Below are 288,358 nucleotides of genomic sequence, written 5' to 3'. Positions count from 1 at the left end.
TGCTAAATGCTGTTAACCATTCAACTGCCAAAAAAGTTTTCTGGTACTGCAATTTCTATCCCAGACCTTTCTTCACAAGGTATTCAGGAATCTTACTACCCACCAGGAAAGCACGGAGAGCTAAAATGCACACACTCCATAGCAGTGTCAGAGAAAGAATTAGACACAAAAATTAGGCTATAGATAATCCCACATGGTAAGTTACTATGGTTTAATAACTTGCTGATCATCAGTGGAGCTTCCCTAACTGCTCTTGCGCACCCTCTTAGACTGTTGTTATAATGGCAAGTACAATGTGTTAGACTAAAATACCTTTGTTTCACTTCAGATGTGCCAGAGATGAGAAAAGCATGCAGTCAGCTACCTCATTATGCCACTGTAACTCAATAGCCTGCAATAGTCAGTATAATCCTAAACCAGTGGGTTTTTAAAGTTCTGAATTGGAGGACACATACTGGAAATAAAGGAGTCACTCTGAATGTGCCAACTCATCCTGGATTCAAGAGCCAAGTTTTCAGTTGTGGCTACTAGCCTTTTTTAGTTCTACCATTTTTATTATCTTTTTGATGACCATTTACTGAGCATCTAGAAAATTGCTACTTTTACCACTGAAAACAGGGAGTGATTTCCTCAGGTCTGCACCTTCTACCTGTTCATTTGATTTTATTTAGTTGGTCATAGCAATAGCATTGCTGATGCAGTCACGTTTGAATGTGAGGAAAAGCACCACACAATGCACAAATACAGAAAAATTGGTTTAAAAAATGGGTCTTTTTATAGTCTCACTTCCAGGGCAGAATCCAGAATTGTGTTAGGCTACTGAGGTCCCTACATAGCTCATGACTGTAGGTGCCTCAGAACCAGATCTGTGACCAACCCACACACTGAGAAGCTGCCTAGGGCTAGTAGGAAATGGATTTTACTCTTACTAGTTGTTTATGCATTTTCCTCAACAAGTTTCCCCATCCTACATAGCCAAATATCAGGTAATACAGGCACAATTTATAAAGTGTAAGTTATGGGCTGGAAACAGTTCCTTCAAGAAAGAAACTGAACTTAGCTCACCTGTATCCTGGAGTTCACTAACCAGCGGTCTGCAGTATGAAAGGCTGTGTATCATCAACTCCTCTTTTAGCTTCTTCCCTTCTCCTTTGATCTGGAAGAAAACAGTAGCAACCAATGCCTTTTCTGAGCAGCCCAATCGCTTACCACTGCCTCCATCAATGGAGGCTGGTGGACATATTCTTGATTCAGATCAGGCTAAACTACAATTACTGGTCAAACTGCATACTATGGTTCAGTCTCAGTTTGAATCTGGAAAACCTTTAACAATAAAAGCTAAATTTAGGTGCTTCCAGAGCTAAAGAGCAGCTGAGGCTTTTTTTTTCCCCCTAATTGCAGTCTTAGATGTAGGTAAGGTTTAGGTTGGGGGAGGGAGGCTGGGTAGGTTTGGGGTTTTTTTTTTTTGGTTTTGGGTTGGGTTTTTTTTGGAACAACTATTGAACACTAGCCCCTGAACACAGTCTGGGCAGATAGAAATGTGGGGCAACGCATTGTATCTTCTCCACTTTCAACAGGACAGTTTATTTCTGTAGAAGACAAATAGTAATAGCCTTTCCTGGGTGTTTGATGGAAACATCCTGTAGAGATATAGGACAAATGCTAAGGAGCTAAAATAACAGGATTGTGCTGTTAGTCTTCAGCTACCTTCCTGTCAGTCTGTCTCAGACTGCATCTTCACTGCAAGGAAGTTCTCCTGGTCACCCGTCTCTCTGCCTCTCCATGCATCAGAGTTTCCTTCTGAAGGAAACCAGGCAGGCCAGAAGAAAATGCATACCAGCTGTCATTCCAACACAGACTCAGGTGGCAATCAGAGTGCTTATCCAGTGACCAAGACTTACAGGTGCAGCTGAGCAAAGCATTATTTCTTTTGTGGAACACCTCAGCATTTTTTTTTTTTTTTTTCAGGAGTGAGCGTTAGGGAAAAAGGTGGATCAAATCCTGATGTTGAAATCCTACTAAGTATGTTCCTGTTCTGCTTTAGAGGATGGGCCCACTAGCCAGTACATATATAACTTGGTTTGGGGTATTGAGCTGGTCAGTTAAGTCAACACTGCTAGAGAAAACTGTCTTCTGATAAATCAACAGTCCCCTGCACATTTTTCCCAAACAGTATTTTTTTCCAAATTAAAACGAGCTTTTCCTCAGACTTCTTAATAGGCATGAGCTCAAATTTTAACAGTTTCTTTACAATTATCCTGATGAAGCCACCAGTTCTGTGAACTTGTTTTCTAGGCTCATATATCCTTTACTATCACAGCTCTCTGGAGACCAGCTAGACTGGAAACAGAAGAGAGCTATTCTGCAAAAAAAATCTCCCCAAGAAGTATTTATAAACAGAAATGGCTATCATGTCAACATGAGATGAGAACACCCGTATTGCCACTGACATAGTATGAGCATTTTACAGAAAGACCCTTTTCTGCTACAAGTTCCTCTTTTTTTTAAATCAGGTTTTTCAACTGTACCCGAGTACATATCCACAAATATTTTATGCAGTTATTTAATGCACTTAGGTCAGCAAGCAGTGCCTGAGGGGCTGAAGAGGAAAGAACTCACCATTTATTTACTTGAACGCTCCTTCCATGCAGCCATCCTCATCAGCCAAATCCTACTTTTTAAGTCACATGTTTCAAAAGCAAGTGGCACAGGGGTTTATGAGCCCTGCTTCCCGTGCTGAAAAGCTGGGAGAGGGAAGGAACCAGCTTCTACCATTGACAAAAAAACCCTAGCAGTAAACAGTTCAGCTCTAAGCAGCAGCACAACTGTTGCACATTTGCCATAATTAGTAATTACAGTGAAATTCTGGTCCCAATTCAATCAATGACAAAACCCTCACTGATCTGCTCGTAGCTGGGGTTTTGCTTGTAGAGGCTAATATTTCTAGGTCTCATGCACCAAAGTAAATTGTTCCAAGGCTTGAGCCACTTTACTGCCCCCAACTGCTCTTTCCATCCCTTTGCCAGAAGTCAATTTTCCCATAACAGAGTCAGCAGAATTAATCATATACCTTCGCCTTAGCCACTGTATTTTGCAGTCCAGGTGTTAAGACACAGTCAGGCAAACTCAACTAGCTGCTCCTCATCCAGATTAAGTGCTTGCTGACCCATTTCTGATGCCCTGGCACCCCCTCCTCCTGCTTCTGTTCTGTTGATTTCACTTTCTGCCTTACCATTTTCCAGTTCAGATTTGCAATCTTACTGTTTTAGGGGCTTTTTTTTCTGTTTTAAGAAACACAAAATGTAGGGTGATATACTAAGCTTTTGCCGGGGACTGTGCTGTGTAGATAGCAGCCTGTACCAGAGGAACACGGGTAAGCTGTCAGAGGTTGTGTGTCACCTCACAGTTCTCTCCTCTCAAACCAATTCCAGCTAATCTAGCCACTTTGTTGTTGATGGAGTTTCAGACATGCAGTATTGTCAGGTTTTGTTTCAAAGCTTTTTGAAATTAATGGAAGATACCAGCCTTGGGGAGTTTTAGGCAGTAGATAGCAAATGCAAATTCTGCTAGCCTTCACTGTAATAGAGAGACAGTCATTTAACATAACCTAGATTTCTAGGTTACCTGTTGTCAAAAAGGGAGTTAGGCAGTAGCAGTTGGCAATTGTTCCCTATCCTGTGGAAGGTAGGATGAATTTCTCTGGAGAAGCCTTGCTCTCTCCATGGACTAGAGAGGGAACTGAAAGACTGGTTCAGCCCAAAACATCAAATTTGTAGGTACCTAAACCTAGCTTAAAGGCAAACTCCAACTCTTAAAAATCAATTATCATTCCATCATTCATTTAACTAAAAGGAATGCCATTTAACTAACAGGAGTGCTGTGTCCTAAGCCATCACACACAATCTGACACAGCCTAGTAACATGGCATGGTTTGACATTTCAGCAGCAGTACAGTTTGAGCAAATGTAAGCAATTGCCACCCACCTTGTCTGTCGTTCCTCCTTTTCTGCACCACACTAGCAAAAGCATGTGTAGCACGCAGTGAACAAGATTGGACAACAGATGTTGCTAAAATTAACTCAGAAAAACAAAAACCCAAAGTCACTCATCATTCAGATGGGTTCCAAAAGACCCCACAAACTGCACCCCTAAAGCAGAAAACAAGGGCTGCCTGCGGCTGAATGGCCATTAAAGCCATGCTGGGTAAGACCACACACTTTGCATGCAGTCCTGTAGGCTGTTGTACACTATTAAGCATTTCACTCTATTCTCTTTCTTCACGCAGATCCCCACCTCTTCAGAAAAGACTAACACAGCTCCTACCATACTAGACTGTTGTGACCCTAAGTATATTACATAGCATGAGCTGTTAATGTGTATGTTATTGCATAAGCTCTGTAAGTAGGTACACAAGAAGAGCAACAGTATCAGAAGCCCACCTGCTAGTCTCTCTTCCCATACCAAATCTGTCCCTTCCAATTGCTCAGCACACAAGGCAAGTTACACAAAGGTCTATTTGCTCACCTGCAGTTTATCAGAATTAACAGTTACCGTGTTTGCTAATAATGCTTTGGAAGGCTTTTGTCATAGATCAGACATCTACGAGGAACATACTAGACCCACCACAACCAGGAGGCCAACACTACAGAAACTGCAGCTGCCAGATCCAGTAGATTTTCAGGACTGATGAATCCTAGTAAATACTCAGTGAAACAACCAGTTTTCTCAAATAAGAAGAGCAGGAAAGGTTGCAAATATCCTAGTACGGCGACTTGAGCAATTATACTTTCAGGTAAAATATTGATTTCTAGCCTGGCCCTGGAGGTCAGTCCTACTGAGGTTTAGGGTTTCTCGGGCCAGATAAAGAGGATGCCTTTCCCCCTCCACCTCCGCCAAGATGCAATTACGTAACTTGCAGGTTTCTTGATCGGAACAAATCTGTCTCTGTTTCTTGCTGAAGGACCCTCGTCTCACTGCAGCCATACTTCCTGCATTGCTGTACTAGCAGGCTGCTTCCACCTCTGACAGAGATCAGGTAGCATAGCCCCACCCATGAATTCCCAGATTATAAGTGAGATTATAGTATAAAAAGAAAAAAAAAAAAAACAACAAAGTGTTGCACAGGATGATGACCGGGGCACTCAGCTATAGCAACCTCCTCTCAGACCCTGACGCTTTACGAGCCAAGGCTTAGTTTGGCTGTGATAAGCCTTCTGCCAGAAAGGCCCCCACCAGTGCCACTACCACTTGCTGCCCCAGAAGTTCTGCACCGATCTGTATCTCACAGCCTCATTTGCACAGCCACAGACCTCACCCTCTACTGTAAACTGTTACGCCACCTTCTGCTTTAGTTGTTCCATAACACTCACACAAGCTATTCTACTCAGTCTTGCACTACCGATAAGAACAATTTACTTCTTGCATCAGACTCTTACAACGACAGCTTCTGCTCCTTCATCCCCCCGTGGGGCAGGAGAAAGATCTGGGTCAGCAGTTTCCAAACTGGAAGGTCACCGGTCAGCTGAGTGACCTTGGAGGAGTAGGAATGTAAAGAGTAGGATGTTCTGCAGCCATCATACTGTATCCCCATTTACAGCTTCTGTGAATTCAGTTTACCACCTGACTAAATACATTCCTGAAAGTTGCTTTAGCAACCCTCTCTGCAAATTAAAATTATACCTGTCACTAGCAATGAAGCTGAAGATAACAGAAGAGAAAGTAAAGAGGGAAAAAATTCCAGTATTTACATACTATAAATACTTTGCCTGTCCTTTTCTCCCTCATTTGTGTTACTAATTGTTTTGTGTTGGATTATTTGGCAAAAATTCTAGAGGTACCTACACATCTTTCCCCGCTCTGATGAACTGAAACAAGTTGGAGGCCTTGGTGTTCTACTAAGCAAAATTCTTCACACTTTGGTGTAAAGCATATTTAGAGGAAACGTAAATAAGCTAATCAATACTTTATACCTCAGATAAATTACCACAAGCCAAAATGTGCTTCTGATTCTCTTTCTCTTTAGCTTGGACCCAGTTAGTGAGGAATTCAAGACAGAGGGAGAAAAAGCTTTGAGTTTTGAGGTTTTTATATTATTGGTTTACATTTTTTACCCTTCTTTACAGCGAAAGTTTAAAAAATAGAAAGTAGAACTTGTTTTTTGCCACAATCTCTGGATGGTGTTTTGAAATGTTTAATTAGTATACTACACAAAACAATGTAAATCAGACTGTCTTCATCTGTTTTTCAGTGGCTAAAGTAATGAAAAAAATGTAATGGTAAAGAAAATTAAGGTTGAGATTAAAGAGGCCTACAGTTAATGACAGGCTGAAGTTCAACTGTCATGTAATCGAAAATGTTTGAGAATGGACAATAATTAAAGTCAAGCAAAGGAGGAAGCCCAGATTATTATAATGAGATATGATATGTTCTTCAGACTATCTGGAGGTTAATGTTACTTGGTTTCATATGGTTACGGGTAAGTAAGTACTGTACTACTATATAGTAAAAATAATGTAACTGGATACAGTCTGCTTCACAGTGACCCAAGGTTAATGGTAGTTGCTCTTAGTATATTTAAAAGGTTTAAAAGAGATGTAACAACCTCAGCATTACAAATCTAATGCAATGGCACTAGAAAATGGCACCGAACAGGCTAGCATAATACTGGTGTTCTTGGTTCCATGAAAGCAGCTTCCAGTGTAATGTATGTTGGCTTTTATCTGTATAATTATACTGAATATATCCATGAATTCTTTCATTCCTGAATGGCACCACCTTTTGAGTAATAGATCATTGGTATGCATCACTCTGATAAGGTATTACACTAATATATCATTAAAGCAACAGATGTATTAGTGTAATACATCACTGGGACAAAGCACTCTGATGATGATGTATTCCTGAAAAGATGGCACCATACAGAGAAGATGAGGCCCAGGAGAAGACTTTTGCTCAGTTTAATAGAATAAAAGGTATGCCTTCCTGGCACAAAAATGTGATGCTCCCTGTAAAGATATGGCACCACTATTAATTGTATTCCCATTTGTATTGGTAATTTGAGGATCATATGGCTTGGAAAGAATGTACTGTGGTTGAGGAAAAGATATAATTTAAAAACACAACCTATCAGACTATTTCACAGTCTTTTCCCATAATGTCTGATCTCCTCAGCCCTCCAAACGCCTCATCAAAAACCTCACTGTGTTGAAAGTCTCAAGATGCCTATCCTGTTCTGGAGCAATGAGGCTATGGGAACAGTTCAGAGAGGTTGGTGATGACGTGGCCTTGCAGAGCTCACCTGAGGAATGGGGCTCTGCTAAACAAACAGGCAAAGGCCAGGGAAATCCACTAATATTGGCCCCGGAGGCTCTTGCTGACTCACTGCTTCTGAGAGCAGGGATTATGCCACAGCCCCCGTGCCAGCCAGCACAGGAGGGAGTTGCACTTAAATAGTTAGAGAGCCACATGCAGCTCAAGAGGCACAGTTCTGTTCCAACCTCTGTGTATCAGCCTGCCTCAAGACTTCCCACAGCCAATGAATTGCATTCAAGCTTATGTAAAACCAACGTGCTTTTTGGGGTGAGTCAAATAAAAGAATACATGCTTTGAAAAAGGGTTCAGGAAGCCAAATAGTAGCAGTCCAGTCAGTAGCATGTACAAAAAAACCCTCTGGATTCCAGAAGTCCCAGGTTATCTCACTTATCAAGATGTGTATCTGGGCAGGCAGTAAAGGGATACACTCCCTGGCCCATGTTATTTCAAAGGAATTTCACATATTTAATTACAAAAGGTGCATACTGATGTATGAAACAAAGGTGAGGGTTGTGAACAATTAGTCCTCTGAAGCAGTCACCCTTTGTGTTTTACCCATTTTCAGTCCATAAAATTTCTCACACAAATTACAATTCAAATGATAAATTAATTAATCTGAAAAATCTTCAAAATAATTGTTTAAACACTAAGATCCAGATTACAATACCTTTAGTCAAGCAGAGTTGTGCTGTATTCCTTAGCCCTCATAAGGCAAGGGAGTGTTCAGATTCAGTGGTGATCACAGCTGCGTTCTAAATGAAATTGATTTGAGATGTAATAGTGAGTATATTGACCATTTTCAAAATAACTGAACAACTGAAATATTAAGGGGTAAGAGCAGGATATCTATGGAGAAAGAAAAAGGAAGAGAAAAATAAACATAGGGAATGAAAATAAAAGTGGTGGAAAGAAAGGTAACAAAAGAGCTAAGAGAAGAGTTGGAGTGGCAAGGATAGAAGAAAAAGGGGCAGAATTTCCCTCCCAATTTACAATGTTGACTTCAGTATTCAAAAGTTTTACTGTGTCAGTTATAGGCATACACATGCACACACACACACATGCGCATGCTTTTCAATGTATAATAGATGCAAATGGGCCCACTGGACCTATTTTACCATCTTATCTTGGTGGGGACACTAACACTTAAACAAAGAAGGTATAATGTTTTACCAGATTAACATCATAAAGTTTTGCAGGGCCAAAATGACTACAGAAGGGGTGAAGCAGATGGGAATCAGAATCATGAAATTTTGGAAAGCTTTATTCTAGCAGTGTGGTATTGTTTCTCTTAAAATGTTTTAATTTCAAAATTATAAAGTGATAAGGCAGTGGTATTAAGATGAAAAAATAGCTTAACTGGATCTCTCTTTCTTTCTCTCTTAATAGGACTGATACATGATGGGACTGTAAGTTAGTACTGTCACAATCAGGCCTATGTGCTCTAGGCAGGGGAAAGTGGGTGATGTAAAATAATTAATGTGTGGCATGTCTTCATATAATTTAGCTTTAGAGTCGAATTATTATCTAATTCTTCTCTTCGCCAAATGCTCTCCAGCAATCTTCTATTATTTTGTCAGAAATATTTGCATAATTGTTAGATAGCAAAAGATACAGGGTTGTTTTTTTCTTTTTTTTTTTTTTAAACAAGTTCATTTATTTCTCACATACAAAATACAGCACCAAATTATCACTGCCTGTAAATGAAATTGTCTTTAATGGACCTATGTTGATTTATTGTAGCTGAAGATCTGTTTCACAATGTGGCATTTGATGGGTATCAGAGAAAGGGAAACAAATGCATTCGTTATTTCAGTACAGTAGCACCTAGGAATCACAAAGAAGGATAAGCAGTTATCCTTATTAGGCATGGAGAAACAAAAAATACAAAACTACTTCCTGACATGTAAGCCTCACCGTCTAGGATTTTGTTTTGGTTTGTGACCCAATTTCACAAATGATGACAACCCAATGTCTTGCAAGTCTTAGCTGAACAGATGCACCATGGGAGGAGATCATATGTAATATTTGGAGCCTTCCCTCTGCTTTTCTAAACAGATGAGCATCTGCCTAAAAACTTAAGCCCCAAAGTCAGCTATGCATTGTACAATTACTCAGCTCTACAAAAGAAATATTACTACAGTGTGATCATTGGTACTATAATCTGGTCAGTCTCCTTGCAGATTTGCTCTTACTTTGCAGAAAGAATCTAGAAATAGGTAACTTCCAAGATGATATCTTTTGTGTAGTGATTATCAACCTGTGGTCTGCAGAACTCAGACAGAACTAAGGGATCTGCAAAAGGAAATTCAAAGAAATAAACTTATTCTAAGTAGGTTAAATTTGCCATACACCTACACTGGGAATCAAAAAGGATTAAAAAGCACTGATTTACATGAGAGACAGCTTTACATTCTTATATCCATCCTAAATATTTCCCTCAGCAGTTTCTTCCATGTGTTACTTGTCTTCTATCCAATACCATATACTTTTCCTTCAGTTGGAAACTGAGACTGTGCTTTGAAGTTTTTTTAACACAGAAACAAATTATACAGTGAGTCTCTGTAGAACTGTCACAACTCTTTCTCTTGAATTCTAGGATGGCCAAGAATGCCTCCAATAAAAGACCATTCAAACATAAGAAACACCCTCTGGGGTAAGACCAATGATCCGTCCAGCCTGGTATTGTGTCTCTGACAGCAGGAAAAAGAATGGGGAGGAGGGGGTGTTCTGGCAACTGTTCCCATTTTTTTATCCCTGGAGCTCTACAGGGAGCAGGAGGCACACCTGGGTGCTTTCCTGTTTCCCTCCACTTCCCTATCTATATATTATTGATACTCTGACCCTCATACCCCTTCCCTTTTTTTAGCTGTTGCACCTCAAACAGTTTTGGTTTTTTTCTCCTTTATTTACTTTTCCCTTAGATCTTTCTCCCTGGGAAGTTTTATGGGGGTTTGGCTAATGCCTGGCCCACAATGGAGAAGCCAGTGGGGATAACAACAAAAGGAAAAGCTATTTAGGGAGAGCATGTGAATTTGGCAACTATTGGCAATGCATTCCCCTTGTACTGCTCCAGCATGCACTGTTGTAGAGATTTTAGAGGTTACCTTCCCGCGTAATCATTCTACTATCCTTTTATGCACATCCTGTTCGTGAAGTTATCTAATTCCTTTCTGAGCTTTCTCATACTAGTAAGATTTAGCTAATCCATCACCTCTGTTTTTGTGAACCTTTATCACGTGTCCCCTCACCCTTCTCTCCAGACTGAAGAATATCAGCTTTTTTAGTCTCTCCTCACAAGGCTGTTTCTCCATCATCACAAGCATTTTGACTGACCTTCTCTGTATCTTAATTCCACTGCCCACTTCTTGAGATGTGGAAACCAGAACTGCACACAGTACTGAGTATGTGGGTGCATCACAGCTTTGTATGGTGACAAAATGTCATCTCTCTTTTGTACTCAGTACTTTCCTTGGATTCTCTTGGTTTGGTTTTGGGTTTTGTTTTGTTTTTTTTTCTGCCACAGCACCTTGAGCTCATGATTTCATAGAACTGACAGCGATGACTCCAAGATCTCTTTCCTGAATTCAGGAGTTCAGCACCTCAATTCTGTGTTCAACATCATGTAGGTAGGGATTAGATTATTTTTCATTAGATCACATTTATCTACACTAAAACCTGTGATGCAAAACCAGTTAATATCTGCTGCAAACCCGAAGGTTTCACTGTTCATTCCCTTCTCCAGCTCTTTGATGAAGATACTGAATGAAACTGGTCCCAGGACCAATTCCTGGGGGACCTTACTGCTAACTCTTCTCCATCCTGACAAATGCCCATTAACCCTTACTCTTTCCTTCCCATCCTTTGTCCAGTTTTCAGTCCATACAAGGACCTTTCCTCCAGTCTTACTACAATTCACTTTCTTTAATAACCTTAGGCAGCTGGACTAGATGGTGCAGGTCCCTTTCCAACTGGAACTCAACTCTTCTCTTCTCTTCTCTTCTCTTCTCTTCTCTTCTCTTCTCTTCTCTTCTCTTCTCTTCTCTTCTCTTCTCTTCTCTTCTCTTCTCTTCTCTTCTCTTTCTATGCTTTGGAACTTCGGCAAAGGCATTTTGAAAATCCAAATATATTATGTCCAATGGATCCCCTTTATCCATATTCTTATTGTCACCATCAAAGAACTTCAGCTTAGTGAGCAGGATTTCCCATTACAGAAGCCAACCTGACTCCTTCTCAGCAAGCCAAGTTTATCCATGTGCTCACGGATCTTATTCCTTATTATTATTATTATTAGAGATGGTACTCTACCATTATGCTAGGAATGACAGTAAGCGTCACTGATCTGTAGTTCTTAAAATCCCATCCAGAGCCTTTTTGGTAGATGGAAGTTGGCAATTTTGCAGATGGCCATGCACCCGCCCTCCAGCACAGTGGCTCTTGGTTATTATATTACACATCACGGCCAGCAGTTCTGCAATTTCATAATTGAGTTCCTTCAGGATGCTTGGGTGAATGTTATCCAGTCCTGGTGACTTACTGACATCTGACTTGTCTATTTGGACCAATAAGTCCTGCATATTTACTTCAAACTGATTTAATTTTTCTGACTTATCTGCTACAAAGAACGCATCAGAATTGGGACTCAGACAGCTTCTGCTGAAAAAACAACTCAAAGAGTTCATTGAGCTTCCTTCATCTGCTGCAGCCCCTTCTACACCTTGGCCATTGTGTGGTCCCACTAATCCTCAGCTGGTTTCCTGCTTTTGGTGTATTTATGGCATTCTCTACTATCAGCTTCAGTATTCTTTGCAAGGCTCTCTTCAAATTCTTTTTAGCTTTCTTAATTTCTTGTTTGAAAATGACCTGCCATTTTTATGGGCTTTCCTGTTCTCATTTGAGCAAGCTTTCCATTTCTTAAAAGCCTTCCCTTTTCTTTTGATGGACTACATCATTTTCACATTGAGCTATGCAGGGCATTTTTGGACTGCTTTGTTTTCTTTTTGAATTGTGGCACAATTTTTACCTAGGCTTCTAACACAGTAACTTTTAACAGCCTTTAGGGTGCTTTTAGGTTTCTTGCTTTTCAGACTGCTCCTTATAAGGCTTTTTTTTGAGAATGTGCCTCATTTTTATGTAGTTCCCTGTCCTTAAACTGAAAATCTGTGTACTGAATTTATTTAGTTTGCTCTCTCCCACTATAATTTTAAGTTTGATTATGTTGTGGCTGCAGCTATCCCACTACTATTTCTTGAATGAAGTGTTGCGTACATTCAAGACCAAATCCAGAATGGCATCTTTTCATTGCTTCCTGCTCTATTATTTTATATTCAGTTTCTTTTAACTTGACCAAATGTTAAGTGATTGAGCTGAAATTTTCCATGTCAGATGACTACCTCGTTCAGCTCTTTCTGAGAATGAGACTTGCAAAAAATATATTGCAAAATATGTTTGAGACTTTTGTTTTGAAATATTCTATACCCCAGGCTCCGGAACAGAAAATCATTTGCAAGGGAGAACTTAAACACCTAAAACCTCAGAAAATTCAAACCTCATTGCATGCTTGAACTTAGAGAGCTGACCAGACAACTCATACTATGGAGTATATGATCACAGTGCAGCCCCAACACCTATGGCAGCTCAAAAGGACATTCTTTATAATGGCCACTCTCAGTTTGCTGGACACCAGGAGTGAAAACAGGGTCCCGGTCACATCAGTGACTTGTAGGAATCCATGCAGTAGAGGAGAGAAATCTGTCTAATTAAAACACAGAACAAAACCTACATCCAAAGAAAGATGGGGAATGGATTGGGAGAGATACACCTGGGTGTGAAAAGCAAGTGAGTGAATGTCAGGGACAGACTCTGAAAGGAGACCCAGAAGACAAAATAGGTCTGGCTTGATAAAGAGACTGGGATTAGGATGAGAAGCCTCAGGAGTTAAGGTTAAGCAAAAAGAACAGGAAAGGAGGCCATGAATGGAAAAGTTACAAGATTGAGACAGGGACAACTTACAGAGGGTGAGACAAGCAGGGCCTGAAGTTTGTTAAAGATAGGCAAGAGTACCTGTGGGCACTTTGGTATGCTGCTGACCACTGCCCAGAGTTGAACTTCAGTTTCCACTGGTTTCCACCAAAATATCAGTGTTCCTTTGCTGCATCCCACTGCAAAAGATAACAATCATATAACTGAAGATTATCATAAGACATACATGCCCAAGGGACTGAGATAAGGTTGTATTGCAGCATTGGTACTGGCACTTCCTAAATCCTGAAGGCTTAATTCCAGAATCTAACTGAATGTGCTTTTAATATAGCTTTCTCCGTGTTGCAGAAGTGGAGGCTCAGGAAGGGTAAGGTTGTACTGCTCTACCTACTGAAATGAGCCAGACCAAGCTGGTGATAAAGAACCAGCTCTGGTATGGTTGCTGTTGAGCAATCTGCCATTTGAAGAACTGGGCTGCACCTACTCTGAAAGGGACACTCCCAGTTTGGAAGGGAAGTAAAAATTTTAAGGAACAATTAGGCTTCTTGCCAAAGTTGCAGCATAACTAGTGGGCTTCAAAGAGGAGAGAGGAAAACCCTGTAATTACACCAGTGCTTGCAATCTTGTTTGTTTTTTTTTCCCACCTGCCTTGAGCCAACTGTTTTCTGCATGCTCATCTTAATTTACTTACCTTTAGTTATTAATTTAATTTTAAAATAAAACTACATTATAAATATAAATTGCCACCTTTTTTTTCTTCCTTTGGCATGATAAGTGAACATCTGTGTGGATATGACATCTTTACAGAGATATTAAGTAAACTGTTGAAGGGGTTTCTTTTCTCTTTTTTATTTTTGTATCAGAAATGAAGTGAATTAAAGTGAGAAACCTCCAGAGGTTAGTTATGTAATTTTGAGGATTCATATACATGCACATACTACACTTCATAAGTTCTGCTATAAATACAGTGCAAAGTACATTCTAAAGTATGTAATGTTTCAGTGATTTATATTTTACTAATATGTATAAATTTAAGGCAATGCACATTAAAATGAGATGCCTCCTTGGTGAAGACTTGAGAGGAATAAAATAGCAGCAATGGTTCCTTGACCTTTTTTTCTTATTTAAAGATTAAATAGGAACTATATTCCTCTTTGGAAGCCTCTCTACATCTTTCCCAGTGGCACAAGAGGTCAGTACAATCACCAGGACCCTGACATCCTTTCCTCTGTAATGAAAAATCCTTAAAAATATGTATAGCTAATAAAAACTAATTGATAATTCAACTGTAATTTCAGTCATGGTACTTGTCAGTATGTCAAACACATCTTTCATAATATATGCTTCTATGACATAAGCCCCCCCAACTCTGTTCAGCTTCCTCATGAATAAGAGTATACACTTTTAAATATTCAGTAATTGTAGGTTCTTGTCTACATCCAGCCAAATTTGGCACACTGTAATAAAGTGAAAGGTCATTTCTCAGTTGCTGCTTCTCTGAAGGTGACATTTCTTTGGTCAAGCTTCCTGACACTGTGTAATTCCTTCTTCTGTTTATTTTACCACTCTGGTACCTCATTAGCTATTGCAGAAATGGGATTCTTTGACTGTGGTTTGCACAGAGGACAGAACATATCGATATGCACTTAAAGAGTGTTAAAATGCAGACTATGTAAAAGCCAGTGTTTAGGGACAACCTGTAAATGTAACTTAATGAACCAACAGACCATAGCAGCTTCAAAGCACTGAAAATATAAGAACAGGATCAATACTGTGACACAGGATTGTTAGTAGGTTACTTTCATTCTTCTGCAAGGAACACAGCTGATTTCATTACTCTTAAACTCTTCTTACTAGAGAGATGCCAAATCTCACCTCAACCATACCTAAGACAGCCATTTCCGCACTCCCTTGACAACCTCTTCTAGTTCTACAGAAATAAAGTGGGGCCAGAGTCAAACTGTACCTGCCAGCTCTGGTGAAAACTGCCGCAGTCTCCTGTGGATTCAGAAGAAGGGAAACTAGGTAATGAGATTTCGCTGGCTAGGGACAACTTTGGGGTACCAGCCCAAAAACCCCATGGCATGAGTGTTGTTCTCCTCCTGCCCCCCAAGCTGAACTCCTGGTGCCCTCCTTCACCAGCTTGAGTTGAGAGACAGAAGGTGACTGTCTGCCACCACAAAGTCCTCACCCCAACATCCAACCTTCTAACTGGTTTTCTCTGGCACAACCCTCAGACGGAGCTAGCCTTAACATACAAGCTACATTTCACCTAAATCTACAGTTTAGACTGGACTTGTCCTGTTCTTCTTCACTGGTAAGGCTGAGCCCTCTTTTCCTTACAACATCCCTTTTTAGTTATTTTTAAAATTATTATGTCTCCCTTCAGCTTTGTTTTTTCTAGCTGGACCATGCCAAAATTTCTTAGCCTCTCTTCATAGGCCTCATTTTTCAACTTTTTGGTATTTTTGTTGCTGTCAACTGAACTCTTTCCAACATACTGAAGTAATTTTCAAACCTAGTGCCCACAACTGAACTAAACCTTGCAAATGATGCTTGCACAGGACTGTCAAATAGAATAATTACCTTGCTTGTCTCTGTATATAATTCATTATCAAAACTTGTACAATAGTAGGCTTTTAATGACAATGTCTTGTTTTTAATTCATGGTTAGACTGTGGCATGTGTGCAGCATACAAGACCTATAACTCGCCTTTGCTTAAGTAAAATTTTAAAAGCTGAAGAGGTAGCAGTAACACTTCCCTGTGAAAAGTAATGAATCTCAAGGTGTTGGAAATGTGGGCCAGGATTAGACGTCACCGTCTGCTTCAGCAATGTCAAGAAATGAAGCTGGTCAAGGAATACGCTGTTAAGGCAGTAGAAACATAGAATCATAGAATCATTAAGGTTGGAAAAGACCTCTAAGATCATCGAGTCCAACCATCAACCCAACACCACCATGCCCACTAAACCATGTCCCTAAGCAATAGGGACAGTAAGCAGTAGCCAGGCCAAAGCTGTGAAGCTGGAGCTGCCCAAACCCCAGGGAGGAGAGGAGCAAGCAGGCCTGCAGCGAGGCCTGGCAGGACAGAACCACAGCTGCGGTGGCAGACAGCAAGAGCTGCAGCCGAGAGCTTGGCACTCAGAGGTGGTCTGAAAGGCCACGAGGCTGCAGGGGATAGTTGACAGGATCCCTGTATAAGCAGCCATGAAGTGAATTAATTCAAAAGTTGGGCTCCCCAGTTCCAACCCAGTCTAATGTTTGACTTCCATTAGATGCTAGGGGAACTGGGTGCAGCTGGCATGGGGCTGGCCAGCGCCCAATGGCCACCTCATAGCCTCCTGCAGGAAAAGGCATAGTTTTTACACTAGAGGGTGTCTATTTATAAAAAATACTCTTTTTTTGGGATTTAGCATAAGTTTTCATTTATTTTTATCCTACATTTCTTGTCTCAATTTCTTTCCAAGACATGTCAAACAGTAACAAAACAATTGTATCTTTAGCTGTTTTCCTCAATGATTTTCTTTTCTTCTATTTCTACTCTCATCTGTTGCCCTCTGCTAAGCCTCCCACATGTCTAACCCTTAATCTCTACATTAATTTCACCTCCTAACAATGTGCAATGTCACATATAGAGTCTTCAGTGAAAAACATTGAAAAGGGAAGGAAAGCACAGTGGATGGAGCGGAAGAAAAATCACTATGATTTCCTGTAAACTTTCTGTAAAATGAAAACTTTCTTTTATATTTCAAAATTGGGCAGGAGGGATAATTGAAAAAAGTGATACTTTCTTTTACTTACACTTGTTTTTATTCAGAAAAGCAGCCTTTTCATACTTCTCCAGTGGGGGAAAAAGCTAAACAAACAAAAAAACAAAACACAGAGCAATGAGGTTAAAAAAAATCTCTCATGCTTTCCTTAGAGAGAAACTCAAAACACAAATTTTAAAACTAGAAACTAATAACCTGTTATTTTTTCAACTTTCAAGTCATATTAAAAATAAAATAAAAAGTTTTCCTCATGCCCACCTTTTCCCTTCCAAAAAGGGCAAGGCAAAAAAACCCCAAACAAACAAAAACCAGACAAGAGGTCTGCTTAATTTGCAGTTGGCAAATTAAAAAAAAAAAAAAAAAGTTACAAAATTTCAGTATTTCTTAAGAGACACTCATTTAGATTTTCTGGGAGGGATAGAAATAGAAAATGTAAAAAAACCATTTTGGTGGTAAAAGAGAACAACCACCTGCAGGTTTTGCTATTTCACAGAATAGCTTCCAGTGAAATGGAACAACTGAAGAATGACTGGACATTTATCTTATAGCGGTCTGATTCCTACATTGCAGGTCAAAGCTGAAGACTACTATGTATCATTGCCTTTAAAAGCAAGATGGGGCCTATAAAAATATATTGTAATTAGCAGGCTCAGCTCTACCTATCTTGACTTCCACGGCATGACTATCATTGCAGACACCAGTGGAAAGCTCAAATGAGGCATGTCACCTTAGAGACTCTCCTATGGCTTTTTGTGGTTTGTAATAAGTAAAGGTTAATTGTTACCCTTTGTATTTCCCAAGAGAGACCAAAGAAATGTGGAGAAGTTCAGGTGTCTGTAAACACAGAAGTGTTTGGAAACCTGTGGCAAAGGTGGTTATTTTGCTAGCCTTACCCTTTGTGTCCTGTAGTTCTCAGCACTGTCCTTCTGACAACATCCCCTGAAGTATTCATAAAATTATTTCACAGGACGTCGGAGTGTCACAAAGGCTAATTGACTTGTGCTGCTGCAATGATCCATGGCTGTATACATACAGACAGCACTGTTTCCAGCCAAATGTATACATGCATCTGCAAGTGGAAACTGGGATTTGAATTCATAACCTTTAGCTCCCAAAATTCAGGTCTTTATCCAGAGTTAAAAGAGCAGCTGTAGTCACATAAAAATACTGCTATTCATGAGCATGTTTACCCTGTTGAGGTAAAGAGTAGCAGTGCATTTTCACTTTGGCCAAAGTGACATATTTCCCAGGGAAATCTACTTCTGAAAAAATGCCACAGTTCCTTTATGTTTTTTGGGCTATCTGTGCATGGCTACTACTGAACAGCAGATACTGGAGTCAGACTGAACTGTCTCAGTATTTTTTGCCTCTGTGCCTCTGTTCCTGGTCTTCTCCTTGTACACCCTACTCTTCCCCCCCCCTCCCCCCCAGTGTTTTGTCTGGCTTGTCTACTAGCCAGAAATACAGTTTACAAGTATATTAAAGCTGTTTAAATTTAAGTACGAGGTGCACTACTCACAGTACCATTACTGACATTTAGTTAATAAAGATAACATGTTCATAATTGTTGTAACGTATCAGGCCCTAGTAACAATTCATTTCTAAGCTTTCTATCTAGTGTAATACTCCAGTCCAAGGAGATCAGTTAGGATTAAATACGTATTCAGGAGGATCTTCCATGCTTATACTTTTTAATTATATAATTAGGGATGTGGAGGATGTGTTTGCAAAAACTTTCTGAAGGATTATATTAACATACTCCCTGTTGAGGCAAGATAGCCTCACCTGCCACACCACCTGAGTAAGAAAACCCCTGTAGTTAGGGAAGCAATGCTGGTTACCTTCAGCAACTTTTTCAGAAACCAGGAGAGCTATTTCTACAGGGCAAAAAATATGTAAGAAGTGTTTCTAGTGTCCTTTAAAGAACTATTCAAAGCATTTACTCTGGTTTTAGCACACCTATGGTTTTGGGGAAAGCAGCATTACCATAAAAACACCTTACAGGACTAAATGGCTGATGTCCAAGGATCCAGATCTCCATCCCAGGAGCAAACAAGAGGCATCCTGCTTACACATTCACTCATTTCAACTCATTTTCACCTCTGTGCACAGCCCAAGACTCACACTGGAAAGCAAGATGTCCCCATTTGGTTGCATGGAGGCACAGAGATGCCTGCTTTTAGTGACCTGAATGACATCTGTTGTGGTGACATGACACAAGGTAAAACAAAATCCTACAGCCAGTGCAAGAGAGGTGGTGCCATTTCTTTCATGATTTCCTCAATATGGTAGTTAGGGACTTAGTGGGAAAGAAGAAGATTTAATGTGTCTTTCTGATGTGGAATACTGCATAGCCAAACCAGAACACAGGTTATGACACTGTAACATGACACAGAGATGTCAGAAATGAAACACGAACCCACATCTTACCAACACCGCTGATATAGCTACAGTTGGGCAAGACTAGCACTGAATAAAAGAAAGATAGAAGAAAATGAGAAAGGTAAAAATCAGCATAAATACAGACCCATCCCAAATAATCAAATTCTTTAAATATAAAAAATGGACTGCATACTGATTTTTATATTTTGCAAATACAGAACAGCTAAAGTTCTTTTAAAAGCACTCAAGGAAATGAGTCAGATTCCTTCAGAGTGTTGTTATTCCTATTTTTAATAAAAATGCCACAGTGTGAAGTGCACATATCTTAGTTTTGCTTTCTCATAGTCTAAGTGCAGAATAACAATCATGAAATTGAACTGTGCTTACTAGCTTTTATTGCCTTTCATTTCTAAATAACCCAAAGCATTTTATACATCAGAAGGGTCAGTCAGACCAGGAACTCGGCAACTGTCAGTGTGAAGCTGCATGTAGTGACACTAAGCTGCTCAGGACAGGAAGCGCGAATGCCGTAGCTGACTAATACTGAAATTTATGAAGATAGATAGAATTTGATTACCTAAAAAGGCTTGAGAAGGGGTAGGACTGCTACTCTTACAAAGAACCTTATCTGCCCAAAATGACACCTCTAACAGCACAACCCACTTCACAGCTAAGACTGCCAGATATTTGTTAACTCCTTTTACTTCTTGTTGCACCTGTGTATGTTGTGGTGACTTACCATCCAGACACAACCCTTTTTCAGCTTAATGAAATCCAGATGGGTCACAGCACCAAGATGGTACCAGCTCATAAAATATAACTTCGGTTCTTTTTTCTTCAAATAAAGGGCAAAAGGCTCTACTTGTACCTAACACCAAATACTGTATTCAGTACGGGATCAATTATTTTGCTGAGGTGTTTTCTGAATGCAATGCCTATCCCCATCGCAAGTGATTTTGGCTCTTGACTGACTGTTGTTTACAAGTAATGGTACTAATGCATTTTATAGCTGTTCTATCTCTTCTATAAGTGCTGGGAAATGTAGCTAAATACCAGCATAAAAGATGTGACAAACGAAGTTAGAAATGGGGAGAAGGAGTGGGGGGAAGAAATTGCAAAAAGAAAAAAATAATCAATTTTAATAATAGCTTGACAATTACAATTAAATAATCCAAAGCTCAAGCTGAGCATTTTTGTTACACACTGCATGAATGATGTTTGTACTTTGGAACCTTTAAAATATTTAAGCAGAGAAGAAATGAAATGAACTGCAACCAGTTAAGGTCATCCATTTAGGACAAAATTGATAAAATATTAAAATGAAAGAAATAAATTTTCAAACAGAGATACTAAGGCTTCACAGAGATGTATTATTCAAAGCAGAGGAACACGTGTGACCTCTAGGCTATTACATAATGGAGAAAGGATACGACAGTTCACATGATCAGGAACCATAGGCAGCACAGGCAGAGAAGGAAGATGGATTAACCATTCTGTAAGCCAGTGCTTTGCTTCCGGGGTACAGAGACTGGACCCCTGTATTAAAGCATTACATTCTCAGAGCCAGATCTTGGACCCCACTATTATATGGGGCTTAAAAAACTTTGGAAAGATCATGGATTTTAACTACAGATTGGTTTTGTGTCTCGCTGAGCTTGTTCATTCTCAGAGGCTGGCATTTAAAGCAGGGGTGGTCCCGGGCTGCTGAGTTTCAGTGCCTCGGCTTCTTCCGAATTGTGACTTTGTCTTTACGTGTCTTTTGTAGAATGGCCTGCAGTGAGGACAGCATGGGTTGGCCAAGGTAGAATCATAGAATCATAGAGTCATTAAGGTTGGAAAAGACCTCTAAGATCATTGAGTCCAACCGTCAACCCAACACCACCATGCCCACTAAACCATGTCCCTAAGTGCCTCATCTACTCGTCTTTTAAATACCTCCAGGGATGGGGACTCAACCACTTCCCTGGGCAGCCTGTTCCAATGTTTCACCACTCTTTCAGTAAAGAAATTTTTCCTCATCTCCAATCTAAACCTCCCCGGTGCAACTTGAGGCCGTTTCCTCTCATCATACTTCTCTCTTTCTGTGGTCAGCTTTTCTGGCTGACAGCCAACCTTGTCCTCATTCATCTCTGCCCTATCAGGACTTGAAGATGCCCAGTTTACGCTTTGGACATCTTGAAGTAAAGTAGTCTTAAACTCTAGCAATAAACTCTGCTTTTTTAATTTAAGGCCAGAGCCAGTATTTATTATACAGGGTTTATTATAAAATAGGGTTTTGCAAGGATCTCAACTTTCTTGTATCTGAGGTACTTGGGATGAATCTCCCCTAAATGAAGAAGTAGCTTCCTGAAACAAGAAGCATCTTTAAATCCCAGCGAAATCTGTGTAAGAGTAGAGACTTTGCTCCTTTGAAAAATTAATTTCCACCTAGCAGAGGGCCCTTGCCTCCAAGCTCAGTGGTCTGATGCAACTCCATTGCTCTCCTGTTGGCAAGAGGTATTCAATATTCATACAGCCAGAAATGCTGTGCCCAACCTAAGGTTTTGAACTGCATGTCAGGGGCCAGGCGTCAAAAAAGTTAGGTAACATAATGCCAAAGCTTTTACTTGGACGTAGATTAGCCTCCCTGGAGGATATACAAAAGCATCTAAAATATTAGGAAAACAAGTGTCACTGACAGTCATTCATGATCTTAAGTCTTCTAAATGTTCTTGATTGTCTTCCCATTTTTACTCAGTTGCAATTACTCCATGTGAAAAATAAATCTTCACATTTGCAGAGTAAGCATTTATTTCTAACTCTCAAAGCTCCTTCCAAAACTAAATATAAATAATATTAGCTTGATTTTATAGCTGTCCTAAGTGGAGAGATAGGGACCGTTTACAAATGAGGTTCTATCAGGGATGTAGGCGTAACCTATGATACTAGTTTTCTGTTCCTGACACTGCAGCAGGCTTCTCTAGTGACCCTTGGCAAGATGTTCAGTTACTTCACTGGAAAACGGGGATAATGGAATGGGTCTGACCTTTTGGAAATGGTATGAACACAGTCCTTGTAAGGCCTACAGAGGATGGAGAATTTCAGTGGAAGAACCGAGGCATGAGTCCTGGGCCTGGCCCTGGCCCTGTGCCTTAGGAACATTTTGGAAAAGAATGGCCATCGATTATATCCTAGAGGACTCTCTCAATTTTCAAAGGTATTTTTAAAACAGTTTTTTTTTTAAGAAAAAGGATCAACAGAGCTCAAACCTCAATAACAAAACCTACCTTTTTTCACCAGCTTCGCACAAATGAAGAGACACCTACTTATAAAAATAACAATTTCTTAAAAAATTGCTACCCTTGCCCTTTATGGATGTCTTACATTTCAATCTGTCGTAGTATAATTTTCAGGAATACAAAGAAATAGGAAGTCCTTAGGAAAAAAAATAAACCAGCAACCTTCAGGCTCTTAATCTGACAAAGTATTCCCTCAAATAATGCAAAAGTTTCAGATCACATTTTAGTTGTCAATGTATTTTACCCCAGAAGCTGAAAATATGACCATGTTCCTTTTCCTTATAATTGTCAAAAGGGATCATAGAATATGAAGAACATAACAGAACTGTTCTGTGTATCAAACTAAAAAGGACTGAATTTCTAATGTGATTGTTTAAAAAGCTGTTGCTACAGGTCTAAAAAGAATGTTTTTTCCTTTGAGTCAAAGTAAATTTGTTGTTGACATAACTAGGACTGGCCATATTGATCAAATCAAAGGTCCGTGCCACCAGGTATCTTTCCTCCAGCAGAAGCCAATAACAAATGCCTAAGGAAGTGAATAAGAAGGGGCAAACATACAGTGACACAGCCTCAATATTGTCCTGTAGTTTCTAGTGATCTATGATTCAGGGATGTTTTTTCAAGTAGAGTTACTATCTGTGTAATTGAAAGTCCCTGATAGGTTTTCCTCTCATGAAGTTGTCTGATTACATTTTCAATGTATTTATAAAAAAGTGAGATTCACAAAATCCTGTAGCAATGAGTACCACAGTTTAATTACAGGTTATGTGAAAAAACCTCTCATGATCTTTCCAGATTTCAGCTAAACAGTATGTGCTGGTATTCCTCTTCCTGCTAAATCCAGCAGAAAAAAATCCATTGATATTGGTGTGTGGGAGATTGGTCTCAGAACTACCTAGAACAAAAACAATAAATATGTTTTAATTGAAGCCAACCTATCTTCCTCAAAAATCTGGTAAAAGGGATTTCTATGGCAAGACTGAAGAGGTGAGCTACCCTTTTCAAATAACGGAGGAAAAAAACTAGAATGAGATAACTTGACAAACTCACACTAACTTTATTGAAATTTTGCAGAAACGATCTGCTATGCCATCAGTGCAGACAGAAAAATTTTGTAGCCAACATAATTTTTAAAACTGAGCTAAGTATGTGTGTTGGGGGAGGGGATAATAGAGCTTTCTATTAATGGAAAGCAGTCTGGCCGCAGCCTGAACTGTGGTGTCTTCCCTCCCCATAATCATGGCATTAATTACTTCATAGGTCAAATTATGTTTCTGTTTGAAAGAGTTTGGCCATCTACGTGAACCAGGGCATGCATATTTAGATCTACTGTATCCTCTAGCATGGGCTTTTATTCTTGTTTGATGCATGTGGGCTACTAATTTAGTTTTTCATTGAAGACGGCTCTCTTTTTTTCTCTCCTGCACAATGGCAATCTGGTTCCAAAATATATAGAACAAGCACACATGAATTGAATCTGAGGGCAAGTATACTTCCTCCTTTGACCATATGGACAGGATTTTTCTTTAAAATAAAAAGGCCAAAAAGTGACTGGAACAATGCTCAAAGGGGAGAATAAAGACAGACATTTAAAGGTGAGCTCACTAGATTTATAATAGCAGGGGACACTATCATCCTTTCCAGCCAGCTACCCAGTTAGCAATAATGCTTATATCACAAAAAAGGCCCAGGAGATTCTTCTTTAGAAAATAATGGATACAGCTATTAATATACTGGAGAAGCTGCAGCAATCCACTTCAGATATTGATAATAAATTACATTGTTCAGATATGAGATTACATAATCCAGGCAGGCAATCAGAAAAGCATTTTTTGTGTATCATCAGAGTTATTTAGAAGAGCTGCTCGGAAAAGTTTCAAGGAATTAGAGTGCTTCTGTCCAAAAAGAATAGCCAAGAGCTTTGAACAAAAATACTGCTAATCATTTAAGCATATGAAGAGCCTGGATGAGATAGCAGCTCAGGGCTCACAGGGAAGGTGCTGCTTCTTATATTAACCTGATCCCACTGTTTGTGAAAACAGCTTGTGAAATGATCTTGAATGTATTGGAAGAGGTAAAGAAAACATCAACATATTGTAACACATAGCAGGGCTTGTTCAATCCATGAAAGCCCTTTCACAGTAAGCGTTAGTATCACCTCTAAGAGGGCCAGTAGTGACCCAGCAGCCTATCCGCTAGAAACTATATCAAGACAAGCAGTCTTGGTCTCAGAATTTTTTTAGAGGATTAGCTTACTCCCATGTGCAAACAGATGTAGGAATTTTGTTGTCCAAAAATTAAAATAAGAAGCACAATGGGGGAACAGGAAATAAGCCTGAAAATCCCAAGATTGCTAACCCTAAACACATTAAAAATACCATGAGCTTGTTTTAAGAATTACTGTACTTCAGAGCCCTGTGATATTTCAGTCGTCTAGCTTGTCTGCTGGTGTTGAGATAAATGGATTCAATGTTTTTACATTTTTCTCAGTCACAAAGGTCAGACATTTGTTTGTTTGTATAATGATAGCAAATATCCTTGTATTACCCCAGCTATGGGAGCTGAGCGCTGTAGAAGCCCTTAAAAATCCTGACCTTGTGATAAGGTTGTGAGTGTTGCCATGAGTGAAGTCCAAAGACATTTCTGAACCCTGTACAAGCTCCCTCTCTTCTGATTTCTGACTGAATTCCCACTGAAGCCAACAGAAGTTAAAATCCCTTTTACTTGAGGTGCTCGGTCCTTTGTAGGATCAGAGCATAAGCAAGGCTTACAAATTAGTACAGAGTGATTTTTTTTTTTAACTGTTACCTTTTTAACTGTATAGGAATCTTTAACACCACCTTTAAAAAAAAGCCTGACCCTAAGAGGATAAGCATAATACAGCAAGTCTGAAAATTTCCCTGACTCCCTGGCACCACAGATTCAAGTCTCGGGGTCACTGAACCCTTCACCTTTCTCAGATAGATAAGATGACTACTGCAATATTTAATGCAAGATAAGCCACACAAGCATTTGACCTCTCAGACAGCTTACAAACCCAAGAGCTTGTGTAACCTGAACCTCTGCAAGGAAATGGATATTTCTGCATTCTCCTGTAACTCCAAGAACCGGCGACTTTGGAAACATCAGATATCATAAAACGTGCTAAAGTTGTTAGCCAGCAATACTACTGAAGACGTTTCTTTAGCTGTATCCTCTAGTGTCAATGGCCAAAGCTTCCGTTCACCCAGGTACGAACACCAGGCTGAGCTCTAGGTGTCCGTACATCTGCAAAACTCCATTCCAGAAGTAGCTACACATCAGAGGTAAATGGTAGGTACATAAGAACACCAGACAGCTCTTAGGTCAGACCAAGGGCCACCTCGCCCAGTTTCCTGTCCCTAACAGTGGCCAAAGGCAGATACCTAGAAAGCAGAGTAATAACAGAGCTAACTGGTCCTTCTTACGGCACCCGTACTGCCAGAGACTGCTCTGGCTTCTGACAATTTACGATTCAGCCTCCCTGTGAGCAAAGGGTGGTTTCTGCCTGTTTAACAACTGAGTACTCTCTCCTCTGAGCTTTCATCACCCACCACATCTGTGCCAAGCAGCATCACAAAGCTTACCTAGGTATTACATGAAGAATTGCTAATACTTCCTTGTTTTGACCTGCCACATGTTCTCCTTTGATACTAGCTCACGGATCGAAAAAACGAACAATCAACCCTTACTCACTCTCCTCACGCCAGTCATGATTTTATAGACAGCTGATGTATCCCCTCTCTGTCATCCCTTTTCCAGACCAAAATGTCTTAATGGCTGGTGTTTATATATATATCTGTCCTGGTTCTTGGGTATCTTCTCTGGTGGGAGGAGGCACCAAATGGCACTCGGGGCACTGGCACACCGCTGACTGAGGCGGCGACCGGCTGGTGTTGGCCGGTTTGTCCCCAGCTGTTGTGGTGGCGGGGCATCCCCTGTGCTCGTGGCAGGAGCGCCCTGCGGCATCGCTTCACGCGGCAGTTAGGAACCGGACCTGACCGGTCAGACCGGGAATGAACCCACCTCAGCTGCCCGGGCTGCTGCAGGGCTGGCATCCCTCCCAGCAGCCAATCAGGGTAGTTGTGCTGGAGACAGGGGCCAATCCCAGTGCAGGAGGCAGCTGCCCCGGCCAATGGGAAGTGTCAGAGACCACAGGGGCGGCACCTGGGCAAGGAGGCGGCAGGATGGCTGCCTCGTGCCGGCAGTCGGGTGCCTGGGGCAAGCCAAGGTGAGACCCAGCAGCCAGGAAGCCAGCGTAAGCCTTGGGTGGAGAAGAAAACCAGCACGCCTCGAGTAGCCAATGCTGGCACACCCCAAGCCGGCTGCCCACGGCGGCAGATGCCTTATCTCCCTGCTGCATTGGGAAGTCACAAAGCGTGCATCTGTAAGGTGCTGGTAAGGGTAACAAGGACCATAGTGTGGTATCAAGCTTGCGTTCAGAAATTATTTTGCATTCCCCACTTGCATTACATCAGCTTCACCCATGACACTTCCTTTTCTAACAATCCCTCATGTGTAATTTGCCTTCTCTTTTTTTTCCATTTGCTGCTCAGCATTGAGCTGATATTTTCATTAATGGCTGTCATGGTTTAACCCCAGCCAGCAGCTAAGCACCACACAGCCGCTTGCTCAGTCCCCCTGCCCAGTGGGATCGGGGAGAGAATCAGAAGAGTAAAAGTGAGAAAACTCGTGGGTTGAGATAAAGACAGTTTAATAGGTAAAGCAAAAGCTGCGCACGCAAGCAAAACAAAAACAAGGAATTCATTCACTACTTCCCCCCGGCAGGCAGGTGTTCAGCCATCCCCAGGAAAGCAGGGCTCCATCACGCATAACGGTTACTTGGGAAGACAAAACGCCATCACTCTGAACATCCCCCCTTCCTTCTTCTTCCCCCAGATATGTGCTGAGCATGATGTCATATGGTACGGAATATCCCTTTGGTCAGTTGGGGTCAGCTGTCCCAGCTGTGTACCCTCCCAGCTTCTTGTGCACCCCCAGCCTGCTCGTTGGTGGGGTGGGGTGAGAGGCAGAAAAGGCCTTGACTCTGTGTCAGCACTGCTCAGCAGTAACTAAAACATCCCTGTATTATCAACACGGTTTCTGGCACAAATCCAAAACACAGCCCCATACTAGTTACTATGAAGAAAATTAACTCTATCCCATCCAAAACCAGCACAATGACACACTATAACCCTAAGATCTTGCTCCTAAGTGACAATAGGTGGCTCAGAAACAATTATTTTGTATGGGAAGTCTAGACGGGTTCTCTGTTGTCCCAGGTACATCACTCTATTTGCATGTAACTCAGTGGTGTGGCAAACACCTTTCCTGTTTGGTCAGATAGATATACAAACATAAAGTTATGTTCTTCATTAGAAAACAGAACCAGAGAGGAAACCCAGATAGCCAAGAACATCCATCTTGCATGACTTTGCTGCCCAAGCATCGTCCCAATGGTATTTTGGGTAAACACAAGCTCTGATCCACCAGAGGAGTAGGGCAGGAGAAGACAGAAAGCTGCAGGTGGGCAGCAGGACAGCCACAGGCCTGGCCATGCTCCACTGACTCTCCTGGTCCCCCTTAACTGGTTGGCCACGAGTCCTTAGATTTTCATACAGCTTCTGTACAAGTGTTTCTATTCACATGAAGTGCATATAGTTTCAGAGTACATTAACCCTGTCTTCCCATGTGACAAGGTTTCTCGTAGTGGCTACTGTCACAAAAGAAAGAAAGCAACGCCTGAGGAGAGGTACTTATGACTTGCCTGCCAACATAGCTCAGTCTACGGTACTTCTGATGTACCAGCAGATGCTGTCATTCATATTACTGTGTCATCCAAACCTGCTTTGAAAAAAGTTGTTATCTGTTGGTAAGGACACAAATGGCTTGTCTACAGTTGAGGGTCTGGTAGTGCTACATGTAGACTGGTAATAGTGGAAAATTCCCAAGTGCAGACAGTCTAAATCAGCCACAGAAAATAATCCACCAAATTTCAATAAACTTACGCAAAGCATTCCTATTTCAGAAGCAGTAATTCCTTATGAAAGTATTTCCATTTCTTCATTTGTACTTCAGGGTGCACTTCAAATGCCTCTGAAAGTCCAGGACAAAGATTCTTGTCTTAATCTGCATGTCCTCTAAATAACAATGGAATTTTGAAATTGCCTGTAAATTGTTGGAAACTTGGGGATTTTTTTCCCCCCTTCTGTTGTGGCATCAACAGACACTATAGATGACAAAAATTCAAACCGCATAGTTGGAACTAACATTCTCATCCTAACCGAGTTTTAAACAACAAAGATATGTGTCTTGTTTAGCATGATTTATGAAAGCTTCTGGAGAAGCCAGGACCACTTCAAACCACTTTGACTAAGAAGAGAAAAAAAAATCACTACTAAAAAACTTCTAGGAAAAAGTACTGGATGTAAATTAATGAAGAATTTTGATATGTTCTTAACACTATACTTACTTGATTAAAAGAAAAAATAATTAGAAAATCTTTCATTTCCACTATTATTGCATTTGTCTATACAAATAAATTAATTCCCGTTCCAATTAGGTCCTAACACAGAGAGCTGTTTCTATGAGCAAGTAGCAGGAAAATGTATGTAACTGTTTGTGACTGAGGCTATCTAATCAAGGACATATTTTGGTACTGAAAACAAGTACAGCAAGAGAGTTTTATCTAGCCCACAATTTTTTTTTTAAGAATGGAAACTATGGTACACTATAGATCACATCTGGTTATGATGAACTGGAATAAACTTCTATTCGGGTGTTTTTCTTTTTGCTAAATGTTTGTCAGTGTAGGTTATTTTTCCTCATTCTGACTGCAGTTGCATGAACTCTTCCATGTGTTACTGCAAGCTGATTCAAACATTTTTGTCCAAACGACTTCACACTACACAACTCAACATTTAAAAGATCTGGGATCAAACTAATTTATTGATTTTTTTATATTAAACTTGATGCTAACGAGCACAGTCCCAAATCTGAAAAAACTTAACTTAAACCATGCAAACTGTCACAATTACTTCAGTAGGTATATCGACATACTTAAACACGTGTGGTTTCAGGTTCATGACCCTGGCGAGTCTTCACCAGCTCTTTGCCTATGCATCCTGCAAGCATATCTTGGCTGCAAAATGCTCCTGCAGAGTAAGAGATGAAATCCACAGGCTGGACAACTGCTTGCAAGACGGATAAATATAATCAACTTGTCAGAGGTACTTCCTTTGTGTCAGATTGTTGCACACAAAAAGGCTTGACAACCTGTGCCTTCAAAAGCAACAATTCAAGGTGGCTAAGATCAGTTTCCTCAATCTGACATAATCAGTTATTAGGTATTATTTTCATGACAGAGGCAACGAGTTGACCTAGATTCAGATGCAAAGGTTATTTATGTGTAAATGTTACATATATTACTAAAGTTACAGGAAGCTTTTAAAATTAATATTGCATAGAAATGGTTCCAAATATGTGTGTAATGAACAACAAGTTGCCCGTAAGATCCGCTGGCCCTGAGGGCAGTGACAGTAAACTGCTGCTGCTATAGTCCAGGCTGACAGAGGGACAAATATGATGTAAGTAGCAGCAAGTCACCTGCTCTCTTCTTGTTACCTATAAGCCAGCACTAACTGGGTATTACTGCTGAATATGTAAATGCTGTGCTTTTTATATAAATACATACATGAATATATATATATTTCATGTATATAATACACACACACACGGAACAAAATATTCTAGATGAGGATTCCTTGGCCTTCTAGAATTTGCAGACCCCTCATTGCCTTCTTCCAAAATGCACAGCTCTGAGTTCATTGTTTTCATTAATTTTACCCAAGCAGAGCTTTCCTTTCACTTCTGCTTGGGAGATTTTTTGAGCTGAGCTTCTAGGTGAGCTTTGTTCCAGCCATGGATTAACCAAACACAGTTTAATGTCATACCTCTCTATGAGCTGCTACTATATCGATTACTCACTGCATTGATCTTGGTGGATGAAGTTCAGTAGGGTGACTGATTTCCTGTGGTAGCAGAAAACAAGGCACTACTGAGTTAATTTCTGTTGCGCTCTTCACTGGAGAGTGGCGAACTAATGTTTGAGCTGATGGTGGGACAGACTCCAGCTCTTCTCCTGTAAACATATTTCAAATGGCAAGAGAGAATGTTTCCAACCCTTTGCTGCAATGGGCTTCATACACCAAGGTTTCGTTTTGAAATCTTTCATATTAAATCAGTGACTGACATACTAGACTTCTTATTGTGTGGTGTTGGGACTTTATATTCTGTGGTGTGCTGTATTATCTTAAACTTTTTTCCATTTTGAGCAAGCTGGTTATGGCAATGTTAACAAAGTGATGACACCACAGAGCTGTGCCTCCTTTTCCCTATATTACTTAGTTTGCATGCAATAAATGGTATATATTAAAAATAAAGAAGAAATCCTCTTTTAAACATTGCATTAGGATGTTCAGCTAAAACAATGTTTCTTTGGAGAAATGGGATGATAATAATTTTAATATGATGGCAAGATCTGAGGAAGTTAGTGATCATTTGATTTTACAGTGGCTAATAGTAGCTGAATATTTCAATGTAGACATGCTACCTTTTAATGTAGACATTAAATAGACATGTTCTCAGTCCTAAGGTCATAAAGTGGAGAAGGGAAAGATAACTATGAAGGAGATTTCAAAAGTTCAGAGTGATATTTAGGTGAGCAGCTTTTGTGAATGTTGAATATTTTTGTACCTTTGGAAATTGCTCCTTTCATAAAATAATTGTGATTTTTTTCAGGTATTCAGAAATCCTAATAATAATGTAAATTAATTTTATTTGGGGTTTTCTTATTGAAAAATTAACATATTTAGTCCTGATACACTTACTTAATAATATGCTCTGAGAAGGAAAATGAAGGAAGCAAGGGAAATGTATGTGCGAACAGGGTCAAGCAGCATGAAAGTTATCTTGGACAACAGCATTCTAGTGGAACCAGCTCAAGTAGTCAGGAGCACAGGAGAGACAACCTGATGTAACTTGGCCCATGTTTTCACTCTCAGTAAGCAGGGTTCAAACATTATGGGAGACAGTGAACAGAAGCTTCAAAATATTTACACATATCCAGATAGAGCAAAAAGTTCGCATCCATAATTAATGGTCATTTAAAAAAAAAAGAAAAGAAAAAAACAAAGCAAAAGCTGAAGCAGATTCTCTAGGCCAAGCTGAATTTAAACCATGGCTGACTACAGCTGCATTTGACGGTTGAGTCCAAAATATGGCTCAGCTCTAGTTAAAGCATAAGCTGACAGATAGCCTCTTTTTATTACAACTGTCTGCTGATTCGTTTAGTTTGGGGAAGAAGTATGATTCTGGCATCATACCTTAAATTATGAAAATTATGAGATCATTCTTATAATGTAAAAGGGTAATATCAGGCTCATTTATTAATCTCCACAATTTGCCCAGGGTATTTTTTTGTCCAAGAAACATACATGTTACAATGCTTAGCATCCTGTAAGACTTATAGTAGTAGTAGTCTTATAGTTGCCTTCTCAAAAAACCTTTTCAGGGTGTGTAACCTTGTTAACTTTCCTTTTTTTCCCCATTTTACAGACGGAAAAAACTGAGAAGGGTTATGCCATTGACAAGCTTGTAAAGTGTTCAAACTTGTCAATGGCGTAAATGAGTGGTTCCCAAATTGTGATGCTCGTACAAGTAGTTGTATATAAACTACTTCTGGGCGGTATATGATGTAAATGAATGGACTCTCTAAGACAGTGGTCTCCTAAGTGGGGTGCACACAAGACAACACATTGGGATGCAGGAAGAAATTTTTTTGGTGTGCCATTAATAAATAATAATAATAAAAAAATTATCTATTTCATCTTTGGCTCACCCTTCTTAAATTTCTATTTTGTGTATGTTTTATAATGTACATAATGTATTAGTACAGTAGTACATGTATATAATTTATAAATAAATGATTATACATATACTGGGGGTGCATGCTCAAAATTTTTTTGCTGATAGGGGTGCACGATCCAAAAACTTTGGAGACCACTGTTTTAAGGATCAGTCCCTAAGTGACCAAAGTGGAACTCCCATAATTTGACAATTCTCCTCTAAAAGACTGGCAAATGTCTCTTGGGACTTCATGCAAAGATCACTGAAATAAATGGAAGCCTTTCCAAAAACTTCAAGTGGGTTTGGATCAGGCCCATAAGAATCACAGCAGCAGAGGTAAGGGTCAGTATCTGGCATTCCTGAATCCTGTTCATACAGCCCTGCTGACACTGCACTCCGTAAAGTACTGTATAGATGGAGAAGAAGGAAAAAGTGGTCATGTGTCTTTCTGCATAGCAAGAGAGTAGTTTTATGGTGTATACATAGATCAGTATGCAAATCAGGTATTGATATGGAGCAAGATAAACACTTCTTGGATCACTGTAAAGGGTACAGTTAGCAAAACATGAATTTAGCTGTCAGCTATGTACTTTTTCTAGTGTTACACAACATAATCATAAAAACCAAACACCTGACACTGCTATTGTAAAACAACCAAATACACAGCCCACAAGTTTTGACAAACAATTGCATTCTATGATCCTAAAAATGGATGCCGTCTTAGTCCTTAGCCCATGAGTTGTCCGCCCAGCAACACAGCATTGCTGCTAACAAGGCATTTTGTGGTACGAGACAACAATCTTTTTCTGTCATGGATTTCTTTTATTGTTGATGGCTATGTTTGGGCGGCATTGATCAGCACCAGTTTCTCACTGACCACAGTGCCACAGCTTTAATAGGAGTTGTGCTTATACTTGATGCCAATCACGCTGTCCCTCAAGCAGTTCAAAGGCACATTCTTTCCTTGGATCTGAATGATTAAGAAGGGCATCTGAAATATAGCTATCGCTGCCGCTGCACTCTAGAAGCATTGCAATGTAATGCAACACTTTTATGCACCAGAAACAATTCTATCACTATAAAAAAAGGTAGGCGCATTTATTCAAACATCTAACATCAATCATCAGCTACCAGGAATAGATCATGTCTGAAAAGCTATTGCTTATCCTCCTCAGTTTCAATAGTAACTCCACTGTAGGCCGGTCTCTAACTGGCATAAGTGAATGGGAGGGTCAGAATGAGGAAGCTTAGAGCATCAACATATTTTTCTTGCAGTGGACCTCCCTCCACTAATCGAAACTTCTTTCAGGATCTCTCAGCTGGCTTTTGAGCACCACATGGAGCTTCTGCAGCCCTTCCCAAATGAAATTTTGCATTGTACCAGATGCAAAAAGATGACTGACGCTTCCAGGACATCTTTAATTGAATAAAACACATGGTTATTAATAACATTTAATTATAGAGGATATCACTGAAATTACATTAGCTCTAGAAGAATGCACAAATATAAAACCAGGGCAACATTTTAGCACTGACACACTACTACTCCACTTTTGTTAATATGATCAATAGGACATTGACTGATGGATCTGCACTGGATTGTTCTCTAGGTACTGGCACACTTGTGCTATGGCTGCTGCTGTAATTTCAATCTATATACAAGGGAGGGACTCAAATGATTTCAGAGGGTGCAGAGAGGCTCATTCATTAGTCTGGCCTCGTAAAAGCTTACTCTACTGCAAACATGTAACTGGCTACACCTATTTTAATGTAATTAAAAGACTGCAAAATCAATGTCGTAACAAGTATCTCCCTTTAGATAGCCACTAATGATCTCAGCTCTTAGGAGAGGGCTTTCCTTTCCTCAGCGTCAGGTCACAACATCTGGTTGGCTTTCCAGCACAGCAGAGGCAGCAGAAGCCAGTAACCTGGACAGCCCAGCAGCTACAAGGGCTCTCTGGCATCGCCAAGCTTTTGTAGCCTTGACTGCTGGTCAACAGACTTGCTTGTCTCCACGCTCCTGGCAGAGCAGGCAATGCTGATATACCTGCATTTCTCTGCTGTCCTGCCTCAAAGATCACTGCTATTGTTAGTGTAGCAAAGAGGCCCTGTTGCTGCCTCCAAGCACTTTACAATGACAATGTATTTTCTTAGGGTAAGTCCCATTAGGCACTTTTTATAAAAGGCGAAGCTGAGTCACAGAATGTTTAGGTGGCTTATCCAACATTACAAAGCAGCATCAAAGTGGTAATTCTTATGTAACTCTTGGGGAAAGCAATTCAGAAATTTGACTGAATCATGCTGCCTCCCAACCATAAATAATGATACTTGGATTCAGCACTTTCAGATCTATGAGCTATTCTGTCCCTGACTGATGGCTAATGGAATCAACTGCTTTTATCCTCCAAAACCTGAAGAGAAATAGGGTATATTTCAAGCTTATTTTATGAGTGAGCCCATTGTGGAACAGATAACAAGGTGGTGGTTCCCAGGAAACTTTTCAGTATAAGCTTAAATAGGTAATTTTCTGGAGACATGCATATAATATTTAAAAATAGAAACTCCAAGGGACCACAGACTGGCAAAAGCACACCATGCAGAAAAAGACTAGGTCAAACTCATATATCCCCGTTCACAACCAACAGCCCCCCCTCCCAAAAGCCTTTGGGCTTGCACATCAGGTAAGGCAAGGTTGCTGAAGCTTTCAAAGGTAGTTTGTCAGACACAGACAGGTGGACCCCAAAGCACAGTGCACTCACTATCCAGATTCATCCATTACCTCTTCACCAACAACACCCCATTCTGCAGTTCACAGAGGTGAACAAGGGCACAAAGCCTACTGTACACCTTCGTAAGGTTTATGTTTGTCTGAACATGGTTTCTATTATTGTTTTATAGTCTGGAGCATGCCAACAGGAGATAAAGAGGAAAGATGGCTGAGGAAATAAATTATCTATAGTGCTGAGCAAGCCTATTTCAGTACATTGTGGTTTAAATTTGCCACCTGACATGACAAGGTAGAAAAGGTTATGTTACTCTTCAGCTCAGAATGCACCTGTCTGGGAAGGCCTAACATCCCTCATTAAAAGGGATAGTGCATGACCTAGCATTGAGGTTAATAGTAATATGTTCCCCTGGAGCCATGACTGTGGTCCCTCATTACCATTATCCTCTGCATGTTGTTCCAAACACTGGCACCCTAATTGATAAACAGACTCAGCCAGTTTCAGACCTCCGAGACAAGCGGCTAGAATTTGAGATAGCTATCCTTTGAAATAGGCAAGGAGAGCATTTTTTTTTTTTTGCATTAGATGTCTGCAGAACTTTAATCAATCTTCATGTGATGCCAATAGTTCACAGATAGAGCTACAGTGTTTGAAGGAAATAGGTTATCTTTTCCCACTGTGAGCTGCTGTTTCTGAGGAGCGTTTGGTGCGAGTCTGAAGTAACCGTGCAATCTGAATTTGAAAGGACCATTAACCAGGAAAAATTAACAAAATACATAGAAATGACTGAGCTCAGATGGCCAGTTTTCCAGCTGTGACCTTTAATTCTCCATAAAAAGAAGGTGCTTTAAAAAGTCAAACATTCTTACCAATCTGGTTATTTAAACAGAATGGTGAATGATGCCGCATGTGTGGAAGGAATCCAAAAGCGGTTTGGGGGGAAGAAAAAAATTGCAGTTATAACCCAGCCTTATTTAAAAAAGAAAAATTAATATTCAAGCACATGGTATATTAATTCATGAACCTTATACTGTGAGACTAGTGTAAATATGTAATTGCACTAAACATACATATAAATAAAGATAAACTGTGAATGAAATCTATTTTTCTCAAAAAAATCTATCAGAATACTCAACATATGCATATATATATTTAGGGAGAGAGTGTAAGCATGCAAGCAAGGCCTTAAAAATCTTGTAAGCCATATTAAGTTACTTACACGAGACTCAAACATCAAAAATTCAACTCAAACACAGGCTTTATTTCAGAGGTGCATAGAGTCCAAACTGGTTCGTTCATTTCAGACTGCCTGAACTAGGTACATGTGTCCTCACTGACAACTTTCAATACAATATGTGCTCACTGACACTAAACATTTGCCTGAATCATGGCCAGAGTGAACAGATGAGCTGAACTTCATGCACCAAATATCAATGAACCAGTACTTACATTCATAGGCAAATAAAATTCACCCCTACAGGGAGTGTTCTTCCCCTACGCTATCTAAATGTTATTAAATGCAGAGATTTGTTACCCGAGGGTACAATCCTCATTCTCTGAAAGGCATCATACACCTGCTGAATACGTGAAGAACATAACTAGCTTCTAAGTTTTCTAAAAAAGAAGCTAATGACAACAAAGCAAGTTACTAATCAGATATAGGTTTAAACCCAAGTCTTTTTAAAGCAGGAATTTGAATTCCTGGTCCAATATGCATTTATTTTAAAATTGTATTATCGTAGCACCTAATGATCGTGGGCCATCACTCTCTTGCATTTGGCACTGTATAGGCACACAGAGAAGCAAAGCACATTCCCCAGACAGTTTACAATTCAGTTATAAACAAAGATACAATAGAGGGATACAGCATGGAAAGCACGAGCAAACAATGAGATTGGTTGACGTAAGCAGTAGATTGAAAAATGTTGCTTTGATGTGGCTCTTCTTCCACATTTCTAGCTTCCAAGAGTCGTTAAAAATAGCTAAATCCCTTAATTTCTTCCCTAATAGTACTTTCCCAGGTGACCATATGCCACAGGGATGCTACACGATCACAAATGGGAAAAATACCAAAGATCGTAAGGGGAATGAGTCATGAAGCAGTGAGACACATTCTAAAAATATTTACAAATCCTTAGTTAGAAAAAAAGGGGCTGTTGCAAATGACACTTCTTGGGAAACAGGATTATTTGTGTGGACAAACGACAAGCTTTTCACGTGAGACCAATTTTTGAAGTGCTTATGAATGTCTCTCTCCTGAATTTCTTCCTCAATTTTTGCTTAAACTATCCTGAGTCTTACATATGGAGAAAGAACAAGCTTAATTGGGGCAACTGTAAGCCTTTCATCAATTCAATTACCCGTTTAAGGACTCATTCATTGAACTTAGCCATAAAATGTTAGAGTTGCAGTGCTGCTCCTGTCTATCAGCTTGTGTCCCTGAATTCTTTGTACCCTTAGGGATGTTTTATCTTTTGAGAAATGTGACAGTCTGCCTTTTGAGACTGGCCTCGGCAGAGCTCCATAACCAATATATTGACAGATATAAAGTAGCATGGAAAGTGAAGCGGTTCACAACTTGTGTCTGTCAAGCTGCTTTCGTCTCCAGACACAGGATCTTTTAAAACTATTACAGGACCTTTCAAACCATTAACTTACATTAACGGCATCTGACTTTTTAATTTTTTTTTTTCAGGGATCTATGGATCTACAGCAGTATCACATCATACCTCATTTCCCAGTATTTGTACTTTTTGGAAAATATAATTAGAATATTATCCTATCTCCAAGCATACACAGGGCTTATCTTTGGAATGTTCCTTTGGTGTCAGAACAGGCTCAAAATGGGGAGAAGAATTTACTGATATTTTCTGACATTTTCTACTGAAACGTGAGTTGATTATTTCTATATGTAAACTTGAATTTGCAGTTTCTCTCCACTCCATTTTGAAGCGGGATGAAGAGAGACAGCTGTCTCAAACTAAATTAAACCCAATCATGTCACCTCTAAGAACATACTCATTTATACAAATTAAATTCAAAACAATACAGGACTAGCTGTGGAATATTACAGGCATCTTCATGAGGTCAACCATCATTTGTGATTTTGCAGGACACACAGATATGCAGCTGTATTGACATCAACGTTTCCTTTTGGGGATAACACTATACAGATTGGCCAACATTGTGATTTTCTCCTTGTTTTGCCTTACCTGAATATTAGGGTTTCAGTGCCCCGACACCCCAGCTGGGAGAACACGATGGTTCAGATCCTGCTGAAAAGCATTTTCTTTTAAAATTAAGATTTCTGCAAAGATAATAGAAAACAACAGAATTACTTCTTATGTTGTTCTTTTCATCCTTTAGTATGTTCCTTCAAGATCAAACTGCCAAAATACCAAAAGACATGATATTCAAAGTTGATTTTCTTGAATTTTAGTTTAGAAGAAGTGAATCTCTTGAGGGGAGAGATATATATATGGCTGCATACTTTAATTTCCTGTCTTTAACCAAAGTCACCAGCCTAATGCTAACACAAGATACTTACTGGACCTTGAGATTTCTTGCCATTTTATGGCCTTTTCAGCTTATGCTGTTGTATACAAGGTTTAAGAATGGTGCAGCTTCAGAAATACATGATAAAATCTTTCAGTCAGGAGCTGGAAGCACATTTAAGAAGGGACTTAAGAAATGCATATTTTCAATCAGCTTTTAAAATCACTGGCAAATATTTCCTAGACAAAGTAGTAAATTCATTGGTCTATTGTAGAATGAAAGACCTAGGTTTTGGCACTGGGTTGCTGTCCTTTCTGTCAGTGAAATAATCATGTGTCCAGCTAATGGTAGACTATATTGCTGTCAATATCACTTTCAAGTTATTAGGTCCAATCAATGCTGGATAAAAGGAAAAAAGGTGGTCAACAGGCAATCTAGCTTTCAGTTTAACACTCCCTTGAGGATTTTCATTATCCCTTCCTTTTCTGTTCTCAAGGTTAGCTCTAGCTAGACTATTTCTAGCTTCAACTTCCTGGAGATAATGCACATGTACAATAGCCTTGCTCCTCCAACGTCAGTGTGCCCTTCCACCTGAGTAAGCAGAGTCCCGTCTTTTTTCTATTATTTGTGACCTTTTTCTGGGTTAAAAGGTCACTGCTGAAGCAGACAGGTTTCACTTCTTATGGTGATTGCAGTGCAAAAAGCAGGCTTCTACCTTGTTAGAAGTGACATCACTGTACATTAAAGACATCATATCTCCTTTCATATTAAAATGCCTGTCAGTTCTGCTGCTCGAAGGCTGTAAATCTGCCACAGTATCCTGTGCTTGGGAGCTTTCATTATGAAAATATGGAAGATAAGCACTCTGCTTTACTGTCAAAAGGAAAAAGTAGTCTAGTAGTAATGAGGTTACTTTAAAAATAAATACACAATTTCTTAAACATGGATTATTTAATGTGAGGCAATTTTTGAAAGCAATCCTTTTTATTTCAATTCCTAAAAAATCTCAAGCTTAAAAACCGGTATGAGTAAAGCATGAATATACAGTCCTGTAGAATTTATTAATGCATAGATTTTGCACTTGATCATGCAGTAAATCATTAGATTTTCCCTTTGACTTCAGCCCTCCAGCCTTGAGAAAAATGACATACCAGAATTTAACCTGTTTTTCATCTATATATCATATAGATACAAAGACTTGTATGTTCTGCAAGAAAGTGACAACATTCTGCTTACACATGCGACTTTAGAAAATATAGACAGTAGAAAAATACCTCCTAAACAGCAAAGAAAAATACAAATAATTCTTGATCTTTTTATCTCATGACATCATTAGGATATTAATAACACCTTGCTACTATGTAAAGCTTTTCATCCATTGATCTGAAAGCACTTTAGATAGATCATTCTTCTTGTTTTACAGAAGGGAAACTGAGACACGGAGAGGTGAGATGACCTGGCTTAAGACTTGAGAGCAGCTCAGCAACAGAAGTGAGAACAGATCCTACATCTCTCGATTAGCCTGTCCGATACTTGGCTTGCTTATTTCAAACTGGAATTTTGCATCGTTTGCTGGTGTACCCCTGAATTGTTCACACGGCATGTGATTATTCATTTATTATTCGTTATTTATTAATGTGCTAAAATTATCACAGATACTTATTATAGAAAAAAAAATCTCCTTATCCATTTTGTGTGAAAATACAAATCCACTGCTATTCTCCATTTCCATTAGAATTCCCTCCAATTGAGGAAGCTTCAGCATGCGAGCATAGCATGCGTATTTTCATCTTCCAAATGACATACTCCATTGTTGATACTCTGTTTGAGGAGCTGAAATGAGTGGCTCAAGAGTTATTTATGGATGATGAAGCCTTTCACCTCTAAGGCATTGATTTTAATGTCTGAACCCTATATCCAGAGACAGAAATATATATTTAGGCTGTGCTGTGTGCATTATGTGAAATCAATTGGTAGTGTCAGTTCCAAGCAGACAAGCGCCCAGGTGAAAACCATGAAAAAAACCAACCCCAAAATGATGATTTGGATGAGTAAGGTGAATGGATAGGAAAAATCTAGTAGCTGAGGAGATGACATGGTTGGGATATGGTCTGAAGAGGTGAGACCAGAGGATTCCACATATGCCATGGAGGAAACCAGAGCATGTGTCACTCAGCGGAGCTAGAAATGAAATGAAACAAGAAATCAAAGAAAAGCGATGTATGGTATGAACACAGCTTGCTTCTTCACCTTCCAGTTTCTCCTGAATGCAGAGGGGAATTTCTTTCTCTTCTTTGTAGAATGAAGTCCTCGGTTTATGTAGAGCAGAGCAGAATGAAGTAGTGAGAGCTGTAGTTCTTTAATGATCCAAGTCATAAGGATTTATAACCCATTTTACAGCAATGTTGCCAACACCTTCCTAGTCACAAAAGCCCGCAAGGACTATTGACCAGGCTTTTGTATCATCTCTCTTCTCCTCAGGAGAGCGTTTCGAACCTTTTCAGTTTCACAGTCACAAGTCTTGTCTATGCTTAGTGGTATCTTAGCATTCTCCATTTGTTTCAACATCCATGCAGGTCCACTGGCAGTAGCAAGGGTGCAATTTTTAATGACAGGTGGTCTGGATTGCTACAGGCACTTTACGCTACTGCCCTCTAAATTTTCTAGGTAGGATTAGGTGAGTGAGTAAACATGGGTGTTGTTTTGCCCTAAAGCTCCTGCAATTCCTGGGACTAGCGGAGCTGCACTGATAGCACAGATGGCAGTTTTGCCTGAAAGCTGAAAAATGGACCATGGAACAGTGAGTCAGTTGCCCCGCATCATTCCCCTCTCCTAGAAGATAATATTCATTCATAACTGTTATAACAGATCTGGAAGAGTTAGTACATAACCTTCAATATTGTTTTATATAATTTTTCTAGTAATATATTTTTTCTTGTAAAAGCAGTCAAGACTAAAGTATATAAAAATATTTTCTTGCATGTGTGAACATGAGGGAATCAGATCTGAACATCGTGTTTGAGGTTATACTACCCCTGAAACTGCAGGCCCTGGGGACTGGGTCACAGGCAGTCACACCATATTGACAGATCTATATTTATAGATAGCATCCTTATTTTTGCTAGTGTATCTGTTGAAATTATAATAAAGTTAAAGAGACAAGAGAGCTGTATAATGTACTCAGTTAAAAATTAACTTTTGACTTAATATGAAACTTTATGCTTTTGTTCTATTCCTAACAAAACTGTTAATCTTGCATATATACAGCTTCTAGTCCACTCTTTTGATTTTACCTATTTTTGTTCTTACATTACAAAATAATCACATTCCATTTTGTTCCCTTAACCTCAGAAATAATGATTTTGTAGTCAACAGCCAAGAATTGGGGCCACTGGAAAATACCAGCTCACATATGTTCTAGGAGTGACCTAACATTGACGTTAAATCACATTTTATTTCTAAAGAAATTGAGCTCTCCAGTTAGTAAAGGCACAGAAAGAACAGAGTGATTATACCACAATCTCCATTATTTTAAATACTTAATTGTTTCACTTCCTGGATTAACAGTAGATTAAATATTTATGTTTAAAATTACTGAAACTAGGAATATTTGAGATTTTTTCTATATATATCTTCCCTATTTTCCCTCCACTTCAAAAATAATTTATACGAATAAAAATAGCTTCTTCCATCTAATCAAACTTCTGTTAATTGAATGTGGGAACTAAGCCATTGAGGATGTGATTCACCCAAGGTCACCCTGGAAGCCTCTGGCAGAGGCATGTGAGAACCTAGGTATTCTGAGTTACAACGAACACCATTTTTGCCTATTTCCAGTATCCTCACAACAGTAACATGTATCAGCAGAGTAAACATTGATTTGGTAGCCTCCACATGCGCCTTCCAGTCTGGCTAACATCCAGGAAGGTGCTCCTCACATAGCCAAACTGAACCATCTTTGTATACTTATTTTCTCTCTCACATTTGATTATTAATTCTTTATTTGCATTTCAGTAGTGTCTAAGGAGGTTCTGCATACTGTACAAATATATAATAGCAACAAAACCAAAGGTTTGCAAGTCCAGAGCTTGAACTTTTTTTTCCTGTCTTCATTTTCCAGTATTTTTTCTTGGTATGTGTCAGCAAATACTTGGAATTTCACAGAGTTATCTTACACTTCTTTTTTATATAATGTTGTGGTCTGTGACAATAAAACTCAGTTTGCTACTCTTACAACTACTACTTAAACTGTGCTAGCTGCTCCATGCAGTGAAGTAGCACTGCTGGGTTCAGGCTTATGTCTTATGATTTCTGGAAGACTGAAATATGTGGATGGAAAAAAACCAGCTCAATTTATTTTAGGCTTGATCCCTAATCCGCTGTTTGCTGAAATCCATGGAAAGGCTCTCAGGATCTTTCTGAGGAGAGGCAAACACAAATTTTCCCTGTATATGAAATACCTGTGCAGGGTCAGATAAATGGAAAAATTGGGTTGAAAGGCTGGAAGAAGTCAGGTGATGGCAGATCCAGTCAGTTCCCAAAAAGAGACTTAATCGTCCTATGAGTCAGATGATACTTCCTCCCTAGAGCATCAGCTGGATCCTTAAGTGGAAAGGGTCAGAGAGGGACAGAAAGGTGGCCGAACACTTTTTAATCTTCCTTCTTCACTGAATTTCAGACCATAGTATGGATTGTTTTTACCACACTGCAAATTAGAGCTGCCTCATGTTTACTTCATACCCCCGGGTCTGCGTCAGAAGCATTTCTGGGGAGCTGGGAGCTAACCTTGCAGATGCTTTACACCAGCAGGTCAATTTAACCACTTCAGCCCGTGTCCATGCTTAAACTTGACACCAGGGTTTTTAACCTGAAGTACTGAATTAGCATCATCGAACTGGCTATGGAAAAGTTTACATTGAAATGTCATCTGGAATTGATATTCCACACTGGAAAAACTAGAGAATGTGTGTTTCTTTGATGTAAATATTTTAGAAAGTCTAAACACAAAAGGCTGGGTCCAATTCCGTCATATTTTGGAAAAGGATCAAGTGGAGCTTCCAGCCTTTACTTAATAGAAAGCACAATCTTCATATGATCTGTCAAACTATATTTTAACTGGACAGAAAGTAGGAGGGACAAACATGTGACAAAAGGTCAACATGTCACTTAATCCATATAGGAGGACATGAACATCCCAAGGTGGTGAGCACAATGTAAGAACTTAAAGAAGACAGAATTTTATTAGGCTGTTCTATCTAAAATCTGTAGCACAAACCCAGTATTTTTTGATTAAGGTCCAGTTTAGAAATGCATTAACTTTTCAACTGAGAACATGGCTGGGAATCAGCAGTTCTGATGGTCCTAGCATAGCATGGGAAATAGTGTTGGATAACTAAGCCTTCATTTAAGGGGAAAAAATCTTTGATCTTTTACTGTACAGGCACAGATAGACTATCATTCAAATGCTGAAAGGCTGGAACTCTCCCATCCAAATGCATGCAAAGGGGGATGCCAAACCTCTTAAGGCTCATGAAAAAGCTTGTCCCTTGGGGAAGCCAAGGAGAGGACTCCCAGGAACTCAGAGGGAGTTAAGTGAACTCTGAAAGCTTCTGGGGACCATCCCTTTCTTTTCTACAGACCTGAAAGCCTGGGAGACAGAGAGAAAGGCTCAGGCTGAGTTCTCACGTTATTCTCCCCAGCTCCCTGAAGACCTGCTGACAGCTCCCTGTTTGCCAGGAAGTTTGCTGAGGAGGAAAAGGAGGGAGGTCCTAATACTTCCTTTCTGTTGCTTCTTCCTGCACCCTTCAATTCCTTAATGTCCTATTCCTCATCCTCAGGGCATCAGAAGACGACTTCTAAGAAGCACAAATCGTAGTGAAAGAACACAGCTCCAGAAGGAAAAAGAAAGGGACAGAGAGCATGGATGTTATGCCAACTTCAAGAGAGTTGCAAGGTCAGCTGCAGCAGTCCTGTGCCAAAGTGCAAATCTGGCACCGATCTATTCTCTGCACACAGCACGGCCTCTGACAATGCAAAGCGAGACACAGAGACCTCAGCGAATCATACCCATCAGCTTGCTATCAGACAACAGCCTGGGGGTCCACAGCAATGAGGGGGAAGCTAATCCCCACCTCTTCTGGCACCAGAGTTGTTTCGGGACTGAAAAGCAGACAAGCCACTCAGGTTGCAAAAGCTTTCCTGTCATGAGGTTCTCCATTAGGAATCCCGTGGGATAGCTGTGGAGAAAGCATGTATGGTGCTTTCTTGATCTAAAGTGGATGGAAAGGATCTGCAGCCTGAGAGTCTTAGCCTGAATCCACTGGAGGAGTTTTGGATCAGGCCAGCGGGCTAACTGATTGTTCAGCAGCTGGGATCCATTGCCGAGAAGTTTCTAAAACCAAGCTGTGACAACTATCAGTCAAACAGTTATATTTTTGGTACCAGCTCATCGAGATGGATTTGTTTTGAGATTTCAGGTGTATTTTCAATAATTTAGAGAGGCATCCTTAGTACAGAGAAGTAATTAGCAAAACTTCCACCAGCTTCAGTGGGAGCAGAATCTCACCTTCCACCTCTCAAACTCCAGAAATGTAATACCGTGTTTACTTCAGGGCCCTCAGGAAACCCTGCAATAACAGTGCTAATCTTGAATTGCAGAGCTTCTCCATCTTGACACTGTTCCATGGAGGCTGACACCTCCTTCTGTTCCCACACTCTCAGAGGCTCTGAACAAGAAAAGTTTCCCTGGATTTGGAACTCGTTCTTGGCCTCTTATTTTATTGCATAATTTTCAAATCTTTTTTTTTTTCTTTTTTTTTTCTTTTCTTTCTAATCTAAGAAGGCACCAAAGTTGATTGTTAAAATCATGGGCTACGCTGTGATTGTGGCCGGAATGGGTTTGTCCTCTCTGACACAATTTTCAGGTGAGGACTGTTTAATGAGTCTTCTTTTTTTCATCTACTGGTTGTAGCCAGGGATTATTTAGGCTGAATTCAAAATCTGCCACAGACATTCTTTTGTCATGTGGATTGTTGTTCTTCTGCATTTAACTTACATAAATGGTGCGCACTTCACAAGAAACAGAAAAATTGGACACTCCTTTTAACACATTCTGTGTTACATAGCCACCTCGCTCTATGGAAATGCTTTTATTTCAAGTAGCTGGGAAAGAAAAACCTTCCTAACTTTGAAGTGTTTTTTATTGCATTAAAGAGAGAGAAATAGAGACTGTCAAATCCCATTTCATTTTTAAGTTAACTGTAAAGTTTTAATTAGGTCCTCTGAACAAGGATTCTGCGATGCTTTATGTTTAAGAGTTAGCAATAGTACACGATCCACCGACTTCCATCATTAAGTTCAGTTGATAAAGGCCAACACAACTCTTTTCTTTGTAACTTTGTAACCATTTATGTTTGAGGTGAAGATGTTAATATGGAAATTTTGTGAGCTGGGAACGACTACGAACTCTATCGTTGTAATTTATGACCTTTCATCTAAGGCCAAATGTAAAGGCAATTGCAATTGTTCTATATCTCAAGGCCAGCGCATAGCAGATGTATGAAATTTGGAGTGTTAGACATAAACTTTTATTACCAAATTATAAATAATTTCTACCATTACAATGTTCACCTTTCAAGTTCATCTTGATTAAAACGCAAGGGCAGCATCTCGCTGATTTCAATGAGTTACACAGCTGAAAAAGCTCTGTCATAGTACCCTATGAAAGGATAAAGCAATGCAGTAATTAAAAGAATTTACTGATAGCAAGGTATGCGACGTTTTAGATCAAAATCCTTTTTCATCTAGATAACAAACAAACAAAAGAGAATCATTAGCCAATGACATCTTAATTTTATTTTCACTCTTGAAGCTTTGAAATCTTTAAGGAGTCCACTGAATGTGGATTACTTAAATCCTTTGAGGACCACCTTCCTGAGGTCATTGGGGTTTTGTCACTCAGGAAATAACACATTCTTTAGGTTGCCTAACAACAGATGTGGTGACATAATCTTCCTGAATGTACAAGATGGGAATTGTCTTCCCAGGTGCGAATCACGCTACAGCAAAGTGCTCAGCAACTTACGCCTTCCTGCATGAGGGTTAATTTACCGCTAGGAACAGCACGTGAGACTGCTTCGAGACCTATGGCAAAGCAAGGAAAATCAGCTAAGATTTGGGTTCATGTCGTGGTCTCAAACCGTGAAAGAGGGGAGCTAAGGATACAAAACTTGCCAATCTCAATGCCCGTGAATCAAAATAGATGTGTTTGTGAGGTTAATAGGGTATGAAGCAGGAAAGTAGAAGGATTTTGTTGACTGACATCAAACAATCAAAGTATCCACACATATAGAAACTGTAACTAAGTACATGCTTAAGCTAGCTAGAAAGCAGCCTATTGAGCAGAAGGCAAAATAGCTCAGCAGGTTCTGATGGCTAGCAAAAAAAATACAAGCTGTAGAGACAAACTCATAAGAAATAAAAGAAAGAGGAAGGCTCCCAAACCATAAAATGTCCGTAGTTGGATTTGCAAAATTGTCATGAAAATTTACCAGCCCAGGCATGAAAAATCTATTTGCCCAGTCTTTATCATGGAGATCGATAACAACGAAAACCAGAATACTCCCTTATCAAAACATCACACACTGAAGCCAGGCGGCCAAATAAAACTTTGCGAGCCTGCTCCCCGGAGTAACTATTTTACGTTCCTTTTCTGCTTCAAGTACTAGATATAATCAAGCACAGTTGGATGCTCCTGATTAACATGACGGTTGCCTGGAAACATGGGCACAACGTGGCCCAACTTTCCTGGCTGTGCCCGTGCTTGAACTCTGGGACAGTCAGGTGAACTAGGTTGGGTTTGCAGACCTCGCCTCTTAAAGCCTTTTAGCCTAAGCTTTGGGGAAAAAAATGTTACTGGATACGTGTTCAAAAAGAGAAGATAAACAACGCCGTAAGGAAGAGAGAATACAAATCTGTGTTCTGAAAAGCCATAGCACATTTTCTTCGTATCACGAGAATTACGAGTTTCACCAAGATACTAAATCAATAATGGAAGAATAAAAAAATCCAGTCCAGAAGCTTTCACAGCTGATTAACTCCTGTCACGGTACTAAATCCCTTAAAAAAAAAAGTATTTTCCAGACATTAGGGGATTGCTGGGGGAAAGGGGAAAAGATGGGTGAGAAGATGGGGAGAAGTAGAAGACTTTTGTCTTCTTGTTGTGCCATGTTCTTTCCAGGTGACATTTGAAAAAAATCCGTTAGCTTCTACGTTCACTAATTCAGCTGTGAAACGAACGGAGCAACACTTTCCTATCTAGCTCTGGTAAGGACACCTACACTGACAGCTGCGAGACGCTCACTTACTTCTCCGATATGGCCCATGTAAGACAAGATCATTTTGGAATGAACAGGATCTCATTATAGTAGAACATAATTATATACTGGATCATGTAATTTTTCCGTAAGAAATCCATGAGACATTATTTTGGGTCTAAGTGTAAGCAAGCCATAAAAAATGCATCTCCGTGAAGAAACTGGAGTTTAGCTAATGAAGAGCCCGTGGGTCCCACGGCTGAGCCCCTCGCAGCACCGCCTGATGGGTTTTGGGGAGTAATGTGAGAAATCAATAGTGCTTTTACGTCGCCAGAGTGCTAAACCGGCCAGGCTCGCGGCCTTCCACAGACCGAGCGGCCCCGCGCCAGGCAGCGGGGGCGGAGGAACCCACCCAAAATCACGGACGCGGGTGGGAAACGCGGCCCGGGAGCTGCGGGGCCGGGACCGGCCCGCGCCGCCAGCGGGAACCCCGCCCTGCGGGCCCGCACAGACCAGGCGGAGGGCAGAGCGCAGGCAGCGGCCGCCGCTGCCCGCCCGCTGCCGCCGCCGCCGCTGCCGGAGGAGGCGGGGGAGCGGCCCGCCCACAGCCCTCGCCCCGCCCCGCGCGTGCTCGCACCCGGCGCGGTTTGTCCCTGCCGCCGCGCCGTAGCGGGGCGGTGGTGATTGGGCGCGAGCGCGGCGGGCGGCGAGCGCCGGGAAGGGGCGCAGGAGACGGCGGCGGGTGAGTGCGGGGCGGGCCCGGGCCCGGGCTCGGGCCCGTGACGGGGCCCCCAGCGGCGCCTGACCCGCCGCCCCCGGGCCGCGGGGAGGGGACCGGGGGCAGAGAAGGGGGGGTGGGGGTGCTGCCCGGTTATGTGGGCGGGGCGTTCCTGTGTGGTGTGTGTACCCCCCCCCCCCCCCGCCCCCGGCCGCGTGCGGCAGGCGCGGGGGTGGCCGTTGCTGGTGTCTGTTGCAGCCGTTGCTTCTGCTTTTTTCTGTTTTTTCAGCCAGCGGCAGTAGAGCTTCACATGGCACCTGGGGGTTCTGTCAGGGGCGTCTGTCGAAGCACGTTTCGCGCCGTTTTAGCTGGTTTTGAACACGCAGCTTCTGCAGCGGCGCGTGAAACCAGAGCGTGTTTCCCGTCGGGAGGGCGGGCAGGTGGGGTGGTGGGGTACCACCTGCGGTTCAGAACGTGCTTGTTTTCGGGGAAAGCTTCGGCTATCGAGTGCTACGCTACCGAACCCTACCGTGCCAGCACCACGGATGACGTTGTGTGTTGATAGGAAAAGCAGTGACGATCCTTGCACGGCTGGAATAGCTTACTGCAGCTTGCCACAGAAAGCAAGCGGCAGAAAGTTGACGCTGTGCTGGGTGTCAGCATCAGCAATATTTTCTATCACTGATTTAAAATGCAGAACAACTGTTCCGTAGGCAAAGTGACATAAAAGCAGAAGTTAAGCAATACTGACTGAGGGAGGGTCTCATACCAAACTGGGTGTGTGTGCCGCACCATGAATTTTTAAATCACAGCATCTTTTCAGGTCTCCGTACAACTTAATCACAAGCCTTCATTCTAAACTTAGTTTAACTTAACTGATTCATTTGAAGGCATCCTTTCAAATTTATTCTTTGCTCGTATTTGTGAGCTGAGATCAAAAATCCTTCTCTTGCTGTTCTAGCACAGACTTCTGTGTATAGAGCATGTACTGGCTTCTCCCTCCACCCCCTAAAGATATGAGCCACTTGCTATGACTTAGCTCTCTAATTTTAGAAAAACCATTTTAGCAGAAGGTGTTTCAGAGAAGATGAGGCCTTTGGCTCCATTGGAAGTTTACACGATGCACAGCATGGCAAACAAGGATTCTTATTAATAATTTCAGAAGTTATAAAAATGCCAAAGGGAAAGTTTAACGCTATGTCTCTAGGAGCTCTGTTTCTCCACCTCCACCCTTAAGGTTTTGCTTTTATCTCCTTTGATATTATCTCGTACTGAGAGTATTAAGCATCAGGGGACTGCCTGTTTCTGCTGAGTGTTTAAAGACCATATGTGAGCGTCTTGCTTAACCAAATGTTTTCTCTCACTTCTCTTCCCAGCTTACCAGAGAAGATCAAGATGAGTCTACGGAAACAAACCCCTAGTGACTTTCTTAAACAAATCATTGGAAGGCCAGTTGTCGTGAAATTAAATTCTGGAGTTGATTATCGAGGTAGGTTCTCCATCTGTCTCTTACACTGAGTAAAGTCATTGTCTGGGGAGGCTGGAACAAATGCATTGCTTTTGAAAAGCAAAACAGTGCGATCCAGAGTCTTGGAGTATGTGAATATAGATCTTAGAATGGTGACATTAAAAATAGAAAATCAACTCTGGAGAAACTGATGAAAAGGAGGTTAACGGTGGATTTAGACACTAAAATTACTTATCTAAATCATTAGTGTCCTTAGTCACAGATGGTTAGACTAGAGTCTCGGGATAATTCTGAGTTTCTAAACTGGTATTTGTAAAGATTGGCTGGAATTACAATTGCTGAAAAGGCCAGGCAGTCCCCTTTTCAGTGCTCTGATAGCAACCCTTGTTGGAGCTACCCTTTTCTTCACCTTCCTGTTCTCCAATTCCTCTTATAGACCTTGGGCCACAGAAGCTTCAGCCAGTAAACTGTGCCATCAGTCAGAAGCCTACTTTTACACAAGGGATGAAAGTTGTTTACATTCTTGCTTAAACAACTGTCTAGACACGTGTTGGATCAAGACTCACAGAGATACAGTAGAAAGCTTAGTGTGCCTTTTGCTGTTATATGCCCAGTTCATTTTAACACAGTCCAGCAGTTTTATTCCAGAACTCTTCAGCCTATCTGTATACCTTCTTGCACCGAATGTAGGATTACAGGGTTTTTTAACCAGTAAATTAAACTTCTATGTTCAGTGAAATGTCCTGGTCCTACTCCCATTAGGATAAGACTATTGGCCTGTCCAATTTTTTTAGTAGTATCCAAACTTAATTAAAACTGTCATGTATCTCCTATTGTGCACAATTTAGACATTTTATTCTGGAATGATTTAAACATTATGGTCCTGCTACAGATCACTGCTTCAGATAGGTTTAATTCAATTGGCTCAGCTTGGCGCTTGTGAGAGGAGACTTGTTAGTGCTGTGACAAGGAATCTTTGTATTATGACAGTTTTAAATTGTTATTGTTCACTGACAGAGCAAGCAGTGCCTTCTTATCCCTTCCTGTTCCTCTTTAGTGTCTCTCAGCTGACAAAGTTTGCAATCTGTCATTTCTTTGAAAACTACATTGTCTGAGCACTTCAGACAGGTGGGGTTGGTGGCTTAAAAACTTCACTGCTTCTCATCGGTCTTTGGCCTCTGTAAATTCTTTCTTGCAGGAGAATGTAGCGACAGCTCATTAAAGTCAATTAAAGCAAGTCATCATTTACTTAAAGGTATACACAAGGTAGGGCCAAACCAGATTTGGTTTTTTGGATGCACTTTCTGGTTTCTTTGAGAACATTGGTGCTTTCTGCTCAGTAAGATCCATTTGTAACTGATGCAGATAAATTACTCAACTGTCCCCTCAACAAGGCTAGTTCAACGTGCCTGCAATCAGACCTACCAGGAATTGAACCATAGTTCCTTTGAACATCCTTATTTGTTACTAGATTTTTTTCCCCTCCCTTCCTTACTTCTCTCTGCTCTCCTTCCTTCCCGCTTGATGTGATGCTGCAGTTAAAAACCTGTCTACTGTTCTCATTTGAAAAATATGCACTCAGTTTGTTTTCTGCAGAAATTTGACCAACACTTGTAAAAGCCAAACTTTAAAAAAGCCGGCATCTCAGGCTTTTGTTGCAGATCTGATAAATTAATCGGTGTGATTTCTATGTGTAGAGATGGATATGTACATTAAAACATCTCTACATATAGATAAAACAGATAAAATACTAGCCAGGATGGGCAGTGACAATATTTAATGCCATTAGTGGCCTGAGAGTAAACACAAAGAAAAGGAGGAAGAGAATGAAACAACCATGAATGCACTCTAGGAACAAAAAGAGTTTGAAAATACTGTATTTATGGCCTACTGAATGGTACCTTAAGAAAATCCACGCAGTCCAATTTTCATTTTGGACAAACACTTTTTTGTTTTCTATTGTTACGTGGAGCACTTGGAATTACTGGGGTGAAAAAGAGTTCTGACTTTTGTTTGGTTTGGGTTTTTTGGTGTATTTAGTAACACTTTGTGAGCAGTCAGTTTTTCCTATTTGTGTGGAAACAGAGGAAAGAAAAACATAGAGGAAAATAATTACAAGTTGGCAGGAGAACTTGAATTCCTAATTATTTAATGGAAGATATTACCGTAACACTTCTGAAAAATGAGAATCCTCCTCTAGGACACATTCTCAGACTGGAGTTTTCTCCCCCTCCCCAAGTACAGCCAAAACACTGTATTTTGAGTTTTAATGCCAGGTAAATAAATTAGGTGTTTTTCAAACAGGAAAAAATTATTTTAGTACTATTGTCTGTGTGTGCAAGGATGAAGTCAGGAAAACACACATGCAAGATGGAGATAATTAATACAGCTTTTTACAAGTTGTTTTATGTGCACAATTAACAAATCAGATTGCATTCTCTGAGCAATTCTTTACATCTGTTAATCCCCACATTCAGTTCCTTACATGAATAGTCTGTTGATCAGGCGAGTTAAATTTGTAGATGGCCATGGTTCTGATCTGAAGGGTGGGTGTAGGCGCCGAGGAGTGATTTTTGAATGAAAAAATGCCATCATACTGCCAGCACATAGGAAGTACTGTGTGAACAGGGTCCAGCCTTCAACGGGGGCTCAGAGAAGTGAGAACATAAATACTTGTCTAAAATCTGTGCTACTCAAATGCATATTTTCCTGATCAAAAGAACATCTAATATTACAAATGGCAGAGATTTTTTCTTGAGTTGCGTTAATTAAACAGCGTAATTTTATTTTTGTGGGAAGATTTCAGTGTCATTTGAAAACCCTTTGCCTGTTGAGAATGATGTAGAATTTTGTTTACATCAAAACAGAGACTTGCAGCCAATGTTCTTCTAGATCTGTAAGCATGAAGATAAATAATGAAAAAGTGCGTATGGTGTCCTGTATTAAAAGGGTTGGTTTTCAGCTATATCCTTCACAAGTTTTGATGAAAACTCAATTTACATAGCCTTGTCCTTAGGTTATCCAGTTACACTTAATGTCACAGGTTCTTTTCAGGTGTGTGGCTTAAAACACAAGTGAGAAGGGACAACTTAAACTTTCAAAGTGGAAATTGTCAATCTTTGGAAAGTCATGCCTTAATGACTTCTTCCCCCTCACCCCCCCCTTTATATCAACTGATAAAGTTGCTACTAGAGTGCCTGGGGTTCCTCACTCCCAGCTTAATTCTTCAAAGAATACTCTGATCTGCTGACTCATCTGGCCAAGCTTGGGCTTTTAGTTTGTTAATTTTTTCAGTACTATTCAAACACAATGCATTTTTGTTTATTTAAAAATAAGTTTAAGCTGATTCACTTTTAAACTGTCACTGTCTTCAGGTGTCCTGGCTTGCCTGGATGGGTATATGAATATAGCTCTGGAACAGACCGAAGAATATGTAAATGGACAATTAAAGAACAAGTACGGGGATGCCTTTATCCGAGGAAATAATGGTAACTCCTCCTCGTTATGTTATTGCTTATTAGAAGATTGTGTTTTGATATTTACTTCTGAATTTGAGAGGAGTGGCTGAGGTGTAAGCAAGCTGCCTGTAAGAATATTAGTTTTAGGCTTTCTCAGAAACCTTAACGTATTACTTTTTACAGTTTCACTTTTTTCAGTGTCCGTGCTTTTCTGCATTACTGTGGCCCTTTTTGCCTCTGAACTTGAAGTTCATTTAGAGAAGCATGCTTTTTTCTAGCCTTCCTTAGTGCTTATTTCCTGTCGTTTGACAGGTTTACTCTTTTGCACTTACTGCCTGCTTAGGTGGCCTCTGCTCCATAGAAGTTTCTGTGTTTTGCTAGGCAAACTACTGCGTAAATTTATGATACAGTACAGATGTTGATGACACTGTAATGTTTTCTTGTGATGCAGTTGTCCAGACCTGAATGATTGCTGTTCATTAGTACTGGAGGCTATTTTCATCTTTATGAGTAAAGATTTTACCACCAGTCAAGAAAATCACTTGTACTTTACTATTGAGCCTTTGAATATCCCAGTGCAGTAGGTGGGTTTTAGTGCACTTCAAGGACAATCCCAGGCTCCTGAAATGACTCTGTGGTATCCGTTAGGCTGTAATAGCAGGACATGCCAGGGAGAAGAATATCTAAAAATAGAAAAGGTTCACAAGTCAGATGTGAAGAGACTTGTAGAGAAGGTAAATGAAGCAGAGTTTGACCAAGTTACTTGAGAAGAAAATGGAGGACAGGAAGGAGGGAGGGAATAAAAAGAAACAAGAACTGAATCCCATGTTACCAAAAGAGTCAAAGAAAATGTGGCACCGTTATGAAAGAGTGTTTTGGGAGGAGAAATAATCCTCGAATGAGGCCAAATGCTTTTTGCAAGGAATTTGGATTGTTATGCTAAGGAGTGCAGTGACATTGCAGTGGGAGAATCAACTATGGAAATAAGAATCTATTATAAAAGTTAAAACAAATGGATGAGAGGCAGGAGGATGAAGAACAGGCTGAGCAGAGAACTTAAGACATCCCAGGTTTAGGAGCACAATGCAGTTTCATGTTGTGCACGTCTGTTCTGGGGATATCGCCAACCAAGCAGGTGGAAGATGCCTGCTGCTTCATAGGTAATTGTTAGCTTTGCCTTAAGTGCTTGTGATTTCCAGCTTTTGTTGAAAGATCACAGCATTAGTGTCCGACACCCATAATTCTGCTGGTTCGAAAACTCTCTCATGCTCCCCTCAGGAATGCTGCAGGGTAGCTGGCTTTATTCTCCCTCTGTTCAGCCTGCATCTGCTGGAGTGTAGTTTGGCTATGAATATAATAAATACTGAAGCAAAGTAACACATAATGTGTGAATTTGATAGCATTTCTTGAAACCTGGACTTAAAAGTTTCCTGACTTTGTTCATGCTGAATGGGATTCATTACACTGTTGTTTTACAAGCCATGGAAGTAAGATGTTTTAAATAAAGAGGCTTCTGTACGTTATTTACCAGGGCCCTCTTGTGTGCCGCTTTCTCCTTTTCACAGTATTGTACATAAGCACACAGAAGAGGAGGATGTGAAGATGCCAGAAGGAGGCTGTTTTGTACTTGTGAACCTCTTCGAAGTGATGAGCCCTATTTGATTTGTAGTTAATAATCCACAGGTGAAATACACAAGTGTTTAAATATTTTTTAAATAAATGTAAACCAGTGTAAACTTCCTGAATGTTTTTGTTTCAAAGCATTGCTGTACAGAAAAAAAATAAAAGAGAAGCATATAATAGTGCCGCAAGATTAATTCAAAGCAACAGCTCGTTTAATTATGCTAATAGTTACAGAAATACTGTTTGGAAGGTAAGCAGGCATGGAGTAATTGCAAATCACAGCCTTCTATTGATGGCAAAACAATAGTTTAACTGATGTTGGGAAGGGAAATGCTAATGTTTTGGTGACAATGACCTGTCCCTTTTGGAAAACACAGGGTCAGCTTTAAATGCCAATCTAGTAAGAGTCATCGAGTAAAAAGTTCAGCTGTCCAAAAAATCTTGACTTGTGGATTGAATCAAGGGATGTAACAGTGACACTTCAGCAGTTAGGGGTGGGGAAAGGATTGAAGCAAATGGAAGAAAAGCCCTAAGGGTGAAAAGAAAGCTCGGTGCCAGCTGAGGAAGTCAGTCACAGGTGAAAAGCTCTCAGTTGGTATGCCAACACAGCTAGTAGCTGCTTCACCTCCTGCCTCTCTACCCCCCACCCTACCTCAGCTTGCAGTTAACCTTTTTTCCTGCATCTCTACCAAACACAGTGGACTTCTTCAATAAAAAGCAATTTTAACTAATATCTAAAGCTACTCCTGAAAACAAACTAGGAATCTAAAAGCTTTTGTAAACATGCCACAGGTATCCTCTTCAGACAGTTCATTCTTCTCCCATCCACTTCTTCCCCCAACCTAGTACCATCTATATATTCTCTTTCTTTATGTGCTAGCCAGAAATGAGAACAAATACATTAAGCTTATAGTATGGGGTATGCATTAGGGAGGGGGAACCTCTGTGCAGGCAATGGAGTCAGAACTTGTTTGTTTATATTTTGCGACTGCTTCCAGATAATCAAAGCCCAGTGAGTAAATCCAGCTCAGTTTTACATGGATACTTACACCAATTTATAAAATATCTTTTCTCCTTTTACATGCAGTCAGCCAAGAAAAAAAACCCTGAACTTTCAAATATTTCTTAGTCTAAGTGTTACTGCACTTAACATCCAGATAGTCAGAGTATTTTCTTGTTCCTCGGGACAAAGTTGTAAGTTAGGGTGATGTACCTCACGGTGAGGTTATTTAGCCAATTTTTAAAAATGAGTTTTCTGAAGCCCTGCTTTATTCTTTGGGCAGTTTATAGTGCCTCCAGGAACAAAAATACTTGTAGTTGTGGATGGATGAACACAAGACAATTGTGTGAATGTAACATTGGCCCGTTTTTTCCAAGTACCAGTAACTCTAATGCAAGCAGGGAATAGTAGCATTTCAGTTATCCAAGGGAGAGAATGTGGGTTGCAAATTTTTAGGTTTTTTTTTTTTTAAGATCAAGGACTAATTCTAAATTATTTTGCAATCAGTAGTTAACCTTTCCACATTAAACACTTCAGAAGTCGCTACAGAACACAGAAATAGAGATGCTACTTTATAACATGCTTCAAAATTTATCATTTTCTGACAAGGGTTGAAAAGGGTCCAGGATGTAAGTACAAATCACCAACTTGCTCTTCTGTAAGTGACTTCTTTTAAAAAAAGGAAGATGTACCTCCAAGTGGAGCATGCCGTTTCTCATTTGTTTTGTCATCTGCATGCAGCTGGCAGGTTACTGTGCGCTTTCATTCCTGGGGACTGTCTGGGTTTTGTTTTGTTTTTTTTATTTTAATATGGGGCTAGGTTTTTTTTCCCTCTTCCTTCTCCACCTTTCTCCCCGCCTCCACCTGCCCACCTATAGCAACACATTTTGCACAGACTTTGATTTACTCTCAGTTTGCATCGCTAGCTTTTTAACTGCAGTTCTGTTTCTACAAGTCTAGTTATAGAACATTTTTCAGTTGTGATCTGCAACTTCAGATGGTCTAATCACATACTAAACTCTGAACTTAGAAAATACTATGTAGTTTACATGCTGAGGGTTTTTTTTAATGTATTCTAGATCATGAAGTCACTATTTACTATGTGAGGTAGATAGATAGGAAAATTTGCATTAAAGATGGGCTGTTGTAATTCATATTCAAATTTCAGAAGTAGCTAAAGAAATTAAACATGTAATTCCCACAATCACTGACCTTTATGTACATTTTCACAAGATTTCTTGCCCTTAATTCAATTTTCAGCCCCTATGTTTAAATCAAGCGAACGTTTAAGTTTGACTTCAATTAGGCAGTCCAATGTTTGGATGTAGTCTGTTCTGAGTCAGATAAAACATTAATCTTGGATTTATTTTACTTATCTTTTAGATTTTGCTTTGACTTACTATATTCTGTAGGACAACATACCAGTTGCAAGTAAATCAGACACTGACCGGACAGCTTTCAGAATAGCACATGGAACACTATCCAAAGTTTAAGTTTTAAGGTGAGGCATCCCATTATATATGTATGTAAACGTCAAAGTAGAATGGTGTATTTCACAAACTCCTGATGCTTAAAAATGACTCAACCTGATTTATAAGATCTTTATCCTGTTGGGAGATACAAATACACTCTTACAAACGCAATATATCTTCACACACAAAAGACTATTAGATACTAATGCTCATGTCCTTCATGTTACCTCATTTACCATATCCTAATGCTCTTGCCCCAGTACCTGTGTATAAAACAGTTTCACTTGTGGATCAAGCTCATCTAGATCAGGACTGACAATGAAACGTTCCTTGAGCAACTTACAAGTGCTTGTCCATCATTTGTCTTAGAAGAGTGCACCCAAAATTAAGTAATCCAAAACTAACAAACAAAAATTAATTGGATTTCAAAGACTAAAGCTGCATTCATGTACACAGTTAGTACTTTTACGCGATGAGATCGCTTCATGAAACCGAAGCCATTCAACCACTACTCCACCCCCACCCTCTTCCCTGCATTGAGTTCACAGACAGACTCCAGGAAGAGCAGTAACTCTGAATTTGCTACATCCCCACATCCAGTGTAAGTTTCTTGCACTTGAAAAGCCAAACTAAGCCACAGCTCCTTAAACAAAAGCCTGGCTGGGAGCAGCAGCGCAGCGTATCCTGTGGAAACTAGAGAAAGCAAGTCTGGAAGAAGGAGGTAAGCACTCACTGCGTGGTGGGGCAGCCAGAAGCCAGGTTACTCCTAAAGCCTGCAGTGCCCTGAAGTGCCCCTGTATAAAGGGAGCAGAGCATGCTAGGAAAGTTTTGCTTTAAAGGTATACACTGAGGACCACTCAGTTTTACAATTTGTTGCCACCTGGTTCCTAGTTCAAAGGGAATCTAATGCAAACTGCTCTGAACATTATTTATTTGAGGTCTTTCTATCTTTTTCACGATGTTACAATGACCAAACAGCTACCCAGAGCCCTTCTGGATATGACTTGCCCATTAAGTCCTAGGGCTCTTACCCAGCTCCGAAAACCAGCTGTGCCCCACAGCTGCAGGTTTCAGCTGTGTTGTTCACGGTAGTCAAGAAAGCGTGAAAGTGTTTGCAAAGTGATGGCCTTCGAACCTTTGACTGATGGTACCGAAGCAATGTCTGATCTTTAATACGTCAACCCATGCCTGTGGCCAGCTCCAGCCCCATGCTGGTTTTGAAAGCAGACAGACTGTGGAGCCAGCCGTTTCAAAGTCTCAGGCTCCTGTGCCAAACTGTTCTCCAAGGCTGAGAAATCGGACGGGAGGAGGCTTTTCCTGAGATGCTGTATTGATCCTGACCGAGGGACCCTTGAAGGTTTAGGAGTCAGTGATCCACACAGCAGCTTCAGGCTAGGCTGGGCTGGGCTGTGTGCCCGGCGTGGCTTTCAGGTCTCCGTTGGGCCGCACGGAAGCCTTGGCTGCAGGACACCTCTGCCAGCTCATCGTAACGGCAGAGCTCGTGGGCAGCTCCCACTGTGATTGCACCACCTGCCTGGCCTTGCCTCTGTCTAACAGCAGCGACAAGTTCTCACGAGAACATCCTTTAGAAAGAGGGTTCTTTTCTTGTAAGGAAATTACAAAATAGCTCAAATGATGAAAAGGGAGAGCTGCTCCCCACGGACGGGGTTGCATCTGCTCTGCGCAGCGCACCGTGGGAAAATCCATCTGGTCTCCATCCGATGCTACATGAATGTGGGGTGCCCAGCATCTGAAGGGATGTACAATTTATTTGCTGTCTGTATTCCTTGTCTTATTCTGTCTTATTAAAGCAGGCATTAAGCTATTTGTTGCTGGGCCTTTCTTATTGAGATCCAGGAAGAGCCCTGCACCATCTCTCTCTCTCCTCGACCCCCTCCTCTAGTGCAGAACAGCTGCCCAGGTTGCAGTAGTTATCAAATAAAATAAAGGGTTGTTTGGGGCTTTTTTTAGGCTGAATTTGTAAGGGCAGGGAGTTCACGTTATATGTTGCATGTGTGTATATGCATCAGTTCATTCCCAGCAGTAACATTTGACTCCACTGTCACACTTCAGTAAGTGTGATAGAGGAATAGCAGGAATAGTCAACTGGATAGAAATGGAAGGACCTGCCAGTACTTCTACAAACCTTCTGCCTAACTAGACGTCAGAGGAACATCCTCTTTTCCCTGGTCTCCCCAAACACAGAGCCACAGACATGCACAGGTCAAACCTGAGATGCCAGTTTGTAGGCATTGTTATCCATTCTCCCTGTGGGACTACCATGGGTTTTTACCACTCTCCTACTGTGGGTTTTTGACCGCTCTTCTCGCAGTTGGCCACTGCTCTTTGTTTTAAAGATGACCTGAAATATTCTTAAATAAGATGGTGCTGCCAGCTTTGTTGGTTTAATGATCAGTTCCTTGTGATCTGGACTCAACTAACTGTGGCCACCTTCAAGCTCTCTACTTGATCAACCCACCCACTCTTGTCTAACTCCCCCCAAACTTTGTTCACAGGACTCAGGTGGCCGCCAGCTGACCAGGAGGGACTTCTAACTCGTTATAACCCTTATTATCTTGCAGTAGCAAAGCATTTATCAACCTGTCAATGAAGCAACCAGCTTGCTCTTGAGTGTCAGCTCTGGGTTGCTTACATCCATGCCTGTATTACATACTGATTTCCACTGCACCTGCTCCACATCTGCCGTCCCTGTTGTGCCCCGATGATGTGGAGATTTAGAAGCAATCTGCAAGAAGGATAAAGTTTCTGCATCCAAGAGCCTGGGATGTTACTGGGTTTATAATCCTTCTGTGCACTTCATCGATGAAATTTCAAGTTATATGGTTTATAGTCTGTATCTTAATTATCAAGCTATTACAGAACATGCACAGTTTTCCCTAGTGCTATTTTAAAACCCCAACTGTGTGTTTTTTTCTTCTAGAAATCCACTACACAAATGCTGCTGAGACAACAATAGGCAGGGTGTAAGTTGTCTTATGTCGCCTTCTCCTTGCCAGCTTCCTACTAACAAAGATATTTATGACAGGAAAAAGGCAAACCTCTCTCTAGTGACTGCAGTGCCATGTGGTCTTCTCGTGTCTGTCTGGGCCCCATCGTCAGAGTGATACGCAGAGCCTGGCTGAGCTCAAGTGACTCCAGCAGGTCAAAGCTCTGGCCAGAGAAGGCTGAGGCAATGCTGTCCTGGTGGGTGATGCAACCAGAGGCTATGCAGAGGGCTGTATTTCTTATTGGAAACATCTGCCTGTCACTTGGCATTCGAACATGCAGTTTGAGGCTGCTGGTAGGTGCTTGTGTCACGGTAATGACTGTGACTGGCTTTTTCCATCTCTAAGGAGGAGATGGTTGTGACATTTGGTTTGAGTACGGCTTTGAAGCCACTGAGTTCCTCTGCTTGAGAGCAGGCAGCAAGGATGAACTCTGCGTAAGGCTGTATTTCAGATCAGCCCAGCAATTACCGCTGCGTCCAGGCAGCACCGTGCAGCTCTGCTGACTGGTGCTGCTAAACCTGCATACAGCACCCCCCCAGCAGTGCGTCCTGCCCTGCCCAGAGACTGCCGCCAGCTTCGGGAGTGAGCTGAGCCAGTTCAAGCGCTGCGGTACGTCCTATGCTGTTACAGATGGGTTGGGTCTGGGTCTCATTTGTTTGAAGCTCTTCTCCCTTCTCCCCATAGCTTTGCACAGAGCTCCAGGGAGCACCTGACGCCGCTGTTTCAGGGTCTGCACTCTGCGGCTTTTCCCCCTTTTTCAGGTGGAAGCCAGTGGAGAAATGGTCCTCGCTGGAGCTGGCATAATGAAAACGTGTGCCCAATGCGCAGCAGCAGCTGAAGAAGACCATGCAATGCTGTAACACCATGCTGTGATGCAAAGACCTACACTTACCTGGAATACTGTTTTCAGACCTGGCCATGGTGCCAGAATGGCTGCGATGCGTTTGGGGTTTCCCCTGCAGATTGTCAGAGGTCTGGAGTTGCTGCTTTATTATGCTGGAATTATAAGCAAGGGATAGTTTAGCTTAGGAATAAGTTAGGAAGGAAAAGCCATAAAAGACCAGCTGGTTTCAGGAAAGGATTAGTCATTAATATAGCATAAAGGTACTCTCTTTTGTATATAAAGTATGGGCAATTAGAAACTGGAACAGAAACAATAATGCAAACTCTTCCTCCCTTCCCTGAACTACTCTCTGCTTCCACTGGCAAAAGGAAAGAAAACTATAAGACTTGCATTATATCTTGAAATTCAGTGACTGTAAGGCCTCTTTCAAATGCAGAGGAGAGCAGGCTGCCGAGAGCCCCGTACCAGCAGTTCCCTTACTTTCAAACCGGTTAAACAGATGAGAGCTGGGCTGTCAGCGGCAATACCCCGGCACCAGCCCAGCATCTTGTTTCACTTCTGAAGGACAGGCTGTAGAGCAGGGCAGGCTGATGGGAACAGCGCTAGTAAGTGGGGTGTCTGCAAGCCTGCCTCCAGTTTTTGGGGGGCACCCCAGGCAGAGGTCACCATGGTGCCTGCTCCGGACAGACTCCCCCACTGGTCAGACCCCAAGCAAGATCAAATATAGGCACCGCTGGAGCTGCAGAAACAAAATGCGGTGGTGTCACCTACGTGTTGGTATACCTCCTTTAGTCATGGGAAGGACAGAGCTTTGTGGTGTCCTGCAGGGAGAGTGGCTTAAGCACCAGCATGAACTCATTCAGCCGTCAGACACACATTTATCTGAGGAGGAGGAGGACTAAGGGGCACCAAGTGTGCTTTTGCCCCTCCATCTTTAATGGTGCTTTCCTGCACCACAGGGCCAGCCCCCCTCCTGGTGGCCCTGGGACATCTGACGCTGCCTCTTAAGGGTCTGCTGGCTGAAGAAAAGCCAGCCAGCTGATGAGGTTGTTACTCCGTTCCTCTAGCCCTACTTGGGGCTGCAAGCTGCCAGCAGTTTGTTCAGCATTCCCTGATGGCATCTCTAATGATGATGAGAAATTGGACCCTAATTTCCATCCATTGCAAGCGAGGAGCAGCTGGCAGGGAGCGGGGCGAGCCTGGTGACAGTGGCCAGGGTCGGCCGAGAGTCCCGATCACCAGAGCAGTCTGCAGTGACGAGGCGGATCCGAGGAGGAGCTGGGAAGCCCAGGGAGAGGATCGGCTCCACAGCTGGGCACCGGCATGGCTGCAGCATAGCTCGGGCAAGGGGCAGGGGTGACAGCCTGGATTTAAATGCAGCATGTGTGTCGGGGGACAGTCACACATATCAGATGTTTAGTCCCCTGTGCCAGCTCTGATGGGTTTGTGGGGTGTTGATGGCTCCTCCTGGCAGGGCTGGTGTGTGGGACACACCTTCCCGGCCTTTCTAGCAAAATTCTGCTTTTACTGCCAAAACAACTCCCATGTAAGCGTGAGAGAGGGCACGCTGCTCGGGGGGTCACAGACTAGAGGGAGCTGATGTGGCTTTGCTTTGCAAAGCTTCAGCATGGAAGGGGGGGGTTGTGGGGAGGGTAATGGGGCAAGCAAGAGTCCGATCCTCCTGCACCTCTGCAAAGGAGTCCCAGGGTGTCCCACACAAGCCCCATGGCTTGCTGCTGCCCCCCCTGCTAGTTGCCTTTGTTTTCATTGCAGAAGCTTGGAGATTTAAAAAAAAAAAAAAAAAAAAAGGGGGTGGGATGTGAAGAGGAAAACTAATATGATTAAAGGCAGGATTTGGGCACTGGCGGAGAGCTGCCGTAGGTGGTGGGTATTAGCAGTAACAGCTGCTGCGCTTCCCATTAGAGGAGAAAGCGAAGAAGGTCCCTGAAAGGATGGGTCTCTGGCAGGCTGGGCGGGCAGCAGCGGCAGCGAGCCCGGCGGTGTACGTGTCCTGAGGTAAGCGACGGCGAGGCGGTACCGGCAGCCCCAGCCCGGGCGGCCCTGGGGAGCACGGCCCCGCTCCCCTTGCCTGAGTGGTGAGGGGTGCAGGCGGGTGGCCGGGGGAGGGATGGGAAATGGCGGCACAGCCTGGGAAATGCCCGAGGGAAAGAGCTGCTGCTCAGGGGTACTTTCATGAGCTCCTGTGAGAAATCATATCCAGCAAGGGAGGTTTAGGTGTGCCTAGAGGGGAGGCTGACTCCACGAGGAGGAAGTAGGGGCTGGGATATTTAGCGAAGGCTCCTGTGACTCCCACAAGCATCTTCTGTCCCATAACTGGGTGGAGTGGGACGATGCTCGGCTGTGGAAGGTTAAACTGCATCCATCCGCTCCCTGCTTTGGGCTGGGCACGAACTGTTTCATGTGCAGTGGCAGTTTTTTAGAATCAGCTGGCAAGTTTCAGAAGTGCTAGAGATAGAGGTGTAAGCTACACCTCCTCAGCCTCTGGTTCCCTCTGGTTTATTATTTTCCTACTTATTGACTAAGTGTAATGAAATCTAAGTCAGGAAAAGCTGCATGTTGTAAAGAAGATGTTAGAAAAAGCTACATTAAAAGCAGGACTACCTGCCGTACGATATCCATTATCCCTCACAATAAATACTGCGCGCTCATCATTCAGCTTCACTTTCAAAAGTGCATTCTGAAAAATCAGAATAACAAAATACCCCAGCTAATCTGGAAATGTGTTTTGTGCCAGCCACCAAAGCTGAGAGGTACTAAAGACACGGCATACCAAATATTAAACTTCTACCACGTTGAGAAAAAATACTTGTTTGGATTAAAAACTGGAGAATAAGGAGAAATCTTGGCATTAGCCAAAACGGCTGCATGTTTATCTCAGGCTTCCAACGCTGACTTCAAAGACAGCATCGCTGCCGTCTCATCAGCAACAGCGAGCCCTGACTGAGGAGGACAAGCTGAAATGCTGTTGGGTGGCCAGGGATGAGTCCGGCGGTCGCAAGGAGCCCAGCGTCTCTGAGCTACGATGCATGGGGTGCTAAAAGGTGCCTCGTGCTTCCGCAGGCCAGAGCGAGGGGCAGCCACGTGCTGTCCCTGCAGGGACACGGCTGTGCGCCAGCAGGCAGGGAGAGGCTCTGTGCTGGGCACCAGCCCCGCGACGGACAGGGGCTGCAGCAGCTCTGCAGGTCTAAGGGTAGATGTTTCCCCCATTGATCAGGTTGTACATTTGGGCTGGGAATGGTGGAGGGTGCTGAGTGCAGGCATACAGAGCCTTCTCCTCCTCCTAAATGCCACAAGACTTTTTAGAGCAAATCTTCCCCAACTGCTCCTTCCATGGGCAACTTCACAAGAAATGCATCCTCTTGCAGGGCCTCTCCCCTCCCAGCCTCAACAATTTACTTCAAAATGTGAAATGCTGTGGGTTACCGAAGTGGCTCCATGCACCACAGAGATCATTTAGTCTCCTTCATTTAAAGGCTGTGGGAAGGGCGGCTTTGGAGCTCAGCTAATTCAAAGGTGCCAGACGGGCTCACAGGCTGCTGAAGCCGCCGCTTTGAAGTGAACCTGCCCGTTGTTTTCCGCCGTAGGATGGAGGACGGCAGGAGAGCCCACATCGCCATTGTTGGCTGGGCATGCACAACCCTGTGCTTGGTCTCCTACGCGGCCGCCTTCTCGCATGGCGCGAGCCTTTCTGCCTGCACCGACATGATGCCCAGGCACCTGAGAGTGCAGCTGCACAGCCCCAGCAACAACTACGTTACTGTCCACACCAACATGTCCTTCTACTTCCCAGGCGACAAGGTTCCAGGTAAGGAACAGCTTCTCATTCCTGCATCCGAAAAATACGTGATAACTAATGTCAAGCGATGGCATTAATCTTTGTGAGGGCTGGGAAGAGGGATAACTGCTCCGAGTGAGCTATGCCACCTATGCCAGCTATTTCCTTGTCATGAGGAAATGAACGTATTTACAGAGGGATTCTGTTTGCAGCGCTTGGCCTAAGGTTTCTCAGGTGATGGCTGACTCCAGGTTTTTACCATGTTGCATACCGACTGTTTGCTGGAGGCAGCCGGTAGGTTTGGGTGCTTTGGGTGGGATTCATTTATTTCAACTGTGTCTCAACCATACTGGACCTCATCACACGCAACAGCATGTGAGAGGCACCTCCAGAGGGTAAAGTCGCCTTCCCTGCTGCTCTGCACTGCACGAAGGGGTCTGGGTGACTCGCCTGACTCTTAGGTACGGTTGGGCAGCATGCCCCGTCCCCAGCATCGCCACTCCTGAGGCAGATGGGGACAGAGCTGACAGGCACCGCTCCCCAGCCTGGCTGCTTGCCTGCTCATCCCCATGCAAAATAAAACCCCTCTGAGGGCAGCACATAAGCTTTTGCATACATATAGGGTGGTACCCAAACCTCCTTCCTTAAAAATGGCTGCATGCTGCCTAATGCAATGTGGTTAGCAGCTTATAAGCAAGGGGCGGGGGGAAAGACTCAAGCAAATTTTCTGTGCAATTACATACTGCAAAGTTAAAGGTAAAGTCTGGCCTCCTGCATCCAGCAAGTCCAAGACAGACCATGAGGACAAAGACAGTAAGATGTTTTTGTTGTTGTTGCACAGGGTTTTCTTTTGGTTTCAGTGCTACTACTGAAAACTCCATTGCAAACAATTCACCCCATAACTACAAAACAAATCCCTTCGTGTCCCGTGTTTTGTCTTGCAGTGACAGTGAGGAGCACCCGGGATTTTATGGGCTTTTTGCTTCAAGCTCGCAAAGTCTCTAACGATGAAATCACTGGCACATTCGTCTTCATCCCTCCTGGTTCCAAGCTGCTGACTTGTTTTGAAGATGGTGACACCGTCACCCACTCGGACAAGTCACTGAAGAGAAACCTGTCCTTCGTATGGAAAGCACCAGACCAACCCATTGGAGACATCAAGTTTTTGTAAGAACATGCTGGTTCCTAACCAGAATTTGTGTCTTCTCAGTTAAAGGCTTGGCTTTATTTTTCCATCGTACTTGTCCAGCACAGTGCTTTATGTAGCTTGAACCCCATATAGCTAAATACTTATCAAATGCTGCAACAGTATCCCAGCTGGCATGTAAATCACCATTTATATCTGCTGGGTAGTGCTGCTTTTTATTTACATGGTCACTATTTTCTCAGAATAAGTACACTGGAAGATGACAGCCTAAGCACTTAGGAAATAGAAATATTAAGGCATAAAGAGAGAACTGTGATTATGTTGCCTGTCTTTCTAAATAACACAGCCCATAGGACTTCCCTGCCTACAGGATAATTTTGTGTATCACTTCTTAAAAAAAAAAAAAAAAAAAAAAAAGAGTGTTTTTAAAAAAAGTTAAATGTAAACAGAATTATTCACAGTAGGAAGAGAGAGTGAGCACTGGGTCAAAACTTGACATCTCTATTTTGCACCAAAGTCCCAAACTGTCCAGGTATTTTGGTTCTGATTTGGAATGAAATTAAACATCTAACTGGCTGTCTTAGAGGAAGCACAGCAACTTTTCATTTTGGAAGAGATTAAATTGTTATGTTTTGACTTTACAAAACCACTTAGAAGCTGCTTGGCCAGATCCTTGGGTGCTCCCCAAAACATAAGCATCCTGGTGAGTGCCGTGGCTTGTGCATCTCATCGTGATTCAACACAAATTCATTGAAACAGAAATATTGCTGCTTGGCATTTCCAATTTTTGCCTATTCTTTTAGATCGGGAAATACTATTAAAAAACCACAAACCTCAAGCAACTGAATAAACCCAGCCCAAGCCCAACACCACCTATTCCTAGCCACCTGCTCTGACGCTTCCTTCACCCTCTGGCTTTTGACACTCCAAGCTGATTTCTGATAGCCTCTCCCTTTTCTCCCTATCACAGCACCTGGAAAAACTCCTTGTTAGGCTTAAAAATGCCTCGTAAGAGTCATCTGGCACAGGAAAACCCAGGTTGGTTTCCCCTTAGCTAATTCTCAGAAGCAGCTGAGCAATTTGAGCTGAAATTCTCCCAAAATCTCCAGCTTAAATAAGGCTCTCCGGGTGAACAGTTAAAGGTTGGCCAATGCAGTTTTGGCACCTGACAAAAAGCAGAGGGCTAGGCGGGCTCAAATATCAGAGGGCTGAGAAGAGAGACTTTTTTTTTCCCCATCTATTCTGCTGTTTGTACAAGTTACATTGACTTATTTTAATTAGTAAATACCACTGTTGTTTCCCTGCCTACGGAAGATTATAAGCAGAGCTAGTCCAAGTTTTCCAAATGTACCTCTATCAACACAGTGAATATAATGGCGCTTTTTTTTTTAATTTAAGTTCCCACAGATTTTTTTGGCTGATCTTAATTATGAGCGGTGATTTTTCACCCCGTATCTTTCTTATGGGACCTGGTACCTTTTATTTGTAATATAAAATGTGTGACGGGCTAATCCTTTAAAACACTTCTGCGTTGCTTCTGTCTTCAGATTAAAGCATTCCTTGTGATTAGGTAAACTGTCGGATGTTTTATTAATGCTATAGAGCCAGTAAATTCTTGCCTAATTATGTTTTAACAGCATCTCCGTAGTCCAGTCATACTTTGTTTACTGGGCAAAGATCGAATCTGCTATCGTGGCTCAGCGAGGGCAAAACAAAACGCTTGCTGGCAACGGCAAGAAGCCCGACCCCGTAACCCCCGTGCCCTCGCAGGGACCGGCTGACCCACACCGCACAGGTACGGCAAGCAAAGGTACGGGTTTCTTACTGACTGCTTCCCACAGAGTAGTTTTACAGCTTATTCTGGGCAAGCGTTGAACAGAAGTGACCCAAAAAAGCTGGAGGGACCCGTTTAACTCCTGTGGCCATCAGGGACATCAGCGATGGCCGTGGCGAACTCCCTGAAGTGAGGGCACGGGTCAGCATTTGAGGTGATGGAACCAGTCCCGAGGACGGTACCAGAAAGATAAACAGGGTTACCAGATCTTATGATTTCAATGCAAACTCTAAAATACAACATACTTTACCTAAAATCTCAGCTCCTGAAGAGAAGCAAGTGCAATTAGCAATGCTGTCTAAAGGAATAAATTTGTCTCTAAATGTGATTATTACCCTTCAGGTATGTATTTAGTTGTATTTATGCAGCCTCTGGTCAGTAAAATGCTCCAAGAATTTACTTATACTAACATCAGATGTGTTTCTCAGCATTTTTGGCATTGCACCAAGACTGAATTTTAATTATTTACTTGACCGTAATTTAGGCAGCAGGCTTTGCTGCGTTGCTTTCCATCTGGGTTCCCACTTAAAATTAAGTGACATGAAAATAAAAAATAAAAAAAAAAAATCACTATTACGATCCTTCCTGGCAAATGTTAGCACCGAGTAGGATTTGAAATAAACAAGTCAAAGACAATAGACTTCTGCTCCTCTCTCCCTGCTTCTTGTTTTGTCTCCATGCTGGACAAGGTCCCACCTCTCCCGCGGCTGCCACCGGCTCCCCCCTGCGCACCCCCGCGCCGCCTGCCAGCCCCACTGGCATCGCGGCAACGCCGGCACAGGAGCCAGGTTTCGGTGTCGGGTCAGACACCCGTCCCGTCGCTGAGCCAAAGCAGCCAGCCCGGCCTTCGCGGGCTCCATCTGGCAGGAGCAGCAGGTCCAGCGGCCGGGGACTGGAGCCCTCCCTCCCCACCCGAGACCCCGGCACGGTGGACACCTTGCGAGGGTTCCTCTCCCAGGACAACGCCTCCAGCTACAGCACCTCCAACGGGTAAACTAGGCAGTGGGACGAGCTATTTCTCCAGCCCTTCTGGGGAAGGAAAATAGTGCTAGTTTCCCTGCGGATGAGCGAGAGTCCGTGTAGGAAGGTGTCTGTGGCTGTGGGGGAAGGCGAGAGGGTGTTTGCTTGCCGAAGTTTTGAGAAATAATCCTTTGGAGATTGCACGTGACAGACAGAGACAGGTAGAAAACCCAAAACTCTTAAAAACCTGACGTTGCGCTGCTCAGCCCAGCAGAGGACTGGCCAGGTGGCTGGAGAATGTGATTAAAAACTATTGACTGCTACAATATTTTTCTAAAAGCACATGCAAATATTCAAAGGAACAGTGAACACAGCAGAGCTATTTCTCCATCTGCAGGGAAAAGGAAGAAAGGACTTAAAGCAATTATGAAATTTGGGCTTGAGGACTTCTGCTCAGAAGTCTTAGAGGGTTTGGGCCACATGAGCTTTCCTGCAACGTTTTACACTGTGGGTGAAAATGATGGGGAGAGGAATAAATGATCAGGTGTTACTAAAATATGGCCCTGTACGGTCTGCGTTGACTCTGCGTGTCCTGAGGCTGCTCTAGTGAGCGGCACGCTTCTCCGGTGGTGCAGAGCCCGGGTATTCCCGCGTGAGCCGCAGCGACAGGTCTCACTAACTAACCCTGCCTTTCCTCTGTCCATACCTTAGAGCAGGAAGCATTGCCAGCGCTGCCACCCCACGCTTGTGTTTGATGTGTAAAGAAGGCCGGCAGGTAAGCAGCAAGGATGGGGAGAATGTCTTCTCCAAAGACAGAAAGGTCTAAGAGAAGATGAGGATAAAACCTCTCTATTGCATCACCGCACCAAGCAGCCCACGTAGGTCTCATAAGTGACTAAAACTACATTGAGACTGTTAAGAGTTTTAATCTTTTTACTTTAACTGGGAATTGGTTTTTATACCTCTTTTTTTGTTTTCCTTTTGAGCCCGCTGCCTGGGTTTTTAAGAGTCCCACTGTAAAAACAGTCTAAAATAACTTCTCCGTATGTAGACATGACTACAGGCTGCTGGATGTTACCGGGCTGGAAATGTGTGTGTTATTCCCGTGGAAGGCTGAGATGTTCCTTTCCAGAGGTGCTGGATAGGTACCACCCATGACATTCACCAGGGGTCGAAGACTCCATCTTTCCTGGGGACGGCCAAGGAAGCCGTGTGCTTTCTGAGGGCAGGGTCAGCCCGGGAGGCTGGATGGACCAGAAAGGCAGAGGTGGTGGTGGCGATGGTGGTGGTGGGGTTAGCCACAGGCGCAGGGTGCACTCACCAGAGGCAGCGGGAAGAGCAGGAGCTGGCAGACGGATGAGTGGGTGGGAGCGTCTTTCAGGAAGGGGTGACCTCAGGAGAGGAAGCCCAGAAAGGTGTGAAAGGACTGCAGCCTTGAGGGAGCGGGGTGGCTGTACGTACGGAAGGAGATGTGGGAGCTGGAAAGGGCATGCGAGGAATTAGGTAGAGAAAGAAAAGCAGAGCAAGAGGAGGGAGAGAAACTGGAGAATACCAGGGCTGCAGAGGAGACAGGAGGATGCTCAGATGGGAACTAGTGGAGAAGCTGGAAAGCAGGGATAGCTTAGACACACGGGGCACAGAGTTAGCAGGGGAAGTCCAATGTGCAGGGGATGGAAAAAGAGAAATACAAGGAAAAGAAAGAATTAGATCTGGGTTGCAGAATGCCACAGGAGGAAGAGAAGTAATCTCACACAAAATAAAAGAGGAAGGGACCATACAGCAAAGAATGAGGCAGAAATATTTAGGAAGGAGCAGAGGACAGAGAACAAGTAAAGGAGAGATGTGTAACATGAGCATCTGACATAGCCATGGAAAGAAGTGGAGAAATGACAGAAGATGGTAACCAAAGGAAAGGAAGAGTTATTGCGCAAGGCAAGACCAGAAGAGCATAACGAAATAAAAATGCTGAGGAAATTAGGCAAGAAAGGAGAGAAGTAGTACAAAAAGAAAGGAGAAATGAGGTGAGATAGGGCAAGGACTTGCAAGGCAATTCCATTTTCTATCCCGAAGTCCCAAATCCTGCAGTATATCCCTACAGTATGGCATTTGCAATTTGAGGGCAAGTGATCCATACACATGCGATCCTAACTTTGCCAACCAGCTACTTTACAGTTTGCAGTTCAACCACTGAAAGTCTTTTATTTACTACTGTATTTTGTTAGCACCTTCAGAAACCGTCTCTTCTACAAAGGATGCTCTGACCCTCCCCTACTTTGCTTCACAGCTTGCCAGGGCTCCTACCTCAGCTTTGTGCTCCTGTCACACTGTCTTCCCAGCAAGCTTTAGAAATCATTAATGATGGTAGAGGGTGAGAGTTTCTCTGGTGTAATTAATGGATGTGTGAAAAAGCCTGCTGGGCTGGACAGGCTGGAGAGGTGCCAGCTACTGAGGGCCAGATCCAAACCTCAGTGGAGCCAAAGAAAAGACTCCAGTACATTTTGCAGGTTTTGGATTGGGGCTCAGGTGCACAGTGGGAATGGAAAAATTCATTGGGGGCCTCCTAAATTGTATGATTGTTTCACAGTTAGTCTTGGATGATATCTGCAGCAAAGCCTGGGCTGCAGAACTGGCATGGAGTGGCTGTCATTTTGTGACGGATAAAATAAGGTGCATGGCACCAGGCAGAGCCCCTAGGAAAAGGAGCACGCAAGAACAGTCATTCCCACTAAAATGGGTGGTTAAGCAACACTGAGAGGCAGCAGGTTTCAAACTGGCTGTGCAGACTGAGAAAGCAAGACGGGCTTTGGGGAGAGTTCACAGGTTGTATGTGACTGCCCCAAAACCGCTGATGTCAAAGGCTATCCCAAGCCTCCTGGGTCCCTCCGCTCCATGGTTCGATCCACAGCCTCAGAAGAGCGATACTGAATCCCAGTGGGCCCAGCGTGACCCTAAACACGCAGCTTGGCCGGGAAGATCACGCCTGTCCTTTCAGTGTGACCCTGGCATCATTCCAGGTGGGAATTGTTTATTAAGTGATTTTTTTTTGTGAGCACGATGCCTGTGAAAAATACCACCATCACCACCACGACAGGAGTTGCAGATCTTTACTTAGGCAAAGCAGTGACCTTCCTCTCCGCCTGTGCCCTTCACCTCTGCCCCTTCAACCCGCTCTGCCTTCCCCCCTGGGACCAGCTCCCAGTGCCTTGTCCCTCCCATGGCAATTCTGATACGGATGGAGCGGGCTTGAATCTGCCTCATTTTCTAAAAGCTACTGAGTAACCAGGGGATGGAGCAGGGTTATTCCAAGGCCAGGGGGATACCTGGGTGTCAGAAACACAGAGCTGAACTGTACCATGACATAGAATCATAGAATCATAGAATCATTGAGGTTGGAAAAGACCTCTAAGATCATCGAGTCCAACCATCAACCCAACACCACCATGCCCACTAAACCATGTCCCTAAGTGCCTCATCTACACGTCTTTTAAATACCTCCAGGGATGGGGACTCCACCACTTCCCTGGGCAGCCTGTTCCAATGTTTCACCACTCTTTCAGTAAAGACATTTTTCCTTACATCCAATCTAAACCTCCCCACAGACATAGACATAGATAGTGAGAACCTAATCAGCCCCCTTTCTCTTCCCTCACCGCACATCTCATCGTGTTTTTGCTTTCAAAGGCCAGTACCGAGAGCGGGGCCGTCTTGAAAGCTTCCCCCCGTGCGACAGCGTCTCCTTCTGCCCTGCACATACACACTCAGCTGAGTGATGCCGCTGCGACAACAGCCTGGTTTGGCGATGCCAACGCTGCCAGCAATTTGTCATCGGCTTCAAGGCAAATGGCAGAAAGAAAGCCGGCACCGCAGCCAGAGGAGGCAGGCGCCAGAGGCAAGGAGGAGGAGGAGGAGGAGGAGGATGGGAATACCCTGCCATGGGTGACCAGACCAGCTCCCGAATCTGCTGTTCCCGGGAAGGGGGAAGACCCTGGCAGAGGGACCCGACTCCTAGCAGCCCAACTCGGCATCCTCCTGGTCTGCACCGCCGCCCTGGGCCTGGCGCTGGCAGCTGCCGTGCGCTGTGTCTGTGCCCAGCATTGCCACAAGCGGACGGAGGTCTCCCTCAGCGAGCCGGACCCCAATGTCATCGCCGTCAGAGAAAATGGGGAGGTGATGCACTTCCGAAAGATCCGGGAGAACAGCTTCGTGCTGGTGCAAGCCGAGTACAACTGGGTCAGCCCCTCAAGCAGCGGGAAGAAGACAATCATCTGAACACCTGCAACGCCGAAAGCAGTGCTATGGCGGCCGGTGTAGGTGAAAACAGCCTGGACTGCACAGCACGGGTTACAGCAAGCGGTGGGGTAGTTCCTCTGTGTGCCGCCATATAGGTAAACAAACTCCAAGCAGCCGGTTCGGACAGAGGTGTTTGTTAGTTGAAAGTGTCTAAGCTACAGCTGCTAAGCAAATAGAAGTTGATAGATTGTTCAGTGTGTTACACTTACCGCAATTAATATTGTATATCTGCTCATTAGCTGTCGCTGCAGCCATGACATACACTCGCTCTGTTGCCTTAGGGGTGTAGCCAAAAATAGAAATTCTTCCTCTGCACTGTAGTATTGTCTCCTGTTTAATCTCAGCAAAAGTTTCTAGTGTTATATTTCTTTCTAGGAACTGATAAACGCCCAACCATTCTCATTTAGGAGCTTACAGGTTTGATTCTGTGCACTTGGTATCTCTCAGATGACAAAATATTTGTCGGTAGATTTTAAGTTTCAATTTGAAATATAAAAGCAGTAACTCATTAGTGGAGAACATTGATTCAAAGAATGCTGAATTGATCTACGGGAATGAAACACAGGGTGGCGGACACCAGCTTTTGGGGGAGAAACATGCCTCCTCATCAGGTGCAAATGGAAGAAAACCTTTCCTGTCCATTTGCACCTGATGAGGAAGCTTGTTGAAGCCTGACAGTCAGCATTTACTTAGTCTTTTACTTCGAGTCAGCTCAGTAACACTCTGTGCAGAAACACGCACTGAGAAATACCCTTCCCAGGTCACTTTGGAGATTCCCAGCAAAGGCTGCGTGGGAAGTTAACAGCATCCTTGTACTCTGAGTTTGTGCAAACTTCTCTCCGACCGTGTGGTTTTCTGCAGGAGGCCACTGAAACAGCCCTCGGAAAACATGAAGATCCTTGATACCTTCTAAGAAGGAGAGGTGGTGGCAGCCAGGGTAAAGGTTCGTTTTGCTGCAGCTTTGAAAGAGCCAGAAATAGTTGTGATAATGATCCTCTTGAGATAAACATCTTAGAGCCTTTCAGAGAGCAGGAATCACCCCTTCTGGTGTCCTTTTCTAGGGTGGAGGGGCTCAGATGGTCCCCAAGCTGTCTAATGGGGGACAGACTTAAACTTTGGTGCTGCAGTTTATTTCGCAGCCCGCAGCAATCACCCCCTGAGCTAAGCAGATAATGATGGGACCCTGATGGCTCACACATCCTTCCTGGTGACAACTTCCCCCTCTTTCAGGAGGGCCCTGTGGCCATCTCCAACCTGCTGGTCATCTTCGTGCTTGATAGTCAGTCAAAGCTCTACTCTCACGTTCTTACCATGCTATTGACTTCAGATGAGACGGGTGGGACACAGATGAGTTCTCCTATTCAAACCCCTACAGTGTGATGAACATAGTGCATCTTTTGCTAATAGCGCCTTCTATTAGCATTCAGAAGGAGCTGGTTTCTGACCATACTACTGAACCGTGATTAGTGACACGACGCTTTGCGCTACACACGTGGCCAAATTTCTGTCGAGTTAACTTCTAGGCCTAGTGAGCCTTGAGCAAAATGAACGAGTAAGAAAAGAAGTGTACTCACAAATGCAGCTTGCAGAGATGAGCTTGGTGGTCTTAACCATTGCACTTTGAAGAGCAGGGCGGCTACACCATGGCCCTTCCACTGCAGAGTAGCCAAGGGTAGTGCTGTAATTGAAAAGACATTTGTTTCAGGACTCAAAAGGATGCTAGGTGAATGGTCTTATGTTTAGTAAGTCGAGCTTAAGCACTACCTACTAGGATGTCTACAGGTTTTTAAGTACAGGTCTAGACACTTACAATGGCATTCCTCTCCTGTGTCATCTGCCTTAGAAAGAAATCATGTTTCTGTAACCCAATGTAGCTGAACTGTGTAGCAACTAAAGCAGACTGCATTGAAATCATTGTTAATGCAGCCAAAAAAATCCTAATTAACTGAGAAAATAGGTCAACAAACTCTTAAATATTTAAAGAACTATCACATTATTTTAAAAAGTTTCTTATGATGGCATAGCTGTTTATGAATAAATTACAAATACCTATGGCCTCTTCCGCTATCTCTCTACATTTAATGTTACCAGACTGCTATAGCTATAAAACCGTACCCTTCCTCTCCCCAGCTCTTTCCCCATGACCCAGCACCACTTCTTGCCAGGCTGACCAGAGCAAGGGAAGGCCTCATGGAGATGTTTGATTAGGATAGCGGCACCTTAGCACCACTCTGCCTTCTGCCAAACTCTGCCTTCTGTTAAATTTATGCAGCTCCAGTATTATTAGTAGTAAAACCAGTAATGGTGAGCTCTGAGGGGCACAGCTCCTTTGAATTAGTAATGAGTTTTGCTACTTTGCAGACTTGGCTGAGACCTAAAGTGCGTGTGTTTCTTTTGCTTGACTTCTGAATGATGTTTCGTTTATTGTAGTTGCCATGACAAGAGGGATGGAGGTTTTATCTCTTCTTAAGGCTGTTAAAAACATGAGCCCTGACTAATTTATTAAAAGGCAAACCATTCAAACACCCCCATTCTTAAGTGACTCGCCTTGTATGGAAATTCATCTGTGCTCACATTTGTAACAGATTTAGGAGAAAAAAATGACAGAATTAGGAAAAGAAAGGCACAAACCATTCTAATATTTACTGGAGGGACAAGTGAAAGACTTGCCTTGTTTCCCTCTCTAGGTGCATGACTCTGTTGGTCACAGACATTCTGCTGGAACTGGGGGATCTCAGTTCCTCCAGCGTGGGTCAGCCTGCAGCCGTCTGCGGCCCACGTTAGGCTGCCATCCCTCAGCAAAGTGACAGGGCTTTGGGTCAGAATTACTGACCAAAGGTGTGGAAAGCAGCTCACATTCAGCTCTAATGCACACCTATACTGAGTCTGTCTCCCCACCAGCCAAACAGGCATCAAACGCAGTTTTGGCAGTGAAAACTCCTATAGCTTAAATCCTCTGATGCCATTACGATGCTTGAGCTATCCTAACTCAAAAAAGAAAAAGATTTAGAAATATCTAACTTGCGTACAGACATGTCCGTTCATCACGCCCTTACTTGCATACTCATTTTCCCATCTCGTGTCACTGTGATTCCTGCCTTCCCTCTGCTCCACAAAAATATAAACCACTGCCCCTAAACCATCAGTCCTGCATGTTGAGCATATAACACCATCACTGATTCTTACCGCTTTTCCATGGTATCTGAAATCAGTTTCGTTTTGTCCATCATCAAGCCCTTCCGTAAACCTGTTCCACTCTGCTTCGGAGAAGATGTCTCATGCAATGCTGCATCTGCTGTATTGAAGATGCCTGCCCCAACTGCAGTTAGCAGAGGGTGGCAGCCCTCCAATACATTAGTGGCACTAAATGTAACGTGGAGAGGTTTCATTAAGCAACGCATTTGGCCCAAAGCTTGGTTAAGTCATCATGGACGTTTCTTGCTTTCGTTGAATTGTCACTAGTAAGCAAAAAAGCCAAACATGCACCGATTTGGTCAGCTCCAAAATGGGTGACAAGACTCACAGGAGAAGCCACAGGGCCCTGTGGGCCCAGCTATCACGGTCAGCAGGGATGTGCAAGCTCAAGCTCTCAGCAGAGGCAGCGCTTTCCCCAGAGCAGTGAGGGATGAGGCCCCAGGCATCAGGATCTCTGGCTGGGTGGCTTGGCCAGCCCTTTTGGCACAGTTTCTGCAACTAAAGATGACACAAACCAAGGGAGGCAAAGCAGCAAGGCCAGGAACCCAGAGAGCAAAACATTCAGCACATCCCCCAGCAAACTGAGCACGGGGAGATGACGCCTGGGCTGCCTTGCTGAGGGGTGAGGATTCGTCCTCTCCCTCACCCCTGAGGGTTAGCCCCTGCTTCAGCCAGCTCCTTGGCGGAGCTGCAGACACACGTGTTATTTATCCACTTAGATTTCAATAACAATGAGAAATGCCTGTAAAAAGATGAGGAGATGCTCTAACGATTCCTGCAACATTCAGCTGCAAAAAGACTGCTGCTTACTAGCAAAAACCGACAAAGTGGCAACCCGACCTGCCCAGCTGGTGAACAGCAGAACAGCCCCCTTATTCCTCCTGGCAAGCCGGACCCCCCCCTCCGCTGCCCCTGTCAGAGTCTCAAGGCTCTGAAAGTCATGGCATTGGGCAGCCCTGCAGGGCTCCCTTCCTTTCTTTCCCCTCCCCTCTCTCCCGCCAGCTCCTCCAAGGCACCACATCACCTACGAGAGGGCAGAGAAGGACCTGGGGAGTCACGACCGCCCTCGGACCACGAGCTGCTCCGGGATCTCTCCCGGCTCCCTCCTGCCACCGAATCGTTTCCCCTTCGCAGGTCTCATCACAGCAGCCCTCTTTTCTCATTAGCGCGCGTGTGACTCTCTCAGCAAAGCATTTTGTTATATGATGTATGAAGGATCATGTCTCAAACCACATTTTACTGTATATTTAAGTGCATGTTTTGCTGATTTACTGCTGTTCTAGAGAACATCTCCCTTCCTGAGCAGGGCAGGCCCATAAAGGATATATCAGCTCTGACTAATGATTATTAGTACATCCCAAGGTTATGTACCACAATCAAATAACGTGTAGGAGGGAAGAGAGACTCCAGCTTACTCGGCTGAGGACAAAGATCACAGATAGTCTCTTTGAATCTTCAGATTGCAATATCCATTACAGATTGCCACCTTCTAATGTCAAAGTATAATTTGTTGTTGAGAAAATGTGTCGCTATTTCAAAGGCGAGTCAAAGATCAGACTCGCTGTATATCAGCGTATGTTGATGTACATTAGGAAGCGACGGCCAGGTACCAAGGACATTAGGCTGTTGGTACAGAGGGAAAGGCACAAGACACGACTTGCTGATCTTTATTATGCAAACACACGGCCCACGGTGGAAAAATATTTAACCCAGCCACGTAAAGTGTCACCAGTAATTCCCAGTGCCTACTGTAGCACAAACACCACATGTCAGACGAGTTAACCGCCACCTCCTACTCCGGCAACAGCCGGCGCAGGCAGACCGACCCCCGCCGCTGCAGTTTGCCGGGAAGGGTCGAGGATACGGCCACAAACAGGGACGCTGCCGCGGGGGGGGAAAGCGCAGCCTCTGCCCGTCACTCGCCGCACCGGCTAAGCGGGCGGGGCGGGAGCCGGCACTCCCGTGTAACGCCCTACCCTGGGCGTTAAAGAAGGAAAGCAAGCCCTGGTTGCCATCTCGCATACGTTTCCTATTTAATTCTAATGAAGGAGCGAAGACCGACCCAGGTACGCGCTCCCGCCCCCCCCGCTCCCCCCCGCCAGCCGGCCCCGCGCCGCCGCCAGGGGGCAGCCTTGCCCCGGCGATGGCGGCCGCGGCCGGCCCCGCCGCCCGCCCCCTTCCCCCGGGACGGGCCCGTGTCGGGGCGGGCGGCGCCGAGGCAGTTAACGCTCGGCGGGGGGGAGGGGTGGGTGGGGTTCAGACCCGGCCGTCCCCGCGGCGGGGGCTGGGGGCGGCGGTTCGTCCGGGCGCCGCCATCTTCTCAGGGGAGAGGCGGCGGCGGCGGGCACGAAGCCGGCCGGGGGCCCAGCGGGGCGGGTGCGACCCGGCTCCCGCCGGGCGCGGCCCCGCGTCAGGCTCCAGCGCGCCAACGGCCGAGGCGGAGCCCCTTGGAAGTCGCGGAGCCTTGGCTTGACGGGCCCTGGGCAGAGAGGGAGAGAGGGAGAGGACTTACTGCAGTCCATCGGTCTGGGCAGGCAACAAGCTGAGCCGTTTATTAAGACGCACCAGCTACTGCCAGTCTCCGGGTCTGGTTGAGCTGCAAAATCCCCATTAAAGCAAAGGATGCAGGCACAACAAAACGCGTTGAAGGAACAAATTAGCAGATTCCTAGAAGCTAAGGATGCACGCTCAACAGCTCGCTGTCGTCTTCTGAACTGCAAACGAAAAAAATAAGGCCCAAGACAACCATCAGTCCAAATTTTTCACTTCAAGTCAACGGAGTGATTTGACTTCCGATTTTTAAAGGACAACTATCACGATTTTTAAGCAATAATATGCAGAAGAGATGAATAGCACACTTGGTGATCTGCATGATTTATTTGGCAAAGCCTAATAGTTCTTTCTGGAGCAAATTAATTCTCATCTGTTTGTCAGTGGGAATTTAATGTAGGCTCAAAAGTCATTGAGAGTTTTCTTCAGGTGGAAGTCCGTTCAAAACAGAACAAAAAAGATGAATTTGAGAAAAAAGCTTAATAAAGTCTTCTTTAAACGAAAACCACTCAAGGCTTGACTGTTAATCAAAAGTACATTACTTACCTTACTCAGCATCACTGAAACCAGAATCTGGCAGCAAGTTTTAAAAAGGAACCCTTTTCTCTTTCTTTACAGTCATAATTTATAGCAGCTGAATTATTGGCTATAAATACTCTTTTTCTTCTGCTAATGTATCGTGCTTCTGGGATTGTTCAGAGCAAACATTTTGTTGCTGAGACAATAAACGCCTAAACTGGGGCTTCTGAAAAAAATTCCAAGCACATTCCAAGCAGCAGCTATTCAAAGAATACCACTATGCCATCTTAACAGACTAAGTTTTATTTTATTTTCACTAGTATTGAAAAATATTGAAATTTCTCACTAAATTTATTTTTTAAACATAGAAAGCTGCTGCTTGCAAGACACTGGAACATATTTATTAATATACCAAAGCTAAAAACTCAAATGGGATGAATTAGCAGAGTTTGCTGTTGAAAGTAGAGTTAGACAAGCAAAATATGTTCTTAAATGTATGTAAAACATTATAGAACATAGAAGATAATGGTTTAACATATATCCGGTTACACATGGAGAGCAGTTTTTCTACATGTAATATGCACCTTACTTTTAAAAAAAGAAGCTACCTCAAAATCTTCCAAAAAATGGTACCAGCAAGATTTGAGTTTTCTTGTAAACAACGCCCCAATAGACACTTCAAATGAGATTATCTGGGAACGCTGATACGTGATAGTATAGCTATATACAGCTCTTTATGCCCTTTATAATCAGAGAGGTTACACATTAGCGTTATGCATTACAAATATGTGTTACCTGATCAGAAACACAATAAAAGTCAGGCTCCACAGACTGCAGCGCTTTTATTCTGTTCCCCTGACTCGCACAAAATCTCACGTTATCACAACTCAGCTATATTTTCACATTTGGAGGGGCCAGAAAGAGGGGAGTTTGTGAGCACAGGGTGGCAAAAACCCCGGTGCCCTGGGGAAGTACTGCTCCCACGCTGCTGCTCACGCGGCTGTGGGATTTGGCTCCGGCTTGGGGAGAGATCTGTGCATGACGCTCGCAGACAGCCGAGCTGAAAAGATACAGGCTTCCCACATTAACACTCCGTGAGCTGCATCAAATAGAGTTATCATATTAGCTGGCTGAAATTGTGTCATACTCTTATTTTTAGTGTGCTATTATGCCTCTGGGATATATTTTATTTGTCAGGGAATTGGACCTAAACAGATGTTGTAGTGGTTTTCTAAAGGGGGCTTTAGGCAACTCACTGTGAGGTACCTGAAAGACTGCATGTATGTTTTGGGGAAGGGGCAGAGTGAATGCATGAGCCAAATACTGTACATGCATCTTTGTCAGTCCTAAGCCACTGTTTGGAAATTACAGTTAATTTTTCAGACAAACAGTGATCTAAAATATTTCACCGAAAAAAGATTTTTTGTCATTTTTATAAAGAAAAATATTGAGGTTCTCCTGAAATTTCTCTAATTTAAAGCAACATTGTGAAACAGAACAAGCGAGAATTTGCTGAAGAACTTGGCAAAACATACCACGCAGTAATATGGGATTGCCCAAAGGACCAACAGTGACCATTGGATACAGCAGCGAGCTGCAGGCCCACGTGCATGCGGGTGTGCTGCATCCAGGGGAGCTGCGAGTCCTGATGAAGAACACGAGAACCATAATTTGCATGGGTAAAGTTCTTCAGTGTCAGCACAAAAAGCTGACTTCTGCTTCCCCAAGGAGCATCTTGGAAAGCTGCCCTGGTTTCTCGGTCACAGTTATCCTGTCATGCTGCTATGGGATGGGGTCTCTAAGAAGAGAGCATCTTTACTTAGAGATGCTCTCCAAGCAGATGAGAGCATCATCTTGGTGATGACACCAACAGGTTCAGTTAGGGACAGCTAACTGGGAGAAGTTTAAAAAAAAAAAAAAAGGGGGGTGTGTGTGTGAGAATTTAGGTTGAAGACAGCGAAAAAAGACCTATTTCATCAAATACTGTTGACGAGAAGTGGCAAAACTACATGGGGAAGGCACCAGGAAATAAGATAGAATTTTGTAACATCTTGGGTATGGGCTGTGCAGCAAAGGACACTGATGGGGAAGGTCTACAGTCACAATGCTAAGAAACAGAGGGAGCACAGAATTGCAAAAGCTTTTGTCAATAGAGTTTCATACCCAATTATTGTCATGGGACTCTCAAATTTTATTTCCTGCAATTCTTCTGGCAAAAGGCCAGTTCTCGCATGACCTCCGTAATTTTTTTAATCCTATCAATGAAATCGTCTTTCCTTTGAGGCAGCCCATTTTATTCCCTTTTAAGAGAGCCGATTTCCCTTAGAATTTGGAACGGAACTGACTATAAATAGTAAATTTTCTCTTACAGAGATGAACATCAGCATGCTAACATATGCAAGCCGTTGATTTTGTTACAATTATACTAGATGGAGCCCACCCACAAAGGATGCCATCCAAAGAGGCTTTTCTTCTTAACTGGGTGAAAAATGGTTGTGCCAGGTGGCAACTTTGAACACAGGTAAAGAGCGGACAATACACACCAGCATGGGATCCTTAGGAGATGCACAGCCTCTTCTGTGTGCTGCAGCTGTTGGGTATCGGCTGTCTCTCTGAGCAGGGATCACAGGCAATTTCTAATCTCACGCCTGCTTCTGGTCTGGGCTAGCAGCACAGAGGCAGAGTTGATTTGAACCTACCAGACAGAATAACCTGTTAATTCTTAGGCTATTACTTAACAAATCCAGGTGTTGGGATCAACTGTCTTCTGCATAACAATGCCAAAGGCCTTCAATCTACCTGCCCTCCCTGCCCAGAAGTGCAGTCAGTAGGGTAGGTGGCAGGGAGCAGACCCTGATTCAACAGCAGCTATTGCTCTTTTTCTTGTCACTCTATAGGTCACTGGCTGGCAGAAATCTCTGTGGAAATGCATCTAAAAATATTTTGAAAACTTGGCCTCTGCTGATGAGAAAATTAAGTGGTGACTCATGCTCCCATCAGCTCCAGACTTGATTACTGCAATTTGATGGACTGAGAAGCTGATATTCCACCGAGACTGCAATTTGCTTAGGGGAGCAGCCAAGAGGCCTCATTGGCACCAATTGCTTCCAACACATCTCTCTTGTCCTTTTAATCACTAACAAATTTAATTTCACTTCTCACGGAAGATCTCACTCTCCACCTTTCGGGCAAGACAACAATTTAGAGGCTGCTTTCATGACCTCTGCTACAGCTCTAGATGCCAGCATGAAGCAGACATTGCCTGTAGCAATGCCTCGCACCTGCATTTCCTGGCATTGCTTTCTCTAGTCCTGCACATCTAAAGCCATTGGACAGTCCCTGTCCATGCTACTCCAGAAGATTACTTACCATCCTGCAGGGTGTTCTCTGTTGAATGAGAATTTTACAGGAACCGTACACATAAACTTTGAAGAATTTAATTCAGAATGCCTCCTCAAAGAAGTCACAGTCTAATGATTGCAAGTGGTAACATGGTTTAAGCAAGAAAACAGCAAAGAGGAGACAACCTCCCTCTTCTGACATTGTTCTGATATGATGCTGTAGTTTTGGTCTGGGAGATTGGGGCTACCCGTGGAAACAGGGACAAAAGAGATTCCGTTTGTTAGATGCTGGAAAGGGCAGGCCATCAAATCTAAAGTAAAATACTCTTCATTTACTCTCCTCACGTGTTACATTATCACCAAGCTTTGTTAGAACAATAGCAGGGCTTTTCAAACAGCTTCCCTAGGGAGACCGCTCTGCAGCTTAACAGCCCTTTCACTGGAGATGTGCAAGTGTAACCAAGGGCAGAATTTAGTCTCTTGTCTATTTAACGTGTTTGCGAGGGACTGTATGTGTTTCTGGCACTTTATAATAATAGTAATATAAATGCATTTGGATTATAACAAAATGGAGATACTATGATTTAGCCCTTTACTGTGTTGTAATTCCCAAATGCATCAACATCTATTTAAGTGCAAAATAGTCTACAGTTTACAAATACAATGCTGCGATCGTCTGCTGTAAAGGTTCTGTATGAGATGATGATTCAATACAAAACAAGATTCAGTGTCTGAAATTTCATTTTTAATGTCAGAATAACATCAAAAAAGTAGCTCTTTCTCCATATGCAGTCTGCAAAAAAATGTATACCAGGGACTTGGTCCTTTCTAGTGATTTCTACATATATAACCGCTCATCTCTTATGCACATATGCACTTGCACATAAATAAATGTGCTTGCCGACAGACAGTATTTCATCTAGCTTTCTAACCTCCTGCTGTCAAGATATTTCCACAGAAAACCGTACACAAATAAAACTAACAGCTCCTCTTTCCGTGACTGCCAGAATAACGTAGTGGACTACTTCTGTAAAACCAAGCTGCTGGATTACTCTCCTTTCACTCCGTGAACAAGCACAACCGTGCAGCTTCTGCTGAGATTGCCTTTTCTGTCATATAACCTATTCACACTAATTAAAGGATCTACAAGAAAAAAAACAACCACAATTTTGATTTTAACTACATAAAAAATGATTTATCTTGGACCTATTACTGGGGTCATGAAAAGCTGCTCAATTTAGTGCACAAAAAGGGAAATAAAATGTTTGAGTAACTCAACACAAAGTGCTAAGATTCCCTGTCACCTCTGAAGTGCTCTTTTATTGTTTGGGTGCTTTTTTTCCTCTGCTGTCATTAGATGGAATTATAGATATGCAGAAGATAAGTGTTGATGATCAAGAAAATCCTTGTTTTAACATGGGCAAAGTTCTCATTTGCCATCAGTTTTGCCTGATTATGTTCAATGCCAGGCATCTCTCAGTTAAATTTAAAGCCAAGAAGTTGAAAAGATTCAGAACTGTTCTAACTCTCTACTGAAAAACTGGTGTAGTTCAATGAATTAATTTTCAGTTGATAGTTTGCAGTATTCTGAGGACTTTCTTTCCCCAAGTTTAGTTCATAAAATATTTCTCTACAGTTCATGGATTTTTTTTTTTTAAAGAACAAGCAAACATTTAAAAGCTTACCCACAAAAGAACAAAACATAGGTAACAGAGGTAAAAAGTTGATCTAGAGGATAAGTAATTTTATCTTGTTTTCCTATTAACAAAATTAAATTCAAAACCATTCTGTTTATTAAAGACATACAGGCATAATAACAAGTCATAAAACAAACATCTTAACAGTCTTCAAACATAACAGAATTGATATGCATAATTAAGTTTCATTAAGTACGGATTTAAAACATGTATTTCAGTTTTGCTTTATATTCCCTTTAGACCAACACCTCCACCACTCATACACAATATTTAGGCTGCTCCAAGCAATCAACGAGGACTTTGTAAAGGCTCTAACAAAATTCCATCTTAACAGTTTGAAATATTCTTAAATGTAGAAAAAATTTAACAAAGAAAAAAGGATGTGTTCAGCGGAATCTAACCAAGTTGTTGGATGTACTGAAAGTCGGAGATTCAGTATGTAGAGGTAGCTCTATAAGGGTACTTGCAGTGTTCTGACTATTTAGCATGACACAACGACAGTAAGTTACTGTATGCTTGAACTCTTCCTATATATTTAAAAAAAAGCGAGCACTCTTTCTGTGTCTGCTGCTTTGCCATTCAAAACCAACAGAAAGAGTCATCGATTTCAGTGGGATTGGGATTAAGTCCTTATATACTCTGGAAGTTCAGGTTTATGGAAACAGAACAAAAAGAAACTGTCCTGAGTCTGGACTCTCTGCTGCAAGCAGTGCTTTTAAGCCCGGACAAAGGAATTTTTTCCCACATCGGGCCCGTTACTGGTTAGCATGCTTAAGGAAGGGGAACCTTGAATTTGGCCCAAGAACACACATGCTATTCTCTCCAATTACCTCACAGGTTGGCCTGTTGGTGGATCTGACTATGCTATCTAGGGATGCATTAATCAAAACTGAGCTCACTGCCCGCTGCCCTTTGCATCCCTGGCTAGTGAGAAGAGAGCACAGCCCTGGGGGGCACAGGCAGTGGACAGTGTCCCTCAGCTCTGCCACCTGCTCAGTGTGCAGAGCTTGATCCCCCTCCGGGGAATGAAAGAATTCAGCACGTTGCCACCTCACGTACCTTCGTTACATCGTCATTTTATTGGTGATGACAATTCTGAACAAGGTGACGCTGTCAGCTCCCAGCAGTTTCTCATACAGATGGCAACAGAGCAGTCTTGCACTGACTGACCATCAGGTAAAGCACCGATGATTGGTACCAGATTACTTTCCTGTTACTCACAGGAATAACGGACTAGGAATAACAGACTAGGTAAACCAAACACAATTTTTTTCACAAAGGCAAAAGGATATGAATTTCACATGCCTATTGTGATACAAAAGATCTTTATCTGGTGTAAATGGCTATAGCCTTATCAGAGCTATGATAATTTACATCTGCTAAAGATCTGCTCCTAGGTGTTTGCACTTAGTTGCACCATTAACTGCAATGTTAACCATGACACACATGAAACTTCAGCATTTATATTGATCCCAGTTTGACCTATTTCTTTCATTCCTTTTAATGTTTTAATGCACAATTGCCAGCACAGTTTTTGCAGATGGGTACACCTCAGAGTCTGGACTAGAGTACGCTTCTGAAATCTTAATCTCCCAGACAAGATTCAGTGCTGGCTATATGTTTAAATATATGCCTGTGTTCCTTTCTCTTCCACACTTCTCTTAGAAATAGTATTTTGTATTCTTTTTTTATATAAGTTTATTAAAAAGAGTAACATTTTATTTTTTAAAAAGTTGTGACTGATTGTCAAATTAACTAAGATAGATAGCGTTTCTGTTACTATAAGGATCCTTTTAATTGGAAAAAAAAAAAAAAATTGTCAACTTTCTTGTCCTCACAAGCTATTATTCATTACCAGTGCAGCAATATAGAGAACATAGCTTGGCTTACTACAATAAAAGCTCTGTTTCAATATTAGCATCCTAAATTCTGTCACTGCAGATCTCCGTGCATTGCACCGGGGGAAGGAAAAGAAAAAAGAAAAAGAGAAATTTGTGTTCTTCAGGGGTAAATTATAAAAGATCTCCTAGCTGCAAACACAAATACTTCACTCATAACCCAAGCACCAGACCAATTCTTTGAAGAAGCTTACGAGGCATTTAAGATATACAATGGCACAATATCATACAATGGAATTGAAAGAATTTTCTTGAGAAACCATTAACTTTGAAGGAATGTCTAGACAACTGTGTCAACAAATGCAAATAATTCATGTTTCTCAGCTTCTATCCAATGGATGGCCCCATGCTGAGTATACACAAACTCAGAAGAAAAAGGCATGTCACAGTCATATGACTAGGGAGTGTAACAGTCACACAAAAATTCAAGTCAATCTTGGAAAAAAAAACCTTCCGAAAGCTCTTCCCCAGGGTAAGCCAGCAGTGGGATAGGCTTCTGGTCATTTTGGCTAGTTTAAAACAGAGACTTAAGCTGACGCACCCTGGCTTCAAAACAGGGGCAATGGAAGAAACAGCTTGGTTAGAAAAATAAAAACTAAACGACTCCAAAATACTGTACAACCTCTTGCAGTAACCAACAAAGTGGCTTCTGGAAACAATGCTTTTGCCAAAAATGCATCTGTAAGGCACTTAACAGGTATCTTTTTAATATATATATATAAAAATAAAATATGCACTGAAGCAACATTCACAAATACCCAGTTGTCTCAATTGTCTGTGTGTACAGTATAGTACATATATACATTCACTGTGACACAGGCCATCTCCATAATTATACCTTCACGGGTGCTTTGGGCTGCCTGGTTAACTTCAGTGCCTGTGAATGGTAAACAAAACAGTCACTTTTTTATATTCTTAAAAGACAACCAACAGCACAAGACAAGATTTTTATTCATAAGGGGCAACAAAGTGCTGCCTGTACTTCTGAGAGGCTGAGTGAGGAGTCAGCGTGCAGCTGACAGGCCGCTCTGGGTTTTGTGATGATGTTTTTATCTCTGATAGCCCATCACAACTTCCTCACATACAGATAGCCTTAAAAGAGGAACCACAAGGAATATGGCTACAGTGCCAGTGAAGGAAGTGGAGGTGGTTCTCAGGTGTCTTCAGAAAGCAACTATTTGGACCCCACTCAAACCACTTGTGGCACAGATACAAGGGCTTCTGACCCACTTCGGGAAAGACTGTGAAGAAAATTTCTGCCAACACCTTTGTGTTCCCTGGCCTCCTTCCATACGGCTCGAAGCCTGCTCAGAGTATAGTCACTGCTGCAGTGGTGGATGTCACGCATCTCTGATGTTTATACCTTCTTTTCTGAGAAAAGGTAAGAATAAGCCAAAGTCCATCAGTCCAGAGGTGGTCTTATGCTAGGGGACACCCGACGTCTTTGTAGCTCTAGTCTACTCTGAGGAGAGAAACCACATGCCTTTATGTGATGGCAGGGTCCAGCTCTGTGCTCTGTGCTCCCCGCAGGGCTGGCCAACTATGGTAGCCGAACTACTTATTCAGTTCAACTCAAATGCTAAGGTGATCATGCTTCTAGTTTGGCAGGAAGCAGCCTCTCTAACTTAGGAGGCAAATGTGACAGGCTTAAAAGGTGTTAGGTTTTCAGCTGCTCCTATATACCAACGTGGTCACTGTGAAGGATGCCCATTGTTGGTGTGCTCTGCAACAAAAAAGCTCAGTGCTTTCTCGTGTGGGACGAATCGGCCTGAGTGAGAGGGAAATTCGCGAAATTTGCCAATTCCTGAAATTTGGAACCTCTGTTTTCCTTAGCCTTTTGGGTGAAGACCCTGGCAGACTGGCATTTGCCTGTCGAGTGGGAGACTTATCATTTCCGGAGGGTTGGCTAAACAAGCAATATTCAGTCTGAGAGATGTCTGATGGGTCTTCTTATTGTAGATATTAACCTTTAATATTGTACATTTAAAGCTTGTAAGCACTGCTTGAAAAACGCTCCAGCACAAACATAAACCCTTAAAAAAATCCAAACCTTTAAAAATAAATAGGCTATATTCCCCTCACAAACACCAGCTTTCAGAAACACCAGCATTTAACTATTGTTAAATCTAGCCGTTTGAGATTAGTCTTTTGGGTATTATTCAGCAAGAGACTTTGGAGAGAGACATCATTCCACACTTTGTTTGGGGAAATAATTTTTTAACTTTGTAGTTTGGCAGATTCTGCTGCCATATTTACAAAGTAGAAATACCTTAGTGTAGATGAACCTCTAAATATTTAAATTCAATTTCATACAACCAGATCACATGTACTATCATAATTAAGTAAGAATGTCACTGCAGTTGAGTACTGTGACTGGATAACCGTCTCCCCCTGCAAGAGAGATGCCAAAATGAAGCCAAGGTGTTTATAGAAAATAAACATCAAGGGTGATGATGACATGTTTATTTTCAAAGCGCGAGACCATTATCCAGTCACAACGTTCACTTCTATTATACTTATTATAACTGTACCAGACCCAACCTCATTGATTTTTTTCAAAGAGTAATTAAAATAACATTTGTGAATAATACAGAAGACCAACTGAAGAAACTGCTGCAACAGAACAACAATCCCCCAAAGTGGTTCTACGGTAGCATTACAGTCTGATTAGCACAGGAGGTTTATCTGATGCTTAATGAATAAGAAACTAGTGCTGGTGAAGTGTAAATCTCTCCAGTACTGGTTGACTTTTCTGATGCCCTGTTTAAAGGCTGTGTTAACTTGCCGCAACTGACAGCAGCCCCTAAAGGCCATTACCACCCCTGAGGATCAGGGAGATCTGGATGAGCTCCAGCCCCACTCCTGGTCTTGACAGCAGGGAGCAGTTAGATGCTGAAAAGAACCCAGCATTGCAGGGATCGTTCTGTCACTGGTAGTGTCAACTTTCTCTGCAGGAATAGCATGGAATTTTCTTTACACAACCTGTAATGTCTCCTGGTAATTTCTGATTAAAAAAAAATCATGACTTTCAGACTGATGGAGAAATGACATATGATTCTCAAATTTCCATTTTCGGATGCTAAGATAAGTATATCTTAACAAGGTCTGATTTCTGGACTCGGTTCCTGAAAATTGAGAGTTTTCCTGCATTTTACAATTCAGGTAACCAAAAGTGAAGCCACATGAAAATCACTGATTTGGGGAATTTTAGCATTCAAGTTAGCAAGATTACTTTAGTGGAGTGAAGCTAGTAAAATAGCAGCCTGTTGGGTTTTACTGAAAATTGGAAACATGGAAGTTATAAAAAAAAAAAATTTCTCCACTGACAGGTGGAGAACGCAGGGTACTAGTGGCGCTGGGCTTCCCACCGTAGGTCTCAGCCTCCACCTATAAAATGGCTGTCAAAGACTGCTTCAGTTGCCACAGCTTCTTGATCCTTATTATCTCAGAACATTAAAGACAGCATTAAAATCAGCTGCGTGGACTAGTGTTCTGCGAGGTGGTTACTACTGTTCTGAGAACCTGACTAAAACCATTGCAATTACTTCATATAGATCACAGAATGGCTGTCAGATGTCAATAGCTTCAATTTGTACTGAAATAAGCATAATTTGAATCGGTAATGTTGATGCAGAAACCTCTAGGTTATAGTCTATAATCCTACAAGCTATCCCATGTCATAATTTTGGCATGAAATGTGATGCACCAGATTCCTGTAGACTTCTTACTATTGTAAAGGGTGACCCAAGTAGAAAAAAAAAATTAAACAGTTCTCATCCTGGCTTCAATTCAATTGAGAAAGTGCCCTCATTTTACCTGATTTCCCCAGCTCCCATGGGACAGATCTTTGTCACTTGTCCATAAGGGAGATCCAAAGCTGTGATTATTAGCTAAAGACGGAGCCGTTCTTATTGGGCATAATCTGAATTCATAATTTGAATGAATTCATAATTTGAACTAACCGTAGAGGTCTAACTTCAAGATTTGAACCTTTTCAGAGCCAAGATAGATAAAGTTCAGCATTTTTAATTTGATACTACTGTGACTATCACTGTCATAAAGGAAGTAAAGAAACAGAAAAATCTCTACGAAGGAACCTGAGGAGTTTAAGACGTGTTTAGGTATATTTTTTCCTCATAGCACACTTTCCATTATAAATCAAAACCAGCAGTTCTTACCTTTTGCCTAGAAACCATCCAAGATTTTATTGTTGGTACCAACAGACTGCCAAGAAGAATCTGAGCAGGATGATAGATGAGTAAGGGGACGGAAATTAAGGACAGGTGCTCATAACCCGCAAATACTATCTTCAGCATTGGAATCCCTGCAGGCAGAAAAACAGGAGACAGACTCTCACCTCAGACTTTGAGCTCTAGATAAAAGCAAAGCATTTTATGTTGCATTGACATTTCACCAAAAAAAAACCAAACCAAAAAGAAATAAAACGAAGACTCAGAAGTTTTATATTAAAAAAAAAAAACAACCCAAACAAACCAGCGAGAACATGAACAAAAAAAATACACGGCAGAAAAAGTTCTGTGGCAGAAAGGAAGGAGTAGGGGAATGCCATAAAAGATCTTTTCTAATTATGCTAATAGCTGTCAAACTCCTGCTGAAGACTTGATATAAAATACATTCTGCTATAGCATGACTGTTCGGTTGCTGAGCATAGTCCTGTACTGCTTATTTACTACTTCCTCTCACTGTGCTCTGTTACGTGTTTTCATGATTGTCCTCCATCCAACTGCCCGATTCCTGCTTGTAACCTTTCCTCAGTCCGTTCAGCACTGGAGGAGGGTTGCGTTTTCCTGGTATACTCCCTGCCAGCTGGCGAGTACCCAAATGGCAGCCTTCGCTGCTTTGACTAATTCATGCAGTCAAGGTAGAGAGTAGAGTACTCTGCAGGTGAGTGCTCATGTGTTAGAGAACAAAACTCTCTGCTCTACCTGTATGTTTCAGAAGACATACAGCACGAGAGAGAAAAGGTTTAGTGAACTGAGTGAGCAATATGAAGCGGTCATGCCTATAAAGAGTTAGGGAGCAGCTGGAGTACAGAAGTTGCCAGATGCTGGAAGAAGTGAGTGTTAAGAGCTAGGGATGGGCCATTTTTCCTAAGAGCTTGAATTTGCACTCAACAGTGCTAATTCTATTAGACATCTCCATGCATAATCTTCCCACTTGATGATGTGATATGTAAAATTAAATTTGATTTAGTTTTGCAGTAATGAAACTGATTATGCTTACTTTGAACATGTTATAGTTCAAAATTATCTGTTTAAATCTTGGAACCTTGCTACCATGCTCCACAAAGCATAGGTGTGGGCAAAACTGGCAATCATCTCTGCCTTGCTTGACCAGACATTTGCAGAGTCACCAACAAGAGCAGCTGTGATTCCTCAGGAGCCTCCCTGAGAACATACCTTATTTTCTCCCTCATCTTAAATGTCACACTGGGAATCTTCCATCAGCATCAACCCTGCAGCGAAGCAGACTACACACTTCACAGAGCTCATCTGTGTGCCTCCTTTCTTAGCAATGACAAAAAGCTGAGCTTTGTGCCACATGCCCTCCATTCCCCCATCAGTCGATGTTTCAGATCAGCCAAAGTTGTCATGTTTACATAAACTTTTGTCTGTCTTGCATAAACTGCCGTTCTCATCACCCTTTCAGATTTCCCTTAATAAAAGTTGCCTCCTCCGTATGTGAGGAAAGAGCTTATTTGTTGAATATTTACCACTCCAGCAGTACCCCACTATTGCTGACATGTCCAGGCTTGCTGAAATCTTCATGATGTTTCCACAGCACCATTTCTTGTAATTATTTTGATTAGCTTCATCACATTACACCACTAACAATCTCGTCCCCATACTAGTAGCCTTTACTTATGTGGATATTTCCAGGGAAAGATTAAATCAAATAAATAAAGGCTTGCGTGCTTAATTTCAATATTATAATTACCTTTGAAACAACATCATAGACCTATCACACAATAGGGATGCTTATTATTAACACCAATGTCGGGGGCTTGGGAATAGATAGTATTTGGATAGAAATTAAATGGGCATTTGCATTATATTAGAGGAGTGTAATTTACTTCAAGTGCCCATCACACTGTTTTTGTAAACAGATGAAGGTTTTATTGCCTGTTTCCAAGTCTCAACTTGACCCTGGTGGGTCCTTTTCTGTTCTCTAACCACAGAAAAACAAACTACAGTCCCAAGCTATGAACATGCTATATTTATGTTCGTAAGACAGTACCTGGTGTTTTGGTAGTGCAATTTCATCCATAGATCCAAAAACACTTTAGTAAGCTGAACAGGACTCCTACAGAGAATCAGAGAACACTAAAATGACTAGCCTAAGATCACACAGAAAACTAACGGCAGAGACGTGAACAGAACGGATCCAAAGTGACTGAGACATGCTTTAAATTACTGTACATTTTCTGAACTGAAAGAAAAGATCAGAAATTCCAGCCTAAAAGGTAAATTCTCTAGAGGAAAGCTATTTCAGTAAACTAGGAAAAGAAAATTAAAGTTGTCAAATATAAATACAAAATACTATAATTAGTGTGACAATATAATTAGATCACTGGGTGGAAAGAGGTTCTTAATTCACAGCTTGTTTAAATACATGTCACAACAAAAGGTTCCTGTAAGCCACTAATGTGCAATTAAAGTTCCTGTTATTTACCAGGAAAAACTAACTGGTGAAAAGAAGAAATAATAATAATTTTTTGCAGGTAAGCATTTGTTTAATGGAAAGAAAAAGCCCTGTTTCCTTTTTACGCACTTTCTGATTTTTATAATTCCAACTTCGCCAGTATGCAGCACTCTCAGAAAATATTTCATGACAGAAATCCACAGATTACAGTCACAAATGCAGTAATATTACCACAAAGCTAAACAAAACAGCATGGGTTTTATTTATTTTTAAAAACATTGCCTAAACTTTTTCGTAGCAATACATAGTAACTGCAAGCATCAGTACGACTGCTAATGTTTTCCAAATGCATAAAACTCATGCAAATTCCTAATTAGGAAAAACATTTTAATAGTTACTTTTCCCTCTCTCAAAAAAAAAAAGCTATTTTTTTAATATATGTAAAAAACATTTGGGGAAAAAAAAAATCCAAACAAAATGAAAACCAAATCCCAGCCAAAGGAAGAAAAGTGACCTTATAATGCCTGGGCTGATACTGTATGCTGTATCTTAGCCCGTAATGCATTTTCAAGATGAGATTATGAACTAGCCCTAAGAGAAGCTATAACAGAAACACTGACTGAAACAATAGGGACATGAACAGGTGCTGCTATAACAAAACTAATTAAAGTGAGTGAGATGAGTTTAAAACTTTCAGATAGATAGCAAGGAATGAAGGTGCTAAGCAAAATGGATATGGTTATCTTTACTGCAGGGTGTCCGCTCCTCTTTTCCTCATCTTTTATAGCATATTGCTTCCAGTGCTAATGGAGTATGATAGCTACGGTAAGTCTAAGGTAAATAAAATTTTGCACAGGATCAAATCACATATATTAAAACCCAGACCACTACCTTAGTCTCAAGTTTCCTCAAAGTACACAGCAGCTCCTCCCTCCCCCCACCCCCCAGTATTACTAGGGTATTTATTTGCCATCTGGAGCATTAAGGCGACACTCACACGTATAAAGAATAATGCCTGTAAGGATTTTTCATTTTGTTTTCACAGAGCCATTAATCATGCTTATCTTCATTTCAGGGTAATAGGACTGATTTCTATGGGTCTTCATCCTGGTTGACACTGGAGGAGGAACACTGGCATCAATTTATATACAATCTTTTCGTTAAGTTTTAAAACTGCTGTCATGGTCAGAAGGCTCATGCCACAAACACCCATTCATGTTGCTGAGGATTATGAAGTTACAGGCTTCCAGCAACTTGGTTCAACTCCTCTGCCAAAGACCCTCACTCGCTACATATCACGAGAACTGAATGACAAAGTGCTCCTCTGTGGTTTGGTGCCAACTTGGGCAAGTTTGCTCAAAGTAGGGGTGTAACAAGCTGTTGAGTTGCCAAAACCTTTTAAACAGCCTTATTGCATGAATATGTGTCCAACTGCTGAATCAGAGCTGACCAAACACCATGACAGGCGCAAGTCAGGGTTGTATCCCATCCTCCTCCAAAGAAAGAGGAAATGTAGTACTCAGCTGGGTGAGAAAACAGCACCTCACCTGACCAGGACTACAGAGAGCTGCAGCAGAAGGGAGGAAGCACTGAGATCATCCCACAGATATCCCTTACAAACAAGATCATTAGTGTTCCCAGCTTTTTACCCTGAATTTCCCTTTTCTCCTCTGTTTGGCTGTTTCTCCTACTAGCGCTCCTCTGTGTTCCCATTTTCCTCCTTGCTCTTTGTCTCCGGTATTCACAGGCTCTTTTTCTTTTTCCATTTGTATTTTCTCCCTTCCTCCTTTTTCCTCCTCTTCTCCACTCCCACACTTCTAGCCTGCTTGGTTTTGCTTCCCAAGACTTCTGATTCTGCTCACTTGCAGCAGTGTAAATTTTGGGTATTTCCACTAAAATCACTAAGCCCCACTAAGTGCAGTGGGCACTAAAATCACAGTCCCACTGCAACTGAGAGAAGTCAGTTAGGCCTGTGATATGGAGTACATTTCATTTTTCTCCCTGTTTGTGTCCTCACTCAGCCCATCTCACGTAAGAACTTTGCAAACCTGAGGAAGAGCTAGCAAGAGAAAAGCTGTTTATCCGTGACCTTCAACAACGGCAAGGAAGAGTGAGAGCACTGCTCTTACAGTCTGGTATAGGAAAGCCCTGTTTGCTCTCCGTTGCTCCAAGGTATTCCAGTTTGGCTTCAAGGCTGTGGTTTATCAGCCCTGGTCAAAGGCCACTGTTCCTCTAGTAGCCTGCACAACTGAAAGCTATTTATCCTTCCTCCAGCTTTGCATCCAGTATAACCTCCCACATTCTCCCCTTTCCCCTTTGCTACTTTCACATTTCGTAGTCACCTTCTTAAAAGGCCCATGAAAATATCATGCTGCACTTCACTACATTTAGTTAACTGTAAAATAATAATAATAAAAAATCCTAAAATATTTGAAGGTATTTTTAAGAGAATTTAAATATAGGACTCTTTTCATCTAGCTATCACTGCAGTAATATAAATGAAGCAAATTAATTTTAATGCTCCAAGGTACTGATTCTGTGTCACTGTCACTGACAGGATCCAACTAGACTTTATGAGATGGCATTTGACTTTATGGAAGTGAGCACTATGCACGCATTTACAATTTTACAGGGACTTTAAGCTGTCATGCTGAAAAATGTTTATAAAACATTAATCAAAAAATGCCTCTTTAATACAATGCATTGTCTGAAAGATGTTAGAAGGCACATATTGTAAATGGATTCTTTTTCTGACTAAAGTAATTTCTACCAAAAGCCTTTCCCCACTGCTATACAAGTACACAGCGTGGAGAGATAAAGAGCACTTTCTCAGCACATTACTACCTGATCCAAACACTTGGGAAATCACTAATGTACAGCATGCCATATTTCCATGTCACACATGACACATTTGTCTAAAATTACCCAACAGAGTTTGACATTGCAGCATATTCCATAGCAGAGCTTTCAACTGACATCTGCCAAGTAAGAACTTCAAGTAGGAGCTTTCTTCTTCTAACAAGCAAGTAAGAGTTTTCTTTTATCCTATACCCATGATGGAAGTGATAAAACAATAAGTACTGGAAATCAGGGTTTTTTTCTATTTTAATATGTTTATTTTATGCTTGCTGAATGTATAAGCTCCCGTCAAAGCCCTGTTTCATCATTTTCTGTTTTCTATCACATTGCAATGGGTTCAGAGAACTTAATAGAACATTTTTATTACCACCAAAACATAGGCCATTATGTCTCACACCCAAAGCAGAATTATTGCTAGATGCTCTACTAAACATGCTTTACTGTATAGGTTTTTCCCCTTCAATGTCTTCATAACAAACAATTTATCCTGAAACTTTATTGCTTACATTACTGAAACATATTCCAAATGGCAAAACGCTGCAGCATTTCTTCTTGGGAAAAGAGGTTTGGTGCAAAACAAAGAGGTCATCGCTATGGAACCACCAGGCATTCAGGAATCAGAACCCTCACAAAGAGGCAGTGGAAATACTCTGAAGAAAACCCATAGTCTCTGGATTCTCCCTTCTACTCATCTATGCATTTCAGAACTCTCAATTGCCATAATCTTCAGGTGCAATATACAAAATGAATCAAGTGTATGGCGGTAGTTTCTCTGACGCTCTCCATGCTACTCTCTTTCTGAAGGATCCTCTCAGGGGTTGATGTGAAGGGAACATTAGTATGCCAAATAGCTATTTCTTTTTCTCAACTGAGAAAAGGCCTGTAAAGAGGGACATATATTGCATTAAACCCCTCCTAAGCTGCCAGAGCAGGGGGGTTCTGAGCGCATCCCTGCAAAGACAGTGCCAAATGAGCACCTGAAATTTTACCGCCAAGTTTCAGAATAGTATTGCATGTAGCCCAGTGACTGCATGGTGGGGAAGAGTGGCGAGATCTGGGCAAAATCCAGTTTAGAGGATTCGAAAAAGGTTTTTCACGCAGATAGCTCCCCGAATGGCAAGATGCTGCTAGTCTCGTTTGAAAACTTTCTTAAGGTTTTCCCTGTTTCTTCCCAGGCAAATCACATTGCTATGGTTAGTTTTGAGAAGACCGAAGTTTATATACTATGCCTATCCTCAGTGAAGGCTAGCCAGGGATAGAAGGTGTTTCCTGCCCTTGTTCAGACTCTGTTATGACATACTGAGATCACGATAGCAGAAGATGCTTTTGACAAATTAACTGGTTAAGAATTCTTTCTCCTATATCCATGCCCTTTCCAGAGCATGCACTGAACTCAAGTTAAACGCTCTTCCCTCAGGACCAGTTTCTTTCAGGTGTGGGAATAGCTGAACGATATCTGACAACCCGTAACAATACAAATACTCACTTGCTACTGAGAATTCCCATTTCAGCTGAAGAAAGCACCTTCCAATGTAACATGAAGTCACATTACACTGGAGGGAGAACAGATTACTTGAAGCTGAGCCTAAAACAGGCAGCCAAGCTCTTCCCCAGGTGAAAAATTCCTCAGAGAAAAATTTGGGAGTCCTGTTCCAGCCCCACTCCAGCTGTAACTCTGAGATTTCTTTTGCTCTTAGCCCTAATCAAGAGATCGTGGACCTTACGGTCATTTTGTACTCTGCAAAGGAATCAAGGCTGAGAGAAGTAACAGACAACCTTTGCTACTCTCTTGTCCAGAAGGAAGTAAGTGTCAAGATAAGATTCCATCTGCAGTGGCTAGACAATGGTTTACAACTGTACAATGGTTTGTGGCATTTTTAGTTCAATCACACCTTGGTGACAAAGCCTAGTGTTACCATGGAAATCTGACTTTTGCCAGTAGGTATAAAGAGATCCTCCACCAGCACAACCACAGCTGCCTCCAAGTGATATGACACGCAGTCTCTGACTGGGAAGGATCTACAAAGTTTGTAGCAGTTGAGACTACATTCCCCTTGCCTTTTTGCCCACGTACATGCTGTATTAAGACTTGCACTTAAAATATTTTCAGGGGAAAAAAAGACAATTTTTTCAGTATGTTTTCATATTTCAGGTCAGTGATAAGTGTAATGGAAAGCAAAAAACAGGCTAACAAAGCGGTAAAACCAAACATCTGAGGGGGAGGTTTTACAAGGGACTGGTGAGACATTAAGGGAGTCTGGAAGAGCTGCAGGGGAAAACTGCAAAATGGAGGGCTATCCTAGTTCAGTTTGGAGGTCTGCGTGGACCCTAATCTTCAAAAAGATTTTCACCTTCATCCCTCTCCTTGGGAAAGAACAATGATTTACCAGAATATTCAACAAGCCCTTGCATTAAATGACTTGCCTCTTTTGGAGGACTAGAATTATTGGGAAGGCTCTGTACTGAATCAGAGCGATGTGGTCACATATTGGCCATACAGTTATGCTAGGATGCAAGAATTTCGCTGAGACCCGCAATATGTTGTAAGAGACTGGACCGGTTTAATATTTAAGTAAGAAAGGAGAAGGAGGAAGAGAAATGAATGAGAAATAAGATATTTCTTTTGCCATAACTCTAACAAGAATAAAAAAAGAAGAAAACCTAATATGCTTTGAATGCTTTTACTAATTCTTGTTCTTCAGGTAACTGGCTCACTATACTCATCACAGAAATCAGTAATTTAAAAGTGCAAGGTAAGTACAGTTACTAGGAAACAGCACATATTGATACTAATGAAGTTTTAAGTAAATAAAAATGTAAAAGCTGGGAGGAAGAGAAAGAAAGTACAGTTTGTCTATTTCTGGGTTTTCAATGGGTGCATTCAGATTGGAAGTGATGTTTAATAAACAACATAGGCAATCTTACCAGCTGCTAACAATGAAACATTTAACACCAACAACTGAAGACTAGTGCCTTAGACTCCAAAAAACCTCCACCTGTCTGACAATATGGTAGTAGTAGTTAGTTAACAGGGAATTCAAGAATGAATTGAACCACCATAAGTCGTATTTTAAATGTGACTTATCCTTAATTTGGCACCACAATGCAGGCATAGCAACGTTGTAAGCTGATCCTCGCACTTCAGTGCTTTTTTTATTGCTTGGATATCAGTTCACTCTTCATACACATAACATACTCAAGGCACAGGGTAAATTCTTCCTTGTAATTCACTTGCAATATCTAAGCTATGAAGTTTAAATGAACAGTATTTAAACACTTCCTTCCCTTCTCTACAATTCTGGTAGCCAACACTTTTTGAAGGTTTAATAGGTTAGACCTATTAATGAAAATAATTCTGGACAAAGAAATTGACAAATGTCCTAAAACCACGAAGCTGAGATTTGATAATTTGATTATTTCCTTGAACATTACTGCCCTTTCCACACATAGCTGAGGCTAAGATTTCTCAGCAGTAAAGTTTTGATAATGTGGATTTTATTTACGCTATTATTAAAAAAAACATTATAAATATGTTTTATAGTTGTTCTTATTATCTTTGTAAACACAAGTAGGAAAGGATTATGCTCCAAACTGTTTCATACTATCTTTTAATTAGATTTTTTTAAAGCTTTTTTTCTCCTGAAACCTTGATGCAATGGAAAACATGATACACAAATTTATTATAAATGGTAAAACAAGAAAACACTTCATAAAGAAAAGAATATTTGTTAGGAATACTAGCATAATTTTTCCTTTAATTCTCTCTTCATCTGATTTCTGTGGCCAAGAAAAGAAGATATGAGGCCAGAAAAGCATTAACACTCCAGTCATTTGGGAAGGCATTTTGAGAAAACAGCTCACTACCTAGAAATACTGAGGGATACTATTTCCTGTTCTAAATGTATGCTTGCAGTGGTCATGGCAGCTTTTAGAGGATCCCTCTTCCAGATTCCCAAGACTATCCCGTAAGAGGAGATTTCTAAATTTTGTTGCTGCTGTGATTTTTCACATCTTTGCACCCACCGTTTTAGAAGTGTCTGGAGTCAGCAGCTCAGACTGGCTGCCAGAAGGTGCACTGAGAGCAGCAAATGTAGATGCAACTCTCTCAAGGAGACTCAACATCATCTTCAGTACTCGCCAGCTTTAGTATGGGTGACACCTGTAGCCTCTGCCAGCTTGAGGTAAAAAAAAAAAAAAAAAAAAATCTTGAGTCATGTCCAAACATGGATCTCCCAAGGGTAACCTGTCAGCTGTCTGCTGAATATAATGTAGTTTCTTAAAGTAGATAAATCAACTTTAACTGTTTTTGGTGGGGAGAGAGGGCTCTTGTGTCATTATCATTTTACAGATGGATATGTGTGTTTATTTTTTTTTTTACATTATAAAGAGGTATGAGCTTGCTGTCATTAAAAACCTGCAATCTGGTTTTTAGTGTCTGATCCAATTACGTGTACATCTGGGAAAGACACAACCAAATAAATAATTGGAGAGGTGCAACTCTGAAATGACAATTGTTATTCATCGATCTCTTTCTGCAAGTCGAGATTGAGAGATGTAAACTTCAAGTGAATGAGATCTCCTGGGTGAGATTCTTCAGTTCAAACACAGTAAACAACTGTTGTCCTCTGATGCACATTTTAGTACTGCTGGAGGCAAACTTTCTAAATATTAATAAAAAACCAACTACTGGCGGAGTATACAGATGAAAAAGAAGCCCTGGGAGCTAGTAGAGAATTTCTTGCCACATTCTAAGTCTAATCAAAGAAACATATGTTTCAGGTCAGAAAGGAAAGGAGATTCCCTAATTTACTTGAGTATTTCCCCTTCTGGAATCACAGAGAGGTCAGAATTGAGTAAACTGCAATCGATTAGACATGCCATACTGTGAATCTTGTGATTAAAAAACCCAGGGAGAATCAGGTACTCTGTGTCCAAAAGCCACTATAAGCCACTGGACTATGCCATTTTCTACTTTCAGATTGGCCTGCCAGCACATTTCCTTCCTGGAAGTATAGCCCCTAGGGATGCTCTGGTCTGAAGGAAATGGTGCTTGCCCAGCCACATATATGAGTAGCAAGGGAAAATAAGAGAGATGCTTCTAGCACAGACTATCCCAGTGACCACAGTCTACTCAAAACTGTCAGTTTGACTTCTTGTGGAGATAGCCCCTTCAAGTGAGTGGTGGCCTTAGTATTATAGAAGTGCTACACATGCAAAATGGCATCTCACTTCGGGTGGATTTGTCTGTGCAAGCAGGAAACATTCATACTATTCCCAATTACAGAAATCTTCAGTCTGTATTTGGTTTTCCTAATATTCTGATATGGCAGCTGTACTGGAAATAGCAGCATTTGCCAGGCATTCTTTGGGGTCTACTGAGAAAGAAGACATGCCAATTACACGGCAATAACCTGATGGATAATATTGTTTGGTAAGAACCAAATGTTGGTTCTTGAAGACTGCCGAGCTAGGAAAGGCGATCCACCTGCCCTCAAGTTGGGCTACAAAAAAAGATGCTAACATGAGAGAAGTGCAGTAGATCCAGGTGCTTCTGCTCTCCCCACTATCATCTCATATAACACGAATCCCTCAGTTCTTATTCTCCAGAACAGGGAGAGGACAAAGAGAAAGGGAATCACAGAGCAGAGGAAAAAGCCCAGCCAATCACTTGCTGCTCCTTCCAAGCAAATGCTGGGCGACAACTGAAGAGATGAGAAAAAATTTTCATTTTGGCCCAAAGAATCACAGTATCAAAACTCGTTAAAGGTTCTAGCAGCCACTAAGCCCCCTGGGATGTCAGAAGCAGGAATGGGAGAGAGTTTCTAACTCTCTGGCAGTAGTGAGTGGTGCATATTGGGCCAGACATGACCTCCACAGGACACTCATTCTTTCAAGCATATTCCTCCTATCAGCTTCCCTTCTGCCCCACGGGTCAGCACCCACCAATTCTAGGCAGAAGAGCAGGCAGATCATTTTCACTTACATCACTCTATCAGTCACCTGGGGAAGAAATGACACTAAAAGTCTGTAACAGGTAAGAAAATATGCAAATTCAAGCACACCAAGAAGTATGACATGATGCCAGCAGTAATGTCTCCTGTTCAACACTCATAGGAAAATTTTGAAAGTAAGACACAGTATCAAAAGTCTGACTCTTGAAAACTTTCAGAGAGCAATTACCCAGGATTATTTTCTAGATCTTTATGTAAAAGTCAGAGGAGTTATTCACACATTTATAGCTAGTCACAGATAGCGCCTTGATGAATAATCACCTTAGAGGACAATTCTCTGCCAGGAGCAGAAAAAAACCACCACATTTCAAAAATACCAGAGTATAGCCTGAATACTCACTTAGGGCAATGCACCTGATTTTACCATCTTACTTTCTATTATAGAAGTATTAAGAGATGCCTCCTTTTTAAAATCAAAATGATCTACCTTTTATCTTAACACAAGTTAGAACATTTTGGCATTTTTCTATCTTAACGGAGAAAGGTGATTATCACCACACAGTAAGAAGAGTCTGCGCTTGATTAGTACAGCATTTCACAGAGTTTGGGTATAGGAAAAAACAGATGAAGCAAAACCCCAGCTAATATTAAACAGCAGTGGTTTAGGCTGTGCAAATATATTTATCATCTCTGAAAAATCTTGTTTTCTACAGATACCTCCTTACATGAGCAAACTATAGATAGCTGTGAGCAGATTGGAGCTATATGTGAGCATGATGCACTCTGTCACATTGTGCAGCTGGGGAACTTGGGAGAAGGCATGGGCTGATTAATCCATAGCCTAGATGATCCGCTCACAGACAATTGAGTTGTCTGTGAATCTACTTGTGCGTTACAGCAGGCTTTTAAGAATTGTTCAAGTACAGACTATCAGTTCTGTACTCGTGCAGTAAGAAGCTGAGTATTTAAAGAATAGATTTGAATGAAATTAAAACAATACAAAAGAAAGTTAGCGCTTTGGCTTTTATTTGCAAAATGAACTCTATTCTCTCCTGAAAGTATTTTGTAGTGTAGAAACTTTGATTGCATTACTTTAAGAATTCCATGGTGAAAGAACTGCTACACTGATAAATCCAAATGAGGAAAAATGCACTCTGCATCTCAAACAATACCCCAATTTTATTATAAGGTGGGGTTATTTTTGTTGTTTTGGTTTTTTACCAATCTGCTGTTCATCATACCTACAGTACTAACATTTGCATTTGTGGTAGCCAAAATAGGTAGCAGTACTCCATTTTTTGCTGATAAAATAATTTTACATAGTAAATACAAAGAATTAAAGTGAAAATATTTTTTGACAATCCTGCATTTTACTTTTGGAGTTGTAACTTCTAGCTAGCAATTCACTCTCTGCAAAAAATAATGTTCTGTACTTGGCTGCAACTTTTGTGTAAGTGCAAGCAACAACTGCAGTATTTTTTTAGATGAGCCACACTGATAGCTTTGCACTTCCTTGAGGCCTCTTCTCTTCTCACTGAATGAACTCCAGGGAATGGCATCATGTCGGGCTTTCCAGATGGATTATGTGAAGCCATAGCTCAATGTCATTTTCAATAGCAAGGCTCATAATTAAAGGTCAAATAGTCACTTCATCTGCAATCAATCAATAGACGAAGTACTAATACTAAGTACTAATCAATCAATGGCAAATGCACTAATAAAAGCCATGCATCAAATGTCCGCATATCTGTGTGCTCACATGTACTGTGCATATATGTGAGTAGGGAGAAGGAGAGAAAGAGAACAAAGTGTGGGTGAATATGCCAGAGGGCATTGTGAATACTGTATTTATCTTCTCTCCTTGTAACTTTATATCCTGTTTCACTCATTAAGTGAAATACAAATAAACATGAATTTTTCTGCATACGTGATGCACTGTATTCAAAAAACTGCCAAAGCACCCACCTCTATGCAGAAATATCAGCTTGTGTTCCTAACTAAGAAACACAAAGGCACCTACCCTGTTTAATTTGTCCTTACACAAACATGCCCTGCACTCTGATCTTTGAGACAAAAAGTGTGTCAACTGTTCTGTCTACAAAATAAAACGCAGCATATGGGAACAGCACTTATCTCCGTGCAGAGCAAGCACTTATTCATGGATTCAACAGTGGAAGTGGCAGTTGGCCTCATGAGCATGCACTGCATGGGAATTAGTTGGTTTCGTAATATGGTGTGGGAGAAAGTGACTTATAAAAGTCTTCTCATGCCTCTCCTATTACCACTTCTAAAGCTTTAAAGCTGTCAGCTCTTCTCCTACTTTAGTCGGTGCCATTCTAAGCTCCCCAGGGAATGGGCCAGACATACCTATTTGGAGTTTCACCTGCCAAGCTGAGAGAAATCAGTTTCAAAGTGAAAGAACAAGTGTTGGGGGGTCATTTATACACTACCACTGGAATCTTGAAGACAAACAAAGCAGAGCTCCACAACGGATGTGAAACCAGACCCTGAGCTGTATTTGTGCTTTCAAGCATTGTAATGACAGAGGGAGAGGGAAAAACTCTCTCCACTACAAGAGAACAGAAGGCTTCTCATTGCATGGTTTATAGTAAACACCTCTGGACAAGTAGAAATGTGACAGAACAACAAAAGAGTAAGGGCCAAAATGCCTACGTCTGTTCTTGTTTCTGCTAAGATCAGGGTGGACGAGACTGTGCTGTGGACAGATTTAACTGTCATTCAGAAATGGCTGATCCTTAAAAACAAATTAGATCTACTCTACCTTCCACCTTCAGTGAAGGAATAAATGCTAGCTGCTGTGGTTAACATTCTTGTTATACATCATCAGCTCAGGGGCATGCCTCATTGCCCTACAGCTGTATAAAACCCGATCCTCCCTATTTACATAGAAATGTGCGTTTATGCAGCTCTGTCTTATCTGGATCTGGTACTAATACCAAACAGAGCAAAATACCAGTGGTCTCAAAACGAGCCAGCTTGAAACTGATACACAGCAGGCACGCCTACGTAGTGCACACACTGTGTAGGGGTGCACACAAGAGTGGCGGGGCCCTCAGGCTTTCCAAAGATGGGATCCCAGGGTCTGACAGCATTTCCACATCAGAGGTGGTGCTCAATTCAGGACACGCTGCTGCTGGCCCCACGCAAGACAAGCCTGGGAGCCTCAAAGAAACCTTGACAAAGCTGAGCCCCAGAGACGGAATACAGCAAGGGAAGCACAGGTCTCAACCACCCAGCGATCTCAACACAGGCCCTGAGGAGTAAGGAAAGGTAGTCCAAAAGTGCAAAGCCTAAGAACGAATTACGTCTTGTGACTAGCCTCCTAGGAGGCAAACTTGCTTTCCGTGAGACACCAGCTCTTCAAGGATGAAGGTAAAGCAGTCTGTTCTGAAGCTGACAAATGGAAGTCTGTAGCTGAGAAACAGTCCCGCAATACTGCGTTCCACCATCTGCCTGTTTCATTTCAACTTGCACACTTATCCATGAGACATCTGTATTAGCAGGGCAAAAGTATGTATGGCTAGGGAGAAGCTGTAGGAGTCCTTGAAGTCAAGGTGGCCGAAGTATTTTTGTTGGTGTCCTTGGGCAAAGAAAGCTGCAAAATACAAAGCCTGACTCATCAGGCTGAGCTAATGAGAGCAGTAACTTAGAATTGCGAAAATGTGAGCCAAAAAAGTCAAGCAAGCTAGGAACCTCAAACTAGGTTCTTCTAAAGGAGAAAATAAAATCTAAAAAGAAGAGTGTACTAGCAGAAGAAAAGTGAACCGACTCAGCTGTGTGCACAGGGTGCAGGTCAAGACAGGCTGCATGAGGATGCTTGGTGGAATGAGTAAAAGAAATGAAGAGTCCTCATTTTTTTCTGGGTGACAGCAAGGCCCTTTAGGACTTAAATATTAAAAAAAGGCTTTGTGCTTATTTTCTTAGTGTCACGGCAAGCTGCAGAAGTATTCAGCAGAGCGTATATAAAACTATTTTCACTGGGGAGGGAAGGGGAGACTTACACATTTGTGCTGTTAAATACAACCAGCTTCTCTTCTGTAGTATCTCAGTTGTGTCGTAAGTTTATACACACCTCCAAATAGCAAGTACGGTAGTGTGTTATGACTTACGTGTGGGGTTGCTTTCTATAAATACAAGTGTAACTGTCCTCCTGAATACAAGCTCATTTATTAGTTGAAGCTTCAGCTTCATAGAACATTTGGCTGAAAAAGACCCAATGTCATTTAATCTATGTTCTGCTCCAAGGCAGGATCAACTCTAGCTATCTAATTCCTGTCTGAGGCTTGTCTACGATGACAGGAGATTGAAGATATCAATAGGCAACATACTCCAAAGCTAAACTGTTTTACATTAGACAGGTTTCCCTGATTGTTAGCTTAAATCATCATCATTGTAACAAAGTCCTTCCCTTTTCAAAGTCCACTGTGAAAGAGTTACTTTTTTCCTTCTTTGCATCAACCTTTTATGCATTTGAAGATCACTACTGTATTTCAGATGTCTTCTCTCAACAATCCCAATTGTTTCAACCTTCCTCCGGGGTCACGTTTTTGAGATCTATGATCATTCATGGCACTCTCCTCTGATCTCTTTCCAGTTGGTCCACGTATTTTTTGAATTTTGGAGCCCAAAACATCATGCAAATGTCAAAAGCCATAATGCTCTCAAGCCCTACAACTTTTGCTACTTCTCTGCAACCCACAAGACCTTGTGTGAAAGGAAATCAGGTTAGTTTGGTATGATATGCATTTGACAAATCTACGGGGCTGTTACTCATTTCCTTGTTTCTTCCTACACTGTTAAAATAATTTATTTAATTGTTTCAGTAGTTTTCTACAAAACGAAGTTAAACTCACTGATCTATAATTCCTCGTCCCCTCCTCGTTTCCATTGTGAAAAAGAGACATTATGTTTGCCTTTTTCTTGTCTTCCAGGAACTCCTTCACTTCTCACAGACTTTCAAGGGCACTTGCTAACAGTTGTGCAGCACAGGCCTGGCTGAAGCAAAGAACCCTGAGATGAGTTTCACTATATCAAACTGACTGGGAAAACATCTCACCTAAGTCCCAACTTGTTCTTCCCCTGTTTCAGGCTGAGTTCTTACCTTTGTTATTGACACCAGCTGTGTTTCTCTTTGACAGATACAGTCTTGAAAAGGCATATACTCAGTCATATCAAACATGTTTTCATATTTTGAAAAACAGTAAGAAAATATTCAAGTACTAGTCGTTTCACTGACTGAACATAACGGATGAAGCAGTAGCAAGTGGCTGTAAGCATAACTGATTTAGCAGTATTTTGTGAATTTCCATCAGAACATCTTATTATCACTAAGGGGTCATAAGTGACAAGTATCTCAATGATGTTTTGATAAATGAATTCTAATAAATAAAACTATCCAAAATACCTGCAGACTTAAAATAAACACATACATTTTGCTCATGTTAAGCAAAAGACAGTATTGTCTACTTGTGATTTCTGAATACACTACATGCTTCGATTTTCACTTGTAAATCCCAGCTTTTAGGTGTTAAGATTTTACTGTGAGACTGGGCAGATATACCTTACAATGTTTTCAAATAACAAACCTGAAATTTTATCAATATTGGATTAGGCAACAGAACAGAATAAGAACAGAAAGAAAAATCCAGCCTTCCATAAATAAGGTGGTCTTACTGTATAACCACTAAAATCTCAGCTGAGAAGACTATGTTGTCTGCCCGGTAATAAGCATTTATTTTATCTATGCAAGAATATTATTCTACTATTAGTATCATACTGGTAGCATTACTTGTCACACTAAAACCAAAACCATTTAAGCAGAAAAGCTAGCAACCAACAACAATTTTTTTTCAACACAGCAAGGTATGAACGTTACTGTTGTTTTGCTCAAAAGCTTATCTCCTGACTTACCCAGGGTGAGGGATTTGTGTGTGGAACAGAAAATGATAGCCACTGTGTCTGCTGGTGTGAAACTAGAGTTATTCCTAGAAAAGAAAGAGTTTTAATAACCTCTGATAGCAAAAACCTTCTTAAAACATCATCGATCAAATATATTAATTTGAGGATCCATATACACGTTCACATCACTTTGATCAGGTCTAGTGACAGAAATAATTCTACCCACAAATGAACAGTAGTGTCTGATTTTATTTTTTTTTTAAAGCAGAATTGTTTCTCAGTTGTGGCAAACTCTTTAATGAATATGCTTCCGTCTGAAGGAGAATAATTCTGAACACATGGTATGTAGGACACAACTTTATGCTAGCCAAGGTTATTTTTGCAAACATGCTATATCACAGCAGTGGCCAGCTTGCCTCTGTTAAAAAAGAGAATGACCTATGATTTCTTTTCCTAGTATGTAATGTTAACAAAATGCTCAACTTGGATAGTATATTGAGTCTACACTGAGCACTGCTTAGAATATGTAGTTATCTTCCACTTCAGAGAAAAACTGCATCTAAGGGTTTACACACTGGGAGTAAGGCCAGGAAGGGTGGAAAAATAACATACAGTGAGAGTTATATGACTGGCCAATGGATCACCCTTTGGTCCAAATTAGGAATCATTTTATGAGATTCTAAATATTTACCATACTGAGTTGGTTACTACTTACGGCATTTTAGATTTTACAGTTGGGACATATCTTCCCTCCCAGGTTAGGCCTAGCAGTTCAAAAGTTATTTTAAAATGCCTTCTAAGGTCAGGGTATGATCTTGTCACAGAGAAATTTTCTTGTGGCACTAAAAAAGCATAGTAGCTCGAAGACATTGCACCCTGCTTTGTGATTCTCCTTTATGGATATTGTATAATTTATATAAAGCATATATCTGGAGTCTGCTGTATTGTGGCACTTCCCGTTCAGCAGAGTACTGCTAAGAAAAATACTCCAGTAAGCCTAAGTGAGAGGACAATGGTGGATACTCTGACCAGCTCAAGTGATGCACTAAGTCACTGGCTAACACCATTCTCACGGTACTATTTTTTGAGAAGTGAATGTACAACTGTTCTTCATGGTTGATATTTAAAAAGAAAAAAAATAGCTCTACCAAACATTAGTTCAGGACAACTGTCTTTTAAGAATCACCATATAAACGTAACACATTTGACATATACAGAGAAGAGTGAATTGCCAGTCCAGCAAATGTATCTTGAGATGTAAAAAGTCAAACTGAGTTCTCTCTCTCATATGTCATCAGCATGTCTGCAGGGCAAATTATACCTTCAGTGACATCTGTGCAAATCCATTTTTTTCAGTGGATGAGGTATAGCAGTGATTGATTGAGATTTAACAACTCTGTAATTAACACACAAGAAAGGACAGAATTCAGGTCCTGCTCTCTTAGCCTATGAAACTCTAACAGAGAAAATGCAGTAAGGACAGTATGAAATACCAAAATGAGGTCACCCCTATTCAGAAACCTGCCCTTACATATTTGCATAAACTGTATCACCTAAATCAAAGATATCACACAAAACAAATGTTCAAAGGTTCTGATTCAGCACATTCAATTACCTTGTAGAGAAGAGGAAAGTCAAAAACATGAAGCTCATCTGAACAGAAAATACTGAAAGAGAAACAAGTTAAAATTAGACTTACATCACAGAAGTAAAGATCACTTAAATCTCTGCAGTTGCTGTGTACATGCCTTTTGCCCCCATACAACAGGTCAGAAGCTAGGCTAGACCAAGTCTATGCAGAGAAATCCAATGACAGACAACCTTTAAAGACTGTCTGGAAGAACAATATGTATCATTACAGCCAAGAAAGCTAGAGCTAATATCGTGGCTACTCAAGTTCTTCCTGAGGTAACTCTTCTGAATCAAGTATTTCTTGACACGATGAACGGCAGGAAAGTTCACTACTGCATGCTGCACATCTGCAGCATTGGGTTGACAACATAAAGTCTCTCAGACATGCTCTAGTTGCCAAGTATTTAAATTTAGCCCCTTCCTATTTAACAGGAGAAAGTACAATGCGTAAACATGATCACAATAAATATTCTCACACACTGGGTATATTACTCTCCCGATGAACGATCACTGTTAAGAGGAGATCATCATAGACGTTTTAATTCCCTCTGAGACAAAGGCTAATTCCTGAACTGGGCAGTGTACATCAGACAAAGCAGCTTCCGTTCAAGCTCAGTCAGCTTTGTAAGTGTGGACGGTTTTTGAGCATCCTGAGGGGAGCTCTCCTCTCTGCCAGCATTCCTGACACCCGCAGGGGTTGTGGGATGCACAGAGCCCACCCTTGGTCTGCGGATACGTGGGGAGAAGCAGGCAGCTTCCTGCTGTGCTGTGAGCAGCTGCTGGGACTGCAGAGACTGAGCATCGTGCCGGAGCGCAGGAACTCCCCACAGAGCTGGAGGAGAAACCCTGTGACCTGCCCAGACCTTTTCTGGGTGTTTGTGGGTTACGGGGGGAAGGGCTTTTACTTGCAGCAGAATCTGGGGTGGGTTCTCTCCCTTTTCCTTGCAAAACTTGTGAATGCAATAAGGCTAATGTGTCCCATAGGGTAGTGCAAGCCAAGACAATACATTTGATTTTGACCGCAGTTTACAACTGGGCAACATGGCAGGGATATTAGCTATTACCAGTGACATTTTCCATTCTCTTACATACATTTCCTAGGATGTATAAATGTCACCTCAGCATGCACTTAATTCTTCCTTCATGAACTAAGGAAGAAATCCATTGTTGCTGAATTACAATTTTTCTGCAACTAAGTACATTAATTTAATACGCACAGAAAAAAATCCCTTAATACATATAATTCTGTAAAGCAATAAGCACGTGTTGCTACCAATTATCCCGTGTGCATATTTTGCTGTGGCTAGAATATTAACATAAAAATTACATAAAAACATTAATCAGCAGAATAAGAAATGCAATTTCATCTCAAACTCCTCGTGCTACTTTCACATCCTAGTATAACACAACACACACATCCAGCCAACACATCCAATGGCGGTACAGAAACTTTTTCTAGAATACAATGTGCATATCCATCTCCACAACTTCCTTGTTTTTTTGTTTTATAAATATTTTAGAAAAAAAACAAATGTCTAATATGTTCCAGGCAGTTCCAATGCTCATGTTAATATTCTTACTAAGAAACTCCAGTTATGCACACTGGCAATGAAAATGTATATATAATGATTTTCAGTGTATTGCACTGCAAGTGGTATACATAATTACACATGGCACAAATGCAGAGTTGTCTTGCAGAGAAATAAGACAAGAAAGGCAATGAAAGCAACCACTCTACACCAACTGTTCAAGGAAGAACATGCCTTTTTAACTAAAAAAAGAACTTTTTTTTTCCCAAAGTAGCAGTCAGCACAGTAACATAAAATTACTTCATTCTGAGTTTCTCTGCATGTTAAGTCAGAGTTGAAAATTTCCATATCCCTCTTTTTTTGCTGACAACTCTGCACTGATTTAAGTGCATCTGGGATGTGGTCCTTCTCAGGTGCCTATGCAAAGAAGTTATTTCCTCCATTTTGAAAAAAAGCTCCTTAGCATGGCTTCCTTCTTCTTTGCTCAGAATAAAGTATTTATACAGTACCATTTATAATTCCATATAGTATTTTATACACGTATAGCGTTCATAATCCAAAAACCTGCCACAATTAGGGTAGAATAAGAACTGACCCACAAAGAGCAGGGGCAAATTTCCTCCTGACTTTAGTGGAGGTTGGATTTATAGAAGATACATTATTTTTATTAGACAGAAACATGCGCACATACACACACTTCAAGGTAGGTGATGCATTGATTTCTTGAAATCTAACAGCTTTAGAGTGTATGAGATGTGACATACTGTAGTATACTGTAGTTACCTCTCCACCAAGCAAAGTGAAACTCCTGTCTCCGGACAGTATGAAGCAAGATGGGAATTCCCTACTGGGAGAGGAGACGGTGCCTGTATACCACTGCCTTTTCCTGGGAAGTAGTGATCTGCCAGTGTATTTTTAACTGATGGCAAGGATACCAGCAGTCTATTCTCATGTGTGTGTTATTTAAGGCTGAATGACTAGAGTGCTTCTAAAACAAACTCTGCAAGAAATGCGTTCATCCACAGAAATATATCAACACATTCAAACTCCCAACTAGTTTCTAGGTTTATAATACGGTAAGGAAGAACTATTTAAAAGTTATAACAGTGCTTTTGAGTAACAGCTCAAACCCAAATCTTTCCTTTCTCTTTGGAATGCAACATCTGTGCATTTACGGTTGTTTAATAACAAAAAAGACAAAACAGAATGGCCGTAAACACTTGGAAAGTAATATCGTGCCCCTTTAGAAAGGGAGGACCACTGAGCAATCTCAGGCACACCTAAATAGCAGGCTTCATCCCTCTCTAAATGCTTACTCAATCCCTAAAAGCATCCAGCCCCTAAGAAGTCTGGTAATCAGGTTTACTAGACACATTAAAAGTACAAGCTCTAGCCCCATGCCAGTATCCCTGCAGCCCCACACTTTCCAGTACATATAGCTCATTACACACCTGAAACACAGATAAGAGAGATGCTTTAAGGCTGAACTTACTTATGAACACTATTATAATCAAGCTAAATTTATCAAGGTCAATATTTGGATTGGCGAAAGTATCACAGAATGTTGTGTAGATGATCATCAGGAGCACACAGCTGCTGATAGCGCCAAATGGAGGCTTCTTCCTTTCAAGCCAGTCCTTGATGTACCTTCGGACAATCTGAAACACAGAAACCAACAGGTTGCCTCTTTTCAAAGATGCAGGGAGCCAAGTTGGGCATCACAAAGTGAATCTGACAGCAGAAAGACACAAAGAGAAGAGAGTAATTTGGATGACGGCCACAGTGGATTTCAAAGCTTCCCTGCCACACAACTCTTCTTCTGGGGAATTTAACATTTGTAGTGCAACTTCCACTGGGCGTCCATAATGAGAGTATATTTTCAAGTACATTCAAATCCATCCTTAATCATGCCAAATGTTCTTTGCTAGCTGTCACTGAGACATGCCCATTAAGCCTCCCCAAAGTTTATCTCCTCTGCTGATACTAATGGATGTATGTAATTATCACAGTCCCCTTTGCATCAACAGACAATTCCAAGTGCAACTTTGGGAATCTTAAAAATCTGACATCTTCAGGAATTTCATGACGGTAGATAATCGAAAGTGATCCATGGAACATTTTAATATTTAAATAGCTAGCGATGCACCAGAAGTTTTTAATTAAATTATAACTCAAGCTTGAAAAGCAAAAGTGCATGTGTTGTGGGAGTTTAAATAATTCAAACTCTGAATATCTAGAGTTTTTGTAAATCCAAAGACAAATGCCATTTGCACGCTTTTAGAATACCAGAATTAACACATGAAAACAAGGAAACCTTAGCGGAACTTTTGCACTTTCAGGAAACAGAATCTGAAGTTGTATTTCAAGAATTTTTTAGAAACAACTATAAATTTTAAAGTAACTTCAACTTTCAAATTATGCCAAATACTACAGGACTAAGCCTTAGCAGATACAATGCATCTATTTCAGCCCTGCCTGGGGAGTCGCTTTTAGTTTTTCTCTTTACTTTATATGGTTTGAAAAAACTTTTTAAAGCTTTTATCATACAGCTGCCATTTGTGTTAATTTTTCAGCAATCACATTATCTTGCCTAATTTCTCCCGAGACCTCCCAATGTTCTCTGTTACCATGCTCCTTCCGAAATAATAGCACGAGACCCTGAAACACTTCTACCAGAGGGCTCTAAATGTGTCTCGTTACCTTCCCATAGCGGTACCATTAATAAACATCACCAGTATCAGTTTAGTAATACAGAACATTTTAGAGATATTCAAGATTAATACCAAAGCATCATCACCAATGCTACCATAGGACCTTTTCACACACTAACTGCCAAAGCTGCAGGATTGACCTCACAGCTGTCAGTTTTCCTCACTGCCTTCCCAGCTTGTTTGCAAGCTTCTCAACAGGGAAGTCCTGGAAGCAGCTATCCCAGTGACCACAGCAAATAGACTTCATCGACCACATGGCAGGGCAGATACTAAAAATTTGGCACACAGGGTTCACGCAAAGCTAAGCAGGCTGAAGACCAGCACTTACCTCCCAGCACTTCTGTGCTTCTCGCTGATGAAAAATAACAGATTTACAAGAATCCATGTAAGGGAATGCTCAACACCCCAGTGAAAACACCCAACTTTAAGTTTCACACTTGCCAGATGTTAAAGAGAGAACACAACTGAGAATATACGGCCAAACTCCTGAAAGAGCATCCAACGGAGCTCCTTCAGCCACCTCCTCATATGCCACCAGGTAGGAATAAACCACTACATTGACGAAAGAGAGGCAAGAAAGCTGAGTGAAGACATTTAGTGTGCAGTGTGAAAGACATCAAATGGGAAGACCAGATTAGTCTAATTTGAGCGGATTTGGGACTCTGTAATTATGAGAAGCAAAAAGCAAAGTTTTTCACCTCTAAAGTGAGTGTGTTTTAAGGAAGTTAAAAAAAAATTCCTATTATCCCATAAATTAAGGTCACATTGGGGAAAAAGAAGAGCTACTTAAAACCACCTATTTATTTAGGGTCCTTCCAGAAGATTTATACTGAAAGTAACGAGATGTTGAAAAAGAAAAGTGATAGTTAATTATGCCACAATACAACTTGTACTGGAGGTATTTATTACAAAAATGATAACCTTGTGTCTGTACAAGGTATAATTATAACATACTTGACAATAATAACTTTATATACATATTTAACATCGACTGACATATAAGAGAAAGAAAAAACATTTTAAAAATGAAACCGCAAGCAGTATTTCCTCAAAATCTTCAATTGGCTGATATCTTCTTTAAATATCCACCTCTATCTAGTCTGGAATTATTGTGAATCAACAACCATAAATACCAGTACGGCTTCTTACTGCACATTGTATTTTAAAAAAAATGACATAGTCGGACCCTGAAGAACTAAATCGTGGCTTCAGGAAATCATCTAATCAACCCAGTGCATTGCTAACACTTACATACTGTAAAAACACAGACAAAATACATCCTCTCTAACACAGAATCCCATACATTTTGATCTTCTCACAAGGTTCAAGATCTATAATTTCAGAGGTCAATTCAGCCTATGATCACTGACTCAAGGTGATCTGAATTCTTGTATAACTTAAGAGGGGAGAGATATAACCCTACAGGTATCTGTAAAAACTCAACTAGATTTTTCACAGGGAAGCTCATGTCAGCTGATTCATTTTGACTGAAAAACAATCCATTTATTACTTATTCATGCCCTGCAGAGTTGTTTCAGGACAAAGATGCTTTGAAAGCCTTTTAATTCTTAACCTAATTCTGTAACTTTTCAGGGTTAACACAGAACTTAAAAAATATTGTGAAGATTTGTAGTGAAATAACAATAAATCCCACAAATACAATAAAGACAACACACAATAAAGTACAGAGCCAGCCAGCCAGTGAACTCTGTTGTTCTGTGGTGCCGGCACTCTCTGACAGGAAGTCTAATAGAGGTTGAAAAGCCACGAGCAACGCAGATTGAAATGATTAAATAAAGAATCTCATAGGCAATTCGGAGACTGGACAGAGATATTAAGCTTCATTTGTCTGCAAACACAGCAAAAGCTAACACAATCATTTTCGCATGTATGGCCTGTATGAAGGATGCCGGACTCAGGCACCTTACTGGTGTGTCACCTCTCAGTTGAAATTACAAAGTCCAGTATTTTGAAGTACATACCAGTACAATGGAGGACAAGGGAGGGACAAGCACCGCAGAAACAAGCAGTTGAGAAAAAGTCTGAACTGATACTCCTGTGAAAAGATGAACTTACAGCCTGGGGTAGAAATGTGAATGACTGACATCCAAAATACATGCATCAGACCGGCACACTGATGGAAAAGAGCAAAAAGAGGAGTACTCTTCAGATGCAGTAATTCCACAGTTCCTAGTGAAAGGGAATTCCTCACATAAAAAAAATGCAGTTAAAAACAACATCTTGGGGAGGGGGGCAGAGATATTGGAAGAATAATCATTATACGAAACATAACAGCATTTAAAAACATACTTTACAAGGGGAAATGCTGCAGAATGCTCCCATGTTGCAGAGAACGCATGCATAAATTTTTAAGGTACAAATCTCAAGGTACAAAGGCCTTGCAACCCGTATCCCTGCTGAGACTCCTGCAGAATTACTTCTGCAAGGAGGGCTTTGGGGCCTCTGGTCCTATGGTAGTGATCACATGAAGCATGATGAACTGCAAAGATTTTTGTGCAGATTTAAATGCCAGCCTCAAAGAACAAGGAATTCCTGATGGCTGACCCGGAGGTTGCACATGAAAGAACAGTGCATGGTGAATCCTTCCCTCAAACTGTGGTTTAGTGGAGAGAAGACAGGAAGAGAAGCAAAACTTTGTAGTAGGTGATATTTTATAAATAACCTGCATGATGGAAGATGCTGATAAACTCACAGAAAAGTTAGACGATAAAAGAACATAAATCTGTCCGTCAGGTAACTACTTCCTGGTGACTACGTCCTGGCAATCTCCAAAGGTTTTTGGAAAGGCATCAGCTCAAATTTGCTTCAAAACACAGTTCCAGGCTCAAACTTTCCTCTTGACCGGGATTTAATTTTTAACAACAAATGAATGTAATTACACATGAATTAACAGTAGTGTCCCCATTTCAATTCAGTTCTTCTAGCAGAATGGTTACATCCACAGTATTTCTCCTCCAGGCTGCTCCGTATCCTGCCATAACCTCCTTGTCTGAACGCCAGCCTCAATAAGCAAATGGGCTAACTGCTCGTATGTTTAATTCACTTAACATCCCCTCTACAAAGAAACACAATCTGCTATTCCAGGAAAGCAGGTAAATAACGCTCATCTGTTATAAGATCATACATGAAAATAGCAGAAGATATATTATAGAAAAACAATTCACTTATCTAATTGTACCTTCATAACAGTCACACTGTACACCCAGAGAAATTTGTCAGTAAAATACAGCTAGACTGTTTCCACCTACCTGCTGAATTGCTGGACATACAAGATGAAAAATGCAATAAGCAATGTCATTCATTAATGTTCATTATTAATTGAACTAAATAGGGCAAGGAGCTCCTCCCCACCATGTATATGGAATGGAATAATTTCTGACATTTGTAATACAGTACATCTTTTAAAAACTACCTAGGTATTCAACTTAATTTTTTTTTTAAACCCATGAAATGAAAAAAACCCAGGGGAAATGGTTATGAAGTCACCTTTTCTGTTTCCATTATACACAGAAGACTATCTCTTGGTATTTACATCATTATGCAAAGTAAATTTTTCCTTATTCTATCAACACTTTTGGACTGATTTAATCTTTAACAGAATTTACAATGTTTTTACTGCACTTCTGCTCCTCTTGTTTATTATATATTGGTATGTACTTCTAAGTACCTGGGAAAAACACTTGGGGCTTTACCATTTCAACAAAGAGACACAAGTAATTTTTTCCTTGTGTTGAAACACACAAGGAAACAAGCTGAAAGTATGCTGGATTATCACTATACCTAAATGCTGCAGTTACCTTATTTACTTTGTCTTTTAAGGTAAGATTCCTAACTCATTCTTAACTAATGTTGTTACTACTTATAGCAACAGACCTTTGCAATGAACTCTGCAATGCAGAAGTTTCTTTTGAAAAGCTTTGAGTCAGGCTAGATATTTGCAACAGTTTAATAACTTCTCAATATCTCTTCTTATATAGTGATGGCAAACCAAGAAAGAAGACTGCATGGAATATTGGGAACTACTTCAGTGAAGCTTGGAAGACATGAAAGGGGGAAAAATTGGAGAAAAAGTGAACTAAGATGACAGCGACTGTGAAAAACAGTAGAAAGAATCAGATACTGGAATGGAAAGGAGATCATGCGGGTTGTAGAAATGACATAAATAAGATGGAACATCCTTCACAGATTTCTATAGCATAGCCACCCTCCATATATCCAAGGTCTGCATCACAGTTCAAATGCACAGACCCTTTTCCAAAGCAGAGCTCCTATCACTTCAGCCAGACCCCGTCCTGACAATTTTATAGGGACCGTACCTGTGTGAAGGCACGCATTCTCACCTGTTCCTATATACTGCTATAAAGTCCCAAACTTTGTACTGGTTCACCCACCTTTCTATACCTTGTAGGACATCATCAAATGTCACATCTATCCTTATTTTATGGAGTGTGCAATCTACTATTTCTTTATTGAAGATGGGATGGAAAAAACCAAAACATTTTTGCAATCGGGGGGGGGGGGGGGTCTTTTTTACAAGCATCTTGTTTTCTTTCCTCAGCTTACCAAACTCCCCTAAAAGCTATCTTGCTCCATTATGTCAGTCAGTTTACTCCCAAGAGATAGGTCCTGACACATATATGCTTTCAAAGCAAGTTTTATAAAACCCACACGAGGCCATTTTCAAAATTAACTTTCACATTTTGGGGTAATTTACAACTGGTACTTTAAAACCTTACAAACAGGTGCAACATGGCAAAAATGTAAGGGGAGCCTGTAGCAGCGGTACATGTTTTCTTCACATTTTGTATTTCTGTGGAGGCTAGGTTCTGTTCCCTGTTTGAGTCAAGCGTCAGAAGAGAGCGAACTGTGGTCTGAAGGCTGTTTATCTGCCATCTCAGTTTCCTGCAACAAGCTTCCAGAAGCGCTCATCTCCCAGGGTACCACTCCTCCTCCCTGCAGCTCTCCTGGACTTTGTAGAGAAAGTAGGGCTACTTCCATGTGGATTTAAGTTACAAGAACAAAAGGATTTGACACTGTTCCCTTTTTATAACGGTTTCTTTAACTATTGTTTCCCCCACCCACCCACTATAAACAAACATTAGGCTTAGGTGAATAGTACCTTCTACTCCCTAGCAACTGCCACCTACCTTTCCCTTTCAATTTCTTATTCTTTAAAAATAAATACATTGCTAAGCTTTTTAGTTTCAATTTCACTGACAACTTGTATTGCAACATAGCACCCTTTTAGAATTGTGTTTATAAGCACACTTCCCAAATGCTGATAGGGTTCCTCTGGAACATTTTGGGCAATGATGCAGAAGGCACTTAAAATCCTTTACTTGTAGGACATCAAGATTTTTTTGTGTGACTAGATTCAGCGAGGATTTCTGTACAACTGGCTCCATTTTATAGATTTGAGAAGAAGAACTACTTAGAATCGTAACATTAATTTTAGCTTTAGTTAAGGTCTGTTTAATGTGAAGTGCCCACTTTACACTAGCAGACAAATTACCAATGGGGCAACTAGAGAATGCATGAATGATAATGTACAGACAAGCTTTTTATTATTTATTCATAGAAAACAGCGGGTTTTGGTGTGCTGCTTTGAAAAATGTTCAAACTAGTAGAATATAATGAAAGCACAGTGAAAATTCTATTTCATTAACATTTAATCATAAATTGCTCTTTAATATAAAACATAAAATAAAAGTCTGTCATAAGCACTTAGGTGTAGAGAATGGAGAAAGTCTGCAAAAAGGGGAAAGGAAATATTGCTGTGGTTTTCACTGTTCCTGTTATCTGTCACTTCAGAAGAAAAAAGAAACCAAAGAAACAACAGTCTTCAGCCAAATCTCACAACTGGTCATGAAGAAACTGCTTAGACATTTCTCAAAACCTTACATTTTGCTGGCTGAAAGTATTACCAACATCTATAGAAAAGGAAACAATTTTTTTAGCAAAATCACAACAGCTCAGGAGCAGCAATCTTCATCAGAACTCTGCTACCCAGGAAAAAAATAATCAGAACTTCAAGCTGCCAGAGTAAATTCAAAAATCCTTCCCATGAAATACCTATTACCATGTTTATGGTATAACAAGTATTCTCAAATTCCCCTTAGAGGTATACAAGAGTGGTGCACAAATAACAAGCTCTTACACACTACAGCTCTTCAAGGCTTACAGAACATTAGATCTTCATAGCATACTATAGATTATGTCTCTTTTCAAGACCTCTTGTCAGAGAGGTCTTATTCATTACTCTATAAACACAAATACCAATACTGATTTGAGTAACATCATACTGTCAATTAGCAAAACACATCTGTAGACACAGAGGATGCACGCCACAGCTTTTTTTAGGTTTAGGTTTAGACACCCTGCACATCTCTGACAAAGAACAGAGCGAGTCTCCTTATTGAAGACCATCTATCAGTAACTGCTATCTGTAAGACTCAGTGCCTTTCTGATAACATATCTTCCTCCTCCCTTCTTCAACAGTTCTTTCTTTACCTAACAAATGGCAGCCACTACCCGAGCAGAGCCTGTACCTGCAGCCCCTTACACATTTCATTGTCAGCAGCTAGAAAAGCGTGTTTGACTCCTGTCAATGGCAGTCTTGCCACACTGAAAAATTGTTTGAGAAACAGTAGAAAATAAGCATCAATTACACTATTGTGACTTCTTTCTCCCAGCCATCATTAAAAATTCTGACAAGTCAGCCAAGCAACCAAAACTCTTGATACAATTTTGCCATAAAGCAAACAAAAAACCCCAAACAAAACAAATCATCTCATCTGCACCTTCTCATCTGCTTTGCTCATATCCCAGGGGCTGCTCAAACAGCCAGCTCTGCAGCCTGCTCAGGAAATGAGCGTTTAGGCAACACAGGTTTTCCCAGAGGCAAGATTTTTTTAAAGGAAAATAAAGCCCGTGGAGAATGTTTCCTTTAAGCAGCCTTCTCTGTTTTACACTGCTGTGGATCGAGCGTAAAGCCTCTTGATCACAGCTGAGTTAGGAAGGCTGAAGAGAAGCAATCCTCCAGGCAGGCAGGCTCCAAGCTCGTTTTTTTCCCCAGTCAAGCTCTTTGCTACAAGGTAACCTTATAAGAGGCATTCTTCCACTGACTTTTCTGCTGAACGGTATGACTGTGCATGGTAAGGAATTGACATTGTGGGCATGAAACGATAAATTAGAAGTAATGCTGAAACTGTCATTCATGAATTGTGGGCCGTTATCTCTTAATGCATCTGGAATCCCACAGTGAGCAACTTGTGATTCACAAAGCAGTATTACGTTGCTGCGCCACGTTGTGCAACAGTTCAGTAATGAGTGAGTAGTGGTCTACGAACTAAATGCAAAACTTCCCATTTAGTTGGGAGCAGATCCATGCCACCTCCAGATGAAGGGCAAGCAGACCTATCACTGTATCTCTTGGTGTCAGTCCTTTTCTTGCTTATTGTTTTTCCTTGACTACTGCACGTTATTTTTGGATATCCACCTTCAAAAATGGCTTCTATTCCTATCTGGGCAGGTTGGTTTACCTTTGTACAGTTCTACCTAATCAAGACAATCAATGTAAACTACCCTTGGCATTTTTAATCTGTAGCTATCCTTAGCATTTCCTCTCTTCCATATCCTCTGAACAGATATAATCAAGCGCAATAACTTTAGAAACAAAGTCTTTGTGCAATGTGAGCTATTTCTGTTGATCATTCATTTCCAGAAACGGCTTCAAACACTTTTAAAGGAGAATTATCCTATTTCTTGTTGAAGTGTATTTATAAAAAACCAAGATGCTTAAATAAATTTGTGATTGAGTTACACAAGCTTTAAGTCTCTATTTTTTTTTCTTTCAGTCTTTATCAGAACTCCAAAATCACATCTGTTCTCAGTTAAGTCTCGTCACAATTCTGATTTTGAACTTCTGATCATTCAGAGCACGTATTTCATATGCTTACTGCTCAATTCATGTTACTTAGCCTTACTATTTGGTGCAGCCAAAAAAAAACCCCAACTCTACCAGTTACCTCACGTAGCAATTTCTTCTAACATCTTTCAAAAGTAACATGCCATTATACATATAGATGAAAGTCCTCTTGAAATTTTGCAATCATTTTGTCTAGCAATCTACCATCATCTTCAGACTTATTACACTGCAGTACAGATTGCTGATACTCCATCACTACAGATTACTTTATTGCTAGATCTGCTGCCATGCTATTTGTTTCCGAGAAATTTCCAACTAAGGCTTCTAACTAATAGCTTCCAGTTTTTGGACCTTTCAGGACCAGAGGATTCAAGTACTTTTGCTTGTCCACTTTTGGTGGAGACTTAATTTAATTTTGACGAGATAAGAACGTGATACAAAGGTAAGTTCATCAGCAACCCTTTGTGGTCCTTATTAATAAGGAGGTTCTTAGGCATTTAACTCAAAGCATGTGAGCAATTCAATAGCCTTCAGGGACACAGAGGTTATGTCTATTTTCCACATAGTATGGTTACATCCAGGTTACGCAGGTACTGATGCTGGTGGCTACTGTCATGCTTATCATGCTCATCTTCTTATTAGACTTTAATGGGGTTTTTTGACCACGTAAGAAACAAACTTCACTAAGACTTCACTAAGTTACAGTACATGCCAATTTTGAAATGTGCAATTATAGTTTGATACAAGACTGATTTGACTGTTCTACATAGCACAGGCAATGACAGATATTCTTAACCTTGTCCAGGGTGCTCCTTCATAGACTCCACTTCCATTTGCTTACATTTTAACCACCTTTCCATTTCAAAGTCTGCTTTAGGCAGACAAAATTCAGAAAGTTCCAGCTGAACCCAGCGTTAAACTGGATGCTAGAATCAGCAACGGTACCCCTTGGGAATGAACTGCAAATCCCACTGATATTCCCTTCGTACATTCTGAATGCCTGTGAACAATGAATACTTACAAGTATGTACGAATTAGGCTTCGGGTGTTTCAGTTTTGGTGTCCAAGAATAGTGGACACTTCTGACAACTTTTGGTCTTAATATAGCAATTTCCCACCATGATGTGGGAGAAAAAAAAATAATTAATACTTGTGAAAAAACAGATACGACAGAAACAGGTGTCACAGAAAATCTTGTATTGCAATTAGTATCTTTACATTCAGTTAAAGATTTCTGTCTTATGCCATGAAAAATAAGGCCTTGTGTTTCATTATGAACAATGCGTATAAAATGAAATATTGAACAGCTGCTTGTTCCATGAATACCCTCCATCCAGTGTAACAAATGATAGAGGAGTCATGCAGAAACAATAGTTTGCAATTATGCAATTAAAACCCTTATTGTAGAGCATATGCAAAATGGCTGGAGCAGCCTTAATTTTATTATTTCTTAACTTCTGACTGCTTAGCCCTTACATGTTTTTTAATGTAGAGAAATTTTTATTCCTGTAATTAGTAGTAGATACTACACAGGGAGAACTTCCTTCATCATCCAGGCAAAGGGCATGTGACAAAAGGACTATATAGTGTTCTCAAAGCTCATTTGTATGGGGCTGGAATTTCTCACACTCTGGGCTGCCATTTTTCCCACTTTATGTTCACAAACTCCCTTCTCGATATGCAGTAGCGTATGTTTGTGGTAGTGAGGGACAGATGCTCAATCTCAACAAAGATCAATGTGGCTCCAGGGAGCACTGTAGCATCTTTTCTCTGATATGAGACTTCACTATCCTGAGGCTGTTCCTATGTGGCAGCTTACCAGGTTGCCAGTCTGTCTTTAAGATAGCTCTCTTTATCTTATTTTTTTAAATAAGAATGTATATTTAAAAGACATACCTGTCCAATAATAAGGGGGACTACAACAGTCATAAACAGCTGTGAGAATATAGATGTAAAAGGCACAGAGGAGGATGATCCAAGCTACAAAATAAAAATATACCATTAATATTGCATTTTTTCTTAGTATCTGCAAATTTCATACATAGATATCACATATTAATATACATTTTATTTTATGCATAAAAACTTGGAAGTATGTGCACAAACGTGGAAGTTGTGCACACGTTTAATTGTTAAGTACAATAAAGCACTTGGTATTTCACAATAACAAAACTGAAACAATCTCTGGTTGATTATTTTATAACCTAAGGTAATAGTTCCATCAATATTCATTTAATTGAAACACTGCTACAAATATATGCAAAGTAAATCATATAAGCATTTGTAGGATGATAGTTTAAAAAGTCAGGGAGTGAATCTTCCTAAGCAAGCAGTTAGCTCAACTAACCTTACCATTTATATAAATATCAGGCAACAAAAACTGGTGTAGTTATTTCAATAAATAAATTATTATTATTAATAATAATAATATAGTGGAGACATTCACATTTTATTTCAATGACGTTAAAGGAGATCTATTGAAAGTATACAACTATTCTTTCATTAAGACAACTCAACAGTGACAGGCTTAGTCTTCATGTAGGTGATCTCTTAATTACAATTGTAAATGCTAAAAGTTTTTTTTTAAAAGATGCAGGTAGAAAAGGTGAACCAAAGAGTCAGTTGGATTTTTGCAACCTACTTCAGAACGCTTAGGAAAATATTAACTATTTTTTACATTCTGATTGGACTTGTTTTATGCTAGGTCATTGAAAAGTTTCATTTAACGTAATTTAACATATCTTTAACAGCAATAGAATATACATTAAGAAATATACAGTAAGAAGACTGAAATAGCATTGTCAGAGCTTCCACAGACAACTGTTTGCTTCATGATAAGGGTAAATGACGTAACGCTGAGGATTTCACAGATCCACATTATTTTATATTTTGCACTTCACTTTAAAGATCCTTAAAATGATGACAGAATGCAGAATCTTTTCAGCTCCATCTAAATGATGCTAGTTTCCTAAAACATTTGCACATAAGTCATTCTCATAAATTACGCTCAGACCGCATTATACTTTTGACACTTAGCTTCCTTTCAAAGCTACCTGCAGGCATGATAGACAAGGTGATCATACAATCTAGTCACTTCCTATAACTCTGCCTAAAAAAAAAATCAACATATGGCCATACAAGTAGGTTTGGCATAAAACCGGATTCTTTGGAAATTCAAAAGAACAGAAAAATCAGAAATTTCACATACGGAAGTATTTTATTTCATTCAGAAGTGTACTACTGCAACCTTTACCTACAGAAAATAATCTGATGAGAAAACGCCAATTATACCACTTTTGCAGTGGTTTACATGCATATGCACTGCTTTTTGTAAATGCCGTTTGCATATGCACTGCTTGGGAAAACGGTGTACACACCAGTGGGGGCTGTCTGTACGCAAGCTGAGCTTTTGGTGCATGCAGATAGCATCAGAACTGGGAAACAGCATGAAATGGAACTAACTTCTGACACTAGGAAATCACGGGACTTTGAGTGTTGCTTGGCCAGCTTAGAGTTTAAGAGAGTGGGACTCTCTTTTTTTAATCATACCCCAGCACTTGCTTTCATACGTCCCTTTCTAAATACACTGTAGGCAGAGAGCCTTGGGCAGAACGTACAGGATATGGCTGTTTCCTATGTGTTACCTTAACTGGCAACATTAGGTAAGACTCAGTTTGGCCATTTAATAAATTACAGCATCTCATCCCCATCACCTCCAATTTTAACAATGTGGGCACAGAAGACAGTTGGAGGGGACCTAAAGACGATGTCATCACTGAGACTTTTGGTCTGCAAGTAGGGTGCAAGTGAGAGCACCAAGATTAAGGAGCCTAAATCTCCCATGGAGGCAAGAGGGAGAAGTAAGGGCTTGCAGGGAAAGGTTCAGATCACCCACATGAGTACCTGAAGTCAGGCAGTGCAGCTACTCCATTCCCAAGGGACACAGGGCTCTCTGCAAGATTCCTTGCAGAAAGCGGAGCAGAAAACTCTGTCATACCACTCATGATCTCCTTGTTGTTTTAATTCTTGTAAGGAGCTTCTGAAATTTTAAAAGGTTCATACGTTTTCAAACTGTATTTGGACTTATTTTTTGCTACGTGCTGAGGAGCTAAAAGCATTACTTACTGTGTATTCAAGGAAGCTTTTTCAAGTGAAAGTGAAGATTTTTAAACTTTAAAATCTGCCTGGGTCACAGAGGAGTGAGTCTAACCAAGGAGTCTGCATGCCAGGACACTCTGCATAGCTTCACAAAACTATGACGCTTTGGCAGTGGCTCTTGTGCATTTTTGTAAAAACATTGATTGGACTTCTCTCACTACTTTAAAGTTTTATGCTCAGTGGATGCATAATCAGTTTCTAAGTCAGGAATGAAAAACTGTTCAACAATATAACACACTGCTGAAAAAGGCAGCCATTGAAACAGCAATAGTCTTGTCAGCTTTTTTAAAATATTACTTCAAACGTAGTGTCTTCAAGCTGTTGTGGATTCTCAAGCACTTGGTATATATAAGGATATTTTTGTTTTGGGTGTGGGGTTTTGGGGGTTTTTTTGGTTGGTTGGTTTGGTTTTTTACATAATTAGAAACTGAATTACAGGTACTGTACTGGGATGCTAAACCAATTTACCTAGGAAAAGTAAAATTATTTTATTCAAAGAAACAATCTTCTATATCAGGATATCAGGGTACGGTTCTCCACCTTGTCAACTTCACCTCACCCATTCAGACTAATCTCACTGTCATCTGGACCACCAAAAGGCAGACATTTCAGGTAACTATCTCACCCCGACTTTTTAAACAAAACAGAAATCCACATATCAGTCCAAAATGTCAAAATGAATAAATAAATAAATGATTCGTTAACCCTCCTTTTTCCCCAGAGGAAGTGAGTTCTTCAACTACATCTGGTTTTTAGGGAAAAAAACCTCTCCTTCTTGTAGGAAAAGTCAAGTTTTTCTGCTTCTAATATGACTCCTCTCCTGCATGATCCCGTGACCACACTATTTTTGATCCTGTTTCAGTTGTATAGTTAAGAATCATATTCTTCTGCCAGTCTCCAGCACCTTCATTACTTTCTACAGAATAGCGTGGAGCTAGCTTTTTTCTTGGGTCCTTATGAGGTCCTAACACTCTGCTATACCACTCCTGGGCACAGAGGTTTGGAGCAGTGTGTTTGCTAGGCTCTGCCCCCGCCTTCACGCACTGCTATGGTATTAGACTTCCCTGTCCCACCTATGGTACTGACATTACTTCTTCAAACAGACTTCTGAACTTTGTTTCCCTTCTGAATATTGTGACAGTAACTTCAGTGGACTGGTTTTATCAGAATCTATCTGTTAGACAACGTCTATAAACTCTTGAATTATCTTAATCTTAAATCTATTCCCAGAGAAAGACACAGAAGATAAGATAAAGGCTGAAGAAAAGACAAGGCAGGAACTTCTCAATCACACAAAAGACAAAGACTTTTTAAGCCAGACTCTGGACATACAGTGGCTGACCATGAGGAATCACAAATGCTAAAGGACCCACAGCTAATGGATGCATAATTTGACCAGGACTCCCTCAACATTTGTAGTATGCAAACTCATCAGGGTCACAAACGTTAAGTGTCCCACAGACTCTCAGACATTGCCTGGGTTCCAGACTTCCTTTGAACTTGGACATATTCGTCACATCCATTTTGAGAAAGAGAAGTGAGAACTGAGGAACAGAGGAAACAAAAAGCTTGATATAATGTTAAACAAACCTTCCTACACATTTACAAATGCAAATATTCTGTCTGAATGAATAAATATGATTTTGCTCAGGTTTTAGTTGGATCAAGCTAAGTTCTGTGCTCCATTTGCTGTCATACAACAAATTTTTTTTAAAAAACACCTAGATGATCTGCATTGCACCAAAATTAGCATTATTCTAAAATGTCTGATTGTATTTGGCTGCCCTCCTGGTTATAATAATCTCCATGCCTAAAAATGAACCTTTCTTCACAGGCAAACAGAAGTAGTACTGTAAGAACTGGTATAAAAACATCATAGAATCAAACTGGTGATTTATAGCTGTAAAAAATAACCTGATCGGAATCTCTTATGGAAGATAAAATGCACCATTTAATTAAAAAGCTATCACAAATTTTCATGCTACTGTATTGTCTAAGCTTATTTTAGAACATTTTTAAAACAGAAATTTGATATTGTAAAGTGATCGTTTTGTGCTATTCTGGATAGCAGCATTTCAGTTAAAGGTTTATTAATAAGCCAGCCCTGCTTGAATAGACTCATTATTCAAAAAAAGACCCTGAAAAGTCTTGCTTAGGGAAAGGCACTTTTCACTTAAATAATCTGAGTGATTTCAGAAGGACAACTCAGATGAGCAGGAACTGCACCTTCTGCAAGTGTTTGCTGGATATGGCTGTAATGAAAGAGAATTCCAGGCAAATCTTTCCGAACAATTCTGTCACCATGCAGTACTTCAAACCTGACCTGCAGCATTCTTGCTAATTTAATCCTAGACCTTTCTTCTCAAGAGACTGCCTGTTTTAAAAAACTCCTGACAAATTATTTAGTGGGTTTCTTTATGAGTTTGTGGTAGAAACATTGGCTTATCCTTAATTGATAGGCTATATTTAACTGGTTGTGGTAAAAACAAAAAGCAAAAACCAACCAAACAAAAAAACCCTTCCTTGCATAAAAACAAGACAATTCCACTTCCTGGCCTAGACTGCCTCCACAAGCCAGATGCTCCATTCTTATCTTTCTGGCTGACCAGGCAGGTATCACCGCGGGTGTTCCCACGTCTACAACTGCCACTGACTCTGAAGAAACACACCTCCTACCAGTCACACCAAATTACAATCCAGTGCCACATGTGCTGCACATATTGAGTCCACTTTGGAGGCAGCTGTCCTTTGGGGCCTTACTCTTCCACTGTTCTCCTGCAATTAACATGTTTTCTCAGGTTGTGTCTTTGTGCTCTTCATACACCATCACCCAGCTTCAGCCTCGCCATTTGTTGAGCACAGATGAGGAAGCGAGGCACGGGTGAAAACAGGGCAGAACTGAGCGGGGGCTGTCACTGGCTGCTCTCTCATGTGAGATGTTTAATTTAAGCTTTTCTTTTCCACCTTCAGGTCAGGCTACTCTGATACCCATCTTTTTAAATTTTGTGTTCAATGCTGTATCGTCACTGCTTCTGGTTACTCTCATCCAGCCCAGATTCAGCTGCCTTAGAGGCCTGTCCGGACCACCCCATGCGCTAATCCCTTCATGTCCTGTTGTGGATGACAGCCCTGTTACAGAAAGGACATGGAAGGTGATGCGCTTTCGGAAAAGATGTGGATGGGATCCAGTTCAGTAACAAAGGACAATGAACAAGTGTGACCACCTGAACTAAACCCTCCCTTGCTTTGGACTCTTTCCAGAATCCTTATCCTGACCCAGTCATTGTGGTATGCTATGTTACAGCAGAAAAGTATGCACATCGCCCTCGCTAACCCAGGTACTTGGCAAATGGAAATGCTCTGCAGTGAGTACACTGCAATGGGCACTAACTGTAATGATGCTGAGGCTCTGGGAAGTAGGAAGAGTCCGTGCTACTCCACGGGAAGGGCGCCGACGGGCGCCTATGAGTTCCACGGTGCCTGGCTCTAGATTTCAGGCAGGAGGTCGAAAGAGATGAAACGGTCATTCTTGCATAACATTTCACAGCAGTCTAAACAGAGCTGGCAGGTCACTGCGATGTTCTTCCTACTCCACTGCTTTAAAGGCATTCACATGCAGAGCGTTTAGATATCTTGGTAAGGCAGAGAAGCTGTGTAAAAGATGCCAGCACCCAGAGATTGACCAAGAGTCATTGGTACTGAAATTGTCCACCTCTAATGGGTGCTAACAGCAGGAGAGGGACTGGAAGGGGAGGCGTATCACTGGAATGGAGCATCTATAGAATGCATTTAAATTTTAAAATAAAGCTTTTAATTCTGCCTATCAAAAACTGCAAGGTGTCTCTTGCCTCAAAGGGGCTAAAGGTACCACAGAGATCACCTTCAATGGTTTGGCAGTCATGTATTTTAACAAATAGATCTTTCATTGTTAGTCTTAAAAATTAAAGGCAGACATAAGTCTCTAGTTCTGCTAAAGAAAAGAGATGTTCTAGTCTTATGGTATATTTTGCAAATTCTTGCATATTCTATATGCATCTGTGGCCATGGGAATTGATTTGGCACAAACGTAAAAAAGCCTAGCTGTCTACATATACCCTCCAGCTTTGTTTAAAAAAAAATAAAAAAATAAAAAAATCAAAGTTTCATAATCAGAAGTGTGGAAAAAGAAAAGCTGACAATCTGTCAACTTCCCCACCCCCCGGCTTGGGCAAGGAGACTGTATATTTTGGGGTTCCCTTGTTCTGTGATCTGTAAAGCGATCACAGATGCCTAATCCTGTTCTGGGCTCCCCTATGACACATCAAATACCAAGCCAATCCAAACACACCTGTTGATTTTAAAGCCTTTTATAGAGCCGTAAAAATAACCATAGGTATTCTTAATCTGAAATATATCAGAGCTACTCTTCCACTTTAATATGGTAGAATGATCTTGAGGGCTAATGTAAAGAAATGAGGTCAAGCGTACAACCCAAAGGCACCTAAATGGGAGTTAGATGATTAATACCCTTGGAGAGCTGAGACTTAAGGACTAGCACCCAGAAATTCCACTGCAAACAAGAGGGTGACTAACTGGAAAGAGATTAGTAAATACAGGATAATTAAGAACCATGAATATTATGTACCCATGAAAAAGGCAGCTGTGACACACCAGAAGAAATAAATCAATCAAGGTAGGGGATACTTGCAACTTTGCACAAGGCCTGGATAAGCCCTTGTGAAGAACACTGTGCAACTGTGCACGATTCTTATTACCTGGGCTGAAGAAGGAATTAAAACTGGAACAGGTGCACAAAACACCTCAGAACAAGGGACTTGTTTTATTTTTTGTATTTATGTTAGTTATGGCTTGTTTAGCCTAGCTGACTGAAGACTGGGAAAGAGGATAGGATTGTACAGTATGCCCGAGCCAGGGTGATAAATTTCAGAGAAGTGCTATTCAGGTGTATGGTAACATTGGCAACAAAGACAATTGGGTAAAACACCTGTCACAAATACTGACTGGAAATTAGGTTTCTGCTCATCAGAGACAAGTTTCTAGTATTGCAAGGGTGGAGGGAGAGCAAAAATCCTTACTTTTAAGTTGTTCAGTTGTTCAGTTTTGAGGTGAATTGCACAGCATGGAAGAGAGGTGGACTGGGTGAGTCAGGACAGGATCCTCCTGGTATCCTGGTTCTATGATCCTATTAAGATGTGTGGTTACCTTCTGCTGTGTAGAAGCAGGATGTGTACTTAAAAGGCTCCCCTAGCATTGTATAGATTAAAACTTCAAGAGCAAAACCAAGTAGAAAAGAAAGTCCTCCACAGAAACGTTACATATTTTAGAGTCTTCTACTTCGACAAATTTACAATATTTTGTGTGTGCGTGTGTCAGGAAGAGGGAAGGCTTCTGTTATTCTCTGACTGTTATTTGTATGCAATTTATATAACAAAGCCATAAAAGGTGAATTTGAAAAAGGAATAACATGATGAAGCAAATATTTCACGGCAGTCATTAAAAAGTTCTCGTTAATTGTAAAGGGTTTGGATCAGATCAGAGAATTTTGTCTTCCCACTGATTACAGAGAAAGGAAACAGTGAGGTAAATAACCAGGTAGAAATAATGATGCACTTTAAATCTTCCACATGAATGAGTTGATCTGTTAACAACTAATGCACTATGCTGCTTCCCCTTCCCTCTCTTCCCACCCACCCCCACCCCTGTAATCAGCCTTTTGTCACATACTAGTGAAATCCATTAGCTGCAACTTCCTTACCAACTTCCAAGGCTTTCCAGCTACCGAAATATTTGCATATTTAACGATTCATTTGACTGGTAACAACTCTCATTTACCAAGTGCTTGAGAGGAAAACCAAGACATAGTGTGTAGAAATCCTGTTTAAAAAAAATATGTAATGACGGTTCCTTTTAATAAAAAGATTTATCTGAAATACAGGAGATTGGAGAAGACTTGGCAAAAATGTGTTAAGTATCAACAACTTTTAAAACAACATTTTAATTTCAGGATTGTGAATATAGGGGAAAGCTTTTAACTTCAGTATTTCAATCAGCTTCTAGTTGCATTCATGTCCTTATTCACCAGTCATTTTATTTCAGTTTTCTCTGCAATACTTGCACAGAATTTCCTTCACTTGTCTACTCCTGAATTCTTTCAGCAGCGCTACTTTCTAGTACTTACGGCATCACCACTACAATGCCACCATAAAAATGCCTACTATATAATTCAGAAATTTGAGAGGGTACCAGAAAAGAAAACATCACTGAATAAATCAAGAAAAGGAGCAAGCTGATAAAGCCTTGGGAAGATTCCACTTTGACACAAATGTCATGGTAATCTTCGGTAAAACAGCAAACAAGGGAGCAATGTGTGACAGTTACATAGAGGTTTTTGCCAAATGTGTTTTTAGAAATACACACGAATTTTGCATTGGCTCTTCAACATTCCATGTTAACTGGTTTGCAGGCATCCTTCTGAAGAATGTAAAGTACATAAAAATGTGAAACACTTATCTCTAACATTTTCTTTGATGGCTTTCAATAAAAATACACAGATTCACACACCTTGACTTTTGTTACTTTGATAGCTAACTGGCTGTGCTTCCAACAACTGAAGAGACCACATCCGTCAGGCGTTGAGTCTCAACAGTAAGGGTAATACCAAGAAGCTGGCAAGGCTGGGATACTGTGCCATAAAAACCACAACATCACATTTGGCTCCAACAGGTGGGCAGATGACTGACTTCTTGTATTTTGATATCAAATACAATGAACAAAATCGTAAGCTTGTGTGGCTTGGTAAAATTGCCAGTCCAACGTGCTCAATCAACTTTAAGGACAGAGAAGGCAACTCTATCCCAGTGCGGCTGGAAAGGAACAGAGCTACGTTCACACGAGAAAGGTCACTCTGCATCATCCTCTTACATGGTAGTACAGTATCTATGCTCACTCTGCTTCCAGGGCAAATCCAAGAGACGTGACCTTGCTGAGGCATCAGGCTGGCCTCCATCCTGTGCAATACAAAGGCATACGAAATCCCTCAATGAAAATAAAACTGCATTCGTACATATTCCTAGTTTTTATGACTAAAGTTACAATCTAAGGACATATGAGTGAGTTGATACAGCTACAACTGTTGCAGAGTGCAGTGCTCCTGAAGTTCTATCTTTCAAATGAGACATCATAAAAAGGTGCTGGCATCTCAAGGTTATTAAAGAGATCACAGCACTATTACCTTCACAGTATGATGACACCTTTTTAACTGTCTTTTAGTAATGTAAATGTGCCCAAATGCAGCACACTTAAGAATCCAAATCATGAACTGTTATTACAAATCATAAAATGTTATTACAATTATTAAAGGAAATAACTAAACTGAACTTAGAGAACAAGTCATATGATAAGTAAAGATGGACAGTCATACCCAAGTGACTAATTTCCTCAGGCATTACTTAACCTATTCGTAGTCATTATTTATTGATAGCAATATAGTTATTTGCAAAAGCAAAATTTAGTCTACACTTCAATTTCTAGTTGGTGGGGGTTTTTTTTCCCCAAATGCCTTTGAGAAAATAAAACTTACTTCTCTGCTTTAAAAAATTTCATGATCAATCTGTTACCTCTGGCTTCAGCTAAGTATATGACCTGACAAGAGGAAGACAGACAGCATCCTTCTCTGAATGCTTTGGTACAGAGCCTCCTAATCATCATCAATGAAACACTGCAGAATGTTGCAAAGAAATGTGAACAGCATAACCCCATGTTAACTTGAAACTGATGTATCTTACAGCACTTTGTTTCAACACAAATATGCTCACCACATATATGAACTCTAATCAATTATATGTAGTTTATGGGACATTGCCCATTTATAACATCTTTGCTGGGAATATAACATATTAACTGTTAATAATAAGGGTTAACATGAGGATGATGATATTGCAGATTTACGCATCTGGAAGCCAGATTAATGGCTTCTTATTAGGTAAAATGTTAATCAGAGGTATCCGTGGTGAAGGTGGCTATTCTTTAAAAAGTCTAGCTAAGCATCCTCACAAGGACACAGTCCGGTAATTATGTGCACAGTATTTAAGGTTTCATTAAATCAATCAGAACCTCTCAGAACGCTTTTTTTGAGTAAGCTTTACACCAAAAGTTTCATAGTAGAAATACACTTTTCAGAAGTGTAACTGACAATCTTATGTTCAACACCATTCAAGATGATAAATTATTTGCATTAAATGCATTATTTATTATAAGCTTCAACATGTCTTTATCAATGTTGTTTAGACAATTTATATTTACATTACTAGGCAATTATGAACAGAAAAGGCAGTTCAGAACATTATATTCTCTGGTGCACATAGGGCAAAATTTAACTATTTTGTTAATAATACTGCTGTTATTTCTGGCAGCACTAAGGGTATTTTATGCACTGTATACAGGGGGGCTAACAAATAGGATCACTAATACATTACAGCATTCAGACTATCGTAGTATGACTCTGTGGAAGAGTTAATGCTCGTGAGTACCAAATTCAGGAATTAAAATTCACTGAAGGCATTGATTTCAAAGGTCCCTGAACGGTATTCAGAAGCCCAGCTCAGCTACTGTGGAAGTAAATTAGAGTTTTATCTTGAAACTTGAAAACTCCACCCTTTATTAACTAAGCACTAAGGCTAAGTTGCATGACTAAACTAATGAATGGTCCAGAAAAGATAACCAGGAAATTACTAGTCAGTGTTTCTCACTCCAAAGTAACTACACAGTACCACATGAAATGATGAAGCAGCAGGTTGTAAACAAGTGAACAGAAGCGTGTGAACTATGTGCTTGAATCCACTACATGTTGAGCAGGCCAGATGTATCAAGGAAACCCAAAGGAAAATTAAGAGAAGTTCGCAAGAAAAAAAGGTTTCAGCAGTCCAAGCCACAGTCTGCCAGGGTACAGGAACAGTGCATCAGGGTGTGCATGTTTAGTTCACTATCCTAAATACCTGCCACTGGATAAACTGAACCTTCAGAGAAGGTAGACCTCATCTTGGCAAGATGTGCTGCTGGGCTGACCAGAACGGCTGCGCTTCATGTGTCAAATCCTCAGCAAAGATCTCTTGGGGTATACAAATATTTAAAACTCCTTGAGAAGTCCTCAAGTTTTGGGCTTTGTGACAAAAAAAAATGCAGCTTTTGTAACTGCCCCTATACCCAGACTAGTTTGTTTATCACTCTGATGAAAAAAATAATTCATGTGTGTATTTTCCTCAAGAAGAACAGCTCCGAGTCATGTTACAAACTGCAGAACAATTAATGTGCATTTTACACACTTCTCATACAAGTGTCTCCAGGGCTGGTAGGAAGAGCAGAGGCATACGCTTTGCCTTCCTGTTCTTGCACATACAAAGTTTTACTACCTCTTTTGAGAAGTAACAGTGAAAACTGCAATTTATGGGACAGACTATCTATCCATAAAGTCACCAAAGGAAAGATCTTTATCTTGCTTGAAAAGGTATGCAGATCATTCCTTAACATTTCAATTTCTACAGAAAATAGCCCTTTTGGCTATGTAGAGCATCAAAACTCAGTGAGGTATAGCAGGGTCAAAGTTGCCAGTGAGCAAAAGTAAAAAGAGCTGAAGTTTCAGTCACTTAGAAATAAAGGTACAGGTCTCTGGATGAATGCCTGTGGAACATATTCCATACAAGAGGGAAGACGACAGGAAAAGAGTGAGGCAGACCATCTGGAATCAATGTATTCCGTGCAAGAATAACAAAACACCAATTTTTTCTTAGAACAGTTATCTTTTCAACCTACAGTAAGTCTATGGTCCCAGATATATCAAGAAAGCTTTGCTGGTGTGTATTGATATATATGATATGGTCAAAGCAGTTCTTGTGTAAACATAGCTACATCAGATGAATTACAATTTGTTATAGTAAAATAAAAATACCGTAAAATAAAAATCTTCCCACACAGCTTTACTGAAGCAGTAGTTGATAATGTTAGTTACTCTCACAGAACTATTTATCCCAGTTTAGTATACACTGCTATATTTGTATACAGTACATATGCTGCTTAAGCATCCCTACTATAAACAGCATGCCACTTGCATGCCACTTACAAATTGTTTCAAACTAACTTCACACTTACCCCCCTTTCCAGGGTGCTGGCTTACATACAATGCAATTAGTAAGATAAACATAAAAGACAACATATCTCTCTCCTGAAATCCTTGAAGTGTTTCAGCCTATTTCCCTGCTCTTCACAAAGCCACAGTCCTCAGTAACTTGCACCATACCATACCATTTGTGCCAGCAAATCCTCCACAAGCATAAAGACTTCCTAACCGACAAGGGACTTACTAAAGCACCATTACCCACCTGTTAAAGCCTCTTCATTGTACGCTGACTAACATCCATACCTTTATGAAACATGAAGATAAAACTCGGTCTTCTCCCTTTCCTTCTACCACGAACTGTAAGGAACCAATGCCCTGACTGAAGACGTAATGATTGAAAATGAAATCTTTAACTAACAGGAATGAAGCAGCACCACATTTAGTGGTACACAGGGGCTCCAGTAATTGGTGTTGCTGCTGCTATCTCACTAACCTCTACCACAAAAATACCCGTGGGCTTAGTTGCCCAAGAGTGAGGCTCGCTTTATCTGAACAGTGCTTTCCCGATTGGCCTGTCATCCATTTTGGATCATTACAAATCTTGTCCAGCTCCTGCATGTGAAAGCTCTCCAAGAGATCCCCTGAGTGATCATCTTACTTGGCAAGTGTTTTTATTTTACCCAGCCTGACTAACAGTGTATGGTTTTGTGATTCTGCAAAAACGACGGGTTTTGGTCCTCTTAGAATGAAGTGCAGACAGTGTTTGCATTCATTGCACCACACTTTGATGGCCTTTCTGGGAGGCAGCTTATTGCAAATACTGACCACAAAAATCTTCCTCGTTATTTAAGTGTTGTTAAATCACCCAAATTTCCATCTTAAACATACTGTCTAATAGGTGCAAGATTACCCAGTAAAAAGACATCTTAAGATCAAGATACTTACAAAAAGCAGAAGCAGAAGTGGAGTTATAACAATGCCCTGGAAGAAATAAAAAAAGATATCTGTTAGTCAGGGAAGCAGAATACTCTTTACTTCCTTGTACTTTAGTGCATGGAAATACACAAACATCATGCAATATCATAGAAATTAAGTGACAAGAAGTTCAACTTTGCTCTTCACTGTGTACATTCTTTAACATCTGTACATCGATCATTTTATAAACTATACTCTGTACTGAGTAACTTTTTTTTTACCACTAGCTTTCCCCATTTTGCACCTAAGCCCCTCTATTCTAAAAGATCTGATATACAGAATAGAACAATTATTTTTAAAAACATATTAAAGCTCTCCCCTCACTGTGCTGTATCTTAACTCCACTAAGCTGCTCCTCCTTAGCAGGGAGACTTGTGATCAAGTCCCATGCTACTCAGTCCCAGGTCCTCTTCCGAGCAAAAGCCACATCAACTGTGATGAATTAGGTGTTGTGACTGTGTAATGTAAACTGATATTTCCCAAGGAAATGAGCTGAGATCTCAAAACTCATTTCACTTGATTAGACTTCGCGTCTCACTGGTAGAAGGCAAGTCTTTCATCTAATTTAATCACACAGGACCATCTCAGCTTTCCACATCCCCCAGGCAGACACAAGCAAAAAGATTTGTTGTCTTCACTGACAAGGAACAGGTTTAAAGCTCATGATTGGACAAATTAGAGGATTTTAAGTTTCATGAGAGCAAATCTTAAAATGAGTTGTTTGGGTTGGGAGTTAACATGACATACATCAGTTTCATAGCTGCAAATAGCAATTCCCCATCATCCTTCCATCTGACTTCAATATTTTATTATTGCTCAATAAAATGATTCCATATTTAATGCATGCTAATTCACAAAGCTTGCTCAGAACTTCTCTAAGCCAAGATTATTCTTCATACAGCTATGTCTCATTAATAACTAGTCTTACAGCTATTCACAAACTTTATTGTTTAAAGGACAAAAGTCCAAAACTTGCTCACATCCGTCTAAAAGGATGCTTATTTTCTGTTTGTTTTTAGCTCCAAGTGAAAAACAATCGAACAAAAAAGCAGTTGTCCCCTGCTTTTCATTTAACCTTGAGTAACACGGCTTTACTTCAATCTTTTGGAAGCTAATATAAAGAAAAACCTTATATGACTAGTTTTGTATTTGCTTTCTCGGTCCACAAAAAGTCTCAGATCCAGACAGCCCATTAGGCAGAGAGTTCCTATTGTGCTCTTAAAACAAAATGCAACAAGTAAATGCCACAAACGATAGCAGACAAAAAGGATCGAGGAGGCAACAGTTAAGCTGTGCAACTTGAAGGCTCTGCAGAACTTAAAAACATATTTTGAAATAAATAATATATGCCATATCTGACTGCCCCACAGCCTAGCTATCCATAATCATTTATCTTTTTGCAAATGTCACAGCTGAGATGATAGATCATAAAAGACTAGAAAGAAAAGAAGTAGAAGCAATAAGAATTGCTTCAGGGAGTCACTCTCTGTTTACAGGGAGGCCTAGACGAAAATGCAGATAACAGTTATGAAGAAATATAGGTGTTCAAGTATATCGGCTGTAGAGGAAGAAACAAAAGTTGAGGAAGGAAGGAGGCACTAAGAGCTGAACTGACACTTGCGTACAGTAGCATCTACGATGCTTAGAATGGAGAACTGACAATAAGATCTGTATATGTAGATGCAACACAGTCACTTCATCAGAATGACCAAACTCCAGCTTTTATGAACTACTACTAAGAATACGTGAGCCAGACTTTCCCCTTCTTCCCCCTTCCCCATTGACAACTACACTGCACAGGTCAAATACTACCAAGTGCCTGAGTATTCCCTAAGCATCCTGTAATTTTGGGATGGCAGAACACCACTGCAGCAGGTTTCCACCTTCAGACCTTCACATGAGCGAAGAGGAGCATGGATGGAGCAGGAGGTGATACGCCAAAAGCACCCTGTACTCCAAATGAGCAGTGAGTGTAGGGAGAAGAGAGCATACTGCCAGCTGGTGAGTACAGCCAGCTCTTCTCTAAATCTGAAGAACTCATTAATTCAGCACCATTAGTCATTTCTTACACGCTTCATGCCTCAGTACATTTCATAGCACTTTTATACATTACAAAAAAATGCAAAGGTAAAAAACCAAACTAAAACAACCTTTCCCTTTATCTTGTTGATAAATGAAGATGGTGTCCTTCCTCTTTTAGGATGGGACCTGTGACTTGGTATATATTTGCTTTAGAAGCTTGGTGATATTAACACAATGGGCAATAGCCACTGCTAATTCAAAGCATGTAATGTCACAAAAGGAAACATTACCCCTGTGACAGCAACACTTCTTCATAATTCTGTAAGCGGAGAGCAAGAGAATCCTGGTATACATCATAAATAGATTCCTGACTGAGCTTGTTAAAAATCTAGCATTCAAAAGGTCAATTCCAGCAATTCTTTACAAAATTTTGCTATTAAACCTGGTGATCTTAATAATCAGCAGCAAGTTTCCTGTTGCCTCACCACAGAAAGGATTTGTGAGGTTGAATTTTCCCATTTGCAACACATACACAATTCCCTGGAAAGCTGAACAATTACCTGACAGAACAGACAAGTTCATATTAAAAAATAGATGCTGTTGCTGAATCAGAGTAATTTGATGTTAATGTTTTGTTTTGATAAGGAGCACCCGTTTGAAAAACCACAGGATTACATTAAAATCAAGGGGGGGGGGGTTCAGTCAGTAGTGCTGTGGTGACTGTGATGGCTTATGGGTGCAAGCAAGGCAGGATTTGTCAGGCGAGGGAACCTCTGTTACTAGACCGACTGATGGAGTTGGTAAAGAACAAACTTTGGGCACATAAAGCCCATATATATGTTACCCGAAAACACTGACGTGCTTTTATGTGCAAAAGCCCTTCTCTTCAGGTTTCTGTTCCAGATTTGAAGAAGGGTTTACATGACTAAAGCATATCTGTCTAACAAAAGGTATTACCTTTCCCTGCACACGCTGCCTTGCTTCAACACATTACCTCTCCATAAGAAATGTGCTCCTCAATATGCTCATAAGCATTATGTGATGCATCTCAATTCATACCCACTAAAGAATAATATATAGAGCACATTGAGTCTAAAGTCTACCAATAGAAAATACAGACGATGATTTAGGTTTTGAAGGTAAAACCAAAATCTGATTCACTCAGAATAAAGAAAAGGCGGAAGAAAACAGTTACTCTACACGGTCCAGCTCACGCGCTAGCTCTATGCTCACAAAGACGAGCATATTCTGACACTGGCAGTGTGGCTGCTTTCTAAGACTATGACAGGCTGAAAAGCACAAAGGAAGCTAAAAATTAAAATAAAGACTATCATTTCTGAGTCCATTGGACACTAACACCATCAGAGAGGAAAAAGTAACTAAATTTGACTACGCTTTTCCCTGCCTTGCTTTCCAGGCAAGCACTGTCAAATACAGTGTATGGAGATAAACAGATTGTAGATTAGCACCTCCAGCAGAAGCTGAGCATCTGCCCTTGAGAATGCAAGGTCATTACACAGTTTTAGCATCTTCAAAGTTGGGGTGGAGTGTTAAGCTTTCTGACTGCTGCCCACAATGGAGTCAAAGTTGTAAAGTGACTGCCGTTTGCTATCAGCAGAAAAACTTTCAAGAAATCCATTTACACCTCTGATGTGAAAGACTGACTGAATATATTTCAATGATTTTAGTGGAAAGGGAAGAAAAAAAATCTCAGCCTGTCCTGAGACACTGATACAACATAGGAGCCTGAATAGTCAGATACCTGTAAACACATTTGTTTTTACAGTAAAGATTGTGAAACACGTCTTAATTAAGAGAGTTTAAAGGCAGGTTTGTGTGTGCGAGCATGTGCATAAACATACACTTTAACAGCAAGGATGTAACTGGAGATCCATTTAATTGTTATTTGCCTTGTATAGATAAAGATGTTAAGAGGTTTTCTATAGGTTTCATCCAGTACAGCACTGCTGTAGAGCAGATACTAAAAGGTGTTTATTCTCCAAAAGAATATGTAGAATCAATACATGTAATTGGCTGCCAAATCAGACAGCAAAAGGAAGTAACATAACGGATTTGAAACTATGATGGTAGATCATTAAGGAAGAAATTATGCAAATAGTAAGAAGAAGGTGGGCACAGATCCAGAGGGACACATGGTAGAAGACAAGTAAGGATTATTGTAATGAGGCATGAAATACATGTGAACTTTCCTTCGTTTCCTTTACCCACAAATTTCCCATGCAATTTTTCTTCATTCTTACAGGTCATCAGTATGACACGCATGTGGCAATTACTAGTGGAAAAAAACCTTAACCAAAGTTGCATCTGATTTGTCTTAAGAAGTAGGGCTAGAAAGAAAAGGAAAAAAAAAAAGTTTTTTGTAATCAAGGTTCTGAATACACATACAAATGTGTGTTTTCTGAAATCATTTACCTACTCGTGCTTAAAGCTACAGATGTTCTTCAATGCTTCATCAGAGCAGGACACAAAAGGAGCAGAAGTATAAGCAGCATTATGTTATAAACTGAATAAAGGTTAGTAAAAAGTTAACTGGGCAGCATTTCCATTACTACTGATGGGGTAAGGTGCGAGAAAAATGGCTACGAACTCTCAATAATTTCATCAGAAGACAAGCATGAATAAGAACTGAAACTCAATCTTCATCTGTGTACAGCAGTATTTCTCACATGGTTTTATTTCAAGAGTCACTGGCACTTTTTGGAAAAGAAAGAGCAACCAAAAAAACCCAGCCTGCCCCCGCCCCCCGTCCCCCCCCCCCCCCCCCCCCCCAAATCTGTGCAGTTTTTCTGATTACAACATGAGAGAGAGACTTTACCTTGAAACATTTGTTATTTCTGTTTCTTCTTATGTCTTTTTTTTCCCTTGTTTTTGTGCTTGGAAGTGTGTTTTAAAAATATATTTTTTTTCTTTATTTTGTTTTTGACAAATTTGCAGACAACTTTATAATGTTTTACATTTCAAAAAGAGAACCCTGCCTCTAGAAAAGTACTTCTAGGTCTGAATTAGGTACATTTGTGAGCAATAGACAGCTAGTACCAAAGTTCTGACAGAATACAGATAAACAGATGCTCTCAAAAAATCTAGTACCATCACAAAGGAAAAAAAGTGGACTCTCTTAAAGGTCAAAAAGCTTATTGTTCAGTGTTTTCAAGAACATGACAGAGATTGTAAAGACCATGACAGCACTCAAAGCCAACTCTCAGTCTATTCAAATGAAGGAGTACAAGACTTCCCCCTACCCTCACCCCTCAGACTGGTCACAGCTCCACAATTCCACATCATGACATGACACCTGTGTAAAATGTTGCTTATTAGCAACCACATACCACATTATGCATCCTCTCAAATAAACTGATTTAAAGTATAGTCCCATGCTGAACTGCTTTGCAGTAATCTTAATTTTAGACATCATATAAAGAATGACTCCGACTGCTGAAACAGGGCTTTCACATACCTGAATAACCAGCCAAACTCCTCAGAAATGAGTTGCCTTCTCCCTTCTTCCACCTATCCCCACTGACCTTCTTTGGAATTATGCAGAACCTCTTGACAGACGCCACAGAACAAGAGAAAAACCCCTACACGAAATACACTTACTTGGTTCCAAACTTGGTTCCAAACCAGAAAAGCAAAACACACTAAAAGTCATGTTGAGACTAGGCAAACTCTTATGAAACCGTCAGTATGCGCTGAATGAAGAGGGGTCATAACAGAAAAGGGACGGATAACAGGGCTGTATAGGCAACTGTGAATTTTGCATATGTCGGTTTTCGAGCACTAAACCATTTTAACATGATGATTTCAAGTCTGTAACTGAAATTATTTGGAAAACATTTCAGTGCATTACTATTTGGATCCAGTGGCTGCAGGAGCCTATTTGAGACAACCTTTTTCTGGGTCTTTTAAACAGTTTTTAATATTCGTGTAAGCATGGCTATACAAACTATGCTGTTCATTTGTTCCTACTTAAAGACAACAATGGAGATGACAAATTTTTGTTGAATGAGACGTTGAACTAGATTTCCACAACAAAATATACGTTTTCCCCCCTTTCAAACTTCATGCCCATGTAAATAACATAAATGTTTGGTTTTATCTCTTGCAACTTCAGAGATTACGTTAGAACTGCACTTTCTGGTGTGCTTGTAATTTCAGTCATTGCCCCATGATGCAACTTCAACATCCCTGTGTTGTTCCCCTGTGGACATCATAGAAGCTCCTGATGCCAAGTAATCGTTTGCCTTTTGTCTTCCAATTTAATTATTTCCAAAATCATTTCAGATGCAAAACACAGGCCTTTAAAAGTCTCCTACCATACATCCCCTTTCTGTCACCTACTCCAATGACATTGCTGGTTCTGAGAAGGCTTATACAACTGTAGGACTTCAAAATAAAATATGTAATTTAGCTCTTTGTTGTCCTCTTTTATATCAAATGACTGATCTGAATGCTGGGAAGAACAAAGGCTTATGAATTGATTCTTTTTAGGAGCTAAATAAACTCATCCTCCCCATAATAAATAATAGGAAACTCTGAAAATATATTGAAAAGAGTATGAAGTTAAATTCACACATTTTTGTTAAATTCATAAACACTGCAGAACACCAAGGCAATGAACTACAATACAAAATTGAAAAAACAATTCTACATAGCCCTAATTCAACTATAATTATAAATAAGTACCACAACAATAGCTGCAACTCATCCAATTAGGCAAATATTGGATTTTAATAACAAAACAGTAAAATTAGAAGCACTATGTCAAAATGGCTTTTGCTTTATCAGAGGGGACAAAATAAACCAGATTTCATATCAACTATGAGATTACGCACAATACTTTGTGAATTGTTCCAGACATTGTACCACCTTTGTTCTGTTGTGTCAACCTAGTGGCCTCTACTGTGGGAAGGGAAATTTAAAAAATAAAATAAAAAAAGATAGTATTAAAAAGCATACTAGCATCAGATAACAGTAGAAACCAAAAGCATTTCCACTATTTATTAATAATTACTAATCGCAGATGTACCCCTCACACACATTTTATGCATGTATGAAATTGAAATGGAATCAAAATGAACGCAAGCAGCCAGAATTTGATTCTTCCAACACAAGAGAACCTAGAAACTAAGAAATAAACTGATCTGAACTACTGGCAGTAACACTACTACACTTGTCACAGATTGAGTGTAAAGAATAAAACCAAAAGGAGAAAGCATTTTTTTCAGTAAGGTTGAGGGGTGAGGTTCCAGTATCGGATTGAGAGTTAAGCCAAGAGTATGAAGAGTATTTCAGAAAGGTAAAACTCCATATAAGCCTAGTTTGCCTGGCTTCCCAGCAGAGGGCATCTTCAACACATTAGAAATTTTCTTCTTAGACAGCAACAGAATAGTTCAGAACACAGTAGTAAGGACCCTGAAGTTTTAAAGCAACTATAAAAACTTCTTGGGGCTTCGCAGGTGATACTGGAATAGTATCTGGAATGATGCACAAAATACAACAAAAGTCTGAATCGGAGTTGGAAATGAGTACTTCCACCAAACATCCTGAAACCTCATAACCTATATTAGCAATATTTTAAGAACAACTAAATGAAATTCAGTTAGATGCAATCTGTCTGGCAGAGTGTGGAATAGCTCCTACAATAGTTGGGGGGTGCTGCTGGGCAAACTGCTTCTAGCTGTACTTCCCAAGTGCTGCAACCTCCTGCTACTGCAGCAGCTCCAGAGCGCTGTGCATGACTGAAGGAGATTTTGGCGGGCCTTTGCTCACGTATCTGGAATGGGATCAAGCCATATTCCCCACTCAAACTTGTAACACCTTCCTGCAACCTTTTGTTGTCTCTCTCTTGTGCAACACGTTCAAGTCAGCTGTCTTGTTAACATCTTCAGTGCATTCAATGATACTGCCGAGCCAGTAGCTCCAACTGTTTCCCATCTCCCCTTCAGTTACTTTTGCTGACCATCATTCCTGGCCTCAAGGCTTTCTTCCTCTCCTTTACTCCCCACCTCAACAAGACTCTTTTAAAACTTCCTCATATGCACAATACTTTTCCTAATTCCAGCTCATTAAACCATTGTCTGTTCCTATTCAAATTTATTTCTCATACGGTGTCAGCAGAGAACAAGAACACTGTAATTCTGTATGTCAGCATAGGAACTGAATTTATACACTGCCATTAGGTGGGCCTTCCCAAGAGGAGGCATAAAAGGGAGAAAGGAACTTCTCAATCATCCACACCCATGCATTTTTCAGAGTGATCCCCTTGTCTTTGCAAAAATCACTTTGAAACAATCCTGTAATTTCTACAACGCAGGCAGGTTCCCACACTATATAGCATGACCTCGGTGGGACTGAGGAGAAAAGATGCACAACTTGTAGGATTAGGGTATCTGTAGGTGTAAGCGTGACCCTTTCTTGATAAAGAATTTAATGTATAATAAGGATATAATAAACTTATTTACATGCTTTGGGGCGTATGTTAAGTGCAAGGTATGTTAGTGCAGTGTTAAGGATGCACCACAATTTCTCCTTTGTTTTGTATGTAAAAAACAGAAATGCAGTAACATACATTTTAGAAGAAAAGTTATTTTTCCACCTAATTTTTAAGTCTGTTTTCTTGCAGAAGAAAGTTACAAAGGATCTAAATTTCTCCTGTATTTGGATCTATGTCAAGTAAACAGCAAATCCTAATTTTAATTACTAAGAATACGTTACTAGCAAAAAGTGCCAGCCTCAGCAACTCTGCTATCACAAAACCATTTGGCAATATGAAGGGATGGCACACTAGATGGTGCTGTGGGACCTTCTAGGGAAAAGAACCTCCTTCTGAAACAGAAGTAGTTGTACTGTTAAATTAGCCATATAGTTGATTCCGTATTTTGAAACACATTAAAGAGTACTGAATCACAACAAGAGAAACCACAACCACAGAAATGGAAAGAATACACTAAGCAAACATTCTGCTTTGACTGACACTGCTTTTTGGAATAGCTAAGTGCCCCTCTTCCACTGGAACGGCTTCTCACCTCTCCTTCCCAAAACAAGAGAAAGCAGTTTTTATGCTCTACACCAGTCTTACTTTAAAGGATTCTACACGTAAAACAGAATTGAAACAGTGATGTCTGAAGTCAGAGATCTGACAGAGCAAGGTCCCTACAAGCCTTCTCTGTCCTTCCTTGTGAGCTGGACCTAATCACCCTCTAGCACTCAGTATTTTATTCTGTTGAATGTTTAAAAAAAATATTTTAACATAATAAGTTTTGAATTAACTAAACTATGAATTAACTTTTCCTGCTGTGATAATCAGTTGTGTGAAAGAAAACAGAAGCGTAAAGGAAAAATTACAGAAACCTGAGAGAAAAGCTATGAGAAATACTACAGAAATGAGCAGTTACAAGCAGTTATCAAAATTGATTCTGCTTATTTCTTTCTATAGCTTTCCTTGTAACTGAAAACTATTTAAGTAGAACAGTTTCTGTATAAAAACACCATCAATATATGAACCAAAGCACATTTCATTTTGTTAGCATAAACACTATGTTTAAACAAACTCCTATCTCCCTCATTTTTCTTCAAGCCAAGAACCTCAAACAGTGCACGTATAAACACTGTGCAACCCCTCTTTGACATATGGAAGAAAATAAAAACTTTATATAATGGGCAGGAGTGCTGTGCCAATAAAAACCTATAAGGATTAATTATGAATCACTAGTACTAAAACACTGTCTTAGCATTGCAAAGGTCTCTTGGTGACCTACTATTCAGAAATACCACTTAAAACATCGCTAAAGTGCTGGCATAATTCTCACACTCACCCAAACTGTGGGTTTGGTCTGTAGTATCCATGAAATGAGCTATCATCCCCCTCCCCCCCCCAAATCAAACCAACAGCATAGTTCGTCTATAATTATTGTCATAGATAAATTAGACAGCTTACATTGGTTTTGTCAGGAAAATGTCTCATCAGCCAAGGTGCTAACTACACTCTGTAAGGTGAGAAATGCCCTCCAAATCCCCTGGCGTAAATGATGCTCAGGACCCTTCAGGATCATTTCCAAGCCTGCTGGAAAGTTAAGCTATTAATAATTAGTTTGAGAGTGAGCTCACTCATACATTCTTTTTTTCCTTTAGTCTAAGTGCCCTGCATTGTTTTACTAAAATGTATCAAAAAGCTCATTCAATCTGTTCCCACTATTATTCCCAGATATGATTTCCTCTCAGAATTGAGTATTTCAAAGGCCAAACCCAACCAAAATGCACACATGCATGTGTGTGTGCGCACGCGTATACACAACCCCCCCCCAAAACCCAGCCCCCAATATGGTAATCTATATTGCTTGTGTTCTGTGCTGCCTGCCTGGCCCCAAGTCATCAATAATGAATAGAAATGTACAGCTACAGCAGTAGCCTGTGTCATGGGCTTGTCAGGGATTTTTGAAAAGGAACAAAAACACAGGTTTGCCATTTGATTGTGTCTTCTTTTGCAAACACAGGAGAGCCAAAACAAAGGGGTATTTAAAAAGGGGTAACGTGATTAACCCTTTTCGTACTAATTGACAGTTTCTTCCACCATACAGAACGGAAAATTATTTGCTTGTAATGCAACCAGTATTCTCCTAGGCCTGGGAATTCAACAATAATGTTGATTCTGAGCACAGGGAGGGGAAGTTGTTTCTATTTTAAGATAATGAATACATACCCAAGAGGAGTCAAATACCATGGTTTAAATAGAGGGAGGAAAAAAACGGTTTTGTTTTCCTCGGAATCCGGCAAGTTCAGTCTCAAATAAAATGGTTCTTGAAGAAGAAACTTAATGCATGCAAATACATATACACATAGTCAATGAAAGCAACAGCATTATTAAAAAATATGCAGATCCTAATAGTTAGACAATGTTTAAAAAAGAGGTGGTTCTTGCATCTATTCGTTCTTTTCAGTGTTCCCAAATACATTTCTACAGACATTAGGACTGTAGTCTTACAGCAGTGATTATCTCACATTTTAGAAACAGAACACACCAGCTGGTATACTACCAATCCACCCCCCCCAGGGAGGGTGGGTGGCAGACTACAAAATGTCTACAGGACACGCACAAACTAAATTGATTGAAAACCCAGTTGTAAACCCAAGTCTTTCTTGCTTTCTACATCTGCATAAATTCCAGAATAAGTACTGCATTAATAAAATTAATTAATAAAAACATTAACTTCTGTAGTAACTTCTGTAGTGGATGAGTAAATATTCTCCACTTTGGAAGATGTAACTGAAGATGCAGCCTTGCCTTCAAAAAGCCTGAAACTAGATAATTCATATAAGAAATGAAACTATATTAAGCATGTACGTTCAACTGGGTATCAAAAGCAAGACATCTGAATTGAAATTATGTTGCCAGGCCATCTTTTCTAGAAGCCAGTAGCAAATAAAAGCACATGGTTTAAACACAACTGAGGAGTATCTTTACAAAGCAGCAATCAATAATACAATTTAAATAGCCTACCCTGTGTTCTGACCTAATGTTATCTCGTGATAACTGTTTTTAATGGTTAGAATGGGATATTAACAGTATTCAGCTGTGCAACTGAACTGTGCATAAATCGCTGAATGTTCATGGGTTGAATATGTTATTAATGACTGTGGATAAGGAAAAAGGACCATAAACCACCTTTCTGTGGCAGATAATAAAATAACTGCCTCAAAAATTACAAGTACACACTATAGCACACTAAGGTTAAAAAAACCCAAACCACAGAAATGTGATTGTTTAAATTAACTGATTAAATTAAGATAATTTACTTACAAAAGAAAATTTATTCTGTTTAAAGAGTTACCAAATTATTTTATAGCAGAAAAGTTGTTTCTCAATTCTAACTCCAAATATATTTCAGCATGACTAGACTCATTATTATTCATTTCACCAATTCTATACAGTCAGTAAAAACTGCTTTTCTCCTACCAACATGCTTTTGTGGTTTTGCAAGTGCTCCACCACCCCTCTTCTAGCCTACTGTCCAAACACAGGGTGGAGAGCATGAAACTTCTGTGTTGTTTTGGATATCCCCGCAGAGTAGCCAATCTGCTTAATACACATTTTAATGTGCTCAATATGTACATCTGCAACAAGAAAATGCAGGGGTTTGTTCAGATGTAGTAGAACGGGCCAAACCCCCTGTTGTTGTTATCAATGCCATACACAAGTCTCGGAATATCTTGTAATTTATTTATTTTTTTTTAACCATCTGCTTCAAAGATGTTCATTTTTTTATATGTTATTCACTAGATACAGATGCAGATCTCACATTCAAGACAAAAGAATGGTGCATTTGTCCAACTGCATGCTATTGCTCAAGTCACAGATGACCTACTGGGCCAAGGTATTGCTGATAGCAGCCTGTCCCTCAGCACAGCATTCTAAATCAATCACTCCACCCGCTGAAAAAACTGACAACCGCTTTGAAGCACGCAGGAAACTGGTTGAACCTACAGTGCTGTCACATCAAAAGAGCTCTGTCTAAACTGATTTTGAGCTGGCAGGTCCGAGGAAAATTCAACTCCCTGAAACTCACCTCCACAAGTCCATACTGCCTGGCTCACATCTACCATCTGCCCTTGCAAGGAGACAGGAGTGCCGCCTAGGAAGGCTCTCAGGCTGCCCAGCGTTGCCCACGTCACCTGAGCACAGCGAGAGGCAGGGTACTGTCAGGAGGCTGAGCACGGCAACAAGCACCGAAGCCCATGTCCACTGCAGTGAGTGTTTTGTGGAGTGTCCTCTGAAAAAGATGGCATGTCAGGGTTTACCTGGGAATGGTAACATCAGCGCACTCTGGGCGTACTGGAGCAGGTAAGTTGTAGAAAGGTAAAAACCCAGGCAGAGGCAGCCTAAAGAACTAACCATTTAAAAAAAAAAAAGAAAAGAGAGAGAGAGAGAGAGAGAGAGAGAAGGGGGGGGGGAAAGGCGGGGGGGAGCAAACAAAACTTGGCTTTGTACTTCCATTTCCTGTACAGGTTATGCTGCTCAAATTTGCCGTCAGAAGGAGCCTGCTTTTCCCCTGTCTGATATGAATACTGGTTTTTGCATTTAAATCATCTGCCCTGAAATGTGAATCTTTGATTCAGGAACATAACAGAATATTTCCAGAGGGGGAAAATTGTTTCTGAAAACAAAACAGTCCTAGTCTAGCAGAGACTGCCTAGGCAGGGAAGGGAGCTGGCATGTGAGACTGGAACCAAATGAAGAGAAAATATTTCCCTCACAGCCCACACAAGAAAGGCTTTTTTTGATTTGAGCTCCCAAGAGCTCGAATGGCAAGACAGTATTAACTTGGAAGGTGTGTCTTACTTTACAGGAGGTAAAACAAGGGAACAACTAAAAGATGTTATCCAAGATTTCTACCTTCCCCTTTTCAGGGCAAGAGTCTTCAGTCTACTCTCTCCTCAGGGACATCCCAGCTCCCTAAGCAGCTCCTTTCTGACTCCTCAGGCTTTGCCCCAGCTCTTCCCAAAGAACTACTGCAGGGCTGGAAGTTCACAGTATGGCATTAGACCATTTGTGTACTTAAATTTCCAAAGGCTCCAGTCCTCTGTATCCAGAATAATTCTCATTCTGCAAGTAGAATACATTCCTTTTAAAAGTGAAATCCCTTGTAATTACTCAGTTAAATGACACGCCACACACATTCACAGAACCTCATTAGCTGAAGGGACAAAACATACCCCTAAGGCCCTTAATTTTTACTGAGGATTTCTAGGATTTTGTAACCAACAAGAGATTTGCTTGTGTCTATTTTGTGTGCCAAACACTTTTCATAAACTGTTTCACCTGGTGAGTGGCAGACAGGACTTCTCCACAGAAGTTGTAGAATAAGTACATCACCTGTCTCTGAACATGTGAATTGCTGAGAGCAGCAAGATTTAACCCACACCAAGATTAACAACTGACCTGATTTTCAAAGTAGTTCTCAGATGCACTGTTTGCCTAATTGATCTAACAGAAATCAAGACATGCAACCTAATAATTAGTGTTACACATCATTGCAATCTACCAGCTGTAACCATTTTGAAAATGACAAAAAACAACCCATCATCCAACTCAGTATTAGCTGTTAATAACTAACAGTTAACCATTACAGGGCAGTTTTAGTACCCATAACACGGAGGGGTTAAATAGCCTCATCTTGGTGTTAAATACAGATTCTGCTTGCATTCTGCAGACTATACCTTACAAATGAGAAATGCAACAGCTCCTGGCTGCCTGGATATGAAAAGCATGTTTCATCAGAGAGGGGATCCTGACTTACTAGTTTACTCACTAACAGTTTATTATTAGCCCTTTTTGTTCTAAGTGTAATTTCCATGTGAAGACCACTCCATTTCCTTTTTTTTCTTGCCCCCACGAAGTTTTGCTGCATTCTCTTACACAGGCGACAGAGTAAAAAAAAAAACCCTGTTTTGGTTATTTTTAATTACACGTAACTGTTTCTTTTATCTATAAAGCAATTACAAGCAATGCAAAAGCACATAATGCAGGTTTGCGTAACACTGCAGTGGGCAAATCAAGGCCCTATTATTAAAAGACAACAATGCCATCATCCTTCTCATTTCTGGATCGGACACAAAGGACATCAGCCTAGCTCATACACAGAGCAGAAATAACCATCCTGTAGGCCAAAAGTAACAATAACTTGGGGTGGTCGTTCCCAATATTGGTGCTGTAAATGAGCTGCAGGCTAAAGACTTTAAAAGTGGGGGTTTTTTTAACCACAGTGTTTTAGTGAGAAGGTACATGAACTAAAGAGTTCCAGGATCAGTTTTGCCAGATGCCTACTAGAGCTTTAAAAAAAAAAAAACAAAACCCACAACAAAAAAGATATAAAACTGCTGGGTTATTTTTTATATATCTTATGTAAGAGGTTTTTAAATGTAAATATTATATTTAAATTAGCATTTCTGGTTTGCCTACAATCAAAAGCCTCTAACATCACAAATCATGGCATCGAGGTGGCCTAGCAACCTAGACAGACAGACACAGGAAGTTCAGTCAGTCAGTAATAAAAAGCTTTGGCTGTCTGGCTTCAGGGAGAAGAAAATTGCTTGGATGATCACTTCAGTACTCTACTAGGTGATGCACTATTTTATTCTTTCTGATAGCTGCAGTTTAAAAGAACTCAAAACAGGAAAATGTACATGTAAAGGCTGAGCAAAGAGGTGGACTGAAGCTTTATTTTGTTTGGTTTCAGATTCACACTTTTGATAGAGCCCAGGGAGCCAGAGAGAGAAGAAAGGAAACTGTCCCCAAGCGCCTGACAGTATCAAAAGTGAAAACAGCTGCTTAAGTTGCAAGCTACCTGTAGAGTGGGTCTAGGAGCAAGGGGCTCGGCTGGGGGATGGGGTGGGGGACACAACACACGGCCTTTGCAATGCTAGCAGGTGTCACTGCAGCATACGTGCCAGCAAAACAAAACATATTTATCGAGTCATGGTGGTCACAATTAAATTTCTTATCATGATTCACGATGATACAAGAAAACGCACTGTCATTCTACTCACCAGCAACTTTGTGGTAAATTTACATTGCTGCTCATTATGGACCCAAGCCTGAAGGTGCTGAGCATTTACAGCTCCTCCCAGAAAAAGAAGGCATTCTGCACCTTGCAGAAAGGTTTGTTTTAAAAAAGAGGTGGTGTCAGAGCTGAAAACTGTTTCTCCATTCTTCTTCACTCTAGTTATATCTAGGTAGTTACAGTGCTAAACTCTGTGCTATTAAGAAGCTTTCAATTCTTCTGTCAACATGATTGGCTTTTCTCTTCCCCAGTCTTCTTGAGGCTCTTTCCGTTCCTCTCTTCTCTTTTTTTCCCCTCCTCAAAATCTTTTCCAGAACGATTAAAAGTATAATCCCCCAAAAGAGTTGACTTCCAAGTGTACCTGACATTTAAGCTTATACCCAGCAGAACACTGAGGCTCTCTGCATTTTTTTGTTATAGATATGTTTTTTTTCCAAGAACTCTTACTTAATGATGACACCAAGAAACACTTTCTAACTTCATTACTAGTATCAACATTGAAAAAACTCTAAACATTAGCTTGTCTTCAGTCCCTCGCAACTACTGACTACTTGCTCAGACCCTGAGCTGCAATGACAATTGGCAAATAAATCTGATTTGGTCATTTATCTAGCAAGCACAGAGCATCAAGATGAACATTTCCAGATTTGACAAGTAATTGCTGTATTAAATACTGAACATGTACATTTCCTAGAAGTTGATGGCCCATCCGTAGAATACTTATTACTAACAGCAATAACCATTCTGGATAAGTGACTATTCTCTTCCAATGGTAATAGCATCTGCTTACATAAAGGGATATTTTTGGCACATTCTCAAGGTCTTCTTTCTTCTGCCCTGCTGTCAGAACTCTAATCAGGTATGCACGGCACCTACAGCGCTCCTGCATACTCCAGGTAATTAGCCTTTCCACTAATCGGAGAGCATCTCTCATCGCTGCAAACGTACAGTACGCTGCTTGTTCCTTAACCCTCAGGTTTCCTTTGCTCATTTCTTAAAGAATTGACTGAACACTGGTTACCTTGAACTACTCTTTCAATGCACACCATTTAGACCTTTCCAAATAAAATCATTTCTGAGCATTTTGCTGGGAGCTGAATTTAAAGACATGAATTATCGATGTTTCAGCTAAAATGTATCCTTGATCTTTCCCTTTTCTTCTAATAGTTAAGAAAATAAAAGCTCACAATATGTTTCCTTGTGACCATCTTCACATGCCTCTGTTTGAAAAATTGATCACCTTAGATAAAAACTAATTTACGCCTGTGATTTATTAAGACAAGAAACTTGTGTTTAAAGGGAAAAAGGCTGCAGTAAGTGTCTATGCTCTGACAAATGGCAAAAAATACAGCTGATTTAACAAATGAGTGCTCAATCAATGATGCACTGAGGCACATGACAAAGGGAAGTCAAAATCCATTACATTCAAGAACCTCCTTTAAATTCCACTTCAGTGCACTGACCCTGTTGCTCAATGCTAAAGACTTTACAAGGTTTTCGGAAACATTCAGAAGAGCTTTTGTTTTGGCATTCACTCAGCTGCACCTCACAATTAACACTGCCAGACTCCTTTCTAATCAATTATTCATTAAGATTACTAGCATATCTTTTGAGCGCCTTAACTTCACATCAGAAGTGTGCGAGGGATGACACATGCATGTGTACTTTACAGAATAAAAGGCAGACTCTAAGCAGGTTTTAACGCTAAATGAGAACAAGGCTAAAAGAAGCGAAATCAACACTTTTAGTCAAAGTTGAGCTTCAGGCGAGCTGCAGGCAGTGCACAGCATGAGAGAATTTGGCTCCAGAAAGTGCCCATGTGTTGACAGCTGAATAAGAGTTTGAAGGCTTAATGGTAAGAAATGTTCCGTCAATGATAATGTTACACATTACTTACTCAGTTAACTACTCATCTTCTGCAGCCCTGACAGCTAATGACACAAAACCCATTTGATAGAAGTTTTACCATTCGCTATACAAACATGTTTATTGCGGTTACTATGGCTAATATTTTTTCCAGTCAAACAAAAAGAGAGAAACAGTTTTCAGGAAATAACTATGAAACACAACTGTGCTGAGAAATTAAGAATGCAGAAAAATCTGAAAAGCTGCTCAAACTACAGAAAAAATACAAATTAATTTGAGCCTATTTCTACAAATCTAATAATATATGTGCAAGATCAATTATTATCAATTTATAGTATGGTAGAACCTACTCTATTAAACACAGTGTATTGGCGGGGAAGGATATTTGACCCTTTAACATTAAGACACATAACTTAAACATATCGGTTAGGAGGGCTCTGTATTTAAACTCCATCAGAAATCTAACTTGGGCACTGAAGTTAGATGGTGTAAATGCTTCTCCCCACAGTATACAGAAGACCCCTATTATCATAGAATAATTTAGGTTGGGAAAGACCTTTAAGATCATCGAGTCCAACTGTAAAGTTGAAGTTATGAAGTTTTCAGTCCTAGTTTGTATCCACCTGTTTTACCTGGGTCAGAACGAATGGCCAACTAGGACACCAGGCAAGATGAGCCTAGCTAGTGTAACACACCCAGGGTATGCAGAAGCACTGGTTCTGCAAGACCTAGGTACAGAGTTGGCTAGGGGGTTTTGTGTTTGGCTGCATCCCAGGTAGCATTATGCAATGTACATGCATGCATAGCTCTTCAGACAAATATGGCCTAATTGCCTAGCATTTGTGCATTTTCTAAACATCACAGCATGAGCAAAGTCTAAAGAAAAAAATAAAAGAAGAGAAAGAATAAAATTACCAAAGATGATCAAAGGGTAGAGCCATAACTGATCAAGTGCCTACAGTGCTACCAGAGTAGAACTAAGTTTCCTGAATCTGAAGTTGTATTTGACAACATCTCATAATCTCTCTAAATGTGAGCAAGTCTGTAGCTGCCAAAAAACATGTCAGTAAAATGACGGAGGTGCCAATATTCCTCTATTCTGCATGCCCACAGCTGCTGCCATCTTGACTGAGAAGAGCACCTCTGTGTTTACTTTCTACACATAGTGACAAGCACTTGTCTCATCAGGTCATTTACCGAAGGATGGATATCATGTTCTGGTACCTGTTTTTACATTACAGAACCGATAAAAAAAAATTCATCAGCAGTTGGAAGCAAGAGCCAGGGAATGCCTCTGAACACCTGCCACAGACCCAAGCACTTTAAAATGAAGTGAAATGATACTCATCATGACCGTACCTAGCTCCTTAGATTATCAAGGATCAAGTGGCTTAGATGCGTAACTCCCACTGACTGGATTTTTTGAAACTACTTAGTTCACTAAGGACAGACAGAGGTGCCTAGAAGCATTTTCAAAAAAAAAAAAAAAAAGAGAGAGAATAAAGGGCTTAGGAGTGAAACTCCCACTGAAATCAAATTAGGTACTTTGAGAAGTTTTACCTACCGTAACTTTGCAGAGCATACAGAAGGCTATTAATGCATTCTTAAAATGACAACTGTATTCCTGAACTAATATTCATTATCTCACATGCTGTAAATACCTGCAAAAAGTCTCAGTGTATCAAGAAGTATGCTTGAAGTCTTGACAGCAAAAGAACTTACTGCTACCAGACCAACTTACTGTCCCCAAGCCAACAACAGAGAGATTTAAATTATCCTTGGAAGAACCAACACTTTACAGAATTATTTAACGGTTCAGTTCATTTTGAATGTACTTCAGAAATAGAGATAAAGAACTAAAAGACAAATCCAGCCCTGGAATTACTATTCGCAGCTCTCACTGGAGTCAGTAGGCACCATTCATATACAGCTATGGGCAAACAAATGAAAATGTATATTTCACTGTTGTGATGTTCCAGCTTTACACCACTGTAAATACACTGATTCCAATGGCTTTAGAATAGGACTGGATTTGACTCATGGAGTGCCAAAGTTAGCCCTGTCACCAACTGTACCAGTCTACCAAAAGTTATGAATTCACCATGGTTCCCATAATTGGGACTATACACAATACCAGTTTTTAAGATGTCTCTTGTTCCTGTTAAACTTCCAGTGTTTTCATAGGATTTGGCTACTCAGAAATAATTGTTTCAAGCAGAAATAAAATATTACGATCTCTCCCAGCAAACAGACTGGTATTCCAATTGAAGCACAGTCTAAATCCTGAGAGGGTTTCCTTAACTATCCCGATTTGTTCAAATCATTGAGAGGTAGCACTTAACAGTAGTGTTACACTTGCACAAGTTATCTCTGCTTTTCAAAGAGAAAATAATCATTTAGATTTATATGTAAATTTCATGTTCCTTCATGAATCTTCGCAGCAAGACATGACAGACTGCACAGTATTATGACTGAATATATAGTATCTTAAAGAAAAAAAAAAGAGAGCAAGATAGAAAAAAATCCTCATAAAAGCATTATCAATATTCTGTTTAGCATCAGAGGCCTGAACAAACCACAGCTCTGCAACGTAAAGCAACCAACCAACAGCCCTTTTGGACAGTTGTGTGTCATTTATTTCTGCTGTAACACAGAGGTCTGTTTCAATGATCAGTTTTACAAATGTTCATTGTCAAGCTCACCACCATCTGTAAAACAGATCAAATGGTACCACTAAACACCCCCCACCCCCCCGCTCTGTTTATAACTGTGTATGTAACCCTGTCCTCAGGGTGTATATGAACAATGTTTAAAAGAAAGCAATATGCACAGCTGATCAGACCAGCAGCTGATCAGTATTTAATCATCAAATCCAATAAGGAAACAAATGAGGCAGAGCAGGAGTGGAAAACAAAGGTAGATGGAAACTGTTAAACGAGCCACCAATTTATGGAAGATAAAAACACTCTCGGAAACAATTTACAAAACAATTTTCTTTTTACACATTTAATAAACATTCTGTCAGAGTAAACGAAATCTCAGAAGCTGGAAGTTTTAAAAAAATCAATTAAAATGAAGTCACAGGGAATGGTGGGGAATTGTTCCTGGCAGTTATTTGATATAGTATGCTTAATATTTGTAGTCAGGCAAATTAACAGTTTTGCTGCTGTAGACTTGCACTCGCACAACACATAACCTCAGAGGGTTTGTTCTAAAAGTTACAGAAATATATGCGTATTTTTATATAGCTACATTTTAGATGTACAGTAACAGTCATTTACTCTACAAACTTTTATATGGAGGATTCTACACTGCTAAAACCAGCTGAAAAGAATGTCTGCATCTAAAAAAGTAACAAAATACACAATTCATTCCATGGGGTCCCATTTCACTCATAAAGAACACTTTGAAAGCTCTTAGATAAAAACCTGTTTCTGTAGCCATCTGTATCAATAGATAAGCTTTTCTTTAATACTATTCTACTGTATAATTTGTATTGTGCCACACTCATATTGATTGAAGAAAATTCAAGCGAGGCAGTGTAGTTTCTCTTTCTACAGGGAAACCAATGAGCTGAACAGCGAGGCACATAAGGTCAAATCAGGATTCAACTTTCTGTGTTGCTACCTTAAAATTATACAGCACTAAGGAAGAAAACAATGATAGGCTTTGCAGACACAGTATAAATACCAGTAATTAAACTTTTTCATTATCCTATTAATGTATCTTGAATAACAACAAATTAAGGTTTTTACTTTCTATACCCTTTCCTGTATTAAGTCATTTAAATTTGCAAGCAGAAGCTGTATTTTCTTCCTATGCTTCAAGCCAAACTTTGCTTTCTCTTCTGTGCTCTCACGTGTGGACACAGAAAGAAGTTCAAGTTTATTTAGTCTACCAGCTTATCTTGACATTCTGCTTAGGAGAAGCTGCTGTTCTACTCAGCTTCTGCAGCTCACATTTGCATTAGAGATTTACCCACCTGGACGTCAGGTGCAGGAAGGAGGAGAGAAAGCAGCTTATCTTTATCACAGTGCACTTTGCAAACACATTCCATTTCACACGGGTGGCAAAAGTATGGATAGGCAAATTGATGCAACCTTGCCTTGTTCAGAGGAATGGAAAGGGAAAGAAACACAAGTGTTTCACATGCAGAGTTCACTTTCATTTATGTTTGACCTGTACAAGCTGAACAACTTACTCTGGGCTGCCATGGGCCCCTGCCTGCAGATACCAGAAAGCGGAATACAGAGTACCTCTAGCCTATGTGTTCGGACACTCGAGTGAGTCAGCAAGAAGTGGGAGTTTTAGTCCTGCCCAGTCTTCAGAAAATAAGACTCCCTTGTCGTGGTTTAACCTCAGTTGGCAACTGAGCACCACACAGCCACTCGCTCACTCCCCCCCACCCGGTGGGATGGGGGAGAGAATTGGAAGAGCACAAGTGAGAAAAACTCGTGGGTTGAGATAAAAACAGTTTAATAATTGAAACATAATAATAACAATATGATAATAATAATAATACACAAAGCAAGTGATGCACAGTACAATTGCTTACCACCTGCTGACCGATGCCCAGCCAGTCCCCGAGCAGCGGCCCCCCCGGCCAGCTTTCCCCAGTTTATGTACTGAGCATGATGTCACATGGTATGGAATGTCCCTTTGGCCAGTTTGGCTGTGCCCCCTCCCAGCTTCTTGTGCACCTCCAGCCTTCTCAGTCAGTAGAGCATGGAAAACTAAAGAGTCCTTGGCTAGTGTAAGCATTACCTAGCAACAACTAAAACATGGGTGCATTATCAGCATTGTTCTCATCCCAGATCCAAAACACAGCACTGTACCAGCTACTAGGAAGGAAATTAACTCTATCCCTGCCGAAACCAGGACACCCTCTGTGCTGAACCTTGGGCCCTTGAAGCCACAGCTCTATTGCGATGCTTGGGCATTCCTTCATCCCAGTTCTTAACCTGACTGCATACATGCTAGTTACCTACTCTCGTGGATCAAAATGCTGTGCTAATATCATACTATGGCGTTTACCCGTATTTCCTGAGCCTGGCACTGCCTATCAGCGACACTCTTCCCTTAACCTGCAAATATCTCAGAATTACATACAAGTACTCAGAGCCAACCAACACCAGCACAACTGAAAAGCTTCCTTCCTCAGTGTAGTACTGTATCATACGTTTGCTTTACACACTTTCAGGCTTTCAAGCTCTAATGTAATGTTATGAAAATTGAGCTGACAATACAATGATACAAGTGAAATATATTGATAAAAACAGTTGTATTTGAACTAAAGAATGTGCAGACTAAAGAAACTTTATGTTGGCATGAGGTATTTCATATGTCATGCTCTTTTTCCCCTCTACAGATCACACAAGATATTTATGCGAGTCCTGTTAGTGCACACATGCTCAAAATAGCGAGCATACACCAAAAGGATCAGCAATGATTTTTAATAAGCACTGTGCTTAATTATTTCTTATTTTTTTTAGTGACTGCTAGTTTAAAAACAAACAAACCCAAAACCACCAAAAATCTGTTATTTCAGCTTGCTTAGTGCCCCAGAAAGACTAAACGAGCATGAAACTGAAAGGCATCTCCCATCCCAACAACAGTAAGAATGTCAGAAGTAATGCAATTAAAAGAGGATCCACCTATTGAAATAAAACCATCTCTGAACTAGTTAACTTTGATTTAAAAGAGCAAAATAATTTAGTAGATAACAATGCACACTTGCTAACCTTTCATACCATGTTAACAGGTGGCAGTGCATTTTTCTTTGATGTTTGTTGTGAAGTGAGATTCAAAAAGCCTGTTTAGTTATTCTTTGTTACATTTGTATTCCCCTCTTCTATCTATAGCTACATTAAAAAACAAAAGAAACCCTCCCCACATATTTTTAACCTTATGAGATAAACCTGTCAAACAGTGCACAGGCATTTCTGTAAGCACACACAAGCATCTTGTGACTTGTTTGGGTTTTTTTTTTTTTAAGGTATAATTGAAATTACATGCTTTTGACTACTGAAAGATACTGTTTTGCACAGAAGTTTTGTTTGCAAAATCAAGATATACAGCTGAAATTATCAGAAGGGATATATTCAAAGCAACAAAGGGAAAAAGCAGAGGAAGGACAGGTTAGATATATAAGCCTTTGCCCAAACAGTTCCAGTCTGTTCCTTATCCCAAAAGCAAAACTTTGGGCCAGTCTCCTGAAGAGAATGGTCTCCTCAGTGAATGACAGTCCTAACCAAGGAGCAAACAAATGCAAGTTTTTCTGATGCCCATCTCAAACCAGGTATTAAAGCTGTACCTTGTTCCTGCAGATAGTATTTTTTATTTTTGAAGACTTGCATTCAAGGAGCTATCTGTTTTCCATTTGGTGTGTGAGCCACTGAGATACCGATGCCCTACTATTTCAATAAAATAGCAGTAGCTAGTAAGCACAGTCAACATATGAAGAAATGGCAGAACCTTCTGGTTAAACCTAACAAAAGAACACTCATCCCAGACATTTCTTTCCTTAAAACCATTTATCTTTTACAACCGGATGCACGTACATGGGTTGAAGAGAAAATAGGACAAGTTCACAGAAGATAAACCTGTTGAAATGTATTACGTACACAGAAATTATAGCTAGCTCAGGAAATGCAGAGCTGGAGAGCGTGAGAACTTTAGGGGAAAGTGTCATATATGAATTCCCTGAAATTTAAATACAGCATTCCTTAAATATCTGCTCTTGGCCACTGATAGAGAAAGAATATTCAGTGAGTCCCAGTATGGCAGATTTTATGTTTCATAGAATCATAGAATAGAATCATAGAATAGTTTGGGTTGGAAGGAACCTCTAAAGGTCATTTAGTCCAACCCCCCTGCAATGAGCAGGGACATCTTCAACTAGATCGGGTTGCTCAGAGCCCCCTCCAGCCTGACCTTGAATATTTCCAGGGATGGGGCATCCACCACCTCTCTGGGCAACCTGTGCCAGTGCTTCACCACCCTCAGTGTAAAAAATTTCTTCCTTATATCTAGTCTAAATCTACCCTCTTTTAGTTTCAAACCATTACTCCTCCTCCTGTCACAACAGGCCCTGCTAAAAAGTTTGTCCCCATCTTTCTTATAAGCCCCCTTTAAGTACTGATAGGCTGCTGTAAGGTCTCCCCGAAGCCTTCTCCTCTCCAGGCTGAACAACCCCAAACATTGTTTGCTGCAATACAGTCTCAGCCATCCATGTATAAACTTATTTTCATCAAAAGAATATATTCTTTGTTCCCACCCAGACTCATAATACAACCGAGCAGCCACAGAATCTCTCTGTTGTTTTATTACCTACACACTAGGAGAATTTCAGAAATTAAGATGACAGATTAATTACACTGTACAATTTAATTAAGTCTTTGAAGAATAATGGATCCAACAGAAAGCTCCCTAATAAACTGCAGATAGAGCTATGAAAGAACAGCGAGTTCAAAAAATAGGCTAAAAGGCCAAAGTGGCACAAAAACTCCCTTTCCACTGAAGTCATCTTCTGAGTAACTCAGGCACAGAATCTAGAAATAAATACCTCCACAGTACAAGCCTCGGTGAACATATCTGCAGCTACGACCTCCAAGACCGCTCGGTCAGTGTGAATATTATTTGAGATATGTCATCTCTGTTAGCAATTAGATGCTTTCTGCCGATCCGCTGCCTCAGCACAGCGCATCAGCTTCTTATACAGACAGCTAAGACATCATAACGGACGCTGCTCTCTTTCTGAGTGAACATTTCCAGGCTACAGAGAAAACAAAGCCTACCCATTCACTGTTTTCTAATGAATCAAGATGTACCGCTGGTGGCTGAGGGATGTAAAATGTCCAATAGCTAGGAGAATAGCCCCAAGCTCTTGCCAAATTATGCACTTCAGTATTACAGATCTGCTAGCAAAATGTATCAGATTTTCCTCCAACATGATATTTATTCTTTTGGACAAAGAGGACAGATAAAAATAAATTGTTGAACAAAATCTGATATCCAATGGAATAATAAGGTGTTCAATGGGAAAAGGTTTTTAGGCACAGCAAAATACTACAGAATCTCAGATGATCAGGACACACGCACAGTAAATGCAAATGCATTCACTGACATAAAGAAGTGTGGAAAACTTAAAAAAATAGAATTTATTAATATAAACGTAAAATCTTGTTCCACTGCTGAATCTGCCTGAAAAGTTAACTATCCAGTTAATGGGTATATACAAGGCAAAAAACACGAACTGCCATAATTTTTAAAAATGGCATTGTGAATCAGATATGATAAAAAGTGCATTACTTTATTTAAACTGTATGACCATCCATGGTCAACAAGATATATAGAACACAGCCATCTGTATATTTTATTTGTTTATCTCCATCTTGGGACGTGCTCAGTCTCAAAATTAAGGACAGTAATAACTTGTTTAAAAAAAAACAAAAAACAAACCCAAACAACAAAAAAACCCAATACATGAATTACAGTATCAATTAGTTCTACGTTAGTGCATCTGGATTAGGGGAAATTCTGCAGATGGATGTATAAGCATTTGTCTTACTGACATCAACGCAATCCCATCCGAAAACAGGATTTCACTTATCATATACTTACCATCATTTGAAGGGAAAACCTGTGAAGAGTTCTCTAGTAGCCATCTGTCCTTCTTATGCCAATACAGTGTAGACAATTATAGCAGTATTCCTTTCAACCTCTTGAACAAAGTACATTAAAAAGGTTTGATCAAATCCTCTTTATGCAATATATGTCACATTCAGTGAATACAAATTGATGACCTTGCCCTTTGCCCTGGCAAACTCTCTTTGTCTTTCCTCTATGAAATGGCATATATGAACACAGTATTTTCTTAAATGTTGTCTTGATTGCATGTGGAAAGAACACAGGCAGCTAAATGTTAATTAAAGGAACAAACGGGGTTTCTTAAATGCTCTTCTTGTACACAATTTTAACACTCTCTCTCTCACATCAAATATTATCTGTATAATGAAATGCCAAAAAGGAATATTATCCAAGTAGGTTAAAAAGAAATGGCACAACCTCGAATTATTTAATGGTACAGTGAAAACAAATCCTCCTTTTTGTACCAAAGCACCAACAGATTATCTTTAAAGGGAATACAATAAACTCTTTAAAAAAAACCTCAAACACAAATTATGTTTAATAACTTACATAGCTATGGACAATTCATTAGGCTGCTGTGACTGAAACAGACTAAAGAGCACCTCTCCTTTTTGTGCAGTTTAGTATGCAAATGGTTGTCAAAGAGCCAGAGTAGCTGGTTTCACTGATTCTTCTACACTGCCAGTTAATCAGTCTCCTATTTCATCTGTATGCAACCGTCATACACACATACAGGAGAAACAAAAGCAAAAAAATGAAGATATAAGTGCTTACCTACAAATTAACAGGGGACTCTCAGCACTAGAACAGTTATTTGCATTATTTGTTTTACAGTAGTGCTAAATGGTTAGACAATCCAATGTGCAGCGAATCGTATGTATGTATCAGGCAGTCTCTTCCTCCAAAAGTCTATAACCTGGCTTATGAGACATACATTAAAAATCCCAGAAGACAGAAAAAAAAGCCAAAAGACAGACAGATGTATGAGGGGGTTTGTCTGGTTTGGTTCCCTTTTTTTTTTTACTGGATTTTTAACAGTCAGAGTCACAGAAGTTAACCGTAATGGCATGAAGTGAACAAGTGCACCTATCTGTTCATATGCTCCAGAAGAGAATGGATTCAGTAGGTATTTATATAGTGAATTCAAGTACAAGGTATTGAGATCTAGCACAAGATGAGACTTTGCAAAGTGCACACCCAGAGCATTCAAAGCATTTAACGTAAAATTGTGTGTAACAGGCTGGCAAAGACGATGGATTAAGAGGAAGCGTCAAATATGCATTATTTTTGTGCTGGCTGCCATTGCTTGAGCACTAGGAAGGTAAGAACTGGCATTTGATAAGAGGCTGGTTACTAAGAGAAACAAAGAACACTCTGTCTGTGTCACATGCATGTCACAGTTCATATTAACAATTAATAATACAGAAAAGACTGTTTCTTTATTCATCTTTCAGGGGATAAGATGACCTGTCCATAAATAAATGAGGACTGAAGATTCCCCCACTTTGCTTCATCAAGCAGCAGATAAGAGAGGTAAGAGGTCCCCTCTGGAGCAGTGTAGCCCATACTCCACTGATCCAACATTGGTACTCACAAAGGGCATTTCTCCTCTGATTTCTTGCACAAAAGCCAGAAGAGTTCAGGCTCCATCTGATTTGAGTACTCTAGCAGGCTTTTTCTGGACCCTTTCCTGTAATATCCATGCCCTTGGTAATCAGAAGCATTACCAAGTCTTAACTTCACTGTCAAACTGTGTGACATATCTCACAGATATAAAAAATGCAACTGGAAGATCTTAAATAACTTAAAAAAAAAAAGGCAGTGTTGACAATATATTAACAGTGCTACTTATATTTATATCCCCATTTGGTACTATTTTGTATCTCAACTCTTAACTTCAGCATTTGAAGATTAAGTGATTTCATGTAACCTTATCTTAAAAAATATTTGCAGGTGTTCCATTCAAGCAAAAGGTGTTTGAAAGCAGTAACATTTCTCCAGCTAGGAAGACGTTCATCCTAGTTATGGAAGGAGAGAATATGGTGTACATTTGTCATGTGGTCCAGGGAGGGAATCCAGTAGAGCCACGAGAAGGACATCATCACAAAGACTGTATAAGAGTAAGTGTATGAGCTTATAGCATTTCCATTTTTCTAACCACACTTAGTTCTCAAGACTAGAATGAAATATCATAGAATCATAGAACCATTTAGATTGGAAAAGACCTTTAAGATCATCGAGTCCAACCATAAACCTAACACTTCCAAGTCCACCACTAAACCATGTCCCCAAGCACCACATCTACACGTCTTTTAAATACCTCCAGGGATGGTGACTCAACCACTTCCCTGGGCAGCCTGTTCCAATGCTTGATAACCATTTCAGTGAAGAAATTTTTCCTAATATCCAATCTAAACCTCCCCTGGTGCAACTCAAGGCCATTTCTTCTCATCCTATTGCTTGTTACTTGGGAGAAGAGACCGACACCCACCTGGCTACAACCTCCTTTCAGATAGTTGTAGAGAGCAATAAGGTCGACGTAAGGTCGATGAGAGAGTGATATGAACTGTGCTTGGTTGTTTTTTCCTGGCTATAGCTTGGAGCACTTCAATACTTAAACAAGATAAGCTTCAAAATATACTACCAAAAAAACCCAAACAACATCCCCCCCCCCCAAACCCCCAAAAAAGCAACTTCTCCTTCTAACCCTTATGTTTTGTAGCAAAACATTAATTCCTTGCACTTTGGCACCTTTTCCATTGATTTTCATCAGGGCAGAATTCTACCTTTTAAGTTTACACAAGGCACAGCTTCACTTCAGTCTCCTCCAGCAAAGCTGACTAACAAATTGTTATCCTTAGCCTCCTCTCCTTTAGCCACAGTTAACCATCTCCTCTTCTTCAGGCATACACAGGAGATCATTTCTAAAATGGATCACAAATATGATCCAAGTGGGGGAAATAAAACCCAGGTTTTTGTTTTTAAACTCAGCTCATTTCACTGCCCTGGTCTAAAACATAGCCCAAGAAACTAACGTGTTGGCACCTTTTTTTGCAGCATGAGAGGAGCTGAAAGCAGGGTTGTCACCTCTTAAACTGGCTTTGTCACCAGAGAAGTCAGTGAGGAATTGCACCTCATATTAAAAAAAAAAGAAAAGAAAAAAAAAGAAAATCCCATTTTGCTGGATCACACTTCCCTTTTGAAAGGGCTGTAAAAAAAAAAAGGGGGGGCTGTAAAAAAACCCTGACAGCTGCTGGACAGGAACATTTGTCATTCTGAGCACCCTGCCTCTATCTACCAAAAGAACCCTCAAAATACAGGGTAACTTGAAGTGAACGAGTAAACACATTTAGGAAAAGCTACCCCTTATTTGAAACATGTAGTATAATCCCACACAACCACAGCATTTGAAGCACATTGCTTGCTTTATCAAAGCAGCAGAGCAAGCAAAGCAAGCTTAGTGTTCTTCAATGTTGCCAGGCATCGGCAATGAACTGTGAACAGCTGGGATGTCATCACTGAAACGCACAAAACTGCCTAATGCCCATTTTGAGCCACTTTGGAACCCATCTTCCTGCCTCCATTTTTTTTTCCCCAACAAGATTAGCTCCCAAATCGTAACATTTCTTTTAAAAGGTCAAGTTCATTTTTTGACCTGTTTGATGTTTTTTCACTTTTTTAGTTCCATTCACCTAAACAACCAATTGCAGTCAGTGCATTTCTAATGCTCCCAAATTCATGGTAAAATGACTCTGGTTTGAGTGACTACAGAAACTCTATGAAAGCATCGCACAAAATAGAATCATAGAATCATAGAATCATTGAGGTTGGAAAAGACCTCTAAGATCATCAAGTCCAACTGTCCTCTCCCAGCCATTTCATCACTGTTCAGGGCTGTACAAAATAAAACTTGCACCACTCAAGTTTCCTGCGGGACCCCACAGAAAGATCTTACTATGGCAGGTACCATAAAAACCAACAGTCTCTGACCTAACAGCCTATAGTTATACTGACAAGCTTGGGCAAAGGAAATAACCTTAAACCTGCTCACCAACTTGTTTCCTGAAAAGGCTACCGTATCTTTGTTAGACAGAAACAACTTTTAATCATTTCACAGTTAGAGTGAAAGGCTTGACAGCTCCCTAGAGAAGACACGAGACATCCAAGATGTCATTTCTAGCAGATAAGTTTACTAACTCCTCCTGTGACTTACTTGGAAGTGTTTCTCTCTGGTCACATAGTTAACCCCTGCATGGTTTTCACACTCAGTTTTACCCTTTCAGACATATTTTCAGTCCTCCTTAAGAGGAAAAACTTCTGTTAACCAAGAAAAAAAATAATTCAAGCATATAAGAAAATAAATTTTCTTCCAAATATTATGTTGTCATACACAATAATTCTCATAGTGGTTCTGTAGTCCCTGTGATACGCTTTTTTGCCTGTGCATTAAGGATGATCATGAAGAGAGCTTCAACACACGATCCACAGTGCTACCACCATTATGCTGACCACCACTGCCTTCTGCCAACACAACCAGAAACCTCCACGTGCTACAGAGGCCTGACACCAAGTGGACGGTGTGGCCACAGAGCAAACAGGACACACCAGTGCAGAAGGATTCCTCTCCAGTACAACAGCATATTTTCCACTAATTGTGGCATGGACTTTGAATTACATATAGGTGGAAGGCTTGGGAAGAGAATACTGGAAATGAAGACATGGGCTGGGAGCTGAAAGCACCACCCAATCTGCAGTACATAGAGAGACTTGGGAACCAGCCAGTTTTGAAAGGACGGGTTCTTTTGTAAGCAATAGACGTCAAACAATGCCAAAAAATATGCCCACTGAGCCAAGACGGCAGGAAAACCTGCTTGGCACAAATGCAAGACTCCCAGAAGCAGTGACGGAAGAACAAGGAAACTGGAGTCTGTGGTTTTCCAGGGGTAACTCTCTTGTTGCATAAGACTTGTGAATAAGAAATTCATTTTCTGAAGTCCATGATTCTTTGCTTTCCTGACAAGTGGTTCCTGCTAAGAGTAGTTAGAAAATTAAAGCCTCAGCTCATCACTAGATAAGGGGAGGGTGTGTGTGAGATAGACTAAAAATAATCAGCATAGAGAACAGGCTGGCTAAGCCTGGGCCAAAATCCTTGTAAGGGTGTTCTCTCAGGCTGCATTTCCACGTTTGAAATCGGAGGCTAAGCCTGCTCACAGAGATGCAAGTCTATTCAGAAACTCAGCAACCCAGATTTGCTCCTTTGCAAGAGCAAGATGCTGATAATCTTACTTTTATGTGAGGTTCTTGCAATTTCTACTAATTGCGAGTTTTACTGGGAAACAGAAACTGGGAGCTGTCACTTTTCACAGACAGTGAAAAGTCTTCTTTTCTTAAGAAGCTGTGCCCCCCAGCACTTGACCTTGTGCGTGCCACTCACTTTCTTCTTTAGCATCTTCTTTAGCACCCATGTTATGTATTGTTGATCTCTGGACTAAGATCCTAGTTCCATGGCCTGGGGGCCAGGTTTCCTCTACTCAAGAAGGAGATCAAGCATAACCTGACATGTAACTGAGAGGTCCTTTGCTGGGAAGCAAAACTAATCACAGTCTACACCCAGGAGTATATAAGCCGGTGGGATTCAGAGACTGGATCCAATCATGGCAGGCAGGTGTCTACCCATGGTGATTGCAACCCAGACCTGTTCCATTTTAGTCATAGGCACAGGTCAATCAGCCTATACAGCAAAACACAACGTGCATTGTGTGCCAGTCACACAAGTATTTATGAACCAATGCCAGAACACGGAGAAGTAGGATTCTTGCTTTCTATTACTGGTCCTAGGAGATGATTGTTGTTTTACGTTTAACCAGGCTGTTTGTATCAGCTACTATCTGTGCACTTTTGGTTGTCCAAGTAAGTCCAAAGGTATGAACTCAAATAATAGACATCAGCCTCTGCAATGCTTCAGTCATAAAGCATCTGCATACACTCAATACTTTGAGAAGGCAATGACACATTGTGCTAACAGAGTGACAAATTAAGCCTCTAATTTCACAAGCTCCTTCTGAAAATTGTGCCACACAGTAGAAGAGTTGGCTCCTCCTACTGGAGACCTGAACTGACTTCATGAAAGCCTTTCGTTACCACATTAGCAGAATTAGCAATTAAATGTGAAGTACACATAAACATTATTAGTAAAATACTGAGATCAGACTTAAGGCCTCAGGGTTTGTAGACCACAGAAATAAGGTAGTATATAGACAATCTTTCTCATGGTCTGATTACCTAAGTGTTGTCTTCAGCTATAAATGAGTTCCAGAAGCTGCCATTCTCTTTTCTCTTCCATCCAACCTTTTACTCGTGTTCCCACTTCCTGGAATACCACCTTCTCACTTAAGACAGCTGTATGATAAACCAGACTACTGCCACGGTCAGGATTTAAAACACAACAAAGCACAAGCAAGCCACAATAAACATAGAAAGGATTATTTTAATAGTCAGACCAGATCTGTGTTCCAGCCCAGTCCCACTGCTAGTTGTGTTAGGACAATGGAAGACACTGCAAGCTGCAGGGGATATGTGGGAATGAACAGCCGTAAGTGCTGCTAAGGAGAACAGGCAATGCTCGTGTTCTCTTCTTTTGCTTCCCTAGAATTACAAGAAGGCTTCACTTCCCATATCATAGAATCATAGAATCATAGAATCATTGAGGTTGGAAAAGACCTCTAAGATCATCGAGTCCAACCGTCAACCCAACACCACCATGCCCACTAAACCATGTCCCTAAGCGCCTCATCTACACGTCTTTTAAAAACCTCCAGGGATGGGGACTCCACCACTTCCCTGGGCAGCCTGTTCCAATGTTTAACCACTCTTTCAGTAAAGAAATTTTTCCTTACATCCAATCTAAACCTCCCCTGGCGCAACTTGAGGCCATTTCCTCTCGTCCTATCGCTTGTTACTTGGGAGAAGAGACCGACACCCACCTCGCTACAACCTCCTTTCAGGTAGTTGTAGAGAGCGATGAGGTCTCCCCTCAGCCTCCTTTTCTCCAGGCTGAACAGTCCCAGTTCCCTCAGCCGCTCCTCATAAGACTTGTTCTCCAGACCCCTCACCAGCCTCGTTGCCCTTCTCTGGACACGCTCCAGCACCTCAACGTCCTTCTTGTAGTGAGGGGCCCAAAACTGAACACAGTATTCGAGGTGCGGCCTCACCAGGGCCGAGTACAGGGGCACGATCACTTCCCTACTCCTGCTGGCCACACTAGTTCTGATACAGATATCAATACAAGACTGCCAGCAGCAGGAACCAAAGCAAAGAAAGATACCCCTAAACCCCCCCAATAAATGAAAGGGGGGGGGGGGAGGGGGGAATCTCTTAAACAGTCTCTTCCTCAGAAGTGTTAAACTAACCTTTCAATTATTGATAGCTCACTTTCTCAAGTGACCGCTAAACTGGAAGCTGCCCAAATCTGTTTTTATATATAAAGACAACAGTCAATGAGAAGTATACTCACAGCCTTACTAAAAAAAAGTGAGCAAGCCCTATGTAAAGCAACTTTGCAATCTGGGACTGTGAGCGGACTCGCTGTTTGCCACTATAATTAATCTAATCGAAAACTGGAACAAAGATTAAACCTACTCCTATTTAAAATCGACAGCTTCGTATTAAAATGTCATTTATACCAGTACATTAAGAGAAAAAATGAAGCTTTTGTAAATGTGTTTGCTTAACATGGCAGTGACATATTCAGTGTGAAGTAGAGTTTTATCTTGTTATATAAAACAAATACAACTTGTATAACATCACTCCAAATACTAAATTGCTATGAAAAAGAACATGTGAATGTGCAGATTTGAATTCAGAAATAAAAAACAGTGGAAAAATTGTATCTCCTGAAGTTAAATTAACTGAACAATAATTCTCTGTGGCTACACTTAGCAGCTTCACCAGTCAGCCTATCAGTTGTGAAGGCTGCAGGGAGGAAGGACAGATATTGCATAAAGTGAAAATAAAAGTCTTCTCTTGTAAAAGTCAATATATCATCTTAAGCTAGAAAAAAATGGTCCCTAAACATCCGTAACTACAATTAGTAATTGTCATTAAAAGCTCTCATTATATAGAGTAAGTGTAATTAGAGCATCTTGCCCGCACAGGGTGCAGCACACAGAGAATGCTAGAAGGATTCATAAATTAGTGCCAAATCAGTCTCATTCCCATCTACCACACAATCTGCTGTAAAAGAGAAAAAATTGTATTTACACACATTAAGGCAAAGCCCACTCGCCTCTACAAAATTAGCCTAAACATGAAATGCAGTTATTTGAGGGACTCCCTATTTCATTATGTGTCTTAGGAATAAAGGGATAAAGTTTGCCATCAATAACACTGAACATATCTGCTGAACCCCGCAGATTCCAGGGCATTAATAATTTAAACTCTTATGGGAATTTTGTCATGGTGGAGATAGGACTTGTCTGCAAACGGAGCTCAGGGGATGTTCAATATGATCTATTCTAGTATACACACACAATTGCTACATTTATCATGATGCAGAGGAAAAGAATGGTTCTTTCTTAAGGACTTCAGGAATGTTTCTTCTGTAATTTACACAATAAAACCTCTGAGTATTTCTAATTAAAAAAAAACAGTCTCTAAAAAGATACTGTCATAAGAATTATACTGAAAAGGTTTCTTCTCTCCCCATCTCTCTTAACTCATGCATGTACAGTGGTGTTCAACACATTATAAAATGGGATGGGCAGTCAGCAGTCCAGCTCCTGATAGCAGTGTTGTCTATGCAAGATGCTACTGTAAGCACAGATACTGTATGAGATTATGGCCTAAGCTGATAAAGCTGTGTGCTTGACTGATATTTATACTTTTAAGTGCAAATCTAATAGCTCTGTATGTAAAACATTCAGTTATGTGCACAACTACTAGATCTCTGTGCAAAAATCCCCTTTTGCACATGCCAGTGGTAAGCACAGAAAGAACACAACCTTTTGAGATGCTTGTGGTATTTGTGTAATACAGACTAAATTCAGGCATTTGTGCAATAGCTAATCTAAGGTAACTCTAGGTATGGATACATTTACGCTGTAACAAGTGTATTTGTGTTCTCATTTAGCATAACGATTTTCCACACTTTTGTTCTAGAATGGAAGTAAGCTCAAAAGGAGTTCAAAACAATTAGGCAGGAAAACCTTCCTTCCATAACCAAGCCCTAATTCTTAGAATATAATTTTCAGAAAAAGCTTCAAAAACATTTCTGTCCACGTGCTTTTAATACACCCACATTGCACCTTCACTATGCCAGGCATGCATAACTCAACGTGCACCACAGTTCCCAAGTGGCAGGAAGGACTGACGCTCCATTACAAAGCTCAGGCACTAGAGAAGCTAATATAGTACTTATAAACCCAGGAAAGTACCTCAAAATATTTCTTTAATTTGCTAAGTCTCCATTGAAAAAATATTTCAGTCAATTAATTTGTAGGTGATCAGAAAGAGAATCCTAATGGCACAAGGCATGCCTCAGCATCTTAGTCCTGCTGATTAGCTTTTCACCATGATTTAAGATACTCCCTGTAAAACCTGGAGGATAGTGTCCAAAGGCTCTACAAGATTACTGCCTGATTATCCATGAAAACTGAACTCCCTATGAGTTCAGTTCAAGAACTTTATCATATAATGTCATAAAACAATTATTTTTCTATTGGGATATTTGTAACAGAATCAGTCTGGAAAATCTAATCCAAAAGTTTATCACTATAGCAGCTCTTACTTGATGTTAACACCCTGAAGAGCTATGTGCCCATCTCAGCTTAAACACATTATGTTAGTGTTGGCTCTCAAATGATTACATGGACGAGGCATCCTGTATTTCTGATGACAAGAAGAAACCACAGGAGCAAGAACAACAGATTGGCAGAGGATGTGTGGCAATCGTGCAGAGGGAATGTGCAGGACAGTTGTGGTGCGTGCACCCTCCTGAAACAGGAGCTCCCAGGCAGGGGCTGCCTCAGGGTAACCCCAGTCCAGCCTGACCCAGAACTTGCTGTTCTTCCTTCTGCACAGAAGCCAGCACAATCCAAGCACTCCCCAGAGATCTGCCAACCCTCTCTCACTTATGTTTCTCCAATATATCACCTTAATTTAGACCTCCCACTCTCCAAGGCTCTCCTGTCCCAAAACCCTTCTCCGTCACAAACCTCTTTTTAATCTGCTTGGACATGTCAGCGCTCGACTGAATTCTGATGACTGCTGGATTTCCCTCTTGCTAGTTCTCCAGAGGAAGAAACTCCTCCTTACTCTGACAGGACTTTAAGAAATCCATGCACCAAGTATATAACCAAAAATTTATCTGGACAGCCTAGAGACAGTGACTACCACTGCGGCAAAACATGCGCTTAGAAGTCTTAGTCTACATCACGCTAATCTAGGGTGTTTGAACAGCTTTATGAAACAGATTGATAAGATCGTAGTGTTTATTTCTATCAGTGATGGCCTTTTCTACCCCTAAAAGGATGCACAATAATTATCTGGAAGAGGCTGTAGAGAGTTTTTAATAGCTTTTAAAATAATTCCAACAGCAAATAAAACAAATCATTCCTCCTCCAATATATATTACAGACGATATAGTTTTCTGTATATTATTTGATAACACTGGCTTGAGATGTTCTCAATACAAGTTCAGCTGGCACTGGACTGTGCTGTTGTCTGAATTAGCATGACAATTTTAATCCCAAGAGTTAAAAGAAATCAGATTGAAAAATAAAAGAAGGAGCCAGCATAATGCTTTACAAGCATTTATGGTGCAATAATTATGCCACAGTTTGATGTAGCAGGACTCCGATAATATATTTTTCCAAATGTCTTTGGAGTGACGTATCCCATTTTGACAGATCTTTATGAATGAGGGGAGGATCAGCCCCCCACTAACTCTGCTTCAGAGTAAGAAAACTGAGATAGTAATGATGAAATTCTATTTTAGTTCTCTGACTTGAATACATATACACATTGATCGGATTTTGGAACTGGAAGACAAAATGGCAGACAGGCCAGCTTTGCTGGGAAGCCCACACTGTAATTAGGAGGGGACAAAAAAAAGAAAAAAGAGCGCAGCAAAACCATAGTTGTACTTTTATTAACTGAGTGACTAAACAAAGCAATAAGGCAGTACTCTATAAATATTAGGCTTCACCTAGATTTTATTATTTTGCAAGCTGTTTGTGTTACAGTGTTGCTCTTAGCTTGTCTTTTAACTACCTACTAAAAATATGGAAAGCAATAACAATAAATACATTTTACACATGAATTCATGTAATAGTTTTTTGTTGGGGCCACTACACAGTCTATAAAATGAACTATCTGTAGTCTTTTGCTCTGCTTTAATTGGCCTGCAAAATAAGAAAGATGGATAGAAGCTGTTTCTCAAAGTCAACGACCAGAAAAATCTTACTGAAATGCTATGCATGAGTTAAGGCTAGAGTAAAATTTTCATTGTTATTTTGCTAACTACTTCATTATAGTGCATTATCTGTATTACGAATGCACCAAGTGGTCTTTCTGGGGACTTCATACAACTTCATATGATTTTGCACCCACTGTAGGGAACTCAATTCTGTAGCACAGGGAAGGATACAATGACTGTCACTGAAGGAACAAAAAAATGCATGTCTCTAAGCACCGGTTATCAGAAATAAGAGAGAAATAGAGCTAAGTCTAGGCACCTATGGGTAGAGGTGCATGGAAAACAGTGAAACATCTGGGATTTATTTGTTCTTATGGAAAAAAAAATAAAGTAGATACATGCAAAACACTTAAAACCATTTCAAATTTCAAATGACTGGTTTGCCAGCTGCATGCTGTCTATCTCCCAGGAAGCATTAGACATATACTTGAATATCTGTTCCACTCATTACAACCAAGCTTTCTCAACCATATACAGGGTATTTACAGACTATGGACTAGCTCCTCCAGCCTGAGCAGAACTGCTGCCAATGCAAATACCACACGCCATGAGCTGATGGACAAAACAATACTGCCTATTAAAAAAAAAAAAAGCAGTTCTTTCATGACAACATACTTTTAGAACTAGCAGATCCAGGGACTACTTACTACAAAAAAATCCTGCAAAAGCTGTCCTTTTCTTGCAGTCATTCTAGGTGATGGAGGACAGCACCATGTCCCTGTTATTGTCTCCCCCACTAGCCAGATGTTAGGCTATTGCAGGGATCCTACCACCCTCTTCTCACAACAGTCCAGAGTGAGAAGAAAATTGACTGTCCCTCATGCTGAGCAAGGGCCTCAGTACCGCTCCTCACTTTCTTTAAGAGATTCTATCTCCCAATCCACTTCCAATTCTAATTTATCTGAGAATTAGACCACCTACAGATTGATTACTAGCTCCAGGCATCTGATAACTCATGACAAAATTAAATTCACAGGCTAGTACAGTTTATTAGCAGGTTACTGAGTTGCTGGAAGAAAAGAGAACACCCTCACCCCTCTCCCAATGCCCTCCTACCAGAACCCTAACAAGCCTCACACCACCCACACAAGTAAGGCACCTGTATATCATGAAGCATAATGTCCACGCAAAGCCTATGAAGTCCAGAAAAGAATGACCTGTTAATTAACACCTTATACCACTTTGACAGGAGTGTGCTGAAGGACCAACCACAGATTTCCTAGTGTCTGAGGATTTATACAGCAACACTACTAACATTCAGTCTCCTTTATTTATAGAAATTGTATTTACCCACATTTGTGTGTTTGCATTGCATGTTCCTGTAAAACACCTAATTGGCAAATAAACTTACACTACAGATATACCTAGCTGCATTATGTACTCTCTTTCAACAGCAAAACTTACACAATTAAGCAAATCCTGTTAGCTGCTCGCAATGTACCGTTAAAACGATTACAGGGAAAAAAAGCACCCTAAATGCACAAGGAACTTCTCTCTAACTGCTGCACTATCTCACACAATAAAATTAATAATTTAACTATCTGAAACGTCACATGTGCAGGGCACTGCAAGTAAACCAGTGGCATTTTCACTTCAAATTTATATAGTCTTTAGTCAGTATACTTAATCTGCATTTCTAACACCTGCTTCAGTCGGCTGTGAAGTGCAATGTTATCTATAAAATTTTCTTTCATCTTTGTACTGTCCATCTAACAAAAAATTGTATGATGGTGGATAATTATTTGACTTTAAAAAGTATATGAAACTTTTCACATGTTTTTTGATCATTTCTTGAAAGACATGTTCATATATTTGACATTGCATTTTATTAAAAGGTTTGAGTTTTCAAAAAATCCTGGCTTTCACATTATTCATGTTATCTAATCCTATGTAATATATTTCTCCTTCAAATAGTTAACACTCACTTTCCATACAGTAGTAAAAATGTGGGAAAGAAACTAGACCACAATTAAGCAATGAAGCACGACAAGGTGTGCATTTTCAGGCCATTAGTACATGCCCCAAATGCACCAGGAGGAAGAAGCTAGAATGACTTTTCCACTCAGGTGGGCATCAACACTAGCACCTGTATCATACCACAGTACAAAGTGATATATAAAGAGTATGCAGAGGGGGTGACACCACATGCAGCTTTCATCCAGTGGGTTTATGTCAGGCAAAAAAGCTGTTCCTAGTCATGCACGGTCTCAGTCAAGTTAAACACTACGAGAATAAAGGTATCCAATGAAAGTGTCCAATGTTGGGCTTTCAAGACATTGGTTGAAAACCAGGAGATAATATGAAGCATGGTTTATAAACGTAGAAACAACATCCCATCTTCATATATTAACATACAAAATTTTCTATTTGACATGGGGTGGTCACCACATTTAGATACAAGTAAAAAGAATTATTTTTATTTGGATGTAAAAAAAAGCAAATTTTCACATGCTTCACCCTGTGAGAGCTCACATACAGTCTTTTCAAGGTGTGACCCCGCTTTGTACAACATACTGAGTTTTTTCACAGATACAAGTCAGATGACTATCTAGTCTGACCTTCCACCAACTAACAAGGAAAGGACATCACATAACCATTCTTGCAACAAGCCCTTACACTGGAGTTGAACAAAAAGGTACCTTCAAGAAAATATTTTAGAAAAGGAATTTTGTGATACAATCTTCTTTAAAAAGTAGAAGCAACAAATAAACAATTTACTTATCATTACTGGAATGAAGGAGAAGGAAAGAAGATGCTCGGAGGTGAATTTGCTCACGTATCATGCCAGAAAGGTGATAAACTGTATGAGCCAGCCTGAGTCTCAAGGCAGGCGAAGGAATTATCTCCAAGATGGTTTGGGTTTTGTTGGGGTGGGTGGGTTTTTTTGTTGTTGTTTTTACATAAAGTCAAAATGAAAAATCTACTCCACTGATGGAACAGTGTTAAAAGAAGCCAGGTAATGACAGACCATTAATTAATATTCCTCCCCCTCCTTCACAATAACCATTATTTCCAAATATGTGCCATTAAGGATGAAAGCTGTAGGCTGTTTCGATACTTTGAAAGAAGCTAAGGAAAAATAATAATGAAGGGAGCCTCTCAGCAACAACACAAGTACAGCCATTCAAAAAAATTCATGAACTATTGCTGTCTTATAGTGAAGGATCATGATGGTTTCCCCAAACTGCCTTTTAAAAGGCCAGTAATAAATACTAAACAAACACAAATTTCCAAAGGAAGTTCCAGTTTTATGATAACCTTGCCTTCCTTGCTAGTTTAGTTAAAGACTTTGTGAAAGCTTTTGACCTAACCTCTGGCACTTCCATTGAGACAGTATTTGTCACCCTGACAGCAAGGGGAATGGTTTCCAGCCACTCAGCTTATAGTAATAATGACGTCCCTCTTGTTTTTACCCCAATAGACTGATGACAGCTGATTCACGGACTGCCGAGTTTTGAACAGGCACTGCTAAGTCAGATAGAGAGGAGCCACAGAAAAACCACCATCCAAATCCAGGCAGAGCTTTAACCTGTTCTGGGCCAAAAATCAAGAAGTTTAATAAATTAATGTGTTTGGGATATTTTTCCTCCCCTGAAGAGTCAACTTAAGGTAAAAGAAGGTTTGCATAGCAAACAGCACCGATACTGCTGTCTGTAAGGGGATGTCATGAAACATGCATACTACTTTCTAGAATTCAACTCTTGCTAGCTGCTGAATCCACATTTGGTGGACACAGAAGGAGAAAGAGCTCCATGCTCCATTATGGATTACTGCATCCACGTAGGTGACTCCTCAGCATACCAGGTGTATTTTATAACAAACAGATGCCAGGTGAAATGACTCCTTGCAGCAGCACTAGTTCAGAGTGCTAATGAAGCAGCAGAAGACAGGGGTTTAGATACCCCTGTTTCAAACAAAGGGGTGATTTCTCTCCACTCCCCCGCGCCCCAGCACATGCAGGGAACTAAAAGCTGCAGGACAGAGAAAAGATCATTGCTCCATTTCAATCAGAAGCTAAAACTTTGGGGGATAACATTAACAGTAGATCTTAAAAACATTTTCATTTCCTTTTGATTAATTTTTTAAAGGGGAGGGAGAAAATTATATATTTGTGCATTTCCAAATCTTTCTGCAGGGAACATTTGCCCTTAAATCAGGCCAAAAGACTGTATGTTTGTGTACAACCACAGCCCTAGAGGAATGCCGTTTTGCTTCTTCTAGTATTAAAAGATAATGCAGAGAGGGCAAAATAAAAACCAAATCATCTTTCATACTACCTCCCTTCTCAATTTCTCCTTTGTGCACCAACCTACCTAACGTAAAGAACCAATAAATTCAAACATTTGGTTCCCACAGACACAATTAATTATTTGCAAGAATTTTAAATACCTTGTTTTAAAAATAAATTGTTCAAAGTTTTGTAGTGTAAATGTTTGCCTTTTTAAACAAAATGTGCAAGTATTTCTCCAAGTATTTGTCAGAAAAAAATAGAGCAGCTTTTCAATGCAACCATTTTTTAAAACTAATTTCAAATAAGTGATATGACATCATCCCATGATACAAACTTCAGTGACTTAACTAGAGGTCGGACATCTTGATCTTACTTTCCAACAGAACTAGTGATATTTCTTCCTGTTAATTTTACTTTCTTTGTCTCGGAGTAAAAAGACAGGAAACCGTTGCAAAACGGAAGACAAGAAAACATCACAAACTAGTACCAGGACCTTTTCAATATTATCATCTTCACACAAGTTCCACCCTAGTGCAGTTGGTTTTTTTCAAGTCCCGACCATTAACAAAAAGTAAGCAGAACCAGAAAAAATAGCCCAAACCAAGTATATTCTTTTGACAATAACGCTATATTTTCACAGTAAAGAGGGCAATGATGAATTTTACAAATTATGGCAAAAGTAGTCTTAGACAACAAACTGATTTTATGCTAAAACTGTGTATCAGCACAGATGTGGATTGGACTAATCCAACAAATTGCCTGATTATATAATATTAAACACATACATTTCCTCCTCTAGATGTTCTCCAAATGATAGTTACCAAAGATACATACTCTTTTGACTCTATTATTCATTAGCATTCATTTAAAATGGAATCAAGCTTTTCCTAAATTTCCAGTATTCAATTTCCATTAACAACAGAGATGACTGTACCATAGTCAGTCTGAGGGCACTTTCATTTCCAGTTTCCCCACACTACGTGATCAGAAGAAATATGTCAGATCATAAGATTTAAGGTACTTTGAATGCCCAGTTTTAGCTCCCGAAACTTCACTCCCTTCTACTTTGCAATTCATAAATGACAATTGGACTGGAAGAATAAAGCTGCTTGAACTCTCACGCTATCCTTCCGATTTGCAGCAAACACCCTGAATTCCGCCTCTGAATTTTCTCCAGCAACTTCCACTTCTGCTGCTTGTTTTACTAACTCAAGAAATGCTACTGCACATATATCCTCAGCTGCTTCTTTCCCTGAGAGCCTGTTAATCCACAAGAACAGTAACAATGAGACTTTGTTAGTGGGGATTCAGTGTACTGTCTCAAAAGCAGTAACCAAGTACCACACCAAGCAAGAGCACTAGATGGGGTTGCTGACCAAAAAAGTAGGTGCAAGAAAAAAATCCTACCTACTGCTAGCTGTCATATGAAGAAGTGGAAAAAGCAGAATATTTATCTTTAAAAAGATAGTAATGAAGTATTTTTGGGCTGCAAAGAGAATACAAAGAGATACATTTAATGCCTACTTATTGCTACCTTTAAATAAACTTTTTTTGGAAGAAGTCGCTGCTTGAGTCCCATAAGACTGAAGGAGATGAATTAAATGCTCAGTAGCAAAAGCTAATGGGAAAACTAAGAAAGCATTGAGACCAGCTACAGCCCACGTAATTTATAAACATTTGACAGCCAATAGTTTCATTTTTTGTTATTATGTAGATTTCAATGCATTTTCCTCTCAGCCATTGAAAAAAAAATTACAGGGACTAATCATTGGCCTTCTAGAGGATACTCTTTTCTGAGAACTTAACAGCACATTTTCTTTCCTCTTGGTTACTGTTGCGTGCCCTCCCTCTCCCTAATGTTTCAGAGATAACCAACAGTAGGGCTGTTACTTGTTACCTGGTTCTCAGTCTGCCCTGGCTGGCTGTGTAAATCTCTATTGACTTCACTGGTCTTTTCAAATCAACTGTGTCATCAGACAGACCACACATCATCTAGGTGTTATAATACTCAGATTTCCAGTTATCTCCCTATCTGATTTCTCAGTCTCTTGGCAGCAAGGTTTCATTTACTTCTTTTTAACTTTCTGATGATTGTACCTTTCTACTTACTCCTTTTTTATTTTAAAGGAGTTCAGCATTACTCATAGACAAGCAGACTTTTTTTAATTTTGTAAAAAATTCTGCATCTGTTTCTAACTGACACCCACTCTGTCAGTTCACCTGGGGAGGGTGGGGGGGTGGCAGAGGAAGAGGGAATACTGGGATGGGTGCACATGCCTAGCCATCCCTCAAAATAATCATCTGTATCACGGGCTCTTTTCTTAAGCCCACACGAGCAGGTCTCTGTCACAGTGAGCTTTGTTATTCTACCTTGCTTGTACCAAAATAGTACAAGCTAACTCAAACTTAGGTATTAAACCGAGCATACTATACACTGGAAGCACAAATATGCAATAGGAGTGAAGGCCTACACATTTTAAAATGTTACTTGGCAGATCTGGAAACAGCTGATGATGCCCAAACTTACACTGAGATTTCAGATCAAGCTAGCAGAAATCAAAATAAGGATGTTAAATAACAATGAGAGAAACAAGCACCAGCCACAAAATAAGAGAAAGTTACAGTAAGGCAACATAAGTGGCTCCCAAGATTATTTAAATTCCACAGAATCCAAACTCTTCCTGCCCGGCATATAATATCTGGTCCAAAGACTCGCTGCTGCCAAGAGCTGCCGTTCCCTTCCACTCATGCAAAAACCCATCCTTCAAGGCTGAGGTGGCTTCCCAAGTGGCTGATTAAGAGGGAGAACTTGCTCAGGATTTTGAGAACTACCCAAATCAAATTCGGAGCACAGACCAGCAGCACCACTGTACTGCTTCACAGAGGAAGAGGAGACCACTTCTAAGAGCGCGGTGGCACACCATAAAGCAGCTCCGCTTTGAAATTAAACAAGACTGAATCTAGAATTCAGCACCTGTTGTGAACAGACTTCCTGGCAAGATTTTCTTCTAAACAGCTAGCGCAGCAAAAAGGGAATCCCAGATGACTGTTCTGCCCCTTTTCATACTGCAAAGACACAATTAAGAGGGAACAAAGAGGTATACAAACATTTGCCTGATTTTAGAAATATATTTACAATGTTTGTGCTAGAAATAATTAAGCCAGATAATGATATTTATCCTATAAATAACTAAGATAAAAAAGTGATAATAAAAAAACCAAAATAAACCTAAACCATTCAACATCCATTAAGGTAAAATAAAGTAAATAAATTCAGCCAATTGGTTATTTCCATACGGGTAGATTTCTTTAAATAGTAATGAAATCATTGCTAAAAAATCCATTGTTATTAAAATAAAAAAGTTGGCTCAGCCTACCAAAATTAGATTTGTAAGTTGCTGGTCATTCCCATAATTAAATCTGTGTCACAAATTTGCAAGAAAAATGGACACTATGACTAATGCATTTACTTGCTGCACTAGTGCTGTCAGGCTGTGTAAATCATTATGCCTGCTAAAGCAGAGCAGATAAGAATTCCATACATTTTCATTAACCAACTAGGCTTTGTGTGTATGTGAGAAGCTAACTTTCACATTCCCTGCTAGCTTTAGCTTTCATTTGGAAGACAACGTAAATAAAACACTAGCCTTAATTTGATTAGCCAAGTGGCTGCTCCAAAAATTATTTGAGTTTTTGAACAATATGAACCAGCTCAGTCCGCTTAGACAGTCAGATAAAACAACAAAACCATACATATTTAATCTGAAAAAAGGAGATTAATGAAATGATGGGCACCTGAAATAGGTTCCTTCCTTCAAACTGACTTCTGTAGCCTGGACATATGCCTTATTTCATCCCATAGGTTTCAATAGAGGAAGCGAAGCTAATCCAAGACAGCATCATAAGAAGTCTCAACCAACACTTTCATTTTTGGCTGCCCTTTGCTCTGTTTTTTCAGGAGTGCCATGGTCACCAGAGCAGAGTCCTCTAAACTCTCTCTTTTCCTCTTGATTTCCTGTCACAACAGACCTTCAGATTTTGGTTACAGTTCTTTGTTTAAGGTGAAGCTGATGGCTGATCCTTTCATACTTACTGTTCACAACCCCAAGGCACCAAAGAATCAGACAACATTCACTCACATCACAAGCTGGATACTCTCATGAGTTTCCAAGCCCACTGTCTCAAGCATAAAGGAGATTAATGAGAGGTAGAAAGAGAAAGAGAGGTAGACAAGGATGTTTCTAGTCTAGCAGTGCAGAGCATTTTGCGAGAACATCCTCTTCTACGACTTTAGGCCCTCTCCTTCTTCCATGCACATGGCGTTATATTGTCACTGCAAATTGAGTTTAGCTCTCAACCGAGCACGTCTCCACTTCAGTGCAAGAACAGCCTCAATGACAGGCTATGCCTTGGTGAACCTAAAGCCAAAGAGCTGAGCCACCCAGGCAAACACCATGGAACAATCATCAGCACAGCATGTTTTGCAATATCCTGCCTACTGCTCTGCACTTTGGACATTAACAAGCATTATTTTTCTGTTGCAGGACAACCTTTAGAAGCAGAATATAAATGCTCAGGAAGCATGGTAATGCATACAATGTTAAGAATCTCAGACCCATACTTAACATATCAGACAATTTCTTTAGCCTTTAGGTGCAAAAGTATCCTATCCTACAAGTGGAAGCAGCTACCTCAGTGCTTTCTGTCTCAGCAGATCTTAGCATGTATTTGCATGCTTTACAGTAGCAACCTTGCTGATAACCAACCACCCAGTATTAGTAAAACGCTATCAGATTTTATTAAAAACCCATTAAGAGGAAAAACTGAAATCACTTATTATGTTCCACAATTATTGTAAACCAAACTGTTTAAACGAGGGGAGGAGATAATGACATTATCCACCCAACTCAAAGCAATCCTCTGTGGTATGATTCTAAATGTTCTCTTGGCTGAAATTTATGTAAATTGAATTCATCTATCGTTAGTTATTACTAATCTAGCTACATAAAAACACTCTTCTGTAACAATTAGTTCTTTGAAATACTATGTTTTAATTAGACCTGGGACATTATTAACTAAGTGTAAATATGTACAGTATCTCCATGCATTGTTTTGCCTGCATATTTATAGGAATACGGGCTTTGGTAGAGTTTAAAAGGAATTACTTTGCGGTTGGTTGGTAGTTTTTTTAAATCTCCTTACCAGTGAAAACACCTCCAAATGCTTAATCTAAGTGTATTTCTGCTCATCAAGACATATTTGGTATTTCTACATTTTGTGTTATCACGTGTTCCTTTTCATCTGAATAAGCTCATCTCAGTATCATTCTAACATTATGCTGAGTCTTTTCCTGCAGACATTTTGTTCCACAGTTTATTTTAATTTAACTTTTCAAGGACCATTTCCTAGTCTTAAGGGAAAAAAAAAAAAGAAAAAAGAAAAAAAAAGAAGGAAAAAAGACTTAAAAGCATAGCACATCTTTTAGCCCTTTTAAATCAGCTTGCTTCACAGTATCATACACAGGCACTGGCCCACAGGGCATAGTCTGAGAACAGACAACATACTGTCCTCCTGGCTTCGTCAGGGCTACACCCAAGTGCAGCAACCCACCCATGTGCTACACATTGTAAGACAAGGAACATAAGAAAAATTGCAGCCTCTCCAATGGTCAGATCCTTCCAAATTATCTCCAGGACATGTATATGGTTATGGTCACATAGGTATATAACTACATCTAAGCCCATCCACAGACAGCACATCATCAGACACTAATAAGAAAAATGCAAATGTGATTTAGATTCATCATGAATTAAAGATATAGGAAATAGGATCTCCACCTATAGCCAAGCCAGTAAGGTAGGCACCATTATAAACTGATGGATTTCCAAAAACACCACCAGGACCTTCCATTATCTTCTCAGAAACAGGCTAATTATTTTCATATTTTATAGAACAGTTTTGACTTCAAACAAGAGTGTATGTGTATATATTTAATGCTTCACCAGTTGTTCACAGAAAACTTACAAAGTAAGTGACCACATACTAGTGACATTCAGGAGCCACCCAGTTAAAGGCCATGGAGACCTACAGCACTGTGAAACTGGTAAACAACTCTGACTGCTTATTACAGTCCCTGGCTTACTACCACCCCATTGCATTTTCAGTCATAAGGTTCATCCCATCAACTGCGTAACTGGAAAAGTCTGTAAGAGCAAAGCTTTCAGTAAACATATTTGTGATTTATTTTGTCATACATACATATTCCCTACATAATCATGATTTCAAACTAGGATACCACAATAAGTGTCTAAGTGTTTGTATGTATTTGTGACATAATAGTGGCCACTTTCTTCATAATTTTATTTTTTAAAAAATCAGTAATTAGAAAAAAAATCAACTGGTGTTGTGGTTTGATTCTAGCTGATCTTTAATATTTTTGAAAAGTCTTTCCAGAGAATTTTTTTTACAAGAATGTTTACTGCAACGCTGCTCCAAGATTTCAAAAAAAATATGAAGTGAATAAAAAGTGAAATGAGGTAATTATATGTAAATGGAACTTTCCAATGATCAGTCCATGAAACTAAGACCACAACCAGGAGTATTACATGAACACACAAACTAGCTCAGCTTCTTTAACTGAGATTTCTTCAGAGCGCCACAAACAAGGTTCTAGAAATTAAAATGTGTTTGTGTTGCTTTACTAGGAGCCAGCATTGTAGTCAGATGCTCTGGGGCCTAAATTCCTATTTGAAGTCAAAAGACATTCTCCTAATGACAGCTGAACCGAGGCCTTTGGGTATTCAAGGAAACCTCCTCAACTGAAAGCTAGGGACAGCAGAGAAACCGGAGCTTGTGCCAAGCAGCGAGAGAAATGCCACGCGCATACATAGACTTAAAAGTTGCTCTAACACTGGGATTCCACAGTTTGAGGCAGAAAGTACCTTCTTCCCATTGGAGGAGAACATGATAGGTGACAAAAAGGAACAAATATTTGGGAATTGATATTTTAAAAATGTGAATGGTCATCTATACCCATAAAACTGACATCTACCCTCCTAACTTTAACCTGGTCCCTCAAAAAAGCAGCAGCACAATGCCATGCAACTTTCTTCAAAATGCCACGCAACTTTCTCTCTTGGCAGTACAGCTTTACATACTTAAACTCCCAAACTCCGGCTTTTCATAAAACAATTATGCATAAAGTGAGTTATTTCCTGCTTGCAGTTTTGATTTTAATTTCCTAATTTGAATTCTTTTGTCATTCATTCATTTTATACATCATAGTCTTCCTAATGGGGACGCAAGATTAGAATCGCAAACGCACACTTCTAAACATGCACAAATTTTAGTAAAGAAGAACAAATTCAATTATTAGCTGCCTAAATAAATAAAACATCAGTTACAGTAGCTTGCCTACATATAAAGTAATTTGTATTTAATATTCATTAATGTCTTTCTAAACAACATATCAATAAGAGAAATCTATTCTTCCTTTCATTATAAATATATTTATTTAGTGTTCTTTACGGTGTCCTTTCTGAATCTTTGTAGACCACCAGGCCCACAAATACTGTTTTAGCTTTTTACAGAAACTGTTATATTTCCAGCTGGATTGATTGCTTTCCCATACCTAGCTATTTTAGTGTGTTCCTCAGAGACATTGAGTGGCTTCACTGACAGTGAAATATGCTAAACAAATGACATGTCACTGAGTAAATAAGCATCTACTCTCTGATCAGCTGGGTCATGTTTTCTTTTCAAAATCCATGGCCTCTTGATAGAAAATAATGAGTATTTGATGGGCCTTATTAGAAAAATCAATATATTGATGCCCATGTCTGAAACATCTGCATAATAATAGATTCTGTTAACCCATTAAGGAGAAAATTAAGATGTGTTTACACATTATTAATTTACCATGAGCAGAGACAATTTATTCACTACTCTTGAGAAGAGTTTAGCAAAGAGAAAAGAAATTGTAATATCTGTATTTAATGGCTTGGTGACATAAATTGAAAGACGATTGAGATTTTTGCCAGCTAAATGGCAGAATTCCACCAACACTAATGTGAAAGATACAAACACACCGATGATACTGTTAAAAATAAGACTATTAAAGCACTTGCTATAAATAATGCATTACTTACCAAAAAACTTCCAAAAGCAGAATTAAATATAGCAGCTGCCTGAAGAGAGAAAAAGATAAATATCACCAATGGTAAAATAGCTATAGTACAAGAACAAAATGTTATTCCCCCGCCCAACAAGCTATTAGATTCTCCAAATGCACACATACACAGAGACCATTAGGCAGTTAGCCACTGCTTAAAAAATTGCCAGTGGCCTGTAACTTATGAAGACTGATAGGTTCTAGTTTATGCATTCATAAATAATGTGCTGAAACGGACAAAAGCAGGAGGAGAAGAAAATCCTTGCCGGTAGACTTAAGAGGAATATCCACAAAAACTAGGAATATTACACAGAAGCTTGGTCTCACTGCTTTTGTTCTAATTTGCCAGAAACATTTTTACATATTGACCTATTAATTAAAATAAATATAATCTGATTTAACTAAAACATTGCATTTTCACAGACTTTTAACAATTTTTAATGGAATATTAATCAGGCAAGCAAACTGATTTAATTGTTCATCATAATAAAGCATTGACAAATTCAGAAGTATCTGTAGTTTGACCAACAAATTTAAAATAGGAACAACAAAAAGCCAACAAAATCACCCCACAATAACCCCACACTTCTGAGGCCAAAATATCTAATCGTTACTTTTTACACCATAGTCTTTTAAAATAAGAAAATAAACAATTTTGATAATGACTTTAAAAGTGTTTGTGCTTACCTAAATATCCAGGACATATAAGGTAGCAGTATTATTTCTTAACATTAACTCATTAAATGCCAGGAAGTTAAAACTTGAGTCTTGAATAGCTTTCCCCAATTACCAAGAAAGAACAGAAACTCTTGTATGGCGGCCAGTCTGACGATGAAAAGCTACACAGCAAAGGTAAGAGGAAAGGGAGGAGGGATATCTACCATTTACATGAAGATTTAGAGCAGAGCCAAATTAATCACCCTGGACACTTCCAGCCACAGATTAATAACAAGTGGATGCTAGCAAGTTTAGCAAGTTTGAATAAAGTCCAAAATCAGGGTAGGAGCTGTAGCTGAACCTGCCTTCTGCTCCATAAGAGGATGCAATGAAAATGAATGGGTAATGAGATCCTTGGCTCTAGAGAGCTTAGCTTTCTTATTCAAGTTCATAATTAATTCAAAGCTTTGATAATTTCATTAGAATCCTCCTCTGCTGGCCCTATCAATAAAAGATGGCACTGGACCGCAGCTCCTCAGTGGCCCAAATACAAAAAACAAATGCAGACTGGGAAACCTTTGCCGACTTGCTTACTAACAGGGACAATGGCATATGGCACTCCATGTTGCGGAGGGAGCATCTGAATAGATACAGCTAAATAAAACATTATAGTTGACAGTTGTAAACTACAGTAACATATTTTAACACCTCTTCCTCATCAGCATTCCTTTTTGGAACATAAAAAAAGAGGCACAAGTCCAAACAGCTCCTCTTGCCAGAGATCACAGCTGAAAGCAAGAGCGAGTACTACTTAAAACAATTCTTCAACAAGTGTGAATTAAATCAGGATTTTCTACTTGTATTTGAAGCTGTGCAGCTGATTCTCTTGCCACATGGAAGTGAGACACATTACACCCATGCACACAAACCTACTGCAAGGGATCAGTTTCAATACAGGAGATGTCCTTGTAGGTATCTTTTGTTAATATATCCCTCTTAAGGCTCCTATTATCATTATATTAAAATACCCATCAGGTTTATCAAGTCTCTTTGGTATTTGTTGGACATGTGCCATTCTTTTACACAGACTGATTGTATTTGACCACTTCAATCTGATAAAGATGCAGAAAGGTCCCTTTTATTACGTCCTGCCTCTGAATCCTTGAAGGAGGGTCTAGACTTCCATTTTTAAGCACACTTAAAGATCTCTTCCTTGCAAAACAGTCTTCGCTATATAAAACAGTGTAAATAAACTGTTAAGATCTGAAAGACAGAAGCATCTGGGCTCCACTTCCACACCAGAAGGCTGGGAGGAAACTTAATGGTCCCCTCCTCCCCATGCAGATTTTGTGTGCAGAGCGACAGCTACATTTCTGTCTGCTACAAAGAACTGTAGCGCTCACTCTCTTCAGGAAAGCTGGTGAAATCCACATAAAATGGATAGAGAGCATAAAAACTAGCCCTTCCCTCCCTAACATGCTAAACTTACCTCCCTGTCTCAAAAATACCTAGTCCTACCAGAAGTTGGGTTCAGGCCACGCTCTGCTCACAGTGCAGGTGAGCCTGCCAGACCACATCTAGTGACGCAAAAGAAATAACTTTACTGCTGGACGGCCCTCAACCGTTTTCCTGGTCATTTCAACAATGCACAAAGAACAAAGTAGTAGCTTTGAAGGACACTGTGCATCTAGTTTTAGCCACATCAGTGGCTACCAATCCTGATCTGAGAATCATCTAGAGACATGAATTTTTTTTTTTACTTAAAATACGCTGCAATTCCACTTCCAGGAGAAATTCTGTACCTGGAAAGGTGGTAAGAAGAGATACTAGATGGTTCTGGTGGTATATATTTTGGCCATCAACTTCTTTTCTTTCCTACTTCCTGACCCACCAGGAAGATTTCCGCTGTTTTTTTTGTTTTGGTTTGTTTGGTTTTTTTTTTTTAAATATTCTCAAGCATATAATAGGTACTAAGACAACAATCTTAGACAAATTTTACGCTTCAGGTATTCAGCCAATCATGTGCAAAAGTCATAATTCATGACTGGTCCAGGGGTACACTAGTTTGCAATTTTTAATTCCCTTTCTCTGAAGCGTCAGAAATCATCCATGGCAGATGATTAAACACTCATTACAGGCAAAAGAAGAAAAAAAAAAAAAATCAGGAAGACCACAGATTAAGCTACAATCATTCAGATTATTTGCCTCAGTGAGGGAGGACTTACACATTGATTACTCTATTTGCAGTTTTCTTTATAAACATTTCTCCTGCAAAATAAACTTAGAAGTAAATTTTTCTCATACCCACAAACCCGGGACTTACATTTGTGATTCTGGTTCAGCTTAAACAAACTGGTAGTAAACTGAATAAACTGCTCCAATTTGTAATTAAACGTACCTAGTAGCATGACCCTGTAGAATTTAAACACTTTGTGCTTCCAACTCCCTTCTATCAAGAGGGATAATATTGCCTACATACCTCACAGAGCATTATCAAAATTAATTCATTGCTTAAAAAGCACTCTAAGATCCTTAGAGGAATGATACAAATAAACATTAGTGCTGACACACGATACAGCTAGGCTCTTCATTTTCTATTTGAAACATTTATTAGTCACTATTATTGTGTGACTTTTTTTAGCGTTCGCTCCTTTTGTGCTTCAACAGATATCAGACTTAAGCAGTCAGCTTAAATGAAACAATAAAACATGAAAACATTTAGATGTCCTTATAATACTCCAAGTTCAGATTTGCATGTGTTTGCAAACTGTTAATTGCACTTACTATTAATATGAGGGGAGAGTTCTCTATAAAATCAATGGTAAGATCCTTTCAAAAGGTAAATGCATAGCCATGTATTGAAATGCAAGGTCAGACCACATTCAAAAGCAGCAGTAGTAACAACAGACCAATTATTCAAGTTTACATCAACTCAGAGACAACAAAGACTGAAAGTCACTGCCAGTACTCTTAACAGGGCTAGTACAGAAAAGCATGTACCTCTCCACTTGAGTTTACAGTAGTACACACTAGCTCCACTAAACAACAAATTTACTTCGTATTAAGCAGGTACAATTTCAGTCAACTCAGTATGGCACTGGGCTTGAGGGAACGCTCTCTCGCTGGTCTACATTTCCAGGGAGGATCAGCTGGCCTGGAGCACTTTCAAGTGAGAAGTAACCAGCCCACCTCTGAAGGAAACCTATGTGGCAGTACTTGGCAGAAACCTTCCTCTTCCCATACCTGAGCCTAGCGCAAAGCTTCAGCCCTTCATCTCCCACCTTATCCTGGACTATAGGTACAGGAAACACTGCTAAGATTTGTAACAGTGACAGCAACAAGATCCAAGACAGTCCTCACAGCAACAAAGCTTAGTAAAGGACAGAAGAAAAAGGCAAAGCCACAACCAAGGGGCTGAGCACTTCCCCACGGTGGGTACCCAAAGGCAGCAGCAAGTACATGTGACTGGGCAGCAAATCAAACAAGCATGCTAAGGTTTCGATAGCATTAAATACAGAATACATTCTGAACTCTGTTCCATTTCCTTTTATTTTGGTATCAAACTAAACTATCTTGGAATTCATTAGACTAGGTATCTTTTGATAGTAATGTAGCAGGACTACATTAAAGAAGAGTAAAAGATATACTGGCAACATTCGGAACACCTGGGTCAAACCCCAACATTTTATCATTATCGGCAGGATTCGAATGAAATTGTTATGCACAACTCAACCGGAACTACAATTTCCTGTACTGCAGAGTCATAGGGAAACAACAGTGCCTCGTAGCTTTATATGTGGACCACATGAAAAAGGCTTTTTCGCCAATATGGATATATTTTTTTTAACACGAAAATGTTTGATTCTTGAGTGTCATTTGGCAGCCTTTAGGGAAGTAACCTTCCTAACTGTACCTAACCCTATGCCTACACAGGACCTGCGTCCCCCAGGCACCCCACAGCTGAGAGAGCACATGCTATGCACACTAGGACCTGTCAGGCCCTGAGTTGTCCCCACTCTGTGGAAAGGACGTTTCAGGGCCAAGGCCGCAGATGCAGAGTAATGAAACTAAACAGCCTCAAAACATCTCAGAAGGAGCGGCTTGGGCATCATACAAAGCTGCTTTGTGTATGTCTGCAATTACCTTGCGGTTAAAACCTTATCATTTTCAGACATGCACTAGTGGAATGGATATACAGCAACACACATGGCACAATGAAGAGGAGGAAAAAATTGAGAAGAGCAGAAAAGCTCCGGAGAAAGACAAGGACTCCAGCAGTACTACTGCAGTAGATGGAAGAGAACATAATGTGGTAGTATAACATTTTACAGTGTCCATGTTATTAATGCAAAATTTAATAGATCCACGTCTCCTATTTGACAGGGAGAAAGAGGAGAGAAAGAGGAGAGAAAGAGGAGAGAAAGAGGAGAGAAAGAGGAGAGAAAGAGGAGAGAAAGAGGAGAGAAAGAGGAGAGAAAGAGGAGAGAAAGAGGAGAGAAAGAGGAGAGAAAGAGGAGAGAAAGAGGAGAGAAAGAGGAGAGAAAGAGGAGAGAAAGAGGAGAGAAAGAGGAGAGAAAGAGGAGGAGAGGAAAAAAAAGTAAAAAAGAAAAAGGAAAAAAAAAAAAAAAAAAGACTGAAGAAAGTGATGGAAATGGTTTGACCAAACAGGACAGAAAAGGAAATTTTATCTACCCAAAGAGATCAGTGTAGTTCGAGAAGGTGGAGGAAGAAGGCAGGACATCAGAAGTAGCTTGAATGAGTCGGCAGAGTCCCTTTAAACAACTCCTTCAATCTCCTATTTAAAAATAAAATCTCATGTGAGTGTTACCGCAGCTCATGTCTTAACTGCTGTTTCCATTAATAAGATGTTACAGCTCTGTAGAAAGCTATTTGCCACAGCACTGTTACTGCAAACAGAATATAAATATACCTAATAAGGTTTAATCTGTGTTGCTGTTCATAACTATTCATCTGAGTTCAGACAGGAAAAAAATATATATATTCAAGTTCCTGGTTTTGAGCACTAAATTGAATCAGGTGTCCTCTTCTCTTAAGAAAATTAAGTTGCTTTTGTGCAAGAGTGTTTTAATGAGAACAGAGCCTGCCGACATTGATAAATGGGAATGACACCAGAGAGAGCATGTAAGCAGGACAATATGTGCATGTTACAGTCTTACAGGCTATTTTTCACTGACTATCCTGAATGACTTCGCTGTTTCTTAAGGGGCCTATTAATCTCAAATTTAGTTATTACACAACGTTTATTTGAACATATATTCTGTGGATGATGACAGTTAATAAAGGAAATCTTTTACAAGCTGTATTTTTACATATTGTTCCAACTGCAGCTCCCAGTCATTCTACTGTATTGATGGAATAACCTAGTTATGATGCAGCTTTAAAAAAGGCACATATATTCAGATTCTTTTCTAAGCATATGGGGACTCTTAAATAACTGTTAAAAATGCATATAAAAATCCTGCTACAGCATGACAAAAATAAAAGAGGCAGTGTTAACTGCTCAACAAAGTCTCTGGCTGCACAGTTGCCCCCTCAAAGGCAAAGCACATACCTTTTTAACACTCCAGCATCATCTCTGAGAAACAAATAGGGCCTAGATTTGACCCTTGGAGATGTATATACACTCTGTATCGAATTCAACAGAAGTTGTAGTATGCATCTTACACATGAGTTTGGCCCCATGTGTTGTATATGTCATAGGGCACCTTAACAGTGGTATTTCATTAAAAAAACAACACAAAACACCCCAAACAAAAAAAAAAAACAACCACAAAATCAACAAAAACAATACAAAACCAACCAAAAACCAGACTTTGATGATAACTAAATTTTCAGTCCAAAGAAATCTTATAAATGCGAACTGATGTTCAAAAAGTCTCTTAAAAAAAAATACTGAATTACTCAATTTTTTTAGTGGAGTGGAACTGTACACATAACCTTACCCTCTTAAAAAAAAAAAAAAAACACACACAACACCAAAACACACACACACACACAAAAACTCTACACCCACCAACCAAAAAAACCCCAGAACACTAACAGAAAGACACACCAAGATATGGAGCAGACTATCTTTTTATCCACTGCCATGTTCCCTGTGGCCCAACACAATTTGTTGACTGAAAAACATATCACCTGATCCCCAACCTGCCTCTAGAGCTGTGCTGACAATATGAAAACATTTCTTTATTTCAACAATGTTCAATAACCATCAGTTTTATGGAGATGATGCTGAAAAGGCACCAGAAAATGAAAACAGAATAGCCAATATGCTGTTTGTTCGCATTTCAGCGGGGGAACATCATCCAGAGAATGATGTCCTCTAAAACACCTCGTTGAGCCATGGATCCGAAGCTGCCCACACTACAGATTTGTTCCGGGCTGGCTGAGGTTTGTGCTGCTTCAGCCAGGCTCAGCATTCTGCCACAAGCAGTGCATGGAAACAAGCTGGAGGGCTCTGCTGGCAGAGAGTTATTGCCTCCTACCTCCTACTAGCCAACTTCTTTCTGTTGAAAAACAGTCTTTCACTCCCCCGTTTTTGTAGTTCCTCATAAGCACCACCACCTGTTGGTAATAATATTTACAAATACAAAACCATCCATCAAAAGGATGTCAAAAGGCAGGCTTTTTAGACACATTTAGTGTATTTGGTGCTCTCCATTGAAGGATTTCTCTGTTTCACCAATAGTTTCAGCAATACTGAGACAGAGAAAGAAAACTACCCCGCTTTCTTTCCTTTCGTCAGAAATGGTAACTTCTCTCTACTGTGAGCAACTGGCATGACTCAAGGGAGTTCTGGAGGGGCAGCATGGTATTTCTCCTTCAGAGGCAGTAGGAGATGAAGACTAAAAACCAGGAAAGTATATGCATTAAAGGGTTTTTCCAGAGAGTAAAACCAGAATGTAAATGATTGTTAATAATTCAAGTGGCAAACATTAAGCATTCAGATCTCAGGACCGTTTATTTGTCAGTCTGCAAATTTCCACCAATACTAATATATAGATTAGTAACAAGAAATCCATGTTGAGCAAAGATTGGAAAGCAACACTGGCCTATATGGCTGGATCATTTTACTTCAGATTACTTGTATAACCGAGCAGAATGAAAACAAAAGCCTTCATCATCAGTGTCAGAAAGATCACATGAAGGAAGCCAGGAGGGAAGAACCTCTGTCATGAGTTGGAATGTCCCTCTCCACATTGAAAGAACCAATACTTGGTCTCCTCGGGTACAGAAGAGATGAGATGCTTCATGAGACAGTGCACAGTGCCTGACTAGCCCAGGCTATCAGCTGTACAATGCTGAGTCGCTTTGTCCACGGTTTCTTTGCTTTATCCTAAATGCCACAGATCCACCCATACCAGATGCTTACGTGGCTGTGTAGCATAAAAAACTTGTGCGATGCTCACGAGGCTTACCAGGGGAAAAGGCCTATCTAAGCCCTATCCAGAAACACAAATGTAGGCAACACACGCCTTTTGCAACCTCACGTCTATCCCTTCAGGATGCCAAGGTCAAGAGAGATTTCCTCCTTCGAACAACCATGATCCGTTTCCTTTCGACAATGAGAAGGGCTGTCAGCAGAGACAGCCGCCAATACTCTCACCTCGTCCTTGTGTGAGACAGTCCTTGACCAGCCATACCCCAAGCCCAGTGGTACCCTGAGGCTGTAGCTTAATCTTCCTGTCCTCCCATCAGCTGCAGTACAAAACACAAAATCACACTCATAAGACACAGTGCCTTCCAGTGTTGGTTCCTACGTCATGCACCCCAATGGAGCAGTAACCTGAACATCTACAGTGGACTTTTGAATACCAACATGAATAAACAGAGGCAGTTTCTCTTTTTCTCTCCTCTACTTAAAAATTGTAAATGCAAATATTAAGATTAGTACCCAGTGCCAGTGTAAACACTTAAGCAAGCAGTGATTTAAAGCTGACAGACTTGTAACAACACATGCTTTCTCATACTGAGTACATATGTGCATAACTATCCGCAAACTCCATGCTCTAGCATCTGACCTACTCCTCCATGAACTTCATACAGTTCTGCCATGCCAGAAAGCTCTGGGTTCCCGGGAAGGCATATAGCCAAACTTTTTGTATGTATTTTTCCCCAAATGGAAAGCCCATTTCCATAATTTTCCTGAACACGGGGAAACAGAAGGTAACTTCCCCCTTCTACCTATGTACTGTAAAGTATAAGCCTTAGCAGCCATATATTTGACCTGTGAAACAGACCATGCTACACAATTAGAGAGCAAAAAGGAAAGAATCTACTGACACTTTGGTATGAAAACTACCCACAAACCTTATGCACATCATGTATTTGTTACTGACTCAAGGCTTATTACCTTAGCAGTGAAGACACTAGCTCTCGCACCAGAATAAATGGACTGCTGAACAATGATTTAATAAAGGAGACTCAGCTGAACAGCGGTATACAAGTAACTCTGCCAACTTGATCTTCTCTTACGGTCAAACACTTCATAACTGTATGTGACTTTCTCTCAAAAAAAAAAAAATACTGCAGAAGGTATCCTCAAAAGGATACAGAGCAATAATAACCTCCCAAACATACTTTTATTTAAGTTCACATTTTCTGAGATCTTAAGCTGTGATAAAAACACTTAAAGGTCTTGTCCCCTGATTCTCCTGGAGCCACATCATCCATAACATGATTAGAGGTCTAGTTAAACAATGCATCCCACAACTCCAAAGAGTATTACTTCCCTGCTGAAGTGAAATGAAAGCACAAGGCCACTTTTTAAAAGGTGCCCTTTGCATTAACTGTAAGGCTGTGCCTGCACCAGTATTTTTCTATAAATATCCCACTGTCATATTACTTTCTGGGCAGGTAGTAGCAGAACCAGACATTTTAACTGCTATGCCATCCAAACCAGCTCAGAACGGCATTGTTAAAGTCCCTGTCACTACCACCACTGGGAACAGCTTCACTATTTAGTAGTGCAATGCCAGGAGATGGGAAATAAAACACTAGTGCAAGGAAGGCCACAGCATGGGGAGGCTGACTGAAGTACCAGCTTTGTAAAATAAAAAGTGGCCCACTGCACAGATCCATGAACCCCGGTCTCTGGAGCTCATGTCAGAATGTGTCACAGGTCACAGTTAAAAGATATGGAGCTTTTCATCTCATCAACAAGTATCTGTCCATAAGAAGTGCAGTTACTTTTTTCCTTTTTTTTTTTTTTTTTTTAACCTAGCCCAAAGGTTAGGCTTTACTGTAAGCCAGTATTGTATGGTACTGGAAATTCCCTTTTTTATGAGCCCAGCCAAAGCTCTGCATGCTGCAACATTGTGGCAGAGGTAGAAAGAGAAGGAAAAGTAGCATACTATAAGGAAGTGACCAGCACTATAGCCACTGCCTGAAGGTAAAAAAGGAACAATCTTGATACATGCAACTGCGTTCTTTTAAATGCTGCTCGGATACTTGTGTCATCTAAATTAACAATTCATATAACTAGAAGTTACACATACACAGAGTGAGAAACTGCATAAATGTGCATCTTTACATATTACATATCCCCAAAATTTGCCCAAGGAGTTCAGCGGTGGATCAGTAACAACTGAAGCGCCAAGCTTTTTTTTTCTCTGAAAACAAATTAACTACAACATTGGTATTTACCACCACCCTTCCTTTAAAGCATGCCCAAAACGTCTTTAAATTCTAATCAGTTAGTTGCCCCCATTTTCCAACAGGACTGCTATACCCTCTAGTCCAAAGGGGGTGGGGTAGGGGAGCTAGTCTTCATTAAAGTGCAAGGATTAATACTCAAATGCCAATCAAGTCTAGGTCCTAGGTCAGAGACTTGATTTCACAACTACTTGGCCAGCAGTGGGAGTACATCATGAACTGCAAAAATGCTGAAACTGTTCTTTGGAATTTTCATTCATATATATATTTATTACATAAACATATATATAAAATACATAGTGACTCAACTAAATTAAAAATATTTTTATTAATTCCTTGAAGTAAGTTACTTTGTTCTCTAATGGGATAGAATACTATATAACCACTACTTCTCTGAAGAAAAGGTGGAGAGAAAACATTAAAACCTATGGGTTTCATGTACAGAATTCTACTCACGTTCTGTGGAGAGCAGAGGCTCACCAAGAGCTGTGCTGGGTGCGAGCCTAAGAAACGCACAAGCTTGTTTTACCACAAAAGGTCACAAACTTGCCGTCTGCGTTGAACATGCTCTTTGTGGCAGCATTCACTGAGCTTCTACAGTTTCCATTTATATCCAGAGCTGGCTGAAAACTGAAATATCCAGCATTAGGGATATTCCAGGATTTAAACATTTGCTTTAAGACTAAGTTACCCCCCCCCCTAGAATCATGACTTTTCAAACAATAATTGAAATTCTCTTCTTTAACCATTTCATTTTGGTATTTTGCTGCTTCCAGCTGAATTGCTCTGGTGCCTAGTGGAAGATGGCATCTGTCTTTCTTTGTCTCTGCACAAAGCTTTTCAGCTGGTCCACAATGCAGCACTGTTATTAAATTCTTATGATGCACTGAGAAGGTACAGCCAGGGAGATCAGTTTATCAAGAGAAATGAAAGCATGGAGCACCTAAGTTACACTGAAAAATGTGGACTACATCAAAATGATTTATTTGTAAAACTGACCCAGGTTAACCTGACCTGAAACAAAATATTTACATACAGATTTTCTTGAAAGAAAGTGGAAACATTTCTACAAAGTCTAAACTGCATACACAGGGGGAGTTAAAAAAAAAAGAATGGAAAAGTTCCCAACTCAACATGGTTTGTAGCCCAACTTCTGTACTTCTAAAGCAGTTACTAAAGAACCAGGTGCATATACAATATGAAAGAAAATAAAAATGCAATTATTGGAAAAAACTCCTTCAACTTGAAAACACTTCTTTTATAACATGTGTCTGTTTTCCAGCATTTTGTGGTTAAAACTACCTGCTCACCTTACTGATAAACTGTAGGCACAAGGCCAACGCATTCTGATTTGCCCAAAGAACTCCAAGGAGAACTTGATAAAGAAATCAATAATTTTCTGTGAAGTACAAAGGCTCCAGCAGAACACAGATACTGCTACTACCTATTCCGTGACAGTTATTCATCACGGACACCCAATGAGGCAAGGGGGGTGGAAGCAAAATTGTACTCTCATGCCATTTAAGCCCAGAACATCCTGCATCCACACAGTCAGACCAAACTAAGTTTGCAGAAGCGATCTAGATCCAGAATTCTTTTCCACCTTAAACTACTTCAATAACATAAGATGCCCTGCGATACATAAGTGAACAAGACTGCCATTCACGACTGCCAGGCCAAAAGTGCAAGAGCTGCCAACTTTCCTGCACAGCAGGAGGTCCTGATGCCAAGACAGACACACCTCCTTAATAGCAATGCAGAGTAGCAATATATGTGAACACAAGACTAAGGAACAGAATTGGGATATGCAAACAAACGTGTGAGAAGTAGAAAAAGTCAGAAGCAATCAGAAATCACATCTTACGCAAACACCAAGTACCAGCTAAATGTACAAGAAAAGCACCTCCCTTATCAAACAACTTTATATCTGACACACTAGCTGCATTTCGTAAAAAACAGCTCTCACTTTAAAAAGTTTAATTTAGGTTAACAGCTATTTCTTCGAGTAGTCTGTGATCAGCACTTTGGAGGTAAAATAGACAAATAAGTATGTTAGAAATCACATCTGGCTAGTATTTCAAGTCAAGTTTTGCCACTGATAGAGGCTTGATAATAGGTAAAGACTCTGTATACCAGGCCATATCATCATCATTGGGGGGCTGGGGAATCTGTTTATGGAACAGATTTTCATCTCTCACGTACATTCATTCTAAAATCAAGTTGCTGTTTAGTCAATTCTATTGCAGAAAAGACTTCAGAAGAATATCACAACATAGTCACCATCTCGTCGAATCAAAGTTCAATTTGCTCTAACACCATAACAAATATATTTCTGTAATCTGTATCTACCTCCTACTCTTGTATCAACAAAATTCAAGGTGATATACTTATCTACAACATATGAAAGAATCATATCACCGCTATAAGCTGTAGTGTAGCAATATAGCGGCAAAGCGTGAAACAGTAATCAAAGTCCTGAAAAATACACCATTGTCAGCATTGTACGCTGGTACCAGCGTATTATAGCACCTTGGTTTAAAATAAATCAACCTAAGTGCCTGCTTTGGTAAGCACTTCGAGTACATCAGCATTAGGGGGGGGTAATGCACAAAGAAACAAATCAGGAAACGGGACTCGTAAATAACAATTCAATTAGCAGATTTATATTACTCATTTCCTAATAAACTTTCTATCCGCACCTACGCGCAAACCCTCCTACAGCCTTCCCCCCTTCATTTACATATCTGTGCAGGCCTGCTCTTTTTTCTCGCGAGCCCCTTTGCCCTTTCAATCATGAAGTATATTACTCCACTGTCAGAGCAAAGCAGTTCCTAACAACAGGGAGCCCAGCTGGGATAGGAAGAGGGCAGCAGGCTCAGGCATTAACATAATAATCCAACCGCGTTCCCCCAGGCCCTCAGGGCAGACAGCATATTAGGTAGGCCTCCTGCGCCGGCCCGGGTGGAAGCCGCCGGATCACCTGCCCATCAACCTGTGGTAGTTGCCCCCGCCTCGGCCGCACCAGCGCCTGCCAAGCCCCGGTGCCCAATTACCTTCCCACAAAAGACACACAGCCATTTTTCCACGTCCGCTTAACGTACCTGCTCCTTATTTACAATTTGAATGTACCTTGCCGCGTCATTTCCAGCGGACTCGCTCCTTGCCTTTTAACTTCTAGAAAGTCTAGGGCTTTTAACAGGACCTACTGCTGCTGCCAGCAGGAGCCAGACCTTGAAACAAAATTCCAAATACAAAGCACTGCTCTGCAGGTGCAACTTTCAGCCCTACCTATCCTCTGGATTTCTCCCTGAAAGAAAGAGCAGGGAAAAACAAAAAGGCAGACATGCGCCTTTGTTATTTCCGTGCCATGCCATCCAAGGAAACCAGTTCAGGGTTGGCTTGCTTATTCGTTCTGGGGTTTGCAACACTGGAGGATTTTCAGCAGCAAAGCCACTTTACGCTCTTTGGCACAAGGCCTGCCGCCACGCAGGACACAGCTACTGGTTAAGGAATAGAGCCCGTGACAAGGTTTCAGCTGTACAAACACGCATATAAGAAATTTCCAAGAATCACTATATAATGCTGATTGCAGATGCAAGACCCATGAAACCATGCCATTTAAAAGGTGGCTTATAATTGTACTACTCTTCCCAACTAACATTTCTTAATATCTAAGAAATATTCCCGCATTTCAAATGCTTTGGGTGGCAAACTACAACTCAGAATACTAATTTGCACGTCCCCTCTATTGAGCCCTTTAAATAAAGAAAATGTTTACATTTATTACACAGTGTATTTCAATGCGGTTCTCTTACAAACCCTTTTATTTACAGTATATATGCCGCTTGTACAGAGTACAAGCTCAGGTACTTAACAAGAAAGAAGAAAAATAAACACACTCGCCAGTAAAAGATACTATATTCTTCATATTATACAAGACAATCTCAAAGACTTCTAGGAAAAAAGCCTTTGGTTCTAATATAACTTTTAATTTCATTAAAAAAAATACATATTATCTAATTCCCCTTAACAATGGAAGGCGCAACAGAAATGTAATACAGTCTTATTAAAATCATGTTTTGCAGACTGTGCAAAGCCAGATTTACCTGATCACTTGTGAAGCAAAATTTCCCTAACCTCATTAATTTTCATTTATCTAGCCCTCTCAAAGAAGGAAATATTCAGAAGCAATTTCATATTTTATTTTAAATGCTTGGTTGTTATATTACCAGTACAAAGAAGTGTAATGCATAGTGATCCATGTCACAATAGTCTGTCAGAGAAAGACCATGCAGAGTAGCACTAGCTATATAATATAAATACTTTAGATAGCAACCATTAGGGAAGTTCTGCCTATTACTATTCCTCGACTACATAATGGTAAGAAAAACTACACATTATGAAAATCGTGACACATTTTAAAAAAATTGCTTACAAGCAATTAATTTTCCTAACGTAGACATTCTCTTCTGCCACCACAGTCATGATAACTTGTTAGCAGCATGCCCCTCCAAACTGGGAAGGGGGGCGCAGTTAAAAATAGCCCTTTGTGTTGAATTTATTCTAGGTCACAAGGGTCACCAATAAAACACTAAGATAACCTAGGGGTTTGGCAAAATATTTTAATATAGTCAAGAGTCTTCTTACACAGCCACAAGCTCATATATCTACTATGACTTGATTTAGACCATTAGGACCTGCAATTTAGAGTTGACAAAGCTTTTCCTCTCTCTCTTCCAACCATTTCCTTTGCCCCACAAACCAATTACCATCACATTGGTGACGTAAAATTGAATGGCACTTGGAACATTAACTACAGCTTTTCTCCTTCAACACCTCTAAATATAACAACTTTGGTTATCCATAAACCAGGAAAAGGAGCTAACATTTTTAATTACAAGAGACTAGAAGAAAAATCCCTTGAACACTCGTAGTTTTCTAGAGATTTGTTCTAATTTCCTTCCTTCCCCAAATTATAGGTCAAAGAATCCACAAACTAAAGTAACAGCAAGTTGTACCAGACATGCTGGAAAACCAGAAATTCAACAGCAAGAATTCTCTACTAAGAATTTGAGTATAATCAAGTCATCAAATAGCTTTTGCTGTTTGTGGTAAATGCTTTGTGCTTACAGACATGTTGCCAGTGGATGACAACAGAAAGCTACAATGTTAGTTACAGTCATCATTTTTCTTATGAATTCCAATGTTGTGAATGGAACACGTGAACGGAAATAAACTTGTGAATGGAAATACATATTTTTCTATTTATTTCATGGCACGATCTTTACATCAGATCCATGTCTCAAGTCAATAGGAGAGGTTTTTATTTGATTTTACACAGCCCAAGGTCAGAACATTGCAATGGCTCAGATAAGTAAAAGAGAAGCTGTGGCTTAAGCTTCTGATACAGGATGTGCTCGGGTTGTGATGGGCTGTTTAAAAGAGTGAACACTCCTGAAATTACTAAATATAAAAGTTGCAGAATGGAGGAAAATATATACATGTTGTTTAAAATATGTCATATGCCAACATCACTATAAAAGAGAAAAAAGCGTATTTCCTTGAAGTAACAAACTATTAGGTCCATGCTGATGATGTATTTTAATTTCCTTCACAATTTATCCTTCAATTCAATCACAATTTTCTTTTCTTTTGCAAGAGTCGCTCTTCCTGACTACTTGTACAGCCCTTGCTCTTTGATAGCACAGTTCCTATGGTTTTATTCTTAAATGCCAGAGAGGAGTACATTAGTGCAAGACAACTGTTTTCCTCCATACATAGCTGTGCCAGCAGAACAAATACAACCCTGTAACCCCTAGATGCCCATCAGCCCTAACTAGAGAACACTGCTCCCACAGATTTGTAGGGGGCAGTCTCTTTTGTAAAGGAAAAAACATACGAACTAAAGTTATTTCAAATTCATAAAGACTCTCTTGTAATGGAAGCACCCAGAATGAAGCAGTATTCATTAATATGCAATATAATACCTTAATGTACTCAAATTTATTCAGCTTGTATAAGGTATTTACACCTATTTCTGAGTCTACTCAAGCACCTAAATTGCTCTAAAGCCTGTTTTTCCCTAAGTCCAAATAAAGAATTGTTTTATAGGTCCCTAAGACATTTCATGGTACAGAAAAGAAACGTGCTACGTGAACAAGAAACTGGGGGACAATCTAACTGCAGAACGTATCAATAATTTCACCAGTTCCGAACTCCAATTACTGGTTTAATAACTACTAGTGTCTCATAACTTCATCCCTCAACATAAAAAGTAGCTGGCATCTGCCAGGGAGAAGTAATTCTGCAGTGCTTTTCTCTGCTCCTGCACTGCATTTGAATCTTCCGCATCACCTCAGATCCAGTCACTTTTTTTACTTAAACTGGAGCGGTGGTACTAGTGATCAAAATTTCTATATGAGTTTTACCAGCCTGAAAACAAAGAGAGAGATGGTAGTGTGCTTCTACTTCCATACACTAATCTAGTATTTGCTGACTATGTCACGTTCTTGCTTGTAGGCAGTAGCTGTGGCATGGTTTCCAAGAGCTCTAGGCAGATAACAAGAGAGAATGAAGTGAAAGGCATTTCTGTCTCAGGTATGTTGCAAATCCATCTAGTAGTGCTCTCCCAAAACCTCGGCTACGGATTCAACACCTTCATGGGAAGCACCTTGCTGCCTGCATGAGGTAACTCGAAAGAAGGTCATGCTGGCCTCTGCAGACACAACTTCATGGACGCTTGGATTTTACCTATTCCAGTTCTGACTGTGACCTTCAACGGAGCAGTGCAGGCAACCAAAACTGCTGCAACGCCTCCCAAAGGAACAACTGAGAAGGAAAAGTAAGAAAAAAACAACCCACAAGGGTTGCGCAAAACAGAATCCAAATGTTACGAAGAGCTGATTTCTTTATGTCAGGATAGCCAGCCGGAATCTTTTGAGCAGCGTGTGGCTCCCGAGCTGTCACAGTGAGGCCTCTGTGCCTGGATTATGGCACATGAATGTCAACAAATGATCCAAAATCCAGAGGGCCAACATCCATGTGGAAACAGCTATTTCCTGCTTGTGAACCACTCCTACACATCTCCCCCTTCCCTTGCATCTGAGAAGCACAGTACCTGTTCTCTATCCTATGAAAATTTTAATGAGGTTCATAATATTAATAAGATGATCGGCTACACCTGCAGGCAGCCATAGGGCCTGAAAGGTTAAATAACCCTGCATCACCAGAAAACTTTGCCCTCACATTTCTTTAGATGCTGATTTTTTTAAACACCGCTTTAGGTGTAGAGCAAGACTGATGAGGTATGCAACTGAACAGGAGTGGGGACAACAGAGCAGCAGTCATGGCCGTGTGGGAAGATGCAGACAGCAGGCATCCCTGTGTCAAAAGTGAAAATGTAGAAAACACAATACACTTTCAGGCAGGTCAGCTTTTGGGGTCTCTTGCTCAAATAACATGTTTTGAAGAGATACTGTCAAGACTGAAACAGATAAAACAATTCAGTGCTTTAAATCACTCTAGGGATCTTTTCCTCACTCACTACTCACTCAAAAATGTCTCTTAGAATTGTTAAACACATGTAATACAGGCAATAAACTGCAAACACGTTCAGCGTGACCGGAAACTCACACCCTCCCGCTCAAACATACACATGCAGTATTTACCACACATTAATGTTACATCATGTTAAAGAAAGTGAAATTGTAGCAGTCATAACAAACAACAGGTATCTCTGATAACTACACTTTATTATTCAAAAGCTAGGAAGAACTGTTCTGAGTCTTCAATGCTACAACGGCAGACAAAGTTATCATTTAGTAAAAATAGACATTCCACTCACAACCTTGATATTTTCATCTGGAGTATTAAAAAAAGCACAGAAGGCTGCAATCAGGTTTTCCTCTTTCTCCAGGAGCCACTCACTCATTCTAAAAGCACTACAAGAATTCAGAGACAGCACTTACAATCTTAGTTTATTATTTCAGAGTATATAATACAAACAAGCGTTGATCACTAAAAATATTAATTAGCATTTCATTAGAAATATCAATATGGGAAAAAGCAGTGATGTGCAGACATCCTGCCTCTGGGATTAGATTCTAATTCATTTTAGATTAGGAAGCAATGAACTAAAACCACTACCCTGACAAGTTAACTATTCTTATTGACACAGTTCTGGATAGGAATAACACCAGCCCTAAGGATGGCACAGTAAACAAAAAGAAATCATGTTAACTTCTGACATTTACAAATGACCATGATAAAAAGGATCTGGATGGGTTACATAAATCTGCTACTATGAGAGTCTTTTTTTTTTTTTTTAAACTAACATGTACTTATGTAACAGTACCAAAAAGAACAAATAGTTATTACAGACAGGACTGTACCAGCAAGAAAATTTAACCAACAAAAGGGTTAATTAGGGATACAAATTTTCTCAGACTGTTAATAATAGGAACAACACATAGTATGTGCCCATAAGTAATTCTCAGGTATCTTTGATCTTCAGCCCCAAGCGATTACTGTTGCCTACCATACCCTGGCCTCTGGGACTCTCTCAGAACCAGACATCTGGCTACTTTGTTGTTTTAGGCTAATCTCATCCCAGGGGAGCTCAAGAAATGACACCAGGCAAGGAGGGTCCTGGCAAGGGAAGAAACATTACAGTATCAGCAGATTTTTGAGTGGACTAGAGTACCAAAATTGTCTTCAAATTTCTATAGGGATCCTGTGGCTTCTCTGTTCTCTAGGTCCACTTTCACACAGAACACCAGAATGCACACGATCCTGTTTTAAGGAACTGTTAATCTCTTTGGAGAAGCTAATGAATGATAATCCAGGAAACAACGTGTGACAAAGGCAAACAGAAGTAAAAAAAACTGCAAGGAATGGGTGGATTTAATGAAGATTTTATTGAAAGGTCAACACACTGCACAATCAAACAATGTTTTTAAAAGCCTACAAAAATGACTCCAACATCCAAACCCTCTATTTTTGACTAATTCAAAGGTTTTAGCTGCCAGCAGCGTTATCCCTGAAGTATGACCCTCTGACAACTGCAACAGATTCAGCTGAGTGCCCGACTGGCTGCTCCAGGCTTAGAAACAGGGCAGTTCCCCATGCGCTGAGCTCACAGGGGTAAGATGGGCTGCAAACATGGAGAAAGGAAGGTTTACTTTTAAGGCCAGGCTCTCCGGCCATCAGAGGCTACCGGCGTTTTGCCACAAACTCTGGTCCATCAGATTCCCCATCCTCCCCAAACCACTATAGGTTACAGCAGACGTGACACTGGCGGCTGGACAAGAACTGTTGCAGGCAGCCCTGCAGGAGAAGGCCCTTTTCCCATACCGATGCTCCTATGTCCTTCCTACAGCAGTGCTCCTACGTCCTAGGTGTTCCCAGTGCACGCTCACTAGCCTGCACTCGGCAACAGAAAGAACCAGGACACTTAGACCTGGAAGAAACAAAAATCTCACATGTATTTTTCTGAAGGCAGTAAGCATGCCCATACTATGAACATTATCCCAGCCACGTATTTCCAAGCAGCATTGTTTTAAAACCCACGGGTGGCACATAACAATAGCAATAAGGAAGAGATCACTCCTGTGTGGGTGTTCTTTTTGTTTCAAATCAACCACCAGACCTTTTCTTCCCTTTGCAAGAACAAGTTAAAAAGAATGGACACTGAATAACTTCAGATTCTAATCCTCTTCTGAGGGCAGGCCCGTATGATTTAACTTTGCCTCATTTCAGGATATTTTCAAAGTGTTCAGAACAGAGCTTCGGAGAAACCTCTGAATAATCTGCCATATCACACCAGCTCCCAAAGAAAACAAATCCCTGCCAAAAACTTTAAAAAGTGCTACAGACAGAAGCAGTTTGAAAATCATGTGCTAAACCTTCCTAGGGATCATGCTGTTACAGAGCATCCTACTTTCTTTTTCTTCGTATTTCTCACACCACAGCTATCTTGCTTTCTTCCAGCCACAACATTCCCCTCTCAGTGGGATAAATGATACTAAAAAGTTACCCCAATGTATTTTAGCAGTTTCCTAATGTGCTGTAACAATTGGATCAAGAAGAAAAGAACCTGTGCTTCACTAGCTTTAGTTACATCATATCAACAGTAAAAAAACCTCCTGAACAATTCAGCACACTTCTGAGATATTTAGAAAGATGCTATACAATTTTTTTCTGAATATGAATCAAGCAAATTCTCCTTTGCTTTCTCACCAAGCAGGTATATTGTTAGAGTGAATGTGGATTAGTCCAAATAATTACATTTTAAAATACCAGCAGCACCAGGACAACTTAAACTGTTTTGTATGCTCTCTATATACAATATGTGCTCAACAAATGTTTCTCTTTAAAGCTTTGCTATGATATCAGCCTGTTACAGTTTAATTGATGACTTCTGTAACTGCTGCAGCATGCAAGTAGCTATGTAGCTTTACACAACAGAAACAAGTAAGAAAACGTCATAAAATATTCCATACCACCACACTAAAAACTTATACTGTATTTATTAATACATCGCCTACTGCAGAACAATCCAGACTGCAGTGTAATAAGAAAAGCATTGTAAGGTAGAACAGGTCAAACTAGTGTGTTTAAAAAATAGTATGTGATTATATCAGTGGAGATGGCATTAATACAAGTAACACGAAAAAATGAAGTAAAGACTGGGCAGAATTTTAATTTTGGTATTTTATGCACTGTAGATGCTTAATTATACACCCTCTGTCTTCACTTGCCATAGAACTTGAACAGTGCGTCCCACACACTTACCTTTCCCCCTACTCCTTTTAAATCAACAACAAACAATATTCCACATATGAACATGTAAGATCTGCTTCACAAAACACAGAGGAAATAAACAGTTAGTCAATAAAGCAAACAAACCCCGCACTAATTCTACATATTAAAGATAGAAAAATACAGAGGATATAGATACAGGTTCTAACAAACATTTTAGTGTCGAAAAGCACATTTTTATACGATTGTCTTAAATACTACAGTTACAGCTTGGACATACATATTACAGACATTTTCAAAGCCATATGCCATCACCAGGACTCCAACAGCAAATAAGCAAATGCTTCAGAACATAAGTACTCCTCCGTTTACTCTAAGTATTGATTTATGTTCTATGGGTATCCAAACATTGGTAGCTAATGCTGCCTTGCACTATCTACTACGAAATTACAGCTATTCAGTGAGGTTTTCTAATAGTAAATAAACTCCCCACAGACACTCTCCAAAAACTCAACAGCTGGAAGAAGCAAGCACTGTAGCATGACAGGAATGCCAACATATCCATACAAAGGCAAATCAAATATGAAAACAAACTCCAGAGAAAAAAAGGTCTTCAAACAAAATCCACGTTAACACTTCTCCCAATTTGGAAATGGAATGGAGTAGCTCCATTTATCTGTCATTACAGTGGAACAGAGAGAGGAAAAGCCATTTTGGACATTAGTAACAACACCTTGAACAGCACCTGGAACTCCTGCGAGAACCTGGTCAGTCTATACCAAAAAGAGTTAATGAACAATATTTTAAATGACATATAGTTCAGGCACTGATCTCACTGCAGAACCATTAATCCTGCCCAAGTACTAAATTCTAACTAGGATTCCTGATTTCAACATATATATGAAAGGCTGTATATACAATTATTACACCTTCTTTCTTCTTTCCTAATCTAGGACTTTAACAGTATAGCTCTACAGTTCACTGCTGACTATGTGTATAATATGCAGTTCTTCATGATTTAGATATTTTATTTCTGTATGTACGAACAAACCTGGGAGAAAACATCCATAAACTACTTTGATGAAATTCTCCTGGGTTTTGGAGGCTGCCTTTACCTCCAGTGAAGGCTGGAGGAAATAGGCTTCTGAATGCAGATGGAAGAACTCCACATTTCCTCCACTGAGCAAAGCTCTGTTTCTTATCTTGTAATTAAACAGCTCATCAGCTAATAAAATGGCTTTATACTTCTCTAGTATCTGCATAATGAGATAGTAGAGGGAAAGCTTAGTGACGTTTCCTGATGAACACACTTCCTAAAGAACGATAAGTACGATTACTCTAACTTCAAGATAATGACATACACTTAACCAGGCAGTTTCATGTCTTTGAAACAAAGACCGTATTTTCAAAAAGACAGTAATTAACTTATGAGAATACAGTGAACAAAAATGCAGTACTGTACTTATTTATGTACCTACTTAGCATTTTATGTCAACTGCACACTTTTGCATAAGGAGACCAGCTAAGACCAATTACTGCTTCTGGAATCCACCTACTACAAATCATATAGACCCAATTTTCATTTGTGACTCTTACCTACACTTACCCAGTCCATTGCTTTGTTTTCAACAGAAGAATATCTGATTTACATTAGGGTAAAGGAAAAGAATCATGCCCAAGTTTCCAGGCACCCTCACTAGCAGCACAGGTATTCTTTTTGCTGGTAGCAGCTGGCACATGCTAATTAGCAGGAAAACCAAATTCAACTATTTCTAGTTTTGTAAAAACATTTAAGAAGAGAGATGGCTCAGAATAAAGTCTCAGCATATTACAATATGCTCTACCGGAGGAAATAACCTGACAAAATGAAATTTTCCATTGCCTTGCATCACACAATTTAGAAGGAACTTGAAGTCTGAAAGACAGGAAATCTCCTTAAAATCTGCTTGTATGGCAGATCTGCATTAGGTTGCAAAAAATTATTAGAAAGTATGAAAAGACACTCTTGCCTCCCCACCACTCACAAAACAAACAAAAAAAACAAACACAAGAGCTGATAAAGAAACCATGAACATAGCCTGCTGGAAGTGTTGCTAAATGAGCCATCTATCTCACAAAACATTGTATGATGAATTAGCACAACAAGCGATTCGCCTGAGTAAAATAATCTCTCGAAAGTTAGAAGCTCTGACTGCTACTAAGACCAGGCAGCCTGGGAAACAGAAGACTACTGTAGATTTCAGGGTGGTTTTGCATTAGAAAGGAAGACGACAAACAACATGCTGGAACTGGCTGGTGATTTGAAAAAGGAGGGAAATTAAAATCAGTGTGATCACTTAGAGACATGATAGGATGCTTACGCAATGGGCACAGTGACATCTATCATGCAAAAATACCATAGGGGGGAAGAATTGGGAGGGTGGTAAGCATAACTATACTGCTAAGACAACGAGAAAGAAATTTTATACACTCTGAAGACAAAAATGCACATCCGAACCCTGTTCACAACTCAGAGAGAGCTCAGCTGTCAGACTCACAAAGTGCCTGGGTTATAAAGTGTCATTACATTCTAGGATTTCATATTTACATAAAACAAAGTAAATCAGAACTACTGCAGAGGCTACTATTTTGAATTTATATACATCTAAAAAGAGAGAAAATTGTTACCTATAAAACTGAACTAATTTCAATGTAATACTCTAAAGAAAATTGAAAAAGAAAATGCTAAGGAATCAACTAAAACAAAGAAATCAAGGTTACGAGGTAGGTATTTTGTTATTTGCAGAAGATGACTACTCTGAGTTTTATCTGCTGGGTGTATCAGGAAGGTTCGAAAAACCAAATGTAGCAACACAGGCATTTGTTACTCAAGGGGTCACGACAGCAGACCCCTTATGAAGCAGAGATGCATCGGAGTGACTCATTTTCAGAAGGGACTTGAGGACAGCACTTTACAATACTGAATATTTTTCTGGGTATTCCATACTTACAAATAACATCTATCGTTCTGAGTTTCTCAGATCATAAATTGCAGAAAATCAAGCCATGCAGAAGTCATCGACATGGGTGGTACGAAGAGCAAAAACGTCCTAGTATCAATAGGTCACAGACGTTTGTGACTATGCTTAGAAATAGAAATGCCTCACAACTGTACAAAAGAGGTTGCACTGCTGGTTGAAGAGAAAATGTGTAAGAGAGGCCATTGACTAAATTATTAAAATATACACCTTAGAGAACATAACCTATATAGAAAGTCTCACTCAATACAGATATGCTGGACCTTTTGGATAATGAAAGTACAGCAAGTATTTTTGAGATAACACATATGACATTAACATTACAGAAAAAAAATGTTATAGGATATATTTTGTAAATCGCATAATCACATGCCATTTTAAAACAGAAGCATAAAACACATCCATAGATCAGAACTGAGATTTTATGTCCAACTTTAATGTTGTCATTTCTTGAATTACAGGTAACCTATCAATCCAGCTTATGCTTCCTCTTCTCATAGGACCTCTAAGAAATCACATATATTGAATATATGAAGTTTCCCTAAAAACACATCCATTTTGAAACGAAGTACTTTGCTTAAGTAGAATAAAACCTGATAGCCACTCTTAGAGCTGACTTGCTCTAGTTCCAGTTATAAAATCTTCTTACTGTAGAATTAGTTTGTATTTTTTATATTTTCAAAGAAATTAAAATATCACTTGCCAAAAATATATATATGTACTTGTTATTTGTAGTTGTAACTCGGGGAACAAATGCACCTTTTAACAAACACCTCTTCTTAAAGTAAACGGAAGGATTTAAGAAAACAAAATACCAAAACCTTAAATTTTATCTAGAAGTGAAATGGCATGAAAACAGGACTAAACAGACTCTTCCCAATAAAATCACAACAGCTGAAACTTTTCTGCAAATGTAATAACCTTCATGACAGTGAAAGCACAAATATGAAGGGGTTCATTTTTGTCGATGGTTGTTTAATACTCTACTTTTAAACGCAGCACATCACTGGCAAATTTCAACACTTCTACAAGCAAACAGATTGAGCACTGTAAACTCTGTGAACAAGTGAGTGTTGTTATTGGCAGGGATATTTGCAAAACCATTCCCAAGATGCAGGCACAGAGTTCAGAATCTCTGCTATTGAGCAGATTTCTATTGCTCATTGGTACCACTGAAACACATGCATGCACACATGCAAAGTTTAGCAAAATGTGAAAGTCTGTTGAATAAATAGACAAATGAATATCCATTTCCACTGACTGGATAATAGTCTGGGTCACTAAAAACCTCAGTTCTACTTATGCTTTTCTGCCCTGCTTCCCTTCAACATTTGTTCTTTCTGGTTTACATGAACCATCAACAAGTAAGGACGGAGACACCATATCACCGCATGCATATGTGCTTTGATTAATTCATTAGGGACTGAAGATCATTCAGATTTACTAAACTATATTTCTATAGAAGGATTATTGTTACTAAGGAAGGTATTGCCTGTATGCTATGACAGAGACTGACACAGCTGAAAAGCTAGGAAATTTTTCTAAAAGTCTTTACAATATTACAAAAAAGAGGGGTTTTTTTCCATCTAAAAAGGTTGAAATAAAGCCACAATAGATAGCAATAATTACAATTATTCTGATCTTCAGTATCCAGATTAGAGGCTGTAAACTCCTCATCAATAATGTGAAAACCTCAGTGAATGTTTCATGCCCTAGTATTATGTCTGAGAAATAACTTTTCAGACTCCATTATGTCCGCCATGAACTTGATCTTTCACCTCTAGTGAAAATCCTCTTATAACTATAATTCTAAAGTTAATGATGAGAGATTTCATTTGCTTTCCAAGCACAGATAAAACCTTTTTGAAATACACTCTCACTGCCATGACCTTGGTCTATGACTTAAGAGTTCACCAGATGTAATAATTTACTTTGCCCCATGGGGCTCATTGAGATTTCCTTTTAAAAGGTTTTGGATATGCAGTTGGAGCTGAAACACTCACACAGTATGTATCAAAGTATACATCCCTGTATACATTACAGACATTTTGCAACAATATCAACAAACAAAATGAATTTAGATCATTACAAAATATAACAACAAAAAGGTCTAGCTAAGCAAAGTCATCCACATACTAGAAGTTCAACATTTTGGGAATCTTGCTGCAATAATCCACAATACTTGCTACAACAGGGAGTTTCAAAATTTCATGGAAGAAGTAATATATGTAAATTGGCAAACTAATTTGGGAAATACACCGTTGCTCTGGTCTTACCAGCTCAAAAACAATTCAGTTCAAGCACGGTAATATTCTCTATAGTTTATGCGCCACATAATTATCAGAATTGCTGCATTAGACTACCTAGTTAGTATATGGCTGCTGACTTCTTTGCTGATACGCTGTGCACTAGCTTCTTTGTTTACTCATGTATTTCTTACTAAAGATCATCTATTTATTTTTAATAATAAAGGGAAGTCAAAACTACTGTATTCACCACAATATAAGGCGAGTTTTTTGTTCCCCTGAATCTTGGGGAAAATTCCTTCAGAAATGTTATTTACCTTAAATTCAAGCACTTCCTTGCAGCCTTAGTCAAAAAGTACATAGCTACTGCCTCACAGTGTTAAGTGCACATCAATGAACGGTAACATATTGCTGAGCGTGACTGCAGCTCCTACCAGTTCCCACTTTGCCTCCGCCTCGCACTGTCTCGCAGAGCGGCCAGGCAGTTGGTGCTAACTCCCTGGGGACGCGTACGAGGGCCTGAGGCAGGGCAGGATTCGGAGGCAGACAGTGTGGACCTTGAGAGGTCAGGCTGAGGGTGGTGAGGGGACGCAAAATGCCAGAGAAGCAAACAGACTGGAGCGGCTTGTGGTGGGGATATATATGATGAGGTACCGAATGGGTTGGCAAAGATTGTATTTAATGGTAAAACTACTTCTCCCCCACCACACAGATGAATAATCAGGGGCTGTTGTGCTTTTCAGGGCACTCACCAGTAGAGTGAACGCACTAATGCTCCTTTGCCAGTCGCCTGCCCCTCAAAATTCCTAAACGCTACCACCTTCTCATGTGAGTACAAGAGTTTAAGCCTCTGCTACAGCTACTCTGAGTGGCGTTGTCTCCCCTCTATCCTTGTTAATTTAGAAGTGGCAGCAGAAGTAGTGGATTTCAGACAGAAAAGGCCATATGCACAAGGGAACACCTGCGAAAATCCTAGCTGAGCAGGACAGCACCCGGCTGTGGGGACTGCATGTCTGAAAAAGGGTTCCCAGGAGGCATGTGGTTTTCTTCAATATGTCTAGAAACAGTTTACCAGCAGCTTGCTGTTTTCAGACTTCATAATAGGGCCAATATTTTCCAGAAACTGGAGCCTAAATAATGCTTTGAGATCAGAGAAAGTTTGCTGCTCTACTGCTCTCCACATTTTTTGCCAAATGCTCTAACTAACAAATGAACAAAAAGTCAGTTTAACAGAAAAATATAAACTGGAAACACTTCTAAAATATCCTGTCTTCTCATAAGAGTTCTATAAAAACATTTTAAATAAATTTGGGCTTGTTTACTTTTATATAAATAAAAGGAATATATATATAAATATAAAATATAAATATAAAAGGAATATATATATATAAATAAAGGAATCTAGAGATTTGTTCTGTCTCTTCACAGAGATAAGGTTTTCCTCATAGAACGTAAGACACTTTCTTAACATGTATTGAATATAACAATTTGACAAACATTTTATAAGACAAAAACCTTCACAATGTTCTTTCATAATCATAATGATGAAAAAAGGATAATAAAAATCAGTTTAATTTCCTTGAAAAAGAATGAAATTTAAAGATCATAGTAATTTTAACTGAAAATCCTTCTTCATGTTTTACAGCTACGATTTCCACAAATCAGGACTTAATATTGCACACCCAAAAACAGAGTTAAAGAAAACAAATTACAGAAATACTGAATTTGCAAGCCTGATTGCTTTCTTTCCTATATATTAATACTAGCCACTAAGCAAATTTATTCATACCAGATAAAAATGTGCTTGGATAGAAACAAAAACTTTCCCAAGCTAAATGCTCTGAAGCTTTGATTTTAACATGCAAAGGACAAATTTAAGAAAGGAGAAACAATGTAACACTATCTCTTTACAAGCCAGTGTTCAGAACTTGCACATTTCAAGAACAGTAATGCTATCCTTGACTAAATCCACTAAATATATTCCTAAAGGGCATTTTGTCTTCTCAATAGACATGTTTAATTTTTATTTATCTGCAGTGAGCTGCAGTCATATGTAAAAGGTATTTCGCAGATTTCAAAATGTTAGCAATGCTTTACACATTATCATTCCAATTGTTCTTTTTAGAAAGAAATACTGAATTAATTCCATTTTTGACAATCAATACTGTTGCATATCAGCTTTTGCTAGTTTTATAAACACGTTTTCACTCCCAGTCACAACGCTGGGGCCACCAACAGCCATGCTAAACCATTTGCAGTAGTACCCCTTTGCGCAAGAGGGTCCAGGTCCACAGAGACAGGTGAACACATGAACAGACATCAAAGGAGCCATCTTTATTGTTCATAGTAGAAAATAAACCACCTACAAGCAACAGACAAAGCTGAATAGCTTCTGTTCTGCTGTATCAGTGATTTAACACCAATCCTAACATATGCAATGATTAAACACTTCATTTACTATTAAAATTAATAATAAATTAGCATTTGCTTTGTTAGCCAACAGGTGTGGGACAGCAGAACCAGAAGCACGTCACTGGATTGCAGTGCCAGTAAACAACTGCATTGCTCTGCCAAAAGAGAGCCATTAGAAAGTGACCCTTACACAGTGAATCCTGGCATGGTGCAGTCATTCAGTGGAATTCAGACTGCATAAAACACTCCACTGCAAACAAATCACTTGTAACTTTTTGAAGCTGTGACCTTCAGAACAATATTTCCAGCCTTCGCTGCTCTCCAAGATAGCCTTTCCTTTCACAGACTGAGGAAGGGAGAGCAGGTAACACATTTCCCTTGCTATAAAATATCTGCAATCTCTCTTTCAAACAGCCATAAAGATTAACCACCAGAGAGTACAAAAGCTGAATTTTAGGGGGCCAGTAGACCCCACCCTCTGCAAATATTTTAATAGAAGTATTACTGATTTGCTCAAACACTTAAAAATGCTTGCTTTGCATAGGCAATGCATTTCATACAGCACTCCCTGCTAAATAAAGGAAGCTCTTGCACACTATAATTTTACACTGAATTAACCTGCAGACCAAGACAAATACAAAACCACCTCGCTTTAAAAGGCCATTTTTGTCAAGCATGAGAGCAAGACTCTTCTTCTGTCCTGGCTTCTTCATGCCACAAATGCTTTCAGGGTCACTGAATGTCCTATAGCAGACAAAAAATTGGTCTCCCCAGTCAAGCACTGTAGAATAGCAACAGCAAAGCCTCTGAAAACACTCTTGTTGAAGTCAGATCTAGGACAGCTGGGCAAACACAGGTGTAAAAACACAAGGCTATGATGATTCCAGGTAGCTTCCAACCACAACCCAAGCAGTTTAGTGTAATTTAAACAGATAATTTTACAACTTTCTAGATTATGGCAGAGCTACTACAAGCACCCCAGATTTGGGAAGGCTGAACATGCACAAGGCTTCAAGTTCTGTGTCATACATCTAACAGTACACAAAGTTGTGCAGTTAAGAGATTCAATATATTTTCTTGCACTTCCCTGATCTCTTACGCTCCCAGGAGTGCAGGAGAGGGGCTTTTTCCACTGGACGCCTTATAAGCCATATGAAAGACCCTGAGTTAGAGGTACTGGCAACCAGGGACAAAATTAAATCTTTTATCACAAGTCTAACTCAAACACTGATACCTTAGGGTAGTAAATCAGCTGCTTTTCAAAGTGTTGGGAGAATCCGAAACTTTGTACAAACCAAAGTAAGGAGTTTGGGGGTGAAGTGTTTGAATATGGGGATTTCAGAAGTCTCGCTGTTAGCCTGAATTTGCTTCCACTGAATTAAGAACAGAGCTGAATGCCTTTGAAACTTCCTTCCATTCTGAACAGTTTTAATAGCAGATCTGTATTAGAACTATTAGTGATAAATGAAAGGAGAACAGTGAGAGAGGGGAAAAAAAACAGAAGATTCCACAATTGCTTTGGGTTATAGAAGACTTGAGAAGACGACGAGGAACTCTAGAGATACCTAATGGAGCTGCGTGACTGGGACACGTTATAGTGATGAAATTTATATTGTAAGCAATAATTTGGGCTACTCCTATGCATTGATGGATATAAAATGCACTCACCACTCAGGGAAGGAAAAAACCCTAAGTGTCGATAAATAGTTCAATAAAAACCATCTGCTCAAAGCACAGTAATGATAAAAGAAAAGTAAACTCTTAGGATACATAAAAAATTAGACTGTAATACTAGAATAGAGTGGGTGAATTTAATAGCACAACAGCTCCTATGTACATACAAGGCTTATGCTGACACAGTTAATTCTTTATATTTGTACATGTGAAGTACAGACATCTTCCCTAAATTTGTCCTCTGACACCCACATACATTTCCCAGAGACTTCAGTGTAGTATCTAATGGTAGAATTAGTTACATTTTCATTTAGAACTATTCAATCTGTGTGGGCAGACAAAATTTATTACTTTATTACTTTTACAGTACCAAATTTAAAAACAATAGAATGAAATTACTTAACCTTTCATAAATAAAACCTAGAAATATGAATATTTTAAGTGCAATTTGGAAATCAAATTTTAGACACCAGCACTGTAAACTTTGACTTACATCTAGAGAAGAAAAAACTGTATTACAGAAGACAACTAAACATCATGACACATACAGTTTATTTGAAGATCTTCCATGATTTTGTTTCATAGTGTTCATGTGTTACCTTCCAAGGGTAAACGCTCGGTACACTGGTGCATTGGTGTATGAATCACAAACCATTAGAGCTTGTAGTTCTTTTTATTCATTTTATTTTGTTTTTGAAAAGGTTAATGTACGTGTATACACAGTTCAAAGAACTTCAGATATTTTTAGAGAAATCAATATCTTTCCTGTGACTTTACAGTAGTGTTAGGGTTCACTTTTTTGTTTTTACTTAAAAAACCCACCACTCTCAAACAGAGGAATTTTCCAGTGTTCATTTCTCAGGAAGTACTCATATGCTCTTTATTTCAAAATATCAGTTAAAACTATTGCATATAATTTGTTGGCAAAATGTTACTACTCTCCCTTGATTCTTTTCCAGAAAGGCTAGCTGTGGCCCTTGCAAATTTATATTCGGTTTTATGTTCTACATCTGCTTCAAATAACAAATCTAAAAATCAATACTAGAACTCTTTGTTTACTTTCTACCTTATTTCATAAATACCTTTCTAGCTTTCTTCATTATAGTCTATTTTATATTTCAAAAATCTTGTCTTGCATATGCAACCCCTTCTTTCACAAAAGGCATAGCAGATCCACATGAAAGTTGCAAAAAAAATGAAACGCCACCTTGATTAAGAGATTTTGTACAAGCTACACCTTAACTGAACAAAAAAAAACTCAATGGTTTTGTTGTGTATGAGATAGCAAAATAGCCAAAGTATTCTTCAGCAAAATGAACTGTCTGCCACGATTTATCTGTACAATTCCATCACAGCTCTTGCCTGTTATGTTACACTTTTCAAAAATATGTCATTAAGCTGCCATAAAAGTCATTGCAAATTGTTTTTTCTCCCAAACTGATAATAGACTTATAGATCTAATTTTTAATCTCTTTTCTTCATTACTTTGATTCTTAAGGAGAGTATGACATTTGCTGTCTGAATACTTTGTAGTAATATCTGGCATCTCTACAGCATTTCTGTCTGAGGATCTCCGAGCTTTTAATAAGTTTGTCTTTACAGCACCTTGAAAGGCTGACATATTTATTTGTGTCTCTCTTGCAGAAACGGATAGTTAAAAGCAGACTTTTAAAGAAATGGGTTTTATAATTTTACTGAAAAACTACAAGACTTTTTGAAAAAAATGACACAAAAAAGCCTTCTGTGCTGTCAGACGCTATAATGTCATTAAAATCCTGACCCTTCACGGCTCAACAAGAGCAAAGAACTGAAGTGAGGCCTTCTGTTTTTCATTCCAATTTTTTTTAACTACATGGACTGTCCTCTTCACAAATCAAGAGACTTCATAAGTGTTACTGATGACAGAAACAACTAAGTAATTGAGAAAATATCACCAAATTAAAAATTAGATTTTGATTTCTCATGCTGATCCCTCCTTATTTTTTGCCAGTGTACATAAGAACATTGTTTTGTTCATATTGGGCTTCATATGCAGCAAATTAAATTCAGTACTTGAAACTGGCTTTGCTAACAAACTAAATGTATTTGCAACAAAAACTAGGAATAGGCTGCTTTAGAAAGTTGTTTGCAGGGTTAATGAAAGTAACATCATCTAGGAAGAGATCACAAGAGGAATGATGGAAAATCAGGGTGAAGAGGGAGAAACAGAGAGAAGAAACAAGAGTTGAAAGAAGAGCTAAGACAAACCACACATCATACAAAGACCCTCAAGAATGGGTCACAGAGTCAACAGGTGTGAATTTGTAGCCCTACTGGACAAGTTGTATTTCGGCTCATCACCTCAAGAACAGCTACTTCCACCAAAACAAAAAATAGAATAGCCATAAATCATCTTCCTCTCCTCCAAAAGCCAAGATTTTCAGAGAGCACAGAGAGTTTCCCTCCCCGCCGCTTACATCTCTCATTTGCCAACACCCCTCTGGACAGAATGATACTAGCTCCTAGCTAGTCTGAATTATATAGGCAGATCTTTGGACAGAAATTTTAATCTCCACCATACCTTCTTCCAACAACCACAGGTAAATATCTTCCAATGCTGCATATCAGACATTTTCAAAACATGGTACCTATATCATTACTAGTACACAAGTTATTCTGAAGTGGTACAGAAACACTGTCTTGAACAGCTGAACACCTCTGCTGCTGCCCCTGCCATCAATGGCGATATGTAAGGAAATGAGATTTGAAAAGTCTGTCTTAAGTCTTATGTAACAAGCAGTACTGAGAGTGAACTAGTCACTCCATTTTCTTTGCAGCTAGAATCTTTTGTTCTTCTGCTCTGCTAATGCCAACACTGGACTTCTCCTCCACTGATTACGGCAAAAAGATCTAATATACCTATAAAATCCGCTACTGGTTTTCAGTCTGATTATCTCTTTGCTGTCTTTCCATTTCTTTCTTATAAAGCCAGAGATCTTTTTCCCCCCTATAATCCCTATGACTTGTGAAGAAGGCTCTTTCCAGTCCCCTAAAACAAGCCACAAAACCACTCACACATCAGAGCTAAGTGAAGATGTTAATCTTCACCCTCAAACACCAAAAGACTTGGAAGCCTTTTGGCTTCCAAATATAATGCTTCTCCCCACCATAATGCCACAGCTATGGCAAGCAAAGGTGCTAACTGGCTTGATTTTCTTCCCTTATTAATGGAAGGCTACTGCTGACAAAGGGCTTTTGACAAAGATTTATTTCCTCTGGAATGCCCCAACCACCAAAACCAGCGCCCACCTGCTCATCTACCAGGCATACTGCAAAGTAATACAAATGGCTAACATGGTAGAGTCTGGAAGGCATGCCTAACAGCTGCTAAGACTAGAAATTTGAAAGCAGTATAGATCACAGGGTTGGTGATCAAATGATGTATAGGAAGAAGGAAGACCTGTTTTTGCTTTGGACAATTTTACATTTGCACTCTTGAGTAACTGTTCAGCTGTTGTATTCTTATACACAGATCAAGAGGACTTAAAGCTTAGATATACTTTTTTGATATACCATGTGTTTGAACCATCAGGAAAACAAACACTGGTAGATTGTATAGTTGCTATTAAACACTGACAGTTAAATAATAAAGATTTTTAGCTTACCTGGGTTTGTACTTACAATCCCAGAACATTAATTTTTTCAACGATGAACACAGTTTAATCAGAATTCTTAGTATCAGCTTTGGTGACCACACCTTCCTTAGCCAACAAAAGCAAAACATTTTATTTTGTGCCCCCAGGCGTGTGTCAATTAAAAAATCAGATCCTTGTAAGATTAACAAAAATGTCTTCCTCTTACCATCCTACAACCAAATTTTCCAATCGATATGCAGCAAAATCCCCCATCCAAGTAGCTTCTAATGATGTAGACTCTCTTTCTAAGCACTTGACCAAATACTTAATCACCCTGTCCCAGCACAATAAAATATAGCTCTTACGTAAGGCTTTTCAGCATTGATCTTCAAACACTTCACAAAGTTGCCATTATCCATTACTGCTAACACCAGAGACACGATACCCCACTCTGTTTTACCCAACAGGTTAATGACAGAGCTAAAACTAGTATCCATGTTTCCTCAGCCCCAGGGGAGTACTACTTGTACCATGCCATAGTGCCTGATACTTCTTTGAGAATAACCCAAGTCCAAACTAGCATTCAACTGTCACTTCTACTTAGATAAAGAAAACCTAAAGCCCTCTACACTGTCATAACACAGTCAACTACCACAGCTCTCATGTGCAGTGTTTCAAGAAATCCAAAGAGGTCTTCAGAGCACTTACTGAGGGTGTGCCTGTACGCTACAGCAGCAGGACACTTCTCAGACTAATTAGCTCATGTGGAGCTCCCTCACTATATTGCTTCTGAGCAAGCTCATTTATCTCCATACTATATTAACGCAGTGTAGATACACCTTCAGACAAATCAATTTCCCTTCTTCAAAGGGATACACACTTGATGAGGCAAAAGCAGTTTAAGAGACATTATTATGAACAAATGCTCTCACGGTACAATCACTTATATTGCCAGTTCACTCCCAGGTTTAAATTCTTCGTATATCAGAATGGATTTAAATTAAAATGGGAAAAAATGCATTGTTCTGCTCATGTCAGAAAGAGAAGTACATCAATAACAGCTTAGGTGAAATTTGGCAAGGAGAGATGTGAGAGGGTCTTCTCCCCTAGCATGAGGGATGTGATTTGCATCCCCCTGGTGGGATGAGGGAGAGAATCGGAAGGGCAAAAGTAAGAAAACGCATGGGTTGAGATAAGAACAGTTTAATGATTGAAATAAAATAAAGTAAAATAGTAATAATAACAACAAAGTTGTAATGAAAAGGAAAATAACAAAAAGAGAGAGGAATAAAATCCAGGAAAAACAAGTGATGTAACTGCTCACCACCTGCTGACCGATGCCAAGCCAGTCCCCAAGCAGCGCCCCCCCAGGCCAGCTTTCCCCCAGTTTATATGCTGAGCATGATGTCATATGGTATGGAGTATCCCTTTGGCCAGTTGGGGTCAGCTGTCCTGGCTGTGCCCCCTCCCAGCTTCTTGTGCACCTCCTCGCTGGCAGAGCATGGGAACCTGAAAAGTCCTTGACTTAGTATAAACACTGATTAGCGACAACTAAAACATCAGTGTGTTATCATATTATTCTCATCCTATCCAAAACACAGCACTATACCAGCTACTAGGAGGAAAATTAACTCTATCCCAGCCAAAACCAGGACACAGAGAAGCACCAAATTCCAAAAATATGTTTGCATTGGAAACTTCCTCAAGTTTGGCAATAAATTTGCCACACACTTTGTCTACACTGAGCGTGTTTAAAGGGTGTTTTTCTTTTGCATACCATCCTAGAGCCTGACTGAGAACTCTCAATTCCCAAGACCCAGTTCTTGATTCACTCTATCTGTAAAAATCACTAACAAGGTATGCATTTTTACATTTGTCTAACACTGGTTTGGTACAGAAGAATTAGAGGTTCAAGCTTACTTTGTCAGTGATTTATACAATTACTTATGCAAGCCTCACATGATAAAGTTTCCATTTTTCAGCTGGTATAAAGTGAGAACACCCTCATCACCCCAGAAGAATACTACCATAAAAAGGTTAACTATAATGGTCAAGAAACTAAAGTACCTCTCTCACTCCTGCACACAAATGCTGTATGATATTGCCTTCAACTAACCAATCACACCTTATTTTTTTCTAGAGGATCTTCTCCTTGTTCTAAGGATAGGACAGACAGTGCTAACATTGAATGAGCACTCATTCAATACTTCATTCCATCATACTTCATGATGCCTCACTGTGGCATCTTTGTATAATTTACAGCAGCTACATCTAGAATCATAACTAGAAAACTTCTCATTCCTCTGTTGATCGCTATTAGGTACCTGAATTATTTCCTTATAATAACTAATTACGCCACAGCACCTCCATCAGACAATTTTATGATTCTTGTTTTCAGGTAGCAAACTGGGAGACAGTGATGTGCATCAGGATTGCCCGTAATTAGAGATGCTTGACTTGAGATGCTTTGGGTCTCTCTTCAGAGGATAGAGCAATTAAACAGCACTTTGTCAGTACAAAGTACAACTTCAATCTATTTCAGTGCCATCATGTGTTTTCAAAGCTGACATTAATCAGTCCCAAGAGCCTGAACTCAGAAAATGAGAAGTACACCTAATAGCTGTATTTAAAAAATGTGGTTGAAGTGACTCACCCAACCTCAACACAAGAGCTCTATGGCTGAATTAAGATTTGGCTCTAACCCTCCAGAACAGTGCCCTAGCTTTAAAACCAATCTCTTTTAGTGTTATTCTCTCCTTTCCTCACCTACTAGGTCTCATCCACCATCACCAGTTATGAGGAAGCAGATCTAAAGGAAACAACCTCATTAATCAGCACACCTGGATTAATTTCCTAAATGCAGTCTACCTGGTCTTCCTGAATATAGCAAGTGTTTTGTGGATAAAGAAAGAGTCTGAAATGACATCAGCATGTGCCATTTTAAGGCAGAAATATAACGTGACCAAATTGAGTTTGCACATACAACTTCAATTCTGGCATTTCCTATCTGTTGAGAACTTTGCATTACATCACTGTCAGAGAATTCCACGTTCCCAGAATTTTCATTTCATGCAGTTGCAAATAACAATGTAAGATTTAAATGAATTTTTGTGTCTCCATCATCACTTGCTACATTTGCAGCTTCAAGCTTGAGGAACTCCTGCTACAGGGCCTCTTAATACTAAACACCATCCAAACAATCACTGCAAGGGCAGTTCTTTGCCACAAAGCTAATGATCTATGGGATAACCAGTACACAGCATGCGAACATTATACGGTTAGGAATTACAATGCAGCAACAAGCCAAAATCTCCTAACACCAATTTCTATCAGAAACTTTTCTATCACCTCAGAAAACTGAGCTTCTTTCAGTTTGAACAATACCAGCGGATAACACTATTTCTCTTATTCAACGCCAACACAATACCCAAGCTTCAATTCTAAAAGTTTTTACAAACCACAATAGCATCACATTGCAGCCAGTGTTTTGCCACACGAGCTCATCATAACTAAATATTTGTTTGAACTTCTGTTTAAAAAAAGCAATCAAGAACAAAATGAAAACTCACCTCATTCCCACCAACAGCTTTGGTTAAAATCACTGCAGAAGACACAGGAGGTGGCATGCAGCCTACTGTCTGTAAGCTGAAAACAAAAAGAAATGTTACATTCCTCACATGATGCAAACACTATGCACCCTAAAACTTACAATACCAAATAGCTGAGTAGAAACAATCATCACCTGTGCAACCCAATCAGTTTGCATCACAGTTACAGCCCTGCACCAGCTGGCAGGATTTCTATGCCATCTCTTACCAACCACCACAGTGAAGAGTCACATCACTATTTAAAAACCCAAACACTTAACCTCTCTATGACTCCATTTCTCCATCTGTAGTACTGTATCTACCAATCACAGACATCTACACATCTATCACAAAGATAACTGCATCACGTGTCCTGATGTAGTGAAGTTTGTAGTATGTTTTGAGATACCTGTAGCTATCTGGAAAAAAAAGAAAATAAGGGTGTAACCCCCTATTTTCTTGAAAAAGCTGTTCAGTGATAAAAACCTTTACTGCTAAGTAGAAGAGTAAGAAGAACCATGCTTGCTATTTCAGGTTCCCCCTATTCTTTGTTTTTCATCAACCCTTACTAAAAAAAAAAATAAATCACAATTAAGCTTTTTATTTCCTGAACATTAAAAGGTCATCAAGTGTTTAATTTTTATGCATGTTTTCACTTCTTGGAAAAATCACCTTACTTCCATTAATCAACACATCAAAAATCTTTCTCCTGCATTTTAGAAATCTAAAATACGCCATTATCATCTGTCATTTTTCCATTGTCTGTGTAGCAAAGTTATCGATGTATATAGTAAAAGCTGTTGCAAAGTAAGAAAAAATGGTGAGCTTTCTTTTGTTTTCAAAGACAGTCCACAAAAAGTGGTTATTACAAAAATTAATTGTATCAAATGTGTAATTAGAAACAACAAGAACGTATCACAATAGATTACAATTAAATTTGGGACTAAGTAAAATAGGCCTTCTGAAGAAAAACTGTGTTGACTTAGAAGGAACAGTAAGGCATGAAATAAAATAGTTTACAAAACCCCCAAAAGCATAGAATCTACATATGTTTTCAAGTACCGGAGTCTGAGACAGTATTTTAGTTCAGATCAATTACTAGCAGTGAACTTCTTTGCACTTGTAACTCTTAGTCCACCCCTGAGAAACGCAGTGTCAAAAAGCTATTGCAAACAGAAGTATTAAATCCAAACAATAGGGAGCATACTGTACTGCAACTGATAGGCTGCAAATATACAAAAAGCTTAAATAGAAGAAACAGGTAAATGACAATGATGGTATTCAGTTTGTCAGCTACAGACACTGTGGAAAAGGAAAGAGACAACCAATGTAAGCATTACGTAAATCCAATCACAAAGTGCCAAGTACCACCTTGAAGTACATTGTACCTTTAGCTTACAGTGAAGTAAGCTACGGAAGCAGAGAGTTGTCAGCACTTAGGATAAGCTCATATTGAAAAGAAAAGAAATACAGGAAAAAGAAATTGTGTTTAAAGTTTGGAAATATTAGTGAAAATATACAGCAGACAAACACATGTTGATTCTAATGTCCATCCCCTACATCGGTTGTGATACTGTTCTCTCTCTTCTACGTGGTCTCTTGGCAGTCAGCTCCTTGAACTTCTCACCTGCACTAATAAGGGGTGGATCAAGTTCAAAGTTATCCAGAGAGGTATGAAATGTATGCAAGGGCATTCATCTCAGCTGGCAGGGATTTTCCACACTATAAGAGAAAGGTTTAATAACACAATCTCTGTGAACCCTCTCAAATTTAAAATAATACATTTGGAAATTAAAAAAAAATAAAAATCACTATCGAGCTATGGTTTTAAATATTCTTCATATGAAAATATTCATCTACAAAAAAGCCTGGTACACACTAAATGAAAATACTTTTAATCAGGTATATTGAAACATGCACTTGACAGCTTTTTTTCTTCTTGCTTTGTATCAACTACATGTAACACTACCAATATACAAAAAAATTCCTCTAATGGCCAACAGATTACTATAGATAACAACCAACTGAAACATTCCACTGGTTCAGGCCATGCTATAAGCACTAACATCAGGGGTCCAAACACTTGCTGAAGGGCGATAAATAATACCTATTCTGCTAATACATTACAGACAACTGAGTGGTAGGGTCAGAAGTCACATATTTTAGATATGGAACTACCAAAGCCGTACCTTGTACCAGATCTTTGCATCTCATGCCTTACCACCTGTGTTGTAAATGCTATATGCTAAGAATGGCAGAAGAGGTGAACCTATGCAAACATTAATAAGTTGCTTCATGCTCCTTTTCAAAAAGATCCTGTCAATGCAAAACCTAGTCAGCTAACAAAAAATTAACTTAAAAGATGCTTGGGATGATGTCAGTTTCTACCCTATTTTAGATAATTGCAAAACAACAAACCTCCTAATATCATCCCAGACAGAGAGGAAAAAAAATCCCAACTGTAGAAACACAGATGAAAAGCTGGGACCATCTGAATCTGCCTCCCAAATAACATTTACAGCAAAACAGACCGTTATAGAGGATGGGAGAATCTACCATTCATTCTGAAGCAAGGCGGGAAATTAACTGTGGGCTTGACTGTGCCTTTTAGGCATAACCTTGTGTAGAGAGTAGTGGAGAACTACAGTCCCCAGGGTAGCCACCCTGCCAAAGTGGTGCCCTTGGGAGCATATGCCCATTTTTCCAGGCCTTTGTGAGGACTATCATCTAGCTCCCACTACAAGCTATGCTAAACGTGTGATAAGGAAGTAACTTTGCAAAAGCCTGTCTTGTTCCCCTCTGTTTTCATTAGGGTACTTCAGTGTTTCTAGGGAATAAAAGCTACAGCTGTGGGGCATTAGGATGAACTTCTGGTTACACAGAGCAGCCAAGGCACAGGCAGATCCTCACATCCGCTCCTCGCTCTCCTTTCACGTACCCATACAGCACCACGCAAGTACTTGCTTTAAAATGTGTTATCCTAGAATTAGGACAGAGCTCAGTATCTTCCGCACCTGCATAGCACTGAAGGTACACTCACATTCCAGTGGATGCCTGCAGAGCCACACAATGGCTGCTGCTCTGAACATGTCCTGAACAGCAGTATTTATCAAGAAAGCACTCTTTCAAAAAAAAAAAAAAAAAAAACAACCACCACCAAAAACACACCCAACCCAAAAAACCCATCTCCCTTCATTAAATTCCTCAATCTGTCCATTCTCTGAATGAAGTCTCAATACAATAAAGTTACTGCACTAAAAGATAAAACACAGCCAAAAGAGAAATAGTACTCAAGGAACAAGTGCTTGCAAGACAGCTTGAAACATATATAAGTATACTAGCTCACTGGTAAAACACAGGCGGCACACCTTCATGAAAAATGAGGGTGGTTTAGGCTCCACATTTAGGGAGACACACATACAAGTGCTTCTCTTTTTAAAAAAATACATACATATGTAGTTTTACACACAGTTTCACAGGTGCGTATGTATATACATACACATAGACTTGTGCATGTAACAGATCATGTCCCTTAAATACTAAGAACCAAAGTGGCGTAAGAGTCATAGGAAAGAAGGGATGAAAAGTGCTGCAAGGAACAAAACCCACAAAAATCTCTTGCACCTTGCACTTCAGAAACTGAGACTCCCATCGATTAGGAGGGAATTTTGGCTCACTGTGGAAAATCATGCCTCTGTTCCAGCTGAAGAAAAACTTCACAATGATTTTACTTTAAAGAATAACCTTTACTATGAATAGCCAAATGCAAGCAGACACTGTATAGCAACCTTGTTATTTCCTTGATGTACTAATACTGTTACGCAAAACAGCGCTAACTTTTAAATGATGTCATCTCAATTTCACCTTCTCAGTATCATTTGGACCACTTCACACTTGGTGGAACGCCCAGAGAAGCCTCTTAAAAACAAAACAAAATGCTCTTTTAGGTTTAGGCCTTGTAAAAACAAACATGAGCAGCTTTATCATTAAACTTTTAAGACAGGGAACTCTCCCCAAACAATGTTCCACCAAGCAGTAAGAAACAGTGGGGATTCTTTAAGAAGTTTTCTAAAATACTTGATTTTTGCATTCAAACATTCCAGTATAGCTGCATGGCACTAGGTATTGACCTTTGATTCTGAAAAAAGCTTTTTATTTTTTGGATTTTTCATAACATCTATCACTACTGCACCATCAATGCAGCTTTGGAAGCACACATTGGCAGAGTACACCAAAGATTTAAAACACATTGTTCGCATGGTAACTTAGCTTCTGCTCATCTCAAAGTTCTCCTCCTACAAAAACTTTACTCTCTTTTTTTCCTCCCCCGCCCACCATAATTTAGGTAGGAGCAGATACTGAACCCCAGTCTCGACACATGCAAGAGATGCTCAATACAGACTTTAAAAACAGAAAGGAACACCAGTATGTGGTATACATAGTATTATTCACCAACTTATGTTTTTCCTTCAGCATTCCTTTTCTTTCCTCCCCATCCTCCTTGAGACCCAGCACAGCACTTCAGCTGTGTTTTGTGAAAGAGAAAGCTAACCTGTTGCAAGCTCCCTACATATGAAACTAACTAACCAGACTTTCTAAAAATGAGACCAGGTTCCTGAAAGGATAATCTTGTGCATGTACTGTGTTTTCGACAGCAAAGTACTGAGGCACAAAAACAACCAGCAAAACCTGTTCACAATACGAGCCTTAAACACCCATTGCAATTATGATAAGCAGCCCTTTAAGACGACAGCTACAAATATATTTCACTCCATTATGCTTAAACATACCCTTTTAAAAGCCATTCATTTATAGGTGTGATTGATAATAGCTGAAGAAAGAGCCATATTGCTGTTGGGAAGAACACAAGTGTAAAAATCTGGACAAAAAGGTGTAGTTTCACATGCATCAAAGCACTTGTCAGCTCCTGCAAAAGAAAAAGAAGAGAGGAAGTTGCAGTCATAACAGCTGAAGTAAGATCACGTTTGTGCTTTTAAAACTAGGATCATCTTTATAATACAAAGAGAGTGCATGCCAGAAAGGCACCTTTAGAGATTGTCTGATCTCCTCTTTAATAATGAAGTACATCCAGACAACATAAAAGCTCTGTCTGCTCCTGTGCATTTTTCCAAAAGAATTGTCCACCACTTTAATAATAGCGTAGCTCTCATAACGGTAGCTTTTCACCAGGTAGCCTTAGCACTTTGTCACTGCTTCAAAACCTGTGTTAACTATGCTGACGGCCTGTTTACTTTATTGACTGCTGATATCAAGAGGAAGGGAAACGTGTAGTGTCCACGTGATTTCAGGTTTCTCTAGTCTAAAGAGAGCCACAAACTGTGATTCTCATTTATACCGTGAAAAAGGGATGTTTGCATTCCAGACAGTCATCATTTGTGGGTTTTTTTAAGGAAAGACTAACAAACATAAAAAGCAAAGTAATCTGTAGATTTTGATTCTTTATTGTATCAACAGATAGGAAATTTATAGAAAAAAAAAATCAGACTGATAAAGAATAGCAAAGAAAGAATATCAAGATCATAACAAGCTAACAACAGCTAAGCCATAAAATTCAGAGAAATAAAGTGCAAAACACCTCTGGAGATTGACAAAACAAACAAAAAAAAATTTAAATCGTGTAAGAGCACTCCAGAGAGGTGATCAAGTATCCTTATGCAATGAACTCTTCAGTCAGCTCTGTGTGTCTCTGTTTCTGCCTTTTTGGGCACCACAAGGATCTTATACACAGTCCTTGAGTACAAGGAAAAAGCCTTGTACATTTCAGCTCATTTCAACTCTTACAGATTGAGAAGAAAAAATCCTTTTCCTCTCTCTCAAAATAACTTGCACTCTCTTCAAGTAAACAATGCAACAGGAAAAGAACTGATGGCACTTTTATTCAAAACATAATTTGCTAGGATTATCCACCTGATACCCCAGATGCATTAAAAAAGAAATATATAAAAAAGTGTATTTTCATGTACAGTAATGCAGCAGCCAATCTTCAAATGCCACCCCCTCTCAGCTTCAAAACAGTTGAACTTTTATGAAACACAATCAAATACTGCATTTTCAACCATCCAAATGCACACTGATGTAATTATACATCTGGAAGTACTAGCAATTCAGCACCATGTCCTTGTTACTTTATTTCTTGTAATAAAATCATCTCCCAAATTTGGGTTAGGGGAAAAAAAACCTTCCACAAAAAAAATACACATCCATTCATATCCTATTCTTAAAGTTACACAAAACATGGACTTGAAACGTACATCTTGATCCAGTTTTACCAAGAAAGTATTATTACATTCAGTGCTTGGTTAACTGAGTATCACTCTGCATGAAAAAATAGGCCTTCTTCACACATAACCTGTCACAGTACCTACGGCATTATGAATAGCTTCACTGTAGCACTATTTCATCTTATCTCAAAAAGAAAGCAAAAATAAAATGTCTAGTAGTAGAAACGCATCCTGTGTGGGAAGAAAAGATACCTGGAAATACCTATATAAAAGCATACGTTTTAAAAGTAAATAATACAATTGAGAAAAACCAAAGCAAATGACTTCTTTTAGCAAAGCTGCTAATTCCTCCTTCTTTCCTGCCAAGTCACCACCGGCCCAGATTGGTCCTAGTGGACCAACCTATGAAGGCACCCCCAATCCAGGTACCATCACACATACAGAAGTGCCCTTTTAATTTAATATTTTTACAATTGGAAAATGCCTTAAAACCAGATGATTTGAAGAAAACTGTGTGATACTTTCAAAAGCAAAATCCAAGACAAAAACTTGGGAAAGACTGGTTACAGCTTCCAGGAAGCAAGGAAGGCAATTACGACACAGCAAACCTAGTGCATGAAGGAACGCTGTATTACTGGAATGGGCCTTTGCAGATCTAAATTATCAGTCTTTAAAATGGCTCTAGTGATTGCCTTTTAAAATAGTTACTCCTTCGACTGTATCATCATAGAACAAACACTGAGGCAAACAGCCTTCACCCTCTTAAGCAATCTACAAGGGCTTGTCCCAAAATACATCTATCACTGTAGCCCTCAAAAAAGCCAAAGTCTCAGAAAAGGTACTGGAAGCTGCTAGTTATGACTCTGGTTTTGCACACCAGGTAGAACAGGTTACCTTGTCTTTCCCAGTACTTCAGACCCTTTAGAAAGCTTATCCTAGCCACCCGCTGGTCAGTGTGGGTCCCTGTTCCCATCCAGCCATGCTTAGATGGTCATAGCTGGACTCCTCTGAGCAAATACCCACACAGAGCAAACAGTGTTTTCAGCAGCTTGCCAAATTCCTCATTGAAATGGATAACTCAAGTATATGATTTAACTTCTGGGGCCCTACAGGAGGTATTTGCTTTAGAAGAGCAGGCTATCCAGTCACTGAAAACTGAAAGAGCATTATATTAAGGTGGAATCAAATGTTCTTGTCATTCCTGGACACTGACTATTTCTACAAATGTAAGAGGACCTCAGTGACCTCTACATTTGAAAACGTAAGAAGGCTATGCACAGACAGGCTCTTCCTGAACGCTGCCAATTATTTTGTAAAATGCTTTCTGAATGCGTGTTAGCAAACTTTTTTGAGCATGCGCTTTCACAGCAGATAAAACCAAGCGTGACCTTAAAAGAGCATCAGCTATTTCTAATTTTGTCAGATTTATCAGAAGGCCTCCGTTAACACTTACAAAACTTTTTATTGTTTCATAAAGCATACCAAACACTAGTTTTGATCTAACTAATATATTATCCAAGGTAGAACAGCTGACACACAGGTCAAGAACTAAAGACAAAAGCAGAAATTATTTACTTTGCAATCCAATAAAGAGATATATTAATTGACTAATAATGCCAGCTTTAGGTTGTGCCTTAAACAATTAAAACATGCCCCAAAGTATTTTAATAAAATCATGACCTGGCCTCCTAGCACACTTAAGGATTGTTTTTAACATACATTTTAGAAAGTAATAGCACAAGGTACAAGGAGCGAAATGTTTTTCTTCCTCTTTATCTTCTACCCCCATGGCAGAAATTCAGAAAAGGCTTAGCTTCTTGATGGAACATAAAGCTGGATGTACAGCACCAGTCCTAACTGATGTCTCCAAAACAATCTGAGATCAGCTACCTGGACGTAAATATCAACTCCTGTAAAAGCTTCATTTACATCAATATATTGCTTTTAGAACCACAGATGAAAAAAAGTTATTCAAGTTCAAAGTAGGATATGACACATTGCCCAGGAACCTGTCAGTCATGTCACCTTAACTGGAAAAAGTTAGATGTACACTAGAATTGAGAATCTAATCAAGACTTTGATAATGCTACTGATTTCACTCTCATTCACAGATACTTTACAAATATAAAGCTTCAAGGATACAAATTAGTGAAAGGGAAAGAAGTTTTACATTTTTTCTCTGCATGCAGAGATTCCTCACCCTGAAAGCAGAAAACTCCACCCATTAGTACTACTCAGGCTTTGTGTTTTGGGTCCTCTGTGGAAGAAAGTGCCTCTCCGCCGCATATTTCCATTAGGATTAATGGAAATAAATTGTCCCAGGCAAACAGATAACATGGTTCTTCCTGCTTCCCCGTAAGACCACAAGGCTCTAAATAGCTGCTACAGAATTGACTAAAGTTATCCACTTCACTTACACTGTCCCCCAGCAGAACTAGAGGCCCTAGTACCAGAACTGCCAGCAGACACAGGAGGAGAGGGCTGCCATCAATTCAAACACCACCTCCATTTGAAACTTTATCACTATAACCATGATACAGGTATAGAAATTGTTTTGTTGAATGCACGCTGTTCACCCAAATCCCGGTCTGCCCAGAAGATAACTGGACAATATCATGATGATTCTTTTAGGCATTAGTATCATGCAACATATGAATGACATCACCTGTTAGCACAGCTAACAGTATAAAAGGAATCAAGAAACTAGACCAGCGGAGATATGCAGTGTTTCACTTCAGCTCTGGATGTTCCTTCTCTTCTTGGCACATAGCCATCATTTCCTTTCTCCATGCCTCCTTTACACATCACTAAGAGGTTCTCCGCTTCATCTCTTGTTACTCCCAGATTGTTCCTCTTTGAAACATGCGTGACACAAAATTTGAAAAAAGACTCAGTGTCTGTGATATGCAGCAGAGCACAGGCACTTCAAGTCCGCCTGTCCACAACTAAATCCTACAGGAAAAGATTGCCAAGACTTTGTACCTGTATATTGGCCTTGCATCTGCAGAGGAACCTTTTTGTGTTGATACTAGCTGCTGTCCTGCACCTACCCGATGTGGTAACTTAAAGCCACCAGATCTTTGCTTGCATCAATCCTGTAATGTCTAGTCTGAACAGTTTTACCCAAAGAGCACACCAGCAGGCAAGATGAAGGAGAGAGGCACAGAGAGCTCACATCTTCTCTTCGTGTCCCACAGAGGCATGGAGACTCCACATAGCCCCTCTCTGCCTAGTTCCCTACAAAGTTCTACCCTAGGATTCGCACAGTTTTCTGGCCTGTATCTCAACCGAGCAGTGGGGAAGCCAGGGTGCAGAAGGGGTGGCAGAAGGCAGGTGCTAAGTGTGCTCCTGGGTCTCACCCTGATTTGGGTTTGGGACACATCCAGGGTGTCACTCCAGTCTCAAAATTGTGCTCAGCACTTCCATTTAGTCAAAGCCCTGCAAAGTCAAGCAACCTGCCCTCTATGGATGGGTGAAATTTATTCACACTCTCCTTCTCATCACGTTCACTACTTTGTGAAGAATCTTCTGAAATCAAGGAGGGGTTATTCCATAAATGTCTAATATTTATCTTCTCTTGTTAGCCATTCTCCCAGCATCAGCAACAGCAGCATAGTAATTAAATATTCCAATTACATGCAAACCTGATCAAAAGCAACACAAAACTTTTTAAAGCAAAACAAGAATGAAGCAATGAAAAATTACAGTACCTCAGTTTTTAAGGAGAGTCCACTGTTAAAGAATATAGCTGAAACAGCAATGTAAGTTATGGTAATTTCTGGTTTCAAAGGTCCTAAAAAATATAGACATAGAGAACAAAGTGAATTACAGTCAAAGAGATAATGATATGCATATATTACATCCAAGTAAATGAGAATACTTAGAAAAATACCTGGAGAAAATCTAATCGTTAAAGTCTCTAATAAAAAGAATGGGGTTTCTATTAAGTTACAGAAAGCATGCTATTCACTTTTAAATAAAAACAAACCAGTGAGTGGAGAGTGAGGTATGATGTCATACAAATTTGGCTTCTGTGATTACAGGCCACTGGGAACTAACGGGTAAATTCTGGACATGTGAAAACGGGGAATTTTTCAGGGCTTTCCTCTGTCATCAGAGTATCCCTATAACATCGGCAAACTCAAACCATACACTCAAATAAAAATATTAGCTGCTCCCTCCACAGGGCCATTGATATCATTCACGTATCTACCTCTCACTTCTTCCCCTACAACACACACACCTGTCTGGCTGCCTGCACAGAGGAAACCAGATTGTACCTTGCAATGATTTCCTTGGGGCAATACAATTCTGCATTATTCCCCCACAACAGGGCTGTGGCAAAATGGTTCATTCCAGCCCTACAAAAACACATTTCAGACACACTGCTGCAGTGAGATCAGCAAGGGCAGATGCCTGCACCTCCAAGGGTTCCACTACATTAAAGGCTTACATTTGTATATATTTATATACTTTTTTTCAGGGAGATTAAAATAAAATACTTTTTACACTCCTATAAAAATGATGAATTCTCTTAATACACTTTGCCTTCAGAGGCCACCAAGCACAAAATGTATATACTCATTTTTTCACCAGCATTCAACCAGTTACTATATTAGAAAGAAAGTATTAGCAGTCTACTTAGGACCAAAGTAATATCCTCTCTGCAAGTGACAGTAAGTTGTCATGAGCAAAACTGCAGCAGCAAACAAGCAAGCCTTTACTCGACACTCCAGAAGAGAAGATCCTTTCTGCTCTCTTCGATGAATGATACATTGATGGTCACACTGGAGCAAGGTCAATGATCCTTAAATTAGAGGGATTTGATCATACACTGAGTCTACTCAAATTTGCATCTCAAGTCATTTAAACCCAAATCGTACTCTCAGAGAAGACTCTGTTGATGAGACACTAAAACTGTGTGTGTTAAATACAAAAAATAAACCAAACAACCTATACGAAGTGTAAGGTAAAAATAAGCCAGGAAATGCAAGAGTTAAAGTTGCAACAAAGCACATGGCTAGTTGCAAAATTATGGCATGTTAACTGAATAGCCAGGGGAAAAAAAAAACCAAACAAACCAGAAAAAATATATATATTTAGTTATACAGAAAACTATATTTTATAGAGAGAATTATATAATTTTTCTAATCTTTTAGAAGATTAGAGCATATATGTGCATGCACATACATGCTGGGCAGACAAGCAGTGGGTTAGTTTGGCTAAGATAGGGGTTCTTCCAGGACTCAGTTTTTCTATTTTAGGGTTTTCCACTGGGCTACCTGAACTCCTTTACGCAGGAGAAACCTCTACCACTAGAGCAACCACACATTCACGGAGCACAGGGAACTCTGGTCAGAACAGATCCCCTTCATCTCTTGTGCAAAAGACTGGTCAGGAAAGCTCTTTTCACAAAGGAACTAAATAGGCTCATTCATCAAATAGGAAAACACACAAAAAGGGCTTGGCTTATGCCCTGAAGGTGGCAACAGCACAAATCTTTGTTACTTGTGACACAATGTTCCACTGGTATGGATGCTGGACCATCCATACCATTCAGTAAGGCCCTGCAAATTACAGTGCATGGTTTTGTCAGCTGGAAGATGACAAACTAAGGTTTTTGCATATGCTGATATTTCCCACCCCCCACCTCTTTTTTTTTTCTGGTTTTAAAACAAGCACTGAGATCACGTAGCTTCAGAAGAGGGATACCACTTTGGGGAACACGTGCTCACAAGTTTCAATCAGTGCCTACAAGATTTTTCAAGCAAGTTGTCCCAGGAACAATACCATGTCAACACTCGACATGTCTTTGCAGTAGGATAATTAAATGAAGTGCTCCATCATAGTGCTTCCTTGCAGGAAGTAAACTAAGGAAAAATTATCTTGTATTCTATTTAAAAGGATCTTCCACATTGCTGCTAACAATTAGCATGACTATCAAACCAGAAAGGGACAAACCACCTAAGACTATCAATTTAAAGTTGTCTTTAAGGTCTACTGAAGACACAGCACGGATCCTGCAAGAAGCTCCACATGGGTCCTATTCACCTATGCAAAACAGCACACAGATGTTAGAAGGGATCCTTGCACAGCAGGAATTTGCCTACCCTGAACTCCATGAAGTACCACTTAGTTGCCACAGCAAGTGTTCAGAGCCACATTTTTTTAAATCACTTTCTTTTTTCCCAGAACCAAGGGCGGGGGGGGAGGTTAGCTCCTCAGTAAGAAGCTGTCTATCCTCAAACTTCAGCTCTGTTAAGAAAAAAAAAAAAAAATCTATGCGTATAAAAGCACAGCTAGATTCTTCCTCCCCTCCCGTAATATGGAATTGCTAAAGGAATTCTGTTTAAGTGTTCTACACTCCTTTTCTTAAATCTTCAGAGATCAATCAGGAAAAAAAAAATATAAAATTTAATTTGTTCTTGAAAATTGTGAACATCTGGAACTGAAGTTACAATGGAAACTAACCAAAAGATGCTGCCAGCATTTATACTTAAAGATACACTGTTTATTTTAAAATAAGACGGGGTATTTCATCAGCTCTCGCTACAAGAAACATGCAAGACCTCACTGCTTAGAAAAGGACAGATCTTTCTTCTGATTCGTTTACTGTGAGCATTTGACACCATTTTGCACAGAATCATTTTCACTGTTTTCCCTCATCTTTCACGAGGAAGTAAGAGAGAACAGAAGAAAAAAAAAAATCTTTAAAATACAAGTGTGTTATTATGAAGTAAAAAAGTCATCTGGCTGAAATACAACACCTGAGATTTTAACACAATATACATTAAGCTACACCTCTTGAGAAGCTCACAGATGGCAGACATTCATACACGGAACTGCAGTGACTTTATGCCCATCTTAGAGTTCTTGAAGTTATTACTTAGTTTAACAGACATACATCCAAAGTAAGTTGCTATCCAGTTTTCACTACTACTAATCCAAAGAGAGTAGGATATTATTCAAGCAACTGGTACAGTGCCTAGCAAAGATACACACAGGAATACACCTGGAAATATTTCTTGGGTACCTGACAAACAGTGACTGATTAACAAGCAGAGAAGGCGAGCTGCTGGAGGCGCAGGGACCACAGGAGGGCCCGGCGGATTCGGCTGTGCCCTACACCCCGCAGCTTGCCCTCCTGCACCCCTGGGCAACTCGAGTGTCAAAGTTTCTGAGCGGATGCCCTGATGGCCGAGGGGCACCCGAGCAAGTCTCAGCGTCCCCGCAGGCGCTCCAGCAAAGCGACCGCCGCCCTCCGCCCGGGGATCCGCAGAAAGGCCCGCAGACTCTCCCCTGCCTCCACACCCCAGCACCGAGGCGGTCCCGCTCCCCGCCCTGCCGCCGGCACCCGGGCCCACCCCGGGCAGCGCCGGGCCCGGCCCGCACGACCGAAACGCGCCGGGTGGCGAGCGGGGGAGCGCCGGCCGCCGGGAGTTGACAAAGTACCGCCGGGCCCCCCGAGGGAGCCCGGGCTCTCGGGCGGCGGCTCCGGGGCCCCCCGTCGGCGCTCCCCGCACCGCCCGCCGATGCAAGCCGGCCCCGGCGGGGCAGCGGCCGGACTCACCCCCTTTGACGCCGACGGCGGGCTCCAGCCGCGCCACCGCGATGACCAGCACGATCCCGAGGATGAACCACTCCTTCCGCAGGCGCTCCAGCAGCCCCATGGCGTGCCCCGCCGCTCGGCACGGCGCGGCGCGGCGCAGCACGGCGCAGCGCCGGGGCGGGGTGCAGCCCCACCGCCCGCCCGCCGGCAGGACCAGCCGGATCCGCTGACAGGAAAAGTCTCACCCACCGCCGCCATCGCTACCACGCACCTCCTAATAGACACGCAGCACCGCGCCGCCGCCCGCCCGACTGCCCGCGGCGCCGACCCCCCGCCGGCTTCGGCCGCCCCCGCCCCGCGCTGCACCCCCGCGTCGAGGCGGGGGCGGCGGCGGCCACTGCGCGTCGCGGCGGCGCGGGGGGGAGGCGGGACGGCGACGCCGCCGCCGTTGCTGCCGTCGCCGGGCGGGCCGGCGCGCTCCAGAGTCGGTCCCGGCGGAAGGCGCGGTCCCCGCGGGCGCGGGGCCCGGCGGGCGCGGTGGGGCAGCGGGCGGTGGGGACGTGCGCGCTGTTTTGGTACATTACAACGTCTGCGTGACGCCCGGCGTTTGACGTGCGGGAGGGCGGGCGCGAGCTGGCGGTTGCGGCCGTTGGGCGCGCGCAGCCGGCCGGCCGGGCTGGAGGGGGCGGCGCGGGGGGCGCTCCCCGGCGCGCGGGCACCCCCCGCCGCCCGCTTCCACCCGCGTGAGCCGGGAGCCGCCGGCCCGGGAAGCGCCGCCGGGGGAGGGGGCCGGGGCGGGAGGCGGGATCTTTCCGTGGCGGCGGCTGGCTGTGAGGGCGGGCGCGGGCCGGGGCCGGCAGGAGGCTGCCGGCAGCGGGAATACTGGTAGTTAAAGTCCCGGAACCCGTATTGCGGAAGCGAGGGGCTCCGGACAGGCGGCGACCGCTGCGTCACACACGTGTCACCTGTGTACACGCGCGCGCGCCTCGTCCCGGTACTGCGCCGAGGCGGCGAGTGACGGATCGTCCATCGTCGCCTCGGAGTTCGCCCCCGTATCGCTTCGTTGCCGTAGGAAGGCGCCTGCCTGTCCGGTCTGAGCCGACCCGAAGGCTTCTCCCCTGCCCGCAGGAAAAGAAACGCCCTGCCGACATCATCATCTGCGGTGTGCCCCGTGCCGCTGTGTGTCCGCGCCTGCTGAGCGAGCCGGCGTCCGAACTGGAGACGATTCCCCGTGCGGAGGTCGGTGGGTTTATTTCGGTGTTAAACGCACCTCCATTAAAGGGGAGTATCGTAAAAACCTCACTCTGGTGCTCGACCCGCGCTTTCCGTTCCCTATTCCCCTCTTGCCTCCGCTTCCCCGAGGGACTCATCAGCCCGGCCTCTGCCCGGCCACGACCCCCTCGCTCTAAAGCACATGAACAAGGAAACGACAAAGTACGAAACGCGCTCTCGTCACAGCGGCTCGCGCCAGTGCTGCCACGGCTGCCTGGTTCCGGCAGGTTTCAAACGCGCAACAGTTCTGCTGTGTGCTTTCTAAATATTTAGGTAAGCTTGTACTTCACGGTCTCTGTGGATGTATTCGGGCTTCAAAGAATAGCCCTGCCACACGCTTTCTGCTCTCTGCTACCAAGTAAATAAATGTTTATAGCTCAAAGCTCAGCTGTCATCTCAGCTGTTTTGGGAAACGTATATTGCTGTATGTCCTGTGAGGTTCACTCGTGTAAACATGTATACATCATGAATTTTTTGAATATGGAGGGAACGTGCCTTCTCCCACCCACAAGGGGATCCAAAATGTGCAGTTTAAAATGATTATACGTTTCACTGCTTTACTAAAGTTTGCTGGAGTACACGTTGGTCATTGCTGCTTCTCAGATACGAGTGCCAAATTGCAAAACCTCACTGTATTTGCCTGTGCAACTGCTACAGGTTGACTGTTTTGGGAGAAAATAAATGCATAACAGCTGTTCTAGAGCAAGCTGTGATTATAATGAGCATAGGATTTGATTACTTGGAGGATTTGATTACTGCACAGGAAGGATAAGATGAATTAGCTAAAGATGTAAAGTTATTGTTTATCATATAAATTACATTAAACCTTTGTGTGGATGCTCATTCACAGGAGAGGTGGCCCTAGTTCTATGACATGGTTTTTATCTGCGCCGTTCATAGATCAGAGTGCTTACATCTTTTCCTGTGTGGCTCTGAAAGCACACTAGCAAGAGCGTAGGCGCTCTGATCTGAACACAGCAGGAGACCGGGCAGATGTCCAGTGTTTCCCGGGTCGTTTTGTTGTGAATGCATACGCAGCCCTGGAGATCCTAACAGAGGTGGGCAGGAGGCTCTGTACCCTCTGCCTGGCAGTTCTGGCCCGGCTGGTTCATTACACGATGCAGGGGCCTTACTCTGCACCAGCAGGGCTAGAGGGCACAAACAGCTTCAGCGCAACTCAGGAAAGCATCGTTGCCAAGGAAAAGCAAAATGACAAATAATCTATTGAGGCATAGAAAGTTAAGCATTCAGAAGTTAGAAACAGCCAAATTTCATAGTGAATGAAGTTGCTGCGGAAGCTGTAGACGGATGCAGAGAAGGGGCAGGTACAGAGGACTCCCGGTCTGGCGATAAAGTTCAATCCTGAAGTAAAGACAGCAGTGTCTCCCTGCTTTTGCATCATATTTTCTACATGGTACTAATCCTGCCCCTCACTCTTTGCAGGTGGATACTAATTATGAATTTCTAATCTTGCCCACTGCCCAAGTTAATTCTAGGTTCATTTGGCCAACAACTTTCAGATGTTTGCTCACAGCAGATCTAACTGGCAAAAGTTAGAAACCTCAGATTCAGTCCTAGGCCGTGAAGATTCTTCTCATTTTCGCCTCCAAAGGGTCACTCCTTGTGCGCTGTCCCAAGCCTGTCCCTCCTTCTCTAGAGAAGGATGAGCTATCTCACTGCGTATTAGATTTAGGACAGTTAAGAAATATAAAAAAACCCTAGTGGTTTGCCAATTGTCGTGGTTTAATCCCAGCCAGCAACTAAGCACCACGCAGCCGCTTGCTCACTTCCCTGACAGTGGGATGGGGGAGAGAATCAGAAGAGTGAAAGTGAGAAAACTCATGGATTGAGATAAAGACAGTTTAAAGCAAAAGCCGCGCATGCAAGCAAAGCAGAACAAGGAATTCATTCACTACTTCCCCCCGGCAGGCAGGTGTTCAGCCATCCCCAGGAAAGCAGGGCTCCATCACGCCTAACAGTTACTTGGGAACACAAAACGCCATCACTCCGAACATCCCCCCCTTCCTTCCTCTTCCCCCAGCTTTATATGCTGAGCATGACGTCATATGGTGTGGAATATCCCTTTGGTCAGTTGGGGTCAGCTGTCCCGGCTGTGTCCCCTCCCAACTTCTTGTGCACCCCCAGCCTGCTCGCTGGTGGGGTGGGGTGAGAGGCAGAAAAGGCCTTGACTCTGTGTCAGCACTGCTCAGCAGTAACGAAAACATCCCTGTGTTACCAACACTGTTTCCAGCACAAATCCAAAACACAGCCCCATACTAGCTACTATGGAAAAAATTAACTCTACCCCAGCCAAAACCAGCACACGAATGGTCATCAGATATCACAGAAAAAGTTTGTCTATACTCACTAAAGATAAGCTTTAATAAGGCTCTGTTACTTTGAGTGGATGCTTTGCCTGGAAATTTGTTTCCACAAGATCTGAAGTTTGTAATAAATGTCTTTTGCCAACTGAGTTACAAAATACATGGATTCATGTGGCTCTCATCTTCTGTAATCTTTAAGACCGTATGCAAATATTCTAAGCTGTGTATCGAAAGACTTGTACAAAGATATTTTAGCTGGTTTTGTTTAAAAGCTGTTCAATTTAAAAGCTGTTTGATTATCATGATAAGCATATAGGTCTCTTAGATGAAATAGATTAAATTGTTCCTGCTTTTAAATGAGCGCGCACTCTGTAAGCCCTGCCCTGCCCCACCAGCTCTGAACAGGAAGGAGAAATATAGTACAAGTGTATTGTATAATTGGCAGGACTCTCACGTGTCCTAAGTCTGTTTGCAAGACAGCATCACTGTTGCTGTAAGGCAATTTGTCATCCATATTGAGGCATTTGGTCAGTATTAGAGAGGGACAAGTCAGTGTCTGTCATCCAAAACTATATCCCGCAAGATTTCACTTTCCTCATCAGGTTCCCATACAGATAATATACATATCCTAATTAACCACTGGGACTTGACCAGATCCCAGAATGGTGTAGTACATGTGTACGTGTATTCTTCATTACATCGTACAAAACCATTTTGAGATATATTTAGCTGTGGCTTAGACACAGTACAGGAACGAGAATTTAGCTTCTCTCTGATTTCACATGACCAAATTTTCATTTTTGTTCAATTGCAAACATACCTCGGGGCTTCCAGATGTTTTCCTGCCTCTAAAGGCCCTCGTGCTTCCTTCTGCATAATAGAAAAGCTTCATGACATGCGTAGCTACGTTACACCAACTCTTCGTTGCTCACAGGTATTCTGTTGAAATCAACAGGACTGTTTATGTAAGCAGCGACCAGTTTTCATGTCTGCAAAGATGCAGAAGTGGACTGGACGTTTCTGGGCTTCACGTTATGAACAATCAATCAGCCTTACGTGGTTTGTAGCTGATGCCGAGACGTCGGCTCCTCTTTGTGCCATATGGAGCCTATTTCTTTTGTGTACCCAGCCTCTGATCTGCACAACGTACCTTGCTGTCTAATAACTACACAGTTAAGTTATTTTAGGGAATGTGCTGGGATTTTTAAGTTCCGTAGTAGCAGATGTCATCTGATTATGCATTTAGACAGGAGAGATTTCAATATAAAGGAGAGGGGATCACGAGATAAAGGGAGCTTAAACGAGAGGAAGAGATAGTATTAAATAATTTAACTTGGAAAGAACAAAGATATTCAGAATGAACAAGATAAAGAGAGGTGTTAATTATAAATAGGAAAGTTGAGGAGAAAAAGTGGAAATATATGGGAGACAGTTTACAACACATTTATATTTCTCACAAGCACTTAGTGGCATGATCTCAGATTTTCCTAGGAGCTTGAAGAGATTGCTATACTGATCCCATTAGCTGGTTCTCCTTATGGAAATGGAATTCACAACTCTTATTCTGTCCTGGCTTAGGTGCTTATACTGTTTCAGGATCTTTTGGTTGTTGCTACTGGGTATTTTGGTTGTTGCTACTGGATATTATTAAATGCCTGTGTGCTTAGGTATTGCCAGCTGCAGGACTTGCTACCATTAGCATAATGCAGTAGTAGGAATTATATGCAAGTTCAATTTAGAACAGCACTTAATGGGACTTAAACACATGTATATGTATGCTTTTCTAAATAGAAGCTAGAAGATGATAAGAGGTTTTGTGAATCTTTGGTTTTATTTCTATAATGGTATGATTTTTTTCCCCCCCAGAGACTTTAAATGCATAATGCTTTTTTTTTTTAACTTGTAATAAAGAGTCCTCTTGTATATTTAGGTATCCAACAAATAAGCAATTTTTCTTTTACTTAAGAGCCCAGCGTGAAATTTTCATGCACTAAGGCATTAGGAAGAAAATTTAAAAGGCAACAAACGGGGCTTTGCTGATCCCTTTCCTAGAACCTGCTTGTTCTTACAAAGAAATAGAACCTGGCTTAGTGCTGCTCCACTCATGATATTCTCTTGCCTTCTCCTCCTAGACCTCCAAGAGGCCATATAGATTGGAGAAATGTTCGTGTTTTGCACTTTTTCACAGAAATATGGTTTCCCAGTAGACAGCAAGGCTATAATACATTCAGACGGTTGGATTAAAAAAAAAAAAGAAAACCAAAAAGCAATTGGCATAATAAAGCTGTGCTTGGAACAAATTATGCGCTTCTTTAACTGCAATTTAAAAACATAAGAAAAAATTGTATTTTTTTAAAACCATGAAAAGCTGTACATACTTAAACCTGAAAAATGAAAGCGAGAACATGAAATAGCTTCTCTGGATGATTTCACAGTGAGCAATAACTGGATTTAACCTGTTAAATAAGACACTTCAGAGATAACATGGCGATACTTTTATATCTTTTTCTCCCTACGCTTACAAAAATAACCTTATAATATTACCATAATCATACCAAAACACCTAAAAATGAGCAGTGTCAATATAAAAACCTCTGCTGTATTTTTACAGGGGAGAAGCAGCAGATTGGTTCCTGGGTGTATATGCACACATGTGTGCAGATGCAAACGTTTTACAACAGTTTCAGAGTAATTAACCACTCATAATGGGAAGAGTATGCAAATCACAGAAAGCAGAAAGAGGAGAGCAATAATCCCAGCTGTGACACCTGTCACAAAGGTCAAGTTTGGAAGGAGCAGCCATCGGAGAAATCGGAAATACATGGGCACATACAGGCTTGAGAAAGAGGCAGTTGCTAGAAGAAGGGTTTGTCTTAAGGTTGCTGAAAGCTGGCTTTTAGAAACTTAAGCTTTATCTTCTAGATGAAGGAATAGCAGGGCTTGTCCATGCTCCAAACTTTGTATTTGCTCAGCTGGATGGAAGGTGGGGCCTGATTCAGAGATCTTGATCAGACTGCAAGACTTCTTTGCACTGGGTACTGTGCAAGCATAAACCCAGGCATGTTTATACTGCAATCAAGTAACTGTAGTGCATATGCATGTAATGGACCTCACTTTAATGTAGCCCTTACTAGCACCAGCTGCAGTGATTAATACCATTGGTGATTCAGTACAAATGGGGACCACCAGGCCAAAGCTGTCAGGAGATCCCCACTGGCAGTACTCTGAACTGAGTCAAAATTCAGACGCCCCCTCTACCTCCTCCAGACATCCTCACAAGCCCTCTCCTAGAGAGGCATGAGGGCACATTAATAGATGGGGTCTGATATGTCTGATGTTGATCCGGTTCACTTCTGCCTTGCCTCTCAAAGTTTCAGAGTTAAGTGGAAAACTTATCTCAAATATGAAAGCAGACCCCCCCAAAAAACAGTGGAGTCAGGAAGGGAGATAAGCTATTGGGAAATACACTAAATAATTAGGAAAAAAAAATACAACCAGAGAGGAAGAGATCCTTTAAAAGCTATTTAATAACAAATCAGCTATTATATCTGTCAATACAGAAAAAATGAGGATGCTGACAAATCTTCATCCCACGATCTACGGCATTAATAAGTGATGAACTATTAAAAAAACTGGGACGCTTTGTGCCTAAAACAATATCACATGAGGACAAGGGAATAAAGCTGAACTAAAACAAAGGACGTGATTGTGTATTGCTGGCAAATGATGACATAAATGAAAAACAAAAACACGGAAACAAATGCAGCCCCTCCAACCATCAAATATAAGGAAAACATGACTGCCTCATTTTTTTGGCAGTAATTAGATACAAATCATGAAGTCAGCACTGTCTGATGAAAGTTTTGGATGCAGTCGTTATTCCAGAAGTGTCCAGCCCAAACTGCTTATTTAAACAGAGAGGGAGATGGCATGAGAACCGAGGATTAAAGTGATGCTGAGGTAAGAGTTTTGGGGTACATACCATCCCAAGGTAAACAGCACCATGAAGGACATTGCCTGAAGGGAAAGCCTTTTCTATCCAAGCCTACTGTCTCCTTCCACTGTGAATTCGTTTCCCTTACTACTGCCTCACTAAGCAAGAGGCAAGACTTTTGCACCTCTGGCACATCCAGTGCTTGAACACCCACCGCTTGTTTCTTTGGCACAGCCAACACAGTTGCTAAACCCTCTCACTCCTCCCTTCTCTCATGCTTAGCATCTGCCCCACGCCTTTACTGGGACATTGCTGAAGAGCTCTACCCCGGGACACTCTGCCCTCTCCTTCCTATTCCCAAGGAAAGGAAGAGCTATTCTTTTGTGAACTTGAAATATTCCTACAACATAATCAGGTTTCACAAAGATTTCCAAGCAGCACTGTCTGCTGCCTGCCATCTATCCAGCTTATACCACACAAGTCATTTTAGGTCGATTTTGTATTGTTCATTTTACAGGTCTCATCCAGTCTCCCCCACTTCATACCATGTAAGCAGCTTTAATGCCAGAGCCTTGTGCTGCAGTAAACGAGGGAAAGAACTAATTTTGTTGCAGGTGCAAGTCAGTCAGAAAGTGCAGTAGGAAAGCTAGAAACAAGAAGAGCAGAGATGGGGAGGGATCATCTGGTTATTTTTTGAAACAGAACCTAAGAAGGCTGTATTAGGTAGGGCCTTGCATTTCCTTTAGAGGATGTGCATTAAGCAGAGTTCTGCCCTGATCCCTTTAGGAAGTGGGAGAGTTATGATGGTGCCTTTTCCCTGAGAGCATTTCTAAGCTTTTCTCATAGGAAGCTTTCCTTGTGGTGCATTCTTAAGTAGATCAAATGTAAAGGAAAATCCCAATTCAGAATTAATTAGCATACATTTTGTCAGGAGCTGGAGGGATTTTGAATTTCTTCCTTCTAGATGAACTTACAACACTCCTGCAATCCCACATTTGAAGTTGTACCTGTCTGTGGAAGCATGCAAGCACAAGGCCTGCAGCAAAATGCATCTTTCCGATTCTACGTCTCCACCCTGTTACTCAGACAGATGCTTTCCAGTGTGGTGTCCATGGCCCACTTTTACTCCAGCTTGTTCTTGCAGTCTTCACTTCCTTCGGTGATGTTCTCGCTGTGGACACAGTAGCACAGAAAGCAAGTGTTTTGGAATTAACCGTTTCCATCATCCCTGCACACTCAGAGTCAGCAACTGAAGCAGATGCTTTGGTGGTGTAAAAAGACTCCTTGTTTAAGGGGGTACAGAACAATACTTCACTTGGAAATGCTTAGTACCTTTAGCCCCAGGATCATCCACACCATGTGCTTGCCTTCCATTATTTTATGAAAGAAAGCAAAGGTGTTTCTACCATGACAGACCACTATCCCCTTGAGTCATGCTTCTGCTCTGAAAAAATAGCTTCTAAACATAGCCGACCAAATGGCACAGCCACTGCCTAAGTACCACCACTCTCTATCTAGACACATAAGCACTTTTCATCTCCTGTCCAGCAGCTATCTGTGTATATAGCAAGCTTCATCTGAGTCACGCAGTAATAATCACTGCTTATATACAAGATCCCTTGTGTACTGTATATTAATGTCTGGCTGGTAATTTAATGGCACCTCTAGGCATAAACAAAAGTTTATTAAAACAGTAAGTAAAATGTTCCCGAAGACTGGCCTGCATTTTTAATTTTCTATTCAGCATTCCAAAATACAGAGCCAGCCTTCTTATGCAAAAAGAAAGCTATGGAGTTAACACCAAGTAACATCATTTTGCACAAGTTAGACATAGCACGGCCTAGAGCAATAGGATGCTTCATTTATATTCACAAATCCCTTCTTTTCTGATTGTATTGGGTTTGCGTGGTAAGGTTTTGGTAGCAGGGGGACTACAGGGGTAGCTTCTGTGAGAAGCTGCTAGAAGCTTCCCCTATGTCCGACAGAGCCAATACCAGCCAGCTCCAAGATGGACCTGCTGCTGGCCAAGGCCGAGCCCATCAGCAACGGTGGTAGCACCTCTGGGATAACATTTAAGAAGGGGGAAAAAAACCCAAAACTGGGCAACTACAGCCAGGGAGAGAAGTGAGAATATGTGAGAGAAACAACTCTGCAGACACCAAGGTCAGTGGGGAAGGAGGGGGAGGCGGCGCTCCAGGTGCCGGAGCAGAGATTCCCCTGCAGCCCATGGTGAAGACCATGGTGAGGCAGGCTGTCCCCCTGCAGCCCATGGAGGTCCACGGTGGAGCAGATACCCACCTGCAGCCCGTGGAGGACCCCACACTGGAGCAGGTGGATGCGCCCAAAGGAGGCTGTGACCCTGCAGGAAGCCCGTGCTGGAGCAGGTTCCCGGCAGAACCTGTGGACCCGTAGAGAGAGGAGCCCACGCTGGAGCAGGTTTGCTGGCAGGACTTGTGACCCCATGGGGGACCCACGCTGGAGCAGTCTGTTCCTGAAGGACTGCACCCCGTGGAAGGGACCCACGCTGCAGCAGTTCATGAAGAACTGCAGCCCGTGGGAAGGACTCACGCTGGAGAAGTTCGTGGAGGACTGTCTCTTGTGGGAGGGACCCCACGCTGGAGCAGGGGAAGAGTGTGAGGAGTCTTCCCCCTGAGGAGGAAGGAGCGGCAGAGACAAAGTGTGATAAACTGACCACAACCCCCATTCCCTGTCCCCCTGCACCGCTGGTGGGGAGGAGGTAGAGAAAATCAGGAGTGAAGTTGAGCCCAGGAAGAAGGGAGGGGTGGGGGGAAGGTGTTTTAAGATTTGGTTTTTATTTTCTCATTACCCTACTCTGATTTTGATTGGTAATAAATTTAACTAATTTCCCCAAATCAAGTCTGTTTTGCCCGTGACAGTAATTGGTGAATGATCTCCCTGTCCTGTTATATTTTCTGTCCTCTGTCCAGCTGAGGAGGGGAGTGATAGAGCAGTTTGGCGGGCGCCTGTCGTCCAGCCAGGGTCAACCCACCACACTGATCATCTTCAACAATGACAGCCAAACAAAAATTTGGATTGATTATTAGGAAATGTGTACAACTCCAGGAAGCAGCAGCATATTGATTACTACTCAAATTACTTGTCAATTCTTAGATAGGAAGCCACATGACAGCTAAAACCTTAAATTCCAGACAGCAGTTGGCAGTGCTCTCTGTAGTTAAGACAGAGTCGTGCTCTGAACATTTGGCACGTAAAAGTGACACCATTCCCTCCCTGTGCCTATCTCTTCTTTTACAAATGATTTAGTGTTTTAAAGGCCAGCAGGTTTCATTTTCTTTTATCGTAAAAGAATTCCTTAACCTCAGTAAAATGCACATAATACATGCATCGGCTATTACATACATTATTACACACTTTGAGTGGGCAAGTAGGTGGACACATTTTTTGACAATACTTAAGCAGAAACTTGGACTGATTTTCACATTTCAGGTTAAGTAATGGAGACATGAAAATTTTCAGTAGAAAATTTGTCCGTGGAGGAAATTCACTGTGGAGACGCTGACGAACAAGCGAGGAGCTCTGCTTTTACCGAGTCATTTCAGATCCCAGCCACATTTCCAGACTGCGATGACGTTCCCCCTCTGCTCCTCCACTGTAATTTAGCATACACTAAGGACCCTGAAGCACTTTCCAGCTCCGGGGCACATTACCGCCTATCTGCATATTGAAACAAGACCCAGCGGTGCCGACTTGCTGCTGTACCGCTTGGTTTCCACAGAAAGGAAACAGGAGCATTCAGGCAGAAGAGAAGGTAGACAGACGTGCTCCAACAGGTCCCATCGAAGTGATCAGAGCACTAGGACTTTGGGAGCCTAGAGCAAACACAGATGTTGCCAGCTCTTTGCTCAGAGCCTCGATACTTTTGTCATAACCTAGAATATTTGCCTACTTGCCACGACCAAGGGACTCAGGCAGCTGAGAAGTCTCTTGCAAACAGCACCAGCAAGAGTTAGCAAGGAGGGGAAAGACCACAGGTATCTCGGAAGAAAAGCTCCCAGAATAAATTCTTTAATGCCTGTACAGAATAAAAACTTGGTTTGTGAAAGATAAAAGCATTCATGGCACATCAACTGCTTTTTTTGTGGCATTCTTCAGGGTTATACACAGTTCAGCTTTTTTATTTTTAAAACACGTTTTTCTTGTATTTAAGAGACAGTCTAATATAAACAGATTTGCTCCTGCCCTGTTAGCCTTAACCTGCAGAGATTGGTGTCCTTCTTTATAGCAAGATGATTTTAGCTTTAAAAACCCCCTGACTCTTGTAGTTTTTACTGTCTTGTTTAAGATTAGATGTCAAAGCTTTGAGCATTCAGCAGTAAGCACAAGATCCTAAGTCTTGCACAAATATCTCAGGGGTTTTTTGTCTATCAGAAGTCGGTGGCACTGCTCATGTGAGAAAAAGCAAAAGGTAAGGGTCAGGCAATAATGCCAGTGTAACTGTGTGTGCGCACTTTGTGGTATTTCACATTTCCAGTTAAAACATCAGGGCTGATACGTTATCTGTCATAAAATGCCGCCACAAAATATTCAGGCATAATGGACTATATATGCAAACAAGAGCTTGCAGGATCTGGCCCAGAACTAAAAATTAGGCAAATTATCACTGCCGTTGGAGCCTTCAGACCCAATGTGGCAGTAAGTCCCTGAAATCCTCATGGAGGTCAAGGGGTCTTCCACGTGGGAGGGGAATGCTTATTCAAACCATTCCCTCACATGGGATATTCATTATAAGGCTCTCTTTTCTATGCTTTTTTCTTCTGGAGATGAGGATGACTGTTTAGGACCCTCACCATTAAAAGCAAGAGTTCCTTCCCATATTAATATTTTAATCTCCATAGTTGTGACTTAATACATTTTTAATATTGCGCTGTCTATGCAGGGTCCACTGTCCATCTCCCCTGCATGACAGCTGTGAAGATACAAGGGCTGACATTTTAGCCCCAGTTCAACAGAGCACTTTCACACATTTAAGGTGCTACAGCTGGTGAAGAGGCTGAGTTACTTAAATGCTCTGCTGAGTTACAGACCTATGACCTTGTATCATATGCAACTTTAAGTATTGAGTTAATAACAGTTATATGTATGCAATGACATAAACCACTGGCTTTTTCATTCCAGGAATAGAAAAGAAGAAAAATGTTGGTCAGAGTCTAGAAGCTTTGCATATTCATACTTCTCACAGTTGTTAAGTGTTTGAAAATTCAGGTAATGAGCATACAATACTCTGGCTGCCTTTGTATTGCTTGGGGGTTTGCTATTCTAGTAATATCTCTACAGAAACCGTTCTATCAAGTCAGGTTTTTTGCCCTCAAATTGAATTAGCACTTGTACATCGAAGTTTTCAACATCACCCATAAGATCTTTCGACTTGTCAAAAGAATCTGCATGGTCTCTAACCATGAATAAAAATGATTTCAGGTATCATCTTTATTTCAAGTTTTATTTCCTGGGATTAATTTAATTGATTGTGCTAGTGGCTTGTTAAACAGCTGCTGAAATAAACAGACCATTTGTCTTTCTATGTAAACATATGGGTACCTGGTTTAATTATAGTTCATACCAGTGTTGAGAAAAAAAAACAGAAAACAAAAAATACTCTGTTTTCCAAACTGTCACCATAGACCTGAAATTGTAAGAACTCTCTCACAGCAACAAAACTTGGCTCATTTTTCTCTTGCTGATTTTAATAAAACTTTTATCATGTAGATGAAAAAGAATAAAGTTCAATAGATCATATATAACCTCGTAACATTTTTTTTTGCATATATCCACGTGCTTACACAAGACATCCATGGTTTTCTCCTTGCCTGATATAACTAGGAGTAGCCCCATAAATCTTTACCTCAATATAATTCTCATTTTATGCTTAGCAGACCTAATCCTGATTTGTGTCTATTATTACAATCACATTAACCCTGTTTTATAGGTGTGTAACAGATCAGGGTCTAAACCAAAAACTGTAGATAAAATACAGTGGAATACGCACCCCTTTGGCTTTAACACACATTTTTACTTCCCCCAGACAGCTGTAGTAAAGAAAATAGCATTGCCAACAGGAAATAAAAGGAATAAATCATTCCAAGTAATTCTTCTTAAACTCTTTTGTGAGAATTATTTAGTTCCTTTAAGATCCTTAGACATCTTGATTTTCTTAGCTATTCTCATTATATAATCAAAAAATCATGGGCTTACACAGAGATAAAGTAAGCAGAAGCAAGTGGAGCCTCTAGCACTGGAGTGGAAGTGGGCAAAAAGAATCACTTCTGTAATAAGATTCTGGAAACTCATAGGTACATACAGAATCAGTTATAAACAGCCTTTTTATGCCTAGATAAGCACCATTCTTAGCAGTGTGCATGCAATACAAATGAAATATTAATAAGCAGCACACAGTTGTGTCCAAACAGAAGGAAAGCTGCATAGATAAGACTTGTTCTTATCTTGCTCTGGCCTAAGACTTGTATCTTATCTTCAAGTTGCGCCAGGGGAAGTTTAGATTGGATGTGAGGAAAAATTTCTTTACTGAAAGAGTGGTGAAACATTGGAACAGGCTGCCCAGGGAAGTGGTGGAGTCACCATCCCTGGAGGTATTTAAAAGACGTGTAGATGAGGCGCTTAGGGACATGGTTTAGTGGACATGGTGGTGTTGGGTTGACGGTTGGACTCGATGATCTTAGAGGTCTCTTCCAACCTTAATGATTCTATGATTCTATGTTCTACTACATAGAGCCTCAGCTTCTCCCTCTCTACTATCCTACTCCAACCAGACCACTTCACCAGTTTCCTATCCCAAGCTTTCAATGAAATGAAGCACATGTACGCATGATGCACAACAGGTCAAGGAGAGGAGCGAAGCCGAGACAGCTGCCATGAAACACCCAATGAGAGTGGGGCAGAGCAAGTGCCAAAGTGAATACTTTATGACTAGCTCCAGTTTTGAGGCTGTCAGAAAACCTTGGAAAGAGAACAACAGTATCAATGTAACTAGGATATGCGAGGTGTGAAGAGCCTTTGGGAGCCAGACCAGGAAAAAAGCAATCATTGTCCCCACACCACCAAATGAACAGGTATTTTGGAGCTAGGAAACCAGGGTCCAGAGTCATCCGCGCGCAGCCACTGCTGGGAAAGGAGCAGGTCTCCAGCAATGCAACCTAGCCTTGCAATTGCTGTCAAAGGGAGAAAGAAAAGGGGCGGGAAGAAAGGGTAGGAGCCTTACAACTTCCTTACACAGGAAATATCTGCTCACCAACAACCATCCTGAGCTTGAGTTTAATAAATATTTACTTTTTCCTACAGTATCCTGGTCCATCGTTGCTTTTAAAAACAAAGCCATGCCCTAGAGGCTGCACACACACCTCTCTACACACATTGACAGCCAAACTTCAGCCCAGTCTCCTCACTGAGTTCAAGCTCTGCTCCTTGGCATAGCTGTAGAGGAAATTAGGATAGCCACATATGTAATCTCTCCGCTGTTCGCAGTCGCATACTAGACTTACTTAGAAAGCAAACCAAAGATTTACTTTTAAATGATACATGGATGAACATCCTACTTCAAGTAAATAGAATCTGGCATTAGTAAACTTATGTGCTGCTTTTGGCTGGGATAGAGTTAGTTTTCTTCATAGAAACTGGTATGGGGCTGTGTTTTGGATTTGTGCTGGAAACAGTGTTGGTAACACAGGGATGTTTTCGTTACTGCTGAGCAGTGCTGACACAGAGTCAAGGCCTTTTCTGCCTCTCACCCCACCCCACCAGCGAGCAGGCTGGGGGTGCACAAGAAGTTGGGAGGGGACACAGCCGGGACAGCTGACCCCAACTGACCAAAGGGATATTCCACACCATATGGCGTCATGCTCAGCATATAAAGCTGGGGGAAGAAGAAGGAAAGGGGGGACGTTTGGAGTGATGGTGTTTTGTCTTCCCAAGTAACTGTTAGGCGTGATGGAGCCCTGCTTTCCTGGGGATGGCTGAACACCTGCCTGCCGATGGGAAGCAGTGAATGAATTCCTTGCTTTGCTTTGCTTGCGTGCGCGGCTTTTGTTTTACCTATTAAACTGTCTTTATCTCAACCCACGAGTTTTACTTTTTTTTCCCCCTGATTCTCTCCCCCATCCCACTGTCAGGGGAGTGAGCAAGCGGCTGTGTAGTGTTTAGCTGCCTACCAGGTTAAACCACAACAGCCCTTTTTGGTGCCCAACGTGGGGCTCAAAGGGTTCAAGATAACAACAGATTTGATTGGAATGTGCTAGATCTAATTTATAGCTGCTATTGCTGTTTAGCTATTAATTGGCAGGCTCCTGTGCTTGCCATGGGGCTTGCTTGCTGTGTGTTAGAGTCTAGTGCTCGTTAGTGGCTGCTTTTTGCTTTCGCTGCTTGCTGTACTGCTGATCATCTTACTCTGCTGTGTCGGGGAACATTTCAATAACAGCAATGGCCATGCGCCTGGGCTGGCAGATGGCCAGGGCATCGCTGCTGTTTCCGTGCTGCTGTACGGGACAGGCTGGAACTCCAGTGTGAACTCAAGTTGAAGGGACTGTGACCTATGGGTGAGTCCACACAGGAGCAGGACACCCTGAAGTGTCTGTGGCCATGAATAAGTCCACACCAAAGCAGGTACATCTTGAAGCATCTGTGGCCGTAGTTATGTCTGTGCTGCAGCAAGTATACCTCTGAAGGGACTGCTGCCTAAGGGTAAGTCCACGCTGGAGAAGGTACACCTCGAAGCATCTGTGGCTGTGGATAAGTCCATGCTGCAGCAGGTACACCTTGAAGCATCGGTGGCTGTGCATGAGGTCATGCTGGAGCACCTCAAAGCATGTGGCCATGGATAAGCCCACAACAGAGCAGGTACACCCCTGGAGGGACTGCAGCCATAGGTAAGGCCATGTTGTAGCAGGTTTACTTCTGAAGGGACTGTGGCTGTGGGTAACGCCACGCTGGAGCCGGTATATCTCTGAAGGCATTGTGGCCCATGGAGAAGGCCATGCTGGAACAGGTGCACCTCAAAACGACTGTGGCTGTGGATAAGTCTATGCCGCAGCAGGTATACCCCTGAAGAGACTGTGGCTCATAGATAAGGCTCCACTTGGAGCAGGTACATCCCTAAGGGACTGCAGTCTGTAGGTAAGTCCACGCTGGAGCAGGGGCAAGAGAAGTTCATTGCAATGTTAAACCCGATGGTCTAGTCCAAAGGGACCAGGGGTGGAGATTGTAATGGAAATACCTTTAAACTGTTGTAATCCGGGATTTGAGTTGCATGTTATGGGAATGACCACAGCAGGAACCCCTTGTTGCTAGCCGGGCTAGGAGCAAGGGGAGGAGTTCATTGCAATGTTAAACCCTGTAGCCTGGCCCACAGGGAGCAGGGGTGGAGATTGTAATAGAAATACCTCCAAATTGTTGTAACCCATAATTTGAGTTGCATGTTAAATGAATTACTATAGCAGGAACCACCTCAAACAATGGAGGACAAGCCTTACAAGAAGCAGTGCAAGTGCAGCAGTGACCCGACCTGAGCTGGCTTTGGTGCCCAGTAACTCCACACAACATACCGCCTCTCCTGTCCTGAGTGACCACCATAACAGATGGAGCCCAAAGTCATGGACTAAATGAACTCAGTGGACATTTTGTAGACATTTGTGGACATTTTATGGGCATTTCACAGGGGTGGTCCATAGACTAAGGGAATGATATCTGTGTATTGTATCAAAGGATGGGAAGGGGGGTGGTGGTTAATGAGGATGTATGGGATAGCGTGGGACCTGAGCATGATGTAAATGGTATGGAATAAGGGGTAGAGAATGTGCTGCTTTTGGCTGGGATAGAGTTAGTTTTCTTCATAGAAACTGGTATGGGGCTGTGTTTTGGATTTGTGCTGGAAACAGTGTTGGTAACACAGGGATGTTTTCATTACTGCTGAGCAGTGCTGACACAGAGTCAAGGCCTTTTCTGCCTCTCACCCCACCCCACCAGCGAGCAGGCTGGGGGTGCACAAGAAGTTGGGAGGGGACACAGCCGGGACAGCTGACCCCAACTGACCAAAGGGATATTCCACACCATGCTCAGCATATAAAGGTGGGGGAAGAGGAAGGAAGGGGGGGATGTTCGTAGTGATGGCGTTTTGTCTTCCCAAGTTAGGCGTGATGGAGCCCTGCTTTCCTGGGGATGGCTGAACACCTACCTGCTGATGGGAAGTAGTGAATGAATTCCTTGTTTTGTTTTGCTTGCATGCGCAGCTTTTGCTTTCCCTATTAAACTGTCTTTATCTCAACCCATGAGTTTTCTCACTTTTACTCTTCCAATTCTCTCCCCCATCCCACCGTCAGGGGAGTGAGCGAGCAGCTGCATGGTGCTTAGTTGCTGGCTGGGGTTAAACCACAACAACTTGTCACTAAACTGCTAAAAAATTCAGAAAGACAACAAAAATTTGGAAGTGCCAATGACATGGTTGCACCTCTAGTTGCTGAAAGTAGCTATTCATTTAATGACAAAAGTAAACTATTCCAATTTTCTCAGATCAGTATATAATTTGGGGGGCTGTCTATCTTGGGATAACCTATTTTTACCCTTAACAGAGGAACATAAAAATTCTAATCAGTTTTCAAATCTCAGGAGTCCAAAGAGAATTTGCATTTCTGCATAAAGAAGGACTCGGTACAGAAGAATAAAATGGGAATGATTTGGATTAGATGAACTCAGGTAGGATGCTGTTGTGGTCAGTTTCTCAACAGGATTTAGCATGGTTGGTAAGACCTACCTTTTTTCAAACCCTTCTCTGGAATGATGCCAGCTGTAATTATACATTATAATGAGCAAGAATCTTGAATTCACAGTAGAGCAGTGAACTCGTTTCTCCTCACCTTCAGTAATGTATTTCTGCCCTCCTTCTTCATCTTTCCTGTGTTGTTTTGTAGTTTATGTCAAACAAGTCTCAGTCTTCTCATTACAGACAAAAATCTCTGCTCGTTGAAGTGCTGAGAGAGCTAATTCTTGTTGTTCTCACTTGTTACAGAAAACCTCCTGCCAAAGGAACCATTTGGCTTAAAATATTGTAAACAACCTCTCCTCCTTTACCTGCCACCACAGCTTGCTTTTAAGAAGCCTGTTTTCATAAACAGTACGTCTTGTCTGTTCAAAGCAACATAACTAGGAGTTGCCATATCAAATACATTTACGGAAGATAGCAATAAAGAAATACCTTGACAGACTAATGATGACCTCCCGCAAGCCAGGCACTTAAAAGGCTCACTTTCCTGCTTAGCAGATTAAAAAGTAATAGCTGAGTGGCACAGTTTCCCACTCACTTGTCAAGTGTAATACCTGCCCTATGGGCTACTGTGAAAATAAAAATCAGACACACCATAGAGATGGCTACCAAATAAATCAGTCTAACTCTGCAGAACATGAAATAGCCAGGTTAGCATCAGCTTCCAGCGGACACCAGGAGAGACTGAAGGTAGACAAGAAGATATGGACCTGCTTTTTCCGTTGCTTACCTTGCTGAAGCCTATGGATTTCTGTACCGTTTCTTCCAGTTCAAAACCAGGGTGGGAAGAGCCAACTTTGTTAAGGAGGAGGGACTGGCTCTGCATCTATCTGGGAATTTTGTCTGGTGCTTAAACATTAGTCCCTTGCACACAGCTTCCCATTTGAGTAGCAAAGGCAAGTTTAGAGACAGAAATGTAAAAATGTGAGAGTAGTACACTCTGAGCAAGAGTGGAAGTGAAAGTTTAAATAGTAAGAAAGGCTAACTTGCATAGCTCTTTGCAGAGGAGTAACACCTGGACCAGTGCAGAATTGCAGCTAGGACTTTGCCACCAAGTTCACTGGGTTTGTGACAAACTATCGTGAGTCCTGTGGAGTTGCCTGAGTGGGCAAACACTGGCCTGCTCACACCGGTGCCTCTGGCAGGAGGGAGCAGCCGTACACTGCACGGCCAGAGTCACGGGCAGTGCCCGCAGGCACCCATCGGGTCCAGTTTTGCCTCGTGGTATTTCTTTAGGAGCTCACATGCTGCTGAGCTAAGCCTGGGAGGATTAGGGGTGAAGCTATCTCCTTCCACATATCAGCTGTAACTTCTCATTTCACTGTGTATTATATTCTGTAGAGATCCCACTGCATTTCACATCACATAACACACAAATAGAGAACACCATTCTTAATAACGCAGCATATTCCTTTAAAATTTTTTGACAAGCACAATGAACAAATACAACTTAAAGCTAGCTACGTACTAGCCTCTTAAAACACAAATGCACACAAGCATGAAAGCTATTAAAAGAGTAACTGTAATCATTATTTAAACAGGTCTATGTAATTCCTAATGTAAGTAGAAGGGGCAGAAAATGCCTCATGCCCAAGACTTAGAAATTCACTGGCCTGTGGCCTTGCACTGAGATTACCATCACTCAGCCCAAACATTCAAACTGGAGGCAAAATGAAGTTCACTCTTTGAATTTGATTTATTCTTCCAGACTTCAAATCTGAGCAGAAAGCTTTGGTAGAGAAAGGTGAAGAGTGAAATCTTGATTCTGTTCAGGTTAATAGACAAAGCGCTCGTGAAGTCCTGACCTCGCTGAAGTCCCATTAGCATTTCTGAAAGTAGCAGAGACCGATGCATTTCTGCTAAAATAACCTCTGCATTTGAGCACGTGGGTTTCTCACAGGGGTCCCTCACCCACCAGCCGACGCTGGGTTATGCTGAGGCTGAAATGAATTCTTAGTTGGACAAAACTCATGCTGATGCTGACTGAGCTCCTCCTCCAGGTGGGAATGAGCAAAGCCATCTACAACAGGTGGAGCTGGGGCTTTTCCCCAGAGATCAGGGTTAGTGTTTGAAAATGGTAGAACAGGTGTCTTGCCCTAAAAAGCAAACAGTTTCACCACATAAACAGGAAAAAAAATCCCAAACCAAACCAACTGGAATGATGCTAAACCAAACCATGATTAAAACAGTGTTGTGCTTGGTATCTAAGACACTTGTGATGCCATTAGCTTCCAGATACCTCTATTTTGTTAGAAGGATTTGTGTTTGTTGTTTATTAGTAAGAACAAACTTTTTGTCACTTTCTTTTGAGTGAGATACATGGGTATGTCCTAGAGGTTTTGGTTGTGTTTTTTCCTCTAGAGAAGTTCCCACCTTTATTTTCTACTTTCCCTGCTATATCTCCCTTCATCTTCTGAAGTTGCATGGGCTACTATTTATTCATCACTTTGCTTTATTAAGATACAGTTTGGGTTTTCACCTGCGTTGTATGTTTTGCAACCATGAAATATGGATCTAAGATTCAAAAGACACAAGAGTATAAAGAACCTTTCAGGCACTTTCTGAAGAAATGGCAGCAGATACAACAGTAGTTCAGCAGTGCAGAGCTCTTACCTGTGACCTAAAATAGCTTCTAATATACCAAATTATTTTAGATTTCAACATTGTTATGTTGGAATAAATATAGAGTTCTTTCTACTTTTTCATCATGTTCTGATAAAATCCCAGGCCTGACAGTGTATCTTGACGAAAAAGTCCACATGAAATATGTTGCTAATTATTTATACACTTCTTCAAAGGCTCAGTGCTTCTACTTGTACTTCTCGCTACTCTTACCTACCCAGGCCCTAAAGCTGTTTTTCAATCACTGAACTGAAACCCCTTAGAGTAACAAGTTTGTAATAGAGGTTCATAAACCTGGCAGTGATTAACAGCATGGGTTAATCAAATGAGTGTAGAACAGGCTTTTCCCCCCTTTTCTTTAAAGGAAACTGGCCCCAAGTGTTTTTCCCTTATTGCTACATGGAAATAAATTTGCAATTAACTTTTACTTATTGGTGTCATAGCAGCCTCTGAAGACCCCAGCCAGAAGCAAGCACCATTGTGCTTTTCAGCACGTAACTGCATACCAGAAGACAGCAGCCACTCCAAAGAGCCGACAACCCAGCACCGTCCTGCAGCCGAGCCCCCTCCTCTGTTATCAGCCAAGTTTATGATAATAGACCCATCACGTTAACCCAGAGTAAACTCATCCTCCTGCTTGACAGCTCGCCTTCCTCTCAAGGTCCTGGCGACACCCCCCTCACCCCCTGCCCGGCAGGGACCTCTCCTTTCCCTCCAGTTGTCATACTGGGATGCTCCCGTGCTGAGCACAAGTGCCACTATAGCAGGTACATTAAGCAATGCAAGTAATGACTGCTGGAGGGTTACTGTGCTCCCTTACTCTCATCCCAACCACTCAGTATATATTTTTTTCCTCCTGCCTAGATTTTCCTGTTTCTATAACACTCTGCTATTTTGTTTCATTTCGGCAGTGGGTATGAGATGAGATGCTTCAGCTAAACACACACACAGACATCTTTGTATCGGCAAGTCAGGTAGTGTTTGGGACCTGAGGTAGAAGGTAGTAAGCATCAGTCCCCGGTTCATGGGTGTGTTTGTTCCACACCTTGGACCAGTCCTGAAGGAAGATTTTCCTTTTGCAGAGGCAAGTATTAATGAAAAACAAGTAAAAACACCTACCCCCTACAACACTAACTTCCACCACTCCAGAGAAGCGAAAGTCTTCATCCTGGAGACGTAGTGGTCTACCTTTTCCTCTCTAGCACCAAGTCTTTGCTCTCCTCTGCTGCTTTTCCTCTGAAACATTGACCTAACTAAATAACAAAAGTTATCCTCAGAAGGCGTGTGCTTCCTGCTCACATCCTGCACTGCCGTCACCTGTGATCCCACCATCCTCCACCTGCTTTAAAATGCCATTCCCGCTCTTTTCTTCATGACAGATTATAACAATTAAGGGCAGATAAAAAAAGGTTATTTGCACATAAGTATAAACTATCAGTAGACTTCAAGCAAGTTCTGAACAGCAGACAACAATTTTGTCTATGTCTACTTCAGATTGCTAACTCAGACCAAAGTTGCTTCTCTTTCAGCTAATCACAGAATTCATACTAGCATGTGTTTTGGAAACATTGTATAAAAACCGTGAGCAGAAAAAGACTAAATTTCTCATTTTTGTCCTCTCCAAAACTGTGGGGTTGTTTTATCCAAAAAGTTATGTTCCCTCTTCCTTGCTTCTACTTAGATGACCTGTCAAACAGGGTAAGCAAGCAAACTTGCAGCTTTTACACCAGAGGAGTTGGCAAGAACAACACAAAACCTAAGAGAAATTCTTTGTTGACTTACAGGAGGGGCGGGTTTTTTTCATAGAATCATAGAATCATTAAGGTTGGAAAAGACCTCTAAGATCATCGAGTCCAACCGTCAACCCAACACCACCATGTCCACTAAACCATGTCCCTAAGTGCCTCATCTACACATCTTTTAAATACCTCCAGAGATGGTGACTCCACCACTTCCCTGGGCAGCCTGTTCCAATGTTTCACCACTCTTTCAGTAAAGAAATTTTTCCTTACATCCAATCTAAACCTCCCCTGCCGCAACTTGAGGCCATTTCCTCTCGTCCTATCGCTTGTTACTTGGGAGAAGAGACCGACACCCACCTCGCTACAACCTCCTTTCAGGTAGTTGTAGAGAGCGATGAGGTCTCCCCTCAGCCTCCTTTTCTCCAGGCTGAACAACCCCAGTTCCCTCAGCCGCTCCTCACAAGACTTGTTCTCCAGACCCCTCACCAGCCTCGTTGCCCTTCTCTGGATACGCTCCAGCACCTCAACGTCCTTCTTGTAGTGAGGGGCCCAAAACTGAACACAGTATTCGAGGTGCGGCCTCACCAGGGCCGAGTACAGGGGCACGATCACTTCCCTACTCCTGCTGGCCACACTCTTTCTGATACAGGCCAGGATGCCATTGGCCTCCTTGGCCGCCTGGGTACACTGCCGGCTCATGTTCAGCCGGCTGTCGACCAACACCCCCAGGTCCTTTTCCACCAGGCAGCTTTCCAGCCACTCTTCCCCAAGCCTGTAGCGCTGCATGGGGTTGTTGTGGCCCAAGTGCAGGACCCGGCACTTGGCCTTGTTGAATCTCATACAGTTGGCCTCGGCCCATCGATCCAGCCTGTCCAGGTCCCTCTGCAGAGCCTTCCTACCCTCGAGCAGATCAACGCTCCCGCCCAACTTGGTGTCGTCTGCAAACTTACTGAGGGAGCACTCGATCCCCTCGTCCAGATCATTGATAAAGATATTGAACAGAACTGGCCCCAGTACTGAGCCCTGGGGAACACCGCTCGTGACTGGCCGCCAACTGGATGTAACTCCATTCACCACAACTCTCTGGGCCCGGCCGTCCAGCCAGTTTTTGACCCAGCACAGAGTACACCTGTCTAAGCCGTGAGCCGCCAGCTTCTCTAGGAGAATGCTGTGGGAGACGGTGTCAAAGGCCTTGCTGAAGTCCAGGTAGACCACATCCACAGCCTTTCCCTCATCCACTAGGCGGGTCACCTGGTCACAGAAGGAGATCAGGTTGGTCAAGCAGGACCTGCCTCTCATGAACCCGTGCTGGCTGGGCCTGATCCCCTGGTTGTCCCGCAACCTCCACCTGCTTTTACTACTGGAAGCAGTTCAAGAATTTACGTTATAGCCCTGAACTGAACAATTGCTATAACCTGAAATCTTAATATTCTGATGTGTGCCAGTATAGTACTTAAGGTCCTATTCATATGTACCTTAGCTAACAAACTAGGGAAGTGCAAACATACATAGGAATTTCTGCTTGCATAATATAAAGAGGGATGATGATCTCAAAAGGTAACTGTGTGTATACACTAAGCAACTAAGTTTTTATGGTCTCTGTTTGTCAGTTATTTAATTAAAAAAAAAACAGAAAATCCAAAACCAAAAAAAAAATCCAAATCCAAAAAAAAATTTCAAATCCAAAACCAAAAAAAAAAATCCAAATCCAAAACCAAAAAAATCCAAAAAAAAAAAAAATCCAAAAAACCCCCACCAAAACAGGATTGCAAATTTCACTTGGCAGCCTTTCAATTTTAGTAGTACTAGTACAGCCTAAGTCTCTCCTCCGGATTCAGATGAAACTCTCATTTGATGGCTGGTCTTTGACTTGGCAGGAGCTTTGCCATAATGAAGAATGCACCAGCCCAGCTTTCATTTGTCATTTCCATGGCTTTTGCTTTGCAGATGCCTGTAGCACCTTAAGCGCACGAAGTCCCTGAGCAAGGGGAAAACCAGCCACTGTTCGTACAGATACAGAGATCTGTTGTTTTCCACCACTTCACATGTAACAACCTTTTTCGCACAAATCAAGCTATCATGATTACAATGAAATAAACAGATGTGGCAATACCACGCAGAATCAAACAGTGAATGCAGCCCGTCTTAAGAACAGCTGTAACATTGGACTGCCTCTTTAAAATAGGCAGTCTTGCCAAACAGCAGTCCAGGAGGCGGTGTATCTCAACTCTCAGAGGAGAAAGCTACCCAGCTATTCTCAGGTCTGGTTTAATTTTGTAAAAGCATTGAAACTTTCAGAGCATTCACACATGTATTAATTCAGCAAAGATGCTTCCAATTCACTCGGTTATTTCTGACTAAAAGTGGAATAAATAAAAGCAAAATCTAGCCATGTACCTTTGCTGAATGAGTGTTTCTTCCCTCCCTCTTTGTCCAACTTGACTGCTTTGTACACGAATAGCAGTCTTGATAATGTCAGAGTTGACACAGCAGCTCCTACCGCTGCCTGATACACTGTCACCACTTCTCATACCACTATAATGCATATGTAAAAATCATTATCAAAATGTTACCGAAAGAGATATTGTGTAGGTACAGGAGTAAGTCTGCTATCCCCTCAAAGATCATCCATTTTTATTATGTCACATTATAAATTACATTTTTCATCGTGTATCTTAGGCATAGAAAACAAATGCACCAACCCTCTAAAAATAAGATCCCTCACTAAAACCCTCTATGGAAGATACCAGTCCAGAGCACACATTTACAGCTGTATCATAAAACTTTAGTAAAAATGGGATTTATAAAGGCTGTGCTGACACAGCTTATCTACAAGATTGTGAAAATGACAGCCATGTGCAGAGAGCTCACCCCTGCTAGAACACGACCATATGAATATTGAAAATCAAACCCTACACAAGCCTTCTGACTTTTGCAGCAGGCCCCAAAATAGCGTGATTGCAAACCAGCCCTGCCTCGGTCCCTTCCCAAAGCCAGGGTTCACCCAGCCCACTGAGCACAGGCTCCCACCCACAGCCAGAGCACAATTTTGAATCAAATAAAACAAAACTTTTTTCATTACCTTCTCCCCCTCACTTGCCTGCAAGAAGATATTCTTTCTATCCACCTGTTTTGTTTAAATACTAAATACTACCTTTTAGCATGTAAAGCAGCTGGGCCCTGCTAACTGATGAACTTAAGTTGCTTTGGCCTCCAAGCACGTAACCCTTACTTGTCAGGTTCCTGAGCTTTTCTGGTCCTTCGGTTCATTTTTAAGTATTCTGAGCAATTGATGGTACAGATTGAACCATCTTCTTTCTAGATTGATGCCTGCTGCCTTTGGGGCATTTTTTTTTTTTCCCAATAAAATAACATGCCCACTATTACATACAAATCACAATACAGCATGCTGCAACATACTATGACGTGCCATGAGATGTCATACTGGGGACATGGAAGGACATCAGGTGTAACAGAGAGACAAAGTAAGAAATAAACCGCATTTTGTTCCAAGACATACCTCTCGCACGATCCTCGCAGTGGGTGGGTCGCAGCGCTCCGCTGGGAATCTCGAGGAGGGTTTGCTTTTGGCTCTGGTTGAGAAGAGAGAGGAAATTTTCCCCATTCCCTGGAAACCGGCACCGGGGGCCCGGGCCGAGCAGGGGGGAGCCGCCTGTCCCGGGGCTGCCCCGGGGCACCCCCGGCCCTGCCCCGGCCGTCGGGAAGCGCCTCCCGGGGTCATCCCTCCCGGAGCAACCTTTCGGCGGCTCCCCAGGGCCCGAGCCCGGTTTTACCCACGGAAACACGGACGAGCTCCGGCTGCCGCCAGCCCCCGCCGCCCTAAAGCATCACCCGGGGTCGCCGCACCCCGGAGCCGGGGAGAGGGGGGAGGATCCTGGCCCTGAGCCCATCTCCCCGCCGCCTGGGCTTCCCCCGCCTCCCGGGAAAAAAAAGAAGGGAGCAACCCCTCGCAGCTACAAGCTGCCCTTAATTTCCTCTCGTGTCCCCCCCAGGGTGCCCCGGCTGTACTCATACGGATGGGGCGGCAGTAATTCAGCCACCCGCACCCCACCCCACCCCACCCCACCCCACCCCATCCCATCCCATCCCCTCCCCTCCCCTCCCCTCCCCTCGGTGGGGACGCTGGCGGGGCCCCTCCCGGCCAATGCCACCAACCCACCGGTCACCAGCACAGACGGAGGGACCACGGGCAGGGCACTCCCGAGTGCACCCCTCCTCATTAAGAGCCGTTCCACAGCTGTCAGCACTTAAAGCAGACAAGTTTTAATGGTTGTAAAAGCTTTGTCAGACCCAACCCCCTCATTCAAAAATATCCACGAACACTATTAAAAACTATATCAAGCTAAAAAAAAAAAAAACACAACACAAAAATCCCCCCAACAAAAAAAAAACAAACAAAACAACACAAACAACAAAAAAACGCCAAAAAAATCCCCCACCATTTTGGCCTACTTTGGGCTAGAGCGTCTGGACCCAGCAGGAACATTTTCAGAGGCAGGCAAGCACGCTGGGAGCCCAAGTCACTGGGAAGGACAGGCATGCTGGGACCCGTGAGAAAGTGTCGCCCCCGTCTCACCGGTGTGCAGCAGCTAATTCACTTACTCCAAGGAAACATGCTGGCCTAAACAAGAAAAACAAAACACATTTGACTCAAATAAGTTCACTATGTCAGGGTACCTACCAGGCAACATAACTGTTAAGGGCTTAACAAGTAAAAATATGATTTGATGCTATATTTACTATATATACATAGCAACAGATGCATATGCAGACATATGCAGCTTGGTGATGATATCTGAAAGTTTTAAAATGACAGCCTCTTTGGGTTGTCCCAGGTCTCCCCCGTCAAACCAAACAGTAAAGCAGTTAAGCACAAGTTTAGTTCATCCCAATTCAGCGAAATATTTAAAGTGGGATGTGTGGATCAGAGTTCTTCTGAGTAAATGCCTCTGCAGAAGTTTGTGTTACAGGCTATGAACCGAGTTGTCTGCATTTTAAACTCTGTATTGGGTTGGCTATATATGTCAGTTGATTACTAATCTGCTTTTTTTTCTGGGTATCATTTCTTTTCTTTCTGCATTTTTTCTTTATCTTCATAGTTCCGTTTTCTGATCCGTCCTCTTCTCCATGTGTGTATTTGCAGTTCTTAACATAGAACCATTTAATCAGGTTTGATGTTACTGGCAAAACTCCCATTGATCGACTTGATTGCCTTTGGTAGGAGATTTCACTGGAATTCGATTGCTGTCTCAGGACTGCGAGAGACACGTGGTAACGTAGTCCTAACAGGCTGTTTCCAATAGGAAATGTTGATATGAGCTGCAGAGGCATTTCACAATTTGATTTCATTATATTAACAGTCTTCAGAACATACAATATTTCATTTATAAAAAGGGATAGGAGAACCCAGGCAGATATCTGCCCATTCTCTGCGTGTGAAGGGAAGGGCTTTGATGTGTGCCCAGAGGTTGTAGGAAAGGTGGAATGCATTCCTACTGAATTTTAACCAAAAAAAAGAAGGGGGGGGGGGAAGTTGAGGATTTGTGATTAACCTTGAATAAAACAGACAAGTGTCTATGTCCACATATAAGGTGGAGTCCCCCCCAAACATTTTCATTGCTCTTATGCCCAGGTATATCTTTTGAGAATTAAAGCTTGGTTTTCAAGGTGGATGAGCCTGTAGACTAGGTCTGAGCTTAGCGTGCCTGGTCCTGCAGGGACCGATGCATCAGCACGTATCTAGTATTTCTAGCAGAGGCTGGTCCTAGTGGGCCTTCCTCACCAGCCAGGGTCGAGTCCCGCCATGCTCTGATTGTGTGGACATTGGATCAAAGGGAGAAGACAGAACAATTCTCAGACATTTCCCACTACCCATTCACAAAGCAGGACGAGTCCATGCAAGACCTCACCAAAACTATGGAGACTGTGGAAAGCACAGAACATGCCACAGCGCACACCAAATACCACAGCTGTACATTATACACCTCTCACGTGGGGCCGCAGGACCTTGTCTACCTAAATAAGTATTTTAGCACACTATTTAATGGCTCTGAGGCACAAACGCCGATCCAGTGATGCAACTGTTAAACCATTTTTAAAATTGCATCTATCCATTGGTGACAGCCTTCTCAGAAACACGAGGTTTACATCACCTTTTTCAATGCTTATCACTTGTCATAGTTTTTCTTCCTGGCTGAAAAGGGAAGGCTGCTCTGTGGTGCCTGGTGAATCCTGGGGATGTATAAAGAGATCAGCCAACACCTCGCATGGTGGAAGGGGGAGAAAAGGAACTCAGATTTACCTTGAAAACACTGCAGAAGAAGATGGAGGACACTGAAAATTTGGAAGGGCTAAGAGCTCTGAGCTGAGAACATGCCCATGTTGATGACCAAATGGGAAATCGAAATATTTTCTCTGAGTTAGAGCAAGTCCCAAAAGATAGCTGACATGCAAGCACCGTCTTTTGTCGCACCGACTGCCTGCCACCAGCCTCCGGGCACAGGGCTTGGCTGTGTGGCAGCGACGTGCTGAACATGCGCGTTCTCCTTGCTCCATTTAAATGGCATACGGAGGTAGAGAGGAATTTCATGCTTAATTAGGGGATGTGTTTGGAATATGATTTGTGATAATACATTTATAACAAGGGAAATTAATGAAAATAATTAATGAAGGGTAATCTAAGATACCAGGGTTTTGTCTAAATCAGCAAGAATAGAGTCCCAAGGACATCCACAGTGTGATTTATAGGATTTTTTCTTTAATGATCCATGAGATCTTAATGTTTTCAGTGCAAGGAGTGGTTGGGGAAGCGGTTAGGAAGGGATCCCACCTGTGAGGCTATTTGTAAGATAGGTTCCTGTGAGAGTTAAACCTGAATTTCTTACCTGCTTTGTATTGTCTGATATTTCTTTTCCTTTAGAAGCCACTTTAGGTTTCCCTCTTTACGATTTTATCTTTATCTGCAAGGAAACGCAGTGAAGTTTGCCTCATATCCAGCTGCTTTGACTTTACACAGTGTTTGGACAGCAGGCGTATCTCAAAAAAGCCTCAAACCAACAGAAACACAGGCAAAAGCACAGCCTTGCAGGATGCTCAAGACCCTTGAGCTATGAAGCGTACGATGGAAACTTGAATTAAAATGGATGCATTAAAAATAACTTTTGTACAGAGCCATGGCAATCCAAGCGGATGATGTACGGTGCTGATATCAGCTGTCGTTAAATAGCACGGGACAGGAGAGTCACCATTGCCACTGGTGTTAACCAAGGCTACGGATGGAAAAGGCCATTCCTGAGGCCTCCAAGGCTGCCAGAGCTTCGTGAGAGCCCAAGGAGGCGTGAGAGCACCTGTACAAAGCCCTGTACAAAGGCAGGACCTGCCCTCCACCTCCAGCCAGCTTTCACCCTCCCTCCTGGAAAAGTACTTTTTGGATGGTGCCCTGGGTACTGTGGGGAACGTGCGATGTAGGCGAGCAGAGGAGAGGCAGCGCGAGCCGGACGGCTCCTGCTTAGCAGTCTGCTCACATCTTTCTCCCACAAAGAATATTCAGCTTTCTTTGTCTAAAATGTTGAGTGGTTATGAATAGTAAGGATAGACTATCTGTAATTATTTTTAAATTATTAATGGTTTTGTTAGATCCCTTCACTTTTACATTAGGTTTCTGTTAATGTAAGTTAAATCAAAATGTACTTCAGTTTCCAGGCAGCTCCCAAATGTATTTTTCATTCTTTCATAACATTACTTCAACTTCTCGATGAGGTGTCTATGATAAAGTTTGCTCCCGAGACGGCAGACTCCCAGTCCTAATGAATTCAGCGAAAGGCTCGCCAAGCGGGGTCTCATCAGCCAGGCGAGATGGCAAATGAGGAGGCCATCTCTGCATTGCCAGTTAATATACTACCCCCAGCTAGCAGGTGTCATACCCTATTCATAAGAAGGACTGCGGAGGCCACAGGGGTGTCATCAAAGACAAGGGGAGAGTTTATCAGAATAACCGAGTTACTTTATTGGCACTTTCCATTACGCTTAGGAGACTCGGGTTGTTACGCCAGACACTCCTGATCAGAAAATATGTGCCTCGCACCTCGCTCGGGGCTCAGACCTCGCAGGCAGTGAGGAGAGGGTACCGCACGCCACCCTGCCCGCATCCCTGCCCCAGGAGATGCTCTCAGCCGAGGGGGGGGCTCAGCGCCGGGCGACCCCGAAGCAGAAACGCGGTCTTCTCCGGAGACCCCCTCTCCTCCCCTCGCCCCTCGGCCGGGAGGGGTCCGGGGGCTGCGGGGGGCCCGGGGGCCCGCCGGGACGAGCCGGCCACTTCTCGCCCGCCCGCGCCTGCCGAGAGGAGCGGCGTTGGAGAGAGGAGCGTGCGGAGTCAAACGCGTGCGTTCAACACAAACGCCACGAAAAATGCCTGGATAAATTATGCAGAGGGATTTCTGGATTTCTTTCAAGTAATTAAGTTTCGATTTCTTGCATTTATTTTAGTGCCAGGAAGCACGAGGCGCCACGGACGGCAAAAATCTTCATTGATCGTTCCGGGCTTTAAGTTTGACTTCGTGACTTGACTTGGCTTGCGGCGGCAGCGCGGCCCCGGCGAGGCCGAGGGGCCGGCGGGGGCCGGCGGGGCCGTCCCGCCCCGGCAGGCGGCGGGGGGCGGCGGGGGCGCCGCGAAGGGTGCCCCCCCCGGTGCCTGCCCACCACCACGCACCGGCCCCGCAACCAGATTTGGAGGGGGGGGAGAGGGGGAGCAGGAGCCGGTGCAGGCAGCGATGCCGGGCTGGGGAGAGCGAGGGTGCTGGGGGTGCGGAGGCGCCGCCGAGGGTGCGGGGCTGCCCCGACGGGGCGTCCCGGCCCGGTGGCTGCCACGGCTCCGCGGGTTGCGGCTGTCCGCACCCACGGTGCCCCCGCGGCGGCGGGGCCGGGACGCCCTCCGCCCCCGGAGCCCCGGGGGAGCGGCCCGGAGGCGGCGGGGGCCGGGGGCGGTGTGGGGCACCGGGGCCGCCCCTCCGGCAGAGCCGGGGCGGGCGCTGCCCTGCGCTCAAAACAAAGGTAGAGTTTGCTCAAAGTGTAGCCCGCATCTTAATGGATTAAAAATTCATAGGGCGCATTAGGTTCGGTAAAATATGAATGCGCGTCTTTAAATTTTAATCGTAAATCAGAACATGGATACATGAGAGGCGACAGTGATTTCTCCCCAGATGTCTGCGTGGGTCAGGGCGTGGGCGTGGGTAAGGGGGCGGGGGGGGGGCTCTCCTTTTATTTAGGCAGCCCACTGATGCGCAGAGCCGGCTGCAGGGCCCGCGGCCCCGGAGGGCCGGCGAGCTGCCGGGGGGCGGCGGGGGCTCCGCGCCTGCTGCCGCTCCCCCCGGCGTCCCTCACGACACCGGGCGGGGGGGGGCAGCTGAGCATCGCGGCGCCTCTCTCCAAAAAAAACCCCAACCCAACCAACAAAACAAAAAAAAAGGGGGGGGGGGGAGGGAAATGCAGCGTTCGCCGGGCGGCGGTGCCGCGGGCAGGGCGCTGCCGGCAGCGGGGTACAGCGGCAGCGCGGCGCTGCGCGGGGCCGGGGCCGGCGGCGAGTCCCTGCAGCGCGGAGAGCCACCGGCAGGCGCGGCCTCCGCGGGGACCCCCGGGGTCAGCCCCCGGGCCCGGCACCGAGGAAAGTTTGCCCAGCTATTCCGCCGCGCTGCTCCGCACCCCGCTGCACCCCCGTGGCGGCCGTTCGGAGCGGCGATAAGCGCTCAGCGTTTTGGAGATCGGTTGTCAGTTGCTATTAAAATCAAGATTAATTCATATTAACGATATGCATTCTCAATCCTCCCGTGTGACAGCATACATTAGAACAACTATTGCGAGTAATTAAACTCAGTGCGGGAGGGGTTAAACGTATAGCGTGGAGAGGTTTTCTCCTCGCCCTTCTCTCTGCCAAAGTTCAGCCGGAGAGCCGGGCGGGCAAAGCCCCTTCCGCGGCTCCGCGCACCCGGCGGGCTGGCTTCCCTCGGACTTCCCAGCGCCAACGAGGTATTTTCTTCTTCTTCTTCTTCTTCTTCTTTTTTTTTTCTTATTTCTTTCTTTCTTTCTTTCCCCAGCAAGCGGGAGATTTTCCTCACTTGCCCGCACACCTCCTGGCACGCCCGTGCTGAAGCGCGAAGGGTGGCGGCGGCTGCCGGGGAGGCGGAGGCGGGGGCGCAGGAGCGGCCCGGCGCGCTGCAGGGACTCCGGCGGCGGGGGGCGGAGGGACAGCTGCCTCCCCGCCAGCCGCTGCCCGCCGCGGGTGGGCCGCGCCTCGCGTGGGCCCTGCCCGGGATTTACTGCAAACAGGCAAAAATATTATCGATGGCTTTTTCTCGGGCGTTGGAGATGCTCGATGCCTTAGACTAATTAGACGAGCCAAAAGCCTTTTGAAGATTAAGCAAATTGGACAACCCTTGTTAATTAGAACATAATTTAAAGTTTGAAATTATATCACTCATGAAGTAGCCTAATTAGTATGACGATATGTTAATAGCCTACTGAGACACGAAGCGCGGAGGTTTGGCATGAACTCCTTAAAGGCTTGCAAGAAAATCCTCTTTCCTATGTTGTCATTAATAAAAGATTTCTATAGACTTCAGCCTTTCAACGGTGACATACAATTTATAGTACACACAATGCATTAGCCCATAGTGCTGCTCAATTTTTTTACTATTATGAAAACTAATAAATTCGTCAAGCTGAATTAAGCATACAAATCAGATGAGGCATAACAGATTACATATTGAAGCGCTGTGTCTCCCGAGCCTAAATGAAATTTCAATCTAATAATTCCTTCCTGGCCCGGCCATAATTTGTTTAGAGATGTTGTTCTACTTCTTTCCAAGCGCTATTCGCACCATAATTAAATGATACTCAAGCTTTTAACTTTGATTTATTTCATTTCTCCGAGCTGGCGACAGTGAGAGCTGATACAATGTAATTTTTTTTATTTCCCTTAAAATTACCAAGTCTGCTGTTTAGGTGAGAAATTAAACACCTAAGCACTTATTTTAACCTTCCTGCTGCAAAGTGAAATTCATGGAAATAAACGCGGCCACCTTCAGTAAAACTGACTTTTCCCCGATTTCTTTTCTCCCTCTGTTTTGTTTTGGGTTTTTTTTTCTTTTCTTCTTTTTCGAAGAGAGAGGCAGGGGGAAGTTGGCGGGACAGCGGTGCGCTTTTGCAGGAGGATCCCTCCGGCTCCCCGCCGATGGGGGACAGACCCCGGCCGCCGCTCCCTGAATTTCCCTCCGCGGCCCCGCGCAGAGCCTGGCGGCCAGCGCCCCCCGCCGCCCCCGCCGCCCCCCGCCGGAGCGGCGAGCCGTGCCAGGGCAGCGCCCGGGACACTCTTGGGCTGTGGGCTCGTTGTGAGCCCGGACGGGACTTTCCTCTTCTTTCCTTATTTTTTAATTTTTTTTTTTTTTAAATGGAGGGTGGATGTGGGGCGGCAGGGGGGGTCGCTTCCCCTTTTTTTTTTGCTTTTTTGGCTTTTTCCCTCCCCTTTCCGGGAGGCTGCGGGGCGCGGCGCGGCGGTGAGTGTGGGAGCACGCGTGGGCGTGGGCGCGGGGGCGGCGGGGGGCGGGCAGGGAGCGGCGGAGGAGGGGGCCGGGGCCGAGGAGGCAGGCGCGGAGGGCCCTTCCCGAGGAGTTGGGCTGTAGTGACAGGCGAGAGGGGAGGGGAGGGAGGGGAGAGAGTAAAACCCACCGGCGCGGCGGCGGGGAGGGCACTTCGCGACAGGCGAGGGCCGGCGCCGGAGCGGAGGCGGCGGCGGACGGCGGCGAGCGCCCGGGCGGAGGGCGGGCGGGCGGGCAGGCGGGAGGCAGCCCGCGCATCCCCCGCGCATCGCCGGCTCGCCGGAGCCGCCTCTCCCGGCCGCGTCCTCCCCGGCGGGGCTCGGGCAGCCGGCTGGGGGGCGAGTGGGATTTTTTTTTTTTTTTTTTCTTTTTTCGGGGGGTGGGGGCGCGGGGGGGGCCGGGGCTCCTGTGGCTTTTCCGGGGGGTCCGGGCCCCCGGCCCCGCGCCCCTGCCCTCCTCCGTCGGCCGCCTGCCGGCGGTCCGGGCCGCGGCGGCGGCGAGCACCATGATGATGTCCCTGAGCAGCAAGCAGCCCTTCGGCCTCCCCCACGGCGGCGGCAGCGGCGGCGGCCTCCACGAAACCAAGTACTCGGCCCTGCACACCGCCTCGCCCTGCCCCTCCGCCGGCGCCGCCGCCCCCGCCGCCAGCTCCCCCAGCAGCACCGGCACCGGCGGCTCCGCCGGGCGCGGCTCCGGCTCCGGCTCCGGCCCCGGCTCCGGCTCCGGCCCCGGCAGCGGCGGCTCCGGCTCCGGCTCGGGCTCCGGCCCCGGCGGCGGCGGCGGCGCGGAGGCGATGCGGCGGGCCTGCCTGCCCGCCCCTCCGGTAGGTGCCCGCCGCCCGCCGCCCCGCTTTAAGGGGAGCCCCTCGGCGGCCCCACGGATCCGCCTGATGATTTTTTCATGGCCGCGCAGCAAATCACCCGGCGCCGCCGGGCGCTCGCCCAACTTATGCATGCGGCGGCTCTTGCCGCCCGTATTAATTTTTATGACCTGGGATGCTGCGTGCGGCTGGTGCGTGTGTCCGTCCGTCCGTCCGCCCGTCCGCCCGCCGCTGGCTGCCTCTGTGCGAGCGGCTGCGCGCCGCGCCCGCTCCCTCGCCCCGCTCGCTCCCTCTTCTCCTCTCCCCCCCCCCCCCCCCCCGCCCCTTCTCCAGGATTTCTCTTTTAACATGCTGGGAAGGTTTTAGTGGCACGGCGGAGTGCGCGGGGAGGCGAATTCCCTGCTGAGCGTTATGTGTGCCTTCTATTTGCAATTGCAGAGCAATATATTCGGCGGTCTGGACGAGAGCCTGCTGGCCCGCGCCGAAGCCCTGGCAGCGGTGGACATCGTCTCCCCGAGCAAGAGCCACCACCACCACCCGCCGCACCACAGCCCCTTCAAGCCGGACGCCACCTACCACACCATGAACACCATCCCCTGCACCTCGGCCGCCTCCTCCTCCTCGGTGCCCATCTCCCACCCGTCCGCCCTGTCGGGCACCCACCACCACCATCACCACCACCACCACCACCACCACCAGCCCCACCAGGCGCTGGAGGGGGAACTCTTGGAGCACCTGACGCCGGGGCTGGCGCTGGGGGCCATGGCGGCCCCCGACGGCGCCGTGGTCTCCACGCCGGGCCACGCTCCCCACATGGCCGGCATGAACCCCATGCACCCGGCGGCGCTGGGCATGGCCCACGCCCACGGGCTGCCGGCCCACATGGGCTGCATGAGCGACGTGGACGCCGACCCCCGCGACTTGGAGGCCTTCGCCGAGCGCTTCAAGCAGCGCCGCATCAAGCTGGGGGTGACCCAGGCCGACGTGGGCTCGGCGCTGGCCAACCTGAAGATCCCGGGGGTGGGCTCCCTCAGCCAGAGCACCATCTGCCGCTTCGAGTCCCTCACCCTCTCCCACAACAACATGATCGCCCTCAAGCCCATCCTGCAGGCCTGGCTGGAGGAGGCCGAGAAGTCCCACCGCGAGAAGCTGGCCAAGCCCGAGCTCTTCAGCGGCGCGGAGAAGAAGCGCAAGCGGACCTCCATCGCCGCCCCCGAGAAGCGCTCGCTGGAGGCCTACTTCGCCCTCCAGCCCCGGCCCTCCTCCGAGAAGATCGCCGCCATCGCCGAGAAGCTGGACCTCAAGAAGAACGTGGTCCGCGTCTGGTTCTGCAACCAGCGCCAGAAGCAGAAGCGCATGAAGTACTCGGCCGGCATCTGAGCCGGCAGCGGAGGAGAGTCAGCAGCAGCACCGTCGTAAAAAAAAAAAAAAAAAAAAAATTAAAATTAAAATTAAATAAACAACAGCAACACAAAAAAAAGGAAAGGAGGAAAAAAAAAAACCAACCCGCCCCACCGCCCCCAGCCCACCCCGCCGCCCGCCCCGCGCCCAACTTTCGGGGGAACTTCCCCGCGGAGCCGCCGCCCGGACCCGCCCCGGCAAGTACCGCTGGTTTTTATTCTTAACAGACCTCGCCTGGGTGCAAGCGCGAAAGGTGCCCTTCGCAGCGGTGTGGCCGCCATGTCATGGCTTTCTCGGGACCCAAACTTGAATCTAGAGTTGAGGCTTGCGCCGCGAGAGACGTCTCAAAAGTATTTTGATTTAAATAATAATAATAATGATTTAAAAAAAAAAAAACAGATGGCAGGTTTTTCTGCATTTACACTGCGTATTATAAATATATAAATATATATATATTTTTACTGTGGTTATTATCCTTTTCCTTCTCTGAAGTTATAACGCTTAGGGAAAGAGCTGATCCTGCTGTGTTCACTGGTCTTCAAAAGCTATTATTAGATTACTGCCAAACAACCCCTTGTAAATTATTAATTTATCTCTCTAGCAACTTCATTTTGTGCTCATTCTAATTAATTACACCTCTTTAATCTAAGTCTTGATAAAAGTAAAAAAAAATGGATAGTGAGAATCAAATATTTTGTGTTGGTAGGATTTATGAACGTGAGCTTTTCTCTTCTTCTTCTCAACGTCCCTTTTGGCCATCTGTAAATTGTCACCTGAACCTAAGGTATTTCTCTGGCGAGTATTCTTATTCGTACGGCGTCGGCACCCTATAGTAGATGTCCTACATTATTTGTGTAGCCTGATTCACTGTCCGAGGTATTTGTTTACCGCGTTACATATTTAATGGGGATTCCCATATTGTCCCCACGACACGTTGCTCCCGAAGCGAGAAAGGACGTGGCCGCGTAGGTGACAGCGTGGGGGGGATTTGTCGCTTCGGGTTTCTTGCCAGCACAATATCCGTCTTTCTCGATTTCGAAGCTGTATCGCGACGGTGTTCAGACCGGCTCGGTTATTTATCTATCTATCTAGCTGTCTATCCGATTGCTTATTTATTTATTTATTTGGTCGGTCGGTTATTTATTACCTTTAATCGCAATACTTTCCCACGGAGGAAAGTCCCTGTTGGAGGTCTGTTTGTAGAAAAGCCAAATTTAAATTTGTAGGAAAGGGAGCGAGCGAGCGAGGCTGCACTGCTTGTAAATTCACAAATGGTTTGGTACATCTCTTTTGGAACAACAACAATAAAACGAGGGTACTCGGTCGGGTACCTGTATGTATTGTAAATATTTCATTGGCGTTGACGCACATATAGATATATTCTTACAGATTCCGCTGTATCGCTGTTCTATCCGAGACTGTTTGAAGTCTTAAGTTCTGTACATGATCCGATTTCGTTGGGTTTTTTTGGTTAATAGGAGGTTTATTTATTCTAGTAATGTACTAAGTTATTTTTAAATGTTGTTAAATCGTCTTTCATTAAAAAAAAAGAAAAAAGGATTTTAACGTTTTATTGGCAAAGCGCGTTTGCTGCTTCTTGTTTTCCACCGCAAATCTCTGCCCGAGCTCAACGCCGCCTCCGGGGCGCGGGATTCGCTCAAACCCCGCGGCCAGGAGGGGGTTTTGCTCCCCCCCCCCCCCCCCCGCCCGCACCAGCGCGGCGCTGCCCGGCGTGCGGCGCTGCCTGCGAGCGGGGGGGGGGGGGGGGGGGGGGGGGCCGGCTGCGGCCCCCCCGGGGCGGGGAGGCGGGGGGCGGCCCGGGGGGTGCCGGCGCTGCCGGCGGCAGCACCACGGACAGCTCCGCTCCGCTCCGCGCCCCGCCCCGCCCGCCGAGCGCCTGTCGCGGGTGAGCGTGTGCGTGGCTGTGATTGTGCGGGGGGCGGGGGGGGGCCCACGCCGAGCCCCCGCTACCCGAGCCGCTCTCCCTCCCGGCGCGGGGAGTCAAAGGTGCCACGCAGGCACACGCGCAACAAAAACAAAAACAAAACAAAAAAAAGGGGGGGGGGGGGGAGAAAAAAGTGATTTCCCCGCGTGGCGCTCACAAAAGCCGGGGAAACCCGACGGCGGCGGGCGGGGAGGGGGGAGAGGAGATCATACACGAGCCGCTATTAAATATTCATATTTCCGCCCAGCCACCAGCTCCAGCTGCATCTTCAAAGCCGCCCGGGCACTCCGAGGGTGCCGGCCTGCCCCGGCCGGGGCGGTGGCTCCGCGGGCGCGGAGGGGCGCGGGGGCAGCGCCTCGTCCCCCCCGGCCCGGCCGGCACAGGTCTCCCCCCCCTCCCGGCCCTCCGCGGCCCCGGCATGGCCGGCGCTTGTCGCTGTCGTTACCGTCATTGCTACCGCAACGGTACTGTACGATCCCGCGGGCGCGCAGGACTCCCGCGGGGGCGCAGCCCGGCTTGTCTTCTCCTTCAGCCGCCGCCGGGGCTGCAGGTACGGGGCGGCAATTTGGGACGGGGTGGCGCTGTCCTTGCGCCGAGCCCGCGCGCCCCTGCGCGCCCCTGCGCGCCCCGCCGACCGGGCAACCGCCGGGGCTGCGCTCCCCGCCGAGACCTCCCCCGGCGTGGGCAGCGGGGGGAAAATGCTTCCCTGCCCCCTCCCCCCCCCCCGCCGAGGGCTGGGCTGCCGCGCAACCTCCGCGGGCGCGGGGGGTCATTTTAAGAGGCGGGGGGGGGGTGTGTGTGTGTCAGAAAGGGGGCGGAAAGCGGCGGGTCGGGGGGCCGGGGCGAGCCGGCCCGGCGGGGGCAGGGGCCAGTCGGACCCCTGAAAGCAGCAGAGAGCCCCCCAGAACCCTTAGCAGGCGCGGGCAGCGGGCGGCGAACAGCCCCTGAACGGCCGCTTCGCCCTCTTAAATGAGCCGTTCACTTAAAGGCTATTACGGGCGAATTAATAAATTACACAGCGAATTATTAAATCCAGATAATTACAAGGAATAAGTAAGTAATCATTAGTTATCTCAGCTAATTACTGTGGGTCAGAGCGAGCGAGAATGTGAAATCCTCCTCGGGAATTGAAATTAACTTTGCACAGTGAGTCTCTCTGCTTGACATCCCCAGTCTGTAGGCACATGGCAGCTCCCCTGTGAGCTCGGCTTCCTATTTAACTTGGAGAGAATGGAAATAAAATTAAGTGGCGATGTGATAATAGGAAGCTGCTTAGAAAGCAAACGCGGTGGGTTTCAGTTTTTACCTTTTACTGCCGGGAGATAGACTGCTCTCTAGTTTCCCGAATTAAAAACCTGGGGCAGTTAGTCGACTTCTCCCCGTACCTGCCTGTCCCACACATGCAGATTATTAACAAACGAAAGGGCACGAAAGAGCGGGGGGGGTGGGTGGGAGAAGAGGAGCGGGCAGAGGCTCCTGGGCTCCGAGAGACCCGGGGCGGGCACCCGGGCAGCCCCTCTGCTGCCGCCCGGCACCGCCGCCCGGGCCGGGAAGGTCTGAGGCACCGGCGCGCTTTGTTTTGGGAGACAATAAGCTGCCGAGCCCTAACGAGGGTCCCTGTCTCTTCCGTTGATCTTTCGCCAGATCTCCCCGAGAGCTAATGTGTCGTGTTCCCCCCCCCCCCCCCCCCCCCAACATCACTTCCCGGCTTTCCTTCACGTGCATCTTTTGTAAACAGCAGATCTATAGGTGGAGACGCTCACGCTGCCCTCGCCGGGCTTTGCCCGCATTAAAACAACAACAACAACTGCTGTGCCTGCACGGTGAGGAAAAAGATCTAGGCTTCTTTGCCTTTATCAGTTGCAATTAGGTGGACAGTCTTCCCCCTCTTCCCTTGCTTCAGTCTGGGATGATAATTAAAATTTAATGAAGCCTGGGAGTAGCAGAGCTCTGTCTGGGGACTGTGGAATAGAATATTTTAACTGTACATTTACACCAAGTGTCTGGCTTCAAAGACGTGACTGCTTTTAATCTCGAATTAGAAAACCACAGACCTGAAATTAAATATTAGCCACCCTCGGCTCCGCTTCGTTCCCGCCACACCGTCACGCCTGTGTTTGCCTGCCTTGCCCCACGACACACGCACACACCCACGTCTCGGGTCTCCAATTACACTCGCGTTAATAATAGATGCCTTTGATAGGGTGCGGATTTTTCCCTTCCTTTTTTTTTTTTTTTAAAATAGGGTTAATGCAATATTAATTGCTCGTAGCTGCTATAAGAATGCGCCGCGTTTTTCCAGGAACAAATCGATGGATCGGGGCAGAGAGCGCGGAGCGGGAGGCGCAGCCCCGGGGCCGCCCGGGTGAGTACGGCCGCCGGCGGGGTCCTCCGCGCCCGCGCAACTCCCGCGCCCCGTCCCGCCCCGGCGGGGCCGAGCCCGGCGGGTGGCAGCGCGCCCCGGCCCGCGGGTCGCTGCACGGGGAGGCGCGGGGGAGAATGGGGGGGCCGCCGTTTTTTCTCCCGAAATCCCCTCTCGGGGGGGGGCCCGGGGGGGGGGAGCCCGCCCCCCGGCCGGCGGGTGCCCCCCTTGGCGCGGCGGTGGCAGACCCCAGCAGCCGCCCTGCTCCCAGGGAAGCCCGGTGGGTTTGCGGTCCCGGCGCGGCAACCGAGGGGGGGTAGGACGGGGGGACAACACTCCCCTCCCTCCCCCCTTTATTGTTATTGTTATTTCGGCAGGTGAGACCCCCGGGCCCTCTCGGAGGAGGGAGCCCGGAGCCCGGCGGCGCAGGAGGGGAACCTGCCCCGCGGCTGCGGCTCGGCGCGCCCCGCAAAGGTAAATGCGGGTTTTGGAGGGAGGAGGACACCCCGCAAGTAAGCGGGGCGGTGAGGAAAGAGAAATAATCCCAACCCACCAGCCAAAAAAATCCCCAGGAAAACTCCGCGGGCTCCCACAGACAGCCGGGCCCCCCTTCCCGCGGCGGGGGCGGCGCTGACCTGCTCACACGGCTCCTCCGTGCCAGAGGCAGGGCCGGCCTGCGGGCGGGCGGGCGGGCGGGCGGGCAGGGGCCGCGGCCGCTGTGCTGGGGTGGGTCGGGTCACGCCTTCCCTGTCCCGGGGCCGGGCCCCCAGCTGGCACTTGTTGCCAAAAAAAATTAAAAGCAAGAAAAAAAGATAAACAAAGAAAACCCGAAAACCTGCCCCAAAACTCAACGCAACCCCCAAACCGAAACAACGGAAGAAGAAAAAGGGCGCTTGCAGGAGCTCCGGGCGGCAGCTGGGGCGGCCCCGGGAGCGTGTGTGTGTGCGGGAGCCGGCTTCGCAGCTGGGCCCCCGCCTCGGCCCTGCCCCTGCCCCAGCCCTCCGCGGCCGCGGAGGCCGCGGGGCGCAGCGCCGCCCGGCCGGGGCGGACTGGGCCGGCCCCAACCCCCGTGGGCGTTTGGCACCGTCCTCACCGGCGGGCACACCCGCCCTCTCCCCTCCGCAACCAGCCCCGGAGCGGGACGAGCCTTCGGCCTCCTCCTCCCCCCCCACCCCCCCAGCAAACTCGCTTGGCCGCCGGGCGCCCGTGGGGCGGGAGGGGGGGGCGGTGGGGCCGGTGCCGGTGGGGGGCAGGAGCAGGCGGGGCGCCCCGCGCAGCCCCGCGGTGTTTCCGCGGCGGGCGGGGCTGGGGGCTGCGCGCCCCGTCCGGCTGCGGCAGCGCTCACCAGCGCGGCGGGGCTCGGCTGGGCTCGCCGCCCCGTTTATACAGAACAGGATCATTTACATAAAGTCCTTAAGGCAAATAACTGTTGGGGCTCTAATTTATATCTGATCGAAAATTAGCCGTCATTATGCGCTCCATTAGCAGCGTCTTTAATGTGCTTCTAAGCACCATTTGTCAAGCGGCTTGTTAATATCCTTCAAGTCTTTAAAGTTGAGAGCTCATTAAAGAGTGCGCTCTGTTATTGATGTAATTTAGATGAGTTTGGAAGAGCAAGTGCGCCGCGGACAACCTGGGGGAGCGGGGAGAGGCTGGGGCTCCCCCCGGGGCTGCGGGAGCGGCACCCCGGCGCGACGGCCCCTCACCGTGGCGCCGGGCCCTGGACGGGGGCGGCCCGGGGCTCGCCTCCGTGCTCGGGCCGGGGCGCGGGGGATCCCCCGGCAGCGGGGGGCTGGGGGGGAACCTCTTTTGGCTGAGGCGGAGTAAACCCGCTTAATGATGTGCAGGCACGATTCCGCCGTCTCTCCCCCACTCCATCGGAAGAGCATAAAGGCCAATAAATTACCTCCGCTGCTTGGCTGAAAATCCATCTATTCTGTCGGTTTTTTTCCTCCGCTGGTGCAGATCGCGTTGGCGCGACACGATGAAGCCGCCCCATGAGGGCGGGCTGCCGGGGAGCGCCCCGCCGGCCCCCCCCCGGGGGCTCCCTCGGCCCGCCGGCCCTGCGCGGCGGCGGGTCCCGGCCGCCTCCGGAGACCTGCTCCGCCCCTCCCCGTCCGAAATCCTGCTGAAAACCAGGCGGTGAGGGGGAAGTCCCGGCTGAGCTGTTCCCCCCCCGCCCCCCCCGGGCGGTGCGGAGCGGAGCGGAGCGAAGCGGAGCGCGGCGGGGGCTTGCGGAGAGGGTCCTTCCCTGCGCCGCCGTCCCCGGGCTTCCCCCGGGCGAAAGCAATAAAGCGGGTAATTAGACTGCTAAAGACGGATGTAAATAACGAGGAGGAGGCGGCGGTGACAGCCGTGCGGCGGGGCCGGCGCCCCCCAGGGAAGGGACACGGAGCCCCGCAGCGCCCGCCCCGAGGCCGGGGCAACTGGCGCCGGCAATCCCCTTCTGCAGGAGGGGACTCTCACCACGCATCGGAAAGGCCCCTTTGCCCCCGGAACCCCCCAGAGCGTAGGGGTCAGGGGCCAGGGCAGAGGGGGCTGCGGGGGGGACGCGGCGGGTGCAGGTATCAGCAGCCTTTCAAACCCCGCTGCAGCCCGGCAAACCCCGGCACAAACGCCCCCACAGGGGCTCCAACCGGCTTTCCGCACAGGCCTGCATCAAACGGGTATTCACCTCACCGCACGGTCCCAGGGACACACTGACACCCGTGGGAACGTTTCTCTCCTCTCCAGCCAGGAGAGCGGTGTGTCAGCAGCCACACGGCTGCATCCAGCCCTCCCCACCTCTTGGGCAGCGAGCCCGGGGGGGACCCCCATCTGTGCGGGGCAGGGTGCATGCAGCCCTGGCCCCCACACGAGAGAGGGCTGCTCCTGAAGAGCTGGACACATCTTCTGCAGGTGGCAGGGTCATTGCCAGCAACGTGAGCCCCCTCGTAGAGCCACCGCCACTATACTGGTCCCAGATGCTCTCTGGGCAGAGGAAGAGGAAAATATCGTTACGACGATGAGCAAAAGCATCACCCCCGGTAGGCAAACATGAGGCACAAAGAGCCGCCAGAAGGCCTGAGGTTGACGTGTTGAATTGTACTTGCAGATGCGCTCATAGTTATTGCCACCAGGAACATACAGGAGATGCAGCATAGCGGCACGTTGCTGTGCATGTGTCTGGCATGTATCTTCCTTGTCCGTATGCGTGTGGCATTTGGGGATCGAGTCCTCTCAGGGTGTGCGTGGGCGCATGTGTGTGGCCTGCTGGATTTGAGAAGGGCTCATTGCATGGTGGAAAGCCCTTTCTTACCCATCTGCTCACTTGAAACCCTCAGAGCTTTTCTCTTGCCCTTGGCACCACATTATTTTGGAGGGAAAGCTATGGAAGTAGGTGGGATAAACTTAATGTGGAGAACATACGTTTTTGGGGGAGCATTTTACAGGAACACAGCTTTGTCTGTATTTAATAAAGCCATTAAAAACCATTGCGTCAAACATAGCTGGGCAAGTCAGCTCATGACAGATGGGGAGGAAAAGCCATGGAAAAGTCGCATGTTAAATGATGACAACATTTTATGGCAGCAGCAGTTACAGTTTTTAAGCGAGTGAAAAGCAGTTCAGTTTCTTGCCTTATTTCGTGGGCAGAAATGGTGGGTGTGCAGTAGTGAATGAGCCATGTCCAGGTCCCATTCCCACGCTGGTAATGGCTGTGACTCTTGGGGGGGGCTTCTGGCAGCGACATGCATGGCAGTGCCTGCTGGGCAGCAACATGAAGCCCAACGGGCCAAAGAAGGACGTGATGAGGAGGGCTTGTGCAAACCTGAGCATAATAAAAGCCTCCATCCCACAGGTGCACACAAACACACACACACTTACACACAACAGATGCTATGCAAAAAAAAAGGAAAAGGTGTCACCTTTTGAAATTGTTTTTACATCCTGAGTTGTAAAATTTCTTTCCTGATTGCTCTTCATTTTAGAAATACAGATTCTTTAAGAATACATTCTTAAAATGCAGCATCTTTAAAAATGGCTGTGAATGGACATGCCTGGCACCTCGATACATAACTCTCCCAAGTTTCTTGTACTTAAATACCTTACGTGAAGATGCCCACAAACCTTTCCCACTGGCCCTTCCTCACAGAGGAGGGGCATCGCCGTGGTGGAGGCCCAGCTAGGATCCCCTTGCTAATTGACGCAGCTCACCCGTGACGGCTGGGGTGGCTGCTGGCTCCCTGTTACCCTCCCACCTGATGGCAATTTAAACCACTCTTCGTTTCAGCTTCCATCAATAGGCAGATACAAGGTGGATGTCAGCAGTGGGCTGGGGGTGGTGGATGGGTGACGTGTCCAGCCTCTGTCTCTCTGCCCAGGTTAATCCCTGTCTGCTCAGGAAGGCTGGGGAAACACTCACCTCCCACGGCCGAGGCAGTTGCGTTCGGAGAGGGGTGATGGCCGATGCAGCCCAGGCTGCATGATTGCTGCCGGCCCTGCTGAGGACACTATTAAAACCCAGCGCTGGGGCTTGTGGCAACGCCTGTGCTACAAGAAGAGTATCACCATCCCCCCAGTATAGCTGAGGAGACGGGATCCCGGGAGGCCATCTAGTGCAGCCCCCCCAGAGCCCAGGCTAGCATCGCAGGTCAGCACCTCCTGGCTGTGCCTACGCCAGGAAGCGAAGCAGGATGGGGGCACCAGCCTGGCCACAGATGGCTCTGCCTCTGCCATGCTGGCCAGAGCTGATAAACACCCTCCCAGGTGATGCTTGGCCATGGGCTGGGGACAGTATCTGCTCCAAACAGGCAGTTCAGTTGCGCCCACACAGTTTTGGGGAGGTAGGGGAAGAGAGGAGGGGAATTAGCAGTCATGCAGTGCTGCTTGGCCCCAGGGCTGGAGAACGGTTCCCAGCTGGTTCTGCAGACTGACAGGGATGCAGCCACCAGAGACCCACCACCTACCTAAAGCTTTTTCTCTTCCATAAAGCCCCTTCCCCTCTGGGGAGGTCGGGCTGTGTTTGGCTTGGATATGAAAGCCAGCGCCTCTCCCCTCAACCTGCTGAGCCGCTTTGTCCCCCTGAATTAGCCAGCATTACTTTTAACTCATTGAATAGTCTGGATTAGAGCCAGCCAGCCGATGGGCTCTTGCCCAGATGCAGGTTTGCGAGTCAATGGCACCAAGACTCGGTGAGGTCCGGACCTTGCCAAGGCTCTTACTGCTTGTCCTTTGGACGAGCCCAGCGCAGCCCTGTGTGCCCGGTGGCCCCCGCACACGTGCTGATGAGTGGAGACGGGGCAGGCGCGGGCTGGAGCCAAGCGGCTGCTCCCCTGGGCAGCCCGTGGGGATGGTGCACCAGGCAGTCCTGGGAAGATGGGGAGAGGGTTTTACTTTTTTAGACAGCTGTTAAAATGTTTTCATTTAATCAGCCACGGTATGTACGCCTCAGTTAAACAGCTGGCATCCGAGCTGATACGCAGGGATGTGTAATTTTGATTCCTACCTTTCTGTTCCAAAGCTGTCTCGTTTTGAGTACTTTGATCCAAAGACTAAACTTATTGTGGCATATTTATGTATATGACATTTTCATTTGCTCCTTTATTTATTTATTTTCGCAAAACACATCACTTACAAGGTTCCTAGCGCCAAGGCGGCGGTGCTCTGTGAAGGAAAACACACGGTCCAAACTCCAGCGCTTGCGTGTGCTGCAATAGTCCCGGTTTATACACGTCGCAGGCTTGAATTGCAAAAGCAGTGGCAACGCGTGGAAGAGCACGTGCAGAAAAGGGAAAACCGCGCTGGGGGTGAGTGACAGTGTATTTAACACTGCGTCCCAATGGACTGGCTGGGGTTTTTTTTTAAAGTTTTTTTTTTTTTCCTAGAGTTTTACAATTCTTTCTGGGTCTTTATGGCAATTCAGTGCTTTTGCCCCTCCCTCTGGTAGTATCAGAGTGCCTTATGGTATTTAGTATACTGATCCCCACAACATCCCCAGGAGACAGGGACGTGCTGCTACCCCACCTTACAGCAGAGGAAAACAGAGAAGTTTGGGATGGGTGAGGAACTGTAAAGAAGTCTCCCAAGTCCTAGGAGAGTGCTCAGACCAGGGGACCAACCCTGCTCCATCTGACAGCACCTCCAAAAAGCTGAACCAGTAACGTCCTTGAATATCTTACTCCCAGGACACTGGGAGTATGACACACCCAACGAAACACCCATTCACCTCGAGCTACAGCAAGAAGTGGTTTATTTCCCCAGCAGCAGCACGGCAGTCGTTTTTAAAGCTCGGCCTCAGGGGTACCGCAGCAGGGAGGCAGAGCGGCAGTGGAACGTCGAAAGCCGACTTCCCTTGGATTCGGGTCTTTTGGTTGGGTTCTCTGGTGTCAAATAAGGCACAAACTCCGACTGATGCTTTTCCTGAGGATGGAGCATTAATAAAACCTCTTGCCTGGGGCAGGCCTTCTGGTACATGGGCGATTTTCTGCCTTTTCCCTTGTGTGGGACACACATGGGGTCTGTCCCCTCTGTCAGCTGCTTCGCTGCACAAAATCTGTGGGGATATATTCACAGTTAAGCCCTTTCCCTGTCTGTTCCATTGGTTTGAAGTGGGCTTAAAACAGTTTTAAAACCAGTTTGAGGCTGAGGGAGGCACAGACAGAGGTACAAACAGACAGGGACAGCCATGCGGAGCGTGGTCCCCCAGGCCCACCTGAGGAAGCCAGGCTCCCATCTGTGCCTGAGCCACCTGAAGAAGAGATGCTGCTGGGGTGAACATTTCAACACCCGGGTACCTCCTTCACCCTTTCCTGCCCCCCAGACTGCTTCTGTTGCAGCGGCCCTCATCCTCCCAAGGCGGCAGCAGCCTGAATGCAGCTCCGCTGTCCGAGGCCGGCAGTGAGTCCTCCTGCACACGGACACGTGTGAACACAAACAGCCCCATTTTCCACACGGAAACGGACGCTTCATTTCTGTAGTAATATTTTAAACATCCTCACCGATAGTTTTAGAAGATCTTGGACTTAACATTCAGAGACCTCTGACTGATGTTAAGATTTAACTGCGAAAACTCAAAAGGCTAAATTGAAAAAAAGGTTACTCCTTAAAAAGCAACAGAGGCGTTGCCAGGGCTATTCAGTTCTCACCTTTAGAAAAGACTCTTTAATTCATACACCTCCAAACCCTGAATCCCTGGGAAGGAAGCACTGACACCAACCCTCCCTTCACCCCTCCAGATCCCTTCTTCCCTCTTTTGCCCTTCCAAATATGCCTATGGGTGTTTGTGAGCAAGTTTTGTTGCTCAGAGGAAATCAGCAGCTGACCTGGCTGATTAGGTTTTGTGCCAGACCTCACCCAGTGAGATCTCAGCTGGGTGTATGTTTCAGGCATGACAATCTTCAAACTGTCCTTGGTCAAGTAAAGAAAAAACAGAAGTCTTTTACCACATAATGGTACCCTGCACATCTGAAGGAGGAAAAACACCTGCAAGTACAAGAAAAGGGACCAATATAACAATTGATGTGGTTCATTTTCAGTCCACGCTTTCTAGGAAGAAGGTGCTGCTCCACCTTTCCTCTCATTTCAAAATTACAAGCCTATCCTTGACCCAGGAAAGCACTGTGCTCAGATTAAGGCCAAATATGATGGACTGACATCTCAGAACGCATGTAGTTCTTTATTTTGAGGTGTCTGTAGGCATTTTTGGCTGGCATTTCATCACACCCCAATCTTCTTTCTACTGAGGCAGAATCACTCTCCTAGACTGTAAAACAACATTGCTACCTTACACTCTAGGCAGTAAGCTGTAACTAAAATGCGCACATGCAGCCCGATCTTTTTTGTGTCAAATGCCTCTGCAACGCCAGCTGTATAACGGTGTCACATGCGTTAGTCATCGTATTGCCCCGCTGACACCCCCAGGTTATAAGGGGGTGACTCTGCTTTTCTGAAGCTGAAAATACTGCTGGAGTACAAAACTGCCAGAAGAATATCAATTGCAATTACAAATCTAAACTAAATATGCAGTATTGTGGCCTTCTCAATATTACATTTCTGTGGCAAGTTTTTCCATTGTGCATCGTTCAGTCATGTTGGGACAATTTGTTAAATAATATAGAGGCTCTTCATCATGGAACAACATTTGAGGTGATTTACAGTTCGGTCTTTTAGCAGCACACCTGTAAATTGCTATAAATAATGCTAACCCCTATTAAGGAGACATCAGGGTGCTTCCAGGCTGAGAGAATTAATGGGGAGGCAGTTGTGGATGGTATTGGGTAAAAGCACTACCAGTTTACAACTGATTGGGTTGCGCTGATACACAGATCTGCTAGCGCGCCCCACAGCCAGGCCTGAAGATCAGGGTCCGAGTTTCTGAAGGGCAGAGTTTGGCAGGCATTTAGCAGCAGGCTGGTGTACAGATAGTGATATTCTAGGCTTAAGTACCTTCGTTTTTCTTGAGGGTGTAATGTAACTTTTACAAATCAGCTGTTTGCAGCAAAGTTTAATTAGAAATAGCTCATCATCTTTACTTCTCATCTGTATCAAGTCTTCATTCGGCAGGCATACAAGGTTAACGATGAAGGAAGGCTACGAAGCAAAGTAGACAGACCAAAATCCCAGGCTATAGTAACACAGAGCAAATCCTGCTATCTCAAAGGTTGCCGACACC

General features: G+C 42.0%; 4 protein-coding genes across 12 annotated transcripts; 3 read left to right on the top strand and 1 right to left on the bottom strand.

Annotated features, from left to right (window-relative positions):
* The first annotated feature begins 48,854 nt into the window (after positions 1–48,854).
* On the top strand, positions 48,855–55,641 carry LSM6 (LSM6 homolog, U6 small nuclear RNA and mRNA degradation associated). The gene is made up of 4 exons (XM_076337111.1): positions 48,855–48,922; positions 50,275–50,387; positions 53,741–53,854; positions 55,390–55,641. Exons 2-4 carry the CDS (start codon positions 50,294–50,296, stop codon positions 55,422–55,424), a joined length of 243 nt encoding a protein of 80 aa, XP_076193226.1. The 5' UTR covers positions 48,855–48,922; positions 50,275–50,293; the 3' UTR covers positions 55,425–55,641.
* A 9,736-nt stretch (positions 55,642–65,377) lies between these two features.
* Positions 65,378–74,214, top strand: REELD1 (reeler domain containing 1). Its single transcript, XM_076337664.1, has 6 exons — positions 65,378–65,597; positions 66,512–66,734; positions 68,352–68,509; positions 69,238–69,538; positions 70,220–70,283; positions 73,190–74,214. Exons 1-6 carry the CDS (start codon positions 65,378–65,380, stop codon positions 73,775–73,777), a joined length of 1,554 nt encoding a protein of 517 aa, XP_076193779.1. The 3' UTR covers positions 73,778–74,214.
* Positions 74,215–84,126: 9,912 nt separating this feature from the next.
* Positions 84,127–239,011, bottom strand: SLC10A7 (solute carrier family 10 member 7). Of its 9 annotated transcripts, XM_076337107.1 has the most exons (13): positions 238,895–238,947; positions 237,435–237,579; positions 235,035–235,117; positions 229,873–230,009; positions 225,065–225,140; positions 187,420–187,458; positions 137,425–137,460; positions 124,107–124,190; positions 113,044–113,209; positions 110,006–110,057; positions 108,403–108,476; positions 91,177–91,322; positions 84,127–87,875 (listed from the first exon to the last, which is right to left on the bottom strand). In XM_076337107.1, exons 4-13 carry the CDS (start codon positions 229,989–229,991, stop codon positions 87,831–87,833), a joined length of 837 nt encoding a protein of 278 aa, XP_076193222.1. In that variant the 5' UTR covers positions 229,992–230,009; positions 235,035–235,117; positions 237,435–237,579; positions 238,895–238,947; the 3' UTR covers positions 84,127–87,830. The 9 variants fall into 9 exon arrangements, 7 of the variants coding, with proteins under 7 accessions (XP_076193222.1, XP_076193218.1, XP_076193219.1 ...); XM_076337103.1 differs by lacking the exon at positions 237,435–237,579 and having other exon boundaries at positions 238,895–239,011; XR_012995221.1 differs by lacking the exons at positions 84,127–87,875; positions 237,435–237,579 and adding an exon at positions 107,346–107,487 and having other exon boundaries at positions 91,272–91,322; positions 238,895–239,011.
* A 34,674-nt stretch (positions 239,012–273,685) lies between these two features.
* On the top strand, positions 273,686–275,380 carry POU4F2 (POU class 4 homeobox 2). The gene is made up of 2 exons (XM_076337662.1): positions 273,686–274,003; positions 274,439–275,380. The coding sequence occupies exons 1-2, from the start codon at positions 273,686–273,688 to the stop codon at positions 275,378–275,380; spliced, it is 1,260 nt and encodes a 419-aa protein (XP_076193777.1).
* The last annotated feature ends 12,978 nt before the right edge of the window (positions 275,381–288,358 follow it).

Source organism: Aptenodytes patagonicus, chromosome 4 (genome assembly GCF_965638725.1).
Source record: "Aptenodytes patagonicus chromosome 4, bAptPat1.pri.cur, whole genome shotgun sequence".
Taxonomy (NCBI): domain Eukaryota; kingdom Metazoa; phylum Chordata; class Aves; order Sphenisciformes; family Spheniscidae; genus Aptenodytes; species Aptenodytes patagonicus.
This window is presented reverse-complemented; position numbering and strand designations above follow the sequence as displayed.

Bases quoted from the DNA above. Each gene is read 5' to 3' on its own strand.
- LSM6 (XM_076337111.1), top strand. From the start codon at position 50,294: ATGAGTCTACGGAAACAAACCCCTAGTGACTTTCTTAAACAAATCATT. The intron at 50,388-53,740 runs GTAGGTTCTCCA...CACTGTCTTCAG, and splicing joins TTCTGGAGTTGATTATCGAG to GTGTCCTGGCTTGCCTGGAT. The intron at 53,855-55,389 runs GTAACTCCTCCT...TCCTTTTCACAG, and splicing joins CTTTATCCGAGGAAATAATG to TATTGTACATAAGCACACAG.
- SLC10A7 (XM_076337103.1), bottom strand. From the start codon at position 238,994: ATGGGGCTGCTGGAGCGCCTGCGGAAGGAGTGGTTCATCCTCGGGATC. The intron at 235,118-238,894 runs GTGAGTCCGGCC...TATATTTTTTAG, and splicing joins CGCCGTCGGCGTCAAAGGGG to GACCTTTGAAACCAGAAATT. The intron at 110,058-113,043 runs GTAAGTTCAGCC...TTTCTCTTTCAG, and splicing joins GATTATAATAGTGTTCATAA to TATTTTCTGTTCAGATGAGC.
- REELD1 (XM_076337664.1), top strand. From the start codon at position 65,378: ATGGAGGACGGCAGGAGAGCCCACATCGCCATTGTTGGCTGGGCATGC. The intron at 65,598-66,511 runs GTAAGGAACAGC...TTTGTCTTGCAG, and splicing joins CCCAGGCGACAAGGTTCCAG to TGACAGTGAGGAGCACCCGG. The intron at 68,510-69,237 runs GTACGGCAAGCA...ATGCTGGACAAG, and splicing joins GGCTGACCCACACCGCACAG to GTCCCACCTCTCCCGCGGCT.
- POU4F2 (XM_076337662.1), top strand. From the start codon at position 273,686: ATGATGATGTCCCTGAGCAGCAAGCAGCCCTTCGGCCTCCCCCACGGC. The intron at 274,004-274,438 runs GTAGGTGCCCGC...TTGCAATTGCAG, and splicing joins CCTGCCTGCCCGCCCCTCCG to AGCAATATATTCGGCGGTCT.